General features: G+C 47.5%; 10 protein-coding genes and 1 long non-coding RNA gene across 21 annotated transcripts; 5 read left to right on the top strand and 6 right to left on the bottom strand.

Moving 5' to 3' along the window:
- Positions 1 to 60,593: 60,593 nt before the first annotated feature.
- On the top strand, positions 60,594 to 66,022 carry LOC146351141 (uncharacterized). The gene is made up of 2 exons (XM_084846647.1): positions 60,594 to 64,966; positions 65,246 to 66,022. The coding sequence occupies exon 1, from the start codon at positions 62,927 to 62,929 to the stop codon at positions 63,803 to 63,805; it is 879 nt and encodes a 292-aa protein (XP_084702773.1). The 5' UTR covers positions 60,594 to 62,926; the 3' UTR covers positions 63,806 to 64,966; positions 65,246 to 66,022.
- Positions 65,592 to 68,781, bottom strand: LOC146351142 (uncharacterized). Its single transcript, XR_014789525.1, has 3 exons — positions 68,411 to 68,781; positions 67,149 to 67,215; positions 65,592 to 65,880 (listed from the first exon to the last, which is right to left on the bottom strand). It is a non-coding gene; the product is annotated as an uncharacterized LOC146351142 (long non-coding RNA).
- A 167-nt stretch (positions 68,782 to 68,948) lies between these two features.
- On the top strand, positions 68,949 to 73,829 carry NKX2-3 (NK2 homeobox 3). Its single transcript, XM_084846646.1, has 2 exons — positions 68,949 to 69,411; positions 71,596 to 73,829. The coding sequence occupies exons 1-2, from the start codon at positions 69,075 to 69,077 to the stop codon at positions 72,204 to 72,206; spliced, it is 948 nt and encodes a 315-aa protein (XP_084702772.1). The 5' UTR covers positions 68,949 to 69,074; the 3' UTR covers positions 72,207 to 73,829.
- Positions 73,830 to 80,420: 6,591 nt separating this feature from the next.
- SLC25A28 (solute carrier family 25 member 28) lies at positions 80,421 to 85,976 on the bottom strand. The gene is made up of 4 exons (XM_084846659.1): positions 85,620 to 85,976; positions 84,513 to 84,741; positions 83,465 to 83,521; positions 80,421 to 82,891 (listed from the first exon to the last, which is right to left on the bottom strand). Exons 1-4 carry the CDS (start codon positions 85,902 to 85,904, stop codon positions 82,374 to 82,376), a joined length of 1,089 nt encoding a protein of 362 aa, XP_084702785.1. The 5' UTR covers positions 85,905 to 85,976; the 3' UTR covers positions 80,421 to 82,373.
- A 1,056-nt stretch (positions 85,977 to 87,032) lies between these two features.
- Positions 87,033 to 103,468, top strand: ENTPD7 (ectonucleoside triphosphate diphosphohydrolase 7). Of its 2 annotated transcripts, XM_084846666.1 has the most exons (14): positions 87,203 to 87,304; positions 87,536 to 87,640; positions 89,048 to 89,227; positions 89,738 to 89,929; positions 96,220 to 96,425; positions 96,568 to 96,718; positions 97,262 to 97,365; positions 97,723 to 97,779; positions 98,187 to 98,335; positions 98,415 to 98,581; positions 99,876 to 100,200; positions 100,314 to 100,399; positions 100,543 to 100,704; positions 102,366 to 103,468. In XM_084846666.1, the coding sequence occupies exons 5-14, from the start codon at positions 96,380 to 96,382 to the stop codon at positions 102,592 to 102,594; spliced, it is 1,476 nt and encodes a 491-aa protein (XP_084702792.1). In that variant the 5' UTR covers positions 87,203 to 87,304; positions 87,536 to 87,640; positions 89,048 to 89,227; positions 89,738 to 89,929; positions 96,220 to 96,379; the 3' UTR covers positions 102,595 to 103,468. The 2 variants fall into 2 exon arrangements, with proteins under 2 accessions (XP_084702790.1, XP_084702792.1); XM_084846664.1 differs by lacking the exon at positions 89,738 to 89,929 and having other exon boundaries at positions 87,033 to 87,304.
- On the bottom strand, positions 102,883 to 107,115 carry ATP6V0E2 (ATPase H+ transporting V0 subunit e2). Of its 3 annotated transcripts, none has more exons than XM_084846675.1 (4): positions 106,913 to 107,115; positions 105,846 to 105,893; positions 104,921 to 105,043; positions 102,883 to 103,922 (listed from the first exon to the last, which is right to left on the bottom strand). In XM_084846675.1, the coding sequence occupies exons 1-3, from the start codon at positions 107,014 to 107,016 to the stop codon at positions 104,950 to 104,952; spliced, it is 246 nt and encodes an 81-aa protein (XP_084702801.1). In that variant the 5' UTR covers positions 107,017 to 107,115; the 3' UTR covers positions 102,883 to 103,922; positions 104,921 to 104,949. The 3 variants fall into 3 exon arrangements, 2 of the variants coding, with proteins under 2 accessions (XP_084702801.1, XP_084702800.1); XM_084846674.1 differs by lacking the exon at positions 102,883 to 103,922 and adding an exon at positions 103,936 to 104,468; XR_014789528.1 differs by lacking the exon at positions 102,883 to 103,922 and adding an exon at positions 103,949 to 104,666 and having other exon boundaries at positions 104,742 to 105,043.
- A 954-nt stretch (positions 107,116 to 108,069) lies between these two features.
- On the bottom strand, positions 108,070 to 118,795 carry COX15 (cytochrome c oxidase assembly factor COX15). The gene is made up of 9 exons (XM_084846667.1): positions 118,689 to 118,795; positions 117,454 to 117,641; positions 113,890 to 114,012; positions 113,461 to 113,647; positions 112,873 to 113,040; positions 110,540 to 110,621; positions 110,112 to 110,266; positions 109,334 to 109,447; positions 108,070 to 108,792 (listed from the first exon to the last, which is right to left on the bottom strand). The coding sequence occupies exons 1-9, from the start codon at positions 118,758 to 118,760 to the stop codon at positions 108,661 to 108,663; spliced, it is 1,221 nt and encodes a 406-aa protein (XP_084702793.1). The 5' UTR covers positions 118,761 to 118,795; the 3' UTR covers positions 108,070 to 108,660.
- On the top strand, positions 118,792 to 130,776 carry CUTC (cutC copper transporter). 6 transcript variants are annotated; one of them, XM_084846670.1, is made up of 9 exons: positions 118,792 to 118,868; positions 123,452 to 123,523; positions 124,750 to 124,809; positions 125,255 to 125,464; positions 126,852 to 126,887; positions 127,157 to 127,290; positions 128,382 to 128,409; positions 129,287 to 129,392; positions 130,356 to 130,776. In XM_084846670.1, exons 2-9 carry the CDS (start codon positions 123,454 to 123,456, stop codon positions 130,465 to 130,467), a joined length of 756 nt encoding a protein of 251 aa, XP_084702796.1. In that variant the 5' UTR covers positions 118,792 to 118,868; positions 123,452 to 123,453; the 3' UTR covers positions 130,468 to 130,776. The 6 variants fall into 6 exon arrangements, with proteins under 6 accessions (XP_084702796.1, XP_084702794.1, XP_084702797.1 ...); XM_084846668.1 differs by lacking the exon at positions 118,792 to 118,868 and adding an exon at positions 118,909 to 119,072; XM_084846671.1 differs by lacking the exon at positions 118,792 to 118,868 and adding an exon at positions 118,909 to 118,953.
- A 2,386-nt stretch (positions 130,777 to 133,162) lies between these two features.
- On the top strand, positions 133,163 to 187,448 carry ABCC2 (ATP binding cassette subfamily C member 2). The gene is made up of 32 exons (XM_084846661.1): positions 133,163 to 133,314; positions 137,933 to 138,106; positions 139,453 to 139,584; positions 145,665 to 145,799; positions 146,329 to 146,451; positions 146,767 to 146,822; positions 148,091 to 148,322; positions 148,750 to 148,925; positions 150,656 to 150,833; positions 151,449 to 151,703; positions 153,334 to 153,399; positions 153,719 to 153,856; positions 155,184 to 155,330; positions 155,950 to 156,034; positions 156,213 to 156,279; positions 156,628 to 156,754; positions 157,792 to 157,968; positions 158,442 to 158,609; positions 162,971 to 163,157; positions 165,010 to 165,136; positions 165,979 to 166,090; positions 172,138 to 172,357; positions 173,403 to 173,557; positions 175,403 to 175,558; positions 177,437 to 177,636; positions 178,042 to 178,168; positions 181,280 to 181,381; positions 181,525 to 181,668; positions 182,271 to 182,429; positions 182,978 to 183,144; positions 183,754 to 183,948; positions 186,540 to 187,448. Exons 1-32 carry the CDS (start codon positions 133,270 to 133,272, stop codon positions 186,667 to 186,669), a joined length of 4,662 nt encoding a protein of 1,553 aa, XP_084702787.1. The 5' UTR covers positions 133,163 to 133,269; the 3' UTR covers positions 186,670 to 187,448.
- A 533-nt stretch (positions 187,449 to 187,981) lies between these two features.
- On the bottom strand, positions 187,982 to 242,516 carry DNMBP (dynamin binding protein). Of its 2 annotated transcripts, XM_084846663.1 has the most exons (18): positions 242,345 to 242,442; positions 227,797 to 227,950; positions 223,845 to 223,967; positions 220,891 to 222,720; positions 216,107 to 216,409; positions 199,225 to 199,418; positions 198,270 to 198,369; positions 197,207 to 197,354; positions 196,792 to 196,809; positions 196,050 to 196,249; positions 194,815 to 194,945; positions 194,600 to 194,704; positions 194,234 to 194,362; positions 192,516 to 192,848; positions 191,344 to 191,526; positions 190,952 to 191,150; positions 189,811 to 190,247; positions 187,985 to 189,337 (listed from the first exon to the last, which is right to left on the bottom strand). In XM_084846663.1, exons 2-18 carry the CDS (start codon positions 227,939 to 227,941, stop codon positions 189,152 to 189,154), a joined length of 4,764 nt encoding a protein of 1,587 aa, XP_084702789.1. In that variant the 5' UTR covers positions 227,942 to 227,950; positions 242,345 to 242,442; the 3' UTR covers positions 187,985 to 189,151. The 2 variants fall into 2 exon arrangements, with proteins under 2 accessions (XP_084702788.1, XP_084702789.1); XM_084846662.1 differs by lacking the exon at positions 216,107 to 216,409 and having other exon boundaries at positions 187,982 to 189,337; positions 199,234 to 199,418; positions 242,345 to 242,516.
- Positions 242,517 to 250,616: 8,100 nt separating this feature from the next.
- Positions 250,617 to 279,232, bottom strand: CPN1 (carboxypeptidase N subunit 1). Of its 2 annotated transcripts, none has more exons than XM_084846676.1 (9): positions 278,773 to 279,232; positions 276,261 to 276,457; positions 273,966 to 274,121; positions 263,605 to 263,787; positions 261,366 to 261,477; positions 258,620 to 258,759; positions 257,746 to 257,845; positions 255,765 to 255,883; positions 250,617 to 252,765 (listed from the first exon to the last, which is right to left on the bottom strand). In XM_084846676.1, exons 1-9 carry the CDS (start codon positions 278,993 to 278,995, stop codon positions 252,634 to 252,636), a joined length of 1,362 nt encoding a protein of 453 aa, XP_084702802.1. In that variant the 5' UTR covers positions 278,996 to 279,232; the 3' UTR covers positions 250,617 to 252,633. The 2 variants fall into 2 exon arrangements, with proteins under 2 accessions (XP_084702802.1, XP_084702803.1); XM_084846677.1 differs by lacking the exon at positions 278,773 to 279,232 and adding an exon at positions 278,395 to 278,465.
- Between the last annotated feature and the right edge of the window lie 4,559 nt (positions 279,233 to 283,791).

Genomic DNA, 283,791 nt, shown 5'->3' on the forward strand with positions numbered 1-283,791 from the left:
CTTCTGCTGCTTAACTGGGCCATCATGATACCTCACAAAGATCTTATGTCAGACTGGTAGAAGCCTTTGTCAGTAAGGTGAAGAAGGCGATTCCTCTGGTCTTGGTTGTTTAAAATGTGGGTCCTCACTAGAGATGTGAAAACCTGGGGAAAAAACAGTCAGAAACATTTGGGGGGAGGGAGTGAAGGTCCATTTTTTCCAGACCTTTTTTTTAATTTGTCCAATAGTTACAATGGAAATTTTGGGGAACACTGGGGAAAAACTCTCCTATGAAATATTTTATCCTTCGGAATGACTAAAATGCTTTTTGACAAGGTTTTACTCAAGCAAAAGGTGTAGGATGAAAATGTTTATGTAAGGCAATCTGCTCAGCATTGGAGAATGATTTCCTGTGAATACTGTAGAGTTCAATGTTTTCAGTATTGTTATAAAGTAATGATATCCAAATATGCTGCTAGGCCTGAATACTATGCATGAGACTATTAAAATAATACTAATTCTTTTTCTTGCTACATAATTTGTTGTTCCTATTTTCAACTTTTTTCCTCTACTTCTCAGATTGCAATGACTATGGCTGCAGTCCTGTATCTACTTAAGCTAGCCTAGAAGCAAATTCCATTGAACTCAATGGGAGTTACTTCTGAGTAGACATGTCTAGGATTGCATTGCAAGGCATTTATACTTGTGAGGTTGCAGTCCTATGCATGCTTACTTGGGAGTAAGTTTAACTGAACAGAGTGGGTCTTAGTTCTGGAAACCATGCATGTAAACTGTAAACTTTTATGTAAACTGCCTTGAGAGTTTTTAGCTTAAAAAGCTGTCTAGGAAAACATTTTAATTAATTAATTAATTAAATTGTTCTGTAAATTTCATAAATATGCCAAATAAAACAATTGTATTTATTACCTGAGTTATATATTATGCATTTTATGTTATTGCAGCAAAAGTTTAGATTTGATAAGAAAGTAAGTATTGCATATACAGTCAGGGCCAGAAATATTGGAACAAGGATAACTGTTTTGGCAGTTGGCCTCTGTACACCACCACACTGAAGCTGAAAGGAAACACATCCAGATGGAAGCGAAGTCAGGACTTTCAGCTGTAATTCAACGGGTTTGACAAAGGTGGGGCACTAACCATTCAGAAAGGACAGCCAGTGGCATACACACACCCCCATCGTTGGTGGCTCATAAGTGAAGGAACGAATGGCTGACAAACGGCTGCATGGCCAGGGGTGGCCTGTTTCCTGGGTACCCCGTGACCAATCAAGCAGATAAAAGGCCTGGAGGTGGTTCTGAGTGTTACATTTGCATTTGGGAGCTGTTCACTGGAACTCCCAACATGAGGTCCACAGAGGTGTCCATGAGAGTGAAGGAGGCCATCATTAGGCTGAGAAAACAAAATAAACCCATCAGAGAGATAGCAAAAACAGTGGGAGTGGCCAACACAAAAGTTTGGAATATCCTGAAAAAGAAGGAATTAACTGGCAAGCTCAGCAACAGCAAAAGGCCTGGAAGACCACAGAAGACAACTGAAGTGGATGACCGCAGAATGCTGCTCATGGTGAAGAGGAACCCTTTCACAACATCTAGCCAAGGTCAAGAACGCTCTTGAGGAGGTAGGCATGTCATTGTCAACATCTGCAGTCAAGAGACAGCTTTATGAATGTAAATACAGAGGCTTCACAACAAGGTGCAAACCACTGGTAATGCTCAAGAACCAAAAGGCCAGATTAGCCATTGCCAGCAAACACCTAAAAAAGCCTGCCCAGTTCTGGAATAAGATTCTTTGGACTGATGAAACCAAGATTAACTTGTACAGAATGATGGGAAAAGTATGGAGAAGGAAAGGAAAAGCTCATGATCCAAAGCATTCCACATCATCTGTCAAACATGGTGGAGGCAGTGTTATGGCATGGGCATGTATGGCTGCCAATGGAGCCGGGCCACTGGTGTTTATTGATGACCTGACTGCTGATCAAAGCAGCAGGATGAATTCTGAAGTGTATAGGGCTATACTTTCTGCTCAGATTTAGCCGAATGCTGCCAAACTGATAGGACGCCGTTTCATATTGCAGATAGATAATGACCCAAAACATACAGCAAAAGCTGCCCAAGAGTTTCTGAAGGCAAAGAAGTGGGATGTTCTTCAATGGCCAAGTCAGTCACCTGATCTCAACCCAATAGAGCATGCTTGTCATTTACTGAAGACAAGACTGAAGGCAGAAAGACCCACAAACAAACAGCAGCTGAAGGCAGCTGCAGTAAAGGCCTGGCAAAGCATCTCGAGGGAGGAAACTCAGCATTTGGTCATGTCCATGGGTTCCAGACTTCAGGCAGTCATTGACTGCAAAGGATTTTCATCCAGGTATTAAAGGCGATCCTTAAGTTTGAAATGATGTTGATTTGTTCCATTACTTATGAGCCACCAACGATGGGTGTGTGTATATGCCACTGGCTGTACTTCCTGAATGGTTAGTGCCCCACTTTTGTCAAACCCCTTGAATTACAGCTGGAAGTCCTGACTTCGCTCCCATCTGCGTATGTTTCCTTTCAACTTCAGTGTGGTGGTGTACAGAAGCCAACTGCCAAAACAGTTATCCTTGTTCCAATATTTCTGGCCCTGACTGTATTTCCATTTTTTCCAAATTTGCTATTTTTTCTGTGGGGAATTGGGGGAAAGGTTTTTTCCCCATGGCTTCAACATTTCTGGAATTGTTACAACTCAAGTCCTCGCTACTCTCAATGAATTGATAACTCCAAGACATGGGAGAGAAAATTATTAAGATTCCCCCACCAAAAAATACTATTAGTTTCCTTTCTGTATACCAGAATAAATTCTCAGCCTCTACAGGTCTTTTGCTAGGGAGATCACTATCTTGAGTAGACTGAGATAAATCTTTAAATTACTAGCCTTTGCTGAGACTGTTGCAGAAGGTGATTGAAGGAGGAGGGCATATTATTAAACTCTGTGTGTTTGCCAGTAATTGTTATGGCTTCTACTTCCTTAGATTTTGTTCCAAAATCCATTTTTGTGTAAAACCTTTATTACGCCAACCAAAAGATCACAACAAATGTGCAAGCTTTTGATACTTTCAGATCTCTTCATCAGGCAACATGTTATAAAAAGCAGGTTTGGCGGGGGGGGGGCGGGGTGAGGAGAAAAAAACCCTGACTTGATGGTGAAGTCACAATGTCTGCATGTTCAAAGTCCCCTAATATGGGGGAGCCAACATTTCCCCCTTTTTTCCCAGCAGCCCTAGGGGCAGCTCCAGGTCTAACCTTGAAACCATTACATGACCTCATTTAGAGCCTAATTTGAATATCTGCAACCCCCTCCTCCCCCACTGCATCTTTGCACTCTGATCATGCAGCGACTGTGACTCAGGCTGTTGTTTTTTTCTGTCCACTCCTCAGCCACCGCCAAACCAGTTTTTTGGTAACATCTTGCCTGATGAAGAGTTCTTGCACATTTTTGTGATCTTTTGGTTGGCATAATAAAGGTATTATACTCATATGGATTTTGGCATTTTTTTTATGGTCAACACAGCTACCATTGTGGAGGAGGGGGGTTAGGTTTGTTATTTATTTGTTTAAAATATTTCTTGGCCACCAGTTTTTACCGCACGGGTGAGGAATCTCTTTCAGTCCCAGGGCAGAATTCAATTTCAAGGCAGATCTTAGGCAATGAGAGCGCCCCGTGGTGGGCAGGGCTAAGGGCAAAATAGGGTGGGGCCAAATACAAAGGGGCGGGCCAACATATCAAAGCCACCACCATATTTTAAATGAAAGTTCCTAAGCCTTAGGAGAGGCATTTCAGCCTTTAGAAAGGGGGACAAATGTGCAAAAATTGGAAAACCATCAAATGATTGGCTGTCAGGGGAAAGAGGCATGGCCAGGTAATGGGAGCATGGCCATCTGGGGAACCCTGGAAGGTCGGACTGGGATTTTAGGAGGGCCAGATTTGTCCTCTGGGCCTGCGGTTCCCCACCCCTATTTGGGGGCAAAGCCAACCTTCCTCAGTGCCCCCTGAACAGAATGGATAACCAAATCACTGTCTAAAGTTAGATTCTGATTTGGAGGGTCCTCAAGTTAAGGGCAATATCAACATCATTACACAGTGGATATTCACAGAACTCCAGTCTAAATAAGAGGGCAAGTGGTGATCAATAAAAAGATTAAGGGCATAATTCTATGCATGTTTAGAGAGAGAAAAGTCCTACAACTCCCAGCATTCCCCAGCCACCATGGCTGGCTAAGGCATGCTGGAAGTTGTAAGACTTGTCTTCTCTCTAAACATGCATAGGATTGCGACATAAGCTGTTATAATTAATTAGTCTAATTTCTGAAAAAGAGTTTTTCTATCAATTGGCTTAACTGATATATTCCAAAAGTCTGGTCTGCCTAAGGGCATGAAGAGACCCAGCCAGTCCCATCATTCCCAGGCCATGCTGGCTGGATTGCTGGGCACTGCAGTCCAATGGACCTGAAGGGCACCAGGCTGGAGAAGGCAGCATAAAGTTCTACAACTTGGCCAGCTCTGTCTCCTTTATCAGACCATGGTACTCAGCACCAAAGAGAGAGTGAGTTTCAACTGGTTAGAAGTCCCAACCACCCACAAAGAATTCCAAAATCCATCCAAAATTAACTACAAAAAGGAGGTAGAGCCCCTCATCACTCCCTCATTGACATAAAAAAATTAAAGTATATAAAAACAAGGCTTGGAGAGAACGATGGCTAAAATAAGAAATAGCCACTACATGGCAGCAGAAGTATAAGCTGAGGGTCAATCATCAAACACAAGCTGAAAGGCAAGCACCACCCCTTGAGCTCCCTTGTGAGACCCCTAAATGCACACATAGGCATCACATATCAATGCATGCAGAAAGCACTGGTTTCTGGCAGCACCAGAAATCAGGGGAAAGCCAACTTCAGGCTTGTGGGATCTATACTGGGGGTGGGGGGTTACTAGGAATTCAAGATCCACCAGGTGCAAAAGACATATTCTTAGAATTAAAGAATTCTGAGCCTAGAAATTGGTTTTGAGGAATTTTGTCTTTCCAGAAACAAATCCAGTCCTGGTTACCCCCAAGCTTTCTTCAATGCAGCAGTATAATTTAGGGTAGTGGGGAGAGTCCTTTTGTTGTTGCTGTTATGAAATAATTGGGAGTTATTCATCCTTGTCAAATGGCCACCGGTTGGCCACTGTGTGAACAGAATGCTGGACCCTTATCCAGCATGACTGTTCTTACGTTCTTACTTGAAATCACCCAGAGATCTACCAGTAGATCCCAGTCTACCTTCTGCCCACCCCTGAACATGGCCATCTTGTGAGCAGCAAATTCAGTCACAGAGTTCTAGAGCATCTTCTCTGGCAAAGTCTGTGGAAACTCCCATTCCAATGGACTGGGGCTCAGTGGATGGTCTCATTAGAGAGGGAAAGCAGGATGGCTTCCCTGCTCATTGCTGGATGCCACTTGGGCCACAGGAAAAGCTGAGGGGTGACACTAAGCCCTGTCGAGCTAAGCCCTGTAGAGATCAGAACTCATGGACAGTTAAGCATAGCTCTGGTTCTCAAACAAGTTGATCCCCTCCAATAAGCTCCATATGCTGTTTGTTTTGGACTAGACCAGGGATGAGGAATGTGTGGCCCCCTGCATGTTGTTGGACTGCAATTCCCATCATCCCTCACCATTGGCTGATGGGAGCTGCAGTTCAGCAACAACTGGAGGGTCATATGTTCTCCACCACTAGATGAGGTGATGTGGCAGAATGCTGGGAACAACAATGAAAAAGCACCTGGTTGAAATGAGAAGGAATTTAAACCGGAAGGTGCTCAGAGTGTTTCTCAAAGGCAGGTAATTAGCCTCATCCTGCACTGCCTCCCCGGCTAGTTATTGAGAAAATTCAAATGACCCATGCGTTGGGAAAGAAAACAGACATCTTTGTAGCAGACAGTCCATATATTGTTTCCTTCAGAAAACTTCAAATCTTGATTGAGCCCTAATGTTCTTTGGGAGTGCACATAGTTTTCTCAGCACTGATGCACTGACTCCTTCCTTAGCTGGAGAATTATGAACTGGATGGGTCGGGAGAGGGTGATGCACCCACTCCCCCAACATTTATGTGCAAGTGTCCTCTTGCAGTGACAAGAATTTCCTATCCTGCCAACATGGGGGAAGGAGGAGGCACCATCCCTGAACCATTCCTATAGGGCTACGTAAGAACATAATAGCCATATGTAAGTGCAGTTCATCCTAAAGTTAGGCATAAGTAAGTTTGGCCAAAGGGGTAGTACACCAACTCTCTCTACCCATGCGTAGTGTTAAGTATATTTATTTCCTAACCACCTTAGATGTTCTCTGCCCTAGAACCAAGTCTGGATCCTGGGAGAGAGAGAGAGAGAGAATCCTTGAGCGTATGCATGCAGCCCCACACTACATTGGAGACCCTCCACTGGTGATCCGTGTGGCAGTTTACTAAAAGAAATATCATTCCCCACCCTCAGGCTCCCCACCCGCTGCACTTTAATCTCTCACAAGTACACAAAGGCTGCCATGGAAAAGTATGTATAAAGAGAAAATGTAGAAAGGGGCCCTGAGGCACCCCTGTCCCTTAATCTCCTGACTATGATTGACGCAGAGAAATGACCTGCCATTCACCAGGAACACTCATACACCTGTGCCAGGAGGGGGAGAGAGACCATCCCCCACATCGCACACTTACTCAGCCCCACCCTGCAGCAAGGGCCCCTGCAGAGATTCCATGTTTATGCTTTTACACCCACCACGGAGGCCTTGGGAAAAGACTCCCCACAGTTAATGGAGAGGGGCTGGGGAGAAGAGGATTGGGTGTGGACGCAAGACTTCTTGGGACTTTCTTTCCCAGGAAAGCAGCTTCTGGCTAAACCCTCAACAAAGTGCCCCATCTCCAGCTTCAGGATAGAGAGGCCAGCCAAGGTGATTCTTCCCTGACCCTGGAACTAGATCTGAGGCTCTAGGAAAAGCCAACCACCCAGATTCTTGATGTCACAGCCAATAACACCAGGTGCCATCCAGTGGGCCAATTCCCCAAGCTGTCCTATCCAGGCAGAGTTCACTCTTCAGTCAAGGGCAGCAAACTCTTACCTAGGAGCAGGTGTGTTGCTAGGCGCTTAAAAGATTCGGGTCGCAGGACCATAGGGCTCAAATCTGCATATGTTGGGTGGAATCCAACAGGGTGCTTAGACTTCCATGGATTCCCTTCCATGGATTCCCTTCCATTCCTGTCTGCAAGCAGGACCCGCCACTTGCGGAAGGAAGATTTAGCACTTCTGGGGCAATTGGAAACGAGAAAAAACGCTCATTAGCATGTTAGGTATGGGGGGGGGTACGGTGGCTTAGTTGACGTTTTGAACCTTGGCAGCTCCTGTAGAGCTGGGAGTTGCAACAGCGGGTGGAGCTTCTGCTAAGTTGTCTCTTATGTGTGTGCTGAATTAAAGCACAGTTGCGTTTGAGGCCTGCTGATTCTACAGTCATTCCTTTTACCTATACAAAAGGTCAGGTCAGCAGAGCTCGCATAAGGGAGCTCCACCGACCTGCCCCAATCAAGAAAGCTTCCTCTGGGAAGCACTAAATTACTGCTGTACAAGCGGTGGGTCTTGCTTTTGCAACGGAATCGCGGGCCCCACTGCTTGCACAACAGAATCAGCGGAGTGCAAGGGGATTGGCAGGAATGTGAGTGCCCTGTTGGATTCTGCCCATTGATTTATATCTATATATGCAAATATCAAAACAATCACGAGGATTTATTTAAATTTCACAAGAGTCAAAGCCAGCCAATTCATTTCTCAAAAAACATGCATTCTTCAATTAACTTGCACCTTGCCCCAGATTATCCTGAACCAATTAATAAAGTGTTTTTTTAAGTTTAATTGCTATGCAAGGAGAGGTTTGGGGGGGAGGGATTGCAGCATGTGGGAAGGGGAGGACCAGCCTCAAAGGTAGGCATGGTTGGACAGCTGCCCATGGCCACAGCCCAACAGGGGCCCACTGACAAGAGCCCCCTGGAGTTACTCCTCTTCACCATTGCAACCTGCTTGTTTACCTGCCTCTCACTTTGGCCAATGGTGATGGTGAGAAGGAGGACCTGTAGATCCCACTGCCTATTCGCTCACAATCTGTCAAGCAATCAAGTGGTAGCAATTATAAGAAAGAAGAGGAGGAGAAGGAACAGGTAACAATGCTGGTGAGAAGATAGATTAACTGAGGGAGAGGGGCCCATCAAGGATGTGTAAAACCTGGACCTGGCACTAGGGGAGGAGAAAGTTAACCGTTCCCTCCCCAGTTGCATCCTCTTTGAAAACTGCCTCCCTATAAGGCAATTAAGCTAAGAAAAAACCCTTTCATTGACACCGCTGGACACGCAGGGCTCTGGAGAATAGGTGTGGGGCCCTAGGAAGTAGATTTGGGCCTTGTGGCTCAGGCTCAACAATACCCTGCTTGGGAGAGAATTTTTAACAGTGAAATATTCAGAAGGATGATTCCCACACTCTGGCTGCAAAGTTCTCTTTCATAACAGGTGGGAGAGAATGGATTAATCCAATGCGTATTGCTACTTCCCTCACTCCAAAATGTGGCAAGTCAGCCTTGCTGCATTTGAGGGCCATTCTGCTGAGCGGAGCTCTGGACTTCGCCCCAAGCCTTGCCCTGATGGTCCTACTGGTCCGAGTCCTACATTACTTACACCCATTATTCTCCCTTGACAGCTCCGAGGTAGCTGGGTTGCTTCAGAACCTTAGCAGCAGAAGCATTCCTCTGATGGCAGCTGTTCTCTCTCGCGGATGGGTCCGGACTAGGACGAGGGGGCTGTTTTCATTCTCAGCCCCCAGGTCAGGTCAGGAAGTTTTTTCTGCTGTGATTTTCAGATTAGCTGAACACTAACAGCATGCCCAGAGCTGCAGCATTAACCCTTTATTGCCCAGCACACAGCAGCCCAAGACTTGTTTGCAAGCCTGAATTCATGAGATGGGGAACAAAAATGCTATAGTAGAAGCCCAGTGCTAGCTGGGCCTTTGGAAACACAAGGAGGCAAGTAGAGATAGCCCACATTTCTGTAAATCTCCACACACCAGGTTTTATTTTTGACAATTATAGCATCATTGGTATACCCAGGGCTGGCCCAAGATATTTTGCTTCCTGAGGCAAAGGACAAGAAGGAACCCTGTCCTCATTCCATATACAGAAGCCAGCTGGACTGGCAGTCGAATCTTACTTCAACACTGGCAATGGGATAGAGTCCTCCACCACACTAGAGGAAGCAGGCTCATTTACTGGGTCCAGATCGAGTTGCGTGGCATACATAGTAATGTCCTGCAACAGAGGGGAACAGTTGGGAGGCTGCTGCTGCTGCCCCCTTAGCATCTGCTGCCTGAGGTGATTGCCTCACTCTGCCTAATGGTAGGGCCGGCCCTGGATATACCGCAGAAGTTAACCTTTCTTAGGGTGCAATCCTATGCATGTTTAGACAGAAACAAGTCCTACCATTTCCAGCATTTCCCAGCCTGCTCTGCTGGCTGGGGAATGCTGTGAATTGTGGGATATTGTGCCTTTAGGTGTGTTTCCATAACTAAACATCACAGTGATTAACTGCAGGAGAAGGGAAGGACCATTGCTCAGCGGTAAGAGCACATGCTTTACAAGAGGAAGGTTCTGGGTTCAATCCCTGGCATCTCCAGTTAAAGGAACTGGTAGCAGGTCATGAAAAGTACCTCTGCCGAGACTCTGGATAGCTGCTGCCTGTCAGAGGGGACAATACTGGATTAGATGGGCAAACAGCCTGGCCTGATGAAATGAACCTTCCTCTGTTCCCGTGTCATTCACTACAGTGATGCAGCTCACATACTCCAACTTCTTTGGAAGAAGGGCAGGAAAAAATACGTTTTACATTTGTATTATGATAGCGATTAGATAGATAGATAGATAGATAGATAGATAGATAGATAGACAGACAGACATCTCCTTTTGGATATCAACTACTTTACAATCTAATTCTTCCAACCCTGATCAGAATACTTTCATGGAGTAGGTGAGATTTGTTTTTGCAGATTTGTTTTTTGGAGAACTGGTCCTGAAAGAAAGAGTTTTTACTTTATAAAAACCTGAAACTGTCCACAGCACTCCATGCATCTGATGTAGTAGACTATAGTCCACAAAAGCTTATGCCAGAATAAATGTGGTAGTCTTTAAGGTGCCACAAGACTTTTAGTTGTTTTTGCTGCAAGAAAGAGACTTGTCCAAGGCCACCCAAGCAAGTCCATGAGCTAAGCTTTGAAGCTGCTGGCACAAGATCTCCTAGTCAGGTAGGCTGGAGTGCTGGGCAGAAATCAACAGAATGAAATTTAATAGGGATAAATGCCAAGTTCTGCACCTAGGAAAAAGAAACCAAAGGCACAGTTACAAGATGGGGGATACGTGGCTCAACAATACTACAAGTGAGAAGGGTCTTGGAATTGTAGTTCACAAGCTGAACATGAGCCAACAATGTGATGTGGCTGCAAAAAAAGGCAAATGCTAGTTTGGGCTGCATTAATAGAAGCATAGCTTCCAAATCACGTGACGTACTAGTTCCGCTCTACTCAGCACTGGTGAGGCCTCATCTCGAGTACTATGTCCAGTTCTGGGTGCCACACTTTAAGAAAGATGCAGACAAACTGGAGAGGGTTTAGAGGAGGGCAACGAAGATAATCAGGGGACTGGAAACAAAGCCCTATGCAGAGAGACTGAAAGAACTGGGCATGTTTAGCCTTGAATCATAGAATCATAGACTAGTAGGGTTGGAAGGGGCCTAGAAGACCATCGAGTCCAACCCCCTGCTCAATGCAGGAATCCAAGTCAGAGCATCTCCGACAGATGGCTGTTCAGCCTCATCTTGAATGCCTCCAGTGTGGGAGAGCCCACCACCTCCCGAGGTAATTGGTTCCATTGTCGTATTGCTCTAACAGTCAGGAAGTTTTTCCTGATGTTCAGCCGGAATCTGGCTTCCTGTAACTTGAGCCGGAGAAGACTGAGAAGAGACTTGAGAAGAGAAGACTGAGGGGAGATATGATAGTGCTCTTCAAGTACTTGAAAGGTTGTCACAGAGAGGAAGGCCAGGATCTCTTCTTGATCATCCCAGGATGCAGGACACGGAATAATGGGCTCAAGTTACAGGAAGTTACAGGTTACTGGACATCTAAGCTAGTAATTAATATGTTACAAAGCCCAGCGCCTATTGAGCTTTTGAGCGGGTGACATATCTCCTTGTTTCTGACCAGGTGACATATTCTCACTTATCCTCGGCCCCATCTAAAGGACCAATTAATTCTAAAGGAAAGGGAGGTACGTCTGTTATAAACACACAAAGGTAATTGTTCCCTATTTTGGAGAATACGACAAACAGCTCTAATGTTAATACCACTAATGATTTGTGCTTGACTCTCATCCTCAAGACTGGAGGGCACAGGATTATCTGAGGACCATGTCTAACAGACAGCAGACAGGATCCAACCACTTTGGCCGTTTCAAGAATGTATCTACCAATCATTCCCAGTTCATTTCCTTCCAATTTTGGATCCGTGGTACCATTCTCTTCTTACTGTGGCTGTAGTAAGTTAGTCCAGGTGCTTGCCTAAGGCCAATCATGCTTCACTGCCTCAAGAAGTCCACTCAGACTGCAGATTTTTACTGCATGTACCAATGGAAGGCTGTGCACACCTGTTACCTTGGAAACAGACTGAACTACAGTCTCTTCCCAGTGGCTGCCAGTAACCCATAACCCTTCCTTTTGGAAGCTCAAGCTATAGACCATTCCCCATCCTCAAGGGTTATTGTGTTCAAAGTAGGAAGTTAATAAATACAATCCCCACAAGGCAGGGCTTGGGCAGCAAGCATTAGCAGGAATATGCCCTTAGCACACTAGGCCTGCCTTCCCCAACCTGGTGCTCTCCAGACATGTTGGACTGCAACTCTCATCTTTCCTGCTCAGAATGATGGGACTTGCAGTCCAACACGTCTGAAAGGTACCATGTTGGGGAAGGATACACTAGGCCAATCTCTACAGCTCTGTTTCCTCAGAACTAATAGTCCAAACTCAGGCCAGGCCAGGCCTTGGATAGAGAAGGGAGACAGAAAGAGAGAGAAATCTTCATGGTCCAGGATTCCTCATTTGTACATGCCTGTTCCAGGACAAGAACCAGAGACCCAGAGAGGGCAAAGCTCCAGCATGTTTACATTCCTCTGTCTGCAAGTACTTTCTCTGAGGAAAGGGATGGGTGGGGAGAGAAGGAAGCCACTTTGGCAGAAATGGATAATTCAGAATAGAAGAGCCGCACTGATCTGGCTCAGGGGATGCAGCACCCTTGAGTGCGCAGTGGTAAAAGGCTTTGCCAGTAGTTGTGACAGTTGTACCAACTGGGAATTCTGCCCAAAAGATAGGTCCAAGCTGAGTGAAGTGGCTGCCTCTTATAGCACATGAGGCACCATTAAAGAGTGGCAAATGGGCAGTCATTTAATTGTAGTATCCAATTTTTGTCACAGGGTGGGTGGAGGGTGATCTTTGGATTTGACTCATCATATATCACACAATTTAGGGCTGGCCTGGTCTGCCAAAGCAAGGAAAGAATCAGAGTCCAGTTTCAGGCCCACAACCACTTGGAGGTGTTTCAAGGAAAGCATAAGTCTAGAAGTGATGTCTGAGGCTCAACAGCTGTATGGGCATTCAGGAGGGCATTCAGTCAATGAAACGGTGTGTTGCAATGGTTAGCATGTTCGACTTGCACCAGGGAGAACTGGGTTCAAATCCCTGCTCAGCCGCAAAGCTTGCTGGGTGACCTTGGGCAAATTACAATCTCTCAGCCTAACCTACCTCACAGCATTGATATGAAGATAAAGAGGGGTCACCATGTATGCTAACCTGAGCTCTATGGAGGAAGACTAGGATAAAATGCAATTAGTAACAGTAACAACAGGAGTTGCATGAGGAACTGTTGAAGTCTTGAGTACCGCCAAAGGAGGTAAGAACAAAACTGGGGGGCAGGGAGCCTAGGCCATAAGAACCAAGAACTCACAGAGTCTTTGGAGATCTGGTTCACACAGGAATAGATCCAGCAGGAAAGGTAGGAGGACAAGACGAGGATGAAGATGGGTCATTCTAGGTGAAGCAAAGCAAAGACTGCAAATTGAATCTAGCACAGGTGAGGTGCCTATCCAAGGATTCCATGGGATGACTCACCTCTAGCTTAGGACATGCCTGTTAATGTTTGACTAATAAGATACCTTAGCAAAAAGGCCAGAATGATAAAAGTTCCCACTGTGTGACTGTGGTTTGTAGCATCACTACGCTTTCTGAGTAGTTTATTATTTGTAAACTCAACGTGCTACCTAGCAGTTCACAACATTGCAAGTCATAATTAGTCTTGAGAGCTTGCAATACCCGAATTTGCAGTTCAGAGCCTCCCTTGATTTCACCAGCCTCCGGTTAAAAATAAATAAATCTCAAGTTATAAAACTGCCAAGCCACAAATTGTGAACTTTAGGAATGATTAAAAACCAATTCTCAAACATTTTGAGCCTGAATATGTGATAGGTTCGGAATGTCCAAACTTGATTTTTAAGTAAGAAGAAGTCTTCAATATTTATTTTTTATTATTTTATTCATTTAAAATATTTCTAGGCCACCTTTAAGAGCAGGAACCCTCCCAAGGATAAAATAAATCCCACATAATAAAAACTGATACAGTGATAAAACAGTAACAAAACAAAAAATCATAAAAACAACAAACACCAGCCATCAAACATCTGGCCAGGGCAATACTAAAATCTACAGCACAATTGCAGCTCCAAACAGTCCAACGTAATCAGGCGAACCTTCTGCAAATAACTGGAGCGTGTGTCGGTAGGTACACACGAGAAACAGGAGGCTAGCGGGAGTGAGAGGAAAACCCAGTCAAGTAAAGAGCTGAGAGAATCAGATACAGCAAAAAATCAGCAGGGAGGGGAGAGAGTGACTGGAAATATGAGCCTAAGACAAGCCAATGAAGGCAACATGCAGATAAGGAAGAAGAAATAGTCACTGCCAGGCCAGGCTGCACTGGGTCCCAGAACTTGTCTGTCATCACTTGAGGATGATATAGTTCAAACTCTTCAAGGTTCACAGAAGCTGCAGAGGTGGAGGGGCTTGGAGGCAGTGACTATCACTGAAACAACAAGCAATCTCAGCTTCCCCCCCACCCCCCACCCTCCGCTCCTTAAGCCATTGCTGGAATCCAACCAACTGGTTCTCTCGCTTTTCCATATTGAATGTTGAATCCACCCAAATGTAGTAACCAAAGGATCACTCACCATTCATTGATCATTTTCTAGTACTGCAGGGTTAGGCTTAATCTGATGGGATATATCAAGATTTTTTTCCAGTTTTTTTTAAATATACATGCATAGATTTGTATATATCCATAGCAATGAATACATGTGACATGCATCTATATGAAAATACATCTTTCTAGTGATTATACATGAGCTTCAACAGAAGCAGACCAGATATCCAAATAAGTATCCATTCAAAGGTGGCATCTATATGCTACCCATTCAAATATTGAAAGCGTACGGTCCTCAATCCATTGCATTATAGGAGGTGATTGTTTATCCTTCCAGTTTTGTTATATCAGTCTTTTGACAGTCAAAAGGCCACAAATAATCCATTTATGCTGGCTATTTGTTAATTTCCAAAAAGAAGGTAGATAATTTAAAAGAGTATATATATCAGCAAATATTAAAGGCTGTTTCAGTACAAAATTTATCCATATAATAACCTCCTTTGAAAAAGAAGCAACTACTGGGCATTGTCAAAACCTATGTTTAAAAGATGCATTAGCTGCATTGCACCACCAGCAATTAGCCAAGTTATACAAAGAAATGTTGCAGCATCCAATAGATGTGAAACAAAAGTTTTTGCTGAATCAAATGCAGCCTAAGATCCATAGATGCTACAGGTATAGACTTCAATGCAGCGATCCATTGATTAGGCAAAATCAGCTTCCCTATTCCATTCTTGCTTAAAAACCTATATAACATATTAATAAATACAAGTATCTGTAGATATGGATAGTGGGTTGCTTTGCCTGACCAGCTTCAATAAGTGCTTCCAGTAATGATGGCGACTCTGATGCTGTAAAAGCAGTTGGGCCAAACCTGGATACTAACAAATGCTACAATTGCAAGTATTTCCATTCAGCTGTAGCTGGCAAGTCATATTTGGCACACAGAATAGAAAACAACAAGAACTCATCAGCAGCACCCACGAGTTGATCCAAAGTAAAAATTGCCATATGTGTCCATGTCAACCACTAAAACATTTTCTTACCGATTTTTAGATCTGGATTGCTCCATAGAGTCAATTTAGCATGAGAAAATGGATCAAAGTGCAGGTGATGTGACATTATATGCCACTCATCTCTAACAGTAGAAACTGTGGGAGGAACCCTATCTGTTCTTGTATGCCTAGAACGTAATGCAATCCATTTAGAGAGGAACCAGACAAGAAGATTCCCAAACTGACTAAGGCAGAAGATCCGATGTAAACAGGAAACACCAGTATTCCATACGAGTCAACAGATAAGCCTGATGATATGAAGCAAGATCCAGAAGGCCAAATCCTCCTTCTTTAACTGGAAATTGCATCTTTTTCAAAGATAATCGTAGCAGTGAGGGAACCCCCCTTCCCAAATATTACAAAACAAAGTATTGATTTTCTGAAAATATTTGCCAGGTACAGATAAAGGAACCCCACATATAACATAAACAATCCAAGGTATAGTATTCATCCTGTGTGTATTTGCCTTACATCTATCTAAATTCCAAGAAAAGTCAATCAGTTTATTCAAATTAAGCTTAATCATTTGAGATATATTTCTGGGAATAAGTATTCCAAGATACGTGATTACATCTGGGCACCACTGAAATTGCCAGTCTGCTAATACACTATGAGCTATAGTATCTCCATTCAGCATCAGTTTGGATTTTGACCAATTAATTGAATAACCAGACAAATTACCAAACGTATTAATCAGCTGCATCAACGCTGGAACAGATGACTGGAGTTCAGAAATAAATCATGAAAGATAATCAGTGATACTTCAATGTGATAAATAACCTGACCATCCAAAATTATTCAACAGCTTTGATCCACATTACACACTTGCCCCTTCCCGTATGTATATGTACATATGTGTGCAAGTGCATGTGCTCACTTACATAAGTGCATATACGTTTCTACATTTACACAAATCTAAGCATGCCCATCTGTAACTGGGTTCATGCCAGATCCCCCACTTACAATCGCACTCCCAAGAATGGACTTCCCATTCTCTGCAGCTGCCCATCTTCACAGTCCCCACAATGCATCCTGCTTCTTGATGACATCCTGAATTTCTTTTATTTCTATCTGTCCTTACAGACTGCTGAATCTTTGAATACTCTTAGGGCTGGGAACACCCAGTTCTAGAGCCATCTCGTCATCACAGGCACACCTGCTCCTATACTACTGGTGATTCAGAAAGACTTGGTCCAGCGCTTTCTCTGTCCACCAGCATATGTTTGTTTGCATTACTAATATGGTTCCTCGAGATGTCCTGTTCACTCTAAAGAAACAGTGCTGTAACGGTCAAGCTGTATCTGTCATGTTTAGTATGGATAGGCTGACCATACATACCGTTTTAAATGGGACAGTACCATTTTTTTCATATTTCCCGACTGTCCTGTCATTTTAATATAAATGTCAATGTTGTCCCATTTTTAATTGTTTGTAAAAAAACTGAACGCGTTTATCATAAGGCTCTATGCCAATCAATGCGTGCAGTAAAACTACTAGTGTGATGAAAGAGGAAGTTCCCTTTACTTTATCCAGTCAGGGCCAGGCTTCTTGAGCTAGCGACGATCAGACGCCGCCCCCTTGCTTGTCTGCAGTGGCGGGGAATTCAAGAGGCGGTCACTAAGCCCTATTCAGCATGTAGGAGCCAGGAGGGTGAGTCTTACTGTTATTTCTACCATCATTCCGCCCATAGAGATTCTTTCTGCCCTACATTCAGTTTGATTTGGACTTTTCAGACTCATATTTCAGTTCAACAGGCTGTTAGCTATTTTTTTATTACAGCAGAACTCTCCGCTGTAATAAAAAAACCCGTCCCGTTTTTGTCATCCCAATATCTCGTTTTTGTCCCAAGGAAATATGGTCAGCCTAAGTATGGAGAAATTGTCTTCCCCCTGGAGTCTCCTGGTGAACAGGAACAACTAATGTTAACAAAAGGGTGAGGAGAAAGGATCTCTGTTTCCCATCCATTGACCTGGAATTCATTTCATTCTCATTTCATTTATTATATTTCTATACTGCCCCATAACCGAAGCTCTCTGGGCGGTTCACAAAAATTAAAAGCCATTAAAATACATTCTATAAAATATAAAAACCATTCACATAATGACATAAATAACACACACAGCAACTTATATCTAAAACAATTAAAAACCATCAGCCAGAGATAATCAAGAGACTTATAATATGCGGCCAAATGCCTGAGAGAAGAGGGCCGTTTTAACCTGGTGCCGAAAAGATGACAATGTTGGCTCCAGGCAGGCCTCATCAGGGAGATTATTCCATAAATGGGGGCCACCACTGAAAAAGCCCTCTTCCTTGTTGCTGCCCTCAGAGGAGGCTCCCTGAGGAGGGCCTTAGATGTTGAGCATAGTGTATGGGTCAGTTCATGCTGGGAGAGGCATTCTGTCAGGTACTGTGGTCCTGAGCCATATAGGGCTTTATAGGTCAAAACCAGGACTCTGAATTGGGCTTTGAAGCATATAGGCAGCCAGTGCAAGCGGGCCAGAATCGGTCTTACACGTTCAGACGTTCTGGTTCCTGCTATCAGTCTGGCTGCTCCCATGAGAGTCCATGAGGCTGAGCAATTTCCCCCAAGTACTACCTTCTGAAGCTGACCATCCAAGTAGGAGCAAAACCACTGCAATGGAGAGCCTCCGACTCCCAGCTCAGACCATCGCCCCAGAAGGATACCATGGTCAATGGTATCGAAAGCTGCGGAGAGATCAAGGAGAATCAACCAGGTCACACTCCCCTAGTCTCTCTCCCAACATAGGGTATCATGACCAAGGCTGTTTCCATGCCAAAACCTGGCCTGAACCCTGACTGAAATGGACATAGATAATCAGTCTCATCCAAGAGTATTTGGAGCTGGTTGGCAACCACCCACTCAAGGACCTTGCCCAGGAAAGGAACATTTGCCACTGACCTAAAGTTATTAAGTTTTTCTGGGTCCAGGACATCTGCCATGCTCTGTCATTGCAGGCTTTTAAGAAGGCCTTGAAAATGTATTATTTTTCCGTGGCTTTCTCTTGATATGACTGCTGTTGTTGCTGTTGTTGTTGGTTTTACTGTCGGCTTTTATTGTTGCTTTTATTGCTATTTAATTGTGTTTATGTTTTTATCGCTTTTAATATTTTAACTGTTTTTAGGTATTTTATTGCTATGAGCCACCTTGGGAGGGCTTTTGCCCTGAAATGCAGCCTAGATTTTAAATTATTATTATTATTATTATTATTATTATTAAAGGAATAATAATTCTATTTCTACAGTGACTTCCTGTCACCCCACACTACTCCTTTATAGAAATGTCTCTGATGAAAGAACATGCCCAGACCTGACCAGTCATCTATAGGCACCAAATATGCATTACTACACATCCCTACACAGGCTCTACCCCTTCACTCCCCCATGACTCATCCCAGTTTACAAGGTGCACATAGGAATCACCAAAGGCCACATAAGCAGGTAATCTCAGGCCTTGACTGGTCAGTTTCAACCTCCAATCCCTCCCTGGGAGTTGCCTATATCCTATAGAAATACCTTTCTTTGTAAACTCTTCCTTTGTCTTCAAGCACCTGGCAAAGAGTTAAGGCTAAATCATGCTGCCATGTCCCGGGTGTCCCCCACACACCTGTAAACTGTAAACTGTTTTGGTGATTTGATTCTTAGGGTTCCTGATAGTAAAGTCTTATGTAGCCTAATTCTATGTTTCATTTTATTTTAAAAGCAACTATTTCTGAACTGCTTGGATGTTGAATAAATACACTCATTTGGTAGCTGGAGTTGCTTGTAGTTCTTTTGCCGAGCCTATGGTTGGTCTTACCTGCTAGCTTGCTTGGCAAACACAAGAAGCTGTTTTTAAGGAGTGTAAAGAAAATTCTGGAAAAGGGGGTTGTCAATCCGTACGCCTGTATTCTCACATGTCAGGCTAAGAGTTATTCATCATGTGAGTGATCATAGAATCATAGAATAGTAGGGTTGGAAGGGGCCTATAAGACCATCAAGTCCAACCCCCTACTCAATGCAGGAATCTAAGTCAAAGCATCCCTGACAGATGGCTGTCCAGCTTCATCTTGAATGCCTCTGGTGTGGGAGAGCCCACCACCTCCCAAGGTAATTGGTTCCATTGTCATAGTGCTCTAACAGGGTTGGAGGTGCAGACTCCCAGTTGTCACATTTACGTTTCTAGTGCTCTCTCTCCTCCCAAGGAGATTGATCCTTGAAAATGCTGCCCTCAGCTTTCCACTGCTTAGGGGAAAAGGAGTCAGACAATACAGTCCACTTGCACAGCAAGTGGAAACTCTACTGCAGGGCTGTGCAACTTGTGGCCCTCCAGATGTTTTGGCCTACAACTCCCATCAGCCCTAGCCAGCATAGCCAGTGGTGAGGGATCATGGAAGTTGTAGGCCTACAAGTTGCCCCCCACCCGCATCTAGTGTCTGAAGTATTTGCTATGCATCTTGAGGTGGAGCGGGAATCTCTGTATGGAGCAGGAGGGAAGAGAGATGGTGCTTTAACTTAAGAACATACAAATGTATGTTTGCGAGAACATAAGCACATATGAACATACGAACGGATGAAATGGAGAAGTATTGCTGTGTGTCATCAGCCTACTGCTGACAATGCACTCCAAAACTCTGGATGACCAAACTCAATGGTTTAATGTAGATGTTGAACAGCATGGGGGACAAAATGGGCCCCTGCAGAACCCCATACCGGAGAATCCATGGGTCTGAGCAATGTTCCCCAAGCATCACCTTCTGGAGCTGGCCTTCCACGTAGGAGTGAAACTACTGCAATGGAGCGCCTCCCGCTCCCAACTCAGACAATTGTCCCAGAAGGATAGCATGGTGAACAGTATCGAAAGCTGCTGAGAGACCAAGGAGAATCAACAAGGTCACCTCCTTGTCTCTCCCCCGACATAGGTCATCATACAGGGTGACCAAGGCTGTTTCTATGCCAAAACCTGGCCTGAACCCTGACTGAAATGGATCCAGATAATTGGTCTTGTCAAAGAGTGTCTGGAGCTGGTTTGCAACCATCCACTCAAGGACCTTGCCCAGAGGAATGGAACATTTGCCACTAGTAGCCATTGATAGCTTTATCCTTTCAGAAGTTCAATTGAGGATTCCAAGATGGTCACCATTTCTATTATTTAGAAAAGAGATTTCTAGGCCCTGCTGAAACTGAGGCTGAACTTGGTTTATACAGTATGAAGAAAACACTTCCCCTTGTTTGGGCAGAATCAGCCCAAGCATTTAGTCATCTAGGAATTCAAACAAAAGGAGCTTTGCCCCAGCTGAGGGGTCGGGCAGTGGGTGGCCATGTCCATCCTAGGCTCGTAACCCACACTGGGGTTACTCACTGGGTCTCTGACACGGCATCACCCATTATTTACTAGAAATGCTGCAACAGGAAACATGATGGATTTGGGTTTGCGGAAGTGCCTGCTGCACTGGGGAAATACAAAATTCCTCTGAGGCTAAGGGTGCCTCCCCCCACCCCGCTCCACAGATATGTGGCAAAAGCTGTCTGAAAGCCCCAGTTTCTTTGGGCCTGATTCAGGGTACATACTGGGATTGGGAGAGAAATCTGTACTAAGAGGCGTCTAGCTACCTTCTGAACTCTGGTCCCATTCAATCCTTAAATGGGCTGTATGATTGGAATATAGTTTTGTTATTGGGGGGGCTGGGGGGAGGATTTTTGCGTATTCTGAACACAGCATTAAGCTAGTCCTGTGCTAGGACCAGCTTTACCATTAGGCAGAGTGAAGCGACTGTCCTAGGCAACTGAATCTGAATATCATGAAATGCAGCGAATTGTTAGTTCTTTGTTGTTATTGTATCTTTACTGCTAGGGAGCAGAAGAATAGGTGCTTTGGGATTTTCTGCCTCAGGTGTCAAAATAATTTGGAAGTCAGCCTTGGATACTATGCACCTTGACTTATGGGGCTACAGGCCCCGTTTGTTGCTCCAATTCAGGCAGCAAAATGTCCTGGGCTGGGTCTAGGTAGGAGAACCATCAGGGCAGGACTTTGGGGCAGAAATTCAGGGCCCCACTCAGCAGAGAGGGCCCCTGAACACAGCAGGGCTGACTCACCACATTTTGAATGAAGAGAAGTAATACACATTACCATTTAAAGAGCCCACACGCCACACACACACACACACACACACACACACCATTAAGTCCAGAGTCTAAAATCATCTAACCGCACAGCTGCCCATAGCTTTAGATTATAGGGCAGGAAGAGTGCATAATAGCTTTAGAACAATGGATTCCTGATCATGTGTGGAGTTTCTTTGCTCTGGCACAGTACAATCACCTGAGCCATTCATTGCTCAGGAGTAATGGGAAGAGTAGTCAGGCCAGCTGCAAGTGCAGATTCCCCGCCCCATAGTTCTCCTCCTAAACAAAGCAGAGGGAAGTATCCCCATATGAGGAAATACTGCCTGTGCCTGCTGAAATGTGAATGAACCCAATAACCGAACCAGTGCAGCCGCCTCACTGGGAATGCATGAAGGAAACAGGCTAATCGGCATGATGGCACTGCTTTCCACTCAGCTTCCCCCGCCCCCACTCTGACCCCCTCAGTTCATTCCTTATAGGGGAGGGAAGTGATTGCATTGTGTCCCCTGCCACTAAATGGAGGTTGAAAGGTTTGAGTGCAGGTTGGCTCTGGAGAGGACTGTTCCTGTGTTTGCAGATAACAAAGAGGTGTAGCCTGACCCAGGAAACCTGGTGAGATCCCTGGAGATAAACTCCTGCTGGAATACAAAGGCACTGACATTGCCCTCCCTCTGAGGCTGCCCCATTCCCACAAGCACAGCAGCACTTTGCTGGCAGGAAAGTGCTGTCAATGTCCCTGAAAGCCAAGGACTGATTATCGCCAAAGCCACCTGCCGTACATACTGTGCAGACACTGAGCTGTTCCGTGACGCCCATATCTAGCCAGGAGGTTTGCTAATGTTTGGGTTAAAAGTAAAAAAAAAAAAAAAGCCAGTATGAGGAGAGTGTCTCTGAACATGTGCAGAGCACATTTCATTTCTGAAGAGGAAGCCAGCTCTGTGTGTGTGTGTGTGTGAATTTATATAGAATACTTTAAATTCTAATTGCTTAGAGATGGAAGTTGCATGAAATTGGGGAGGGGAGCTGGGCAGATAGGACAGAAACAGGACAGGCGGGGGATGAATGAAGAATGGGTATGCGCAATGGTGTTTCTAGGCGGAGGGGGAAAAAGGCACAAAACAGGAAACAGGGTAGAGACATGGGGCAAAAATTATAAGGTCCACAGAAATGTACCTGTGTAAAACATATCAGCAAAATATTATACAGAGTCTTTTAAAAGTTATGGATTGTGGCCTGCCTTCCAGCTCTTATTAATAGTATATTTAAATGTGGTAGGAAATGTTCAGCAACAATTCAGCACTTTTAACTTCCATTGGTTTCGATGAGTGAATCAAGCACATGCTAAAATCCCATTTAAATATGTGGGATTAGGAAGTGCTTACCTTTGACTAGTTTGTGCTCAGAGATGTAGAGCTAAATTACAAACAAAGCTATAATTATGGTAGTTAAATTGGAAAAGGAAGGAACTTCTGCAAATCAAGGATTTGTTATATAATATTTAAGACAATTGCATGCATGGCAAAGCTACATAAGGGGATGAGGAAGTAAACAACCTACTAACACAGTTTGGGGGAAATAGCCTTCTGAAACACTCAGTAATAATCGTTGTACAATATCAGAGGGAGCAGGGATATTCCAAATAACTAAGCTCTCTGTTTCTCATTTTATATATGATTTTATGTCCTGGAAAAATATAATGAAAATAGGGAAAATCTAAATCTCAAGAAGAGACTTTGGCTACAGGTCGGTCAAACGTTCTTAGGCTGGGCATGACCACCCTGAAATGGATTATCCGCCATGGTTCTAGTCACTGAGCAGCATCATTAGCCTCGTCTTTCACCTTCTTGTCTATGTCTCAGCCACCATGCCAGATATAAAGGAAGGGGGTAAAGCTGTTGTTGACAGAAGAACGCAAATGGAATTCTAATTCATCAACAACTCTAAACTATCAACAACACATGCTCTACTGCTAGGTTGATGCACCATCATTGCCTCCCACATAATCCCCACAGAAATTCATCAGTGCCATCCCCTTAGTGAGCCAGGCAGGTCATACCTGAGCACAGGTTTTATGAGGGTCTTTGCAGATCCTTGCATATCATTGCAGATCCTGCATTCCTCTGAAGATTCACTCTGGGAAGGAAACAAAGCATGTGCTGCTTTTGCAGTGCCTTAGCCCAGCTAACGTAGCAAGCCAACTGCACCCATTCCCTGGAAATGCCAGATCTGGCCATGGTGGCACATGCCTTCATTACATCTCATATGCCACTCGGTGTGGAGCTGCATCGGAAGAGTGTCTGAAAATGTCAGCTGATTCAGAGTGCTGCTGCCAGACTATTGATGGGAGCCAGTTATAGGGAGCATGTGACTTCTTTGTTACAATTTCACCGACTACCGGTCGTTTTTTTGGGTGGCGCAATTCAAAGTGCGGATTATGGCGTACAAAACTGTCCATGACTTGGGAACAGTTTATCTGAAAGACTCCCATATGAGCCTGCCTGGGTTTTAAGATCGTTGGGAAAGGCTCTTCTTTCTGTCCTGCTCCTGCCAACATCTGGAGCGCATTTCGAGGGAACTCAAGAGCGGGCCTTCACAGTGGTTGCTCCCAGGCTGGAATGTTTTGCTGAGGCCTAAGTAGCCTCAGCTCTGATGACCTTCCACTGACAGACAAATACATCTTTATTTCAACAGGCTTTTGGCCCGTAAGTCACTTGTAAATATGCTGTAACTGGTTTTAACTAGTTGTTTTTATTGGTTTTGCCTGTCTTGTTCTTATGTTTTTACATTGTATGTTATTGTTGTTTCTATATATTTCTATTCTACTCTGTTTTTATTATTGCTGTTAGCTGCCTTGATCACCATTTGGTGGAAAGATGGGCTTTAAATTTCACAAACAAACAAAAATATAAAAATTATGTAGTTTTACTCCCCTTGGTTTCAGTTAGAGAATAAAACACATGTAATTATCTTCCGCTGAAATCAAGGGGTCTTAACATTACTTAACGTTGTAATTGAACCATGCCTTTTATTTTTAACAAAAATGCCAGGTTATTACTGAAAAGAGAAGCCTATAACTGGAGCATCTGAATCCAGGGCTGTCCCAAATGTCTAATATAGTGTTGTTGTTGCTTTGTCATTACAAGACCAGGTTGCACAATGCTGCTGTGTGCTACAAAGAGATCATGAGTTTGAGGTGAAGTTGTTTCAAAGAAATTTAAAAGTTCCTGTAGTCAGATGGTCGAGTAAGTAAAAAACAAAGTTTTAACTAAAACAAGTTACTAGCACTTGTGTTTTTAGAACAACAAAACAAAAATTGAAAATGTAGCTATACCACAGTAAAGTCTAAGGTTCCAAAATTAACGGGGAAAGAAAATTATCACTTTTCCTCTGCATCTGGGAAGTAGGAGTGTGCTACACCGTGTTTATTTCATGTATGTTAGCAATTATTAGCCATCACTTGTTAACATAAGAAAGCCACAATTGTATGTAACAATCTAATAGTAAGATGACAATTGTTCCAAGGCACTGAGGGGGTGGGGGCAAGGTGTAATGGTGACCGCCACAAAAAAATGGTAGAGAACATTTGAATAAAATTTTGCAGAGTTACCTTTTATTTTAGGGAGGATGAGAAGAATAAAAATCTCAGATATTTTCTCAGAAAAATATTGGCTCAGCTCCAGAAGGAACCTATGATGTACCCAACCCACATGATTCCTGTTTACAGACACTACCAGAGCTGTGTGGCATCCATCATAGATGCCCACAGTATTCCCAAAACATATTTTACCTAGTACACCATTTAAAAAGATATCCATTTTATTTATTATAATAACTGTCCAGTTTCTTTCTATTTCTGCTTTCCATCTACCAAGGAACTTGTGTGTTTCACCTAAGGATGAAGACAGTTTCAAATAACAATTGAGTTTTATATTTTCAAAAATGGGGAATCATCTATGATTTGTTTCTTCTTCCCAGCAGTCCTAGGGACAGTCCTAGGTGCAACCTGAAATCATCACGGCACCCGGTAGACTCTAGACCAGGTAGAGCCTGATTTGAATGTTTGCAGCCTCCTCCCTTATTCCATCTTAAGACACTGGCTGTGCAGACGTCATGATTTTAACAAATCAGCTTTTTTTCTCTGCTCCTTGCTTAAGGAAGATATCTGGAGAGCTTGAAAGCTTGCTAACTATTTTGTGACCTTTGAGTTAGCCTTTAAATGGTATCGCCCTAATGTGGATTTTGGCATTTTTCTTATGGCCAACACTACCACCTTTGCTTTTTTCATGACATCTTGCTAAACTGCTGGCAAACCAGTAGTTTTTAAAGCAGATTTCTGGTTAATAGTCCAGAATGGTTGGTTGATGTTTCATCTGTGGGAGCTAATGGCTAGAATATGGAGTCTTGATGACTGGGAATCTGTTTGTGTTTTTGAGATACTTGTATGATTCCCAGCCAGCAAGATGCTGTATTCTAGCCATTAGCTTTCATAGAAGAAAATCAAACAACCATTATGATTGGAGAAGAGCTTTTCCCTACTGGGAAAGGGGGTGGGTCTGGGGAAGGAACTGGAAGACCGGATGGGGAACCCCTGTAGGCCATATCCAGTCCATGGGCCTGGAGGTTACCTATCCCTAGTATAAGAGATTGGAGAAAGTAACAACTCTCCAGCTGACAGGAGAGGGCTCTGTGTATGTGTGTGAGTGAGAGAGACCGAGAGAGAGAGAGAGAGAGAGAGAGAGAGGCAGGAGGAATTGGTATTTTTAAAGTTGTGATTTGGCTGAAGGTGCAGCATCTTCAGGGTCTCTCTGAGGATCTTACATGGAGTAAGAATTCTGCTCCTTTGCAGGTGTGCCTCTTTGCCTCCACTTATACTGTGCTTGAATATTTGTAAATAAAGCAAATAGTACAAAGATACCTTAAGTCTCCAGTACTCCCTCGCCCAAAGGAAACTCAACTTGGTAGCCCTGCCCTGTAAGTGAGAAGCATGGAACAATATGAATGTTGGCCCAAAGTGAATGGCTGCCAAGAGCCTGACCGGACCAAGGACTGGGAATCCTCCATGAGCCAAATGATGAGCCAGATGGTGAATGTCTGACATCTCCCCAAGTCCCCTAATAAAATCACGTCACAAATATTCGGGAAGGATCTCTGTAAACACCAAGAGAAAAATGAAACCATTAACCATAAGCAGGATGGGAATTGTAAATAAGAGGCCTGGCCAAAGAAAACAAGCGGTGACTGTTTGGGAGATAATGTCAAGATTAGTGAAGGAAGGGGACCCACCAGATGTCTAGGAGGCGGCCCAATCTGCACATACACCCCAGTTCCACATCCAGGCTGCCCTACATTATGCACAGACCCTGAAGAATGCATTGAAGAAGAGGCTTTACTGGTCAGCTACAAATATGATGGAACTACTGCTTCCAATAGCACGTACCCTTCTCAGAGCATGCATAGGTGCCTCTGAATCGTTAAGCAAGCTCTTCCCCTACCATTACACTCTATGCAGGCTGCTTGGGGTTTTATGAGATAGCAAAGGGGAAATGTCATTAGAGCATCCTTAGAGATTTTAGAGGTGCAATCCATGCACAAATTTTGTATGGAGACAAATTTGGGATTATATTGACTTTAAAGGTTAACTACTTGGAGACCATCCAAAATGCATGTTAAGATCTATTCCTGGTCTCCCTAATAGTATGCTTGCTCAGAGTAGAAGGAAGCAGCTATCCCATTGTATCTAAAGCACAGCATACTTCAGTTAATTACTGGATTGCCACCATTTGTCACAAGTGTGTTTGGAAGAACGACGACTTTCAAATCTCCATGGTTCTAATTGTTCACCGTTCTCTTCAGCCTTGTGGCCATTCTAACATGGAATTAGTCAGCTCTGGCCATTTTAATGTAACATCCTTAATAAGCAACAAGATCTAGTTTTAGATATTTCCCTTTGGCTGCCACATATCACCTACCTCACTGTTTTGAAAGCTTGCCTTTCTAAACTGAACCATTACAAGTTAAGGCTACAGGTCAGTGAAGTCAGCCTGACTATAAAATGCCTGTCTCTTTAAGAATCTCTCTACCTGGCCTCCGTGACTAAGAACTCAGGAAACCAAAAGGGCATTTCTCTGATCTGTACCTCTTTGTCCTACCTGCCTGGGCTGTTGGTAGTTATTGATCACACATTTAACACAGGCTTCCTGCCTACATGAAGACTAACATGCCTCATGTGTTGCATCTCAAATCCCCTGCCCCCTCAAGGATAGGTGTGCCAATCGGATTGGTTAATCCTTATACCCCTGTTAGCCTCCCACCTCCCTCTTGAGTACGGAGTTATAGAGGGAGCATCTGGTTGGACCTTTGCACTTTTGCAAATAAGTTTGCTGAATCTATGCAAGTCTCTCTGAGATAATGCTCTTTAGAACTGTGTATTTCTTTTCTTTTTTTTGCTGCTTTCTTATTTTTCTAGCCCCCTCATCTTAAGCTTTAATTAGTGGTGCAGCTGGGGCTGGAACGTGGGGCCAAAGTCCTGGGCCCCAGAGCCCAGGGGCCCCCTAATGACCACCCAGAGAGTAGTGGGAGATGAGAACAGCAGACACAAACACCATTTTATTTCTGTAGCCATGATGGTGCTATGATTTAAGTGAGTTTAAAATGCAAAAGTGCACATGCTCAGAGTGTGTGTGTGTGTGTGTATCTCTCTCTCTCTCTCTCTCTCTCTCTCTCTCACAATAGGTAATCAGTATTGTTGTTCTAAAATATCAGGAATGCAGAAGCAGTTTTAAAGCATGAAATGGTGGTGGTGCTGGTGGGGAGAAACGTTAGTTGTGTGCTTTGCCACTGAAGTAATGTACATGGCTGTCTAACCCCGCACCCGCCAGTAAGACCATTAAGTCCAGGGTCAAAAATGATCTGTCCGCACCACTGGCTCTAATAAACATTTTAATTGAGCCTTTGAAGTTGACTGAATATTTTATATAGGCCAAGGATCTGTCCCACATGTGTGTGAGATCATTCATGTCCACGCTACACGTTTGCCTAAAGGAGTGGTGAAAAGCAATGACAGACTGGGCTCTGCCAGGCATTGACCAGGAGAAATTGCTAAGCATTGTTCTGCTACTCTCCGGTAAATGATAAACTGCAAGTCTGAGTTCCACTCACCAGGCCTAGGCTAAATCAGAGCGAACAGTGGCAATTACTTGTGAGTAATTCAAGGAGATTGAATTCTATCATGGCCCTGACAGCAGGGTGGGTGGAGCGGAAACCTTCACAAATTCTATGTGCATTTATCTGAGAATAAAGTTCTGAAAATCATACATAGGATCAGGTCATGTGAAGGTCTTCTACAACTCTGCATTTTCAAACCACATGCCTACAAAGTACTGGAAAGGAGGTACCTTTGAAGCAGTCATGAATCTCATAACAGCTTCTGTGAATCAGCTCGAGTAGATCATCTTCACTATTACTTACATTGCAATTTATCTGCCAAGTTAAGAAGCCATTTGTTAAACGCATTCTTGGACCAGATTTCACCCCACCATCACCACATCCTCCTCAGAAATTGCAGAATGTTTATTAGCAGGCAAATGTATGAAAACTAGGCAGTAGTAGCATCTTTTGGCTCAGCCAGGTAGCATAACTAGGGAACAGTATAGAAGAATACTTAAAAGTTCATTTGGAACAAAGTTCTTCTCAGATTACAGCATAAAGCATATGTAAATGTGTTTAGATTTTGGTAGATAGCACTGATGAAGTTATATTTGAGGTATATATTTTATCTAGCATAATTTTATATCTTCTTTTTGTTCATACTATTTTTTATCTGTATGATGGATTTGCAATAGCTGTAGCAAACATGTGAAACCTAAAGCAAAACTCATCACAACAACAAGAATCCAAAAGGCAAGATAATATTTATGTATTTATTTATTCCCCTTCATGGATCACTGCCTTGTTGTGGCGAAGGGGCTTGCGTAACTCAGTGAAGCCATAAGCTATGCCGTGCAGGGCCACCCAAGACGGACAGGTCATGGCAGAGAGTTCTGACAAAATGTGGTCCACTGGAGAAGGAAATGGCAACCCACTCCAGTATTCTTGCCAAGAAAACCCCATGGAACGTATCACAAGGCTAAAAGAGATGACGCCGGAAGATGAGCCCCTCAGGTCGGAAGGTGTCCAATATGCTACTGGGGAAGAGCAGAGGGTATTTCCAAGTAGCGCCAGAAAGAGTGAAGCGGCTGGGCCAAAGCTGAAAGGACACTCAGCTGTGGATGTGTCTGGTGGTGAAAAGAAAATCCGATGCTGTAAAGAACAATATTGTTTAGGAACCTGGAATGTCAGATCAATGAATCAAGGTAAGCTGGAGGTGGTCAAACAGGAGATGGCAAGATTGAACATCGACATCTTGGGAATCAGCGAACTAAAATGGACAGGCATGGGCGAATTTAATTCAGGTGACCATCATATCTACTATTGTGGGCAAGAATCCCTTAGAAGAAATGGAGTAGCACTCATAGTCAACAAAAGGGTGGGAAAAGCAGTACTGGGGTACAATCTTAAAAATGATAGAATGATCTCAGTACGAATCCAAGGCAAACCATTCAACATCACAGTAATTCAAGTCTATGCCCCAACCACTGAGGCCGAAGAAGCTGAGGTTGATCGGTTCTATGAAGACCTACAACACCTTCTAGAACTAACACCAAAAAAAGACGTCCTCTTCATCATAGGGGATTGGAATGCTAAAGTAGGAAGTCAAGAAATCACCAGGATAACAGGCAGGCATGGCCTTGGTGTACAAAATGAAGCAGGACAAAAGCTAATAGAGTTTTGCCAAGAGAACATGCTGATCATAGCAAACACTCTTTTCCAACAGCACAAGAGGCGACTCTACACATGGACATCACCAGATGGTCAATATCGAAATCAGATTGATTATGTCCTTTGCAGCCAAAGATGGAGAAGCTCCATACAGTCAGTAAAAACAAGACCTGGAGCTGACTGTGGCTCAGATCATGAGCTGCTTCTTGCAAAATTTCGGCTTAAATTGAAGAACGTCGGGAAAACCACTAAACCGTTCAGGTATGACCTAAATCATATCCCTGATGAATATACAGTGGAGGTGAGGAATCGTTTTCAGGGATTAGACCTGATAGACAGAGTGCCTGAGGAACTATGGACGGAGGTCCGTAACATTGTTCAGGAGGCAGCAACGAAATCCATCCCAAAGAAAAAGAAATGCAAGAAAGCAAAGTGGCTGTCTGATGAGGCTTTACAAGTAGCTCATGAAAGAAGGGAAGCGAAAAGCAAGGGAGAAAGGGGAAGATATACCCAACTGAATGCAGAGTTCCAGAGAATAGCAAGGAGAGACAAGAAGGCCTTCTTAAGTGAACAATGCAAAGAAATCGAGGAAAACAACAGAATGGGAAAGACTAGAGATCTCTTCAAGAAAATCGGAGATCTCAAGGGAATGTTTTGTGCAAAGATGGGCATGATAAAGGACAAAGAAGGCAGGGACCTCACAGAAGCAGATGAGATTAAGAAGAGGTGGCAAGAATACACAGAAGAACTATACAGGAAAGATCTGAATGTCCCTGATAGCCATGATAGTGTGGTCACTGAACTTGAGCCGGACATCCTAGAGAGTGAAGTCAAGTGGGCCTTAGGAAGCATTAGTAACAATAAAGCTAGCGGAGATGACAGTATTCCAGCCGAGCTATTTAAAATCCTAAAAGATGATGCTGTTAAAGTGCTGCATTCAATATGCCAACAAATCTGGAACACTCAACAGTGGCCACAAGACTGGAAAAGGTCAGTTTACATTCCAATTCCAAAGAAGGGCAACGCCAAAGAGTGTTCAAACTACCGCACCATTGCGCTCATTTCACATGCCAGCAAGGTGATGCTCAAAATCCTACAAGCTAGGCTTCAGCAGTATGCGAACCGAGAACTACCGGAAGTACAAGCTGGGTTTCGAAGAGGCAGAGGAACTAGAGATCAAATCGCCAACATTCGCTGCATCATGGAGAAAGCAAGAGAATTCCAGAAAAATGTCTATTTCTGCTTCATTGACTATGCTAAAGCCTTTGATTGTGTGGATCACAACAAACTGTGGCAAATTCTGAAAGTGATGGGAGTACCAGACCACCTTACCTGTCTCCTGAGAAACCTGTACGAGGGTCAAGAAGCAACAGTAAGAACCAGACATGGAACAACCGATTGGTTCAAAATTGGGAAAGGAGTACGACAAGGCTGCATATTGTCACCCTGCTTATTTAACTTATATGCAGAGTACATCATGAGAAATGCCGGGTTGGATGAATCAGAGGTCGGAATTAAGATTGCTGGGAGAATTATCAACAACCTCCGATATGCAGACGATACCACCCTAATGGCAGAAAGCGAAGAGGATCTCAAGAGCCTCTTGTTGAGGGTGAAAGAGGAGAGTGCAAAAGCTGGTTTGAAACTCAACATTAAAAAAACTAAGATCATGGCATCTGGCCCCATCACTTCCTGGCATATAGAAGGGGAAGAAATGGAAGCAGTGACAGATTTTACTTTCTTGGGCTCCAAGATCACCGCAGACGGTGACTGTAGCCATGAAATTAAAAGACGCTTGCTCCTTGGGAGGAAAGCTATGGCCAACCTAGACAGCATAGTAAGAAGCAGAGACATCACCTTGCCGACAAAGGTCCGTCTAATCAAAGCTATGGTTTTCCCAGTAGTAATGTATGGTTGTGAGAGCTGGACTCTAAGGAAGGCTGAGCGCCGAAGAATTGATGCTTTCGAACTGTGGTGCTGGAGAAGACTCTTACGAGTCCCCTGGACTGCAAGGAGGTCAAATCAGTCCATCCTAAAGGAAATCAACCCTGAGTGCTCATTGGAAGGACAGATAATGAAGCTGAAGCTCAAATATTTTGGCCACCTAATGCGAAGAGAAAACTCCCTGGAAAAGACCCTGATGCTGGGAAAGACTGAAGGCCAAAGGAGAAGGGGACGGCAGAGGATGAGATGGCTAGATAGCATCACCGATGCAATGAATATGAACTTGAGCACGCTCCGGGAGAGAGCGCAGGACAGGAAGGCCTGGCGTGCTATGGTCCATGGGGTCACGAAGAGTCGGACACGACTGAACGACTGAACAACAAATTTATTTATTACATTTATATCCCACCTTTTTTCCTCCTAAGGAACCCAAGGCGGCGTACACAATCCTCCTCCTCTCCATTTTATCCTTACAACAATAACCATGTGAGGTAGATTGGGCTGAGAGCCTGTGACCCAGTGAGCTTCCATGGCCGAGTGGGGACTAGAACCTGGATCTCCCAACTCCCAGTCCAACACTCTCACCACCGCACCACACTGGCTCTCATAATATGGGTGTTTCCAGATGTAGGGCTCTTAGCGGTAAGAATCAGAAGGCATTATGCAGCTCTTCCAGCTTTTCTTAATAGATTTTCGGTGGTAAGAAAAAAAGATGGAAGAAGCAGTGGGAAAATACAGGAGGCTTAATGTCTGAACCTCCCATGAATGAGGCAGGGTGATGGCACAATAAAAGCCTCATCTGAAAGCCGAAGCATCCTATTATGCCTTTTCTGAACATGAAACTTTCAATGAAAGAAAAATCAGAGAAGTGGAGGGGGTGGAGGGGGGGTCACCTTTTTATTCAGCATATGTAGGATTTCTCTTGCATGAATCATCTGGAGCTATTTGCTCCACATGTATCTTTTTGCATGGGGGCATAATCCTGCCCTGAGAAGATGCAGATGTAGTCCAAGTTAGTTAGTTAGCTGCATTTATATCCCATCCTTCTGCCAAGGAACTTGGGGATACATACATAGGGCTGAATCCAAATTAAGGTGCATGCAACTAGGCTGACTGAAGCTGACTTCCCTGACTCCCCCTCCTCATGGCGGGCCCTCCAGCTCCCTGAAAATGCTACACAGAGGGCATTCAGCAGGATTGAGGGGCCTTGCTGAATGGGTGGCCTGTGGTGCTGGCGCAAGGGGGGATCTATGAAAGTCAGGTGGAGGCACCTTCGGTGGAGACTGGTGGCTCCGATTTCAGTGGGGCTGTGAAACCATCCTGGGTTTCAGTCAGAACCAGCCAGAACTCTAAAGGAGCTATCCAAGGTGCCAAACCCTATCCCCAAAATGGGTTCAGCACCTTGGATAGCTCCTTTAGAGTTCTGGCTGGTTCTGACTGAAACCCAGAATGGATTTACAGCCCCACCAAAATCAGAGCCACCAGCCTCCACTGGGAACTTCCCTGCGCCTGAGTTTTGGGAAATCCCGCTTTTCCCCTACATCACAGACCACCCCATTCAGCAGGGTCCTCTGATGCTCTGTGTAGTATGGGGCGGTTGAAGGGGCTACTCGTCAGTGTCAAGGTAATTGTGCAGAAGACCTCATGACTGAGAGGGGCTCAATGGCAATTAGAAAGGCATAAGGTACCAAGGCAATTTCTGGAGTCCATGCTGTTTGGTACATAAAATAATTGTCATTAGACTGGCCAGAGTAACGGAATGATAACAAGATGCAGAAAATCCCAAACAGAATGAGAGTTTGTGCTAAATATACTATCAGGATTGGTTGGTTTTAGTCTTGGTTCTCTATCCTACCATGCAGTAGTAGTAGATCTGGTGAAAAGTTCTGAAATTCATAGCAAAAACAGTCTGAGGGATTCATTTATCCAAACGCAAGGTATTAAAAACACGTTGTTGTCATTGTTGTTTTGTCATCATCAATAACAAAGCTAGTTTTGTTTAAAGCCTGTCAAGTGCGAATGCAAGTGAGGCCTGACTTTGCAGATTGTCAGGTCTGTTGCTACACATGATGACATGAACAAGGGTCATTCCTTTAAGTCAAAGAAATGGGTGCACACAATATATTCTCACACAAAGCCCTGAAAAGTCCAAAGAAGCAGGTTATTCTACTTACAGCAGCGACTGGGATAGGGTGTGTGTTTCCTCCAGCATATTCTGCTCCAAAAAGAATGCTGAAGGAAAGGGAGAGGGGTTTATGGAGCATCTGAGAAGACCTGGAAGGATTGCTGTGGGGCTGATGATGTTAGTTCAAGCAGCAGGAGAAGAATGCTAGCAGCACCACCAGGAGGCAATGCTCTGTCTAGTCAGGGAGCTTCGCAGCACATTGGATCCAACTTTCCTAAAGTCTCTCTTGACTTCAGGTGGAGCAAGCCCAGGCTCTTCATAAAGGGCCTGCATCTCCAGAGGACCGGGTGACTCAGTCTCATTCCTAGAGCTTCACTCAGCACGCCTCAGCCTCCTTGAAAGAAACACCCATGTCTTCCCTTTGTCTCATGAGACAAGATGCTGTGTTTGGCCAATCATTGCCAAAGACTGACAGGAGAATGTGAGCAAGCCCAACGTCTCATTCAGCCACAGGAGAGGGACCTCCAGGCTATCAGCCCAGACAAGCAGAGTCATGCCCTGCTCCTACTACTAACTGGGAACACTCCACTCACTGACGTCTACCACGTTTCAGAGGAATATCCTAGCTGTCTGACATTTACCATTCGGGGTGGGGGGGAGACACCTTTTCCTTGGCAACCAGGACAATTCAGAGGGGGAAAGCTGCACAGTGTAATGCTGTGGAAATAATAACTCTCTCTGCCAGATGTCAGTATTCAGCCTCTCCCATTTTCACTGCATGAAGGCAAGGGACATAGTAGGAAGTGGGGAAGGGCGCCAAAACTGCCAGGAATCTGAGAAAATCTACTTTAGCAGGGGGAATGGGATAACAGAGGCTGGACTGCCCAAGTAAAAATGAGCCTAGTTAGTAATCAGAGGGAGGAATCCCTGGAGAACTTGAACATGTCATGCACTCTCTTGTGCATTGCATCTGTACTGGCCCCTGGTTCACACATAAAGCTAACCTATGGCATGGATTGTTGAATTCTGGGTTGTTGCGATGAGTGAATGCACTAACCATAGTATGTTAACCATAAGCAACCCAGAAAGAGAGCACATGGTTTGTTGTTGGGTTGTGAAGTCTGAGTTGTTTAAACCATGGGTTGCTGTTAGGTATGAACCCAGAACTATGGGTTGTTCATGTTTTCCCAGGCTAGAGAGGCAGCATGCAAGAGCACTGTCAAAAACACCAGTGTGAACAAACCATGGTTTGTTAACCACAAACAACCCAAGAAAAGAACCCATGGTTTGTTGTTGGGTTGTGAATCATAGAATCATATAACTGTAGGGTTGGAAGGGGCCTATAAGATCATTGAGTCCAACCCCCTGCTCAATGCAGGAATCCAAGTCAGAGCATCCCTGACAGATGGCTGTCCAGCCTCATCTTGAATGCCTCCAGTGTGGGAAAGCCCACCACCTCCCAAGGTAATTGGTTCCATTGTCGTATTGCTCTAACAGTCAGGACATTTTTCCTGATGTTCAGCCAGAATCTGGCTTCCTGTAACTTGAGTCCATTATTCCATGTCCTGCATTCTGGGGTGATCGAGAAGAGATCCTGGCCTTCCTCTCTGTGACAACCTTTCAAGTCCTTGGTGCCGACGAGAGAGATTTGGATTCTGGGACCACGGGCTATACTTCCTGGAAGATGGGCTGTTGGCAAGGGACGGGTTGCACCTCACAAAGGATGGGAAGAATGTGTTTGGCCACAGCATGAAGAACTTCATCAGGAGGGCTTTAAACTGAATCCTATGGGGAAGGGAGATGTAAAGTTGCGGGTAACAATGGACGTAGGCTCATGCACTGCAACGGAGAGAACAGCTCTAATAGCACCCAATAATAGTCTTCAGACACATGTAGGAAGAAAGCCAGACTATGAAGCACATGGTCTTCGATGTGCTTTATATCTTCTTTTTGTTCATACTATTTTTTATCTGTATGATGGATTTGCAATAGCTGTAGCAAACATGTGAAACCTAAAGCAGAACTCATCACAACAACAAGAATCCGAAAGGCAAGATAATATTTATGTATTTATTTATTACATTTATATCTATATACTAATGCACAGAGTATGGGAAACAAACAGAACAAACTTGAACTCTTAATACAAGAGGGAAATTATGACTTGATAGGTATAACTGAGACTTGGTGGGATGACTCTCATGACTGGAATACAGCAGTTGAAGGATATAACTTGTTCAAAAAGAACAGGAGGAACAGAAAGGGAGGTGGGGTTGCACTGTATGTGAAAAATACATCTCTCTGCACAGAAATGCAGGAGGATGAGCTTGGTAGCCCCATCGAGAGCATCTGGATCAAAATAAATGGAGCAAAGAATAAAAGGAACCTGGTGGTCGGAGTCTACTACCAGCCACCCAATCAAGGAGAAGACGAGGATGAAGCTTTTGAAAAGCAAATAGCCAATGTTTTAAGGAAGCATGATGTAGTAGTAATGGGGGACTTCAATTTCCCCGATATTTGTTGGGAGACAAATTCTGCAAAACATGGCCACTCCAGGAAATTCCTGACTTGTGTGGCGGATAACTTCCTCCTACAGAAAGTAGAGGAAGGAACTAGAGGATTGGCTATCCTTGACTTGATCCTAACCAACAGACGACTTGGTGGATAAAGTAGCAGTTACAGGAACTCTGGGGGAAAGCGACCATGTTGTACTTCAGTTCTTGGTTCTAAGGGAAGCAAAAGCCAAGTGTAGTCAAATGTGTACCCTGGATTTTAAGAATGCTGATTTTAATAAACTCAGAACAATGATCAGTAAGGTCCCATGGCAAGTGACTCTAATGAGAAAAGGAGTCCAAGATGGGGGGAGCTTTTAAAAAAGGAAATTCTCAAGGCACAATTACAAACAATTCCAACAAGAAGAAAAGGTGGAAGACAACAGAAGAAGCCAATGTGGATTCACAAAATGCTAAGAGATGACCCGAAAACAAAAAAGGACACATATAGGAAGTGGAAAGAAGGCCAAGCAACAAAGGAAGAGTACAGGCAGGTAGCACAGAATTGCAGGGATAGTGTCAGGAAGGCTAAAGCTGAGAACGAGCTGAGGTTAGCAAGGGATGCTAAAAACAACAAAAAGGCTTTCTTCAGCTACGTGCATAGTAAAAGACAGAGGAAATAAATGGTTGTTCAGCTATTAAATAAGGATGGCAAAATGATAACAGATGACAAAGAAAAGGCAGAAGTGCTCAATTCCTACTTTGGCTCACTCTTCTCCCAAAAGAGGGTCTATGACCCCCCTGGCAAAGGTGAAGTACAGGCTGAAGGGGCAGGATTGCAGCTTGAGATCGATAGGCATATGGTCAAGGAACACCTAATTACTTTGAATGAGTTCAAATCTCCAGGGCCAGATGAACTGCATCCTAGAGTTATAAAGGAACTGGCAGAAGAACTCTCAGAACCGCTGTCTATTCTCTTTGAGAAATCATGGAGGATGGGGGAAGTGCCAGATGACTGGAGGAGGGCTAATGTTGTCCCTGTCTTCAAAAAGGGTAAAAAGGAGGAACCTGGGAACTACAGACCAGTCAGTAGTCTTAGGAATACAATACCACCAGAAGCTCTGTAAATTTTAGCAGACAAAGCAAGAACATTTGTGACAGAATTTCAGGATGGAAAAGCAGGACTGTAAAGTCCTTTGTACGCTGAAAAGTGCTATAGAAATTATTAACCAAAGAAATAGTGATAATAGCATTTCAATCCTACTTGGATTCAGCAGTCTGTTCTAAAAAGAGTCCGTTCAATTGCCATGCCCAACAAAAGGCTGAGGCTCACATGGATCTAAAACTAGATGAGTGCATCTTACCAAAGTTTGCTATTAAATTGCTCACAAACCATGAACAAAATATTTGCCTGTTTATAGAAAGGCTGGTATCTCATAGTTCCATTAGCCAGCAGTGTATTTGGTACTGGGAGAGAAAAAGATGGGACACATTTCATTCAGAAGAGAATCTGGAAAGCCTGTAGAACACAGAAACAAACAGGAACTAAGCCCTATTACAGTATTAAAAAAATCAGGATGAAAGTGAGCAGTTTGCATAAACGCAACTACCTTTTCCTCAGAGATTCAGTTCAAAGGAGGAATCTGGCAGGCAGCCATTGACTGAGCCAGGTGAAGAAAACTACCGTTTGCTTGGGACAAGTCTGCTAAGCAAGGACATTGTGATAAGAGGTTGAATTTAGATGCCTGAAGTGCCCTGCTGATGAATCCCACACTGGTGGCAGGCATTGCACCCTTGGATGCATGAAAGCATCAGATAGCAATCACTATTTTCAGATGACAAGTACTGTTGAAATAGCTCCAAAATCAGTTTTAGATATGGAGTGGTATACAAATATGTAAATAAATTAATAAATAAGTAGCTTGATTGGAATATTAAAGGTGTGCAGTGAGAATAAAGATATGATCTCTTATGCCAACCCTTGCCCCATTCACTATGGGATAATATAATAACTTCTCATCACACAGATAACACTGATAGGTGCAAGAAATCTTAAGATGAGCCCCAAGCAGGTTAGGGAGCTGGGTGGATTTCCATGTAAATTAAAAACAGGATTGTACACTATGCTTGCTTTCTTGGGAGCAGGTCTGAATGAACTCAGTGGGACATCCAAATAAACATGTATAGAATTGGGCTGTTAGATAGATAGATAGATATTGTCTATCTATCTATCTATCTATCTATCTGAGGAAATTCCACTAAATTCAGTGAGTGAATTACAGGAGGCCTACCTTAAAAGAGAAAGTCTGTAACTGAAATGGGAAGATGATGATGATGATAATGATAGATAGATAGATAGATAGATAGATAGATAGATAGACAGATAGTTTTAGATATACATATACTGTAGATATAGGTATAGATATAGATATTGTTGTATTGTATTGTTTTTACTTTTGTTGAGGGAAAGTGGGATATTAATTTTATAAATCAATCGAACAAACTCTGGATCTGTGGATTCTACTGGTTTCTGTGAAAATATACGATGAAATGAAACAAAGGTCATTCCTATAAAATGGTCCTTTTAAAACTGCTAGGGTCAAGAGGCTGGAGGGAGGGAGGTTTTTGGCTCTGCCCATATGATGGAGCCTTGAGCATCTACTCTGACTGCGCCTCATCACAACCAACTGGCATAATTTCATTTCACTTGTACCACTGGGTGGAAAAAGGAAAGAGATTAGCTGGCTCTGGTCATCTGCTAGAGCTTCAATCTTTGTCTTGACTCTACTCCCCACTAACACTGCCAAAAAATCCCAACCTACCCCAATAGAATCACAGGGCTTGCGGGGGTGGGGGGTGGGGGAGAAGTTACTCATGAAGAAGATACTTTGGGCCTCAGCAGAAGGTTGAAGAATATTAATTCACAGCAAAAACATTTTGTGCATTATTGGAATTATTATGAGTTATTGATGGAAGCCACTTTGAGGCTCTGTTAGAATAGAAAAACAGGGTAAACATGTTTGTCATTCATTGATTGAGCTGTGGGTCCTAACAAGGTAGATATGTTAAGAGGGGGCGGTCTCCAAGAGAGGAGGGCAGGGAAGGAAAGCCACCCTCTTGAAGTGAGAATGGGAAATGAGGCATGCTTCATACCAGGAATGGACCATCTCCTAGGATGGTTCCATCTCCATAACTATGATTAGTTTTATCAATTATAGCAGTGATATGGTAGCTGCCAAGAAAACCTAGTTGTGCAGAATAGAAGGAGAGCCTCAGACCCCGGGGGCAAATCTAGCTCTCCTAGAGTCTCAGTCAAACCCTCTGGGATTCCCCAGATGACCATCCCCCCTTCCTCTCACCCCAACACCTTTCCCCCAACCACCAATCATTGGGTGGTTTCCCAGCTTTTGTGCAGGTTTTTTCCAACATTCTAGAAGGCTGAAACAGCCCTCCTAAGGCTTAGTTGCTGGCAGTCAGAGCTTTAAGCTATAACATGCTGGTATTTTTTGCATTTTTGGCCCCAACCCTTTTGCCCCAGCCACCACTGGAATGCAGCCCCTGAGAGCTTGTCGGAAATGTAATTCGGCCCTGGAGCTGAAAGAGGTTCAACACCCCTGCTTTACAGCCATCCTTAGCAGATGCAATCTGCTTATCTTGTGCATCTGCGCTGTTGGGTGGTAAATCTCCACTCCAGGACCACACAATCTATATGTGAAAAGGGATGGAGTGTATAACTGCAATCTCTATGATCTTGGATTGCAAAAAGAGATTTACTTGTTGTAGCTGAGGTGCTAGGATGGCCCTCAAAAGATCAACTAGCACCAATTCCTGGAGTGCTTGTACAGGAGAATTTCTCAGATTTGTGGGGGACTGGTGCATTAATCGGTTTCTTTGTAGTCTCAGATAAAGCCCACATATATTCATGGCCCTTTAATCAGAGTACGTGTAAAGGTGCTTAATATAGCATGGCTGTATTGGTTATGCATGGGGACCCTTTTTTCTCTGGGCTGACAGATTGAACTCCATTCCGCTCAAGCTGACTCAGCCAAAGTAAAAGCAGAGGAGGATAAGTGCGGGGCAATGCAATGTTCTATTCAGAGCAAAATTCATCTTACAGTTTCCTTGACAGATGAACTCTGTCTATGATACCAGGCCTCAGGTTCTCCATTTGCAATGGAATAAGACAGAAGAGCAATGCACAGGGGAGGGATTGTCACCGAGAGCCATTACACAATAGACAGTATTGGTTATTTATTCTCTAAATAAATCAGCAGGCCCTGGAAAGAGGCAATTTAGAATAGGCCCTCCCCGAATCCTGGCTGAGCCTTCGGCTGCCATTAGGCTACAGAGGAACAGCAGCAGCAAACTCTCACGCAAACCGCCTATTAAGGAGGCTTGTCGGAGGCACCTTGACCTGGAGGTTCACTCTGGTCCTCAGCTCCCCAGCAGCCCTCCCTTTACATGATGTATTTCCCTTGCCATTTTTAGAGCTGCATTATGTTAGCTCCAGGAAACAGCCTCTTCCTTCTTATAAACACAGGCCTGGGTAACTGACCAGCAGCCCTGCCACTCTGCAGCTACTCTCTGTCCATCCATCACATCTTGCTGTCACCCTGGCAACATTTCTCTCGAAGCGGTCCAGCTCCAGAGATGGCGGGGGAGGGGGAAGCAGCACTGTTCCAGCCTGCTGACTAATTCCTTGGAAACTCCTAGACAACACAATGAGAAATTCTTTCCAATGGCTTCTAGAATGTCCCTGGAAGGTCACCCAAAGGTTGGAGCAAGGACACGATTGCTTCGTTCCATATTGTCAGCAGGATTTGGGCAAAGTGCATACGTGGGTGAGCTGTATTTATCTCACTGTGTACATGGGTGCCATGCTGTGTGCAACTGATAGGCCAACAACAACAACACATCTTCCAGGGAAAACTGAGTGAGAGAGAGAGTCCCCAAGGAAAAACCAGCCTCCATTGTAGTTTTGCTCTCTAGATCAGTCTCCCCCAGCCTCTTTCCCTCCGAATGTTTTAGACTACAGTTGCCATCACCCCCAACTAGCACACACATGAGATGATGGGATTTGTAGTAGTACACATCTGGAAGGCACCAGATTTAGATGAGAACTAATTTGTTAACTCATGTTGTACTCCCCATAGTTTGCTTTGGAGACTGGGCATCCATCTTGCATATGATAAAACACCAATCAACTTCATCCCAGGCCATCCTCCCTTGACACTGTGTAGCAGCCTTCCCCAATCTAGTTCCCATCAGATATTTTGGACTGCACTCCCAGAATTCCTGACCATTGACCATGTTTGCTGGGGTTGATGGGAATTAAAATCCAAAACATCTGGTTGGAGCAGGCTGCTATAAAGCTTAAACTCTGGCTGTTCATTCAGAAAGCCTCCCATTCTTCTTTTGGGAGGGCCCTGATCGATGCAACCCTTGAAATGCCCTGCTTTCTACTACAGTAGACTGGCTCAATTCTCAGCTCTAGCCAAAGCATACAGAGTGAGTGACTTTCACACAAGGATTTGTGCCTGCAGCCCAGATTTCCATCTTTTGAGACATACACTATTTTAAATTACACTGTCATTAAGGAGGGAAGAGAGAGAGAGAGAGAGAGAGAGAGAGAGAGAGACTATTGACTAATTACAGAAGAACCATGAATGGACAACTCCAGAACTAAGATGCAAGATGAAGCAAAGTGGGCAGGCAGTGGAGTACATTTATGGAGAATGAAGCAGGAGGAGGTGGGTGAAGTAAGTGGCATAAATGAGAGCAACGCCACTTTAGGGAGAAAAACTAAAATCCACAGTTGGGACTTTTCTGCAGTGGCACCCACCCACTGGAAAACCCTCCCTCATGCAGTTCAGGAGACAGAAAGTGTAATATCTTTTAAACGCTTCCTGAAAAAACTTATTTTCACACAGGCTTTCCTTGGGCTGTAACTGCTGCTGAGTTTTACTTTGGTTTTACGTGGCAGTTTTAAACTTTTAAAAATTTTATATTATGTCCTATTAAGTTGTATTTTATGGTTTTAATTGTGAACTGTCCAGAGAGCCTCAGCTATTGGACAGTATAAAATGTAATACATTAAAAATAAATTAAAAAATACCTTTATTAGGACCAGCCAAAATGCCAGGAAAAGAGCATATATGCTTTTGAGTTCTCCAGAACTCTTCATCACGTTAGATGGTACAAAAAGCAAGATGGAGAAGACATAGATTAGAGATTAGGCCAGATGTTGTGCCCTGAGGTTTGCAGTTTAGACCCACGCTCAAGATAGAGATTACAGACTGAGGGTGCAATCAGATGCAAGTTTAGACATAAAAAAGTCCTACAATTCCCAATATTCCCCAATTAGCCATGCTGGCTGGGGAATGCTGGGAGTTGTAGGACTTTTTCTGTCTAAACATGCATAGGATTGCACCCAAAGTCAATGGTAGGTGTTGCAGTTATCAGACTGAGACTTGATTCACACAACACGACAAGCCAGAGTATGTGTTGAGTATGAGTTGAGTATGACTTATCGTTGAATTGTGGGTTGTTGTTCAACAATGGGTTGTTGTGTTGTATGAACCCAGCCATACTAACAAACCGTGGTTTGTTTACCATGAACAACCCACAGTTCACAATCGAACAAGAAACCATGGATTCTCTTTGTGAGTTGTTCATGGTGAACAAACCATGGTTTGGTAGCGTGGCTGGGTTCACACAGCACAACAACCCACAATTCAGTGACAAGCCATACTCTACCCACACTCCACCCATACTCTGGCTTCTCATGTTATGCGAACCCAGCCTGTACCTAGCATTCTGGGACAAAAAGCAATGGCTGATCCCCATTTCTGAAAGCATGAAGGCTGGCTGCAACTCAGATCCATCTTTTTCCCTGGCTGAGACACACAGGTCTCTGAGTGAGCAGAGAGCAGAAACAATGAGAAACACCAAAGACATGAAATATTAACCTCAGATTGGTAGATTTATATATATACATGCTGCGGTGGCAGTGGCTGGGGTGGCAGTGGCGGGGTGGGTGGGAGGGAGGAAGGGAGGGAGGGAGATGTAACTTGTGTTGTCAGAGGGAACTGAAATGCAAAAAGTATCCACAGTGATGATTACCTTAACAGTTGCCATCCACAAAACATCCTTGGGTGATATAACACAGACATCATTGCAATGGTGAGCTGATTAACATATGTAATGTGATTTTTTTTTAAACCCTCTGTCCTTTTTAAAACCACAGGAAATAGTTTCCAGATATCAACATGAAATCAATTTCATGTCCATATCTGTCCTTGAAATTCATTTGTTCAAGCATGGCCATCTTAAGGTCATTCACAAGTGTCCTTGGAGGTTGTAGATCACTGATGATACGTTGGAGAGGTCTTAGATGGGAACTGTAGGTGACAACAAGTCATATTCTATTGTTTTCTCTTCTGAGTCTGCCCTATGGTAGATTATTTTTGGGTACCAAACTTGCCCTGTGATCTGTTCTGTTTTTTCACTTAATTGGATGGGTATTATAGTTTGAGAAATGGCGGATTTAGAATTGAATCTTTTGATAAATTGTACTTCAGCAGTTTCACGTTAATATCTGTCTTTTAAATTCCTTTATTCAAGAATGTGAAATTGCTGAAATACATCAAGAGATTCAACTTTATTTCATGTGTTTTGAATAAGGATACAGGAGTTATTTTTAATCACACTAGGTATGTTAATTGGCTCACCATTGCAATGATGTCTGTGTTATCACCCAATGAGGTTTTGTGAATGACAACAGTTAAGGTAACAATCACTGTCTGTACTTCTTGCATTCCAGTTCCTTCTGACAACACAGTTTATATTCCTGCACCCCACCTCAGCATTTGAATATACATCTGCCAATTTGCATCTGATGAAGTGGACGCTCTCCACAGAAGCTTATGCCAAATAAATTCCTTAAGGTACCATAAGACTCTTTGTTGTTTTTGCTGCAACAGACAAACATGGCTACCCCTCCAAAAAGAGAAACATGACAGTCTTTATGTTAGCAGAGGAAAAAGGAAAAGGAAATGTCCCCAACCAGTCGTGTCCGACTCTAGGGTGCGGTGCTCATCCCCGTTTCTAAGCCGAAGAGCCAGCGCTGTCCGAAGACGCTTCCGTGGTCATGTGGCCGGCATGACTGAACACCGAGGTGCACGGAACGCTGCTACCTTTCCCGCCGAGGCGGTGCCTATTTATCTACTTGCAATTTCTTGCTTTCGAACTGCTAGGTTGGCAGGAGCTGGGACTGAAGACGGGAGCTCACTCCCGTCACGCAGCACTCGGGTCTCGAACTGCTGTCCTGCCGACCTTCCGGTCTGCAGTTCAGCGTCTTAACCACTAAGCCACCGCGGCCCCAGTATGTTAGCAGAACTGGAGGTTAATTTAAGGTGGTGTACTAGGTAAAACATTACAGAGCAACCCCACAGCTCTGTTCTATGTCTTGCCCCAACTAGCTGGTTGTGAGCCAAAATGTTTTTGCTGACTTTCTAGGGCCACTGATCTTGTATCCAATACGTCTGAAATGGCAAGTTTACCCTAATTTTAAACCAATTAAGGACACAATCCTATGGATGTTGAGATGGCTGGGGGATGCCGGGAGTTGTAGGATTTTTTCTGTCTCATGCATAGGATTGCGATCTAAGACCATTTAATATAGCAGGAAGGCACAAACAATATTTGCCATTATTGAAAAGCTGAAAAGAACTAATCTCCAAATCCCTTACAAAATTCTATTTCTCCTTACTTTGGTTTTTTATATTGTCTGCAGAATGATCCTTCATACAACGATCTCAAATATGCAGAACACAATGTATCTGAAGTGTCTTGATTCCCAAGAAGGGGTATGTAATGCTGGTCTATTTATATTACACATTGAGGTTAGCTACCTTCTCGTTCTGCCTGACAAACAATTCCGTCTGCTTTAATACCCTGGAGACTAAGAGCCAAACTCAAGAGATCTTCCACTCTTCATACATACATACATACATACATACATACATACATAGAGCAGCTGCATGGGGCCCAATTCAGATTGGGGTTGAGGCACTAGGGAGGAGACTTCAACCCTTTCTCCCTGTGCTCTTTTGCACATCCAAATCCCCTCCTCCCAACCACTCTCCAAAAGCTGTTATATGCCCTGCTGAGGAATATTTACATATACGCACCTGTACAGTTTTCTCCACAGGGTAAATGGCACCAGGGAGTCCGTATGAATCAAGAAAATGGCGCTGGGGGAAGGCTTAACTGTGACTCCAATCCAAATCCCCTCCTCCGAGGTGACACACGGGGTGTGTGTGTACCCTGTATCTAGCCATGTGTGTGTGTGTGTGTGTGTGTGTGTGCGTGCGTGTGTCCCGCCTTTGCCCCTCTTGCAAAGAACCCAGGGTGGCTTACAAGGTCCTCCTCCTCCTCATTTTACCCTCACAACAACCCTGTGAAGTATGTTAGGCTGAGAGTCTAACTTTTGGGTGACTGGCCCAAAGTCACCAGAGAGCATAATGGCTGAGTAGGCACTAGAACCCAGATCTCCCAAGTCCCAATCCAACACTCTAAGCACTACACCACACTAGCTCTCCAATCTGAGTCCCAACCTCTGAGGTCACACACATATACATACATACATACATACATACACCAACATGAGAGATCCTGACTACAGATCTCTTCCTACCATGTAGGAAGTACATTAACACCTCACCCAAAAGCTTGATCTATACATACAGCAGAACAAGATAATAGTAGAACACCACGTTCGTGGCATGGCCTGTACCACTTCAGACTACATGTAGGGGTTACCACTCCTGAATGCTCCTCCATGTAGGACAAAATATTCCTGCAACTAGAAAACTAGTACATCAGGAAAGAGGGAGGTTCTAGCCAAGCCATTTACATTAGTTTCCTGATTTCATTAATTTAATTTGTTTTCATGTGGGGGAGCATTCAGAAATATTATCCCTACCACCACCACTTGGAATATGCAGACTGCGACTTCAGCATTCTGCCACAGGTACAGGGCAGGCTAGTATCGCTAAGAGAAAGTGGTCCAACAAAAGACATCCCCCATTGCATCTCTTTCATTCTCTGGCAGCAAGAGAACCGCAGCCGTACATACCAAAGTGTTGATGCTCAACAAGACCAAACTGTATTTGAGGGAATGTTGCGAAAGTCTCAAGGAAAGCTGCGTCTGTGCATCAGAACAATGTTCATTTCAGACCCAAGTAGGGTTATTTTTTTCAAAGCCAGCCTCAATAAATATTATTCAGTGGTAATGGCATTGTGGCAAATTATCTATCTGCCTTTGTTAATGTCAAGCTGTGTGCCCTAGAAGATTTCTAAACAACAAATTAATTAGTTGTGCTATCTTGTTGCGTGAAACATTTCTCACCATTAAATGTCTTCAGAAATCCACTTTGGCTTGCTGGCTGTTGATGGCACAAGAGCTGGGCTGATAAAGAAACCCAAGAACCCTTTTCTGGTGAGGTCTGGCCTGGCCGCAATAATGCATGCCTTTGCAACATCCAGGTTGGTTCACTGTGATGCGCTGTACGTGAGGCTGCCTTTAAAAGTACTCAGAAGCTATATTTAGTCCAAAATGCAGCAGCAAGTGTTCTAACTGGAGCCGACCACCAGGCACATATGATACTGATAATGTGTCAACTGCAGTGGCTCCCTATCTGCCTCTGGCTAGACGCAGTTCAAAGTGCTGCTATTAACCTTTAAATGGCCTGGGAGCAAGAGGAAGGAGAACCTAGGAAGCTGCCTTATACTGAGATCAGACCATGGGTCCATCTAGCCCAGTATTGTCAACACTGGCTGGCAGCAGCTCCCCAGAGTTTCAGGTCGGGGCCTTTCCTAGCCCTACCTGGAGCTGCTGGGGATTGAACCTGGGACCTCTGCATGCAAAGCAGGGGCTCTGCCACTGAGCCACAGCCCTTCCCAATCATAACAACTAACCACCTTCTCCTGCTATTTTGAACCTGCCCACATGGTTAGGTAGTCAACTGAAGTTCTGCTCTGCGCGCGCGCGTACACACACACACACACACACAAATAGAGGTTTGGTGGATGGCTACATAGGCAGCTTTCCCCAGCCTGTTCCAGGCTTGGGAAGCCAAGGACAGATCCTTTTCAGCCATTCCATCCAGGCTTTGGAACTCCCTCCCCTACAGGGTCCATCTGACTGCCCTTTATTCTTGGCCTTCCTGCTGTATGTCAAATGCTTCTGTTATTGTTGTTTAGGAGGTCTTCCAGGATAGAGGATTAGTTTTTGCTTGCTGCATTATCTCCTGCTGGTTGTTCTTGTTGATGGGGTTGTTTTTTTGCTTCATTTATTCTTTTTTAAATTTTTTATGAAAAAAAAACTATATTTGAGATTTTGTGAGCTGCTTTGGACATGTGTGTGTGTGTGTGTTTAACAATCAGGTTATAAATATTTTAAAATAAATGCACAAATAAGAAGGCCTAGCAGCAACTTAAGGACTTGATTTATTAGTAGGTGTTTCACATGCTACCCTAAAAACATTGCCTGTGCCTTTCAGAGCTCAGAGCCAACAAGAGAGTATGCCCTGTCTCTTATTCTGCTGCTGTGAATTCAATGATCTTTTCATTTACAATTACCTGTGGTTCACCTTCTAAGGAAAGCAGGATTTTAGTTGCATTCTGGGAAAGAAAGATGGACAGAAGGACTCCGTGAAGGGGGCAGCAATAATCATTGCTGCCTACTCTCTAGCTACCCCTAGCTTCTTAAAGAGATAGGCAGAGTCTCTGGAGCAACACCTGGTGAAAAGTGGGAATCTACAATCTTATGGGCACTCAGCAAACTAAGCCATCCATTTTATGGAACAATAAAACACTCATTAGGTCCTTTACATTTTTATTGGTTGAAATCCTAATTGCCTTCCTTCTTTCACTTTAACACAGGCAGACACTATTCTCCTTGCAGTGGCTTCAGCAGCAGACCAGTATCCCATCTGTACAAGCCAATCTCATTCAGTTCAGCCAAGTCCATGCAAGGTGCGGAATAACCTTGCTCAGCCTAGGGCTGCTGCTGTGTGTGTCACCATCACCACCACCGGACTCCTGCACAGTTGCACAAAGAGCATGAATTCAATGAGTGCTGCTTTGCATACAACATAGAGATGTGATGATGGGGAAAGCTCAGCTCAGTTGACTTTCTTCCAGTCCGGTAGCTTTAAAAAGCACAGAGACCCTGTGTTGGCAACTGTAGCTCAACTCACACCAACCCCATGCCTCTTTGTATGGCAAATTCTGGGCAGGGAGGTGGATGGGTAATCACTGGCTTATTGTAAGCAGTGCTGTCCACTTGGGAAGTCATTTTAATCCAGGAAACCTAGAAACCCATCATATCCACTTTTGCAAGGACTTCTCTTTAATGCAGAAGCACCAAACTTGGGACACAGAAAGCTCCTGTAAATATTTCAGTTGCTATTTTTTTAATGGAGAAAGGCACTCTGCTTCTACAACCTTACGTGACAGGAAGAAGTTCAACAAATGCTGAGCATTTCTCCATGGCAGGGATGCTGCACCCATTGAATTTCTGCCTGCCACGCACCTCCTAAAGGCACAGACCCCAGCCATTCATTAAAAGCCTCAATGAAAATGTGCCCAGCAGCGAGTTCTTACCCTCCTCAAACACCATGGGTTGGATCCAGATTTAAGTGTGTGCAACTAGACTGGCAAAATGGACTTCCCCACCCTCTCCCCACAGCTGCCCCTCCAACCTCTCTTGAAAAGGCTACACAGCACACCTAGGCTACACACCCCGCTGAATAGGGTGACTGATGGTGCTTGTGGGGAGAGGGAATCCAAAAAAATCAGGTAGAAGCATTTTCTGTGAGTGGAGCTCTTACGTTCACAGCAGACAGCTCCTGGATCCAGCCCTGTGACTGCAAAGCAGTGATCCTTCCTTCTTTGTTGTCTGTACGCAATACATAGTTATGCCTATGTACACCAGTTGCTGGGGAACATGGGTGGGAGGGTGCTGTTGCACTCATGTCCTGCTTGTGGGTTTCCTGTGGGCAGCTGGTTGGCCACTGTGTGAACAGAATGTGGGACTAGATAGGTTTTTGGTCTGATCCAGCAGGGCTCTTATGTTCTTAAGAGGTGCAGAAGATTTATCATTTATTAAGTACCATTTCACCCATTTGGAGTGACAGACCTCTTAGGCATGGTAGATGAGATATAAAATGGTGTCTGGGCTTTGTGCATCACAGACTTAATCCATTTGTCTTAAATCTCTGAAATTCAGCCCCACAGCCAAGGCAGAGAGGCAATGGGTAACTAAGCGTGAGGAGCAGCTGCTGAGTTCCTGTGTGCAGGGTGTTTTCTGGGAGCTGGGCCTCAGCCACTGGAGAGCTGTGATCTCACAAGCAGTTAAAATGTGATTTATGATCAATACTATTTCAGAAGAGGAACAGTTTAACAGTCTGTAACTCAGAGGCTCTGTGCAGCTTGGATATACAACTGGCACGGAATATTCCATATAAAATTCACCAGCGGTGGCTCTTTGGTGGAGACATTTCCTACCCTGCTTTGACTCAGTGACAATATGACCTTTTCACACTCCTGCAATGTCATTTTGAGCACAGCTTTTACACATCAGCTCCGCCCGCCATTGCTAACATGACTGCAACCAGCACTGAAAACTCCCTGCCATAAAACCTCTTTCAGATTTCCTAAAAATAAACAGCTAAAAGTAAAGACATTCCCAGCCACCCGAAATAAATTGGATTCAATCTGGGTTGCATTTTTTCCTTCAAACTTCCTACTGCAAGTGGCCAATGGGGAACTATTGCACTGCTGAGGGGTTGATGACACCTATCTGCAGCTTGGCTCTTGAAGTGAAAGGCTGGGAGATGCTCTTCCTTGAGTAAGGTCTCACATGCTCACCTTCCTTTTCTTTCTTTCTTTCTTTCTTTCTTTCTTTCTTTCTTTCTTTCTTTCCCACCTTTTTTCTTCCTTAAGGAACCCAAGGTGGCATACATAATCCTCCTCCTCTCCATTTTAGCCTCACAACAACAACCCTGTGAGGTAGGTTGGGCTGACAGTCTGTGACTGGCCCAAAGTGACCCAGTGAGCTTCCAAGGCCGAGTGGGGACTAGAACCCAGATCTCCCAACTCCCAGTCCAACACTCTAACCACACTGTCTCTTTCTCCCTCCCTCTTTCATTTGTTAGTAGAGAACTCCAGAACATGTTTCTTCTTCCTTTTATCTGGGTTGGAGTATTGTGGGGGGTAGGATGCAGATGTATGCTATTCCAGAAGGGATACTGGAAGTATGTTTTGAATTAAGTCTGCATTGGAACATACCTTTCAGATCCCGGAAACAGTTGAAAGAAGAGAATTGGCAGCATGGGAGGAGGGGAACAGGTGTGTGCGCATGTATGTGCGGGGGGTGTTTTTGTATTTGTTTCTACTGCAAAATAATTAACTTTCAATAAACAGTTAATTAAAAAAAAACTGAGAAGGCTCACCCAGGAAGCAATTGGGTGACATTGGGCCAGTCACTAGGCTGGTTCACACAACACAGCTGGCACATTGAGGGTTATTTAACCCATGATGAGCTGTGGCACATGCCGGGCCATTTACAGCCACCATTTTAATCATGCAGCATGTTGTGCAAACCTGGCCATCATGGGTTATTTGAGGGGTAAAACAACCCATGATGACCAGGCCCTGTGGTGCAAACCAGGTCATTATCTCTCAGCCTAACCAACCCTACAAGATAAAAGAGGGGGAATGAACTAAGTTTGTCACCCTGAGTTCCTTGAAGGAAAGGTGAGGTGATGGTGAGGATGATGGCTACAGCCAACAACAGCCACTGGCAGCTGATTGACCAATCTGCCTGCACCTGATTGGATGCTTCAGACTATATAAAGGGGATGCAAAAAGACAGAAGTATCCCTGCATTTTGCTGACAGAATGGTTCGTTGCTTAATTTACTAGGTCACCTCTGCACAGTACTTCACAGAAACACACAACTGGGAATTTTCCTTTTTTTGGGAAAAATCTAGGGAAACAAATTCATATGGAGTGGTTTTAGACTTTAAGTTTGCAGTGATGAGAAAGATAATAAATATTTCCAATGATTAAACCAATAACAAAATACAAACCCTATTTCAAGGATTAAAGTCCTTATAGGTATTAATAAGACATAACTTTGGATGCTGTGTCAATGGGCACAGTTACGTGTAGTGACTTCTGCCTGTCTAACAGGAGTTTCCCCTCCTCTTCCCAGCAGCCCACTGCACATACCCCAAATGTGCTCCTAAGATTCCCCCATCCCTCTGGAGCAGATTTGGAGCACATGCAGAGGGGGCTGCAGGGAGGGAGGGAAATTTAATCTGCCAGCAGTATCTGTTCCACTGGCAAAGGGACACCACTGGATACAACCTAAAGGGTCTCTCCACTCTATGCTTCAGTAATGGCAACTTTTCTTTTCTGGCATGCCTTTTCCCTTGTTCTTTTGCATCACTGTGGGAAGGGGAGGAGCCATAGCTTGGTGGCAGAACACTTGCTTTGCATGCAGGAGGTTTCAGGTTCAATTCCTGACATCTCCAGGGAGGGCAGGGAAAGACTCCTTCTTGAAACCTTGGAGAGCCACTGTCGGTTATTGGAGATCAGCCTTCTCCAGCCTGGTGCCCTCCAACTGGCTGGGGATGATGGGACTGTTAGTCCAACATATCTGAAGAGCACCAGGTTGGGGAAGGCAGGTGTAGACAATACTGTGATGGACCAATAGACTGAATATGGGGCAACTTCCAGTGTCCTCAGCCCAGCAGGACATCTATATTGCATGGACAAAGAGGGAATGTTAAACACGCATCCCTTTCCCATGTAAGATTCCCCCATAGCTTCTCTTCATTTGATCCGGCCTCAAGACTGCCCTCAATTATGGAATGAACTCCCCACCGAGGCCTACCTGGTGCCAACATTGTTATATTTTCACCGCCAGATTAAGACCTTCTTCTACCGTCAGGCACTTGGCAGCATACATTAGGTGTTTAATCAGGTCATGGGATATTGTTTGGATATATGTGTGTGTGATGTCCATTTATAGGTTTGTAGCTAAACTGTTTTGATATTATGCACAATATTGTATTTTTAAGGTTTTTAATCTTTAATCACCCAGAGAGCTTTGGCTATTGGGCAGTATAGAAATGTAATGAAGGAAATGGCCTTACCATGAGAAAATGTTCTTCAGACAACAGTTCCAACCAGTTCCATTTTACCGCCTCCATCTTGATGTGGCATTTTAAAATAAGGAGCTCTGATTTGAAGGAGAGAGGAAGGAAGTGTCTTTGTGACATTTTTCTTCAGGTGTGGAAATACTTAAGGCTGGCCCTATCCCACCTTATTTCTAATCTGATGGCAGCCCCATTTCATTGATCCATTTCATTCAGCTGTGGCACCTGGTCATGTTGCATGCACATTTACCTAAGAGTAAGTTTAATTGAACACAATGGAACTTACTTCCAAGTAAACATGCATAAGATGGCTCAGTCAATGAGAGGGGTTTCCTAAGAAAGGGAAAGCACCATAGGGAGCCAGGAAGAACCTAGGGGGGCTCTTTGGCGATGCTCCCTACAACTCTCAATGAGGTGGGGATAGGAAGAAGGCAGGAAGGGGTGCTATGTGTAAGTGAGAATATATGTGTTTCTGTATATGCATATGGATACACATATGCTTCTGTGTGTGCACACGTAAGAGAGCATGCTTGTACTTAAATGTGGAGTATAATTCCTTATGCCCCCAGGAGTGCACATGAAGATGCACTCTTGGGGCTATAAGGGAGGAAACCAGGCTGCTCTCAAGGTTCATCTTAGCAGAAAATTAAACAGAAGATAATTGAGGGGGGTGGGGGGAAATCTATAGTTGTCTTCACCCAAGTCTTGAGTTTGTTAGTCTTGGGGCACCAGGCACACCTTGCTCTCTGCCCATCAAAGTCTCCCCCCCCCCCAGCATTTCTTGAATCTGCGCTTATGTTCTCACCAACTAGCTCAGGCTAAGCACCCGATTCTGCATATCTCAGCATGGTGGAGATGCACCAGGGTCCTCAGGGAAGATGATTCAGCAGAACTTTGAGGCTTGGAGGCACCCTGGTTTGGCGTTCGTTGCCTTCTTACTACTGCGGCTTTTCGCCAAAGACATTAAGGCTACAATCCTACACCAACGCCCCTGGAAGTAAGTTCCATTGAACTCAATAGGACTTACTTTTGAGTAGACAAGTATAGAGTTGCACTGTACATTGGGGGGGGGGGCAGGCAGGACTGTCAGAGGCCAGAATTAGCAGTGAGGTATGGCTGAGACAGATGTTGTAGGAAGAATATTAGCCCCGCAGAAATAACACGCCCTGAAGCAGAAAACCAAGCTGCTTCGATCAAAATCTTCACCCTCGAAATGGATCTCACTCCCAGGAGAGTGAAAATAATCCAGCAGTGACATAGAGGTTTATTGCAAATAGAGGTTTATTGTGCCATAAGTTTGGCGTAATGTTTAAATTTCCCAGGAGCTAACATAAAGCAAAGGAAGCTCTCAGTGTCCAGCTTCATTGTTCCAAATAAGTTCAGTGAGTTTGTGGTGACTGGGCTCCCAGAAAGATGGAGGATGACGCTAATCGTCCCACGCACACACACTTCTTTGTATACAAATCAAAATCTTCTTTATTTATTAAAAAAAAGTTCTGAACAAGCTGGAGAGAGAGTACAATTATTATCGGTCAGAGAGTGAGCTTCTTCCCCCAGCACAGCTGGCTTTGGTAGGAGCTTCTAGTGCTGTGACTCCAGAGAAAGGTAGTTCCTCCAAAATACAAGCAAAGATCATCTCAAGGGCCCAGGCAGGCTTGGGCATGTGGCAATTGCTGCTCATCCCAAAGCATTTAAAAGGCTGAGCCTTACTTAGAAAGGAGCTCATCCCACTTCACTCATTGTATATTTCTAGCATTTCCTAGAAGACTGCACTGGCCAGAAAAGTTGGGTGGTTTCTCTAGTTCAACTTCTGTGAACCTGGGGCACTCCAGATGAGTGGGACTACAACTCCCACCATCCCCAGCCAGCACAGCTCCCGGTCCCGCTGGGTGGGATGATGGGAACTGTAGTGCAATGCATATGAGGGGCACCAGGTTGGGAGAGGTGGCTCTCATGATTCCATAGATAGTAGTGATCTCCACCCAGCTCCTGGCAAGCAGAAGGCCACTTCTTGTCATGTCTTCTGAAGGTATTTTCCACCTGAAGTTTCATTGACTGTCTCCTTCCTAGTAGTGCATTAGGTAATGTCCAAGTTGGAGTGATATCAACATGCTGTCAACGAATTGCAGTAGCCTTGTGATTTGCCAGAACTGGTGTTCTTGCAATTAGCATGAAGAACTAGCTAGCCACTAAGGGCAGGATCAGGGCATGGGAAGAGCAATTTAGGGATTGCTGTTATGAGATCAGGGACTCCTGTTTATATACTAACCAACATGCGAACACACTGGATGAGTAGAAGAGTCTGCTTCACAGCATTCCCCAACTTTGCACCCTCCAGATGCAAACACACAGTCCAACTCACCTAGAAGGTGCCAAGTTGAGGGTGGCTGCGGTAGCAGAAAGAGAAAAAAAGATGCTGTGACACCTAATGCTTTTACTGATCCCCCCCTCCTCCTTAGCACTACAATTGTGCTATCCGGGATCCAGCACTAATAGCATTATATATATAGTCCCAAAGCAATGGGGTGATGGCAGAAGCCTTGACACATTGCACATGCTGCAGTGCAGTTGCCTATTTGGTACTTTTTCAGTACACTCCAGCATTGGAGAGGGAGTATACAATGCATAGCCTAGGAGAACAAGAGGAGAAGGAAACCAATTCACTAAACAGTGGAGGATTGCTGAGGGAGGGACAAATATTTTGTTGTTGTTGTTGTTCTAATGAGCATACCTGCTAGAAGGATACAACAGGGAATGCTTGGCTCAAAAAGTCACATAATTTTTTAAAATATAAAAATCTTAAACACAGAAATAAATGGCACAAGTGCCCTCCACCCCACCCTGCTCTCTCACATTACCACCAATAATGCAGGCAATTATTTGGGTACATGGGCACCTTTGGAATGTTGAAAAGCATCCTGGGTGCCACCACAAAATGGTTGCTGGGGCATGTGGCCAGTCACAAAATGTTGGGAGCTCTGCTTTCTCTCTCTCTCCCCCCCTCCCCCCTTCACTCACAGATCCTCTAGTTCTCACAGCTTGATGGCTGCTGCTGTGGCAACTCATAGGATTTCATATGGCAGCATCTCATGAATCCCATGGCCACAATGAAATCTCTTGGCATCTTGCAGCTGCCATGGTATCTCACAAGATTTTGTGGCTGCCAGGAAAACTCTCAAGATCTCAAAGTAGCCACTTCCTTGCTCCAAATTATGGGGGGACAGAGCAGAGGGGAGGCAGGGGCCTCATAGGCCTGCCATCTATGGGTACCACATTGAGGATCACAGCCACAGGTGATCATGACATGCAACTACAGTTCCAACCACATAAAATACTATTCAATAAGTAGAGTAGTTTTGGAATGGAGTACAACTTTCCAGTGACAAATATTGCCATTTCAGTGTTGGGAAAATCTGATTTCTCTGTAAAAGATACTAGCTGGGGGAAAGATGTTTGGATCTTCCACAACTGAGCATTTATTATACAATAAAATAAAACCCATTAGGAATGATACTAGCATGCCTGGTGCAGTATACTCCTATGCATGTTTACTCAAAAATAAATCCCTCTGTGACCAGTGGGGTTTCATCTCAGGGTAATATGCACAGAATTGCAACCACTGACCTGGGTGTAAGCCCCATTGGACGCAGTGGGACTTACTTCTGAGTAAAACTTTTATAGGACTACATTAGTCTGGAATGCATATATATAGCTTTTGGGCCTGCTCACACCTGGCACTAAAAACATATTTGACCCTTGCCTGCTCTATTGGTCACAGGTATGACTGTTCTTAATTTATTCTTTGCTGGTTTTATTTTTTTTGTTACAAAGCTTTGAAACTTTGGGTAAAGTGGTTTATAAATATATTTAATTAAATTAATAAAACAATATATGTACATTGCTCATTCCATTCTATGTTCTACATGGTATTCTGACAAAGGACCTGCAAAAGGTTTGCTTTAAATGGTAAGAAAAGTCGGTATAAATCTGTATTCACATCTGTTCATTCAGGTATGTACACAGAGTGCAGAGGGAACTTTAAAGGTGTTTTAAACATGTTTAAGGTGTGAAAAGACATCAAGCTGAGAACAAGCGTGAAGCAGTGGTTAGCATGTCAGACTGGACTGGGAAGATTTGCATTCAAACCTCACTCACCTATGAAGTCCACTGGGTGAACTTGGGCTAGCGACCATTTCTGAACCGTACCGACCCCACAAGATTGTTGTGAGGATAAAAGGGAAGGTAAGTATATTTAAGATGGTGGCCCAGGACCAGCTATAACATATTATGCCACACACTAGTCTTGTGGATAAAAGGGGGAAGCAGAAGCAGTGGGATTAAAATGTAATAAATCGATAAAATAGCTTTTACCCTCAGGGTGCCAAGCACAGTTGGGCCCCTTTTGGCCTTCATTGTGGAGCAGGGCTGGGTAACCTGTGGCCCTCCAGTTGTTGCTGGACTGTAACTCTCATCAGCCAACATAGCCAATGGTCAGAGGTGATGGGAGTTCAGCAACATCTGGAGAGCCACCCTCTTCCCACTCCTGGTGCGAAGAGACACTATAGTGGGGCTAGACAACCTGGTGCTCTCTGGATGTTTTTGACAACAACACCCATAACCCATGATAATTGCTCATGCTGGCTGAGGCTGAGAGGAGTTGTAGTCCAAAACATCTTGAGAGCACCCAGGTTGCCTGTCCCTGCTCTAGGGTGTCTCCACACCAGGGGTGGGAAGCCTAGTTGCCCTTGTGCCACCATCTGACGTATACCTACCTACCTACCCTTTATCATCACAACAGTCCTGTGAGGTAGGTACGGCTGAGAAATGGCAGCTGGTGCAAGGGAGGGTGTGTTGGTCGACCCTGCTGCCCTTTGAGCCCATCGGTGGGTTGCGCTGCGCTGCCAGGGCCAGGCAGCGCAGCCTGGCCCTGGGCGCCCGCGCCCTCCTTGCGCGATCCGGCGGCTCCGGTGATGGGAGGCCCGGGGCCGTGCCGGCAGCGCCCGTCCTCCGGCTTTGCCACGGAGGCGACTCCTGCTGCCGCCCGCGGGCGCGTCCGCTCGGCAGCTCCGCATTCCCTCGGTGCGGTTCCCACATAAATCAGCGCGGGCGGAGCGCCGGGAAGGGCCGTTTCTCATCGGGCGCTGCTGACAGGCAACGACAAACAGAGCGGCCTGAGAATAACCACGGCCCGGGCCGAGTTTACACAAGGGCAGGCGCTGTGTAAATACGGAGCAGCCGAGCTGCGAGGAGGCGAGGGCGAGGGAGGGCTCCCGGGCTCCGGCCGGCGCCCCACCGACGCTCCGAGGGGGCGAGGCCGCCCGGAGAGGGGGACGGGTGCTGGCTGGCTCCACCTTCGCCTCTAGGGGCGCCCTGGCCGCGGCTGGGCCAGGGGCAGTTCTCGGGCTGGCGGGGAAGTCAAACGGGGCGCGATCCGGCCAGCGTGAAGGCCTTTAAAGGATGCGATCCTATGCACAACCTGCAAGCCCCATGAACTGCCTGCGACTTACTTCCGAGGCTCGCACTACACGTCTCCTTGCTTTCAACGGGGGAGACTTCATTCCCCCACTGAAATCAATGGAAAGGACACCTCGGGGTGCTTCGGCCAAAGTCTTTCTGATTAGGTGGGCGAGCGAGCCTCAACCAGGGCCGCTGCTTCTGTTTCTGAAGGAGCGGCAGTGGCTCTGGGCCACTTGAGAGGGAACACTTAAGGCGAGATCGAAGTGGGGCTAGGTCTGTTTTAACTCATAGGACCTGGCTTAAGTGCTCCAGGGATGCCCGGGAGTAATTGCCAGGGCCGGATGAAAGTCTTTTAAGGCGAGCGGAGACGTTGGCAGACGGGAGAGCGAACCCAGCCAAACGAAAATGGGCAAATAGAGTACGATTTTATTCGCTAAAAACAAACCAGCTAGCCAAATGGTACCAGCTCGGCTCTTGGTTCCAAGCTCAGCAGGGCGGGCTGAGAACATGAGAACATAAGAGCCCTGCTGGATCAGACCAGGGGCCCATCTAGTCCAGCATTCTGTTCACACAGTGGCCCGCCAGCTGTCCACCTACAGGAACCCACAAGCAGGACATGAGTGCAACAGCGCCCTCCTGCCCATGTTCCCCAGCAACTGGTGTACATAGGCATACTGCCTCTGATCCTGGAGGTGGCATAGAGCCATCAGGACCAGCCGCCATTGGTAGCCTTATCCACCATGAATTTGTCCAATCCCCTTTTAAAGCCATCCAAATTGGTGACCATCACTAGGTCTTGTGGAAGTGAATTCCATAGTTTAACTGAGAAATCAAAGGGGCTAAAGTCACCGGCCCGAATGTACATTCCATTTAAAAACGGCTCTCTTCAGCCTTCGAGTGGGCGTTAACAACATTCACACGTGCACACAAACTGCGGGAGAGGGGAGTGAGACTGCGAAAGAGGTGGTGCCCGGACTCAGTGTCCCTTTTGGAGATGAATCTTGTTGCTTCCCACCCCCAACTCTCACCCGCACTCGGCATTTAGGAGTCTCCATGATGTCAGTGGAAGACACTGAAACACCACCTAAACATTCGGTTCGAAATGAATGGGACTCAACTGTGCTTAATTCAGTCGAAACGTGCGCGCGACAGGTTTAGAGTTTGTATTCACTTATATAGATTTTTTTTAAACCGCCTTTCCACAAAATGTGCTCATGACAGTTTACAGTTAATATAAGACACATTAACACTATCCAATTAAAATAGCTACAATAAAATAACAAATAATAACAATAAGATTTGTGGATCGGAAAGGGAGGAGGGCTGAAAGAAGATGCCATCCCTGAAGGTGCGCGTGGCCGGGTTTGGTGTCTGGACCTGCCGGCGCAGAGAGACAGCAGAGGGGCAAAGCACCCTAAGTCTCCCAAAGGGTCATACTCCAGATGGGCAGGTTGCCTGGCCCCCCTCTCCATTGCCTGGCTCTACTCACATTTGAAGCGCCATGCAGAGCGATCCTATACACGTTTACTCAGAGGTAAGCCCTAACGACTTTAGTGAGACTTACTCCCAGCTGTATGTAAGATTGCAAACTTAGGCTGCAACCCCATCCCCACTGAGCTGGGAGTTAAAACCTGTTGAACACCTGGGACTCCCTTCCCAGTAAGCATGCCACACGAGTGAGCCGCGCAGAATTCATCTTCCCACCCTTCCAGTTACGGGCGAAGCTCCAATTCTCCTTATTGTTTGGATATGGGAGGTTGTAATTTCTAATTAATTAAATCTAAGGCTGCAACATTCGTCGGGCAGATTAAACGATTAAAGCCTTTTGATTAACTAAAAGGATGCTGTAGATTAATCGGTCAACGTTGCATATTTGTTAATGTATTAATACAACTACTTAATAAAAACTGCAGTCAGTAGATGCCATTTTTCAAAGAGGCATTCCCTCCAGTGTGACAGAACGGGAGTGCCTCTTTTTCTTCTGAAAAACGAAGGAGATTCTTTTTTTCTTATGTAATGCAGATTTAATCGATCGAGTAATCCGCTGGAAAAAACATACTCTTAACTGATTCAGATTTTGTTGATCGTATAGGAGCCTTCCTTATTAGCAGGGATGTCAAAGTTTCCGGGAGATGTTCGAAGGGCCAAAGTCAGCTTCTGTCCTCAGTACGAACCCAGCGTGCTTCTCTGCAGAATCGTATTCCTGAGTTAAGTTAATGGAAGTCTTGCTGATTTCAGGGGCTCTTGACTTCCCAGAAACCCTGCTGAAGATCTTCACTCTGAGAGAGAACTTGGGGCAACCCTCACGACAGCCCTGCAAGGGAGGCTATTTTCCCCATATTACCAGATTGGGGAAGGGGCGCTGAGGGAATCACGGCTTGTCTGAGGCCACCCAGCGAGACGTCTCGGCTCCCATTCCTAGCTTCCGTCGTACAGACCCCCGGAAGTCTCCAAGGGCAGATCAAAGTGGCCCGGCTGGAAACAAGGTGTACCTGGTTGTTTGTTTGTTTGTGCGGCTTGCGATTGGGGCCATTAGCGGCCGGACGTGGCGGCGGCGATGGGTCTCACCCTGGCCCGCGGGGCTGATGGATCCATTAGGGCCCATGAGGAGGCTGATTCCATCTGCTCCGGCCGCTGCTCCGGCTCCCCCCGCCCCCCCTCCTCGCAAGGACTCCGGCTCCATCCATTACCTTAATCCCTTGTCTAAACAGTGCGCAGCGCGGCTGGGACAACAAGGCAGCGCTAAAGCCGGAGGGGGCCGGTGGGTAGCCAAAAAGCTAATGGGCTGCTCGAGACAATAACCATTAATATCGCAACAGCAGCAGCAGCCGTCGACTTCTCCGGCGCGGCGACGCGCGCAAAGGGCGGCCTGGAGAAGCCGCGAAAAGAAGGGAAGGTTGACTCTCCCAGTCCCCTTTCGACAAAACAATAGCTTTCGCCTGCGTGTGTGTGTGTGTGTGTTTTAAAAAGCGGTAAAATTTAAAGCTTTTCGACCCCAAGTCAGTCCTGTAGTCAGCCTAAAAGTTCGGGGGGGGCGCCCAAAAAGGAGGGGGAGCAGTTCATCTGGTTTGCATGCCTTTTAAAGACAGAATTGTAAACTGTATTAATTATTGGTTTGTTAAAAAAAAAGTTAGGGTGCAGAGAACATTAGGGGCGGCCCCCCCACCCCTGGCGACAGGCCTGCCGCAAGGCCAAGAACCCCTGCGATTTGCAGAGTTGGGATCAGTGGAGGATGGCGGCTCCAATTTCGGGGATGCTGTAAATCCATTCTGGGTCTCAGTCAGAACTCTAACGGAGCTATCCAGGGTGCTGGACCCATTCTGGGGATGGGGTTCAGCACCTTGGATAGCTCCTTTAGAGTTCTGACTGAGACCCAGAATGGCCGCACAGCCCCACCGAGATTGGAGCCGCCAGCCTCCACTGGTTGGGATCCAACTACAAACTCTTTACCCCCGCCCCCCCCGCCCCCCGGGCAAGGAAACGGGCACCATCGTGGGGCAATCGTGAGCCATTCCAGCCAGTCGGGGTCACGCAGTTGGGTTCAAGGACAGAACATGGACGTTCGCGACAGTCCGACTCAGGCGGCGGGACGCCTCTTGAGCTTCGTAATTATAGCTTGAAACGCGGGTGTGTTTCCCTGTAGCTTGCAGCGCGCACGTGAACGTCATCTGGCTCGCCAAACCTTTTCCGCGTTTCTAACTGCGGGAGCCCCTAACGTTCAATTCCTGAAGCGGGCCTGCTGGGAAATAGAGGTCAGAGACTTACTGCCTTGCTCCCGGGTCCAAGCCACGTTTACGGGGGGCTTTTTTCGTGCAAGCGTGGTTTGAATCACGGGGTAAAAGCCAACGTAAGCCCTACTTAGAGTAGACCCGTTGAAATAACTGGCACTTAAGGTGGTCCTGCAAGACAAACGGGGAACGTTGGGCCAGCCGGTCAGGCACGGTTTGGACAGGAAGCCTCCAGCCAAAGGTGGAAATTAAATACAGCCGCAGCAGCAAATCAAACGTACAGACCACTTTTTACAGCGCGAACCTACCCGTGTTGACGTGAACGTAAGGTCCACTGTGTTTAGCAGGGTTCACTCCCTACTATATGTTCATGGGATTGCGAGCACCGCCCCAAGCGCTTTACATACATCGTGTTTTGTTTGGGGCTTTCGTAACCCTCACAGATAAGTCAAGATTATTATCCCCATTTTGGCAATTGTGGGACTGAGGCTGGGAGAGACAAAGGAAAGATTTGTTTCCCGCCCGCTCACCGACGGCTTGCCAAAGATCATCGAGACAGTTCGTGGCATAGGTGAGACTTGCGCCAGGGACTTCCCTGGGAAAGAAATCCCAGGAGCGTTAAATGATCAAAGCTCCGGAACTTTTTAAATATCTGGATTCCGGCAGCGGGGGCGGGTGGGGCGCCTCGTTTCCCGCTCATTTATCCCTTCGAAACATTTCTCCACAGGCCTGCCTGGAGCAGTCGGAGGAGCCCAGATGGGCCTGGCGCGCAGAGGAGACGGACGCTGAGCGAAGGGCCAAGAAAGCCTTGCGGGGCTTGAGGAAAGGCACACTTCGCCGGAAAGAGAAGGGCCGCCCCGCGCGCTCTCACACAAGGTTGGCGCGGGATAGGGGGGCCACCCCCGTGCTGCCCGAAGAGCCCGAAGGTGCTTTCTCGAAGCGACTGGAGGAGGTCGCCCCGCCGGAGGCGCACCGAGGGAAGCAGAGAAGGGGCTGGAGAGGGCCCAGCCCAGCCCAGCCCAGCCCAGCCTGTCGGAGTGGGCAGCGGCGTGTGGCGCCCGTCGGGGTTTCTGCGGCCCAGGCGCGCAAGCTGCGACTCGCGACGGTCCCCGCTCTGCGCCTCCCGATTTCCCCGCTTCTCCCGGGCCAGGAAGGGGCGACGCGCGGCTGTTTTCGCGGATTTGCCGCAGCGCCGGCGCCCGGTCCCGGCCCTCGGCGGCGCGGCTGGGAAGTCAAGGCGCTAGGCAAGATCAAGCTTTGGGACCGGGGCCCCCTGTGCCCGGCTCTGTTTCTCCGTTTCTCCAGAAGCAACGGAAGCGTTCTGGTCTGCCGGCGCCCAGGCCCGGAAAAGGGGCTGAAGAGGCGCGGCGGAGGCCGGCGGCGCGGGCCCAGGAGACACCTCGCCACACTGGGCGAGCGCGCATCGCCGTCCGCCAGGTCGCCGCCTGGGTCGCGAAGAGATCGCACGTTTTCCGCACCCGGGAAGGACGGACCGGGCTGACGGCTGCTGAGGTCCCCTTCGCCTTCGCGCAGCCTGGACAGCGAGGCGTCCCTCTTCTTGCTCTACTCAGGGCGCTTTGTCAGCATCGCCCGAGCCCCGAGCGCTCTCTGCAGCACAGTCCCGGGGAACCCCCGCCGCACTAAGCCGGCCCGAAGGGAGCTGAACAAGCCAGTGGTTCCAGCCGCTCAGGACAACGGATCCTCAGCTGGAGGCAGTCAGAGACCCGCGCACCACACTCGGCTGGTGCGCTTTGCCACCCATCGCTTATCCCTTCCCATGCCAGCTTAAGGGCTTCGGCCCTGGAACTCAATCACACTGTCCGGATCCGTCCTGGCAAGTGGACGGATCGCCGACCGTCCCGAGCTGGCCCCTCATTCAGAACACAGTAGAGCGGCTGGCATGGGTCTCCGGGCAGGGAAACCAGACTGGAGTGGGGTAAAATAGGCCTTCCTAGGATATACTGTCTGGGTGGATCATGTCCTCCAGTGAAGTGAAAACAACTATCGGTCTTGTGGCACCTTATTCAAGACGAACATATTTATAGAGGCATAAATTTTCCCGGGTGAGAACCCACTTCCTTAGATGTACGAAGTGGTCACTTAAGTGGATAAATATATAACCCTGAATACAGAGAGAGGGGCGGGTGGATTTCTTTATTTCTTTAACAAATGGAGGCCAAAAGACCAAGCAATGCAAGAAGCAGCGGTAAGTGTGTCACGGTAATATCGGGAGAGTATAAACGAATGCGGCACCAAGCCTGGCCCCATATTTACTTGGGCCACCATGCCAGCCAGGGCTTCTAAACTAAAGCAGTGTATGCCATTGTCTGCCAACAATACCTTTATGCCATTTACACGGACCGAAAGGAGCCAGTCTCTGTGCAAAAAAAAAATTAATAGACAAATCAGACAATAAAAATAGTTTTTTAAATGGTTGGGGAGCATTTCCATCTGCCCCACCATTTTTTATGTCTGAGCTGTATGGCAGATTTGAAAAGTCAAAACATTCTGAGGATGAGGATGACAACCAAAACAACTTTTCAAAGGGAAACTCTGGCATGACGCTGCCAAACTGAAATTCATTCAGAAATTTATTCTGGCATAAGCCCTCGTGGACCATTAGCCACTTCAACTATTATGGAGAGTTTCAGATTTTTATACAGTACATAATGGGGTGGGGGAGAGAATTGTAAACAGTGATGTCAGAAGGAAATTAAATGCAGAAAGTGACAAACACATTAATAGTAGTCATTTGCAGTGCAGTTGTTGCTGATAAAACAAACATCCTGAATTAACACATGCAGTGTAATTTTTAAAAAATCCATTATCCCGATTAAAGCCTTTGGCGATAGAATGAAACCTGTTGATGAATTCTAACTCAGCAGCCTCTGGCTCTGATCAAGTTCTGCATTTAATTTCCTTCTGACCTCACTGTTTACAGTTCTCCCCCTCACCAACATGCGAGCACATGCACACACCATATGTACTGTATCAAAACGAGAAATTCTGCATAACGCTCCATGCATCTGATGAAGTGGACCATAGTCCACGAAAGCTTAGGCAGGAATAAATATGTTTGTCTTTCAGATGCTGGCAAGACTCTGTTGTTTTTGCTGCAGTAGGCACTGTCTGTCTTTAAGGTGTTTATTATGCCATTGATCATGCTACTCGTGTTCATCACCAGTCACACTGAAATTATTGGATCTTTTATTTATTTGTCCTCTCTGTATGGCACTGTGACACATGCTGTCTTGCAGATCTTTTTTTTTTTTAAAAAAAACACAGCATACCAAACAAGCATTTATTTATGTATTTATTTTGGTACCCAGGGTACGTACCTGAGCCGGTGCATATGCACACTACATACATATCCACTTAGGTGACCACTTTATGCATCTGACAAAATGAGCTCTAGTCCAAGAAAGGTTTAGCCTACAATCATCTTTACCTCCACAGGATATTCTTGCTTTTGTTGTGATCGACTAACTGGGTGTTTTCCTCTGGAATTTGTCCAATAAAATAGGCTCTTGTCTCTTCGCTGCTAAAGATTTTCAGCCACATCCCAGACAGAGTTTACTGAAATGTAAATCACACTTTTGTTAGTGGAACATTAAGACTGCTTTGGATTACTGCTTAAGCGGGGAAGTTAAGTTATCAGGAGATAATTTACTTGGGAGTTATTTTGCCAAATAAATTACATGGGACCCCCTTCCATGGCAATGCGTTTGGGATGTGGTGTTTGTTCGTTTACATGCCAGCCTGTACATGCTTACAACCCCAGTGAGCTCAATGGGAATTACTCCTGGCTAAATCTGTATAGGATTGCAGCCTCACGCACAGACATATGTAAATAGCTCTTTTCGTTTTCAGTGGTGATGGCTACAAGTTTGGGCATAATACTCCGGCAATTATATAAGTAATAGAAATATCAAGCAACCATCAGTGGTGAAATCCATAATGACTGCAGGGAGCGTTTGCAGGCAAATCCTTACTAATTGGCAAGAAATCTGTTAGACAACTTGCTTCACAGACACTCCATTTGGGCGAGTGGGGTTTTAATCTGTTCCACACCATCACCTCTTCCCCCTCTCTTTATTGGTTTTTATTATCTAAACGGAATTCCTTGCCTTGAAGCAAAGAACCCACATAGAGGTGAATTTGCGGAGTTCACTCCTTAATTCCGAACAAAAATAAGAACACAGTGGAGGCCTTGTTATACATTATATGAAGAATGTCACCGCTTCTGTTGCATAGATAACATAAATGCCATATCGGTGGATCTAGGTTGATTGTTGGGAATTAATGCTTACAATTAGTAAAGTTAGGTCCCATCAATGGGAGCACTCCGACAAGGATGGGAGAAGTAACGCCTATTATACTCCCCAAGTAAGAGTTCCACAGCCTAAAAACAAAGGGCACGATCCAGCAACTTTCATAGAAAAGTTGACTCTCTTCTATAAAAACCTATTCATTTTATTTGATCAATGGTCCTTTACGGCCAAATAAAATCCCATATCGTGTGTCCAAGTGTCCGAGGCCTCCCGTTAATACAAAGTAACTTTTTCTGAAGCTTCCCTTGGAACCCAGGAGCAGCGATCCAAAGTAAATGCATAGTTTAATTGGGGACCCTCCCAGAGAACCCCACTACTAAGTATGTGCAATTCCTCCCCCTCTCTTCTCTCTCCCCCCTCCCATGGAGCAGGTACTTTGAGGCTTTATATTTCCCTCTTCCCCCCCCCCAAGAAAGAAAGATCCTGAAGGAGGACGTGGGGGGGTGAGGAGCAAGGGGGGTGGCAGGTTAGAAAATAAGAGCCTGGAAGCGGTTCTAACTGCAAAGGACTCACCCGGCCAGTCTGCAAAGCTTCCATCCTTGCCTTCACCTCTCCTGAATCCTGCAGCTGCAGCCTGCATCTATTCCCAGGCGAGGGCAGTGGAGCCAGCAATAAGGAAAATTAATAAGCTTTGCACGGATTTCATAAACATTAATTAAAATTAATCAGCGGTAATTAAATAGCATTGACGTCATTGCATAACTACACGAAATCATTTTGGTGGCTTTGTTTTAAAATAACTTTCATGAGCCAGGTGATTTTCAGAATTGTCTACCTTCTTTTTGGTCTCTCTTCACACATGCACACACTCACACAGACACACGCCCGCCCGCACGCCTGTCTGTTCCCCTCTTCAAATGTCTGGCTCCGGGGGGAGCCACTAGAGAAAAAAAGAAAGAAAATTAAAGTAAGTCATGGCAGGAAAGAAACAAGACTTGGCGCCCCTTACTAAGCTCGGACACATTATGGGAGTAAATTCCGATCATCATTGCATGTTGAAGCAACCCACCCCCACCCGCGAGCATTCTGGTCTCGGCATTGGTCAGACAGGTGCCACTGGAAACTCACAGTCAGAACATCGAGGGGATGGCTTTCACCGGCTGTATTTTATCAGCTTTACTTACACACACTCACACAAACGGCGTCTGTAGGAGACGGTTCAATTTAGCTAGCATAGCTAAAAGTCCTATCCGCATTTAATCTGAGCAGTTTAAAACTATCTAAGCCAGTGGTTATGACGACATCTAGCCAAAATAATACATATTACTACATATTATCATTAGCCATTATTATTATTATTATTATTATTAATAACAATAATAATTACTACTACCACTATTATTCTTCACCCGTGATTCTCTCACTCTTCTACAGTACACTAACACTGGTACACTGCCAACAACTGCTTGAAAAGGTCTGGTTTGGGAAAGAAAGACAGAAAGGAACTCGCGTCTCCCAGCGGGCAGGCGAGGACTGAACACTCCTTCCTTTGGGAGGATTCAGGGCAGCTTTCGTTCAGTTCTTTCCGAGGCAGAACTGAAAGAAAGTCGACCTGAAGTTGAAGGCCAGCAGTTCATCACTACGGTTTGCGCAGATTGCCTTCGCTCCCTCTACTGCGGCCCCCATCACCAGCCGCCGCCACCCCACCCCCCCCTCGCGCACGCACGCACGCCTTCTCGCGTGCCTTGGGCCCCATTTGTCCCAGGAAGGCCCCGCAGCTCAGCTTGCCCGGGGGGGGGGGCACGGCTGCCCCTTCCCTTCCCGCAGTGAATTACCTTTCCTTCCGTTCCCTTTCTTTCTGTTCTTCCGGAGTTTAACAAGAAAAAAGGAAGGACCCGAATCCCCGAGGGGCGAGACGGCGCTCTCCAGAGCCGCGGGAAGGGAGTGGCAACGCGGCTGACCAGGGAAAGGCGGGGCCGGCCTGGCAATGGGGAGGGGGCCGGAGGCTGCCCCGGTTCAGTCCCCTCGTTCCGTTCAGCCGCTCTCGCCCACACACGCAGCCGGCTCTTCCTGCGGCAATTTCTCCCCCGCCTCGCGCCTCCAGGGCGCCCCGCGTGTCCGGACGCCTGCGGGGCACCTCTGGCCCGACGTGGCCCGGCTAGCGCGGACTTCGCCGCCGGCTGGCCCGCGGCAGGCCTCTGGGTCCGAGCGAGCAGGTCCCCCTTTCGGGCAGGGTCTCTCAGGGGGCCGGCTCACGCTCCCCCGCCTTCCAATGGGGGCACAGCCCGAGCCCCAGCCCGGCCCCTCCTCGCCGTGACGCGCCCGCCCCGGCCGCAGGGGCGGCTCCGAGTCCAGAGCCGGCTGCTGGTCCGCGCAGAGGCTGCGAGCAAAGCCCTGGGAGCAGCCCTCGCATGGACGCGCCGTAGCCCGGCGGCTTCGCTGGCGGGAGCGGCCCTTCGGCACCCAGCCGGGCCGGCCCGTCTCCCCCTCCCGCTCAGGATGCTCCCGAGTCCCGCCACGTCCACCCCGTTCTCGGTCAAGGACATTCTTAAGCTGGAGCAGCAGCAGCAGCAGCGCCTCGGGGCCCCCCTCGAGCCGCCCTTCCCCGCCGCGGCCGTGGCCTCCTGCCTGCTGGGCTGCCGCTTCTCCGACGGGGAGGACGACGAAGACGACGAGGACAAGTTGCCCCTACTCAGCGCCATGGCGGCGCCGGCTGAGAAGAGCCGCGGAGGCGGGGGGCTCTCCCCGGGGAGCTACGTGCAGGCAATGCTGCGGGGCCCCTGCGAGCCCAAGGGCCTCTTGGAGGAGGGCGAGATGGCGCACGACTCCGGAGCCGGTGAGTACCAGGCCGAGCACGGCTGGGGCCCCGTGAGCTCAGCGAGGCATTGTTGGGGAAGAGCAGAGCCTGCCTGCTGCCCGCGGCCGGCCACGCCAGCGCCCCAGTCCCTCCATCAGAACTGCCCGGGATTCCCCACCTTCGAAGGCCTGCGACCGGGATGCTCACCCCGAAAAGGTCCCCTTTACGCACCGAACGCCTGGGTTGCCCAGGCGCCAAGCGGAGTCAGGTTCTCCCCAGGGGATGCTAGAATAGGATGGACAAGATCCACGGCTTCCAGATCACGTCGGGACGCTGAAACGCCGTCCAGAGGCCGACCAGGTTTCTCTTCTCGCGGCTGCAAGGCTGTGGCTCCAATGAGAAACACACTGACGAGAGAATCAGCCCCCTTGGACGTTGGAGGACTTCCTTCTGAGTAAACATGCTTGCTTAGGATTGCGCTGGGAGGGTGATTCAGCCCGCTGGTGGGACTTGCCACCATTCCGTGAGAGGCATCGGAGTGGGTTGTCCGACTGCAGCTCTGCGCATGTTTCCTCGGACAGAAGACCCCCGGAGTTCAACTGGACAGGCTCCCAGGCTAAGTTTGCCAGGGAGTGTGCTATCCTACCATACAGGTTCCTTGAGAGGAGGTCCCATTGGACTTGCTTCAGAGGAAACGCGCCGGATTAGGCTGCAGCTCCAAGCGGGGAGGGGACTTCGCTTTTTTGCTTCAGGCCGATCCCTCCACTTCCCAAGGAAAAGGGCAGAAAATGCCTAGCTAGGCCCAGCCGCGCGAAGTAGTTCGGCCTTCGGCCGCGGGGACAGGAGGAGGGCCAGCTTGGGAGGCCTGGCTCCTCTGTGGAAGGGCAAACCTAGGGCGCGGGAGTGTCGAGCGATGGTCAAAGGCAGAGAGACCCTCGCTTGGGGTCCTCCAGAGGCGACTTTGTCCGAGGCGCAGAATGCCAAGCCTGCGCTCTGCGCTGCCAGTAACGGGCCTGGCCTAGCCGAGCGGAAGGAGGGAGGGGGGGTCTTGGGGTGCCTAAAGACTGCCATCTGCTTGCGAAGTGGGCACGAACCCCTTTCCCCGTTCCCTGCTTCCTTCCGACTGCCGCAGCCAGTCTTGGTGTGGCACAGAGGGGTCTGGTTCCCAGTCCCCGGAGCGTTGATCTCGACTCCGCGCGGCTCAGCTCCTTTGCGCTGGGCTGCCCGAAGACGCCGGGCAGCTTCAGCGCCCAGCGGCTGCTCCCAAGTCAGAAGGCCGGGAGGCAACGGCCATATTCGGCAGCGGGAGACCCGGCCTGCTGAAGTTCCGATCATTGGCGAACCGGGTCCCTGATCCGACAGCTGTCTGTCTTCCCGGGTTGCTCCTCCCATCAACTCAGCGGTGCGTTTTTTCCGCTGCCAGCTTGGTTTGAATTTCAATAAAGCGATTCCGAAAGGGCAGCCCGCGCCGTTAAGCCTCTTGCAGCGAACGAGCCGTAGCTGCGATCGCTTGCACGCTTTACCTGGGAGCAAGCCCCACTGAGTATAGGGGGGCTTCCTTCGGGGAAAACAGGCGTCGGATGGCGCTGCAAGAGACCGAGGGGCTTCTTGGGGCCAGACCTTCCGTGGGCTACAGCCCACTTGGGCAAGCGCAGGAGGTGCTTTGGGGCCGCAGGCCCCACGCAAAATGATGAGCCGGGAAGGGGAGGACCTACAGAGGGGGACCCCGCAAGACCTGCGCTCCAGTGTCTAACATTGCCCCGCTGCGCCACTGCAGGGGGTTGTCGTCCAGGAAAGGCCACGCCACACACACACACACACACACACACACGCAGAGAAGGGATGGCGCTTCCTTCAGGTGCCCCAGAACGCCTCCCTGTCTCCGGTCACCCCCCTCCCGCAGATTGCTTCGGGGTGACAATGGGGTGCACGGAGAGTTTTTTACAAGGGGGCTGGATTCATCATGCACCTTCAGTGTATTGCGCGAGGATACATTGGATACTGTCCTATGTCAGTCCTATGTAGAGTAGACCCATTGAAATGAATGAGACTAAAGTTCGTCACAACTCACTTAAGTCCCATTCATTTCAATGGGTTTACGCCGGACTAACACTGGATACTATCCGTGCCCTCCCCGCAGCCCGCATGCTCTTGAATCCGAAGCGCCCCTCCCCCAGGCACTACTACCCCTTCTCCTCCTCCTCTCTTCCCCCCGCTCTGCAGGGAAGGAGCCGGCGGAGGAGGCGTCGCCGGCGGAGCGTCCCAAGGCGCGCGGCCGGAGGAAGCCGCGGGTGCTCTTCTCGCAGGCGCAGGTCTTCGAGCTGGAGCGGCGCTTCCAGCAGCAGCGCTACCTGTCGGCGCCCGAGCGGGAGCTCCTGGCCAGCAGCCTCAAGCTCACGTCGACGCAGGTGAAGATCTGGTTCCAGAACCGGCGCTACAAATGCAAGCGTCAGCGCCAGGACAAGGCCCTGGAACTGGGCGGCCCGGCGGCCGGCGCGCCCCAGCAGCCGCCGCCGCCGCGCAGGGTGGCCGTGCCGGTGCTGGTGCGGGACGGCAAGCCGTGCTTGGGCGGCTCGCAGACCTACGGCGCGCCCTACAACGCCAGCGCCGCCTACCCGTACAACGGCTTCCCCAACTACGCCTACGGCGGCTCCCCCGCGGCGGCGTACAGCGCCGGCTACGGCTGCAGCTACCCGGCGGCCGGCAGCGGGGGCCCGTCGGTGCAGCCGCCTGCGGGGCCCTACGTGAACATGACCGGCTTCCCCAGCAGCGCTCAGCCCCTACACCAGGGGGCGGCCGGGCCTTCGTGCACTCAGGGCATCCGAGCCTGGTAGCCCCGATCGACGGAGCGCCTCCCGCAAGGCCGCGCTCCAGAGCCAGGGCAGAGGCGGGGCAGCCCGCCAAGCGGCCCGCTCCTCCGGGACCGCCTTCTGCCCCAGCGTTGTGCCGCCTGCTTGACCGGGCTGGGACACTTTGGGGGCAGAGAGACTCCCCCAGGGAAGCAGGGCTTCGTCGCGCCCCCCACGACGGGAGACCCACGACTGGCCGTGCTGGCCCAGAGCCTGGCTCGGCCCTCCCAGCTCCGCCTTGTCATGAGCCAACAGTGCCTTGGGCGCCACCAGCGCCTGCCCATCGCCACGTCTAAGAACGCGGTCCCACTCGCTCTGCAGGAAAGACTCTGCGACCTGGACGCTCCCCCGGCCTGGTACCGCTCCCTCTAGCCTCCGCAATGGCTCCCCAGAGCTCTCCGGGGAGGGGGGCGTGGCGCAGTCCCCTGTAGACTCCACGGCCGTCCAAGGGACGGCGGTGCGGAATGGAGGCCGGGCGCTGCCAAAAAGCAGCTTCGCTTGTACAAAGCCAAAGCCGGGGTGGAGGCAGCCTCGAGCCAGCCCTTTGTTGTATCTTATTCAGTGTATTGATGTAGCCACCGCTGCAAGGAGTTAAAGGATCCAATAAACCAGGTGCAATATCCACACCAAGCTTCGCTTTGGCGAGGCGGGAGGGGATGTGTTGGCAGGAAGCGAGTGCCTGCGCGGGCAATCTGGCTGGCTCCATCTCAGGCATTGTTCTTCCTTTTCACTTATTGCTTGTATCCCATGCGCATGCTTAAAATAGAGACACACACCGACACCGGGGCCTTGTTCTAGCTTACTCAGGGAAGCTGGAGCCACACCCACGGCACCTCTTTCCCAGGATAGGAGTGGTGGAGAGGGCATTTATGAATGCTTCTGAAGCTTCCCAACTGCCCCCTCACCCTTCCCTCTTCTTTCGAGGGCACCCTCCTGCCAGGGTTGGCCCAAGACAGTTTGCTGCCTGAGGAGGAGAACAAGGTGGTGCCCCCCCTCCCCATGCCACGTACAGAATCTGACCAGATTTGCACCTGAGTCTAACACTGGCCCCAGGACAGTGTCCTCCACTTCCGCACCTGCGGGCAGCAGGCTAGCTCAGGGGATGCAGGGTGGGCTGTGTGGCACACACAGCTCTGCCGTCAAGCACGTCTCGGCCCCTCAGCGTCTGTTGCCTGGGGCCCGCAGCCTCACTCTGCCTAAGGGTAGGGCCACCCCTGCTCCTGCCACCACCACGCAGCAGACTCAGGCCAGGTTGAAATCCCCACTCAGACGCAAAGTTTATGGCTGCCCCTAAGATGGTCGCTCACTAATGGCTAACCCTCAGCCTAACCCACCTCCCTGGGTAGGCTCAGATCGTGCCCACCGCCCTCACCGCCTTGGAGGAAGGGTGAGAAAACATAGATCAATTCGTATTCAGATAGCTGCCATTTTCCAAAGAACGCTCTTGAGCTTCGTTTTAGTATGTCCCGTGGGAAATCCACTACTACCCTGATCATAGTTTGGTTGAAGAATTTTAAACAGGGGTAACTAAACCGCATTAAGGGATTTGAATATATGCCCACAGTTACTAATTAACACTCTGGTTAACGATAAAGGTGTGTGTGTGTGTGTGTGTGTCCGTGGTTGGTTCCTTCTCGTTCACTAAATGCCCTGAGTGGAAGGAAGATTCAACCCCGTCCCCACTAAGGGTACGGGCCCAAGGGCAGCATACTTCGGATTAACTAATCCTGGGTTAACGGGCGTAGCTTTGTGGGCGAGGCGGGCTGCGGGTGTCCGAGCCTGGCCCTCCGTGCCCGGAAGTTCCCCCTTCCAGCCTGGAGCAGCAGCACGGCCGCTGTAATCCCCTTGTCCCGGGCGAGGAGCGGGTGCCAAGGAGCTGAATGGGGAGCGCGCTGCGCGCAGCGGCCCATTGTGGTAGCTGGGCCGGCTCTGAAAGGAACCGCCGGGAAGGGGCCGCGAAGCCGCGCTTATTGGATTGGGGAACAAAAGGGGGGTCGGGACAAAGAGGGAGATTGACGGCCCGCGCTGCCCTCACGCTGGGCTGGGATGGGCAAAGGAGCTGCCGTTTTGTTCCCCCCCTTTTTTGAACCAGCGGGCAGAGGGCGAGGGCGGGCGGGGGTGGGATTAGGGGACGCAGTTCAATGCCGGATCCGCCTTGTTCCAGGTCTGTAGCGGAAAGGGGTGTTGTAGGGCAGAGAGGGAGGAGTAGTGGGGCAGTTGGGAGGCTGCAGAAGCCAAAATATATTCCCCCGCCCCATCTTTCCTAGCACAGCAAACCGGTGCTGCGCTGAGGTCTTACTGGAAGGTTTTTTTCTCTACTAGGAGGTGTGATTACCTAATGGTTAGAAAGATGCTGTGCGCACATGCTGAACAGAACCCGCGTCATAAATTCCGAAGCGGAGCCTTGGCGTGGCGGATCGGTCTGGCTGGGAATAGCGCCCCGTCCCCACCCCAGTGCCTTGGAGACCTCCGCGGATCACCTTTCCAATAATACTTTTTTTGCGGCCAGCCGGAGCCGAGGACGCGTTCAGTGGATGTTAAGTTTTGAGTTAGAGCTCGGCTGGGGAAGCAACTGGCGTCGGGAAACGGGTTGTTGGGGTGCGTGCGTGGGACTCCCTAATGAGTCGCCCGGTCCTGAGTAGACTAGGATTCTGGCGGCTCATGCTCAAAAACACTGAATGCAGATGAGGGCGCAGTACTATGCATGTTTAGACTACAACTCCCAGCATCCCCCAGCCAGTCCTGCTGGGAGTTGTAGGACTTTTTTCTGTCTAAACATCCATAGGATCGTGCCCCGAGTAACTTAACACAGGAGTTGTTACCCCTCCTTTAACAGAGTTGATGGCGTTAAACAAAGTAAGATGGTGGATGGCCGTGTCAGAATCCTGGGTTGTTCCACTTCAGATTGCAAGAGCTGCGGTGGCTATATTTTTAGCGCCGGCATTAGTGGTTAGTAGTATCATCATCTTTCTGTATGTATGTACGCATTTAAAAATATTTCTATGCTTCTTTTCACACAACCCCCCACAGCGGTTCATAAAGTACAAACAATGTCCCAAACAATCAAATAATAACAGAACTAAAAGCAATACAACAGAATAGGAGCAGTAGCTAACCACAGACCGAGAGACCCCAGAACATTACAAAATATGCTGGGCTGCGCGCGCGCGCGCGCGCCTTATGTGCTGGTTTACCATACATAGGGACTTTTTTCTTTTTTCTTTTTTTACAGAGAAGCATTCAAATTTATGCCCAGCCCACCTGCACTCCGAATAATTTTGCCGCCTGCGCCTCCCGTGTCCTTCAGTACCGCAAACGGGCTCGTGGGCTTGATCTACACACATGCAGCGGAGTGAGGCGGTAGAATGGACGGCACTATTTCCGACTGGGGTCGGGGATCGCTTCTTTTAAAACCTGCCCTCTATTAAAAGCCCCCTGAAAATAAAAAAAATAAACACAACAGGCGATGGGCTGGGGCCGAGCTAAAAATGGTTTCCTCCTCTTTAGATTGGCAGGGAGCGTTTTGTTTTTAAAGTAGAGGCATTAACGTGGAGGCACGTTCAGAAACGGTACTGTGCACCTCAACGTTTTCCTCCTCGTTCTGCTTCTGCTACACCCAGCCTAGCCTATGCGGGCAAAGTGACAGAACCCGCCCGCCACCGGCCCAGGTTATCTTTGGTGTGGAGAGCGTTCTAAACCACATGAAGGGCGGTGCATAGGAAATCAAGGAGCAGCGCTAATTCCAGGTTTCTTAGTACTGAAAGGCCACGTGTGCACACATCCGCCCTGAAAATGGCGAACTGGTTCGGAGCTGCGTGAAGAACTGCCAGGGCTTGCCCCGCAGAGCACCTGGAAATGGTCGCTTGGGAACTGCGAGCGGTCTTTGTTCACTTTAGCTCCTTCACAGAACGACAGTTCCCAGAATTCCTCGGATGTGCGCCGTGGCGGTTAAAATATCCCGGGAATGAGCCGAGGGCACGGCCCGGGAGAGAGAACGAGAAAGGCCCGCGGAGAAGGGACCCACCAGAGGGCGCTCCCGCGAAGCCCCTCGGCACGCCGGCGCGCTCTGCTGCGGCCACAATGTTCATTGAAAGAATTCCCTAGTAAAGCGTTGGGAGAGAGGGGATAATGGATGGCGGCAGTTCCATTTGCTGCCCGCCGGACAGGAAAGTTTAAGGGCTCCGTGGTAGGCGGCAGTATTGCAACCGAAACTCTCCCCACGACCTGAGTTTGATCCCAGCGGAAGCCGGGTCTCGGGTAGCCGGCTCGGGTCGACTCAGCCCTCCATCCTTCCGAGGTCGGTAAAATGAGGACCCGGCTTGCTGGGGGAAAGGGAGTCACAACTGGGGAAGGCAATGGCAAACCACCCCGCTACATTCTGCCAGGAAAACGTCAGCGCAAGCGGCGTCCCTCTAGGGGTCAGTAATGACCCGGTGCTTGCACAGGAGGAACCTTTCCTTTTCCTTTTGGGGATGCGGGGGCTTGCAGGAGTCGCTAGGCGCAGTGGAGGCTGGTGGCTCTGATTTCGGCGGGGCTGCGAATCCATTCTGGGTTTCAGTCAGAACCAGACAGAACTCTGAAGGAGCTATCCAAGGTGCCGAACCTATTTGGGGGATGAGGTTCAGTACCTTGGACAGCCCCTTTAGAGTTCTGGCTAGTTCTGACTGAAACCCAGAATGCATTCGCAGCCCCGCCGAAATCAGAGCCACCAGCCTCCCCTGGCTGGACGTCTTTTCCTTTGGGGTCTTGCAGATCCTGGGAAATTCAGGGAGAAGGAAAAAGAGACAGCTGCTTCTCCGGTACGGCTCAACCCTAACCTGACTATGCTGTGTGAGACAAGTGGCGGGCGACACTAGCCCATGTTTTAAGCAGACTTTAACTCGGGGGTGGGCAACTTGTGGCCCTCCAAATGTTGTCGGGCTATAACGCCCCTCACCCCTCACCACTGGCTATGCTGGCTAGGGCTGATGGGGGTTGGAGTCCAACAACATCTGGAGGGCCACAAGGTGCCCACCTCATAGTTCATCTGGAATAAGTATCGAGCATCTCACTGTATATTAATCGGCGAGTGCGCCTCCTTATGTCGTCAAAATAACACTGCCCACGCCGTGCAGCAGCAGACTCGGGGAAACCCCAAGGTTTGCAAGTACAAAAATATTTACCTTGTGGGGAGAGGAACAGCTCAAAATGGGCAGCCACGGAATACTGACTGTTGGGAGGTATGGAAACGGGGGTGGGAAGAGACATGGGAATGTGGTGCATCCTGTACTCCACGCTGCACCGTTTCATTGCAGGTTCCACGTGTGGAATTCTAATCTGCGTGAGCAATTGCGAACAGGGAACCAGGGGTTGGTGAACTCCTCCCTGCCGAATTACACTGGGAGGAATTACACAAGGGTGCGATCTTGCATCTGGAAAGCTTGGGGGAAGCCTGCGAGAGCATGCAGCAGTAGGACTGCCCGCTGCCTTCTTTTCTCCACTCCAGCCAGTAGGGCTCCTTCAACAGCTTTTTGACAAGCAGAAATTTAGCAGCAGCTGGGAACTACTGATGGGAAAGCTTCACCACCAGTTGGTTTTTTGCTCGGCCCGCTGGGTGTTAAACGGGCAGGAGCTCCGCCATTAAAATCAGCACATGAAAAAGTGGCGCTGGCAGCAGTAGCGGGGAGAGCGGGGAACAAAAGCTTTCGCAGCATCCCCACCTGTAGGCTGACGGTGGCATTGCAGGTTCCATTTCTATACTGTCAGATTTGTTCGGGGGAAGAGGCATGAAAGCTCTCTCGCCGTGGAAGTTTTCTGTCTCAGGGAATACAGCAAAGGCAACACCCGACAGTAGAGACGTGGGAGTGGGGAGGCAGAGAAGGTGGCTAATGGCCATGCTGGCTGTGAATTATGGGTGTTGTGGTCTAGCACATCTGGAGGGCACCAGGCTGGGAAAGGCTGTTCTAGGCCTCGGGGGAACCAGTTGGAAACCAGAGCTGCTGCTGGATATCGGAAGTTATACCTCCATCCCAGAATTGGCCACAAGCTGGGGTGGAACTGGCCAAGTAGGAGGTAATGAGGCGTTATAGCTAGAGGGGAGAATTCTGAAGGCCTACCCTCACCTTTCCAAAGCACCCAGCACAACGCAAACCTGCCCAATTTGTGAGGCACCAAGCTAAAGGCAGGCCTAACTGCCCTGGAATGTGGCTGGTTGCTTGACAGCAGCCCTTTAAGGAACAATCCTATGCGTGGTTATACAGAAAAGAACTCCTACAACTCCTGGTATCCCTCCACCAACGATGTTGGCTGGGGCATGCTGGGCATCGTAGTACCTTTTTGCTTTGTTTTTGGTCTAAACATGCATAAGATTGCACCCTTAGTTTCTAAACATGCATGCACTGAGGGGTGTGGGTGTCTTCAATGAGGAAGGAGTAATTTAGCTCATTCTCTAGGGGAGGAGGAGGGAACCATTATTCTTTTGAGGGCAGCATGAGCTAGGTTAATCCGTCTGGGAAATTAATGTTGTTAGTGCATGGGGGCACCCCTTTCCTCTCTTTTTTCCTGCCGCCTTGTTTTCTTGCTCTCTCTTTCATCAAGGTGGCATCTCTGGGACAGAATGCTTTTGCCAGAGGTCTGAACTGATCATCTGCAGAGAGATTTTGAAATTAGGCTGAGGGCTGCAGGTTGCCCACCCCTGGACTAGCCAAACAAAACTGTCCTATAATGAGATGCCACTTTTTATTTTTAAGCAGCAGACCCTTTGGATGGGGAAGGGGAACGCCACCCACCTCCAGGCATTAGGAGCTATGAACCTGATTCATAGATAATACCAAGTCTCATAGGAGAGGATTTTAACACGTGTGTTTTGGGTAAGGCTGCTACATTTTAACTGGCCCTGCTCTTCTCGCTTTAGCAGCAGCCGAACAGAAATTAAGCAGGTGACATTTTTTCCAACACTTATCACCATGCCGGGGGTGGGGGATGGAAACAACTTTGCTGGATAAATTTCTGCATACTGAGTTGTGGTTAGAGGCACAGGACCAGTCAAGAGGTTGATAAGTTATGCACAACATTCTACCCACATCCATAGCCCTCAGGCTTCCTGAAAGGATTGGCAAGAGCCACATGCCAGGAACTGCAGTCCAGCATCCTGGAATATAGCTAACTCTGTAGCAGCAACTGTTAGCACAAACCTTCTAGGTTAATCTGAACATTCTTATGGGAAGATGTGGCATGATAAAGCAGCCTTTACTCCCCAAATGGAAGTGTCTACTCTGTATCCATAACAGACAGGGGTTAGGGATACATCTAACTTTACTGCTAACTGTCAAGAGGCCTGAGAAATCCCAGAACATCAGGGCAACCAGGGTGCATTCAAGTGCCCCTCTTACTTCTCCCACTCACCCCAGCAGTTATGGTACAAAATTAGTGAATCAACAAAACTCATTCCCATACATTGATACTTTTTATCTGCCACATTTATGACCAAGATGGCATAGGAGCAAAAATGTTTGCTTAGACCTAAAATTCACTTTAAAAAATCAGAGCCAGCACAGATAGTACCACAGCTAGCCAAAATGGTAGCTATTTTCATTAGTGGCCTACTTGTCTGAACTTTGTAATGCCTGATGCAGAGGCATGTAGAAGATCACACCATTCTATAATGGGGGGAGGGGGATAGAAGTGCAATTCAGGCTGAAAAGGGAAAAAAAACGCAAGGTGATCCCCCCACCCCAAATCATGGAAGTTGACACTATGATTGTGCATGTATTCCCACTTCAGATGTTAAATTTATGCACAGAGAAAGTCTTCTCAAAACTGTCTACGCTGCCTCAAAGACTGAAAGACACTCTTAAGGAGTGGAAGCTGCCCCATGTTTGATTTGATTGAAATCCTATTTCATATGACAGAGACCATCCCCAAGCCACGTGGCTTGCTCTCCAAGGTGTAGATCTACACTCAGTGGAGTTCAGGAATAAATGGCAAGGGCAAGAAGCCAATAAAAACCTTGATATGCCTGGGAGAATCAGTAAAATAGCCAGGAGAGTGTGATGAAAAAGATTATGGCCTCAGGATCATAGTCAAGCATAAGAATGCCCTACCCTGTGCAACTCCTCTAAGATCAACTAAAAGGCCGGTGCATTCAAGTGCCCCTCTTACTTCTTTATCCCTCTCACCCCAGCAGTTATGGTACAAAATTAGAAGATCAACAGAACTCACTCCCATACATTGATACTTTTATAATCATAACATCATGTGAAATCCTTTGAGCAGCTAAGCAATACAAGATGCTGCACTTAAATGTGCCCTGCACCACCATAAGATCTTAAGAATGGCTATATAATGAACAGCATAAGAGTGGGCACAAGAACCAATTGCCATATTCTCCAGGGCAGGGGACACCAGGTTCTCCAGTGTGCTGCTGCAACAGTGGTTACAAGTGGTGAGGCTTCTATCAACAGCCATTTTCCCAGGAGGACAAGAGTTTCCTATCAAAGCCTATACTTTTAAGAAGGGCCATGTCAGCACTAAATACAGCAAGCAAGATCCAGACACTCAGCCATGCATGAAAGGGCATTTTGAACACAAAATGTTCTACTCTCCATTCTGGTTCACTTTCAAAGCTCTGGAACTTCAATTCTTTCCCCCTCACACACCTAATACTAAAGCAACAGAAAGGATACATTAGGGAACCTAGAATTTGGTTACAGCCATCAGAAGCAAGGGAAAAGAGCTGTACTGTATGAGGATTCACTCTTTCTGCTGCAACTTGCAAAGGCTGCACATAGAAAGTTGGTGGGCTGGTCACTAACATACTGGGCAATAAAGTATTGGCTTAACCACAGCCCTGTATTTGCTTCCTCTGCACATTCCCCCTCCTCCCAAATGGCAGCCTCCAAGTCTTGGGGTCAAGAGTAAAAGGAAAGATGATCACACCTTCTTCAAGTAGCACAACCCCATTACACAGAAAGGTAGTTTATCTCTGCAGTCAAGAATGCCCTTGTTAGGCCACTCCAAGTTAAATGTCATCAGCTACAGAAGTGCCATCCTCTTTTGAGTTCATACAACGACCTTTCATTTGATCAGACTCCAAGGAGAGGCCTAGGGCACAGCTAACATTGAGCTGCATGTCTTACAACTGCAGATGGAGAAATATGTTTTCTAATGACACCTGTCCCTGCTCTTCAACTACAGCCTGGCACAGAATGCTCTATTCTTCCATACCTCAACCTTGCAATTCTGTGTGACAAGGAGTGGGCGAGCAGGAGCAAAACATACACACACACATGCACACCCCTATATATGTAATTTTCCCATCACAGTGTATGATAGTGGAAGTCACTGCAAGCCACTTGGAAGGATAACCCAGTTTGAACCAGACACTGGCTCTTTTTCACTACTACTATGAAACATATCTGGACCACGCAGGAGGGTGAGAATAGAGCTGGGAGTTACAAGAACCACCTGAACTGTCAGTTGCCTGGTGCTGGACTGCTGAAGTCACACAAATGCTTTTCCAGTGCTGTTTAAGGGTGACAGAATTGATAGATCAATATCCACCATACAACTTGTAAAAGATGCCACATTATACAAAGCCAATCTCGCTCCTCCCCTCCCCTTCTCCAGATCACAAGAGGAAACAATATCTACCATCCTGCTACAAGTGGGTCCAAAGAATTGCTGAGGATCAGAAGCAGAAAAGGTGAGACAATAAAAGCAGATAAGGGCCATGACAATAAAGCAGACTTTATTTGAGGTGCCAAGGGCCACAACAATCAAAGCCTTCCCAGAGAGCACGAGGTCTGTGTGTGTGCTGCTAGACAACAGCTCAGCTAACACTTTCCCTGCCTCTATCACCACTAATTCATAACTGCAGCCATTTCTGGGTAGGTAGCCCATCACCCCAAGTTCCAATGTGCTCACAGTAGCTCCTGGGTAGTCACCCTCCTTTTTAGGGGAATACAACCATTGGAGGGGGCAAGGGAGATGCTTGTCAGGTGACAGGCTAGAAAAGGGCAGGCCAAGCTGCTGCTCGTTGCATACTATCCATTTGGGAGAAGGATGATGGGCTGTGCAAAATGCAGCAGCAGGCAAGAGGCGGCATCATTATTCCAAAGGCTTGCTTGTCATCCGAATCTGGCACCTGCCAATCCAGGGGGAGAAGTCAACATTTCACTTCCCAGCCAACCGTTCCTCCTTTCGCTTAGTGAGGATGTATTTGAAGAACTCATACACGGACCAGGCAATGGCTGTGGAGGGCATCTGGTAAATGACACGGGCCTGCACCCCACGGAAATAGGCAGTCAGCCCACCCACGCGGTACACCGTCCTGAATGCGTGAGCCATGCCTGTAATGTGCCCACTGATGTTGGTATTCAGTGCCAGGGCTTCCTGGGTATTCAGCAGTGTCTTGCAAACGTCCAAGGGGGTGGTGGCAGCAGCAGCAATGGCACCTGCACAGGCACCTGCCACCATATGGGAGCTAGGATTGTATTGTCTGTGTGGGTTGAGGTGTTCCTGTAGGGATTCGTAAGCCATGAAGTGGATAGCCTGGAAGGGGATGTTCATGGTCAGCTGAGTGGTGTAGCTTCGGTAGAAAGCTCCTGCCCCTTCGTTGCACCACACAGCTCGCACACAGTCTGTCACTCGCTGGTATGGAGAGTTGTACATCTGCATCCTCTGCTTTACCACTGGGGATAGATGACAGCAGCAGCCCAGCCATGGGGAAAGGACAGGGGACAGAGGGAAAAAAAGCCAGTAAGTGCAGGGACCGGAACACTGTGCATTCCATGTAAACACTCCCATGGATGCTCACACTGCATCCCATTCACTGCATCCCTCAAACATGCCTCAGTGTTATCTACCAGCCCAGCAAATCCCACAGAATTCCATAACTCAGGAAGAACCAATGATGCCCCATTCCTGGATTGTGAGACACTAAGTAAAAACTGGGGTCCACTGAAATGTGCTTGGATTTTGCCTACAGAATGCAGGGAACGCACATATAGGAAAGGCCAGGTTATAATACTGTCTTCATGTCATTTATCAACCCCCAGAGCAGGAACAGGAACGCAAGCCCTTCTTCATTCCAGCCAAAGCCTGTTCTGTCCCCCCACAACCCCACCATCCAAACTACCCTTGTCATAAATATTGCTCCCTCTCTGTACCTTTTTACAAACAATGTGAGAGCACCCTCTGGTGACAAGAATGGAGCACAGCACAAGCTGCTTGAAAGCAGCAGCATGGCTGGGCAGCAGTATTACCTTCTGCTGGGTTCATGGCTGCATCATGAAGCAATGTTGCCACACAGCCTGCTGCGCCTGCAAGACAAGGACTGTTACATATGAAGAAGAGTGGAGGGGAGACCCACCAGGGTCCTCACGAGCTCCCAGCATGTTCCACAAGGGAGTGTATGAATGGAAATAAGGATACTGTCCTCCCCAAGAGACAATGAGTTTACTTAGAAATCAGCATGATTTTTCAGAGAGGGAATAGCAGAAATCATAAAGGCTCTAGCATAGATAATGTTTCTCCAACTTAATCTCAACACATACTGGAAGAAGGAGGAAAAAAAATGCCTAGAAGACTTTAGTTAATGTCCTTGTTTCCTAGAACACAGAACAACCGAGACTATCCTGCAGCTATTTAGGACACCACCACCCTCCTACTAACACATCCAACAGACTTCAGAGACTGATGAGTTAGGTCCAAACATCTAGGGAACCCAAGCTAAATGCATCTTTCTATTGTCTGTCCAGACTATCAGAGATGAAGGAAGAGCATTAGAAGCATGATATTGTGAAGAGGCAGATGTAAAATCTAGACCACATGTTACAGGAAGCCTGGGGCCGTCCCCACTTACAAATTAAATTGCTGAAGAAAGTGGTCAGTTTAGGACAAACAGAAGCACAGAAATCTCTGGGACATCTTCAAAGGAGCAGCACTGTATAGAACCAAAAGGGCAACACACCCACCCCTCTATCACATCTTAATCTCTCATCACAATAAGGAACAGACCTTCCAGCTGTCCTGAGGGAAACATGAGCCACCTGCCCCTTCTCATTCCCTTCCCATCCAGTTATTGCCCTAACAAAACAATGGTAAACCTATAACTAATCACACTTAGATACTGCTTGGAGTTAAGCAGAACACAGTGTTAGGGAAGAGTGCCACTCAGCACCAGAGCTTCGAAGATAGCAATGCCTGCGCAACAGAAAGGAACCTGACGTCCAGTTTCCCCATCTCACTCTCAGCCCCAACTGGTAACATGGGGACCCCGGGATGGGGCAAGGGGGCAGGAAGGGACAATACCGTTGGCCACGTGACTATTGCCCCCAGCATGGATAATGTCGGTAAGTGTCTTTTTCAACTTTTCGTAGCAGGCGAAATACAAGGCATGGGCAGGGCCAGCCCCTGTGGCTGTGATGTTCAATCCACGCATGGGTCGCCAGATCCCTTCAGTCCGCACGATCCGCCACAGAGCCTCCAGCACATTCCGGTAGCGAGCAGCAGGTTCTGGTTGCAGGCTCTGCATCCTTGTCTGCCAGCGCAGGGAGGGGAGCAGGTTAGATATGCCTAGGGATTGACCCAAATAAGTTCTCCCGACCCAGCTCTCCCCACCCGATGCTCTATGTCTCTTCATAGACCATCAGCATTTGAGTCTCAGCACACACTCTCCCTGCCAGTTACAGGCAAACTTTGCAGATATATGTAAATTAGTGGGGTTGTGGGGGGTTGGTGCTGGTCTATGCTCTGTAGCCCCTGCTGCCACCACCTAAGGGTGCAATCCTGTGCATGTTAAGACAGAAAAAATGTCCAACAACTTCCAGCATTCCTGGAAGTTGTGAGGCTTTTTTCTGTCTAAACATGCGTCCTAAGTGACTTAACCCCTCCTACCTAATGACTGAGCCCAAATCATTATGCAGGAAGAAGGAAAACTGGTTTGCCGGCAGAAAGGCCCAGATTGCGATCAAGGAAATAGTTCCTACTTCTACCATTGGCGGCAATTTGTAACTGTCATCTCAAATTCCCAGAGCAATGATGGTTCGTTGACACTTCCGCCGCCAACCCGCGAAAGAGCCAGCTACTTGTTGATTCTGCCCTCTCTGACATAATTCGTCATCTCTACCCCGCAACATTCAACCCCTTGTCATTCTGCCAAGCATCCAGCCTCATCGCTTGTGGGGTCAATTCGGATCGAGCCGAGTCGCCGGCCAACACACGGATTAAAGCGCAACGCTACTGGAGAACGTGTACCTGCGGTTACCGTGCTCCGGTCTTGCCAAGAGTCTCCTTCCAAGGACTCCCGGGTCTCACCTCAGCTCTGCGCTGCGAACAGCTCATCGCCACCCGTCCCGGCCCCGACTCCCGCCGCCGCCACCCCCGGAGCCGTGAGGGCAGCTTCCCGCCTGTTCTCACCTTGACACAGTCCACCGGGTACATGAGGCTGTGCTCCAGCACCCCAGCCACAGCCCCTGCGAGCATGTGGGTGGAGGCGGCGGAGCCGCGCGGGAGGGCCTCGTAGTCCGGCTCCGGGCCGGCCTCGGTGTCCGTTCCAGTCCCCCCGTCCCCGCCGCCCCCCGCGGGCCACGCCCAGCCCGACCCGCCGCCGCCCCCCCCGCCCACCAGCAGGAGGAGCTGGCGGCCCGGCTCCGCCCCGCCCCGCTGCCCGGGCCCAGCCGCGCCGCCCGCCCCCAACTCCATGGCGCCGCCGTCGAGTCCGTTACGGGCTGCCCACTCGGTCCTGCGGCTCCCGCTCTGTCCAGCCCGCCCACGGACACCGTTCATTGGCCAGTGCCGATATTCGCGCCGCCCACAGCCAAGGTCCATTGGTCCGCTACGACTCCGGCTAGCTTCTATTGGCTAATACCAGGCTCGCCTCCCGCCTATCCAGAAAAGAAGTTAGGCAATGCCTCTTTGACCTTTCGTTCTTCCCTTATCTCATTGGCTACCTTTCCCCTTCACGCGCTATAAATCGGAAGGAGAAAATATTCATTGGGTACTATGCCTGGCATTTAAAATGACAGGCTGGTAATAAGGTCTGCGCAGTTTTCTATGGCGCGTGGGGTTTGTTTGTAGTTGCTGGTTGGCTTCTCTTTAGTGATGACGTTTCTGTCGACGTCCAGCCTTCACCAACTTGGTGCCCTCCAGATGTGTCCGGCTGCAGCTCCCAGCATCCCCACAAGTATAAGAATACAGGAGCAGGGTTGACTGGGAACTGTCACTAGCTTGGCATTAACAACAGGGCGGTTGCGAGGGTCTTTATTAGTTTTCTATACCGCCCCATAGCCGAAGCTCTCTGGGCGGTTCACAAAAATTGAAAACCTCAAGGTACAGCGTAGAACAGTATAAAATATAAACGCTTAAAACTACAATTTAAAAGCACAGCCAAAATGAAACCTAGCAGCAATGCAGAGATTTAAAATACTGACATAAAACAGCAGAGGTAAAAGACTAGAACGCTAAAATGCTGGGAAAACAAAAAGGTCTCCACCTGGCCCCGAAAGGAGTACAACGTGGGCGCCAAGCGATCCTCTCTAGGGAGCTCATTCCACAGCCCTGCTGCCACAGCAGAAATTGGTCAGTTCATCCCGCAGAGATAGAACAGGCTGAACTTTTTAAAGCAGCCTTCCCCAAGCCAGTGCCCTCCAGATGCGTTGGACTACAACTCCCATAATTCCCAGCCAACACATCTGGAAGGCTCCAGCTTGCGGAAGGCTGATCTATGCTTCAGACCGATGAATTGGGCAAGGTTCGCGTGACGTAATTAAATGAAACGCGGGAGTGGGGAATCCTCCCCAACCCTTAGCCGGGACGTGTCACCGGATTGGCCCGGACACTGTGACGTATTTGATGCTAGTATTGCTGAATGATGCCTGAGGAAAGTATCGGATCCCGTTCTGGGAAAAAGCACCCCCTCTGATTGGCTTCCCGGAGTAGGAGGCAGGGCCGAGGCTTCTGAACTGCCGAGAGTAGCCGGATTCGTTCCGCCGCGTCAGCCCTATACGGACTCCCTCATTGGCTGCTGGCCCTGAACCCGGTCGCCCTGGGGACGTGGCTGGAGCGCTCGCTGCCCCGGCAGGCTCCGAGCGACGAGAGAAGCGGTGAGTTCCCCCCTGCCAGAGCTGGTGAAAAGGGGGCGCCCGGGAAGAGAGTCCGGGGTGTCGGCGCAGCGGGCTCGTGTTCACCCCTCGCCGTGGGGGTGAGGCGCTCTGTCCGAGCCGCTTAGAGACCTTTGGAGCGTGGAGTTAATTAACCCGGGGTTAATTGTGGCCGTTACGGGGCAGAGAATCGGCACTCATTTGGGGATCTCTCCCGGCCTTCTTCCTTTTCAGGGTCCGGGATCCTCCTGCGGCTGGAGGGGAAAGAGATGCAACTTCCTCCCGGAGACCGTAGAGGAAGCTAACCGAGTTCGGGGAGTGGGGTGTGCACATGGCCAGGTGAGATGATGGGTCGCGGGTCTTGCTCCAGACTTCCGTTCCGGAACGGCCAGCATCTTCCTTATTTCGCAGCCTTGGCCATGCTGGTTGGGAATGATGAGAGTTGTAGTCCAACACATCAGGACAGCAGCAAGTTGGAGAAGACTGTTGTATAGGGGTGTGTGGGTGTGTTAGGATGGGAAGCACACCATGGTAGCCAAGAACTCAAAGAGACGATTTCTATACTCCCTCTCTGCTTCCCCCAATTACAATGATGTTATCAGCCTCTCAGCATGCGCCGTGTGGTTATTAATGCTTAGAAACCTCTGCTGCGCCACAGCACAGCCTGGCTAGCAACTAGGAAAGTTCAAAGCTCAAGCTCAGAGCTTATCAAACTAGGTAGAAGGGCAGCTTAAATGTTTCCATGTGGGTCTGGAATGTGGCTGTTGGATGCCACCGTGTCTGTTAATAGTTTCCTGGGCACTTCTTCCTCCTTGTTCTTCAAGTCCCACATGCATGTCTAGGACAGGAGTGGGAGGAACACATCTCCCTCGATAGAGAGCACACCTGTAAGACGTGAAAGAGGAAAACTGAGCCACGCACCCATTACCTGTGCTTATACAGGGCTATGTAGGTAGTTACTGCGGCAGTCTGGTGAATATGTACCTGGCAGTAAGCCCCATTAGACACAGTAGGATGTGCTTCCGAGTGTTGGGTTGCATTGTTGTAGTGACTAACTGAAAGCCATTGCAACCTGACCCAAGTGGCTAGTTCAGATGCAAAGTTGTCAATGAGACAAAAGCACATTATTAAGACTGCAGTACTTAGTGTCTTTCCTGCCAACCTAGCAGTTCGAAAGCAAGAAATTGCAAGTAGATAAATAGGTACCGCTTCAGCGGGAAAGGTGACAGCGTTCCGTGCACCTCGGTGTTCAGTCATGCCGGCCACATGACCACGGAAGCGTCTTCGGACAGCGCTGGCTCTTCGGCTTAGAAATGGAGATGAGCACCACACCTTAGAGTCAGACACAACTGGTTGGGGACACCTTTACCTTTTACTTAGTGTCTTAGTGGATTTGTGGAGCCCAGTTCTTCCTTGTTACATCCCTAAAGGTGCAAGCCTATACATGTTTAGACAGAAAAAAAGTCCTACAACTCCCAACATCCCTTCAGCTAGCCATGTTGGCTGGGGCATGCTACATATTGTAGGGCTTTTTTCTGTCTAAACATGCACAGGATTGTGCCCTCAATGTGTATTAGGACTTCCCAGCCTCCTTAGAAGGGTTCCTCCTCTTCCAAGCTTCTAGCTGTGGGCTGTGTTATTTTCTTGGTGGATGTTGGAGGCACCTGCACTTGCCGTTCTTATGGTCATTGTACTGACTGAGGCTCTTACCAGACTTTGTTACTCTTCTTTGTCTTTCTCTTCCAGGATCAGTTTTTCCTGCCTGTGTCCAGCAACTTGGCACTTCACAGTGCCCTCGGTGAGCCTTTGCCTTCGTCAACGGTTGGCCCTGCTAGGCCTCTTGCTTGGAGTCTGCCTTCTGCTGCTTGTGGCACTTATGAATCTGTGGCATTGGAAAGCTGACTCTCGGGACAGGCAGTTTGAAAGGTGGGTGAGGGGGGCACGGGGCTGGCATGAGACATGCCAAGAGAAGCCAACCGGATGCTTTCTGACCTGGTTGTGGAGATTATGTAGCGCAGGGGTGGGCAACCTGCAACCCTCTGCATGCAAGTCCTCTGGCAAGAGTGATCTGTCCCCTTTCCAGCAGCTTTCTGGGCAGGGAGGAAGATGGGGAGACAGAGAGAGAGGTGGCAGAGAGAGATGGGTGGGCCACTGCCCAGTGCTAGCCCTTGCTTTACCTATTTCTGGTATGTGGCCACTGCCAGATTTTTCAGTACTCATTTATTTAAGTATTTTTATCCTGCTTCTCAAGCAAAAAGGCACTCAGAGCAGCTTATAGTCAATCAGTAAAACAAGATGGTTCCTGCCTGCAGGCATGCAGTCTAAAATGACACAGAACCCAAGGAAAAAGGATTGGGAAGGGAAGAGGGGGAAAAAAAATATTTCATCAGGGCTGGTAAAATGGCCCTGCTTCCTCTCTCATCTCTCTCTGTACAGCTTGCTGGAATGGTTCAAGATTGCCCCCAGGGAATGTGGCCCTCAACAGAAAAAAGGTTCCCCAGCTCTGGCATAGAGGGAACCTTTCTGGCTCTTGGAGAGGGTGACAGTCATCGATTTCTGTTCTGGGAGCAGCTTGCTGTGAGATCTGTACCAGTTGTGCAGTGCAGTTCTATACACATTTACTTAGAAGTAAGTCCCACTGTGTTCAATCGTGTTTACTTCCTAGTGTGTTTTGGGCTGCAACCTAACTTAGACCTGAGAGCAGATCCTGAGGTAGAAACCAAGGAAGCAAAATCTGCCTGATACTTAAGCGCTGGGAGCTTCCACTGTCACGTTTCCAGATTAGCTGAGCAAAGCATTTTAAATGGCTTTCTTCTGAAGCAGCTAGTAGATCATATAAGAGAAAAAGCCTCTGCACCCTGCAAAATGCATGAGGATTGAGGAATTAGTTAGGAATCAAGCACAGTGTTGATATGAGAGATGGGGGCAGCTACCACTATTCCTCTTAACAAATGGGTGTAAACAGTATGCTCTAAAATGATGTCACACCACCAGAAAATCTCTATGTGCACCTTCAGAAGATGATGCCAGGTATAGCTTGCTTTTGCTGCTGGCAAATCTAAAACAGAGGAACAAAAATGGGCTTAGGGCACAAATCTTATGCTTGTTTAGACAGAAAGTCCTACAACTCCCAGCATTCCTCAGCCTACATAGCTGGCTGGGGAATGCTGGGATATGTAGGGCTTTTTTCTGTCCAAACTTGCTTAGGACTGCACCCTTGAGGAAGCAATTGACCAGAAAGGTAAATTCTTGCAGACTAGAAACTAACCCACTCTGAAAGGGAAGTACTGCTCCATATGGAGCATAGTGGGGTATCTTCAGGGTGAGAAAGTGCTGTGTGCCCTTTAACCAGAATGGTGTATTCTGCATATACTGTGTACAATGTAGATTCTATGTCATAGAATCTGGTGCCTTGTGAAAGCAATGGAGAAGGGCAGAGCTCGTTTCTTGCCCTAACAAGAGAGGGCAGTTTCCATGTCCGTGTCTTGATCTCCATCCTTTCTTCCCTGTTTTTCTGCTGCTCTAACATCCTCCTGGTCTTGATTAGAAAAATGGGCAGAGACTTCTGATTTTTTTGTGCATTGCCAGTGTATCAGTAGAAGGGAATACACTGGATTAAAACTTGCAGAAGAGGTGGCAGGGCATATGTCACAGATCCAATCTTGCTGTTGGATGGGAGCAAGGAGTATTCACTCCTTCCCTGCTCCCTGCCCTGATAATAATGGTGGGAAGGGGCCACCTGCAGGGATGTCAGCTGGTATTTTTCCACCAGCGAAGGCCATAATCCTTTTAGAATGGAGGAGGAAGAGGGTGCCAAGGCTTAACTGCTCAGTTTTAACACAAGATCAGGGCTGCTGCTGGGCAGTGCTGCTGGGCAGTGCTGTTCTGTGCAGGCTTTGTTATCTCTCTGTCTCAGCTGGTGGAATGCTGGGAACAAATCAGCGTTGGCATCTAAGGTGTTGAACCTCTGGAGGGCACCAGGTTGGGGGAGGCTGATCCAAGTGCTGGAAATTCTGCATTTTGGTGGGATTCCCCCCACCCCACCCCACCCCTGCGTCATTGATTGATTTCAACACAAGGCCTTTTAGCATCTCTTCAGTGCAGAGCCTGGCTAGTCAGCTGTTCTAAGATGCGGTTTGTGTTCTGCAGTCGGAATAAATGATATGTCACACGAGCACTTCCCTGGGTTGGTTTGCCCGCCCTCTTTATGCTGGGTCTTATATATTCCGGTAAAACAGGAGTGCAGAACCGCTTTCAGCGCAAGGGCTGAATTCCATTTTGGAGAAACTCTTGGGGGCCATATTCCAGTGGTGGGCGGGGGGCCGGAGTCAAAAGTTGCAGGGCTGGAGGCAAAGGGGACATGGCCAAAATACCAAAAAATATTCGGATATTTTAGGTTAAAGCTCTTACTGCCAGTAACTATGCCTTAGGAGAGGTGTTTCAACTTTTTTGAATGCGGAAAAGCCTGCATAGAGGTGAATCCACCAAAGTACTGGTGATTGTGCGGGGGGGGGGGGGGACGACCAGGGGAAGGGAGCATGGGCATCTGGGGAAACCCACAGGCCCAGATTGGGACCCCAAGAGGGCTTGTTTTGACCCATAGGCCTGAGGTTCTGTACCCTCTGTTAAAACCTCATAGTTGTACTTCAGAAATCCAACAGTTGCCACCAGATGTTTTATGCCATGCCTGTCTATCCCCACGTAGAATCCATCTGTGAGTGTGTCTGGGGTGGGGGAGGTTGGCAGAGGGGGCACTCTTGAAATGGGTATTTCCTTGGGCAAGGTTTTTTTTGACCCCTCTGATCTCTCTATGCACAGGAGTCTTCCCGCCCCCCCCCCCATTTCCCCTATATGCCTCCTCTTAAAATCAGTAGTATTTCAGAATGGCTAGATGTGTAGGTGTTTTTAACCTAAAGTATTATGCCAGCCTAGAGTACTTGAATAAAGGAAGTTATCTCTATTGACAACACTAGAGAGATAGGAAAACATCAAAGACAACAAGCAACTCGTAAAGAAAACCAAAGGTAAAATCTTTCAAGATTTGTAAATACCTCTTCATTGTTGTTACTCTACTGCAGCCTTCCCCAACCTGGTGCCCTCCAGATGTTTTGGATGACAACTTCCAGCAATGGCTGTGCTGGCTGGGACTGAAGGGAGTTGAAGTCTAAAACATGCTGAGGGCACCAGGTTAGGGAAGGCTGTTCTACTTCATGGATTACTGAAACTTAAAATGTACTAAACCAAGGGTTAAATCCCATGTTTATCCTCTACAGAATAGACCCCTTGAAATGAATGGGACAAGTTAGTCATGACTAACTTAAGTCTCATTGTTTTCAGTGGGTCTACTCTATGTAGGACCAATATTGGATGTAATCCTAAAAGGCAATTAGTTACATTTCTGTTGGTAACCACGACAAGCAGCAATTCCCTAAGTAAAGGGATGAAGGCTGATAATTTCCCATAGACAATACCACCTTTTCCCCCAAAGGCTTTTTGGGAAGAAGGGAGGTTGATTTAAGATACAGATTTAGGATCCCTCAATCTGATCTAGACTCTCTGGTCTGGTGGAAAATGACAGTGCTTCCTCTGAAGCCCGAATTTTATTTAATTTGCAAAAGAGGGTCTCCAGCTGTGGTTCTTTCTTAAGATTAAAGAGTCTAGACTTGTAGATGTTATCACTTTAAAATGGGCCATTAAGATAAAGGAAGGGCAAATGTTTTGGCAAGGGTTAGTCATTTGCATTTGACAACCACCTCAAACAATTGCTTTTCAGACCAAAAGATAGATCAGTAATTACTTTTACATTCACATTTCCTATGTGAATTCTTTCAGCCTGCCCTTATGGGCAGCAGGCTGGATTAATAAAAGACATTGTTTTTAATAAAATAAGTTTTTCTCTTGCTAGATATTATAATCTGCATAACATCCTGAATGTAGTACTTCTATTATTACTACATTTCCCCCTGCTTTTCTTCCATCATGGAACTCAATGTAGCATAAGATTCACAAGTGGTATCACATCCAGGCAGTGACCAGGTGCAGACCCGCTTAGCTTCAGCTGGTTGCTGTAACATGTGCCTTCAGACCTTGACCTGGGACTAGTCCTTGTGCCTTTTCAAAGGTGGTCCTGAAAGATATATTAACTATATGGCTTAGGGGAGGGGCTGTGGCTCAGTTGTGGAGCTCACGCTTTGGATACAGAAAGTCTTCATTCCAATCCCTGGCATCTCCAGGTAGGGTTGGAAACTCCAACTGAAACTCTGGAGAGCCGCTGCCAGTCAGTGTCAACAATACTGGGCTAGATGGACTCATGATCTGGCCTCAGTATACAGCAGCTTCCCATGTTCCTATCAATTCAGCGCAATATGATATGGATTGAAGGGGTTTTCTTCTTGGGGCAGACATCAGCTGCTTCTGGTCGAGGCTTTTTCTGTGCAGTCACACTACCTCATTCGCAGAATTTTGTGGGAAGCCCGAAGAACGTTGTCTTCAGTTTCTAGCCCGCCTGTGCTTTCCCACTGCTGCTCCTGCCACGGAATAGCTGCACGATGCCTTTTGATGGTGCTTTTGATGGTTAGTGCTCAGAGCCCTCTCTCTGGGAAGCACCCTACCAGTCTGTACTGCGTTGTTATGTATAAGTACTGCGCTGTTATGCAAATTAGAATGTGACATTCTGCAGCTCCTCTAGAACTCAGACTCTGATGCAAAGTTCTGATCCTGCTTGAGACGTGGTTTGTGTCTGTCTATTCTGAGAGCAGCTCGGTGGGGCCTGGCACTAAGAGTGCCTCACCTACTCCCTCCAGCCCCAAGCCTTGTTCTATCACTCATCTGACAACTGGTCCCACCACACAGTAGGTTTTAGTTACCATTCATGTTTCCTTTCCCCTATTTCACAAATGCTGGTGAAAGGAAACATGCTGGGATGTCAAGATTGGCTGTACGGCAACAAACTGGGCTGACTGGCATGTATCTCAATGCTCAGGGAAGCTATGTCCTCTTCTCCAGAAGCCCGGACAGGAGAGCCTTTGGCCCTATGGCAACTAGCCTGGGGGATAGTCTTTTTCAACCCTTGGCTTTGTTCCAGCTGGTGTTGCTGGGCAGGGGAAGTTGTAGAGGTTGTGCTGACTGAGGCAAAATTTCCTTTGGAACAAGAAAGGGGAGCAAGATCAATGAGTACTATGGTGATAGGAGCTTTCTGTCTGATGGATCTTCAGAACCCACTAATTTAGTTAGCATCTTTAATGGTAGGAGATGCTGCAGTCTCTCTGTCCTCTTCTCTGATGGTGCTGACTAAATGGCACAGAGGTGAGATAAGGCATATCTGCCTGAGGTCTGTGGCTTTTGGGGAGCTGAGGCCAGTGCCTCAGGGGATCGAAGAGCTTTCTTCCTGCTTCTGGAAGGGGGAACAAGAGCCTCCAGAGGGACTAGCAGCATGTACTGTCAGCATTGCTTGGAGTATTCATGGGGGAGCAATATAGGCGTTCCCTATTCCTGTGCTTCAACAGCCAGTCTTTGAAAGGGTAGGGCAGACACTGTGCTGAGCTGGTGATGTGTTTTCATCCATGAGTCTTGAGACCATGAGTGCCTGGCTAAACTAAATAGTGAGCTGGCAAAGCATCATCTCTAGTCCTCATGGAAAGGGGAAGTGACCTGGAGAGCTCAAGAATGTGATCAGCATGAAGGGGCAGGATCTGCTTCCAGGAATATTATGGGGGCTATCTAGAGCAATTTGTGGGGGGAGAAGTCTTAATTGTGGGGTGGTGGTAGATCCAGCTAAGACCTGCAGGCACAGTTTCTCTTGGGGCTGATAGACCAGGGACCACAGGGATTGTCATGGACCAGGAAGGCCCTGTTCCATGAGTGGAAAGGACAACAGGCAAAATACTGTGCTCACACTCCTTTTTGCTCTTTCTTCCTGTGGCCTTTTGTGCTGCCACCAGGTGAAAGTCTTTATTTCTCTGGCTGCCTCCAACAAACCCATCTCAAAACTCTCTGGATCTTGGGTATCTACTTTAGGTGGTGCAGGGGTTGGCTGTTAGAAGTGGGGTGTGTAACCAAAATCTGAATGAATATATGCATACACACAAGCATGCAGACAGACAGACACACACACACACGCACACACCACAGAGAACTCATATGAGCAATAGGATAATAAGACAACCAGGGATACACGCATCCAACTAACCTAACTAGACTGTGTTCCTATATTATCTAAGTCCCTTATCCAAGCAATATCTTACAGTCATTGGTCCAGCTTTCTCAATCAGTTTTATAGTTTCAGCTGCTCTGATTCTTTCTTTCCTCTAAGGTCTCTAGCCTTCTTTCCTTCCTTCTTGCTCTGCCTGTCTGTGTCTCTGCTCCTCTGCATTTTGCTTTTATTTTCTAAGATTTTTTTTCTTTCCCCAGCCAATGAGGAGGGTAGTTCCTTGTTCATTTCTGCCAACTAAGTTTCTGTTTCCCAAGTTAAAACTTTCTCTCTTCCTCTGACCTTCTGTTGAACCTTACCTTCTGCTTCCTGAGCAAAACATCCTGACCTCTATATTCTAACTAATTCTTTTACCTCTAAACTATTAACCTTTTGTCTAAAAGTGACTAGGACGCATGCATAAGATTTAACCCCATAATATCCTAAAACCAAGCTTGAATACAGAAATGGAGGACAGAAAAGGAAGATGGCAGGACTTGCTTGCTCTTAAATTCTCAGAATATGCTTTGCCAGCTGCAGCCCTTTAGACCACTTCGGCAGGTGAGAGTATCCTGCGCTCTGAGTCTTGCCTTCTTCTCTCGGATGTCCAGAGCCATATGAAAGTTTTCTGTGAAAGACTGGCTATGCCTTTTTGCAGTGCTAAAACTACATTCAGTTTTAGTCTCTGCCTCTTACCCTCCAGACTAAATCTACCTTTTCCCACTTGCAGGTATTTAGCACGGTATCGAGCCTTGGAGGCAACGGACACAAAGAACCCGACTCTGAGTTACGGGGTTGTTGTTGACTGTGGGAGCAGTGGGTCCCGGGTTTTTGTGTATTATTGGCCACCGCACAATAAGAATCCCCATGACCTGCTGGACATCCGGCAGATGCGAGACCACAGCAGTGAACCCGTGGTGAAGAAGATCAAGCCAGGTTTGGATCTTCCAGTTGTTGTTGTTATTGCAGTAGGCATAGGCCCACAGGAACCAGGCAGCTGGGGGCTCCTCGAATTGTGCTCAAGGGGGGTGCGTTCAGGTGCAAGCTGCTGCTCAGGCTATTCCTTTTGTTTGGACAGGGATCTCCACATTGGCAAAAACTCCAGAGAAAGCTAGTGAATACATTAGGCCACTGCTCAGCTTTGCTGCTGCCTATGTGCCTAAGACCAAACACAAGGAGACCCCCCTCTACATCTTGTGTACTGCAGGAATGAGGCTACTGCCTGACTGGTGAGTGATCAATGCCTTTCCTGGACCTGAATTAGCATAGGCTTGGGGCTAGGGAGCAGGAAATGCTGGGCCACTAGCCGCAAGAGATGGGTTGCATCCTCGAGCGGGAAGGAGGACAACCCCCCCCGCAAGCAGGACTCCTTGAAGGAGCCCCTTGTACGACAAAGATGCAACAGGGCTGCAGCCCCTCCCTCTTTGTTTTGGTTGACTGTAAGGCCTGGATGGGTATTTTAAAAGCTAAGCAGGTTTCCAAGCTCTGTGTTCCGTGGAGCAACTTTGTCTCTTCCCTGGCCCTGCAATACAATCTCTAACAGAGTAGCAGTGGCTGCCCCACCCCGCTCACTCCCCTATTGTGGAGCCAAATATTAAATCCTATTTAGGAAGCTTGGGTGTTTGCAAATTCCTGGCTGAGAAGAGGCCAAGGGAGAAGAATTGGGGTCTTGCACTGGGGGACAAAGTGACAGAGCCTGCAGGGAGAAGGGCAGAGGTCTCTCCATACAGAGCAAGTAGAGATGCTCATTGTTCTCATGGGGCTCTTTACAGGCAGCAGGTGGCCATCCTGGAGGACTTGGTGAGGGATGTGCCTTTGGAATTCGACTTCCTCTTCTCGGAATCGCAGGCAGAAGTGATCTCGGGGAAGCAAGAAGGTGGGAGATGGGTTGGAGAGGCTCAGTCACTCCATCGCGGGGGCGGGGGGAGTTTGGCTAAGCGTAAAGGACAGAATTGGGGCATGTGGGGAGAGACAACTGCACAGTCCAAGCCAGGGGGCTCAGCCACTTGGTTCCTAGAGACCTGGCTGAAATGGGCTGTGACTTGAGTGGGGCTGTGCAGTGGAGGAGAGGTGTGGGTGGGACACAAGCTCCACCCACAGCTGGCGGTGCCTGTCGCTGGGCAGGACTTCCTCCCATTAAGCTTCCCAGGAAGCTGCTGCTACACCAAACACCAAACCTCCCCAGTATCTTCAGGGGGCTTAACACTGCCCATGGCTTTCTCTTTCCCCCCAGGAGTCTACGCGTGGATAGGCATCAACTTTGTCTTGGGGAGATTTGACCATGAAGAAGGTGAGGCTGGGGCAAAGGAAAGTGTGCCTAATGCAGCCTTCTCAACCCCTCCAAACAGGTTGGACTACAGTGCCCATCACCCACCCAACTTCATTCTGGCTGTGGGTGATGGGAGTTGTAGTCCAACACATTTGCAGGTCACCAGGTTGGAGAAGTCTGACCTAACGAATGGGTACTAGTTTTTCTCTTTGGGGCTTCTTTCCCTATTGCAGGGATATCCTGTGCAGCCTGCTCAGTTCCCAGCAGGAGCAGAAGTGAGCGGTGGAGACCCAGTCCAATTTCCCCTCCTTACCCCACACATTCCCAGGGGACCACCCCAAGTGATCAGGGGAAGAGCAGTCTTCCATCTTTCTTTTCCAAAACTTTGGTGACACACACTCTCTCTCTCTCTCTTTGGGGGGCTGCAGAGGAAGATGCGCTGATTGCTGTGACCCTGGCTGGCCAGGAAGAGCCCCTGGTGCGAAAGAGGACTGTCGGGATCCTTGACATGGGAGGTGCTTCCCTGCAGATTGCCTATGAGGTGCCCAGCTCCACTACCTTCTCTTCTCCACAGCAGGTGGGTGCCTTGAGGAGGGCAAGTGTGTGCCCTGGTCCTGGCTGGGCGTTGTCTCTTACCCCAATCCTCCCCCTTCCAGGAGGAAGCTGCGAAGAGCCTGCTTGCTGACTTCAACCTCGGCTGTGATGTCCAACACACCAAGCACATCTACCGGGTCTACGTCAACACCTTCCTGGGCTTTGGTGGCAACTTTGCCCGGCAGCGCTACGAAGAGTTGGTGCTGAATCGGACGGTCACCCGCAACAGGTATCCTGCCCCTGGACTTTGTTGTTGTTGTTGTTCAGTCGTGTCCGACTCTTCGTGACCCCATGGACCATAGCACGCCAGGCCTTCCTGTCCTCCGCTCTCTCCCGGAGTGTGCTCAAGTTCATCTTAATTGCATCGGTGATGCTATCTAGCCATCTCATCCTCTACCGTCCCCTTCTCCTTTTGCCTTCAGTCTTTCCCAGCATCAGGGTCTTTTCCAGTGACTTTTCTCTTCGCATTAGGTGGCCAAAATATTTGAGCTTCAGCTTCGGTATCTGTCCTTCCAATGAGCAGTCAGGGTTGATTTCCTTTAGGATTGACTGATTTGACCTCCTTGCAGTCCAGGGGACTCGTACCCCTTCATGCCTTGTTGTGGCGAAGGGGCTTGCGTAACTCAATGAAGCCATAAGCTATGCCGTGCAGGGCCACCCAAGACGGACAGGTCATGGCAGAGAGTTCTGACAAAATATGGTCCACTGGAGAAGGAAATGGCAACCCACTCCAGTATTCTTGCCAAGAAAACCCCATGTTGAACCCTTAGAAAAAGCCTTTTTAATTTGGAGAATAGAACACACGGCAAGCAGGAGTGGGGAACCTGTGGCCCTCCAGTGGATGTTGAACTACAGATCTCATCATCCCTGACCGCGCTGCCTGGGGCTGATGAGAGTTGGACCCCAACAACACTTGCAGGGTCCCCACTCGTGGCATACAGGCTCTAGCCAGCCAGCTTGCTAACGATGTGGTCTACATGCCAAAGCTGGACTAACGTGGCCCCTTCACACAGTGTGCAGTGGAGGATCTGTTTTTCATCCTCCCCACCCCCCACGACCCTCGCTGTTTCTGTCCCTAATGTGCTCCAGCTTCAGCGCTCCCATTTCATGTCCTCAATCAAGAGCAAATCAAGTCCAAAGATGGTAACTCTCTTGCCAGCAGGGGTGGCGTGCCTGTGGATGCACGGCATGCACTCATTTTTTTCACACCTGTATGTACTTGCACTGTGTGTGCGTGTGGGGGGTGGTCTGTGGGTAATCCACTGATAGGTTGTCTGTTAGCAGTGAGGCTTGCAGATCCTTCTGGCAGCAGGAAAGATAAGTTTGTATACATTTGCAGGAGGCAGCTGAGAAGAGATGAGCCAGTCACCTGAATGATGAGGGCCATGGGAGAAGAAGTTGGTGGCCTGTCTGCATCCCTTTTGCCTATTTAGGAGAGGCAGGGGCTGTGCTTGCTCACTGCCAGGAGTTGGGAACGTCGGTCTTCTCTTTCCCAGATTCTGAGGCTTCGACTCTCATTGCAGGTTGCGGGGTGAGCAGATGGGGGCAAATCCTGAGGTGCCGGTCTTAGACCCTTGCCTGCCTGTGGGACTGGAGGATGTTGTGGATCAAGGTAGCCAGACCCTGCACATCAGGGGCCAAGGAGACTGGCAGACATGTGCAGAGCAACTGCGCCCCCTGCTGGCTGGAGGCAACAGTAGCCAAGTCACTTTGAGCAACACCTATCAGGCACCTATTGATTTTACTAACAGTGAATTCTACGGGTTCTCCGAATTCTACTACTGCACTGATGATGTGCTGCGCCTGGGAGGGCCATATCATAGGCCCACGTTCACACAGGCTGCCCAGGTGAATGGGGCTGAGGGGGATGGGACCGGTGTGATCCCCTTTGCCTAGATATGTTTCCCAGGGTGTGTGGTTTCTGTGCTGATCTCTCTCTTCCCCACTCTATCTCCTTCCAGGATTACTGCAGCCTGAGCTGGTCTGTACTGACACAGAGGTTCCAAGACAAGCTATATTCTTCACATGCAGACCTGCATCGTGTCAAGTAAGAAGTTATCCTTCCCGTTTGGGAGGGAGAGCATGCTTTGTCCTTAACCCTTCCTCCACAGTGTGGGACAAGAGCTCCAGAGAATCTGCTGTGTCCCAGGCCAGCATCTTTGTGATGGAGCCCATTTGCTCTTCTTGCAGGTACCAGTGCTTCAAGTCCGCCTGGATGCACCAAGTCCTGCATGAAGGGTTCCACTTCCCCAGGAATTACTCCAGCCTCCGGACAGCCCAATTGGTGTATGACCGGGAGGTGCAGTGGACATTGGGAGCCATTCTCTACAAAACCCGCTTCTTGCCACTCAGGTAATGCAAGAGATGGCCATTTAGGCCATCTCTCATCTTTGCCAGTGGAGTGTTTCTGATTACTCCAGCACCAGTGTCTTCTGACACGGTCTTCTGGAAAGAGTTGGACTCCCAGGATTGTGACCTTGGAACAAGAGGGTGGGTGTTTGTACTCTGCAACCCAGCAGACATAGACTGTAGAGTCTGAAGCTTTTTCTAAAATAGTGAGATAAAGGCAAATTGTTTCGCTGGTAGTGCTCTGAAAGGAAGATGGAAAAGGAGAAAAATAGGGCTACAGGGATCTCTGGTATGCTTTTAAGAGCTGCCAGAAAGAGGATCTCAGGGAAGCAAAGTGTACTGTTTGACTAGGAAGTTGATCCTTGATCAGCAGACAACATTGTATATTAGTTGCAAGGCGCAAATCCTAGTTTTTGGATATCTTTCTTCCATTCATAAATGGTTTGTGGGACATAAACTGAAGGTAAGTCAAAATCTTCAGAAAATCTGAGTTACCTTTTTAGTGCAATACCTGTAAGTGGTTATTTGCTGCAGCTAAGGCAAACAGTAGAAAAGCAAGCAATCTGGTTTAGTACAGGTTGCCATTTGATCTTTGGGCCAAATCAAGATGTAGAAACTGGGTTGGGACTTAGGCAAGAGTTCCTACTGCTGCTGATGGATGAGTGCTCATGTCTTCTTAAGAAGCCAGACTTACACTTCGAGAGCTTTGTCTCAAGCACTGATCAGTGGAAAGGCAGGTGGTGCGCTGCACAGAAGCGTTCAAGATAGGTTCATATATATTCTGTTCCACCCTTCCCTGGCCACCTTTAGTTATGATGCAGAACTTCAAAGAACCTCTGTGGCTTACTGGAAAAAAGGGATTAGGAAAGCTGTCCCAGACCCTACACTTCACCACTACCCCACAATCCACTTTTTTGGCCACTGACATTTCTGCAGAGGCTTCTTTTAGTGAAAGCTCAATTTCAAGTAATGTTACCTACATATTCTCAAGTGCATGCCATAGGTGGAAATTTGTGGTCTTTTACATTCAAATCTGAGTTTGTTCAATATACCAGTTCCAAATTTGAACACTGAAGCTAAAGCTATTTGGGCTCTGTATAGCCATTGCTGCACATATGTGGACCGGTGGCGAGTTCTACATTCTAGCCCTTGCATCTCTTAAGAAATGGCACTGTGGCGAATGGAGCAGGAGTGGCATCGGCATTCTCAGTAAATGTCACCTAATGCGAAGCAGAGCTAGGGGAGTATAGTGGCTAAATAAGCTGCAGGACCCAGCTTCAAATCCCCACTTGTTAAGTTTAACTGTGCTCTCTCGTGGCCTAACTTCACACAGTTGTTGTTACAACAAAATGTACGGTTCCCTCCCCCTGCCACATGTGCCACTTCCAACTCTTTAGAAAGCAGGAAATATGCAGTAGAATTATGTAAATGGACATGAATTAGGGTCGCCTACTTTTTTTTAGCAGAACTCCTGGGCTGTTTGAGAATTGCTCAAGAAGCAGAATTTTAGCAAGTGAGGGGTTATCGTTGCTTAATCACCATGTCCTTAAAAGCATGGCCAACTAAATTTCAGCCTCTCAAGCTGCTGCTACATGCCGTTCAGCCTTGCCAAGAAGAAACAATCAACCAGCAACCCCCATGCTGACCTTCCTTTCTGTTTCCAGGGATATCCGCCAGGAGGGCAGCCGACAACCCCACAGCTCTTGGCTCCGCCTGTCCTTTGTCTACAACCACTATCTCTTCTTCGCGTGCATTCTAGTGGTGATGCTCGCGATCGGACTCTACCTCCTCCGTCTGCGCCGCATCCACCAGCAGCGGCTGCACTCTGCGCCACTTGACATGCTGTGGCTATCGGAAGTGGTGCCGCTGTCAGCGCAGGAGCAGGGCTCCTGACAAAAGAGCTACCTCCCTGTGACTGGCCAGCCCTCCTGGCACTGGTTTTTAACAGGCTCAAAGCTGTGATCCTCTCATATTGTTTTTAGTCCAGAATTCTATAGCACTCCAGTTTAGCCCCAGGGCCAAAATCATTACGGTGTCTCCTCAGACTTGTCACTGCCCTGAGCTCCCCCAACAGACTCCAGATTTTCCTCTGTGCCCGAAGACCCCAGCTATTGTAGGAAGAGGACCAGAGTTGCTCTCTTCTATCCTTCACAGCGAGCAAGAGGCAGCATTATTCCAAGTGACCAAAGAAAACTTGATTTACTCAGGAAGTGGAGGGAGAAGGACCATGTGTGGCCAAGGACTGTATTTAGGACTGGACAGCTCTTTGAGCAAGGCACCTCCTGCAAAAGGAAAGGAAGTGCTTCAAAAGCACCTTCTGGTGCTTCAAATCTAATACTGCAGCCCTCTCTGTCTACCTATGTTGGTGCCTGTGAAAGGAGGACCAAATGCATACATACAGGATTCTTTGGGGGTAAGAAATGTTCTTTTAAAAAGAAAAGGCAAATCATCTGCTGCTATTTTCTGCCTCTTCTCCCATAGTGGAACCCAACTAACTTTTGCACACACTTAAAGTGTGGGGTCTTTCTCAGATCCCGTATTATACGTGTCGTTGGCTTGTTGCTGTTGCTCCTGAACAAGGTCCTTCAACTATTCTTGGTTCCATAGAAGACCACCTTGAAATACTGAATATTCTAGTCAACTTGTTCTCATGAGGACATCTTGCCCTTTGCATTGAAATCAATTGTGGGCTAAGTCACACAATGTATTTGTTTTCATACTTGAACTCCAGCAACTGTAGCGATAAATGATGTGTTGAGCTGTTCAGCCAGTGTTTTGTGGTGCTGCTTGCGCTTGCAACTTGTTGTCCATCACCAGCAGCAACAAGAACCATCATTCCTTTCTTGTGTTCTGGACCGAGCGCCTATCTACACCAGCCTTCCCCAACCAAGTGTCCTCCAGGATTGCTGGCTGGGGATTATGGGAGCTGTAGTCCAACACATCTGCAGGGCATGGAATTAAGGAAGGCTGATGTACACAATCTTCGGCCTAGAGCAAAGAGCTTGCTTTAGATGTTGCACCTGCCTGAACCAAACAGACTAGTGAATGGCTTGCCTCCTCCCTCTTCCTTGCTTGGAAAGGTAGCAGCATCTTAGATCACTCCATAACTTCCTTGCCAAGAAGTACAGCCCAGTTTTGATTTCTGTATCATTTGGATAGCATAGGTGAAAGGGCATTACCCTAGATGACATTCAAGCACTTCCCAGCCACATAATAGGATCCTACAAACAGTAAGGAAAGAAAAGATGACATCCTGAACTTTTTATTTTCACAATACAAGTTTACACCAGGTAAGTACACATACAACTGGGAACTCATATAAAGGAAGAGGGATGTTGAGACCACTGCGCCCTGGCACAGCAGCCTCAGCTTTTGGATAGATCAACGCATGCACTGCGCAGGCCAGCATCACCACTGAAACAGGAAGGAAGATGCCTCGTCTCTTAGCAAACAGGGATGTTACAGAGCTCCATCAGCAATGATTCAACCTTCATGTTGATCACAAGACTGCCAAGATGCAACCATCTTGCCCTAGCTGCCCCGGGGGGGGGGGGGGGGACACACAATATTGGTTACAACTTCACAGCAACAGTAGATACCCTAAGATGCATCCATTAAAACGGGGGGGGGGGTCAAATGCATAAAATGGTCCCTTGATGTGCTTGGGTCTTGACCCTATTGCTGTGCGGGACTTGAGGCTGTAAATTAAAAGATCCATGGAGTTTGTACTGGAAGGGATAGGGCTGCATCTAGCATCAAAAGAAAGCCTAAGAGAGAGAGAGAAAATATTCTCAGTACTGAACTTTCCCCAAGCTGAAGACAATCTGGCTGTTGCTTGGCATTCACATGGCTACCATCACAGAGAGAAGGGGCAGAAACCTGTCCTAAGGAATCACTAAGTAGCAGAAGCCAAAGTTATTACAGGCACCTGTCTGGTCTTGTTGGCTAAGCCCGGGGTGAGGAACCTGTGGCCTTCTGGATGGTGTTGGGACTCAAACTCCCATCAGCCTCAGCCATCTGGAGGGCCACAGGTTCCCCACCTCTGGGCTAAGGTTAGTGGTGCTTTTCAAATGGCTGCATGCTTGGAGCAAGCAAGGAACTAGAAGTGAGTTCATTCCTTTTTCTTTCAAGCCATTAGTGGGTTGCAACTAACACGGGCGCATGTGAGCACAAGAAGTCGGATGCTTTTATGCCTGTATTTGTGTGGGTGGATGAGTACCTGTTGAATCGGTCTGTAGTGGGCCGAGGTCACTCCCACAGGAAGCGGACATACCAGATGGTCTCATTCTTCAACTGGGGTCCAAATAGCGGGTTGGCTTGAGACAAGATTGCTATAAGCCAGCTGTGAGAGAGAGAGAAGAAAAGTGGTACACAAGCTAGGTCACAACTCTTTTTGCACCAGGCCTGAAAAAGTGGAAAGCATGGCTTCCCAGTGGCCCAGTTATCCTTACATAAGGGACAGTATCCCTGTGGCAGGAGTGTATGATTTGTGGTGGCTCAAGGCTTGTTTTGGGGTGCAAAGCCCCCCAGTTCTTTAACCCAGAAGTGTACTGCTGAGAAAGGCTTGGCTTGTGGCATAAGACTTCAGAGCACCTCACACAATAAAGAAGCTCTGAGCCAGACAGGATGCTATGGCATCTGGATAGTACAAAGGTGGTCCATGGCTTATTTGGGGATTATTATTTAATAAATTATGGGGTATAAAACCCAAACTGTTTCATTAACATGTGTTGGCCTGAGGCATCATGCATGAAAAGTGTGTTAAGTTAAAATAAAGCCTTGGGTCAGAGATAATGCTTAAGCCATCTTTGAGGGGTAGTATCCCAGCGGCAGGCATGCTTGATTTGAAGTCACCCAAAGTTTATTTTGGGAAAGAAGTGCATGCAAGCTTCAGTTTGTTAATGAGACTGCTTCTCCACCTCAATAAAGAACAGGGAAATAGCAACCAACATTAGCATCATAAGTGTGGGTCACTTAACACAGAGTCACATTCCTTCTATCCCAGATTACTTTCTACACATCCAGGAACAAGGCACTGGGTGATAGCACTTCAGCTAGCCCTGATGGAGAGGATGGTAGACTTCCTGCTGGGTGTGGTCCAGCCCCACATCCAGCCCTCCTCTCCTACACACACAAATACTCACAAAAGATAGCAGCAAACGGCAGTGGTCACCAACATGGTGATAATCACTCTGCAGAGAAAAACACAAAATGCTGAGTTAGTGAGGCAGACAAGGGCATGTGGGATGAACATACAGAGGGGGCACCTAGATCTCCGGCTGAGTCTACACATGCGCTACATCAGCCTTCCCCAACCTGGTGCCCTCTGGATATGTTGGACTACAACTCCCAGCATCCTGCAACCAGTCCAATATATCTGGAGGGCACCAGGTTGGGGAAGGCTGTAGTAAATTGTGGAGGTGAGAATGGCCTGTACTTTTTCCATTGCACTCCCACATAAATATTCCCTGCCAACAGAAACCTGGTCTATGTTGTAGACCAGCCTTTTGCTTGCTATGCTGGTTTTCTGTTTGCAGGGGTTCTATTATAAGGGAGCAGTACAGAAAGGGTTTCTCCCCACCTCCAGCCCATTCTACCCCAAGTGTAGTTCAAGCCTCGTGGGAGGCTAACCAGCTCTGAGGTAGTCAGTGGTGCCAGTAGGTAATTTTAAATGCTGAATTTAATGGTTTCATGAGCCTCCCCTTTAGAAGGCCATGTGTATTACTTGGGTTATGAAGCATACTACTAATGTTCTTCTTCTCCACCCCCCCCCCCGCCCTTACTGCCGTTCCATGTTTTGAAATTGCTTCTCCGATCCGATATAAAAAAATACCCTCTGAGCATGTGCAGTTTTGCATTTTAAACCCCCTTAAATCACAGCACCGTCATGACCACAGGAACGAAATGGGAGTTTGCGTCTGCTGGCCGCCTCGCTCGCCGCTCTCTGGGCGGTGGTCTGGGGGGCCCGTTGGCCCCAAGGCCCAGACCTAGCTGCCCCACTGGCGCCAGTGCGGAAGGAAAGCGGGCGAGTGCCGCAGCGCGCGGCAGGGCGGACGCGCGGCGCTTCCTCGGTGAGGGCCGAGAGAAGAACCGGGGATGGTGCCCCTCGCTGCTAGCGGAGAGCGACCCCGAGACGGATCGCGCGGATTGAGGTCGTGAGAGCGGGGGGGGGGGAGACGGGCGAGGGGGCGCAGCGCAGCAGGAGCCTCACCCGCGGTTGGGCCCCTTCGGCACGAGCCACGGGCCCGCGAATCCCACGAGCCCCCAGAAGACGGAGAAGAGGACCATCGGCAGCGCGAAGCTGTGTGCCGTCATCGCCGAGCCGCTTCAGGCCGAAGGACGCGCCCGGGGAGGGAGGCAGGGAGGCCGCCCGCCGCGCTGGACAGCTGGAAGAGCCGGGCTCCGCCCACCCTCGCGTCCCCAGCGGCGAACCGGAGAACAGCTCCAGCGGGCGTCTGGCGTGAGGCGCTCTCGTCGGCTCGCGCCTGCTCCTCCGTTAGCCCGTGTTGGAGCCTCAGCTCCGCGCGCGGATGGTCCTGACCGCACGCCCCCTGCTGGTCCGGAGGGGAGAGAAGCCGGGAGCTGACAGCGGCGGGGGAGGAGGGGGCGGATTAACGCCTCCCTAGCCAGCCTCGGGGCTTGCAGCAGTGGGCAGGAAGGGCCATGCTTTCTTACTATCCACGCTCCAAACCCGCCCTCTCCCCCCCTAAGGAAGAGTAGTGCCCGTTGGGGGAAAATGGTCCCACACTTCTAAAATAAGCAAAATCAGGGGCTCTGCATACTACAGCTGATTCAGCAGTCCACTCTCATCCCCATCCCACTGCCTCATACCATCAACATTTAGAATCATAGAATAGTAGGGTTGGAAGGGGCCTACAAGGCCATCGAGTCCAACCCCCTGCTCGATGCCTGACAGATGGCTGTCCAGCCTCGTCTTGAACGCCTCCAGTGAGGGAGAGCCCACCACCTCCCTAGGTAATTGGTTCCATTGTTGTATTGCTCTGTCAGGAAGTTTTTCCTGATGTTCAGCCAGAATCTGGCTTCCTGTAACTTGAGCCCATTATTCCGTGTCCTGCACTCTGGGATGATGGAGAAGAGATCCTGGCTTTCTCTCTGTGACAGCCATTCAAGTACTTGAAGAGCGCTATCATATCTCCCCTCAGTCTTCTCTTCTCAAGGCTAAACATGCCCAGTTCTTTCAGTCTCTCTTCATAGGGCTCTGTTTCCAGTCCCCTGATCATCTTTGTTGCCCTCCTCTGAACCCTCTCCAGTTTGTCTGCATCCTTCTTAAAGTGTGGTGCCCAGAACTGGACATTTCAATACAGCCATACCCTTTTTGTGTGTTGATAGCAAGGTAGACTGCATAAGGAGATTCTAATAATATTTTTTTAAAAAAAATTCATTGAGAAGCATTTTTTATTAAATAAATTGCAGTAATTCTGAAATATTCAAAGATTAACAACATTCCACTTAAAGATAACATGGTCCATGATACTGCTTCTGAGTAGAATTATGTCCTCCCCACCCCTCCCCTATGTAATGCAGTCTTGAAATGTAGCCAATGCTCCTTCATTTTCACTTAATCTAAATTGCAGGCCCTCTCACCCCATAAAACTACACCATACTAATTCTGAATCTCTTATGCTACAGAGAATGTAGGGGGGTAGAGACACTGAGATTAGTTCATGGCCACAGCTTCAGACAGGTGGCACTGTTAAAACAATCGTAATTCTTTCCAGACAGTCTTGTCAACCTCATGCCTTAAGTAAAGAACAGCTCGACAGATGGTGGTTCAGATTCATCACATTTTGCAGGTGAGTACTCCAGATCATGAGGTTGAGGTGCTGGTCTGTACAGTCCTCTTCTTAGTCAAATTCAGGCTTTCAGAGAGAGTTGCTGACAGCATATGTAGAAAAGGCAGCAACCCTGAACCCTCAGCATCTGGCTGAGAGAGCAAGGCTATTTAGGGATCCGCCGAAGTTCGTGAATCAGCCATAGAGCCACAGTGAGCAACACCAAGGAGCCTGACTGATGAGTGGCTGCTAAAGGAGTTGGGACATACAAGAGTAGTGTGCTGATGCCCAGGGTGACCTACAAGGGAGTAAGAAAAGCAATGAAGTGACAGAAGAAAAAAATGCTTACCCGCCTACAATTTAAGAGTGAGTGAGTGAGGATGTGTGTGTGCGCGCGCGCGTGTATACCTGGATAGATGGATGCCCACCCCCATTTTACACGTTTTTTCCCACTCTTTCTCCTAGCGCAAATAACTTGCTACCAGAGTTCGCTGTGCTTTGTGATGCAGTGCTAATCAAGCTGCTCTTCACCATCTCAGTTTAAACCCAGAACATGGAAGGAGGAGGGATGGGCAGCCACCATAGCATTTCCACAGCACAGCACAACTGCAGTTTTATTTCTACCTTTTGGTCTTAAAGCTAAAAAGAAAGGGCTGTGCAGTGCCATGGTCATTGCTAGTTCCAGTTTTAAATGACTGAGACAGGCATCCAAGACAGCACTATCAGGTACAAACAGGCAGGCCACTGAAAGGAGGGGGAAGTTTTTCATTTAGATCAGAGGACACTACTTGCCTGTTGATGGGAAGTCAAATGGGTGTATTAAAGGACAGAGACTATACCTGGAGGTATGCTACAGTCAGTAAGGAAGCAACTGCCATTCTAGTCCTGCGTGGGAGAGGAATCTTCCTCGAAAGCAGGTACAGACCTGTGATAGCTGTGACAGAGGAGACTCCCTAAAGGAAGAAAAGTACTTACTGAGGGAATGAGAAAAGATCTTCCAATGGCATCAAAGGGCCCCCATTCTCCCATATTTTTAAGGGGGGGATGGGAAGCACTAAACACACAGATCCATACTTGACACACATGCCCTATCCCTAGGCCTATCTTTCTTAGCAGCCCCTGGATGATTCATATGCCCTGTAGCTATTCACCCCATCTCCTTCTAGACACTTCATTAACTGGCTTGAACCCTGGCTCCAGCAGTTCTCCAAATCACACTGGTAGCCTCCACTCGGCTCTCCTTTTATGATCCCACCATTTCTTCCGTAGCTTGTATGTTCAAATACTCGAACATGTAGTTCTCCAAGGGTTATGGTGGTAACAATATCAACATAAGCAGCAGCAGATTTTCAGGATCAAACAAGTTGTAGAGTTGAACCGTCATTCCTACAACCATAAGTGAAAATGATCTTCCCTGGCTCTACTATTTGAAATCCTTTAATTGCAGATAGCATGAACTGAAACTAGTACCATATGCATGCAAAGCATGTGCTTCACTCTGAACTATGAAACCTCCCTTCCCATGCTACCAGTTTATCTGCCACCTGGAACAAACCCAACAGGAGCGTAGCAATTAAGGGAGACACCAGTTAATAGCACAAAGAGGGTGGCACATACTAGAATCCGGTGATTGAACTGCACAGTTGTGGGATTCTCAAATATGTTCTTCAGCTTTGGGGAAAAGGCAAGGAGGTCCTCAGGAATCCAGCGTTCACCCATCTTAGGAAAGGAATTGTACACAAGACCAGCATCCAGCCCTGCCACAAATGCCCCTATAGTTCCAGAGAAGAGAGACTGACACACCTGGAAGTATGCATGTGTAACAGGACTAGCCATCTGAGGTTTAAAGTCATCTAAGTGGGAGTTAAGGCTCTTTCCCCACTGTAGCAGTTTCCAGTTCTGTGTACTGGCACTGCAGGAGGAAGCACCTTCAAGCCACAGAAGGCTAGAACCCATGGGACCTGAGACAAGCTTCCACCCCCCCAGATGATGCTGTTTCCTGCTTCTCAAAAAGAGAGATCAGTGCAACAGTAACAAAGTCTTACCTGAGAGAGCAGTGAGAAAGATGAGGCCTGATGTTCCATGAGCGAACCTTCTCAGGCGTAGGAGTTGGCGGGTTTCAGGTACCTACCAAAACACAAGGGAGAGGATCAGATGGGTATGAAATGACCTCTTTATACATTCTGTGAAGAGCACGAGCAAAGCAACTAAATTTTCCATAGGTTCAACACACATGTCCAATAGACTCCTGGCCAAAGATGAACATCTTTGTTACCCATTAACGATGAATGGCAGCACTTATAGTTGAGGTCGCCTTTCTGTTCTCCTCACACAGCCACTGTGCAGCATGGTTTACATCCAATGATATCTAACTGTGAGTTCAATCTAGCCAAAAGTTACAGAAATCTTGAGTTCTTAATAGCTGTCAGACAGGGCCTATATGTTCAGTTTAATTCTGCTGCCAAATCACCCTACTATCAAGAGCAGAAGTGCAGGCTGCAGAGGCATTTTGTTCCCAGATGTTTATGGAAAGAGAACATGGCCCAGCTTCTTTTGTTGCATTGCCCCTATGCTTTTTTTTTTAAAGCTTATTGAAGGGATGGGGCGTTACTTTCCTTTCTCTGCTCACTCAGGATCCTGGGCTCTGAGGCCTCTCAGGGCACACAAGTGGGATGGGCGCTGCTGCGGGTGTGTATGAGGCAGTCTACTGAGAGGGGGGAGGGGATGGAGAAGGAGAGATGCCCTGAGTCCTGATGGGATGCTACCTGGCAGAACTGGCCTATCAGGCACCATGTAGTCAGCCCATGTAGGAGCCAGGCTATTGGTCCATGTAGTGTTTCTCCTGATTGACTCAGCTGTGCCTGGTGTCAGATCCCCTCCTCACCTTTCTGGAGGATGATCATACACTGGATTTGAACCTGGGAACCTGTGTCAAGAACTTCATTTTCTTTTTGAGTTCTAGCAGTCCGTAAGCTCCCATTTTGCAAAGGCTAAACCACCTGTGTGTGTTCTCTCATAATGTCTCTAGCCCCAAAGTCAGAACAAAGCCTGTTTAACTGGAGTGAGTGATCTCAGCTGCATTCCTGTCAGAACCCTCAGCTCCCTTTAGGGGCTTGAGAAAACTATTCTAGCCAGCCTGTGATTGGCTAACAGGAATCACCTTACAGTTGCCAGGGGCTTGAGCATATAACCAGGGGGTTACAGCTACCCATGGTCTTTGTCTTGCCTTTGCTTTGGACTCCAAGTATCTCCGTTTGGGTCCTGTCCTACTGGAAGACCTGCGCTTAGGTATGTATAGGCAGCTTTGTTATTTTTGCCTTGAAGTATTGTTTCCAAACGTTACTCTGGTTCTTGTGTGTCTTTTATTCCCCTTTCCCAATAAGCTTACTACCTCTTATAGCTGGTTGTCTGTGTGCTTCATTCTAAATTGCCTCGGTACTAAATCCAGAGTCTTCCACTAGGTTAATGCTAGTGTTTTAAGGTTTCAGGCCTAAGCGGATCCGGTAAGGTCTGAGAGTCACCTGGCTCAGGCGGAGCTGGATGTAAAGGGTGGTAGCAGCCCAACAAGCTGGGCTGGTGTTCAGCCTGAGCAACCTTCTGTCCCTACCTATACTGCTGGGAGTTTTAGCAACCCCCTTCCTCCCTTCACACCTGCATGTAAAATGCCAGCTGTTCAATCCAGCTAGGTCTCCTCCTGCAGACCCTATGCTCCTTGTGTCTATGACCAGGTCTAGTGCGTGGGGGAAGGGAATGCTCTGTGATGTAACTGCTTCTTGTCTGCTGCTGTGGGTGAGTGGTTAGAAAGCTGTTCTATGAAGCTTGCAGTGTGGATTTGAGTCCCAGGAGCTCACTTCTTTGCCACTGCCATGACTGTTTTTGCCCAGGCGTGCAAAAGGGGAGTAGGGACATTTCCCCACTGCCCCATGGTGGGTCTGGAACACCCACCTCTTGCTTCCCAGCCCTATGCTCTCCAGAGTGAGTCTGTGGCTCCCCTTGTTCCCCTATCCTCCCTCTCCCTTTGGCTGCTTTGCAAGAGTCTTTCCCTTGTTTTGCATGTTATGCATGTGGTGGTGCCAGGGACATGTCCCATCACCATGAATTCGCTGGCTCCCTCCATGTGTGGGGGCGTAATCATTAGCACAGTCTCTGACTAGTGGGCTCTGCTGGTGTTTCCAGGGATGCTGGGGGTGTGGGGTGTCTGCCTTTTTATGGCATTTTTGTATTTTCTGGTTGTGTCCCCCCCCCCCCAGTTGAGCACACATAGGATTCAACTACCACCTATCTTCCCCCCCCCCATCCCCGCTGCATAATTGTATAAAATTGCTCTGCCTGACTAGCACTCAAGACATGTCCTCTACCTCCCTCACTTTTCACACACCTTGTCCCGTGGCAACAGCAATGAGAGCCCAGTCCACAGGCTGTAGCAGTAAAGAATAAGTGCAGATCCCAGGTGTGCAGCTAGACGGTACTGACTGACCCGAGGGATATCATGAGAGTCCAGCTTTTCCTCTAGTCCACTTTTCACCATGTACCAGCCCAGCAGGCCCTGCCAAAAAAACAGAAGAACTATAGAGGCATTAAACAAAGCCCATTCCCAGCCCTGTTAATATCACGTACTCTCCCTGCCAAGAAAGCAAGGTCTGATACCACCAAAGCAGAGATCCAGTTCACATTTACCATCTCATCTTCCATCACACATTTTAGGGAAGGACATCCTGCATCCCACAGCAAGATGAGAGAACAAAAGGAATAGATCTTCACTGCCTGGCTTCTTCCCTTCTTTGTTGCACAAGCACCCCAAATGCCACCATCTGAAACTTCTGCAGAGCTACTGAAGCTTCACATATAAATCAGCACCAACTCCTGGAGCTTTCAAGGTACCACCGCCTTTCCTGCCCCATGTCAGTTACCTTAGACACCCACCAGAGTCACCTAATGGTTTCAAGGTCCCAGTGGCATTTCCCACCTGGAAGCAGACAAGCCCACAAAGGGCAAGGACATGACCCTTCATGGACCGGTTCAGGTAACCTTTCCTCCAGAAGTAGGCTGCTGGAAGGATATAAGCCAGCCCCACAAGCCGTCCCCACATTCGGTGTGAATACTCCATGTACCAGATAAATTTGAACTCTGTCAATGTCATGTCATGGTTCAGGCTGTTGGATGTGGGGAAAAGATTTGTTTAAAAAAACAAATATACAAACAACAAACCAGCAGCAAGATAGTCATCCATTTCCCTCTTTCCACCTCATTGTCCCTCAAGTAACAGCATCCAAAACATCCTTTTTTCCACATTTGCCCTTTGCTAAGGTAACACCTTGCTGGTGATAGTAAGACTAGATCTCTCTCCCCCAGTGGAAATTTAGTCTTTCAGGGCCTCAGCTCAACCCACACTTACATTTTAAATTCTGGGAATTGCTGGTACTTTTGGAATTCTGCCTCCCACTCCTGCTGTGTCCGGGGAGGCTTCATCTCCCGCACCAAGTGCCAGTCGACCATTGAAAGCCCAGATTCTGTCAGCCTAAGAAAGTGAGCACAGCAAGGATTTACCACTGGGGGAAGTTGCTTTCAAGGTGGAATGTACTGTGTGTGTGTCTGTCTAGAAAAGCAGCATGAAAACATAATGAGAAATCAGAAACTGATGTGGAGACTCAGGAACAATACAGATGCTGGAATGACTATCTGCTCACAAACCTACCAGTGATCAAAAAGATGCATAAGATATGTACACATAATTACATCTGATTAACTACAATACCTCACAAACTTGTTGTGAACACAACAAGGGGGAGAAGAAACATAAATACCACCCATGAAGCAAAGGTGGGATAAAAGTTAACAAATAGCAGTCTGGAGAGCCAGTGTAGTGTAGTGGTGAGAGTGACGGACTGGGAGCAGGGAGATCTGGGTTCTAGTCCCCACTTGGCCATGGAAGCTCACTGGGTGACTTTGGGCCAGTCACAGACTCTCAGCCCAACCTACCTCACAGGGTTGTTGTTGTGAGGATACAATGGTGAGGAGGAGGATAATGTAAGCCGCCTTGAGTTCCTTGCGAGAGGGAGAAAGGCGGGGTATAAATGCAATAAATAAATAAATAAATAAATACGTTTTGTACTTAGAAACCATTATGATGTTAGAAATACCCCTCCGCACATGAACATGCACCAAATGTACTGCTGGGGGGGGGGGGGTGGAGGGGAGAGAGAGAGAATAAACATATCTCATTAAGTCATCTTAATTACACATATACTTTTACAAGGTGGTAGAATTGAATGACTAGGTGCATGGGAAGCAAAGCAAGCCTAGGAAAATAGCCTTGGTTTTGGAGTGTCATTGAGATGCAGTCCATACAATCCTCAGCACACTTACTAAGGAGTATTCCCACTGAGCTCAATGGGACTTACTTCTAAGTAAGTATGCTTCGGATTGCCCTGTTAAGCTGCAATCTTATGCACACTTACTGAAGAGTAAGCTCTATTGAACACAGTGAGATTTACTTCTGGGTAAACATGCATGACGAAGGTGAAAGAAGAAAGTGCAACAGCTGGGTTGCAGTTAAACCTAAAAAACCAAGATTATGGCAACCAGCTTGATTAATAACTGGCAAACAGAGGGAGAAAACGTGGAGGCAGTGACAGACTTTGTCTTTCTAGGCGCAAAGATTACTGCAGACGCTGACTGCAGCCAGGAAATCAGAAGACGTTGACTTCTTGGGAGGACAGCAATGACAAATCTTGATAAAATAGTGAAGAGCAGAGACATCACACTGACAACAAAGGTCTGCATAGTTAAAGCAATGGTATTCCCCGTAGTAACCTATGGCTGCGAGAGCTGGACCATAAGGAAGGCTGAGCGAAGGAAGATAGATGCTTTTGAACTGTGGTGCTGGAGGAAAATTCTGAGAGTGCTTTGGACTGCAAGAAGATCAAACCAGTCCATACACCAGGAAATAAAGCCAGACTGCTCACTTGAGGGAATGATCTTAAAAGGCAAAACTGAAGTACTTTGGCCACATAATGAGAAGACAGGATACCCTGGAGAAGATGCTGATGCTAGGGAAAGTGGAAGGCAAAAGGAAGGGGGGCCGACCAAGGGCAAGGTGAATGGATGATATTCTGGAGGTGACGGACTCGACCTTGGGGGAGCTGGGGGTGGCGACGGCCAACAGGAAGCTCTGGCGTAGGCTGGTCCATGAAGTCACGAAGAGTCGAAAGCAACTGACCGAATAAACAACAACAAACATGCATAGGACTGCACTGTAATGGAGCAGGAGCAATACAGAAGGTATTGCTTCTGTATTGCAATACAGAAGGTATCTCCAAATTACCACCAGAACAGTTAAGCAAGTGACCCAAGCCCCATGATGCAGGGAAACACAAAAAAACCCTACAACACACACATCATGGTGACAGGCCAATCTGAACAGGAGAAAATTTCTTTCTAACATCAAATACAGTAATCAGATAGATTCCAGGATTGAACAAAGTCCATCCACACACTCTAACCAAATATGTTTGTAGAAGGGCAGAAGTCTGCGTCAGTAATCCCCTTTCTAGCTATGTCAGTCCCTGATGCCCTGGGCCTAGAGGAAAGAGGCTGGGTTGGCTGGTATATGAAGCAAACTGAAGGTGAGGAAACAACACTTTCCAACCCAATGAGTCCCAACTAAAAATTCATAACAGAATCTCAGAATATCTTTCATATATTTATTCAGCTGTGTTGAACCTAGTGAGTTTTTGTTTTCATAACTGTTCTAGAAAGACTGTTCCGGAATGTTATACTTTCAGTTATAAGCCTTTTCCTGATCATTAGCCATTCATTCAACAGCCTTATCTTATACATGTCTACTCAGAAGTAAGTCTCATTGCACTCTAAATAGCGTTATGTAAGAATGTGCATCTGAATGTATATCACTTTGCCATATATTCATATTAGAGGCCAGTGATCTCCTGAATTCAGCCTGACCTAAAGCCAGATGTTCCTTCCAGCAAGTAAAACTAGGCTTATAGTGTGTTGGAAGTTTCAGTCAAGCAAGCAGACATGGTCTATTGTCTTATCAAAGTGTTCTTGATGCTGGAGACACAGTTTAGTTTGAGAGATTATTCTTGCTGTTCACACAAAAGTTACTATCGTGTATAGAAACTGTGAGAAATCAAGACCTTTCCTAAGAAACCACTTAACCAAGAATCTCTTGCTGACAGGATTAATGAAGAAAAAACAGTTGTCTCAACTTTGAGCTGTGTTTTCACTTAAAGATAGTATGGGATATATATGTTTCTTACTCAAGAATGTATTAATCAATCAAGAGTTCTTGCTAATCATGTTTTGTCACCCTATTGTTTCCTGTAAAGTGAGGTGATAGCTTCCCTGTAAATCAATGTAATTTAATATGTAATCTGAAAGCCAACTCATAACACTCCTGGGGTGTACACGAGTGTCAGAAACACGGAAAAGTGTGTACTGTCTTTCTCTGCAATCCTAATCAAGCATCTGCAGTCTCTATCTCCCCATATTAGTTTTGTGTATTTGCCTTTTACAATGAAGGAACTGTATGGTTGGGTTGGGGCAGCCTGAAGGACCTTAACCTAGAAGAAAGTGCTTTTTCAGACATGCTCCTCTGGGCCTCTCTGATTTGCTCTCTGAATGCTATCATGTGTCCAACTCAAGCATTCTGACATTGAATTCCTGTCCCTATAAGCCACCTGTAAAATAAGGATTGAAAAGGAAAGGCACAGCATCCAAAGGCCAGGGAGGTCATGGAGGTTCTTTTAGATACACACACTATAAGAAGCAGGCCAGAGTGATAATTCTTTATAGCATCTTACATAGCAGCTGGGCTCTCAAGAAGATGGAAATTGCTCTTTGTTGGGTGCAGAACTATCCACTAAGTCTGTGAGAACTGAGAATCATAGTGTCATAGGTAAACAAAATATGGTGAAGAGGAGAGGCTAACTTCGCTCACCTAGTGATGCCACCCAGCACCACAGCTCCAGCCACAGTGCCACTGCATATTAGGAGCCAGCTCCCTATAGCCCGGTCTGTCACAGCATTGGGGACAGGTGGTACTGCTGCTCTGGGATGGGAAGCCACTTCAGACACCGCACTGTGTTGTGTTCGTCTCTGCGGGCGCTGCCACCACCGGAGACATAGCTGAGAACAGAGAAGGTGGTGAGGTTATTGACAATTAGCATGTATGTCATCGTCCCTGCTCCTGCATTGAGTGTAAGTCCTCAATCCATAACATATTCACAACTAAAATGAAAGAGAAGTACTGTTCACACAAGATGGGGAACCAGGGCCACAGGAAAAAGCTCACTTTACTGTAGACAGTTCAAATCTATCGTTACTATATCAGGAAGGTTGTTTTCAGTGCAGAATATATTATTCTAAAATGCACACTGATAAAGGGCCACATCTTCAGGGATCCCAGAAAAATGAACAGGAACGTCAACAGCTATTGGCCAAGAAGCTCAGCACAACTGAGTTTTCTATTTTCAATGTGTTCTTTAAATATTGCTGTTATGCACTTGTGGGCTTTGCATAGCATTTGGCTGGTCACTATTAGCAACAGGATGAACTCAATGCACCCTTGGACTAATCCATCAGGGCTTTTCTTATGCTCTTTAAATGCTGAAGGTATATGTGGAGAAAGATCGGTGAACTATAGGGATCAAGCTACCTTAGTAGTGTTTTTGTACTTGCCATTTGCCGCCTTTAATGTATCCACTTCTGAAAACTATAAACTGAGCCTGATCTTATAGTAGTGCCTTTAAATATTCACCCATTCATAATTACAGTCTACCAAGTGGAACCATAGCCTGTTGGGGAGGCTTCTCTACCGCTCAGATTTCAATCTCAGTTGAATCAAAACACACGCTTTCTTCACAACCATGGCAGCCCCAGTGACAAAGAGGTGCAGGACTAACCCCAAAAGATGTGTCAGGGTGAAACGTCTTAGGGTCTTGTCTTGGGAAACAGCAGCAGCGCCACAAGGATCGCCAGGGTGGATACCACCTTTTGCTGCATTCCCTTGGCCCGGTCACTTTGGTCTATAGACCGAGGACCTATGCCGCTCCCCGGTTGCCACAGAAACGTGAGCCCACCCCCTACGACTGGTTACGATGTTTTGCCAGACGAAGAGGCTTCTCTGACTCCGTCCCCATTGCCCTGGAAACCGGGTTCCACCCCTCAATATACCTGGCCTGGAAAACCTCCTCCACGAGGGGCCGGCAGGAGCCGAGCCCCTCCTAGCACCGCCCGCAGAAGCATCGTTTCCAGACACAACCCGGAAGCAGCTTTCCTCTGACTCGGAAATAAACCCAAGACTTTCCGGACCCACCGGGAGTCGCGCTCCGTCACCGCGACACCACGTGACAGGTAGGACGGCGCCTCCAATTGCGCGCACGTGCGCGCGGCCAGGACAGGCGAGAGTCGAGAGGCGTGGCTTCCTCCCCCCTGCCAGGTCCGTCTAGCACAGACACCAAGGCCGCCCCCGGAGCCTTCCCCGCCCCCACGGCCGTCCCAGGGGACGCGGAATGAGGAAATGGGACCGGAAGCGGGGGCCGGCGGAAGAGTGTGAGGGTGAGTGGGCGGAGGCGGAACCAGGAGCGGAGGCTGGGAGGGAACATGGGGAGCCCGGAGGGCGGTGTCAAGAGCGGAAATCCGGGTGGCTTTACGCCCTGGGTGTCTTCCCTCTCCCCCCCCCCCCCGCGCTCAGGTCGGGGGTGGTATTGGAAGAAGCAAGGGGTGGTTCTGTGGGCGCCCCTTCCACCGGATATGGGCAGCCGCATTGGCATACACCCGCGGGCAGTGCATGCCAGGAGCGCGGCGCGAGTGGCCTTCCATAGAATCATAAATAGTAGGGTTGGAAGGGGCCTACAAGGCCATCGAGTCCAACCCCCTGCTCAATGCAGGAATCCAAGTCAGAGTATTTTCCTAGATGCAGAACTTGGCATTTATCCCTATTAAATGTCATTCCGTTGTTTTCTGCCCAGCGCTCCAGTCTATCAAGATCACTTTGAATTTTGTTTCTGTCTTCCAAAGTATTAACTATCCCGCCCAATTTTGTGTCATCTGCAAATCTGATCAGCATTCCCTGCACCTCCTCCTCCAAGTCATTAATAAAAATGTTGAAGAGCACTGGGCCCAGGGCTGAGCCCTGCGGGACCCCACTCGTTACCTTTCCCCAGTTTGAGAAGATCCCATTGATAAGCACTCTTTGAGTCTGATTCTGTAGCCAACTGTGGATCCACGGGATCGTTGTTTCATCTAGCCCACTTTGAGCTAGTTTGCTCATCAGGATATCGTGGGGCACTTGTCGAAAGCTTTGCTGAAGTCGAGGTATATTATGTCCACAGCATTCCCACAGTCCGCAAGGGAGGTGACTTGATCAAAAAATGAGATCAGATTCGTCTGGCAGGACTTGTTCTTGACAAATCCATGTTGGCTTCGAGTAATCACTGCATTGTTTTCAGGGTGCTTACAGATGGATTGCTTTATCACCTGCTCCAGAATTTTCCCAGGGATTGATGTCAGACTGACTGGTCTGTAGTTCCCAGGTTCCTCCTTTTTACCCTTTTTGAAGATAGGGACAACATTAGCCCTCCTCCAGTCATCTGGCACTTCCCCCGTCCTCCATGATTTCTCAAAGAGAATAGACAGTGGTTCTGAGAGTTCTTCTGCCAGTTCCTTTATTACTCTAGGATGCAGTTCATCTGGCCCTGGAGATTTGAACTCATTCCAAGTAATTAGGTGTTCCTTGACCATATGCCTATCGATCTCAAGCTGCAATCCTGCCCCTTCAGCCTGTACTTTGCCTTTGCCAGGGGGGTCGTAGACCCTCTCTTGGGAGAAGAGTGAGCCAAAGTAGGAATTGAGCACCTCTGCCTTTTCTTTGTCATCTGTTATCATTTTGCCATCCTTATTTAATAGCTGAACAACCATTTCTTTCCTCTGCCTTTACTCCAGATGTTGGACTGCATCTTCCATCAGCCCTAGCCAGCATAGCCAGTGGTGAAGGGTGATAGGAGTTGCAATCCAACAACAACTGGAGGGCCACATGTTCCTCATCCCTGGTTGTCGGATTTCCTGGAAGATGCTGCTTCACCCTCCAGAGGGGGAATTGGCCTTTTTGTAGGGCAACCCTATGCAGATCTTCACAGAAGTCCCACCTAGCTCAATGCAGCTTCCCCCCCAGGTATCTACTTATGTGGGAGCAATTCCGATTATACTTATGTGGGACTTGCTTCTGAGTGGATGCATATAGGATGGCACTGCCAATAGGCCCTAATCTAAAACAGGCATTGTGTGTAGAAAAAGAGTGTGCCGAAGAGCAGACTAGCCTGAGCCTTTCTCCCTTACATGTTTTGTATCTTCAGGCATGGTTTTACGTTGGTGAATATGAAAAAACCTGCATTCCTCCTTTCTGGACAAATGACATATGATGCCAAACACTTCACTTTAAGCTGCCTCAGTCTTTGTATGAATGCAATAGGAGCTGCAACATACTGATCGGGCTTGGGACTGTGGAGTGGGGGATTTGAACCCTCCCTTCCCCCTACCATGGGCCTCATGAAAATGGAGCTTCTTTTCAAATTATTTTTATTGGAATGAAAGCTTTCACAGATCAGGAAGAGTTTCACTATTTGATTCTTCTGAATAAATACATTAGTCTTTGGTTTCTTTCTCTGTTAAACCAGTGTAATGGTAATAAAGCTACCCTCAGTTCAAACTGATGTTTACTGATGGCATTTTCTAAATTAGTTTTGTTTCACAAATTATATTTGGATGGTTATATTCGGATATATAAAATATTTGTTATTTTCCCACAATAATAGCCCTCACAGCACCTCATTTGTGTTAAATAAAATACCAACAATTAATGACTATCAATAAGCAGACCAAAACAAATAATGCAGGTAAATAGCATCTTATGCCCCTGTGTTGCATCTTCTTGCAATTAGTCACCCAGATTTGCATGGGAACATGTGCCCAAGGGCAAAAGCCATCACTGAGCAAACATGGGTCCTAAACCCTTAGGTATATTATTAGAAAGCTGCATGGTGCTTTTTAAGGTAAGCAGCAGGGATTTGTTTTGGACTGACAGCATTTTAATCATCCATGTAGGAAGTTGCATAAAGACTGCTTGTCGTTCACCAGTATGACAATTTCACATGTGTGTATTTTACTTTTTATGCTTAGAAGCTTGATCAGAGGGAACTTTCTATGGAGCTTAGGAAAGGAACTTTGCACATAGGACTTAATCCCTGTTGATGTTAGTATGTCATATGTTACTGGCCAAAGTTCCAGTTGTTATCAGAGTTTTAAGAATTGCTCTACATCAGCCAAATAGACTCTGCAGTTTACATACTGTGGTGCTCTTGCTGACAGCTGCTCCCACACATCTCAACTTAAGCTCCCTGCAAGAGAGCCAGAAGTTTTTGAACTGTCTGGAAAAAAGTGGGAAGGGAGCCATCTCAGTCCTGCTCATACGTACTCCCAATCCTATTTCCCTGTTTTTTACTTGTCCTATGTGAAAATCTTAGATTCAGCATTACCTTTAGATAATGTAATTGCCTTAAGGACCACCTTCTGCACAAACCTACCAAGGTGTTGAGTTTTTCTGAGACCCTTCCCCATCCCTACCAGTGAGATAGTGACTGGGGCTTATTGGCTGCAGTGTTTCAGCTTTGTCATGCTACCCCCAGGGAGGCTCACTTGGTGCCAAATCTGAGGTCTTTTGGGTGCCAGGATAAGACTGTTTTTATTTGCCCAGGGCTTTAAAGATCTTTTAGAGCTTTTAGTCTGCGGTTTCCTTTGTATGTCGATCTTACTGGTGCTGTTTTGACTAATTTGTGATTTTTATGTGATTTTATTATGATTTAATTTTGCCACCTTGGGGGACTTCAGGCTGAAAAGCAGCTTATTAAATTTTTGTAATAAATACAATAATAAAAGCTGAATCAATGGTAAATTTGATATGTTCTGACAATACAGCACAGAAGCCCTGGCACAAGTCCTCCCGCCACCGTGTCTCCCCGCTTTCTTCCTGCCACTGCATCGCACGTGCCCTCCTTTCCTCTTACTGTCGCTGTGTCGCACCAGAGGGTACATGGGCTCTCTCAAGAACTGCATTAGCCAGAGGAAACAGCTGGCATGGTTTTTCAGAGAGCCAGCCAAAATGCCTGGCTCTGAGGGAATCCCTCCTCAGAACCAGGCATTTTGGCCTGGCCAGCTCTCTGAAGAGCCATGCTGGCTGTTTCCTTGGCCCGTGTGGCTCCCTGAAAAGCCCTCCTGCTTGCCCTCTGGCACATGGCGAGAGGATTTTCAGCGCAAACCAGAGGGCAGTGGCTACTATGGAGAGCCCCACTGGCCACTCTCTTGTTGTGGCAAGTATCGCAGCAGGAGAGCAGCTGGCGAGCATGTCTGGAGCACCCACTGGAGGAGGAGGCGGGCCCTCCTGGTGCGAGCAGGGGAAAGCAGCACAATTCACCCCTTCTACCACTCTGTCGGGGGTTCACCCCACCTCATGGGAGGGCCAGCATTGCAGCATAGAAAACAAGTAAGAAAGCTCCAGGAAGAGCAAGAAGGCAAGGGGGATTCTGGGGATAAGGAAATATTGCAAAGGTAATCTGCAACTTCCAATGTAACTTTTTTTACAGCTGTTTTGCGCTGATAAATATCAAGCGTGATACCAGTTTTCTATCCAGATTGTATGTATGCCTTATAGCATCTGCAGGCAGGATTTGGTTGTGTAGAATGACCACCAATGGGAAGTCTCTGAAGCTTCTGGTTCTGAGGGCTGGATGTGCTTAGGTGATCAAGGTGAAAGAAGCCAGCCGAAAACCACAGGAGGGGCTGGAACTTGAGGTGAAACAAATTACCTCTCAGCAATTATCTGTGCCTCTTCCGTCTGGCAGAGTCCAATTGCCCCATAACCTCTGATTGTGTTTCTCTTCTAGGAATGGCCAATGGCTTTCTCATGGAAGTATGTGTTGATTCAGTGGAATCTGCTGTGAACGCAGAGAGAGGAGGTAATCCCATAAAAAGATGGAAGATGAAAACACCTAAGACTCACAAAGGAGTCCCACCTGTGGGACACACAGACTATATGTAACTGCAAAGGGAGGCATGATCACTCCCCCAAGAAGCACGTAGCCACTCTGGGAGCCCTTTTGACCTGAAGAGCAGGATTATAAAATTGTTATAAATAAATAACCAAGGCTCTGGTCTAGATTAGGACACATACATTCAGGACATGAATCTATATATCCTTTCTAATGTCTGCAGTCCTGTTATTTGCTCTGACCCCTTTCAGGATAGAGCAAACTGCAAATTTACATGAGTACATGGCAAGGCATCTTGTCCAGTCTGGCTTTATCCATTTTAGCAATCCTTTTCTGTTTGAAAGTAATTAAGGGCTCAATCCTATGCAGGTTTAGACAGAAAAAAGGCCTACAACTCCCAGCATGCCCCAGTCACCATGCTGGCTGGGGAATGCTGGGAGTTGTAGGCTTTTTTCTGTCTAAACCTGCATAGGATTGCGCCCTAAGAGAGCAAACCTATGGCCCCTAGACAGAGTCTGCGGGGCCATAGGATACTTCAGATTCCTGGATCTGAGGCCAGAGACACTGCTCCAACCTCAGATCCAGGAGTCCAAGCTCCCTGGACCCACCCCGTCGCATCTGGCATGGAGAAAACCGCACTGGCTGCCTCTACAAGCTCATAAATGTGAGTTCGGAGAGGAGGAAAAGGGGGCAGTTCTGTGGGCAGGGAAGGGAGGAGACCAGGGAGGCCGGCTTACAAAGAATCCTCTGGCCGCCCCAGCTTCTTCCTCTCCTGCTCTGCAGAGTCCCAGCTAGTCTAGCAAAAATGGGCAAGAGGAGTGCAAAGGTGAAGATTACCTCTGGGCTCCTGCTCTGCATAGGATCCCTGTCAGCATCTGAGTTTGGAGGCGGATGGGAATCCCAATACGATTGCGCCCTAAGTGGTCCTCAGCAGAATCATGTAGGACATAAGCTGTATTCTTCAAAACACCAGTTCATTGGTTATTCTGACTGGTTATCTTCAGAGCAAGGGTTGAAGTGTATGTGGGGAAGCTAAATATAGAGGACAGAACTTATGCTTCCTAAATGATGACTTGAGAGTGCCCAGTGCTACCCATTTGTAAGAGATTGCTCCCTCATCTCTATTCTTCATACCATAGATCCCTATAAAAATCTGTTGAGATTTGGAGGTTTAAGTTTTGATCCTGTTGCAGGTGCTGGCCGCCTTGAATTGTGTGCCAATCTGATGGAAGGAGGAACTACACCTAGTGTAGGTGAGTTGGCACATATAGGCGACGATCTAACCCATTGGTTTGGTGTAGTGTGTAGTAGTACTGAACAGTGAGGAGAAACTAACTGATCCTGTAGAAGTTTTGTAAAATGGACCTCTGCTCCTGGAACAGGAAATACCTGGTGTTCCACTTTTTCTTGTAGCTGAGGCAAGAATATTGAGCTATTAGCACCTTCTGAGCTTACAAAGCAGGCTGTCATTTTGAGATCTGATTTCATCTTCCCCTTCTGCTTCCAAGTTCTGCAGAGAGGGCTTAGAGCCCCTTCCTTTCTGTTTTCCCTTGCTGCTGCTGCTGCAGGATCCTATGCTGAGGGTCTAGCTCTGTCTATTTCCTCTTTACCTAGTTCTAGGTTCACTTCTTGCTCTACTCATAGACCCTGGCAGCTCTTAGTTGATACCATGTCCTAACCCTCTCCTTTTGCCTACAGGGCTTCTGCAAGTGGTGAAGCAGTGTATACGGGTGCCCATATTTGTGATGATCCGCCCCCGTGGGGGTGATTTCCTCTATTCTGACCGGGAAGTGGAAGTGATGAAGGCCGACATTCGACTTGCCAAGCAACATGGGGCAGATGGACTGGTATTCGGAGCCTTGACAGAGGATGGGCGTGTGGACACAGAACTCTGCACAGCATTGCTGGGTGAGAAGGCCTTACTTTCCATAGGGTATTTCCATGTATTTGGTCCTGGCTTGACTTGTGACTGTCATTGTAGGGTAATACCAGCTGGTGATTCCATGGCTCAAACGTCTATGAGCAACAAAGGGGGGGATTAAATGATCTCATACAGGTAGGAGGTACAGCCCCACTCCCACAGGAGTTGCTTGGTAGAGGCTGCCTCACTATTCTGAGCTATGGTGTGTGTGTGCAGTAGTGGTGAGCCTAAGGGAACAAATGTGCTTGATGTCCCCTCTGCTGAATACTGGGGGGCGCCCTGCATCATGATTAGAATTAGCCCACTTTTCAATCCCAGCCCACCTTTCTTTGTTGAACAAGGGGGACAACATTTGTCATCCTTGTCGAGTTTCTTCTGCTGCTTTTTAATCCTAGATCTCATGATCAGAGAAAGGAAGTACCAGATATATGCCCAGTTGTTCACAACCCCGAAGACAGCCCAGCTAGTCTCAACATCTGTAACTAGGAAGGGGATTGATGGAGTCCCAAATAAGCTCTGTGCTAGGGAATGCTGTTTGTTTGTTTGTTTGTTTGTTTGTTTGTTTTTAAAATCTCTAAACCACTCTTCATGCAAATGGATTCCAGGGGTATGGGAGGAGGTGCTCCTTCAGATATTTGAGTCTGCACCAGCACCTTGAATTGGGCTTGGAAGTGAGTAGGCAGCCAATGTAATATTTTCAGAATTGATGTAATATGGCTTCACATAACTAAACCAGTCAGAGTTCTAACAATAGTTTTCTGTACTGATTGAAGGTTCCACGTTGTCTTCAAGGGCAGCCCCATATATAACACATTACAGTAATCCATCCAGGAATTCCTCAACAGCAAAGAGGCTGACAGAAAAGGAATTAAGTTAGAAATGAAGCTCCTTTAACTTGGTGGGTGATTAATCCCCAGGCTATCTAGAGAGAGGAGTGGATGCTTCTTTATTCCATTCCAAGATTACTTTTCCAGTAAGTAAGCCTAATGTGTGAGTGGCTTGATACACAAAATATGGAAAGAGATTCTCTGTGAAGAGCTAGGTAGGTAATGAGTAGTCTCAACGGAGATTGTTGACTTAACCTTTGTAAACCGCCCAGAGAGCTTCGGCTATGGGGCGGTTTAGAAATGTAATAAATAACAACAGCAACAACAATAACAACAATAGTCTCAACTGATGGGAATGGATGATGAATCTATACTGCAGAAACAGAGTCTGGTAACTACTATACAACTATCTGGCTGAACCATTGGGAGAGGCTCCCTTTCTCTCCGGGGCCAGTACTACAAGGGTTGCCTTTGCTGGGAAAGGAAATGTTGTTCCTTCAGTAAAGGTGCACTAGCCATCTTGGATCTGTTTTTTGTTTTTTTGTAGCTGCTTCCCGTCCTCTGCCAGTTACCTTCCACAGAGGTGAGTTTCTGGGGCTTGGAGCAGGGAATGGAAGCTGGACTGCTGTCTTGCAGAGTGCAAGCCCTTGTACTATGACCTTGCCTGTTAGGGACTATAAGAATGTAGCCTCAGAGTTGCACACGTTAGTGCTGCCTACCAGGGATTTGGGGTCCTGCATGGCCTGCTGTTTGGAGGCCACCACTCCAAACGTGTAGTTTACATCCAAATCATAAGATTTGTCTTCTAGAAAATTTGCCAGTACAGACTGACATGCTCCATTTCAACTGCAGCTTTTGACATGGTCTATGACCCTCTGGCAGCCTTGGAAACACTGATATCAATGGGTTTCGAACGAGTGCTGACTAGTGGCTGTGACAGCTCTGCCTTGGAGGGGCTGCCCTTGATAAAGCGGCTGACAGATCAGGTGAGGTGCCATGTCTTGCAGCTTTGTAACTCTGCTGATACCTTTTTCTTACCTTCTTGGAGTTCCCTGCATAAAAAAATCAGGCAATGCACAGTGGAAGCAGAAAAAACAGCAGCTAGTTGTCAATTGTGGACTTCAGATGGGTGAGGGCTTTGCACTGATGAAGGGTACTTTCTGGCTTACCAGCTGATTATACAGAATCTGTGCCTGGCACCATCTGTTATTATAGCTCCTCTTGATATCACAGTAATCCCCATAAGCTCATACAATAAATTAGCTCCATTCTCCTCTACTAGATACACAATATATGTGTATAGCACACACACATACATCCCACACATCCAGCAGAATACACAAGAGCCAGAAAAAGTCAACCTAGAAGTCATCCACTTATTTAACCGTTGCTTCCACACTCTTTCACAGAGGGGTAAAGTTGAAGCAATCCCAGTGTTGGGCTGGGAGACAGCCTGCCTCAAGATTTCTGTAAAGTGGAATGTACCAAATAGAATTTCCTTGTAGTAGAGGGAGTTGAGAAGCATGACAGAGTTGTGAATTGGGGACATTAATTGTGTGGTTCAAGTCCTTAAAATCCCATGGTAGAAGTGAATGAATCCAGTGCTTTAGCCAGACTCAGAGCCAGCAGTCGCATGGCCCAGGGTGCCCTTTCTGATCATTCTACAATATGCTGCCACAGTCGACAAACACAGAAAGATCCCTGCTGCTGTGGGTTCCAGCATGTTGAGATTGGGCAGTTGGGTGGAGGATGATCAATAAGCACATTGTTTCCCACCGTTCACTATCCTGAGATAGAGATGGAGCTTCGTAGGTGCTCAGTCCTTCTAACAAGTTTGCAGAGGTGAAATCGATACGGTGATGGACTTAGTGGGGAACTAACTAATGGAGGCACGCACAAGAGACTCAGTATGACAGTAACTTACTTGGAACAAATCACTAGAAAAAACATAAGAAGCCAAAATTAAATTCTGAAGATAAATAAGTTCTGTATCTTCCTAAACAAGATGGTTATCCCTCCCGTGTTACATTTTCTCTTTCAAGCAAGTCTACTAAATCCCTTTTCTCTTCCTTTTCAGGCTAAGGGCAGGATTGTTGTAGTGCCAGGTAGGACTCTGCTGTGAATACCACTAGTTGGTAGAGGCCAGAGCTCAAGCACCAGCCCAGTAGGTAGTTAGGTACCTCCCATATCCCCAGGTGTTTAAAAGTCCAGAGATTGTGCTAGAGAGTTTCATTTCCTTTTATTTTGTATGAGAGTGGACTGGAGCCCTGTGGTCTCTATGTAATATCTGTTTTAATTGCAAATATACAAAAAGAACATAACAGAAATAAAAAGGGTCCTATAATAGGGAGCACAACTGCTGAAACTGCCTCGGATTCCCAGGGCAATAGTGTGGACTTCCCAGCCTGCTTCTAATCTAGCTAAACTCACTGCTGTAGACTCCTTGCCTCTGTCAAACCAAATTCAAACTGCCAATTTCTCCTAGCTATCTGTCCTTTCCCCAGACTCTGATAGCTATGACATTATGAAGACAAAGGAGAGCGATTTCTAGCCATCAAGGAACATTAACATACTTTTATCATGTCCCTGACCCATTCATCCTAGTTAAGACAGCCAAGCTGGTAACAATATATTGTCCAGTAGGCATGTGCTTCCTTTTAGGAGACATAATATCTCTAGGGGGCCAACCTGCTGCAGAGCTGTGAGTGCAGCATCCCTGACTAATCATTGGTTGTCAGGGAAATGGGCCCATTCATTTGATAGCTGATTATGTCCTGATAGATGCTGTACATCAGGGATGCAGAACCTCACCTTGGCACCTGGAATGTTTTTTAAAGTTCAACCCCAGGTTCAGAGCAAAGGGCTTTCCCCCTTAGATTCTAAATATAAATACAGAGACAGATTCTAGTCTCTGTATTTCTTGAAGTAATGATCACGGCTTTACTTCATCTTTGTGACTGAGCAATGGTTTCTCTCTGCCAGGGGGAGGCATAACTGAGAGGAACCTACAGAGAATCCTTGAAGGCTCTGGTGCTTCTGAGTTTCACTGCTCAGCGCGCTCAGCCAATGACTCAGGCATGAAGTTCAGGTAATGGAGCAAGATTCTTCCCTGACCTATTGAGGGGCCCAAGCTTTGTTTGCACCTCTTGATGTAGCTCCACTATTTGGGATACTAATCTGGTTAACAACTTCAGGAGCACTGGAACCCGACAGCTGCATTCAGCTGGGACCAAGCCCTGGGACTGGTGCATTGTGAGATTCTGTCTGTGCTTCCTAGTTTCAGATGGGGTGAGTGAGATAGCATCGAACTGGCTACATTTTACATTTCTGATATTTTGGTAATCTTGAGAGCTGATTATGTCCTGATGGATGCTGTACATCAGGAATGCAGAACCTCAGGCCCAGAGGTCAAACCCATTCCGCTTGGATTCCTAATCTGAACCTCCAGGGTTCCCCAGATTGCCCTGTCCCTTTCTCCCAGCCCCACCTACTTTCCACTGATTACTGATCGTTTTGTGGTTTCCCGGCCTTCATGCAGTTTTCCCCAATTTTAAAAGGTTAAAATGCCTCTCTTAAGGCTTAGTTACTGGCAGTAAGAGCTTTAAACTAAAATATGCTGATATTTTGGCCACACTTCCCTTGCCTTTGGCCCCACCCCTTTGCTTTTGGCCCTGCCCCTTTTGCCCCGCCCATGAGTGGCCCCAGGAAACAGGAAAATAAGAGAATGAAGATAACCTTTCCACAGTGGACAGCAATCTAGCCTCCAGTTCAGTCTTGCATTGGGACTTAGGACATGACCAATATGTGGTTGTCCCATGGATGGGAAAATTCCTTCGCTATGACTCTGTGTGTATTGCAACAATGTTCCCCTTTCTCAAGGTTCCCCTTTGTGCTTCTCCAAAATGAGTTTGGCCCTTGGGCTGGAAGAAGTTCAACACCCCTGCCATACATTGTCCAAACGGAGGGGAATAGGACTTGGGGTGGCTCTTTCCCTGATTGTTCCGGGTTCACATTCCAGACCATAACCCATGACATGTTGGTTTTCTTTTAGAAACCCCAGCGTTACCATGGGGGCCTACCTCTCTACACCTGAATATTCCACCAAGGTGGCGGATGTGGCTAAAGTGAGGACCCTGAATGCAATTGCAAAGAATATCCTGTAGAACAAGATACTGTGGGACAGGAAGACCCGGTGCCCTGTGACCTGCCCAGCCCTTAGGCATAGACACTTCTATAGCATCCTTGCCAGCGCTTAAAGGACATGGGTCAATCAAATGAAGAAGCCTGTGCTTGTTTTCCTTTTATTCCCACTTTCTGGTCTTGCTCCATAGTCTTTTCCTTAATGTTGTGAATGCCATTTGCCTGTGGGGAGCAAGCTATGGGGAGGGATGGGGCTTAGCTAAAAGGGCACTTACCATTAGGCAACACTGCCTGTGCCTGTCACTTCTCAAATAAACGCTGAAGCTGTTCCATGTCACTGTAGCTCGTCTTCACGCAGAGACCATGGCAAGGTGTTGAACTTCTTCAAATGGAATTGTGCCAGGGTTGTGTCCTGACCTGGAGAGGGCCTCCAGTAAGTGTTCCAGGCAGCAGTGATGAGTGTGTTGGGGCTTCTCCTTCTTCCCAGCCCTGTTTGTCTGGAATGGAGGTCTCTGCCTCTTTGGAATACAGGGATCAAGCTGAGCTCTGCCAGAGGAATTCTGCAAGAGCTGGGAGATCTTTCTCTTATGCAGAATGGACAGGTGAGGGAGCAACAACCGGGTGGGAGAACAGCTCAGTGCCTTGTACCTTTGTACAGGATTTGTTTAATGACTTGTAAATGGTCAGGTAGTGGGTCTTGCCACACAGAGAGCAGGAGGGAAAGTGGGGTGGGGATTGCCCTGTGAGCAACAGTTTCTTGCCCTTACAGCGTTTGCTTCCATTTTGCAGAGAATCATTTATTTGTTGGTTACATTTTTAAACCATTTGTTCTCTGGGTGGTATACAAATACATTGTAATAATAAAATACAAAATTAAAATTAAAACTATAACAGATAAAATTGTGCAGGATAAAACCAAAGTAAAACCAACAACAGAGGATAAAATAATGCAAAAATCTGAAAACACTAAAACAGTTTTCTAAAAAGCCAGGAAAAAATAAAAAGGTCTTCACTAGGTGCTGAAAAGACCACTATGTGGGTGCCAGGTGAGCCTATCTGGAAAAGGAATTCTACAGGCAGGGAGCCACCACTGAAAGGCCCTCTGTCTTGAAGCTACCTGCCTTGCCTCATTTGGCTGGGAGACCTGGAGGAGGACTTCAGGCTAAGATCCAGGTAGGTAAATATGGGAAGAGAACATCCATCGGGTAATGTGGCACCATGCCATTTAGGGTTTTAACGGTTCAAACCAGCATTTTCAATTGGGCCTGGAAACAGCCTGACAGCCTGTGCAGATGGCAAAGTCCTGGCATAGTATATAGCATAGCATAATATATAAGATATAGCAAGGAGAGTACAGCTCCTCAGGTGACTTAATATTCTGCAAGAATATGTTGAGGAGCCAAGGAAGGTCAGAGAAGTTCAGGAAACTTTTGTGTTTTCATCTGACTCAGGTCAGGGGAGTTTAGGAGATTGTGGTAAGATTGTGTAAGTCTTACACTGTAAAAAATGGTCATGTGGTTTTTGCTGCTCATTGTGGACCTCTTTAAATCCAAACCTTCCTGCTCCCTTTACACAAACACAAAGGGAAACCTTGGGAAAAGGGAACATTGTTGCAATAGCCTGACATACACACAAGGTCATAGTGAAGGAATTATCCCATCCCGTGGGACAGCCACATATTGGTCATGTCCTATGTCTCAATGCAAGACTGAACTGGGGGCTAGATTGCTGTCCACTGTGGAAAGGTTATCTTCATTCTCTTGTTTTCCAGTTTCCTGGGGTTGTGTCGTTAGCTCCCGATTTTTATCTGAATACTGCAGGGGCATTGTTTATAAGATGCTGAAATTTGATTATGTAATAATTAACTGTGAGGGACTTAAATTGTTTCTTCTATGGACATTGGACCCTTTTGTCAGGACTGAATCACAGTTGGTTCTGGGTTTACTGATTGTATAAAGAATGAGACAGCAGAATCTCTCTTGGCTCTGTTTAGCTTGTTTCAGTGGCTCTTCAGGGAGGAAAGGGAAGGAGAACACTGAAGTCAATACCACTGCTGGTAGTTAGGGATTAATGGTGTGGGGTATGGGGGAAGGGGTCCACAGCAGGTTTTGGACTTTTGTCCTGGAAGGAATCTTCTTAGTTTCCCCCCACCTGATTTGCTCAGTCTTGGAAGGAGCATTTTGTGATTCAGTCCTCTCATCTATGGATCCCCAGGGTCACTCCCTGGAATTTGTCTGGCTGTGCTATGGGCACACACTGAGGAGCTGCCTAGCTTCTGGGACACCTGGGGCTCTGCCTGTAACAGTGGTGCATAGTTTCAGAAGCCCCTGGCACAAAGAAAGCAAGATAGCAGAAGAACAGCAGCTCAGAGCCAGGCTGGGTCTATCCTAGAATCAACAGAGGAGGAGAATGGCTTGCAAAGTCCCCTGGTGTGGAAAAGGGGCCATGGTAAAACAGCTGCCTTCCTGGGCAGTATTCAAGATGCCGTTGCTGGGGAAGGGGGATTCTTTATATCTCAGAGTGGTGGCGGACTCCTCTTGTGGAATTTCATCCAAGACACTGTGCTGCTCTCCACTGGACTCCATGTCATTTCCTCTTCCCCAAAGTCTCTGGAAACTCCTAGCTGGCTCCTCTGGCCACACCACCCAAAGTTCATGAAACTGATCCATGGGGCTGAATGTGCAGTAGGAGTTAAAGATTAATGACCTGTCACTGAGAGGCTGTTCCCAACGCCCCTTTGTTGGGTATGTGGGACTTTTGCCTTGCTTAGCTTCCCGGGGCTGATAGAGCAATTGGGCAAGGGCAGGAGGAGAGAGTGCCTCGCCATGGCAGCAGCAGCCTTGGAGCACTTCTGCGGCTCTGTTTTCTGGGTGAGTGGCAGCTTCTTCTCCCTGAGCTATTGCTCAGCTTCTGGCAGGGACAACACAGGGACATTATAAAGGCCAGAGCCTAGTGGCCTGTCCTGAGTTGTGGGGGGGATGGCCAAAAAATCCTGAGTTAGGGCTGTTTACTTTGTGACTTGGCACAGCAGTGTGTATGTGCTATTATCGTGTGCACACTCTGCCAATGCCAAGCCTGCAGTCTGAGTACAGTGAGATTGGGGTTGTAAGATAAACTTTTCCTCTCTGTGTGCTGCTTCAAAGGATTCACTGAGCTTTGGAAGAACTGTGTTATGACCTCCTTGCCCTGATAAATGGCAATTGTCCTAGTTTTTGTCCCCCCTTGGGAAAACTTCTCTGCTTTTATTAATATTTCTATTCTCAACTTCTTGTGCCTTAGAGGGTGGAGGTTGGGGGAGCTTCAAAACATGGGTTGAAGACATGTTACCATCCTATACAAAATACAACGTGTGAGCTGTTTCACAGATAACCCAACTCAAATTTTTCGCTATAGAGAAGGGGGTTAGGAAGCCTGTTTAATCTCACTGTGAAAGAGAAGATGAGAGCACAGTGGGGTGATCAGGAATGTCACATAGTATATCAGAATGCAGCTGGGGGGATCAAGTGTTTGATTGATCCCATGTATAATCATGTGGGATCTCATAGAAAGCAAACATGTCAGGAAGAAAACTTAGAGCTTTACTCTCTCCCTGATGTGCAAGTTTCCCAGAGAGTGTTTGATATGGGGCAGCATTCAAATATACTCCTTTCCCCCGGATTCTGAAATGGTACACTCCAGGAGGGTTATAGCACATGATAAGTCTGACCATGAAGCTTAGTTGTCAGCTCTAGGAGTCCCCCTTATTTGACCTCAGGAGTATTGCAGTCCTGAGTCTATTTCCCAGTGGCCAGGATCAGAGCCCTAAGTGTCCATTGGTGCCAATGGAAGGTGTGTTTTTTTTTCTTATCTTAATTGCCATGTAGGGGCCAATTTTCAAGGGGGAGTTCAGGGGTGAAGGGGAGAAGCAACTCCAGGGGACCCTTGTCAGTGGGCCCCTGCTGGGGTGAAGGCCCTTGGCAGGTGCCCAAACATGCCTACCCTTGACACTGGCCCTGACACTGTGGTGTCATTTTCCATGTTGTGCGTGTGTGTTGTGATGCAGGAGTGTGTGCTGGGCACATGTCCCCCTCATAGTGAGTTAATTGATTCCATATGTGTGGGTGGCATGTGGGCCTGGCACAGACCCTGATAGCTGGGCTACAGCAGAGTTTCAAGGGATGTTCTGGGTGTGTTTGCCATTTTTGTATCTCAATTTTTCGGGGTTGTGCATTCCCCCCCCCTTCCTGGGCTGCATCCCTGCACCTGTGTAATTTGTATATAGGATTGCTCTATTAATCTAGGCTACACAATTAAAAACATACAAAATAACAGCTATAAGAATGTGGTAAGTTCCCAATGTTTTTTGCACATGTCTTTTTCGAGGGGAAATTCTCATCTGTAAAAACAGTCAAAACACAAAATAAGAAATTGCATACAATTATATATTTACCTTAGAATAATTTATTATAACACATCATGAACTACGAAACATGAAGAGTTAAAGAATGCTTAAACAAAATTTGTCAAACTCTTGAAAGACTCATTAAAAATGAACTGAAAAAAGTTATTTACAAAAAGAAAAAAAGTAACTTGCCTTATAAACCTTAAAACATGCAATAATACTTTAAAACTACATTTATATTTGCTCTTTCATTAGAACTGTTCATCAAAACTACATGCTGTAGTTACCTTAAGCAGATTTGAGCTAATATTCTATACACACGTACCTGGGAGTAAGCACTCTGAACACAATGGGATTTATTTCCAAGTAAATGTGCATAGAATTGGGCTGTAAGAAAGAGAATAATTTATTTTCTTTGCCGATTTTACAGCTAGTTTTGATCCCACTACTGTTAAAACCAAATCCAGTTATATTTAACAGAGATAATGCTAAAGGCTGAAGTAAGGGAAAGAATAAAGCAAAGTTCAGTGTGGGAGTTTAACACAACAGGCTGGATCCCATTACCTGAACTTTGTTCCCATTGAAATGAATGGGACTTAAGTCATGACTAAGTTGTCCCACTGATTTTAATGGGAACTAAGTTCAGCTACCTTACTGTTGATCCAGCTCGATATCAACCAAGTTAGTTCACATAAACCATCATCCATATAGACATCACACAAGCCCTATTTAGGTGTTTGCCTGCTTATGTTTGCCTGCATTGAGTGTGAAGGTCTGAAGAGAGCTCTGTAAGCACATTCAGCAGAGTATCTAAGGGTACCAGATGCATGGGAATGCTGGGGGCAGGGTTTACATGCACGTCCACATCCCCCTCACACATCAGCAGGTGAACACCTGAATAGGGTTACTGTAGTATCTCTAACCCATAGGTGGGGAACCTGTGACCTCCAGATGTTTTGGCCTACAGTGATACAGGCGGTAGTAACCTCAAGACTGGATTACTGCAATGCGCTCTATGCAGGGCCCTTAAGGCTGGTCTGGAAGCTGGAGCTAGTGTAGAACGCAGCAGCTCACCTGTTGTCATGAGCTTCCCTTTTTCAGCATGCCACTCCTTTGCTGAGGGAACTGCACTGGCTGTCTGTTTGCTACCGAGCCAGGTTTAAGGTTTTGCTACTAGTGTATAAAGCCCTAAACAACTTGGGACCAGGATTCTTGAGAAAGCGCTTTCTCTCTTATCAACCTGGCCAGTCACTGGGGTCATCAGAGGGGATGCTCCTAATGGTTCCACATGGACCTATAGCCTGACTGGAGTCCACCTGGAGAAGAGTCTTCAGTGTAGTGGCCCCCTTTCTCTGGAACTCCCTGCCTCTGGAGATCATGCAGGCACCAACATTGTGTTGTTTTTGGCACCTGCCAAATACTACTTTATTTCAAGAAGTCTTCTTTGAGTGACCAGCCATGGTTTCATTGGTATTCTGTTTTTAACAACTTTTAAAATGGTGTTTTATTCTTTTTATCTTTTATTGTTCACCTCTCCCGAATCTGTTAAGATGTGGAGCGGTATATAAACATTGTTAAGAAGCAAATACCCATCATCCCTCATCATTGGTTATACTGGCTAGGGCTGGTTTGGAGTTGTAGGCCAAAACATCTGTAGGTGCACTATCCCTCCTCTAAGTGATAGATATGATTGGTAACAACTCTCATTAGATACCACATGCAACATAAGTTCACCCCAGTATCATGGTGGTAAACATCAGTGTTACATTTCAATAAATACAAATATTCAGTTATAAACAAGCTGAGATGTAATCCAGACAAGACAGAGGTTCTGTGGGTTGGGAAACCAACTAATCTGGAAGGAGGTTTACTACTGGTCTTGGATGGGATTTCACTCACCCTAAAAGACCACATGCATAGTCGGGGAGTCCTCCTGGACTCTGCGCTTACTGGGGAAGCCCAGGTGGCTGCAGTGTCCAAGAGCTTAGCCAGCTACAGCCCTATCTGGAGAAAACTGACTTTGCATCAATTATCCACACACTATTGACGTCCAGGCTGGACTACTGTAATGCACTGTACATGGGACTGCCTTTGAAGACAGTTCAGATAGTTCAGCTGGTGTAGAATACAGCTGTCCAGGTTTGGTGGAGGTGAGGTGATTCATTCACATAATGCCTATACTGCACCAGCTGTGCTGGTTACTGGTGTGTTTCCGAACCTGATTTAAAGTGCTAGTTTTGACCTTTAAAGTTTTCAATGGTTTGGAACCAATTTACCTGAAGAACCACCTTCACCTGTATCAACCTGCCCACACTGTAAGATCAGCACAGAGGCCCTTCTCACTTGCAGTTAAGTGCACAAGAGAGGGCCTCTTACTCAGTGGCCCCTCACCTCTGGAATGCATTGCCATCAGGGGTCAGCCAGGCCCCATCATTGCAGGCTTTTAGGAAGGCCCTGAAGACTTAGTTACACTGGCCTTCCCCTGCTTATGTTTTATCAGACTATTCTGGGTTGTAGCTGCAATTGTAATGTAAGCGTTTTGTACTGTCTAGCCCAGATGTTTTATGCTGGTGTTTGTTGTTTTTATAAATGTTGGCTGTTTTGTTTATCAGTTGTTATTGTTGTAAGCCACCTTTCAATAAAAAAAAAAATAATACCACCTGAAAGTGTCCTCAGATGCTGTTTCCTAGTGTGAATACCTGGCTTGGTTACAGTGGAGTCATACTGAATGGATGTGTATTGTGAATAAAGGTAGCTGGGAATCAATGGAACATGGTGGAAAAAAACTGGGGTAGAGAATGATGGGGGATGTCAGTTATACTGGGGTTGTGTTAGGATAAATTGGGCAGATGCGGCAAATCCCTGAAAGAGGTTGTTATGGCATATGGTGATGGACTCATGACAGGTGCTGTGGAATTGGAATTGTGGTAACTGCTGTGGACAGGTATGTGGTTGTTGTCTGAGCAGAGCTGCAGTGGACCCTGGGGAGGAGGTACAAGGGATAGTGGCAGGTGGCATGGATAGGTGGGAGACTACCCCAGGTCACAGGTTTTAGTGGGTGTGGGCTTATCTCATATGCCTTAGTTGTTTGTCTTTAATGCCTCCAGAACTCCTCTCTACTGGATCGTGATGACGCCGACCTGACACTCTGCTTTGAACAGACTGTTCTTGTCTGGATCCCTTTGGGTTTCCTCTGGCTCTTTGGCCCATGGCAGCTTCTCGCCATATGTACCTCTAAGATGAAGAAATCGTCTGTCACAAAGGTTTTCCTCGCTAAGCAGGTGGGAGAGAAAGGCATGTCGCAGAGTTTGTAATAGGGTGAGAGCAAGGTGTACTCAGCCCAAAGGGCACAGCGGTTCACTGGGAGATGAGCAGAGTGGTAAGGATCAGAGGCAGTGGAGCCAAAACTTGCAGGGTTAAAGCACCCAGACTTTCTGATTAGCAGGGACAATGTTGGCATCTGCCATCCTCACCGCAGGCTTCTCTCTTCCCATGAGCTTAGCTGCACTCCTCACAGCAGCTGGGGGGAAACAGATTTCCCCACCAACAATACATTGTTGCGAGCTATCCCTGTTGTAATGCAGAGAATTTTGGTGTGGTGTGCTCTTGAATGGGTATTCAAGACCTATTAGCTTTACAAAATACTTGCAAAAGTCCTCTCTCTCTCTCTCTCTCTCTCTCTCTCTCTCTCTCACACACACACACACACGCGCGCGCGCGCACACACACTCTCTCTCTCTCTCACTCGCTCTCATGGATCAACACAGTTGCCTGCCTTTTTGGACTATCCCTGGGGGCATAGCTATGGAAATTGTCATGATAGGTGCCTACACTTCATAGTTTATCACTACTCCACTGGTAAGGATGTATGACACCCCAAAGGGTACAGCAATCATTGTAGGTAATGAAGTATGGGTCTGTGCTTAACTGAAAGATGAAGGGTGGGAAGAGCAAAAAAGCCAGTGTGTGCGTGACAAGTTTAGAGGTGTCCTTGAACCAGAAGCCTTTGAACTGTGACTTACTACTTGATGCTGTCACTATGGTATTCTTGTTCATTCTAGTATAATGAATTGTTAGGAACTGAGTATTGTATCGATTTGTGAAATAGTTTGCTCTGTGACTGTAAGTTTTGATTACTTATTCATTTTTTGTCACAAACTTGATTATTATGGAATATTCTTGTATTTATATATGTTGCGAACTTACTGTGTGTCCAAAAACAACAAAGTCTTGTGGCACCTTAAAGCAGTGCTCTCCAGATGTTTTGGACTGCAACTCCCTTCAGTCCTAGCCAGCATAGCCAGTGGTGAGGGATGATGGAAGTTGCAGTCCAACAACCTCTGGAGAGCCACATGTTCTCCATCCCTGCCTTAAAAACTAGCAAACATATTATGGCATAAGCTTTTGTGGGCCAATTACAGGGGAGGCGTATATAAAGAAATGACTTGATGGAAGACAAGAGACATAGTGATGTGTTTGGGCAAGCCACTGAATCACGGTACTCCCTGTGGGCTGGCGTCTTGCCTACAGCTGCTGCTTCTCCATGGTTGTTTGGAAGCTCCTTGCAGCCTTGTTCTTTTGGAACCTGTGGGTAGCAATCTGATACTCCCTCTCTTCCTTTGTCCAGATGCTGACTGGATTGCTCTTACTGGTGGCACTAACGGAATTGATTTTCACGGTCATTGAAAACTCTGAGCAGCCCCTGCAGCGAAATCCTATTGTCCAGTACACAAATCCTGCACTCTACATCATCACTTGGGTGAGAGCCAACCCTTGCTGCCTGCGTGGGGATGAAAGTGTTCCTTTTCTTTGCTTAAGTTTCTTTTCCCCACAACGATGCCAACTCTAGATTCACAATTTCAACCCTGATCTGTTTCCACTGGGTCTTACTAATCCTAATACTAGTCCTGGGCCAGACTAGTACTGATTTGTAGCTTTGGGAAGGGATTTACATTAGGACAAGGGCATGGCAGGAAAAACACTCTAAGTGCCACTTCCCTGATCTTCAAAATAGCTGCCTGGGTCTGCTAATTATTATTTTTTCTTTGAAAGGGAAATCTGTGGTTGTCACATCTCACATGTCACATCTAATTTGTCCCTGAGGACAGTATCTTTATATTCTCCTGTATCTTCTCGGGATCATTCCCAGACCTTTGGTTTGGCCGCTCCCACTGGGCGACAGGCAGCGTCCAATAAAAAAAAATCCTCTCCAGCGGGAGGAGCTACCCAACCTTCCCAGACTGGTCCGGCCTGGTGACAGTACAGCAGGGTCTTTGCGGAGCTCTGGAAACTCAGCAGTAGTTTTTAAGTGTTTTTGACAGGATTTTTCTTTTCCCCTCTTCATATATTTCCTCATTTTCCTTCCCCTTCCAGCTTAGCCTCCAGGAATGGGGTTGGTGTTCACTAGAGGTGGTTTTAGCCACACTGTTTCCTAGTGAGGGAAAGCCAGCCACACCTGTTGTCGGAGCTCTATCTCAGAACATCTCACCAGGTAGCCAGGCCTCATAGGTGTGGGTGGAAGTGCCTCATGAGCTGATCGGGTCCAAAGCTCTGTCTAACCAGGAGGAGGCTGGACTGTCGGGTTGACTTTGCCACCCTTATTTGCATCAGAGCCGGTGGGTCCGAAGCACACAGCCCCACCCATCCCTGACTGAAGGGAGCGTGGCTCTCAGCTCTATTTTCTTTTTTGCTACAGAAAGCATTCGGATGTTTGTCATCTGGCCCCTTGCTCTCCCTAACCAGGAAGAGGTCAGGCCCCAGGCAGGCATACAGTGTAAGGTATGGAGGACACCGGGCCATCGCTCGCACACACTTTCTGTAACTGAGAAGAGAGTGGGCTGTCACGTGTTGATTTTTTCACCTTTCAAGGGTCCGTCAGTCAAGTGGCTCCCCATCCCTCCCAACAAGGGACTGGGGAAGCAAGTCTCATTTGGCTGTGCATCTCCCCCCAAACTCGTTCTAACCTTCCCCTAAATGGGGCTGAGGAAGGCTGAGGAGTTCAAAGCTTAGGATGGAAGCTTCAATGAGAGAGCAGGAGCAGGCGGCACCATCAAAGAGAAATGACTCTTCCCAGTGTTCTCTTCAGTGGCCTGTGGATTCGGTGGATGAAATGGCAGGGGTGAATCATTCCCTGAATCCCATCTACCTAGCCCAGAGAGCACCTGACCTTAATGAGGATCTGGCCCACCCCAACGTTCTGGCATGGGTTAGGTAGCTGGTTTCAAAAGAGGTTAGATCCACCATCACACAGCCAGGAGAAGGGGAGAGAATCTGCTGCTCCTGTTCCTCTTCAGGAGCCCATAAATCCCATAAGGGGAAGAGAAAGAAGCATAGTCACTCTTCAAGGAGCAGATCTACGCACAGGAAAGGGAAAGAGGGAGCATGGATCTCCCTCTCCTTCATCTTCCTCATCACACAGTTCCTCCAGACAGTCTTCCTGTCTAGACACTCTCTCAGAGGAGGAAAGCCCAATGAAAGGAGATATAAACGTTCCTCCCAACATTCCTCGTTCCCCTTGCTTCTGCCTTCCACGGCGACGAAGAGGCATGAGAAGGGTTTCTCACCCAGAACAGGCCTCTTGCTGGAATACTCAGTGGTTTCGGTAAATTCTGAAGGGAGGGAGGAGGGGGAACTTTCGGAAGAGGATTTAGAGGTGGATGCCTCAGCACAACAGAGGCTTTTTCCTCTTGAGCTTTTTCCACCTTATTTATCAAGGCCGTTCGTGTTTTGAAGTTGGGAAACATGGGTGACAAGGCTGCCCCCTCTGAGGTTCCTCTTCCAAAAGAGGCCAAGGGGGTGATCCTTCCAGGGTCCACCCAAGCCCCTCAAGGTTCCTTTTCCAGACTTTATGGACAAGGTTCAGAGGGATGAATGGGCCAGTCCTGCTAGGGCCAAAGCTTCTCTCCTGGTGTCAAGGGCTCCTTGGAGGCCTCTCTCAGTCTAATCCAGCAGCCAAGTCCAGACACAGACAAATGGATTCTTTTCAAAGCTTTATTCCTCTTTTACAACTTAACAACTCTACCGTTAGCAACTAGTTATGAACAGCAGAGTACCTATGCCCTAAGTTGGAACAGTTGGTCCCTGTTTGAAAGGGAATTACTGGCAGACCCCTGAACTTAAGGACTAGGGAGAGTCCCTCCCCTTTTCCCTTGGATCCTCTGGGCGCAGCCGTTGTTTGCGCGCCAGCCGGGCACTACGCCTCCTTTCTGCGCCCTCCATTTGGCGCCGCTCTCTGCGTCGGCGTCGCGCGTCCATCAAGTCTGCTTCCCGCGCTCTGTCACTCCTTGGACTGCTATCTAAGCTAGGAATGCTGGTGGGAGGAATCTCTGTCAGCTGTTGGCCCTGGGAAAGAGGAGCGCGCTCCTCTCCCAGGAGCGACTGCTCTTCCTCAGAATCAGAAGTACTCTGGGATTCTATGGGCTCAGTGTCCACCCTGAAATCTGGTGGCCAACAAGCTTTATTTTTTGCTGGAGGTGGTTATGGACTCTCTCAAAGTACCAATGGTGGATGCTCCAGTGGCAGCTTTGGCCTCCTCTGCTATCATCCCTATTGAGGGGGAGGGTGACCCTAAGCATCTCTGTGACAACCGGGTGGAGGCTGCTTTGTGAAGGGGTTTTGAGGCCTCAGCTTTGGCCTTTAAGGCCTCACTTACTAATTCTATCTTTACCTGGGCAGTATACCTGTGGGCAGAGGACCTGAGAATGCTCAAGTGGGTCATTTCATTTCAAGACATCTACATCCACTGTCAGCGGATGTCTGCCCTTAGCCGGGGGTCTGCTGTACTCTTTCCCCCTGATTCCCTTCATCCTGCAGGTGCTTTAGCAGGTCCGCCTACTGTTGGCAGGGGTAATTCTGGTTGTTCCACATTGGCTGAGAAGGTCATGGTTCCTGGAGTTAGTGAACATGTCAATTCAGGATTGTTGCCCACTTCCTCCCAGCAAGGACCTTCTCTCCCAAGGTCTCATTGTCCATCCCCTACTGGTGATGTTCCAGCTGACCATTTGGAGGCTGAGCAGCAGTGGCTCAATAGTTAAGGGTATTTGGAAGTGGTATTGAACACCCTTCTCGCTTCTCATCATAGCTATACAACAGGATTTATGACAATACTTGGAAACCCTTCATTGCCTGGTGTAGGGCAATGGGTAGGATTCCCAAAGCAGATGATACAGCCTCCATTTTGGAATTCCTTCAAGAGCCTTAGCACCAGTATGCTTAAATGCCAGGTGGCTACCCTAAACACCATGTTGAACTGTAGGGGGAAGTGGACTTTTTCCAGTCATCCTCACATTCAGAGGATTCTACGAGGAGCTGCCCTTATCAACCCTCCTACAGTGCATACATTCCCCACATGGAACCTGAATTGGATCTGTAAGGCTCTCATAGCCTCTCCCTTTGAGCCACAAACCTCCTGTTCTCTTAAAATACTGACTTTAAAAACTGTTTTTCTTGTGGCAATCACTTCCACTAGAATTGGGGGGGTTGTCTCCAGACTCCCAACTCTGAATTTTTCATCAGGACGAGATGATGCTAAGAATAGATCCCACTTTTCTCCCCAAGGTCAACTTGGTTTTTCATTGGCAGCAGGAGGCGGTTCTGCCTTCTTTTTGTCCCAAGCCTGTTCATCCCCAGGAACAGGTTTGGCATAAATTAGACGTGCGTAGAGCACTCCATTTTTACCTGGATGGGACGGTGCCTATCCGGAAAACCAAGGCCTTGTTCTTTCTCACCAGAGTTGTTCTTTGGGTAGGAAGGTTTCCTCTTCTACCATTTCCAGATGGCTAAGGGATGCATCCAGTGTCTCCCCCTGGAATGATGGCACATTCTCTTAGGGAAGCGGTCACTATGGCAGCATTCAGAGGTAATGCTATTTGGGCTTCTCTGCATACCTTTGCCAAACACTATAAGATTGACATCTTCTTCTCAGTGGACTCCGCTTTTGGTAGATAGGTCTTGCAGAGGGTTCATGTCCAGTGAATGGTACATCTTGATCCCTCCTGAGGGATAGTACTGCTTTGGCACATCCCAAAGGTCTTGGAATGCCCTGCAGAAGATACAGGAGATAAGGAAGTTTCTTACTGTGAATACCTGTTTTCTGTATCGTCTGGAGGGCATTTCACCCACCTTGGTAGCTGGTGTAGCCATTTTATTCCCTACAGGCTTTGCCTCCTCTATACATGTGGGTGGCAGTAGGTAGTTTTTCCTGTAACCTGGTTTAATAACCTTCCCCTGTTTTCCCTGTTTTGTTGCATTAGTTGGAGTTGAGTTGGTGGCCTCTTCTTTGGGGGCACTTGGTTCTACCTTTCATGGTTCCTTTTGAAGGTGGAGTTGGTGGAGTTCCTGGCTTTTCCAGTCCAGTCTGGGAAGGTTGGGTAGCTCCTCCCCCTGGAGATGATGCTTTTTTATTGGACCATGCCTGTTGTCCAGTGGGAGGGGCTATGGTCTTGGAATGCCCTCCAGAAGATACAGGAAACAGAAATTCACAGTAAGAAACTTCCCTATTTCCTGCAGGGGCAATTAGCAGCTATGGACTAGGACATTTTTTCTTCTTCAAGAAAACAGCTGGGGGGGGGGTGTTAAATGTGTGGGCGCATGCGCGCGTGCACATACACACAGCTTCCCCAGGACTGAAGTCCCAATCAGATTCAGAGCCACCTACTACCCCTGCAGCTGCTATTAAACCCACACACACACATCTAAGAGTCTTTTAAGGGTACAATCCTATGCATGTTTAGACAGACAAAAGTCCTGCACCTGCCAGCATTCCCTAGCCAGTATGGCTGGCTGGGCAATGCTGGAGCTATAGGATTTTGTTCTGTCTAAACATGCATAGGATTGTACCCTTAAAAGACAAACAAATTTATTATGGCATAAGCTTTTGTGGACTAGTAGAATCTAGCCCACCAAAGTTTATGCCATAATCAATTAGTTAATCTTTAAGGTGACACAGGACTCTTCCCCTTTTTCTCTTTCATTTATGTATTTGCTGCAACAAACTAACACAGCTATTGCTCTAGAAGTTTAAGATCTGGTTTGTTATATCTAGTTAGGTCTTGGCTAGTCGATCTGAGCCAGGAAGTGGAGATGGATTTTTGAGCACTCTATAAGTTTAGCTGTAATAGAATGCTGGGACTGGAGGCCATTCTCTATTTTATCATTAACACCAGCAGGTCTTATGATCAGCCTGCCCTTTGTTTGAAGTTCACTGCAGACTCCACTAGATGTCACAAGCCATGGTGCTGAGCTTGTCTCAAGTGAGCGTGTTCAGTGAACTAAGAATGCCAACACATTATTGAACAGGTGGCTAACATGTTTTTCTAATTGCCATGTGTATAAGAGTTCAACTGGCTGACTGGATTAGCTAAACTGGAGAAATTGCATTTCTTGTGTTCTGCTATTTGTGTTCTGTATTTTACCTTAGTCAGGTCTTATGACTGTAATAAAGTGGAGGAGGAGATGAAGATTGATAATCCAAGCTGCTCTCAATGATCAAATTCCATGTCCAGCTTGACACAATGTGTTTGTGGAGCACTCCTTCCATTTCCCAACTCTGAAACCGACCTAGCAGGGCCGGCCCCACCATTAGGCAGATTGAGGCAGCAAGAGGCAGTTGCTGGGGCTTGAGGAGCAGCAGCAAGGTGCTGAGGACAGAGCTGTGTGCCCCCGAGCTAGCCTGCTGCCCTCACTTGCAGTGTTGAACTAAGTTTCAGCTATCAGGATGGTTGGCTTTTGTCACTGGAATGGGTGGAGGTGCAATCTGGTTGTTTTGCCTCAGGCAGCGCAATGTCTTGGGCTGGCCCTGAAACCTAGTCCTGTCATCCCTCTGCTCTCTCTGTACTGCAGGTGCTCGTTTTGCTGATTCACAACAGCCGCCGCTTCACTCTGAACAGGGACTCATGGATTCTCTTCTTTTTCCTCATCTTTTCTGTGCTCTGTGGTGTGTTTCAGCTCCAGACTCTAATCCGACAAGCAATGCAGGTTAGAAGTACAGGAGGTATATGAGAAACTAGGGGCACGGCCAGACGAGGTTTTTAACACGCCATTGCTCTGCCGCATTCATGGAATTTGGCGGGGGGGGGGGGCAGACATCATCATCTGCCATGTATAGCCCTCCAGTGTTTTCCCACTGCTTCTTCCATCTTTTTTTCTTACCATGAAAATCCATTATGGAAGAAAAGATGGAATAGCTGCACCAGGCCTTCTGGTTGCTAGTGCTGCAGCCCAGGATGGGAAAGGATGAGATGGCCCCAATGGTCCCACTGCATATGAAGAAGACACGGTTTGCCATGTTCATCTCAGCAAATCTACCCACTGTGGTTCACCCATCATCTTGCTCAGGATTCTCCTTGGGTTGGGACAAGCAGGAACAAATGTCTGCGCCAAAAAGAAGGCACAGGCAAGAGTTTCCTGGTGCTCAGCCCTAGCCTGAATTGCCTGGGAAAATGCTGGCCAAGCTCACCTTTTGGTACTTCTACTAGTAACTCCCACTTGCTTTCCTCTTCTGCAGGGCTCCACCACTGATATGCCACGGTTCAGCTTCTTCTTGCTCTCCTACGGGCTTCAGCTCATCCTGTTGGTCCTCTCTGTTATTTCTGACATCGCCCCTGAAATGAAAGAGGCTGCAAAGAAAGTGAGTGTCATTTATCATATGTTCCAGGCTTGTAGGATAACCTTGAGATGGGAATTCTGCACAGTGTCCCCCATGTGTCCCCATTTTGGTGCAGCTCCCTGAATGGGCCTGATGGGATGGGAAACTCTCCCAAATATCAACTCCCCTGGAGCCTTAGTTGCGGTGGTCAGATCTGGTCCACCTGACACGCTGGGCGGTGGAGTGATCTCAAAAGAAGCCTTCCACATCTTCAAGATTTTGTCTTGAAAGGTGAAGGTAAAATCAGTTACACCCCTGAATTTTTCACCTTGGCATTCTACCTCCTTTGTTTCACAGAACCCAGAGATCACAGCCTCTTTCCTGAGCTTCATCACTTTCCATTGGTACAACAGGTATGCAGCTCTGAATGGAAAAGATAAGTACATGGAGGTATTGATAGGGGTGGTCTTAGAGTCTGTGTGCCCTGAATATTTTGCTTCATACCCCAGGTCCGAGGGGCTGGACACCTCACGCTGCCACTGATCAGCTGTGCTGCGAGGGTGGAGAGCAGAGAGCACAAGCATGCCTCAAGCCACCAATCAGCTGTGTGGCCAGGGTGTATCTTCACTGAGCCCAAGCAGAGTAGTGTCAGAAGGAATTTGCCACTTTTAGGGGCATGTATGAAAATGCTTGTGAAAAAAGCCTCTTACTCACCTTTTTTGTCCAGTTTTTATAGACGCTGTTCATAGCCATTGTAACTTAATTGTAACTGATGAGGAAATATTGATTTAGAGTGATCTAGGGGTGGGGTGCAAATTAATAGAAGATTTTATTTTATTTGGCATGATACGGATGGGAAATTAAAGGTCTTGCCTCGCCTTCTGTTAAATTTAAATAAATTCTAGCAATTATGTCTACATTTGCTTGTAGACATATAGACATATAAATTACCATATGCAATTTGTATGCACATTTTTGTCTTATGGCCTGTACCCTGAATCTTTTCAGTACCTAGCAACTTTTAAAAGACTAGAAGAACAGGGATCTGTGGGTTGGGACTGAAGCAATTTGGAAAATGTGTACGGTTTGTGGGAGGGGAGAGCTAAAGGCTGAGAGAGCAAGGGACTCTGGATCAGAAATACTTCAATGGTGAAGAGACCCAGCTTGGTGTAGCAGTTGGAGTGTTGGACTGGGACTCTGGAGATCTGGGTTCTTGTCCCTACTTGGCCATGAAGCTCACTGGGTGACTTTGGGCCAGTCCCTGACTCTCAGCCTAGCCTACCTCACACGGTTGTCGTGAGGATAAAATGGAGAAGGACCATTTTATTCATGAAATAAATAATCCATAGTGCGATGTAGCTCTAAGTATACCATACTGAGGTTAACCTTCTTGCCAGGCTCTATTTCAATCCTTTATTTTGCTCCTGCTGTGTCTAATTAACAGGTCTAGCCTTTAGGAATTATTATTTCAGTCCAAATGGTACCAGTTGATGGGGAGCAGGCAGTCCCCCACCCCAAATCCCTGGCAGGCTCCCCAGCATCACACAAAATTTCCCACTATTGATACTGCTCTAATTTAATCGTTGTGGCTAAGCAGGGTCAATGCAAAAAAAATAGCGGAAAGAAGAGCTGCCAAGGTGTCTGACTTTGGGTGCCTGAAAGGGTTTAATGTACTTTACAGTATGGTGGTAAAGGGCTATCGAAAGCCATTACAGATGGACGACCTCTGGGAGTTGAAGGATGAAGTTAAGACGCGGCAGGTGCTTGGCAAGTTTGAGGAGAACATGAAGGCTGGGGTCAGAAAGGCTCAGCGGGCACTGGATTTGCGGCACCGGAAGAGGAAACAGCATTCAGCAGCCACAGACTACAGGAATGGCTTGAGCAAGGCCCAAAGTCAGGATGCATTGGTTCTGGTATATACTATAACCTTGTGGGAAACCCTATATTTCACTTCCAGATGCCGTGATTTGGAAGGAATGGGAAGAACTCCTACACACAAGATCTCCCTCTCCACCACCACCCCCATACACATTTTGGGGCCTGGTGGCATGAAGACTGGCTCTGTGTGGGCCACCCAACCTGAGAGTTGGGAGCTGCTTGATGCCTAAGGGAGGGGCTGTAGCTCAGTGGAAGAGCCCCTGCTTTGCATGCAGAAGGTCCCAGGTTTGATCTCTGGTATCTCCAGGTAGGGCTGGGAAAGGCCTGAAACCCTGGAGAGCCGCAATACTGGGCTAGATGAAACAATGATCAAACGCGGTATAAGGCAGCTTCCTATGTTCTAATATATTAAGTCATCAAAAGGTGGCTGTGTTATGTTCCTATATTCTGCTTTGAATTTAGGAAGAGAAACAGAGAAAGCACAAAGAAAAGGCGGTCAAAGGAGACTCCAGAGGTGACTATGCTAAGCACTGGCTGATGGTTACTGTGATTCGAACCTTTGCTGGGAACGTTCTGAAAACTGTGGCGTTCAAGGCGGTGCATGACGTGCTGATATTTGTGAGCCCGCAGCTGCTGAAGTGAGTCCCAGCTTCAGGTTTTGTTCTAAGCTTTCCTTGTGCCCCAAGTGAGTAGCAGATGAGAGTGGAGAATCACTGCATTGATGCTAGAGTTTAAACAAGCCTTTGATGCAGGACCTTGTCAAACACTGCCTGGAAACCCAGATAAACACTATTGACCATTCACATGCTGAGTGACACCTTCAAACATTCTCATGGTTTTTGAGGAACAATCCATGTGCTGTACACATGAGTAAAATCCACTAGTCTGAAGCTTCTCGCTACACTTTTCTGGATGGCTTTTAAAGAGACCTTCTTACATTTAATTCTTCCCAGACTTCTTATAATGAGGCTGATGTTGGTAATTCAGAACCTAGGCACCTGTCTTCTGCTTAGGATAATACTCTTAGGGTACAATCCTATGCATATTTAGACTGAAAAAAGTCCTACAACTCCCAGCATTCCCCAGCCAACCATGGGAGATTGAGGACAATTAAAGGAAGGACTTCTTCACACAGCACATAGTTAAACTACTGAATTCGCTACCACAGCATATAGTGATGGCCATTAATGTGGATGGCTTTAAAAGGGGTTAGACAAATTCTGGAAGGAAAAGGCTGTCAATGGCTACTAGTCTTGATGGCTATTTTGCTACCTCCAGTACCAGAGGCGGTGAGCCTATGTACACCAGTTGCTGGGGAACAGGGGTGAGAGGGTGCTGTTGCATTCATGTCCTGCTTGTGGATTTCCTGCGGGCAGCTGGTTGGCCCCTGTTTGAACAGAATGCTGGACTAGATGGACCCTTGGTCTGATCCAGCATGGTTTTTCTTATGTCCTTATGTTCTTAATGCTGGGAGTTGTAGGACTTTTTTTCTGTCTAAACATGCATAGGATTGCATCCTTCATTTCCAAGATTTCCCCTCCACCTTTCCCAATATTATTGTTAGCCTCATGTACAATGACGACTAGCTCCTTTCTAGCACTTGCCAAAAGAGCATCAGCCTCATGAGCACTGATCCCTTTGCAGCTGGCAGACACATCACCATGCAGGCTTCACCTCTTAAACTGCCCGAAATATATATGGCCATAAGGCAGCCTTCTCCAATCTTTGCCCTCCCAATGTGCTGGGCTACAACTCCTAGCATCCCCCAACCAGCAAGCATGCAAAACAATTTCTTTATGCACTTCTGTTTTAAAATGGTAATTGAGTATGATTTTATAGATGAGGAGCATGCTGAGAGACAGTGACTTGTCCATGGCTGGGATTTGAACACAGGTTTCCCCAGGTCCAGGTTTAATAGCGTAGCTATGATCCCACATTAGCTGTTAATTGCAGAGAGAAAGCAGCAGGTCTTGTTCCAGAGAAGAGGTTAGTCTGATCCCTGCACTGGGGGCGGGGGTGGGAGGGTTAGTCTTTAGAATTAAATGAGAGATACCACTAAGGCTGCAGTCCTGTACACACTTCATTGCAAGCAAGTCCCAATGAACTCAATGATGCTTATTTCTGAGTTGGCATGTATAGCACTGAATAACAGAATCAAAGAGTTGGGATGGGCCCCTCCAGGCTGACTATCATGCTGATGCAGAATGCTCAAATGCTTGCATTGCAAAGCCTGATGGGAAAGGTGTCTGGTCTGTGTATGGAGGAAGTGGAGGCTGATGTTCAGGACTCGGAGCAGTGTGTTCTTGAAGCTGGTCTGTGCAAGGCTGGGTGGCATTTAGGCTGATGCTTGGGCTCTCTTCCCTCACAGGCTGATCATCAACTTTGTGTTGGATCCAAACGCCTACCTCTGGCATGGCTACCTCTACGCCGTGCTGCTGTTTGTGACTGCCCTGGTGCAGTCTTTCTGTCTGCAGCAGTATTTCCAGCTCTGCTTTGAGCTGGGCATGAGTGTGCGCACCGCTCTCATGGCTGCCATCTACAAGAAGGTCAGCTGGTCCTTCCCCTGGTGCGGGTGCTTTCCCCAATGCTGAGTGGCTACTTTCCTCCTAGGTGGGTTTGCGTGGGGGCAGCTGAGTTGGATCTGCCTGTAGCAAGGGCAGAAACAGAGAACTGGAATGGAAGTGTAACACATACCGCTTGTGGATCTTCATGCCTGCCTGCCTGTTTTGGGATGAGAATTGGTTACCCATCAAATGGGTTACCTATCTCACAGGCTAGAACAGCCTTCCCCACCTTGGTGCCTTCTGGGTGTGTTGGACTACAACTCCCACAATGCCCCATGGGGGTGTTGGACTACAACTCCCACAATCCCCAGCCAGCTGTGGTTCAGGGATTGTGGGAGTTGTAGTCCAATATGCCTGGAGGGCACCAGAATGGGGAATTATTATTATTATTATTATTATTATTATTTACATTTCTATACCACCCAATAGCTGAAGCTCTTTGGGCGGTTTACAAAGATTACAAAGGCTACATTAGAATAACACTATCCGTTTCAAGACTTAATTGTCTCCTCAGAAACTGCTGGGCACCCTGGTCCCTCATGGAAATGGCACTTTTCTACCCCTGGATCTTATAGTAACTGCTGTATCTGCCCCCAGGCCCTCAAGGTCTCCAGTACCACTCGGAAGGAATCCACGGTGGGCGAGACAGTAAATCTGATGTCAGTGGATGCCCAGCGCTTCATGGACTTTACAAACTTTGTGCACCAGCTGTGGTCTTCTCCACTGCAGATTGTGCTGTCCATTATGTTTCTGTGGGGGGAGCTGGGCCCCTCTGTGTTTGCTGGGGTTGGGGTGATGGTGCTGCTGATCCCTGTCAATGCTGTGCTGGTCACCAAGGCCAGGCAGATCCAGGTGAGTCCAGGCTTGCTTCTGTCCATCATTCCAGAGCAAGGGTGTTGAACCTCAGACTCCCAGGCCTACCTGTGGTCCCAATCCAGCCCTCTGGGGTTCTCCAGATGGCCATGCATCCTTTCCCACAGCTGCCAATCAGTTTGTGGTTTCCTGGGTTTTGCACATTTCCCCCCATTCTAAAATGTTGGAATTTTAGACCAATTCTAAAAGGTTGGAATGCCTCTGCTAAGGCTTAGTTACTGGCAGTCAGAGTTCTAAGCTAAAATATGCTGGTATTTTTGGCCTCATACCTTTTGCTTTGGTCCCACCCACTACTGAAATGTGGCCCCTGAGAACTTCTCCAAAATGGAATTTGGCCCTTGGCTGAAAGAGGTTCAGCATCCCTGTTCTAGAGCTTTTATACTCCCCTGGTCCTGTACATCTTACCCCTCGTCCTTTATTGTCCTGTGCTCCTTTTGCTTCTGTACTTTGGCGATAGGTGGCAATGCTTGTTTCTTGTTGGCCAGTGACTGTGCTGGCCAGGCATTAAGACAGCCTTGAACTGGCCACCAGTTCACCACCCCAGTCCCAGTCCACAAATAACTTTGTGTGGAACACACACACACACTTACTTCTTGCCAGGTTGAACCAGTTCACCAGTGTTGGTAGGGGCAGGGAGATTTACCTAAGTGGTGGGCAGCAGCATGACAGCTCTTTTGTTTTCTTTTAATAAACCTTTTCATCCCGCTGGTTCCCCCGCCATCCCCTCCAGCAGTTTAACTGAAGCAGAAGCAGCTGGAGCTCTTTCTCCAAATGCTACCATATTTCCCCAATCCCAGCACAATTTCTGACCAGTGGAGACTGGTGGCTGTGGGACTGTGAATCCATTCTGGGTTTCAGTCAGAACCAGCCAGAACTCTAAAGGAGTATCCAAAGTGTTGAACCCTATCCCCAAAATAGCTTAAGCACCTTGGATAGCTCCTTTAGAGTTCTGGCTGGTTCTGACTGAAACCCAGAATGGACTCACAGCCCCACCAAAATCAGAGCCACCAGCCTCCACTGGTTCTGACTGTCACTGCTTTAATTAAAGCGTGGATGCCTGCATCACAGTTGGCCTCACTGAAAAGGAGAAATCACTTTATGCCTTACCCCACCTGCTAATGTCCTTTAGTCAGTAACCCAGCAGTTTGTTGTTGCTGTTTCATTACTGGTTTAAAGGTCCATTATTGTTCTACTGATGTTATTCTCCTTTTATGCAGGAATCCTTGTCACAATAATTTTTTTAAGTATTTTAAAAAAGGAAGAAATAGAGCTGAGTGTCATCAGCATACGGATGATATTTTACCCCAAATCCCTGAGCAGTGCTTCCCAGTGGATTTAATTTATATGTTAAAAAGCCTAGAGGGGCAAGACTGAACCTTGCAGAACTCAGTAGGAGAAGTCCCATAGGGCAGAAAATCAGTCCCCCAGTATCACTTTCAGAGATCTATTGGAGAAGCAGAACTGAATTGCAGCAATGTGGTGCCTTTAACTGTCAGAGTCTGAGCAAAACTCGCTTGTCAATGCATGTGTTTTCCTATCAGGCTGTGTTTTATGTGGGGCTGTGACAATTGTCCGCTCCCCATTGCTTACTTTAGTCATCTTTGTTCAGATGAAGAACATGAAGTACAAGGATGAGCGCATGAAAGTAATGAATGAAATCCTCAGTGGCATCAAGGTGAGTGGAGCCAAACATGGGTGGAGCCAGGGTCAAAGTGGGCGGAGTTTGAAATGAGGCCAAGGGCCACAATTTCCCCATCCCTGGGTTAGACAGACCAGGGGTATGGAAACAGGAGAACATTGCCTGTGGTCTCTGCTAGATGCTGTTCAGAACCAGAGGTCAGCATCTGCCTTGCCATTGTCTGCTCTTAATGGCCAAAGGGCTGGATACTGCCCATAATGAAATGGGACAGGGCAGGGTGGAGCCCCCCTCTGTTCTGAAGGGCTGGAGAGCTCTCTGCGGCCAAGACCCATATCTGACCATGAGCATCCCTCAGATCCTGAAGCTGTTTGCCTGGGAGCCATCATTTCAGAAGCAAGTTGAAAGGATCCGGGCACGTGAGCTGAAGGGGCTGCTGCATTTTGTCAACCTGCAATCAATCTCTGTCTTTGTCTTCATCTGTGCACCTTTCCTAGTAAGAGAATGCCTGGAAATGGAGCCCAAAGGGAGTGGGAATGGGATAAACCAACTAAAAGTTTTGGACATACTAACATGTATATCCAAACATTTGCTGACTCAGAAACTGGGCAAAGCTATATACGAAGATTGTTTATCCTTGCCTCACATTCTGTTCCAGCCTCGTGCCCTCCAGATATGTTGGACTGCAACTCCCAGCTAGCTGGGAATGATGGGAGTTGCAGTCCAACACTTCTGGAGGGCACCAGGCTGGCAAAGCTGCTCTATTCAGTATTATATTTGGATGTCTCCTATGATGAATCATGTGGGTTCTGTTGCTCTTGGTAACGTTGCCTTCCTGATATTCACAGGAGGATGTTCCAGTTTGCTTATCTGCCCAATAGGCTCAGGGAAGAGTATGGTCTTTGTGTATCCTTTCCCTCTGAAGTATGATGTCCTCTGGCACTCAAGGTCACAAATAACCCTATGTTTTCTCTAGACCAGTGCAAAACAGTACAGTTTGTGCCTGGGGTGTTCTGTTCCTTTGGCAACATCAAATCTGAGAATTCTGTGCATGCTCAGTGTAGGTTCCTGGGTAACACAGACTGAAGGGCTCTTTTTGTTGTTGGGGGTGGGGATGTCATCTGTGTATGCCATCCACAAAGGGACAGAGATGGAGACATCACAGAGGAGACTACTTACATCATCCTTCCCCCACCCGGGTTACCTCCAGGTTGGGAATTATGGGGGTTGTAGTCCAACACAGGTTGAAGAAGCCAGGTTGGGGAAGGTTGACTTGGATCCTAAAGGTTTGGGGATCATGGGTCTGATACACAAGCAGGCATAAGCTGCCAGTCTCAAAGCTGCACCACTTTCAACCATGCTTACTTTTTGTTATGTTCTATCTAGCCTGGATATAATTAAAATAAAACATAATAAGGAAAAGCCTAAACTTTAGAACTAGCTGAGGCAAGAAAACAAAGCAAGTTGTTGCTTGCTTAGCCTTTCAGAAAAGTTAATTCTTAATGTCAGGTGATAAATTGTGCTTAACCACACCTGAATTATCAGATGCAAATTAGTATACTGAGATTCCCGTCTTAAGAGAGGCAGCAATAATCATTGATGTAGGTGAGGCCTAGCAAGGGTTTGGCACAGAGGCCCAACCCTGGCAGTTCCAAACCTCTCCCTAGCTCATGTTCCTTCCTTTCTAGGTGCAAGTTTCCCCCATCTCCCAAACAAATGCTTTAGATGCGCAATCTTCCTGACACAGTATACAGTTGTAGTTCCTTCTGCTCATTCCTTCCAGTGAAGACGTCACACCTCACACTGTTGCTCTCGGTCCCTAGGTCTCTGTGGCAACCTTTGGTGTGTATATGATGGTGGATGAGAACAATGTCTTGGATGCACAAAAGGCCTTCACTGCTATATCTCTCTTCAATGTCCTGCGCTTCCCCCTTGGCATGCTGCCATTGGTGCTGTCCTCCCTCGTGCAGGTGAGCAGGCTTGTGAGGGACATATACCATGTAACTGAAGGGGAAGGGGGAGCCTGCCTGACCCCAGGGCAGCTAAGGGCTTAGTGCCCATACCCTATTTGTAGAGTGACATGGTTTGGTCCTGGATTGTACAATTGGCCATGAAGTCCTATTCAGAATTCTATTGCAGGTTGTGTATCACGTCCTTGTTCAGTCTGCATGGTAGTGGTGTCCCTCAATAAGCCTTGGAGCATCAGAAGGCACCAAGCATCCCCATGCCTCAAGGTCAACTCCAGATCTGAGGGTCCCCATGACAATATGCCCTTTTGTGGGCCCCTCTTATATCAGCAGGCTTACCTAGCAGGGCTCCAATCAGTGCTGGGTGGCTGGTTCTGGGGGCTGCCATTTTAATTTCCCACAATGTCCTGCCATAACTCTGCATTGGGGGCATTGTAGAAAATGGAAATGGTGGCTCCCAGGCCCAGCTACATGGCACTGTTTGGAACACTGAAAAAATGTTTAAAGTGGGGCCCAGGGCAGGCATTGGCGTTGGACCCTGCCGAGGCCCCGATAACTGCCCAACAGTACTGGATAGTGACATTGAGCCTGCCATGCCTGACTTTGCCTCTACACCTTACAGGTCAATGTATCTACCGAACGGCTAGAGCGGTATCTGGGCAGTGAAGATCTGAACACTTCAGCCATATGGCATGAACCCAGCCCTGGTAAACAAAGGTTAGGGTTAGGGTCTGGGGGCCAGAACAGGCAGGGTGCTGGAGTGAATGCAGAAGGCTGCTGATTGTGCATAAGAAGAACAGATGTGGTTTGTGTCCTGTGACTGGGTTAGAATAGTTCCTACTCTGCTGTTGATGATGATGTCACTACCCTACCTTTCTTCCCCAGGCTGCGCTGTGTATTTCTCTGAGGCCTCCTTTGCCTGGGAACAGGATTCTGATGCCACCATTAGAGAGTGAGTTGCCACACACAGGATCAGTTGTGTTGCGGGGAGAGATGTCATCCTTTGCTTTAGGGTCAGGCAGGAAAAGGTAAACCAGGCCTCTTGGTCTAAAAGAATGTTCTGGCACTGCTTAAGAACACAAGAGGAGCCCTGCTGAATCAGACCAAGGGCCTATCTAGTCCAGCATTCTGTTCACAGTGGCCAACCAGCTGCCTGTGGGAAGCCCACAAGTAGGACAAGAGGGCAAAAGCTTCTCTCATCAGGGCACATTCTCCCCAGCCCTAAGGGCTGACAACCACTTCCATTTACGTGCCTCCAGCCATGACCTCTATCGGCCTTTGTGTTACTTTTCCCCTGCAGCATAAACCTGAAAATTCCACACGGATGCTTGTTGGCTGTAGTGGGGGCTGTAGGATCAGGAAAATCCTCGCTGGTGTCAGCGATGTTGGGCGAAATGGAAAACATCAAGGGGCACATCAATATTCAGGTGAGGTGAAAGCCATCTTCATCATTTGTTGCACCTGGTCTACATATACAGCAGAACAAGGTAGTAAAATCCTGAGATGGTAAATTGGATTGTATCACTTCAGTCTGTAGCAAAAACAACCAAGAGTCTTGTAGCACCTGAAAGACTATCACATTTATTATGGCATAAGCTTTTGTGGACTTTATCAGATGCATGAAGTGTTATCCTGAGTTCTCAGGATATGTACGTGTGTGTGTGTGTGTGTGTGACAGAGAGAGAGAGAGAGAGAGAGAGATTGTAAACAGTGAGAGCAGAAGGAAATGAAATGCAGAAAGTACAGACATTGGTAATTACCTTATTAATGGTGGCCATTCACAAAACAATTGTTGGATGATGACACAGACATTTTTGCATTGGTGAGCTGATTAACCCTATTCAAACCCCAGGAGATAGAGTTGACAAAGATGCTTATTTTATTTTTTAAACACGCTGAATGTGTTAATCAGTACAACAATCCCCATCCCCTACCATATGTATATATACTGGTAAGTAATGATAACACCCTATGCATCTGATGACGTCTGGTGTAGTCCATAAAAGCTTATGCCATGATGAATGTGTTGGTCTTTAAGGTGCCACACCTTGTTTTTGCTGCAACAGCTGTCATTCTGGAAATTTAGACATCAGGTTAAGAATGCCTCTTTAGAATGTTCTTCCATGTTAAAAACTCCTTGTAAGTAAAGAACTAGTACTATTAAGGAGAGAGATTCAATCCCAACTCCCTCCCTTGTTGTGCTCATTTTCTACTTGCAGAGATTTTCCACCTAGGAGAGCCTTTAAAAAATGTAATTGCCCACCTGCATTCTAAAGTGATACAATCCATTGCCTCAGAGCCTTTAATGAGTCATTCTACCACATGTGTAGATCAGGACTACATGCTCCCAGTTGTGTATTTCATGTGCTTTTCCCAACACTTGTCAGATCCAGACTATTGCCTTTACAGCCTTTCCCAGGTACTATCTTGATGAGTTGGATGCCATTGTCATCTTTTTATTCAGGGCTCCGTGGCCTATGTGCCTCAGCAAGCATGGATCCAGAATGCTACACTGAAGGACAACATCCTTTTTGGTTCACCCCTCAATGAGGCTCGATACCAACAGGTCATAGAAGCCTGTGCTCTCCTCCCAGACTTGCAGCTGCTTCCAGGAAGAGATCTCACTGAGATTGGGGAGAAGGTACCAACTTTGGGCTCTATGGGAGAAGAGGCATGGTAAATCTGGGAGGATAAGCTGGTGCAAGTATGGCAGGGAGGGTGAAAGGCTTGCTTGGGCACTTGCAGTCCAGTGAAATTTATGGCAGAAGAAATAGGGGACTTTTGGGTGTATGCAGGAATATGGCTTGCAAAGAAGTCCACAAAAATTAGTAGCCCCCTAGGAATGGAGACAGCAGAGTGCACATAGACATCTGAAAGTGTGTAATGTAGGATACATGGCCACCCTAATCACAAATAATAGTAAAACTTGGAAGCCTCTGATTATCTCATGCGATAGGGCTCGAACCCAGCAAGCAACCAAGTGCTGCTTGGGATGATGGCATCATTGTTCCTGCTCTAAAAACCACGCCAGAGCCATGTTACCAGTGACAACACCACTGGTACTCAACCACAGAGAGGGCTCAGAGATCCTAGCTTGGCTTCTTTCTTCTGCAGGGCATTAACCTGAGCGGAGGCCAGAAACAACGCGTCAGCCTGGCTAGAGCTGTGTACAGCAATGCCGATATCTACTTGCTGGATGATCCCCTCTCGGCTGTGGATTCCCACGTGGGGCGACACATTTTTGACAAAGTACTGGGCCCAGAAGGGCTGCTGCAGCATAAGGTGAGCCCTTGCTTGCCCTATGGGCCCAGTTTTGTGGAGGACAAATTATTTTATTCATTATTACTACAAGAATGGATATTTCTTTACAAAGAAAAAAACACAAAAATCCAGCCAGTGCTGGGGGCTGGTGTTATTGATTCATGTACTAGAAATCTAGTCCCCAAAAGAGCCACTGACCACTGTAGGAGTCAGCAGCTATCTTGGAGCCTCTTTTCTACAGATGTCAGCTTTTTCTGTTGCCTGATGAAGAGTTTGGGGTTCAAATGCATTGGGATCAAGATTTATCGTTCTTGGGATTTATAGTACTTACCCTAATGCTAACTGTTTAAGGGTGCAATCCTAGAGGGATAGGCAGCCGCCTCTGAACTCGGAGGCAACTGTCTATCCAATGCAGGCCAGGCAGAACGCGGAGGGGATATTCTCCACGCTCCATCCACCCTGCGTTGGCGGCTAGACGGCTGATTTCGGCTGTCTAGCTGCAGCGCTTCGGAGCAGGGGAAGGGTGGGTGGGAGGGTGGGCAGCTGGACAACACATGGGAAGCTTCATACAGGCCCTTCAGAGGTCCTCGCCCTTGGGAATGCCACCTTTCCTCCTGCTCCATGCTGCTCTTAGCCAGGGACAATCTGCACCGCCTATGAGGTGGGGGGGGTTGGTTCTGGAAACTGACCTCAGAGTGCAGGCTCCGAGGTCAGTTCTCAAAAACCAAACCAGTGTTAAGACCCACAGTCTACCTCTCTCTTGATACTGGAACCTAGGGTCATTCAATGAAGCTGAATGGCAGGAGAGTCAAGACAAATACTAGGAAGTACCTCTTCACATAGCACATGGTAAAACTATGGAATCTGCTACTACACAATGTAATGATGGCCACCAACATGAACAGCTTTCAAAGTGAAGCAGACAAACTCATGGGGGATAAGGTTGTCAATGGCTGCTAGTTCTGATGGCTATATATAACCTCCAGTGTCAGAGGCAGGGGTCCTCTCAATGACAGTTGTTGAGGAACACGAGTGGGAGGGTGCTATTGTGCTCATCTCCTGCTGTGGGCGTCCCATAGGCATCTGGCTAGCCACTGTGGGAACAGAATGCTAGGCTAGTTACGTCTTTGGTCTGATCCAGCAGGGCTCTTCTTATGTTCTGATGTAAAAACCAAATGTCAGGCCTTAGCCTAGCTCCGAGATGGGCTACATGTGGAGTTCAGTTCAGATGCAGGTAGCCAAGGATCAGAAGGGTGATAGATGTGGTCCTAGATGGGGTACAGTTCAGGCACTGGATCAGACAGAAGAGGATCAAAGGGCCAGAGGCAAGTGCAGAATCAGAGCCAGGCAGAAAGGTCAATTTCCAAGGCGGCAAGACAGGGCTGAAGGGGCCAGAAGCAGATGTGAGGTCACAGGTAGGTGTCACAATGCAAAGAAAAGGGTTAGGCAGAGCCCTCATACTCTGGAGAAGTTGCTTGGACTGATGGGCTAGCTTAGCTGCAAGAGTTTTGTAGCATCTGGTGTGTCCCAATTGCTTGGAGAGGCAGCTGACAATATTCAGATTAGGAGATCAGTTGACTGTCTTCCAGCTGGAATTGCAGTTTAGAGGACCTTCCCTTCCTCGAAGGCCTGGTCTTCCTGGCCTCCTGAGGACCCCAAGTGCTTGGTGGCACAGGAGGTAAGAAACTAGAGACTGGCTGCTTCAGGCACTGGTTTGAGACTGCCCCCACTCCTTGGCACCCTACACCAAAGCAGCAGGAAAAGGGTAGGCGTGAGGTCAATTTACCAGTTCTCCAAGTGCCTTTCTAAAAAGCCAGATTTTTACCATACAAGTAAAGGTAAGTAATCAAAATGCCAGAAAGACCTTCTTAAGAGGACACTTCATAACATAGGTGCCATAACCAAAAAGGCCTCGCCTCTCAAACTTGCACAATTAACTTCAAATGGCTGGCAGGGGGTGGGGGGACACATTAAGCAGAACCTTTTGATGTTGATCTAAGCATGGAGGGAGGTACATCTTTTCCGGGTAAATTGGTTGAAAGCATTATTAAAGATAAAATTAGTAAGCATATAGAATGACAAACCCTGCTGAAAAAATCAACATGGCTTCCGCAAAGGTAAGTCATAGAATCATAGAATAGTAGGTCTGGAAGGCGCCAACAAGACCATCGAGTCCAACCCCCTGCTCAATGCAGGAATCCAAGTCAGAGCATCCCTGACAGGTGGCTGCCCAGCCTCATCTTGAATGCCTCCAGGGTGGGAGAGCCCACCACCTCCCTAGGTATTTGGTTCCATTGTCATATTGGTCTAACAGTCAGGAAGTTTTTCCTGATGTTCAGCTGGAATCTGGCTCCCTGTAACTTGAGCCCATTATTCCATGTCCTGCATTCTGGGATGATCGAGAAGAGATGCTGGCCTTCCTCCCTTGGACAACCTTTCAAGTACTTGAAGAGTGCTGTCCCCTCAGTCTTCTCTTCTCATGGCTAAACATGCCTAGTTCTTTCAGTCTCTCTTCATAGGGCTTTGTTTCCAGTCCCCTGATCATCATTGTTGCCCTCCTCTGAACCTTCTCCAGCTTGTCTGCATCCTTCTTAAAGTGTGGTGCCCAGAACTGGACACAGTACTCCAGATGAGGCCTCACCAGTGCTGAGTAGAGGGGAACTAGTACTTTCCGGGATTTGGAAGCTATGCTTCTATTAATGCAGCCCAAAAGAGCATTTGCCTTTTTTGTAGCCACATCACATTGTTGGCTCATCTTCAGCTTATGATCGACAACAATTCCAAGATCCTTCTCGCTTGTCGTGTTGTTGAGCCACGTATCCCCCATCTTGTAACTGTGTCTTTGGTTTCTTTTTCCTAGGTGCAGAACTTGGCATTTATCCCTATTAAATGTCATTCTGTTGTTTTCTGCCCAGTGCTCCAGTCTGTCAAGATCATTTTGAATTTTGTTTCTGTCTTCCAAAGTATTAGCTATCCCGCCCAATTTTGTGTCATCTGCAAATCTGATCAGCATTCCCTGCACCTCCTCCTCCAAGTCATTAATAAACATGTTGAAGAGCACTGGGCCCAGGACTGAGCCCTGCGGTACCCCACTCGTTACCTCTCCCCAGTTTGAGAAGGTCCCATTGATAAGCACTCTTTGAGTCCGATTCTGTAGCCAACTGTGGAAATGAAAATATGAACCCAGTGTGCAGCCATTGTATAAAAAGGAAAACTTCATGTTAGGCATGCTTAGGAAAAGAATTGAGAATAAAACTGCCAATATCATACTGCCTTTATACAAATCTATGGTGTGACCACACTTGGAAGACTGTGTACAGTTCTGGTCACCACTCCTAAAAAAAGATATTGTAGAACTGGAAAAAGTGCAGAAAAAGGCAACTAAAATGATGAAGGGGGTGGAAAATCTCCCCTTGTGCAGGACATGGAATAATGGGCTCAGGTTATAGGAAGCCAGATTCTGGCAGAACATCAGGAAAAACTTCCTGACTGTTAGAGCAATATGACAGTGGAACCAATTACCTAGGAAGGAGGTGGACTCTCCCACACTGGAGGCATTCAAGACGAGGCTGGACAGCCACCTAGCAGGGATGCTTTGTCTTGGATTCCTGCATTGAGCAGGGGGTTGGACTCGATGGTCTTATAGGCCCCTTCTAACCCTATGATCCCCTATGAGGGAAGGTTACAACAGCTGGGTTTGTTTAGCTTGGAAAAAAGGACAGTAAGGGGAGACATGATAAAGGTGTACAAAATTATTCATGGTGTGGAGAATGTGGATAGGGAGACATTTCCCCCCCCTCTCATAATACTAGAACCCAGGGTCATCCCATGAAACTGACTGGTGGGAGATTCGTGACAGATAAAAGGAAGTATTTCTTTACACAGTGTATAGTTAAACTGTGTAATTTGCTAGTTCAAGATGTAGTGATGGCCACCAATTTGGATGGCTTTAAAGAGGATTTGACAAATTCCTGGAGGAGAAGGCTGTTCATGGCTACTAGTCCTGATGGCTATGCGCTACTTCCAGGATCAAAGGCAGTATGCCTATGTACACCAGTTGCTGGGGAACATGGGCAGGAGGGTGCTGTTATACCTTTGTCCTGCTTGCGTTCCCAGTTGACAGCTGGTTGGCCACTGTGTGAACAGAATGCTGGACTAGATGGACCCTTGGTCTGATCCAGCAGAGCTCTTCTGATGTTCTTACATATGGGAGAAGATGGTATCCAGAGCCAAGGGGTCATAGGCCCTTTGTAAAAGAGAGATTATTGGGAGGATGGCGTGCTCGGTAGAGGCCCTGCTTGTTTAATGACCTAACTCTAGGGTGACTGGGGGTGCCATCTTGATACTGTCCACTGAAATTGGTATGCTGGTTTCTGCTACAGACGCGGATCCTAGTGACTCATAGCCTGAGCTTCCTGACGGATGTGGATGACATTGTGGTGCTGGTGGCTGGAGCTGTCTCAGAACAGGGTTCTTATAGCACCTTACTGGCTAATGGCGAGGCTTTTGCTCAGCTGCTCAACACCTATGGGAACCAGCAGGAAAGCATGCCTGAAGAGGAAGCCACAGGTAAGGGGCAGTAACCGTATATGAGGTCAAGGTCACCTTTCAGAGCACATCTTGTTCTGGAATGAGCCTCACTTAGAGATTGTGCCATTCAACATGACTTACAACTTCCATATTTCAAAATATGATTCTAACCAGGAAAGAGACAAATATACCCAGTGGTGTAGCGGTAAATTTTGACTTGCATGCACTCATCATGACAGTCCCCATAGCCATGCCCCCAAGCAGAGTCCAAGAATTCAGCTCTGCTGATCCATATCAACAAATCCAGTTCTAGACATTTTATCCTCATCAGGAACAGGTATTTGTAAAGCTTGTTGTTGTTCAGTCGTTAAGTTGTGTCCGACTCTTCGTGACCCCATGGACCATAGCACGCCAGGCCTTCCTGTCCTCCGCTCTCTCCCAGAGTGTGCTCAAGTTCATATTCATTGCATCGGTGATGCTATCTAGCCATCTCATCCTCTGCCATCCCCTTCTCCTTTTGCCTTCAATCTTTCCCAGCCTCAGGGTCTTTTCCAGGGAGTTTTCTTTTCGCATTAGGTGGCCAAAATATTTGAGCTTCAGCTTCAGTATCTGTCCTTCCAATGAGCACTCAGGGTTGATTTCCTGTAGGATTGACTGATTTGACCTCCTTGCAGTCCAGGGGACTCATAGGAGTCTTCTCCAGCACCACAGTTCGAACGCATCAATTCTTCGGCGCTCAGCCTTCCTTATAGTCCAGCTCTAACAGCCATATGTTACTACTGGGAAAACCATAGCTTTGATTATGTGGACCTTTGTCGGCAAGGTGATGTCTCTGCTTCTTACTATGCTGTCTAGGTTTGCCATAGCCTTCCTCCCAAGGAGCAAGCGTCTTTTAATTTCATGGCTACAATCACCGTCTGCGGTGATCTTGGAGCCCAAGAAAATAAAATCTGTCACTGCTTCCATTTCTTCCCCTTCCATATGCCAGGAAGTGATAGGGCCAGATGCCATGATCTTAGTTTTTTTTAATGTTGAGTTTCAAACCAGCTTTTGCACTCTCCACTTTCACCCTCAACAAGAGGCTCTTTAGTTCCTCTTCGCTTTCTGCCATTAGGGTGGTATCGTCTGCGTATCTGAGGTTGTTGATAATTCTCCCGGCAATCTTAATTCCGACCTGTGATTCATGCAACCTGGCGTTTCTGATATACTCTGCATATAAGTTAAATAAGCAGGGTGACAATATGCAGCCTTGTCATACTCCTTTCCCAAGTTTGAACCAATCGGTTGTTCCATGTCTGGTTCTTACTGTTGCTTCTTGACCCTTGTACAGGTTTCTCAGGAGACAGGAAAGGTGGTCTGGTACTCCCATCTCTTTAAAAATTGCCAGAGTTTGTTGTGATCCACACAAAGGCTTTAGCGTAGTCAATGAAGCAGAAATAGACGTTTTTCTGGAATTCTCTTGCTTTCTCCATGATCCAGTGAATGTTGGCGATTTGATCTCTAGTTCCTCTGCCTCTTTGGAACCCAGCTTGTAAAGCTAATAAGTCTTAATTGCCCATTCAAGACCAAAACACTGGAATACTTTGCATCACAGCAGGGAACAATATATTGTTGGGAGAATTCATTTCAGTGAGAATTGTTACTGTGAGAATTGCACCTAAGCTCAGGGGAAACAGGGAATTTTGAGGGGGTTGGCAGATGATGTCAGCATCATCATTAATAAAAAAGTGCCAACTCTGCATCCCTGTGAGCCCTGACTCCACTACACCACAAATAGAGCTCATGGGATTCAGGGGTAGAGTCTATCTAATATGGCAGCCCTCAGGTTTGCTCACTTTGGACATCAGGATGGAGACAGCGACAATCATCCCATGTGCTTGACTTTTTCTAGTGGGCATGGGTGAGGAGCTGGAACTGGATGGGGACCCTGAACCTGGAGCCGAAGAGGTGCCAGCTGACGTCGTGACTGTGACCCAGAAAAGCGAGGCCAGTGTCCACCAAAGGAATTTCAGCCGCAGGTGAGGGCCTTCCATGAAGCCACAGCCCCTTCAGCCCCACTCTACCTCCCTACCCTCACCAGTCTCCATTCTGTACCCTTTCAGTCCTTGCCTTCCTCATGTCTCCCTCTCCTTTATCTCTTTTTCTTCTGGAGTCTTTGCACGTCTCTTGAGCCAGGTCTTGGTCTGGGGTGGGAAACAAGGGTCTTCCCGAGAAGCTTGCATTTCTAAGGAAGTGTTTACTCCTTTCTAGTCCATTACCCAGTCTCCTGTGAAAACGCCTCTTCCCCCAAGTATCCAACAACCACAGCCCCACCACATCCTCCCAGCTTCATCCCAGAAAGCTGTGTGGCCTTGTTGATCGTAGCCTCATCTGCTGAGCTGAGCAAAGCCAAGTCACCTGATACAAGACAAGGCGATGAAATGGGAGGCGGGCACAGAACCTCAGGCCCAGCGCTCAGACCAAGCCCTCCGGGAGTCCCAGGAGGCCCTCCGGAGCTCCCCAGACGCCCACGCCCATTCACCCCCACCACCAATTGTTTGGTGCTTTCCCAGCTTCTGTGCAGTTTTCCCCCATGCTGTAACGTTGAAATGCCTCTCCTAAGCCTTAGTCGCTGGCAGGAAGAGCTTTAAGCTAAAATATGCTGGTATTTATGGCCCTGCCCCTTTTGCCTTTGGCCCTGCCCACCACTGGAATGGAGCCCCCAAAAGCTTATCCAAAATGGAATTCGGGCATGGGGCTGAAAGAGGTTCTGCACTTCTGCCTTAGGCTAATGTAGATAAGGGGTAGGGCAGTGTAATGCTGGAGCAGGCAGGGGAAGACTGTAGGAGCTCTATCCCTCACCATTGTTCTCCTGTTCTAGCCTCAGCATCAGCAGTAATGTGTCCCAACAAGCAAAGTTGAAGGAGAAGAAGCCAATGACAGAGATAAAGGGACAGAGGCTGATTGACAAGGAGGCCATGGAAACTGGCAAGGTGAGAAGGAGGGGCCAAAGCTGTTCTTCTGCCTCATGACTTGGGCAGATACCACCATGAATCTCCCTCAGACAGAGGCTGGGTTCACATATCATGACAATCCATGCTGCAGAATAAGCCACCCAGCATGGATTGATGTCAGAACAACCCTCAAAGGGCCTGACAGACAATCAGGCTCACTGTGGGTTGTCCCCCAGCTCCTTCCCCCTCAGTCTTCCAGCCAGCTCCGCCCGGTAACCCAGGGGACTTGGCAGTAGAACCTGTCTTGTCTACCTGATGCCCACAACCCTCAATAGGTTGCCACGTCCAGGTTGAGACTACACACCATCCCATTGTGGGTACAACAACCCAAAGAACAAGCCATGGGTTGTTGGGGTGGCTTGTTGCCCATGCACAAGCTACCCTGCGGGAATCAGTCTCGGTTCAGACAGTACGACAACCCACAGTGGCTTGTCACCCATGATGGGTTGTCATGTTGTGTGGACCCAGTCAGAAAGTGGGGACTTCACTATAGCAACCTGGTCAGAAAGTTAGATGGAGACCAAAGGAAAAAACCCTTACAGAAGATAGTGAAAGACTATCCCTGAGCCCCAAGGCAAAGGTGTGATGACAGCCTAGCCCACTGGTCTTAATTTTAATGTGCGTTTCTTGAATTCTCCTTTTGCCATTACCTGCTGCTCAGTTTAAGAGCTTTGTGATAGCCTTCCAAGGAACAGCTCCTTCTCAGTCAGCGGAAGGTGGCGTCAACAGGAATGTGTTAATCCTCTCCTCCACGAGAAGGCAGGGCTGAAAGATTGATACATTTTCCACCTTCAGAAGAGAACCCCCCTCAGTCTCTTGCTCTGCCTTGTAGAGAACGGCAGGGTGCTTAGCTTTCTCTTCAGCTACTGCTGTGGAGCTTAAAAGAGGGAGAGAGAGAGCGTGAACAGAATCTGTTTTCTCTCTCTCTCTACCCCCATTCCAATGGAGTCAGGTATGTTGCTAAGTGATGGGGAGGGGAGCCCATGTGCAGTAAACCTCTCTGTCTCGCTGAGGCAAACTCCAGCAGCCATTTTGGAAGCAGGCCTACCAGGGCACAGAGTTCTTTTCCCTCCTGTGCTGGCCTCCCCAGGGGGCTTGCAAGTAGCCAAGCCCATTCCCAGAGACCAGAGGCCCAGTAATGCCCTTTCAGGGGACTTTCTGGGTTTGCTAGATCAATGGTGGGTGTTCCATATGGAGGGCCCACAGCGGCAGCAACATAAAAGGCACCATGGCAGGAGGAGGAGGAGGAGGTCCCCCTTCTCTGCATCCAGTGGGTCACCCTCCTCTTCCTCATCAGTTTCAGAATCCTGCTCAAAACAGAGGGGTGGAACCAGATGCTACAGGGGGAGCAAACGCAAGATGTCCAAGAAGGGGGAGAAGCTGAGCATCAGTCATCCCCAGGCAAGGCTTCCCCTCCTTCCAAAAGGCCAAAGTCAGCTGGAGAGCAGGGGGAAATGGAGTTTGTCCCTGCAGCTGCACAGTCCACAGAATGAGCCCCCATTCCCCAATTATTCCTAATGGTCGGGCGCAGCGTGCGAGAATCTGTCTCGGAGATGGCCTCCATCCTGGGTGAGCATTCCCAGGGAGGATTGGACATGGAGGAGGGGGAATTGTCCGAGGGAGATCATCCTGCTTCCACTCCCCCACAGAGGATTGTTTAAACAGGACATTTCCCCCGTTGTTCTCAATAAAACAGACAAGGTTTTAAACCTGCAGCATCTGCTTACTCAAACCAAGGCAACTACTGCTGAAGATCAGCCACAAGAATGTGCTGAGGTTTTTCCAGGGAGACACCTCCTCAGAGCCGACAGCCCCAAGGTTTTTCTCCAAAATTCTAGCCACAGAGTGGAAGGACCCTGCCAAACAAGGGACTTCCTTGGCAATGCACAAGAGGCTATGTTCACTGACATCATGGAGTCACTGAAGGTCCCAACTGTATCTCTAAGTCAGTTTTCCATAAGGAAGTGGGGGAAGACTTCATGGATCCTGGTGACCAAAAAAGGGATGCGGCCCTTTGGTGGCTGCATGAGGCCACAGCCTTGGCAATCAGGGCAGCTACGGCAAAGTCATCACCTGGGCATGTTCCCTCCTCTTGGAAGTCCCGACTGGGTCCAGACACCTCAGGGAAGGCCTAAATAAACTAACTAGAGCTGCTGAGTATATGGTAGACTTTTCTATGGCATGCTTCCAGTTTGCAGCCAGAGCTATGTCCTCAGGTGTTGTGGTGTGCCACGGGTTATGGCTGAAACATTGGGAGGTGGAAGCCCAATCAAAAACAAACTTGGCCACCATTCTCTTTTCAGGGGGGAAATTGTTTGGGGAAGCCCTCATTCCTGTGCTTGTAGAAACCAAAGAGAAGAAGGAGGTCCTTCCAGTGGCCCATAAAAAAGAGGTGACCAAAGGAAAGAAGAAGCCCATACGTTCCTTTCGTCCCAAGGCCTTCTATTCTACCTTTCAGTCAAACAGGCCTTTCCAACCCCAATGGTCAGACAAACATCTGGAGTTCAAAGCATATGCCAAGCCAAACTAAGGAGGCAAGCAACAGGGAAAGCAGCCCTCAGTATTACACCACCCCACTTCAGATAGGGGGGCACCTGCAGGATTTTTGGCACAAACGGAGTTTAATTTGTTTGGACAGGTGTGTTCATGAGACCATGCATCTGGGATATGCCTTTGAATTCCAAACTGTCCCCAACAACCGTTTTCGATCCAATTCTATCCAAGAATTGTAAAAAACACCTCAGGATTTGCACAGCCATACAACATCTACTCAACAAAGTGTAGAACAGGTGCCTTGTGTAGAGAGATCTTCAGGTGTCCTTTTGATATTCTTCACAGTCCCCAAACAGACTGAGGCCTGGAGAGTTATTCTGGACCTCAAATTCCTCAACCAGTTCATCAAGAAGAGGAAGTTCAGAATGGAGACCCTGAGATCAACAACACAGGCAATTCTTCCAGGGGATCTATTGGCCTCAATAGGTCTCACGGAAGCTTATCTCCACAGCACTTCCTACGCTTTACATACGGCTGGGATCAATTCCAGTTCAAGACACTCTGTTTTGGTCCTCGGCTCCCTGGATGTTCACCAAGGCCTTAGTAGCCCTGGTGAGTCACCACACCCAGGGGGTCCACATATACCCTTATTTGGATGATCTACTCATCAGAGCACCAACTATGGAGCAGGCACTGTCTCACATATCAACTGCCGTTGCATGTCTTGAGGATCACGACTTTGTAGTCAATAGGACCAAGAGTTCCTTGACCCCCTCTTAGAGGATACAGCACTTGGAGGTGATAATAGATATGTTGGTGAAGAGAGTGTTCCTTTCAGAAGAAAGGGCAATCAAGATCCAGTCCTGCATCCGGGACATTCTGAGCTGGAAGAGGCCACTGCCGATGGTCCTGGCATGACTCCAGGAGTGTATGATAGCCTCCATCGACTCTGTGCATTGGGCCAGGTTCTACTCCTGTCCTCTGCAGTGGGCTCTGCTTCCCTACCAGGGCCAGATTGCTTGCAGAGAACACATCATACTGTCCCTATTGCCACAGGTGATCCAGTCCTTCTCTTGGTGGCTTGATCCTCAGCAACTCTCCAGGGGAGTTCCCGTAAAAGAACCAACTCAGGATCAAGTCACAACTGATGCCAGCCTGAGAGGCCCACTATCAGGGGCAGATAGCTCAGGGGACCTGGTCAACATCGAGATGCAGCAGCCAGTCAATTGGCTGGAAATTCAAAAGTGTTTGACTGGCCCTTCAGGCCTTAGTATCTTTGGTTCTCCACAAGCTTGTTGTGGTGTGTACAGACAACATAGCAATAAGAGCATATATAAGTCATCAAGGTGGTTCTTGGTCCTGTGCTCTACAGGACAAGGCAAACCTACTGCTGACATTAGCTGAGATACACCTGACATCACCCACAACAGAGTACATCAAGGGGGAGTCAAACGTACAGGTGGACTGGTCGAGCTGTTCGGAAATTCAGCAAGGGGAATGGTGTCTTCATCATGACATTTTTCAACAGATTTCTGACAGATGGAGGACTATGGTGATAGACCTTTTAGCCAGCAGTGCCAATGCCAAAACCCAGAGATATTTTGCCAGATATCAAGATCCAAGAGCGGAGGCAGTGGACCTGATGTCCATGTCCTGGCATACGCTTTTCCTCCCTTTCCCTTGCTCTCCAAAGTTCTGTTCAAGGTGAGGTTCCTGAAGACACAGGTGGTGCTAATAGCTCTGTTTTGACCACAGAGACTATGGTTTTCAGACCTACAAGAGCTCTGCGTGGGTCGCCCATGGACACTTCCAGTTTGGCCGGATCTGCTAAATCAGGGTCCAGTTTGCCATCCAAACTCAGAATGGCTGCAACATGCCTGCATGGAGGTTGAGTGGCAACAGTTGTTAGGGACTGGACTGCTGGAAGGAGTGGTCAAAACCATGTTAGCATCAAGGAAGCCTTTAATGAACGAAATTTACCTGATGACTTGGCTCACCTTTGAAAGATGGTGGTGTTGTTGTTCAGTCATTCAGTCGTGTCCGACTCTTCGTGACCCCATGGACCATAGCATGCCAGGCCTTCCTGTCCTGCGCTCTCTCCCAGAGTGTGCTCAAGTCCATATTCATTGCATTGGTGATGCTATCTACCCATCTCATCCCCTGCCGTCCCCTTCTCCTTTTGCTTTCAATCTTTCCCAGCCTCAGGGTCTTTTCCAGGGAGTTTTCTCTTTGCATGAGAACTCACTATGTTCCTAGTGGCCCTAACATCAGCTAGGAAGGTGGGGGAGATGGGTGCCCTTTCAATCTGGGATGGTCTTTGCACTTTCCACAACCACAGATAGGGTGGTTCAGAGACCAGATACGGCCTTTGTTCCAAAGGTAAATACTAGTTTCCACAGGGCCCAAGATGTAGTGCTACCTGATTTCTGCCCCAAGCCAGTCCATCCTAAGGAAAAGGAGTGGCATCAGATGGATGTTCGTAGGTCCCTCAAGGTGTATATTCGATCTGCTAAGGAAACCAGATGCTCAGATAGCCTGTTTGTCTCCTTTAAATTGGGGGCACAGGGTAGAACAGTGTCTAGGGGGACAATCGACACTGGGTTAGGGCTTGCATAGCCCTAGCGTACCAGTCCCAGGGTAGCTCACTACCAGGTAGCAAAACAGCTCACTCCATCCAGGGGGGTAGCCATGTCAGCAGCATTTGACACTCAGGCCCCTCTGGAGGGTATTTGTAAAGTGGCTTCCTGGGCAAAGCCTTCTACCTGTATCCGCCACTAGAGGATTTATAAACATGTTTCAGTGTATGCATCCTTTAGATGTCAGGTGTTGCGGAGGGTATTGCAACCTTTGCTCTCCCAGCCTCTTCTGTTGTACATCCCATTCCTGTCAGCTCCACCCTCCACTGACTGAGAATGTGAAGTTGGACTTACTGTGAAGTGTCCTTCTGGTCAGCGAAGAGTGGACCTGACAGTTCCTCCTGTGGCTCAGGGTTGTCTGGTTTTCGTCTATCTGCGTTGGTGGGGATCAGCCTATCACATTTGTGCAGTGCCCCACAAGGGAAATAAGGTGTCCTATGATTCATTCTTCTCTTTCTTCTAACTGTTTGGTCCAGTTTTTCTGGGCAGGTCACATTCACGTTGGGTTGCAACTAGAGTGATTTTATCCGTTCGAATTGTTCTCATGCAAATTTCTTTTACAGACGTACGAGTTTCAAATACAGCTGAAGTAAAGTCCTGCGACTGAGGGTGTTTCTCCTCTCATGGTGGGAAACATAAATCCTTTAGCCCTGCCTTCTCATGGAGGAGAGGATTAACCCATTCCTGTTGGGTCCAGCCAGAAGGACACTTCATGGAAAGTCCAACTTTCCAATCTTTCTGCCATGGTGCGCTTAACTGCTCCTGCTTATTTCTCCCTTAATGCACTCATGCACCATAGCATGTGCTGGGATGTAGGAAGTCACTGGGGGCTGTTATTGCAGAGTGTACGATGGGGACCCAGCATGAGGTTGGTAACGACAACACTCTGCCCTCCAGGTGAAATTCATTATGTATCTGCGGTACTTGCGAGCTGTTGGTTGGGGCCTCTCAACATGGATCCTCATCGCCTATATAGCACAGGCTACATCCTCACTTGGCTCCAACCTATGGCTTAGTGATTGGACGAATGATGCTTCACGTTACCAGAACCAGACCTACCCAGCTGCCCAACGTGACATGCGTGTTGGTGTCTATGGGGCATTGGGTGTAAGCCAGGGTAAGCCTATGAAAAATAGAACCAATTCAGAAATACAAGTGCCTAGGAGCTGCCCCCCCCTCCCCCCAAAACCGGAAAGAGCTAGCTTGCTTGCAGATATTCTCTGGGAGTTTGATCACTGCTGGTGTAGGCAGCCGTTTAGGCCCCTGATCCAACCCCCATCAAGGGGAATATGATGACTTGTACCATCCAAAGATTTGGCAAGATGCTTTTTGGAGGCTTGAATCTAATTAGTGTGCCTAAATCCCAGGATGCCCTTTACATTTAGCTCTCTCGAAGCATTTACCTGGGTCCCGCTATATATATAAGAGTGTGATTCGCTTTTTTTCTCTCTGTATTTAGAGTCTTTTGGAGTTTCTGCCAGATCTAAACTCTGAGGGGAGCCCCAGCAGCCAGGGAAAGCCCCATTATTGGGCACATTTGGTTAGCTATCCAGGGCACCCCATATTGCAGAGGGCAGCATTAGAGTCTGAAGGTCATAGCGCAAGGATCTCTAAAAGGCAGAGAAGAAAGGATTTAGGGAGCGCAATGGAGGACTGAGCTGAATGGGAGAGAGATGATTTGGGCACAACACCAAGGCAGGTGAAGCATGGCCATAGTTCACCTAGCCTGCAGGGCCAGCTCCAAGTTTCTGAGGGCCCTTGGGCAAGACACCCTCAACGGGCCCCTCCCTCAGTGAGTCTACCTTCTCACAGCCATGGTCATCAGCTGCTATTGCTCCTCATCCTCTTTCTCCTCATTGCGACCACTTGCTTACTTAACAGGCAGATATCCAGTGAGCAAGCAGGCAGTGGCATCTACTGCTACTCCTCTCACCACCACCATTGTCTGGGCCAGAGTGAGGCAGGTAAACAAGCAGGTTGCAATGGTGAAGAGGAGGAGCAACTCCGGGGGGCTCCTGTCAGTGGCTCTTTCTGGGCTGTGGGCCCTCAACAGGTGCCTGATCATGCCTACCCTTGACCTGGCCCTGACTAGCCTAAGGCTGGCCCTGCTGCCAGCTTCCCCCTCTGCATCAGGCCCTCACCAGTGCTTATATTTGTTCCAGGTCTTTTCCTGATGACCGCAACCCTTCTTTCTAACCAAGGTTCTGTCCGAGCTTCCCGAGTCCTGCATGAGCAGCTGCTCAGTAACATCCTGCGGGTACCCATGAGTTTCTTTGACTCGACACCAACAGGCCGCATTGTGAACAGGTTTGCCAAGGTCTGAGCTCATGCTTTGGGAGTCCTGCAGGGTTGGGGACCCCCCCCCCAAGTTACCGAAGTGTAAACACAGGCCCCAAGGTCCTTTTGGCTGTCCCAAGGATTTGACTGGGGGGTATGGGCCAGCGCCTTGAACAATGACATATTGAGAGCATGATGGGAAAGGAGGCAGCTGACGCTTGGGGTTTTATAAAGCCCGTGATTATGATAGGCTTCTTGTAAATCTTTGTGGGATCAGATATAGTTAAGCTCACAGCCCTTTCAAGCTTGTTGAGCTCCTCGTCGTTGCGGATGGTGAGCTGCAGGTGGCAGGGGATGATGCATGTCTTCTTCTTGTCCCGTGCCGCGTTGCCAGCAGCCAACACAGATGCATATACGTTTGGATCATCCTTTAAATGTTATAGAAATACAAATTGGAGTGAATGTATATAAACCAGGGGCCCAGAACCTTAGGTCCAGGGGCCAAATGCAACCCTCCTGAGGTCTCAATCCAGCCCTCCAGGTTTTCCTAGATGGCCACAGCGCCTTCCTCTGGCCCCACCCTCTTTACCGCAGCCTGGCCTTTGTGCAGTTTTTTCCCCCATTCTAAAAAGTTAACATGCCTCTCCTAAGGCTGGGTTACTGGCAGTCAAGAGTTCTAAGGTAACACATGTCGGTATCTTGGCCACGCCCCCTTTGCCTTCGGCCCCTCCCACCACTGGAATTTGGCCCTTGGGAATTTCTCTGAAATGGAATTTGGCCCTTGGGCTGAAAGACACTTAACATCCCTGATATACACACAACAAGGCCTTGAATAAGTTAACTCAGTAAATAATAGATGCATGGCTTTCCTAGACATGTTACCTAGGGCTATGCAATTTGCCATACGTTGATCTATTTCCCATCTCCATCCATGACTCCTATCAGAAGCCTGGCCAGACCTCTGCTGACCCTCAGTTAACAGGCTGATTTAAAGCATGTTCTCTGCACAGTCATTTTATACTTGTGCCCAAAGGGACTGAGATTATGGGAACAATCCTCTCTTCCACTGTACACCCTGTTGTCTTCCTCATTGTCTATTTTGGATTGTAAGCAATCCAAATTTCTCACAGGAATCTGTCTGGGTTTTGCTTGTGAAACTTTGTAATGCATTGCTGTGTTGATCCAGGGCCTGAGGCAGGAGAGCACTGCGCCTGCCCACCCCCAGGGCCAGCCCACTCCCCAGCCATGCCCCCAGCCTATCCCTAACCCTCTGCCACATCACCCACCCACCCGGATTGCTGCCACTGCCACCGCTGCTCTCTGAAGGGCCGCGTTGGCTGTAAAAAGCACACTACCCCACCCGTGGTAGTTTCCTACCACCAACCACCTTTCAAATCAGCAGCCCTCCCCTGAGCAGGGAGCTCCACTTCACAGGCCAGCCCTGAGCGCCTCATGGTGAGCATAAAGGTCTCACTGGACTGGTCTCGTAACATTTTGTATGTTGAGATGTGTGAACTGGACACAGAAAGCTAGTTTTTATAGTGCAAGGAAAAGTGGTGAGATCATTGCACCAAAAGGAACTTTAAACACCAAAGTCATGGGGTTGGGTGAATAATGAGCAAGATGTTAACAGTTAAGGTGAGAGAAGTCAAATGACAAAATCTGAATAAGTTTAACATGGACCAACGAGAGGGCGCTTGTTGAATTCAGTTTAAAAGTACTTTGTCAGTACCATGCAGCTACTACCCAAGCCTAATCCAAGTGACAGACCTGAAAATGACATCGTCATCCCTGGCAGGGTCTCGAAACACTCTTGCTCACAACTGGCTGCTTCTGATGTAGGTTATACAGATTCTGTTTTTATCCTCATCCCCATTTGCTGCAGGATATTTTCACTGTGGATGAGAATATTCCGATGTCATTCCGCTCCTGGCTGACCTGCTCCTTGGGTATTCTTGCTACTCTGTTAATCATCTGCTTGGCCACACCATTTTTCGCAGTTGTCGTGTTGCCTTTGGGAGTATTCTACTTCTTAGTCCAAGTAAGTTGGGGCTCAGCGTCTATGGGAGTGGACATTCCTCTTACTGCCAAATGTATGCATTCTGAACTTATACTGAGTAAGTTCATTGGTCCATCTAAGCCCAGTATGGTGAATACTGACTGGCAGCAGCTCTCCAGATTTTCCGTCAGGGTTTTTTCCAGCCCTGTCTGAAGATGCTGGGGATTGAACCTGAGAACTTCTGCATGCAAAGCACATGCTCAACCCTGAACTACAGCCCCCTCCCTTGGCTTCAGTTCTGAGACCTACCATAACAACTTGCTGTCCATTAACACTGCGGACCTAGTCCTATAAAGGTCACTGAAATCAGGGACAGTAGGAGACCAAATATCCTGTGTATCAGTGCAGAAAGCTATTCCCATCTAGAATGTCAGTAACTGTAGGGAGCTATGCCCTCTGGCAGCTAAAAGAAATGATCACAGGGCCAAAGCATAGAGTGGAACAAGTCTTTTAGCATGGCGTTGCTAAGCCTTGGCTGTCTGGTCACACAACAAACAACACTTTCCTTAAACTGCTGCTCATTTCTTAGGGACTATAATACCCAAATGTATACATTATTTTTGAGAATTATGTAAAACTGTCAGTGTAAAATCAGCAGATACGTTTCATTTTCTAAACAGGGTTCTATATGCTATATGCCAATGCAGATGCAAACATATGCACTGAAATCAGCTGTCTTAAGCATGCTTGGCTCTGTGTTGGATTCTAGCCGGAAGCTCTGATTCCATCCATTTTTCCTCTATGAAACTCTCTCGGCAAGTTCCTTCCTTGGTAGGAACCTTCTGGTTGAGCAGCAGATTATGGAAAGGTCACACCACTGAAAAACAGTGAGAGGCTTGGGTTCCTCCCACAGAAACAGAAAGAAACATGGAACCCCACTTTACTGAAATTAAACTGTCACCATTTCCTCTCATCAGGCAGACTCAGGTCCTTGTTCTTCAAATCCTTTTTCAAACGATTCAGTACCTGGAGCGTTTTGCCAGTTGTGTTTCACTAGAACAGCCTTCCTCAATCTGGTGTCCTCCAGGTATATTGGACTACAGCCTCCATCATCTTCAGACAGCATAGCCAATCGAGGGGACCAGGTTGGGGAAGGCTGCACTAGCACTTCTAAAGTAGAGATGAAAAGCTTCAGTTGTCACCCCGCACCACACAAGCTGTAATAGTTCGTGGAGTGGTAGTGTAGCTAAATAGTTGGTTTGGCATACAGGAAGCTTTGGCTCTCTTAGCTCTGTGAATTGTTTGCAGTCACTTTATGATTACACAGACACTGGTGCTACGTTGAAGCAGGTCTTTGCTTTAAAAACAGTGACTGGGGTCACACAACACGACAAGCCAGAGTATGGATTGAGTGTGGGTTATTGTTGCACCATGGGTTGTTTTTGAATCATGGATTGTTGTGTTGTGTGAACCCAGCTGGGCTAAGAAACCATGGTTTCTTAACCACAAACAACCCACGAAGAGAACCCATGGTTTATTGTTGGGTTGTGAACTGTGGGTTGTTTGTGGTTAACAAACCATGCTTTGTTAGCACAGCTGGATTCACACAACACAACAACCCATGATTCAACAACAACCCACACTCAACCTGCACTCTGGTTTGTCATGTTGTGTCCACCAGGTCAGTAACTGGAAAAAAAGTTCTTGCTCAAACACAAGATCTTCTGTGCACCAGCTTCAACATCCTTGAAGTTATAGGATGTCACAGTAGTGCTCTAGCATTATAGGAGTGTTAGCTAACAACTGAAAACATTGGTTTTAGGAGGTAAACTTTGTTTGCCTCCCCCCCCCCCCAGGTGGTGTGGCTAGGAGGTCCATGCCCTGCCTGTTGATCTCACTGGCACATCTCTCTGATCCTAGCAATTCTATGTGTCGACATCCCGCCAGCTGCGGCGCTTGGACTCGGTCAGCCGGTCCCCCATCTATTCGCACTTCAGCGAGACAGTGTCGGGTCTCTCCGTCATCCGGGCGTATGGGCACCAGGAACGCTTCCTGCAACACAACGAGAAGATTGTGGACATCAATCAGCAGTCTGTATACTCCTGGATTGTTTCCAACAGGTGAGGCTGTGATGTGGAAAGGCTCAGCCTCTGCTGTTTAGAATGCCGTCAGTCCTCGGGTAACATCAACAGGTGGTCGTTTTTAGCTTAGATATGATTGCAAAGGTGAAAGCAGTTTTCTGTTGGCCTGGTTTAGCAATTCCAGATACACAACATGCTCAGTTTACCTTAAAGTAAGGTCTCCCTCTGTCAGATGACTCTGGGTGGCATGGCTCGGAGAAAGCGTGCGGGGGATCAGGAGGTGGTGTCCAGCCGACGTATCAGGTAGGAGCCATTAGCATGAGGTTCTAAAGGGAAAGACGGTGCTGTGGAGTAACTTCCTTCCCCTCCCCACTACTACATGGCACAGCTTGGATAGGAGATGCTACAGATGACAGTACTCACCATATCCCTCCCTTTGTACAGGTGGCTGGCGGTGCGCCTAGAATTTGTGGGGAATCTGGTGGTTTTCTTTGCAGCACTACTGGCAGTCCTTGCCAAAGACACTCTGGATGGTGGCCTTGTGGGACTCTCCATTTCCACAGCTCTCAATGTGAGTGACTGAAGCCACCATTGGTCAGAGCAGTGACCAAACTGGGGCTTGGTGGGGACGTGCACTGATATCCCAGCTAGGGCTCATTCAGGTGGTGGTTTCTCATTCGTGTTCTTTGTGATTTATTTTTATTAGCTTGTGTAAGCCATGTACAGTGCCTTGCATAAGTACTCAACACCCTTTGAATTTTCCACATTTTGTTGTGTTACAACCTGGAATTGAAATGGATTTCATTAGGAGTTCTTTTCACTTATCTACACAAAATAGTCCATAATGTTGAAGTGGGAAAAATCTACATATTTTACAAAATTATTTACAAATACAAAACTGAAAAGTCTGGATTGCAGAAGTATTCATCTCCTTTGCTGTGATACCCCTAAATAAGTTCTGGTGCAACCAACTGCTTTCAGAAGTCACATAATTAGTTGAATGGACTCCACCTGTGTGCACTTCACGTGTCACATGATCTCAGATTACATACACATGTTTCTGGAAGGCCCCAGAGTTTGTTGGAGAGCATATCTAAACAAACAGCATCATGAAGACCAAGGAGCTATCAAAACAAGTCTGGGATAAAGTTCTGGAGGAGCACCAATCAGGGTTTGGTTATTTAAAAAATCCCAAACTATGAACATCCCCTGGAGCACCGTTAAATCCATTATTACAAAATGGAAAGAATATGGCACAACTGCGACTCTGCCTAGAGAAGACCATCCACCAAAACTCAGTAACCGGGCAAGGAGGGCGTTAGTCAGAGAAGTAACCAAGAGGCCAATGGTAACTCTAAAGGAGCTGGAGAGATCCACAGCTGAGATGGAAGAAACCGTCCATAGGACAACTATCATCTAGATGCTCCACAAAGCTGGGCTTTATGGAAGAGTGGTGAGAAGAAAGCCATTGCTGAAAAAATACCCATTTCAAATCCCATTTGGATTTTCCAAAAGGCATGTGGGAGGCACAGCTAACAAGTGCGAAAAGGCTATCTGGTCTGATGAGACCAAAACTTAACTTTTTGACCTTACCACAAAATGCTATGTGTGGCGCAAAGCCAACAGTGCTCATCATCCTGAGAATACCTTCCCCATGGTGAAGCATGGTGGTGGCAGCACCAAGTTGTGGGGATGCTTTTCATCAGCATGGACTGGGAAACTGGTCAGGATTGAGGGCAATTGTAGAGGAAAACCTGTTTCAGTCTGCAAGGGACCTGGGACTGGGGTGGAGGTTCACCTTCCAGGAGGACAATGACCCTAAACGCACAGCCAAAGTTACACTGGAGTGGTTTAAAAACAAGAACCTGAATATCTTAGAATAGCCCAGTCAAAGCCTAGACCTCAATCCATTAGAGAAAATGTGGCAAGACTTAAACACTGCTGTTCACTAACGGTCCCCATTCAACCTGTCAGAGCTTGAACAATTTTGCCAAGAAGAATGGGCAAAAATTGCAGGATCCAGATGCACAAAGAGATGTACCCCAAAAGACTCACAGCTGTAAGTGCTGCCAAAGATGCTTCTACCAAGTATTGACACAGGGAGGTGAATATTTATGCAACCAACAAATGCCAGTTCATTTTTGTTTCATTAACTTTTGTGCCACGGTACAAATATTTTGCACCTTCAAAGTATTACCTATGTTGTGTAAATCTAATGGTAAAAAGGCCAATTTTAATTCCAGATGGTAACACAACAAAATCTGGAAAAGTCAAAGGGGGGTGAATACTTTTGCAAGGCACTGTAGGGTGCTTCCAGACAAGGCTTTTAATGTGCAATCACCATGCATTCTTCACACAACTTTGCAGGGGATGCAGATAACTCGTAAGTCAATTGCCATCCTGTGTTTTCTCACCACTTCTTCCACCTTCCCGTCCACCCTGGTAATTTTTCTTACTGCAGGAAATCCATTAATGAGGGAAAGAGCAGGACAGCAGCACAATCTCTTTGCGATTGTGGATAGGGTAGGAAGATACGTGATTGAGGCACAGTGGGAAGAGCTGTCTCTGGAGAAAGTGGATGATGTGTCAGGATGTCTCTCCTTTATTGCTTATTGTGCATTTCCAGATTTAGAGCCATTTCATGTCCTGCATGACAAGCCCTTTCCTTTGATCTACCTGCTTTCAGCATCCATTAATTGCTTCCTGGAATTAGGGTTCCTCAATCCACACACTTCAGTTAGCTATTTAATTAATGGAATATATAGATTACGTTGAAAACAGCAGCACTGATTTCTGAGTACCAAGGTTCCAGCTGACATCCTAGAATGCTGCAGGCACTATTTAAAAAAAAAAATTTGCAACTGTGGTGGAATAGCAGGAATAAGAAGCAGGGGAAATCAAGCGGGCAAGTTTTCTAGCCAGGTTATAAAACTGACTGGATTGGGTTGTGGAACTGGCTAGATCTGGTTATGAAATTGACCAGAGATCAGGAATTCTCCAGTGAAATCAATGGGGTTTACAGCCTGATCCATAATAATGTTTACTCATAAGTAAGCTTAGCTGCAATCCTCTTGTCCTGTGCTGGAGGCAAACTTTATTTAAAAACAACTTTTACAAATGTTTGCAATTGCACTGCTTCAAAACTGTAAGAACATGTATGCTTGCACACAAAACGGGGTGCTAAAATGGTGCTGGGAAGCACCTGCTTCAGGATGTCGGGAAAAGGTTATATATGGCAATCCACAAAGGGTAGGTAAAGGGAAGGGGACAACACTGCCCACACAGCAGTGTTTTGTGCACTGTGTGGACAGAAAATAGTGAGATGCACACGCCATAAAAAGCACTAGACCCCTGAAGTGTGGACAGTCAATTGCAATTCTGCTTGTAGCTTACAGTGGAAGAGTAATGATTGGTAGCCCTAGGAACCCTCTGTTGGGAAGCACCCCTAGGGTCTAAAATAATGTGGGATAGGGTGAGGGGGATCTGTCCTCAGAAAGCTCAGGAGAAGTCCAATAGGGAGTGCTACAAGTTGGAGCTGTTTTTTAAGTGGGGTGTATTTCCCACAGTAAGACAGGCTTCTATGGCAAATGCTATTCTTCCTAGAACCTGCAAGTATGGGACAGAGAAGAGAGGACTGGCGAATCAGGGCTATTACAGTGATACTTCCGCTCTTACCATGCAGGTGACTCAGACGCTGAACTGGTTGGTGCGGATGACTTCAGAACTGGAGACCAACATTGTGGCTGTAGAGAGAGTGCATGAATACACAGAGGTGGCAAATGAGGTACAGGGAGCTGTGGAGTTGTGGTGAATAGTTAAAATATATTGGGGAGGGGGGTGATGTAAGATCTCCCATAATGCTGTGGGAGAGACCCCAATAAAACGGTTTGAAGACCGTTCATCTGATACCCATTCTGCCTGCTGCAGGCACCATGGGAGACAGCACAGAGACCACCTGCTAACTGGCCCAGTAATGGAGAGATCAGTTTCGTTGACTATCAGGTGCGGTATCGGCCTGAGCTGGAGCTAGTTCTTGATGGGATCAGCTGTGATATCAAGAGCACTGAGAAGGTGAGATGGTGTGGGAAGGTAAACAAAGCTCTTCTGAGACCTTGCTGAGAATGGGTTACACCACTGGGGAGAAGCACATATGGAGAAGAAAGGTGTCAAGTGTGGATGAGGTGTAAGAAGGCTTGGCCTTCTCTTATTTGCTGGGCCAACATCCCGTGGACCTGAAAACCTCTAGGCTGCTCACTCCCCAAGAATGTCCTAAGACTTTCAGTGGATAAGGTTCCGAGTGGCTACTAATCATGATGGCTATCTATTTCCTCCAGTATCAGAGGTGATATGCCTCTGTATGGAAGATGTTGGGAACATCTCCTGGGAGGTGGGAGATGCTGTTGCATACCTGCTTGTGGGCTTCCCAGAGGCATCTGGTTGGCCACTGTGGGAACAGAATGCTGGACTGGAGAAGCCTTTGGTCGGAGCCAGCAGGGCTGCTCTTATGTTCTCATGACTACTGTCTGCGATTCCTCACAAGAGCTGTGTGACAAGAGCAGGAATAGGGCTACAAAATTCTGCCTAGTTAGATGAATGAGCCACAGAAACAAGGAAAAGAGGAAAAAAAGAAAAGTGCAGCCAGACTGCTAATCCTTGGGTTGCTGTCACTTCAGGTTGGTGTCGTGGGCCGAACAGGGGCTGGGAAATCCTCACTCACTAATGGCCTCTTCCGCATCCTGGAGGCAGCTGGGGGGAAGATCCTGATAGACGGGCTCGATGTAGCAATGCTTGGCCTACATGACCTGCGCCAGAAACTCACCATCATCCCACAGGTGAGGAGCCCAGTGGATTTGGACTGGAGGTGCTGGGGCCAGGCTTTGGCTGCTTGAAGGGAGCGGGCTGAGTACGGTTACCATTGGGAGCCTGGAGAAGGTAGCGTCTGGGGTTGGCGTCTCTCACTGAGTTTCTCCTGCTCATTCCCTTGGAATGAGATGGATCAGGTCCTGTCAGCTAATCTGTAGCCCAATGGAACAAGGGGGCATTGGTAGAAAAGGATAGTGTGTAGGGCCCATCCAGAGAACTTTACATCTCCAAGTAAGGTATGGCCGCTTACCCACCATATCCCTAATGGAAGACTGACCCTTGGCAGCTTAAACTACTGCTTTTGGATGGCAAAGATGGGAGGGCTGAAAAATCCTCCCAGTTTCATCCTATAAGCCCAAACTGTAGCCACCTCTTCCACACTATGTGCTGGGTTTGGCTGAAAGCAAGAATAGCGGAGTAGGTGCCAATCCTTCCTCCCCTACCCAGCTCATCCTAGCCTGGTCACAGTTCTTCATCTAACCGTACCTGCCTAAATGTCTCCTGTCCACACCTGCAGGATCCCGTTCTCTTTTCGGGGAGCTTGCGCATGAACCTGGACCCATTTGACCAGCACTCAGATGAAGAGGTCTGGCGTGCTCTGGAGCTGGCACACATGAAGCCTTACGTTCTCGGTCTGCCTGAAGGACTGTCCCATCCAGTGAGCGAAGCTGGAGAGAACCTGAGGTACAGGAGGGGTGATGCCAGCTGCTGAGGGCTGCTTCTATCCTAAGAGACTAGGGATGTCCGTCACTGTGAAATCCGCCCCTCTTTGAGTTCCATGGCATACCCAACTTGGCTTGCATTTGTGAGCCGAACTGTGGGTTTTTCCTGATCTGTGGGGACTTCGTGCGTATTATTTAAATTGAGATTTGTGCAAATTGTGGCCTTGCTTTGCACAATTTGCACAACTTATGCAAATTTGGGCAAAATTCAGCCATAATTTGCACAAACTTTAAAACATGGAAAATCTGCTCTTTGACCTGACTTGGTGTGGGCCAAGGTGGGCTAGGTAGTGGAAAACAGACCAAAGTCTGCGGGGGGGGGGGGGGGGGCGGACCAATGGGAGGTCGTCAAGCTCCACCCCCGAACGGATTTCTTCGACATCCCTGTAAGACTTTTGTGTTTTAGCTGTACAAGGGCCTCTTCAGCTGGCCCTGGCCCCATCTGTCCATCCCAGTCACAGCTTGGCTTGAGTGATGGAGAGCATGAACTGTGCTGATGCTTGCCCTGGTGCCCCACCAATGGCTGCATCCATTTAGCTGGTAGCATCAGCGATCATCCTTGTTCCCACAGCGTGGGGCAGAGACAACTCTTATGTCTGGCACGGGCCCTCCTCCGTAAATCCAAGATCCTGATTCTGGATGAGGCAACAGCAGCTGTGGATATGGAAACCGATCACCTGATCCAAGAGACCATCCAAAGCGAGTTTTCCAACTGCACTGTGCTGACCATTGCCCATCGGTTACACACCATCATGGACAGCCATAGGTAAGTGTGCGTGCGTGTGTGTGTGTGTGTGTGTGTGTGAGAAACTGAGGATGATCGGGGTGGAGTTCTCTCATCATGCACAGCGGTGGGTTCAGGACTTCATGTGCCCTTATGACAAAGTGAGAAGAAGCAAAGGTGCCCCCAGCCCATGATGGAGGAATGGCAGGGAAGACAGCATCAACTGCCACATTGGAAGGAAACAGTCACATTCAGTAGGAGCTATTAAAACTTCAGATTTCCACCAAATGCTCCTTGAGCAGAAAAAGCATACTCTCAGTTCATACCTACACGTTTACTCAGAAATAATTCCCTCGGTATTCAGTGAAGTTTACTCTCAGGAAAGCATGCATACTAGCCTTAGGTTTTTGAGGCTATGCATAGGATTGTAACCTCAGAAGCCTAAATCCAGGGAATTTGGGGCCAACTTGAAATGTCCATACATATGTGGATAAATGGCACTTAACATAGCCAAGATTTTGAATCTGTCAGCATGAAGCTTTACACAGGATAGTCCTCTGAGATACGCAACTGGAGAAATAACTTGGCATGCAGCATGGAGGAATATATATTAGCAACCTTTAGAAAACAAAGGCTGTTGCACATTTAGCAAGCAAACGTGCTTGAAAACCACAGTATAATCTGTGCAAGTTAAATCATTTTCCTCCCTGGGAAAACAAATCCTCATCAGGCTGGCTTTTAGCCACAAACCCGTAAAAAAAAAAAAAAGGCAGCCTATAAAGCTTTTAACTATATTTGGCATCAAAGACAGGACTGTACACTGCTACAAAAGCAGATATGGAAGGAAAATTATGACCTCATTAAATTTGTTTTACAGTAACCAATCTTTCGGAAATAGAATATAACAAAACAGGCAAAGTGAGGCCTTCAGAGGTCCATTAGATTAACCTTTTTGAACAGGAAGATGTTTTTCTCCTGCTCTCATAATACTAGAATCTGTGGCCATCCAATGAAGCTAAATGGTGGAAATTCAGGACAGATAAAAGGAAGTACTTCTTCCCACAGCACGTAGTTAAACTATGGAATTCGCTACCACAAGATGGAATGGCAACATGAACAGCTTTAAACGGGGATTAGACAAAGTCGTGGAGAATAAGGGTATCAGTGGTAAAGTCATCATGATGGCTGTATCTTACCTCCAGTACCAGAGGCAGTATGCCTCTCAATGCCAGCTGCTGGGGAACATGAGCAGGAGGGTGCTGCTGGCCTCATGTCCTTCTTGTAGGCTTCCCAGAGGCATCTTGCTGGCCGCTGTTGGAGCAGGATGCTGGACTAAATAGGCTTTTGGTCTGATCCAGCAGGGCTCCTCTTCTGTTCTTAAAGCTCGCTCCCCTCCCACATTATACAGGGATATTTCAGGAGGAAAGAAAGAAAAAAGACAACTCTTCCCCTTTCCCACTCTCCAGAACTGTGCCTCCCCCTACCCCACCATGACATGTTTGTAAAATGCTCAGGTATAGGGCTAGCTGCCCTCTAGCACTACATTGCAAAGCAAGGGGCTTTGGAGATGGAGGAGAAAAAAAGTGTCCTTTATCCCTTTCCTCCTTCCTGCAACTGCCCTCCCCCCCACCAGCCCGGAGAGGCCTCAAATCACCATAGGGCTCTTGTTCCAGGCTGGCTGGAGCTCTGAACAGGAGCACTCCTCTCAGGGGATGGGGATACGCTGCAACTTTTGTGTTGCAGGTCGCACATCTTTTCTTCTTTAGCACGTTGTCTGAGACTACACAAAAGTGGATGATGGGCCACTGTTGCAGAATCATTGGTGTCAACTCTTCTTTGACCATAGGTCTTTCTTTTGCCACTGCAGCCATTAAGACTGGCAACACTTCAGTAACCTGTGTTTTCCAGTTAACATCCTGGAAGATATATGGATGGTGGTAAGAGGGGTATGCAGACATGTAGGGGTGCTAATGCTTAAGAAACCAACAACAAAAATGGGATGGCACCACAAACAGGAGAAAAAAAGAGGAACTCCAGATGCCAAAGGATGTATTTTTAGGCCCAGTGCATTTCAGAAATCCTTCCTCAGGGGCACGAAATAACATATACACAGAATGAGATTGTCTTCGAATAATGTTTGTTGTGTATATGTCGTTTACAGTGTTAATTTTTAACATGATTTTTGACAGTATGTTCTTGTCTTACAGTTTCAGATGTTTTATGTTTCTCTTAAAAGATAAATCTGTATACCCTGTGTATGTACTTTGCTGTAATTTTTAAGGGATGTTTTGTTCTTAGAAGTTTTGCCCTTTAAACAATGTTTGTTCTGTATATATGTTCAATATTATTAGTTTTTAACAATAGAACTTTTTTGGCAATATGTCTTGAGTTACAGGTTATAACAATTTTGTTTTAATACTGTTTAGCAAGACATTGTAGTACAATTGTTCATGTTTGATTTTCATTTTCTGATTATCCCATTCTGTAGATATGTTACTTAGAGCCCATGGGGAAGGATTTTTGAAATGTGTTGGGCCGGCCTACAAATAAATATTCTTTTGGCATCTAGAGTTCTTCCCTCTTTCCCCCCCTGCTAATGCTTAAGCTCAGATTTCTCTCTTTCTCCTCTCCAGGGTGATGGTCCTTCAAGCGGGGAAAATTGTGGAGTTTGGCAGCCCTGAGGAGCTGCTCCAACAGCAAGGCATCTTTGCCGGAATGGCAAGGGATGCTGGCATCCTGGGAACCCAGAATACTGCACTATAGGGGAGCTGAAGTCCTCAGCAGCAAGATCAAGTCCAACGTCCTTGTGTTGCAGGAATCTGGTGGCAGCTGTTCTGGGCCTGCCTGTGATTCTGTATGACAAAACTCTTGCCTGCATTGGCAGTGCACTCTGCTTGGACGAAATCATCCTTCAGGGACCATTTCCTGGTATGCTTGTTTTCCTGGCCCTGATTACCAGCCAGACCTTGTTGGAATGAAGGGGTGTGGTTTTATAGTCATCCTCTCTAAAATGGGGAAGATTGGTTGAAACTCTGTCTCTTGAACTGCTCCTTTGTTTTGAGGACCGGAACAAAAATTCCCAAACTATCCTGGATCATTATAGTTTCTATACTATTCTGCATGCCATGAAGGAGGCTGAAACAATCAGGCCTGTTGCTTTTCAGCTTGACTGTTCTGTTTGCCCCCTCACCACACACATAACCCTTCCAGAGCATAGTCTGGCAATATTCAGCTGAAACGGGGGGGGGGGGGGGTGTCTCTCCATGTATCCTCCTCTACCAGGTTCCTCTCATTTGTCTGTTTCTGTTTGAAATGTATGGTTTTATATTATGTTGTTCTATTTTATAGTTTTAGGTTTTGTTTTGTGAACCGTCCAGAAAGCTTTGGAGAATGGGTGGTATAGACACGTAATTAATCAGTCTGGAGGAGGTGGGGTGGAGAGATAGACTTTAGATGTCACACTAGAATTTGAGAACACTTACTACACTGAAAAGCGCAAGTGGCTCTTAATAAATATCTGGGGGCCCTGTCCCAAGCAATCCAGTCTCCATACGCTTCCTTCACGCCTTTTGGGTGTAAGATATTTAAGATTTTTCAAGAGTGGGTTGAAGCTATGGATTTTGCTCTATCACTACTGGGCAGCCTCCCCCAACCTGATTCCATCCAGATGTGTTGAACTACAACTTCCATCACCCCTAGCCCACATGACTAATGGCCATGCGGGTTGGGGATGATCAAAGCCCAACCCATCTGGAGGGCCTGAGGTTGAGGAAGCTGGCTGTTGAGTGTTCCTAACCTTCTGATAGCGCATCGAGTCAGGAAATGACAGTCACAGACTGCCCAAATCTTGAGATGTGGCCCAAGGAGGCCTAAGCAGTGCCTACTCTTCATTCGTCAAGTTTGTCAGCACTGTTACTGTTCACAATTAGGCCAGAAGAGGGTGTTTTTTAAAAATGTTTCCGACAGCCTCTGCGTGGATATACTCAAACCCAGAAATCCTGGTTGTGCTATTAGGAGAAGAGGAATGCAAAAGTGGGGGCTAGGAACAGGGTCCTCCGCATGGATCAACACACAATTTCAAGAAAGATTTTTTATTTACAAAACAGCAGCTCAGGAGTCATCACTCAGGAGGCAAAATGCAGCTCTTACCTTCTCCCCTAGAGCAGGAATTTGACCCCCACCAGCCCGACTTTGCCAAATTCTGACTGGTGTCCAGGGAACAGTGCAGTCCCAGCATTACCCTCCCACACGGGCATTGCAGCACCCGAGGTGAGCACCAGACTCCTCTGAAGTCGAGCAAAGGAGCCCTTATTGGCTCTGCAGGAGCCAAGGCCAACTAACACTGAGACACAGGGAGTCTGTGCCGTGGCCCTCTGAATACTTCCTTTTTGGTGGCTAATACCCTTGCAGGCAACATTACTGCCTATAAACAAACACACTTGCAACCTGTCCTCTTAGAACAAGAGGCCAGCCCACAGCAGTCCTGCAACCTGTTTCATGACAGACAGGGCTGACAACATCTACTTGCCACAGCAGCTAAATTGAACCTGTAAGTTCAGCCACTGTATGCACCTCTGAGTATCAGCTGCTGGGGGACAAGTGGCAGGAAAGAATTTCTCCTTTATGGCTAGGATGGGCTTCCTGGAAGCATCAAGCAGGCCACAAGGGGAAACAGAACCGTGGACTAGATCAGCCTTCCCCAGCCTGGCACCCCCCAGAAGTACTGGACTGCAACTCGCAATGATGGGGGTTGCAGGCCAACAGCTCTGGAGGGTGTCAGGTTGGGAAAGGCTGGACTCAACAGATCCATGGGCCAATCCAGCAGGGCTCTTGTTCTGCTCTGATCCGACTCCTCTCACCCCAGGCCCCTGGGTCACCATGTGCCAGGTGCCTCTCCGTTGCATCCTCTCCCGCTAGTTTGCAACCTTGTTAGTCAAAGGGGACTAAACGCCTATGTCAAGGGGGAGTGAACTTCATGCAGTGCTGCACAGGGGAAGCAAAGAGGGCCCCGCTGCTGCTGCATCTCAGGCCAGGCCATGAGCTTCTGCCTTATCAGACAACAGAGAATCCCATGGGAGCACCTCATTTCATCTTTGCTGGAAACCTGGTCTGACCCCCCCACCAAAGCTATCCAAATCTAAACCCATCAGAGGAATGGGGCAGGGAGACAGAGCAAAATCTCCTTTCTCCATCTAGTTCTGACACCAATTAAGGCACCCGTTTCTGGCATCGCCGGACACATGCCTCACGTGTACTCTGTCTTCCGAATGTAGCTGGATGGCACGTAGCCTTGCTTCCCGTGTGCCTCCGCCAACCACCACTCCTGATTGCCAGTGATGTCTTCAAACTGCAGGATCTTTAGTCTCTGATTGGCTGTTACACTCAATTCATTTGCGTTCCTGCCCTTAAAGGTGTAAACAGCGTAATAGACCTGGAAGCAGAAAGAACAGGAAGGAGATCAGTAGCACCATTAGGGTAGGCATTTGGAGCCAAAGTCCAGTGCCCCACTCAGCACAATGTGCAGGAGGGCCCCCAAAATCAGCACGGCTGGCTTGCTACATCTTGAAGTAACACACATCACTGTTTAAGGAGGGCAGTCCCCCATAAGACCATTAAGTCTAACATTACCTAACTGCAGCTCCAGCTACTGCCCCCATCCTGCACCAACCAGAGCCCCACTGAATACGTCCCGAACTGTATTTTATTGCTATCTGTGTTGGGAATTTGTTTATAAGTGGAAAGGTAGGCTAATGCTATCGTAAATAAATATACAAATTCCCAAGGATTAGCTGTGCTGGATTACATGGAACAGAACTCATCCTGGACTTCCAGTAAACTCACTTTCAGAGCAGGCTTCAAAATGGCCCATTAGTAGTGAGTCAGACAGGCCTCTTCCCCACTCACCTGGTTGCCCTTACACTCGCTGCTCTTCAGCCTCGGGTTGCCACCCTCCAGGGATGGCGTTGCCCTAGCCTTAGGCCTGGCGGGGTGTCCGTTGCGTGGGTCGGGGTTACTGTATCGCCGGGATGCTGGAACCACATGAGGCGGCTGCGCAGACTCTACAGTGGGGCCTGTCTGAGGCTGGCAGACGGCATCCACCTCTGAGAGGGCCTGAAGAGAACTGACCAAGTCCCCTTGGAAGCCAGAGTCCTGCAGAGATTTCTGAGGGCTGCCCGCAGAGGTGTTCCCCAGGATGCTGCTTGGCGTCCCGCTGTCCCGGGAAGAGGAAGAGCCACTGTGCTCAGATTCACTGGAGGAATGGCTGCCCACGGAGGCATCTGAGTGGCTGCACCGCGGGTTGTAAGGTTTCAGGAAGGAGCTGTACACAAAGCCTTTGGTCACTGTGGAGATGGGACAGCAGGGAAAAAGGGTCACCAATTCCAAGCATCATGCAGATAGGAAATGATCCCAGACAAAAGGCTCACAGGAAGAGCCATGCTGGATCAGACCAAGGGTCCATCCAGTTCAGCATTCTGCTTGCACAGTGTCCAACAAGCTGCCTGTGGAAATCCCGTAAGTAGGTTGTATGTGCAATAGCACCCTCCCGCCTATGCGCCCCAGCAACTGGTGTACATAGGCTCACTGCCTCTGGTACTGGAGGTGGCACATAGCCATCAAGACTAGTAGCCACCGACAGCCTTGGGCTCCATGAATTTGTCTAATCCTCTTTTAAAGTAATCCAAACTGGTGGCCATCGCTGTCTTCTTGATACCAAATTCCATAGTTTAACTGTGAGTTGTGTGTATCTGTCCTGAATCTCCTGCCAATAGTTTCTTTCGATGACCCCAGGCTCTAGAATCATGGGAGAGGGAGAAAAATGTCTCCCTAGCCACTCTCTCCGCACCACGCATAATTTTGTACACCTCCATCATGTCTCTCCTCACTCGCCCTTTTTCTAAGCTAAACAGTTCTGCTATTGTAACATTTCCTGACAGCAGAGCTGCTCCAGCTTTTCTGCACCTCTCCCAAGTCTACAACATCCTTGTTTATTTGTGGAGACCAGAGCAGTTCCGGCTTGCTGGGACTCAGACAGATTTCCACTCACCTCCATTGTCAATGAGCCAGCGGTTCTGGCTGCCCATCGGGTCCTTCTTCTTGAGGACACCCACGAGGTCGCCCTCCAGCAGCGACACATCCAGCTCTTGAGCTGCGTTGAAGTTGCGCTCGGCCTGGAAGAGCTTGTCAGGGGGGTACCGAGCCAGCAGGGTGGCACGCAGGTCGTCCGACTGCAGCATGTAGCTGGGCTACAAGGGAAGCAACAGCACCATAGCATGGGGAGACAACAAGAACAGTGTTGCCCCCACACTCGTGGCTCCTCGACATGCCCCAGGCCCTGGCTCCTCTCACCCCACCCACACCAGCCAATGCCCAGGTGTAATGACCCACGGCCACCTGTTGGGACCGCTTTCTGTTTCCCACTGCCCCTGCAGGGCTCACCATGCCCAGCAGCGGCTGCCTCCGTGCCGACTGGCGCTCCAGGCTTTTCCTCTCGAAGGGCCTCTTGGCAGCGGGGACATTCTCAGGGAAGAAGGTGAAGACCTGCAGCTGCTGGAGGACCCGGCTGTGCTCTTCCTGGAAGATGGCCACGAGATTCCCCTCTCTGCCGACCACTTGCAGCAGCTAGGACAGAGGAAGGCCACAGAGCCATGAGAGCAGAGCCAGCCACGGGTCAGCCCAGGCACACTCCGCTCAAGAACAGGCCAGCATGAAGCCACGTTCCACGCAGGGTAAACCCAGAGATGGCTCTAGAGCCTAGCATCAGAGAGGATGACTTGCCCACTGTTCCGTATTCGTGGACAGCTCAGTATTCACAGCTGTATTCTGGATCAACCTCTTCACCCCAAGGAGCCTTCTGTTTCAGAGGCCCTGTAGGGACGGACTGAAGCTCAGGGACAGAGCCCAAGCTTTGCATGTGAAAGGTCCCAGGTTCAATACCCAGCACCTCCAGGTAAGACTGAAACCCGGGAAAGCCACCACCAGTCAGTGTAGACCAGCCTTCCCTAATCTGGCACCCTCCAGCTGTGCTGGACTCTAACTTCCATAATTCCATTGGCCATGCTGGCTGGGAATTAAGGGAACTGCATTTCAACCCATCTGGAGGGCACCAGGTTGGGGAAAGTTGGTGTAGAAATACTGAGCCAGAAGGCCAACAGCCTGACCTGGTGTAAGGCAACTTCCTATGTTCCACCAGACCTTCCCATTCAGATCCTGGCCATTTTGCCCAGCAATATTTCCAACCTAAGGACAGAAGATGAACTCTTGGGAATGCAGCGACTGAACAAAACTGAACTGTCACACACACACCTCTGGGCAGGGGAGGGGATGTGGGGGAAGAAGCCCAAAGGTCATTCCCACATTACAGAGAGAAAGCAGCAACTAGTCTGAAACCCAACACCCAAGGCAATTTTCAAATAGCACTGGGTCCACCTAGGATGTACAGTTTCCTTTCCCCCCACCACAACTGGGATGTGCACACAACAAAAATATGGAATTAAACTGAAAGGGGTGGGGGAGGGAAATCCGGCATCCCAAGCTGCTCTTTCCTTCTGTCCCTTGCTTGTCATGGAAAGCACCAATCGGGCACGATACCTTGTCCTCTGTTCACTTACTGAGAGCAGAGGCTGCAGTTCCTTCAACTCCAGGCACACAAAGTCACAGTGGGCCTCAGCATAGTCACGCAGGCAGCCGGTGAAGAGCTCCTTGGCGCAGCTCTGGAACTTGGGCAGCTCGTCCAGCAGCTGGGTGTTCAAGGCCTCGTAATTGTTGCGTGCCGACTGTAGCTCTTCCAAGGTCCGCTTGTCCTTCAGTCTCTCGGCACGCTCCGTGCAAGTGTGGAAGTCCAGGAGCTTATCGAAGCGCTTCTGCACTAGTTTGTGAGGCCCGGCGAACATGTTCAGCAGCTGATTCAGAGGGGAGATCACCAGCCGCTCCGTGCGCTCCTTCTGCAAGGCACAGGGCGACAGTCACGCTAGCGTATCACACCACTGCCTTTCCCCACCTATTACTGAGTCCAATTATTCTTTTGTTAGGTTTGGTACAAGTTATGCTGGGTGAGAGTAGTACATAGCAAAAAGGATTTTCCCATCTCTCTGCAGAAAATTCCTTTTGCAAAAAAAAAAAGAAGAGCAAAACCTTTTGCTTATACTAACAAGATAAAAGGGCATCTGCTGCATCCACAGTCTCTCCAGGTATTTTTCAAAAGAAAGACTTCCTGTCTTCTCCAGGTGCCTCCCTCCAAATGAGGTGAGGTGGGTGGCTACAAGAGAGGACCTTTTCAGCACTGGCCCCATCTGTGGAATGCTCCCCGCAGAAAGGCTTGCCTGGTGTCTACATTGTGATCTTTCCAGCGCCAGGTGAAGACCCTTTCATTCTCCTAGGTGTTTTAAGAACTGTTTTTAATGCTTTTATATCTTAGCGCTTTTATTCTGCTGCTGTTTTTTCACTTTGTTTTTTGTGCTGCACTGTTTTATTCTTTGCTGCTGGTTTTATCTTGGGTTTATTATGTGCTGTTTTTATCACTGTCTGTTATTTTGAATTGTATGTTTTTTATTTGCCTGTACACCATCCAGAGAACCCTGGTTACTGGGCAGTCTATAACAACAACAACGACAATGATGGTGATAGTGATGATGACGTTCTGGCCATCTCTTTTTTCTCCCCCCCTTGAACACAAGAAGTCCTCCACCTACCAACGGTTTCATCACCCCGACGACTTTTCCTTCCTACTTCCAACTGCTTTTTCTCATAGTAAAATATGTTCTAGTCCAGCATTCCCCAACCTGGTCCCCTCCAGTTGTTTTGGAGTACGTCCCATCAGCACCACCCACCATAGCCAGTGGCTGAGGATGATGGGAGCTGTAGTCCAAACCATCTATAGGACATCAGGCTGGGGAAGTGTGTTTAGTTCCTTCCAGCTGAAGATCTTTTGGATCTGTTTCTGCGGCAGACCGAATGTGCCGCCAGGGGGAGACACCCGACACCGGCAACGACCTGGTTTGCACCATCACCGCAGCCCACTGTGGCTTATACATGGGCACCAGGTTACAGATTCAAGCTGCCACGGCAACTTCTCACATCATCCAAACCCGGCAAGGGAGCCCTACAACAGGCCATGATGGTGGCTTGTTCACCAGCCCAAACAGCCGTGCTCACCAGACTCGGACAACAGGTGAAGCTGCACACAGGAAAGAGTAATTAGGTCAACTGGGCCAGCATGTGATCGGCACCCAGAGGGTGGTGAAGAAGCCACCATGGCTCATTAACCACCTTCGTGTCACGTGACCCAGCCCATACGCCGTCCAGGGGAGGGAGAAAAGGCCTCACTCACAAAATCAGAGAAGAGCTGATCGCTGATAAGGCGATGGACTTTCTGGAACTTTTCCAACTCGGCACTGCCCTTCTCCATGCACAGGTCCCACATGCTCAGCGCCGCCGTCACTTTTACGCAGGCCGACTCCTGAGGGCCGAGATACACAGGCATCAGCTGGCTTGTGGCCATTCAGAAGCCCCTGCAGGCCCAGTAACAACCAGCTCCCAGAAGCAGAGAAAGAGCGGGCCAAGCTGCGGGGCAGAGAACACGGCACGAGCCTCGCCAAGGCGGGATCTTCTGAGCCCGCTGGACAGCTGAGAGCCCCCTCCGGCCCAAGGTGACCACCCCACGCACACACTCCCCAACACACACACGCTTATTCACCCGGATGTGCTGAAGGTAGAGGGAGAGATCCCGGATGAAAGATTTAATCAGCCGCTCCTGCATCCGGAAATTCTTTTCAGTCTCTTCGAAAGCTTCATCCTTGAGCTGCAAGAGAAAAGGGAAGAGAGAGTCAAGAGGCACCACAGAGCTGCCCGGGGCACTGTGCCCTGACGCCCTTGCGACGGATCTGCAGGCACCGCTGGCCCTTTACTGACCTGGGGTGCAAACCCCGTGAGGTGCTTGAGGTGGCTGCTGACCCGATTGGATTTCTTGATAATGGAGTGGAAGTTGAGCTTGGAGATCTTCTCAATGAGGCTGTCGTCATCTGTCTTCCGGTACTTCAGCACTGGAGGGGAGGAGGAGTGAGAATCCACACCCATGCCAGAGCGCGCCACCCTCCCTGAAGGCTGGGCTACATGAGGTCATTTCCTACTCAGCCCAGACACAGACCTCGGCCGCTTCCCTCTACCCCCACCCCTGCACCGATTTCACCCGGGACCAGTGGCACTGCCGCCTTCTGACACAGATAGGAGGGCCTGTCCTTTTGTGACAGGGCAGCAAGCAACTCGACCAACCCTCCTGCCCACGAAACACAAGTGAGTCAAAGCGGGTGGACCCTCTGCTCTTCCTCCCAGCAGCCACAAGAAGGTGCTTCGCCTTCCTCTGTCTATCACAGCCTTCCCCAACTCGGCACCCTCCAGACATGTTGGGTTACAGCTCCCGTTGTCCCCAGCCAGCATGGTTGGGGGCAATGGAAATTGTAGTCCAACACATCTGGAGGGCGCTGAGTTGGGGAAGACTGGTCTTTTTCACAGAGCCACACCCAGCCTGGGGTACATGCAACCTCCAATTGCAGTACCCCCCTCCTGCAGGCAGGGATGCTGGGCAGCGTTCTCCCCTCACCACATGGCGCGCTTTCTCTCTTTTTTTAATCTATTTTTTTTAATAAATGAAAGAAACACTACCAACAATATAATCAGAATCTTCAGCTTCCAACATTACAATATCCCAAGAAAAAGAAAAAAGGGAGGACAGCAAAAGAAGGAAAAGGAAAAAAAGAAAAAAGAAAAAAGAAAAAAAATTATATTAAACGTCAAAAGGAACAAACCAAATAGCCAAACAGTCTTATAGCACAGGAATAGAAGCAAACAGTCCGTTTCCACTGGCCATAAATTACCATTCAGTCAACATGTATCAATAAACATCAAAGGTTTAGCCAACAAGGAATAGTAATAATAATAATCCCATAATGATATTAATAATAATAATAATAATAATCAATAAAAAGGGGGGAGAGAGAAAAAAAGTTTAAGAAAAGGATAAAAACAGGAACAAATCATTTGTATATTTTAAGTAATATTCCACACGGCTCTCTTGACTGCCTCAAGCAGGCACTTGCACTCCTCCTCCCCTTTCCCCGGGTCCACATCTCCCCCGCCCTGCAGCTCACCTAAGTCCTTCCGCCGTTTGTACTCGTTGATGTTGCTGTTGATCTCCTTGACTGCTAGGACGGCGGCTGCCAACGGGCCATGATCGGGATGAGACTCGGGTGTGGCGCTCAGGAGCTCCACCAGCAGCAGCGGGTAGCGCATCACCCGCTGCACAGGCTTGATCAGGAAGGAGCCCAGGTCAATGTAGTTGGTGCAGCCCCTGACAAAGGGAGCGGAAGGCAGCATGCAAAGGATCGCCTATGCCAGGTATCACCCATGCTCCGCTGCCAACCTGGCTATCACCCCCAAAGCACTGCACCCCGGGAATCACCCCACACCCCCAAAGCCAACATTTGCCTAAAGCCCATGCAGCACATCTCAGTCACTCCACAACTATAAAGCTGTGTTCTCCCCACCCACCCCCGCAACCAGCATCCGGCTCAGCCACAGTTCCCCACATCCATCCTTCTCTAGCCAAACTTACTACCACCACCATTTTGATGACTAGTTGCACCCTCTCCACAGCTACCCCAGTTGCCCAACCAGGCCTCTCTCCACTCCTTCCCCAAACTGAGCAGGTGAACAGGGCCACAGCTGCCTGCTCCCCCAACCCTCCAGTGTGCGGATGATCTCTTCAGTGCTCAATTCCTACTCGTCGGAAGCACAAACCCCATTCCCAGCACACACAGGCCCTCCCTTGCTGCCTCCTCAGATACATGACTACCCAAACAAATAGGTCGATGGTATAAAAAGGTCGCTTACCATTCACTATACAGACTCCTGGCAGGCACAAAGCAGGGCGGCAGCAGGGGGTGGGGGGAGAAACCAAGAAAGAGCAGCTGATTAGCATGGTTGCTACCATCTCCAGCCTGTCACGGCTACGAAAAGCAAGAACCTAAGCTGCATCCAAGCCATTGGCTGAGAAACCCCCTAGCAGCCATTACAGGTGGGACCCCCTATTCAGCAAAAGGGCTGAGGGGTCATGTTAGAGGAAGTAAGTACATGTGGGATGGAGGCCCTGAAATTCTGCCCCTGGGGGTCTGCCAACAAACCAGTAGGTTTTCCCATCCTAACTGGGGAATTGTGCAAAGGAAAGGGGATCGGGCCAAATCGGCCCACCGTGTCAGAGCCCAGGAAGGGGATGGGGGGACAGAAAGGGCCCAGGCTGCCTTCTCACCTGAGGATCTCCAGAGACTCCAGCAGATGCTTCTGCACCCTCTCGTCCTTCTCATAGGCCTCCAGGAGTGCAATGGCCTCATCATGGTTGTGGCAGTGAACTTTGTACACGGCCTCCAGCTCAGCCCGAAGCGCCAGGAACGTTGATCCTTCGGAGGGGAAGCGAAGAGTTAGAGCTGTACTACACATGCCCCTATGGTGTCATTTCTAAAGAGATGAAAGAATGAGACTTATTTGTCCTTTGGCTGCTCTCTTCCCAGGAAGTCCTCCGGAGCAGCACACAACCTTGCTTGTCAATAGATACACAATCCGACATAACTCAATCAGTTGCAAAGATTGTATTCCAAACATCACAACAGGAAGGCTGGCCACTGTTGCTCCCTACAGCAGGGGTGTCCAGAAAGTAGATCTCCAGATGTTTTGGACTTCAAATCCAGCATTCCTGACCATTGGCCATGCTGGCAGGGGCTTCTGGGAGTTAAGTCCAAAATATCTGGAGACGTATCTCCTGCCACCCCTGCCCAACAGCAGAAGTGCACAATCTTTTGGGCCCTAAGGGTGTTAGCTGCTGGCACGCGCACACACACACACACACACTCATCCTGCCCCCGCCCCCCCCAGCCCCCTGCCGCACATACACACACAATCACCCCTCCCTTCTGGAACATCATTCCCCCCACCACAGTCCAGCTGATCAACTGGGCTTTGCGGAAAAGTGGGTGGGGCCCCCATTGCTCCGCAGACCACAAATGGTGCACCCCTGACCTACAAGAAGGAAACAAAGGGATGCAAGTCAGGCCTGGTGGAAGATGGACTGGGTTAGACCATGTGAAACAGCGCCTTTGTCTATGCCAGCCTCCCACAATCCGGCACCCCCCAGAGTTGTTGGACTACAATGCCTATCAAATCTAACCAGCTATGATGTCAGGGGATGATGGGAGTTGTAGTCCAACACATCCAGAGGGCGCCAGATTGGTGAAGGCTGGCCTATGCCAATGCCCGCCTGCCTCCTTCCCTCTACCACTCTTATTCCTGGGCTCAGACACCCCTAAGAGTGCACATACCAACAGCATCGGCAGCTTCTAGGGTGCTCAGCAACTGCTTTGAGAAGGAAATCACCCCGTGGATGTTCCCAAACAGCCCCTCACAGTCTACGTGCGGAACCTACGGAGAAGGAAGCAAGGGAGCATTAGAGCAAGAGGAAACGTTTCTTCCCAATGGATGCTTAACGACAGACAGGCTGCTCCCTAGGACACACGCTTCCCACATGAATAAGTCAGCGTTTGGTGACTTTCCTTTTCCCCACAGACATAAAACAGCATGAGAGAATACTGGTGAATTCTCCTGGACTTGTGTCCAATGACATCCCAAAAATATGCAGAATGGCATCACCACTGCTAGCATGGACATGGCCCCTAAAGCACCCTTCCAAGGAACTGCATCCATCAACATCCCTATTTTCACACATTATATTTTATCCTGCCCTTCCTCCAAGGAGCTCGGGGTGGCATACATGCCCCCCTGTCTCCTCATAACAACCCTGCAAGGTAGGTTAGGCTGAGAGACAGCAATTGGCCGAAGGTCACCCAGTAAGATTCGTGACTGAGCAGAGATTTGAACCCAGGTGTCCCTGGTTAAAGTCATGTCCAACACACTAGCCCAGGGATAGGCAATTTGGTGCTCTCCAAAAGTTTTAGACTATAACTCCCATAAGCCTCAGCCAGCAATTATGGGGGTTGTAGTCCAAAACATCTGGGATCAGATCCAGATTTATTCAGATCCATACCTAGAGCAGACCCACTGAAATCAACGGGACTTAAGTTGGTCATGACTGACTTGTCCCACTGATTTCAATGGATCTACTCTGAAGCACGACTAAATGTGGATCCGGCCCCTGGAGGGCACCAGGCTGCCTACCCCCACTCTAGCCACCACACCCAAGGCTCTTAAGATGACCACATCATGTTCAATCCCCGTCCACCGTTGCTTGCCACAGATCAGTGGCGCCTCTGCCCCAGCTGCTCCCACCTGTGCCTCCTGCAACGGCACCAGGACCTTCTGCACACACGTCTCGAGGTCCCGGATATAATCCCGCTCTGTCTGCAGCAGCTCGTCAATGATCTTTGCTCTCTTCTCCAACATCCTTTGCTCCGGGTTGGGAGTGGTGGCTGTGGAGTCCGGGGACGGTGGCTGGGAGGAGAGCAGGGTCATTTCTGAAAGAGAGGCGGGGACGATGAGGACAGGGTGGTAGAGCCGGCCAGCAGCTCCTTATAAAGCGGCAGTAGGTAACCGGACATCTACAGCTTCCAATTCCAACCTACCGATGACCACTTGCTGGCCTTCTAGCAGATGACAGAGCCTTTTTGTCATAGGCTGCTTCCTCCCTGCTGGCCTGAGGGCAGGGAGAAAGTGCCAGAAACACCCAGGCTGCACCACCCACATGTTTCCGGCAGTCTCCCTCTTTCCCGGGTAGGGAGCGTGCATGTCTGTGGTTTTCAACCAGTGATGACTATGTGAGCAGTAGCAAGTAACTGAGAAGGAGAGGGGGGAGAACTGCTCCCCTTCTAGAATAGGCAAAGGACAGTGGATGCCAGAGACCAGGGTGGCTTTGAGAAGACACCTGTGGAAGGCACAAATCTCCCATTATGGGGCTGGGCCACGGGGAGTCATGGCCGACCAGGAGCTCCCTGTGTAACCAACACATTTCAAAACACACGGTTTTAGGCACTGCCCATTTCTTATTTAGCATGCATTATATAAGGACATGAAAGAGTCTTGAGGCACCTCAAGGACTAACACATTTTTATGGCATAGGCTTTGGAGACAGCAGTCCACAAAAGTGTATGCCATAAAAAAAACGTGTTAGCCTTTAAGGTACCTCAAGATTCTCTGTTATTTTTGCTGCAGCAGACTAACACGGCTACCCCTCTGGAAAATAGAGGTACATGCAAAAAAAAATATATGAAATGACCCTCCAATCACTCCCCAAATCTTCTGGGTGGACTGAGTCTATGAGTCAAGCAGTACTGGACTGAGTTAATTAATCCCACCGTACATAAAACAGCAATAATCATAGGTATACAGTATTTGTCACACAAAAAAGGAAGGGGGGGGGAAGATTAGGATTCCTTGTAGTCCAATCCCACGCATGTTTAACTCAGATGTAAGGTCCACTGAGTTCAGTGGGAGTTACTCCCAAGGAAGCATGTACAGGATTGTACTCTCAGTTTCAAAAAGAAAGGACCAAGAGAATAAGATTTTATTTTGAAGTACTTAAAGTCAGGAGAGTCTGTTTCATTTTTAAGCCTTTCCACTTACAACAATGAAACTGCCTTGAAGTCATGAGCAACCTGGTAAAATATAACAGTGAACAATTAAGGTGCTATCCTACGTTTATTTAGAATGAGAAAAAAGGTCCTACAAGTCTTAGCATCTCCGAGCCAGCCACCATGGCTTGCTAAGGAATGCTGGGAGTTGTAGGACGTTTTTCTGTCTAAACATGCATAAGATTGCACTTTTATTTATCATTTCATATAACTCTAGAACTATATAATACTGTAATTAATAAATAAAAATGGATATATTCTCCCTCAGACACAGCTGAATTCCCTGCTACCAGCAATGACCAATAGTAACAGTAGAAAAAATGAGTTAAAAATGATCTAAGCAAGTTAATGGAAATGTAAAAGCATCAGGAGCTATTAGTAAGGATGTTCAATGCATCCTTCTTCACAGCGTCCCTAAGCCTTTAACTTGTCAAATCTTAGCAGTCATGTACTCTGGTAGTACTATATGCTGCAATCAAGTTCTTTGAAGCAACTGAGTCATTACCTGCAACTGCTGGAAACAAGCAGTTGAACGGGATGAGTCATTAGTTTGATCCAGTTAGACTACTATTGTTTACTATGCCAGCCACATGCCAAGAACCAAATCAACTCAGTTGTCTAGGAAACGTGAGAGAATGGGACTGTGTGGACATAACGCAGCATAAGGGCATCTCCTTTTGCACCAGTGAACTCAACCACAATACAATCCCAGCCCCGGCAGCAGAAGTGCAAAGAAACGGGCTAGGGAGAGACGTGCAAGCTAAGGTGTAATCAGAGTTAAGTGACCTTGCTTATGCAAGATCTTAAATTTCGGAAGAGTGGTTTGGAAAATGTGTTGGACTGCGCTGGCTGGGAATGATGGGAGTTGCAGAACAACCATCTGCAGGGGACCAGGTTGGGGAAGGCTGGATGATCTATTGGACCATCTTTCTGTTGGACAAAAGAAAGCGCTTACACGGTGTAGCAAAGAAAATACAAGCGACAACCTTGCCTCCACAATCTCTCCGTCTTTTCGGCCGCTGCCCCCCCAGCACCGCCTTGCCCTCGAACGGATCCTCGCAGCAAACCCGAGGAGCTTTCCATTGGACAAGGCCGGCTACAACTTCCCTCCCCGCGGCGGCAGGCGAGCGGGGGGGAAGAGGAGGCGTGGCTTTGCGCAAAATGAGTCCCGGGCAGGTGCAGGCTGCGGAAGGGGTGGTGGACCCGGCGGCGGCAGCAGATCGGGTCTTGCACAGGCCCGGCGGGGTGCAGGGAAAGAGCAGAGATCGAGAGGGGCCCCAAGTCAATCCAGCCCTCACCCCGCTAGATCCCTGCCCGCCAGCCTCTCCCCAAGGTCCTCACCAAGCGGAGCCCAGGAGCCGTCCCCACCTGCTGGTCCAACTGGGGGCCGTCCGGTAAGAAATCGGGGGGCAGACGGACAAAGCTGAACCTCAGCCCGAGCAAGCTCTCGGGGTATTAGCATCTCAATGGCCCAGGGAGGGAGCGGCCACCCAGGGCCGGGCACAACCAAAGCCCGGAGTTGGAAATCCGGAGAGGAGGAGGAAGAAGAGACCCCCGCCCGCGCGAGTCTCCAAAGCCGCCTCCCTTTCTAGTTGAGCTGGGAAGGCTGCTGCAGATGCTTGACTGGCAAACAGGCGAAGTTGACAGGCGGCCAATTTGCTGAACTGCTGGGCTGCGAATTGCACGGGGGCACGGACAGCAGCAGGGGGCTCGGGGGGGCCAGGTCCTACTTGCCTGGCAAAGCCTCGCCCACCTCAGCGCGCCTGGGATCGCACGCCAGAGCAAAATGCGACGCAGGAGGCTCTCGCAGCAGCCAGACAGCGCCGCCCACCGGCGCCTCCCTCACCCCGGGCCAGCTCTGCCCACCCAGGCAATCACCGCCAAAACTCGGGCACAAGGGCCAGGCTGCCCTGCAGGGGCGACACGGCCCAGCTCTCTTCCCACGGAACCTAAGCGGCACGGAGAGTTGCCGCCCAATCCGGGATGGCTCACGGGAGTTCGGGCAGCAGAGCGGGCTCCTGGTTTTCTGTCCCACCTGCATCTGTCTAAGTCAGGCCACCCCCCTGGCTCAGGTTCACAGGCGGATTCCTGCGGCCCCGCTAACCCGCCAGCCCCGGCGTTTCTCAGGCATTTGCTCTTTTAAAGGGAAAACGCCTCCTCCCTCCGCAGCATTCCTTGCAGAGGCTTGTTCCCATGATCCCCACCCCTGGATAGATGCACTTGTGTAACATCTCAGCAACAGAAGTGGCTCACAGCACCGCAGCGAGCAGGAGAGTTCCAGGCATGCTGATAGGATGCATTTCTCTCACACATATTTTTATTGTATTTCTTATACCACTAAAACGGCATACACCAAAACAAACTGTCCCTCGTCACTAATTAAGTCTCTGTTTTTGCCAACATCACCTACAAAGCTGTTGTTTCTGAACAGTCTCCTCAGATGTCTTTATTTACTTTTTGCAGAAATGCAGAGTGATTCTGTAGCTTTGTTCATATGAAATCAAGATGCTCTATTGCCTAACTTATTAACTGGGCTTTACAACATCGACGATTATTTCCAAGAGCCAAGTGGAAAAATAAAAGCAGCCTCATATGGCTGGTACAATAGCCGGTTTGTTTCTTTGGGTGCCAGATCTCACTATTCTGCCGATGTGGGCTGAATTTTGATGAGGCAGGCCTATCACTCAGTCTCTGCTGTTGTCTCCCACGTCTGGAAGCTGACCGGCATGCATTTTCAGTCTCACTCCCACTGCCAGTGACCAACGCTCTTGGCAGCGACACACACACAACAACACACGCGTGTGCCCTTTCAGCCAAGAGCTTGCTGTGCGCAACAAGGCACTCTGCAAGGCTCATGCGTCATTCTATGACAATAAGAAAAAAGGGCTGGAAGAAGGCCACTGTGAAGGGCAGGACCCACAAGGCACTGAGGGTTTAGTAGCGCCACTTTTTACTCCTCTCTAAGGGTGACCGCACAAAGGCATATTCTTCACTCAGTGACTATTCATCATGTAGTGTCTAGCTCGGTGGTAGGACGCATGCTTTGTATGCAGAAGGTGCCAGCTTCCATCCTCAGCATTTCCAGTTAAGGCTGAGAAAGGATCCTGCCTGAGGGCAGCTTCCAATGTTCACTTTGGTCCCCACACCAAATCTTGCATCTCCCACCAGCCCCAGCCTGCAGCCATAAGGCAGGGGTGCAGAACCTTAGGCCTAGGGGCCAAATCCAGCCCTCCGATGGTCCCGGTCTAGCTCTCTGGGTTTCCCCAGAAGGACATGGCCCTTCCCCCAACCACCAATTGTTCGGTGGTTTCCCAGCTTTGTTGCCGTTTTTCCTTCGTTCTAAAAGGATGAAATGCCTCTCCTAAGTCTTAGTTTTGTTCAGGAGGAAGCAACGAAATCCATCCCAAAGAAAAAGAAATGCAAGAAAGCCAAGTGGCTGTCTGATGAAGCTTTACAAGTAGCTGAAGAAAGAAGGGAAGCGAAAAGCAAGGGAGAAAGGGGAAGATATAGCCAACTGAATGCAGAGTTCCAGAGAATAGCAAGGAGAGACAGGAAGGCCTTCTTAAACGAACAATGCAAAGAAATCGAGGAAAACAACAGAATGGGAAAGACTAGAGATCTCTTCAAGAAAATTGGAGATCTCAAGGGAACGTTTTGTGCAAAGACGCGCATGATAAAGGACAAAGAAGGCAGGGACCTAACAGAAGCAGACTAGATTAAGAAGAGGTGGCAAGAATACACAGAAGAACTATACAGGAAAGATCTTAATGTCCCTGATAGCCATGATAGTGCGGTCACTGAACTTGAGCCGGACATCCTAGAGAGTGAAGTCAAGTAGGCCTTAGGAAGCATTAGTAACAACAAAGCTAGCGGAGATGACAGTATTCCAGCTGAGCTATTTAAAATCCTAAAAGATGATGCTGTTAAAGTGCTGCATTCAATATGCCAACAAATTTGGCACACTCAACAATGGCCGCAAGACTGGAAAAGGTCAGTTTACATTCCAATTCCAAAGAAGGGCAACGCCAAAGAGTGTTCAAACTACCGCACAATTGCACTCATTTCACATGCCAGCAAGGTGATGCTCAAAATCCTACAAGCTAGGCTTCAGCAGTATGCGAACCGAGAACTACCGGAAGTACAAGCTGGGTTTAGAAGAGGCAGAGGAACTAGAGATCAAATCGCCAACATTCGCTGCATCATGGAGAAAGCAAGAGAATTCCAGAAAAACGTCTATTTCTGCTTCATTGACTACGCTAAAGCATTTGATTGTGTGGATCACAACAAACTGTGGCAAATTCTTAAAGTGATGGGAGTACCAGACCACCTTACCTGTCTCCTGAGAAACCTGTACGAGGGTCAAGAAGCAACAGTAAGAACCAGACATGGAACAACCGATTGGTTCAAAATTGGGAAAGGAGTACGACAAGGCTGCATATTGTCACCCTGCTTATTTAACTTATATGCAGAGTACATCATGAGAAATGCCGGGTTGGATGAATCAGAGGTCGGAATTAAGATTGCTGGGAGAATTATCAACAACCTCCGATATGCAGACGATACCACCCTAATGGCAGAAAGCGAAGAGGATCTCAAGAGCCTCTTGTTGAGGGTGAAAGAGGAGAGTGCAAAAGCTGGTTTGAAACTCAACATTAAAAAAACTAAGATCATGGCATCTGGCCCCATCACTTCCTGGCATATAGAAGGGGAAGAAATGGAAGCAGTGACAGATTTTACTTTCTTGGGCTCCAAGATCACCGCAGACGGTGACTGTAGCCATGAAATTAAAAGACGCTTGCTCCTTGGGAGGAAAGCTATGGCCAACCTAGACAGCATAGTAAGAAGCAGAGACATCACCTTGCCGACAAAGGTCCGTCTAATCAAAGCTATGGTTTTCCCAGTAGTAATGTATGGCTGTGAGAGCTGGACTCTAAGGAAGGCTGAGCGCCGAAGAATTGATGCGTTCGAACTGTGGTGCTGGAGAAGACTCTTACGAGTCCCCTGGACTGCAAGGAGGTCAAATCAGTCCATCCTAAAGGAAATCAACCCTGACTGCTCATTGGAAGGGCAGATACTGAAGTTGAAGCTCAAATATTTTGGCCACCTAATGCGAAGAGAAAACTCTCTGGAAAAGACCCTGATGCTGGGAAAGACTGAAGGCAAAAGGAGAAGGGGACGGCAGAGGATGAGATGGCTAGATAGCATCACTGATGCAATGAATATGAACTTGAGCACACTCCGGGAGAGAGCGCAGGACAGGAAGGCCTGGCATGCTATGGTCCATGGGGTCACGAAGAGTCGGACACGACTGAACGACTGAACAACAACAACAACAAGGCTTAGTTACTGGCAGTAAGAACGTTAAGCTTAAATATGCTGGGATATTTATAACAGAGAATTACCCTGTTCAGCATATGGGAAACGGAGATCCTGGCTGCCATCTGTTTCTGACAGAAGCACTGTTCCTTCAACAGCTATGTAATGGACAGAAATACTACAGGTGCAGCTTTATCCATCCCTGCACAGTATATGCTTGTTATGCAGCCTGGATGGCTCAGGTACCTTGCCAGCAACCACAGGGGACGGCTGCAGCGCAGACTCAGGGTGCACCCTCATGAAAAGCCTCCTGCAGTGAGGTTCTGGGCAGGCAACAGTTTCTGTTATTGAATCCCACCCTAGACTGGTGTGGAACATCTTTACTGGAAGAGCCTATGAAAGAGATTCTAGCTTCTGAACGAAAGGCTGGCTGAATCTCCTTGCCCAGGCCCCAACTTGGGGAGCTAAACGGGCCTCCTGAGAGGCCCAAGCGGAAGCAGCCCACTGTTTTGCTTTCCCAGCAATGGATTGCTGTCCGCCTCCTCTTTGCACACACCTCCTCTTCTAGAGCATCCAACAGCAGGTGCATGGTGTGTGTGAAATCCAGGCCAAGAAGGTGCGGCCCATGCTGGAATGTGCACTCAAGGCCGTGCGATGCGCAAGTAACCAGAAACAAGCAGCCCGGCAGAGTAACTGCTGCCCCTGCAGAAAGGAATTCCCAGGGCTTCTGCCCCGCATACGCACGGAACTTCGACCCAGAGGACATTCCATTGGGGTGACACACCAGCTGCCTCCATTTCCAGCTGAAAGCAGGTTTCTGTTTCAGACTTCATTGCTCTTTGCCTATCAGCACTGGAGAAAATGGGAAGACAAAGCACTAGCCAGGGGGTGGGGGGTGGGCGGGCCAAAGGATACGGGGAAGAAGGAGATTCACTGCTGTGGGAGGCAACCAGAAGAACCATCCAAGTGAAAAACTGGCAAAACTAGCACCCCAACCTCTGACTCAGGGACCTCTGGCCTCAAAGACTGGTGTTAATTCATAAGGACACAACCGAGTTTCCGGTAAAATACTGCAGTGTGGGTTGTTCTGATTCAGGGTTCCAGCCAACCCACTATGCCCTTTTCCAGGATACTCTTAACCTTCCCCAAACTAGTGTCCTCCAGATGTTTTAGACTAAGACTCCCATCAGCCCCAGCCAGCATGGTCAATTGTCAAGGGTGATGGGCAATGCAGTCCAAAATACCTGGAGGACATCAGGGCAGGGGAGGTTCTGTTCTACTCTCCCCCACGCCCATTTCCTCTCTGCAACAGTGGGCATTCCATGCCTGCTGAGCATGCCCAATCCTCACTGAGAGGTTTTGGGTCCCATCCCCTTAGGGTTCCCCACAAATTATTTTTGAATTTTTGAAAACTTTGGGGTTCCCCAAGCCCGCTGATACCTCCCTATTGTGTGTGGCTGGTGTTGTTTCGGCCACATAAGGATCCACGTTCAGGGGTGGGGAACCTTTTTTTCATGTCAGTGGCTACCATCCCTTGGTGGAAACCTATTGGGGGCTGCATCCCAGCAGTGGGTGGGGCCAGAGCTGGCAGTGGGAGGAGCTTGTACACAGTGGAGACTGGTGGCTCCCATGTCAGTGGGGCAGTGAATCTGCTCGGGGTTTCAGTCGGAACCCTAAAGGAGCTGTCCAAGCACCTTGGGCAGCTCCTTTAGAGTTCTGACTGAAATCTGGAGTGGATTCACTGCCGCACTGACATTGGATGGTCTCAGAAGATGAGAGGTTTCGTAAGGGAGACACATCCCCTAAAGTCTGCTGGGCCCGCCTGTAAAAAGTCCTTGAATGCAAAGTGCATGACAAAACACCCTGTGCTAGCAGCACAGGCTGGTGGCTCTGATGTCAGTGGAGTCGTGAATCTGCTCCAGGTTTCAGTCAGAACTCTAAAGGAGCTCTCCAAGGCGGGTCCTTTATGATCCTCATGCCACAGTGGTGCAACTGTCTCCGCAAACCAGCATGTCTGAGCTCAACATTACAACAATTAAGGAAGAAGGCAGGCACATCAGCCAGGCTTATGGATAGTTTCTGACTGAATTTCAATATGGCCTTAACAGATCTTGAATTTTAAACATCTTACTTGATGGTTTGTTAGAGGATTTGATATTTAGTGTTATTTTAGGATTTATGTTCCATCACCTGCCTCCAAAGAGACCTTCTGCTGGATTACAGCATATTAGAAATGGAACCAATCCATAACATGCAATAAAATTCATCGCCTTAAAGCATAAAATAACAAAGACGAGAACCAACTATAAATGTTATTGAGCAACAGCTAACACAGACGTTTAAAATCAGCAATATTTCATCCCACAAATGCTTGCTGGAATAGAGATGTCTACAGTTTCTCCCCAACAGCTACAACAGAGCTAACCTTATGAATTCCACTAGGAAGAGGGAGTCACAGTCCACAATGTGGGTGTCACTACTGCAAGCCAGCCTTTCCACTTCCTAGGAGAGCCATTGTTGTAACTTTGCCGTGGCAGGAAATTTGCCAATGGCAAATCTGAAATTGGCCGGTAGTTATTCAGGACCCAGTAGTCCAATCAGTTTTTTAAAAAACAGTTCCAGGTGGCAGTACTGGAAGATTGCTCATCTGCCCCATGGGAGTTGATCCTGTGGGGGATACAGCAGGATTTGATCTTGTCCCCCAAGTTTTTCAACACCTACATGAATCACCTCCTCCCAAAGGAAGGTATTTACTGCTAGCTTAGCCAGTTTTTTCCTCCAGCTGGGCCAAACTAGCCCAAACTGGCAAGGGTCAAGCACATACACGGTTGTTGTTGTTCAGTCGTTCAGTCGTGTCCGACTCTTCGTGACCCCATGGACCATAGCACGCCAGGCCTTCCTGTCCTGCGCTCTCTCCCGGAGCATGCTCAAGTTCATATTCATTGCATCCGTGATGCTATCTAGCCATCTCATCCTCTGCCGTCCCCTTTTCCTTTTGCCTTCAGTCTTTCCCAGCATCAGGGTCTTTTCCAGTGAGTTTTCTCTTCGCATTAGGTGGCCAAAATATTGGAGCTTCAGCTTCATTATCTGTCCTTCCAATGAGCACTCAGGGTTGATTTCCTTTAGGATGGACTGATTTGACCTCCTTGCAGTCCAGGGGACTCGTAAGAGTCTTCTCCAGCACCACAGTTCGAAAGCATCAATTCTTCGGCGCTCAGCCTTCCTGATAGTCCAGCTCTCACAGCCATACATTACTACTGGGAAAACCATAGCTTTGATTAGACGGACCTTTGTCGGCAAGGTGATGTCTCTGCTTCTTACTATGCTGTCTAGGTTTGCCAGAGCTTTCCTCCCAAGGAGCAAGCGTCTTTTAATTTCATGGCTACAGTCACCGTCTGCGGTGATCTTGGAGCCCAAGAAAGTAAAATCTGTCACTGCTTCCATTTCTTCCCCTTCAATATGCCAGGAAGTGATAGGGCCAGATGCCATGATCTTCGTTTTTTTAATGTTGAGTTTCAAACCAGCTTTTGCACATACACGGTACATCACATCTATTCATGGGCTATGTCCACATCCTCAGGTGACATCGACTGAAACTCATCCAGACAAACAAATATGACAAGAGGAAGCCCTAAACAATTACACTGATATTGTTTTGATGAATGGCTCGTCAGTAAAAGAATATTCCCTGATGGCTGGAATTCTCTCTCTCCAAACTTCGGAAGGAGTGACCCTTCTGACAATAGGAGGACCAATGTCTGAATTTGTGGGAGGCAGTATGTGCGTTATGCCTGAACAGGGTATATGTACATGAATAAGGATGTGACTGTGTGGTGGTCCTTCTTCCAACATCCTTGTGTGCGTCAGCCCCCCACCCCCCCCCAGTGACTTCAACCTGCCCGTGTTGAACCCTTCGCACAATCAGGAACCCTGATAAAGCAGGGTTCCTGGCTGCACAGACATTTCTACTTGCACACAAGCAAACAAGAGTCGGGGCCCTATACAGACTTGCCCATTCAACATGGGGAGGTCAGGGACACTGGGGGTGGGGGTGGTATGCACAGCCTCCTCCCTCTTATTCATGCACGTATATCCTACTAAGGCATCATGCCTGAATAGGGCTAAAGGCAGACAGAGCTGGGATTTAGCTGTATGGAAACAGCCAGGGGAGCTGCAAATGTCCATACATTTGTTCTTAAAGGCTGATGCAGAATGAATATTTGGACTGCCTGTTTTTAGAATTCGGCTTGTATATTTACAAAAGCTCTGCTTGTATAAAGATGATCTGCATCTAACTTTTAAATTGCTTTTTAAAAGGCAAGTTTCTAGCCCCTAAGGCAGCTAAAAGAGCTTTTCATGGACCTGGGCAGGGAGAGGCAGGGCTAAGTAAAATTGTAAGCAGTCAGGAGCTGGGACTTCAGTGTCCTTCATAGCTAGTTAGAACTCCCCATGACTAGTAGAAGTATTAGAAAGTAGGCCTAATACACAAAGTAGCTTAATTTGCATAATTTGTAGAAGTTGCACAGTTCAGCATTTCTGCGGTGCTGAGTAAGCGATATACAGTCAGGGCCAGAAATATTGGAACAAGGATAACTGTTTTGGCAGTTGGCCTCCATACACCACCACATTGAATTTGAAAGGAAACACACCCAGATGGGAGCGAAGTCAGGACTTTCAGCTGTAATTCTAGGGGTTTGACAAAAGTGGGGCACTAACCATTCAGGAAGTACAGCCAGTGGCATACACGCACACCCATCGTTGGTGGCTCATAAGTAATGGAACAAATCAACATCATTTCAAACTGAAGGACTGCCTTTAATTCCTGGATGGAAATCCTTTGCAGTCGATGACTGCCTGAAGTCTGGAACCCATGGACATGACCAAATGCTGAGTTTCCTCCCTCGAGGTGCTTTGCCAGGCCTTTACTGCAGCTGCCTTCAGCTGCTGCTTGTTTGTGGGTCTTCCTGCCTTCAGTCTTGTCTTCAGTAAGTGGAAAGCATGCTCTATTGGGTTGAGATCAGGTGACTGACTTGGCCATTGAAGAACATCCCACTTCTTTGCCTTCAGAAACTCTTGGGTAGCTTTTGCTGTATGTTTTGGGTCATTACCCATCTGCAATATGAAGCGGCATCCTATCAGTCTGGCAGCATTCGGCTGAATCTGAGCAGAAAGTATAGCCCTATACACTTCAGAATTCATCCTGCTGCTTTGATCAGCAGTCAGGTCATCAATAAACACCAGTGACCCGGTTCCATTGGCAGCCATACATGCCCATGCCATAATGCTGCCTCCACCACGTTTGACAGATGATGTGGTATGCTTTGGATCATGAGCTGTTCCTTTCCTTCTCCATACTTTTCTCTTCCCATCATTCTGGTACAGGTTAATCTTGGTTTCATCAGTCCAAAGAATCTTATTCCAGAACTGGGCAGGCCTTTTTAGGTGTTTGCCGGCAAAGCCTAATCTGGCCTTTCTGTTCTTGAGCGTTACCAGTGGTTTGCACCTTGTTGTGAAGCCTCTGTATTTACATTCATAAAGCAGTCTCTTGACTGTAGATGTTGACATCTCTCTGAACCTCATGTTGGGAGTTCCAGTGAACAGCTACCAAATGCAAATGTAACACTCAGGACCACCTCCAGGCCTTTTATCTGCTTGATTGGTCATGGGGTACCCAGGAAACAGGCCACACCTGGCCATGTAGCTGCCTGTCAGCCATTCATTCCATTACTTATGAGCCACCAACAATGGGTGTGTGTGTATGCCACTGGCTGTACTTCCTGAATGGTTAGTGCCCCACTTTTCTCAAACCCCCTGAATTACAGCTGGAAGTCCTGACCGCTCCCATTTGGGTGTGTTTCCTTTCAACTTCAATGGGGTGGTGTACAGAGGCCAACTGCCAAAACAGTTATCCTTGTTCCAATATTTCTGGCCCTGACTGTATTGGCTCAGAATTTGGTTTTTTTTTTCTCTTAGTGTTTATTATCCATCACCCTGATAACAGCTAGCTCTGCTTTTTCTTTTCTAGTCTAGAATCCAGATCACAAAAACAGCATAAGGCTGTAATCCTATATACTTACCTGGAAGTAAGTCCTATTGAACGTAATGGGGCTTACTTCTGAGTAGACATGTACAAGATTGCACTGTAAGTCTCCAGTGGATTCATTCAAAGGAAACTAAACACTAATACTGACTTCTGGAAATAGGGAGAATTTAGCTATACAATTGAAGGTTCATTAACCACTCTGGACTTTCTGTAGCTGCTTTGGACCACTAAAGTGTGACAGAAAGATATAAACAGCACAGTGGCAGATGGACAGACAGATAAGGGAGGATTAAACTTTGGTTTGAGAAATGATTAAAAACACCACCTTCCACTAGCTAGTCTAGCAGAGAATTGATAAGGGTTACACCCATTTGCTCACAGGGGGAAAAGGTTCCTGCATTTTTCCTTAGGTGATGAAGGTGTGACCAAACCCTTGGCAACTGCAAACATTTGAAGGGCAAGAAAAGCACTTTAGGCTGCAGATACCAGGTTGTTTGATGAAAGAAAATCAAGATAACTCTGCAGGTTGCAGTGAAACATGGCAGGCAAGAGCCTGAAGGAAAGGCTAGCCAAAGTGACCCTGCTTCTCACAATGGGACGTGCTAGTCTGAAACCATCCTACAGAAGGAGGAAAGTGCCACTGCTCCCCTGTTTCAGAATAAAGCCCTAGCTGTGGTGGGAACAGCCCCAGGTTCAGTTCACTGACTCCAGGTTGCACTCTGTCCGACCCAACATGGTTGTGGTTGTGTCACCTCAAGTGCTGAGTGTATGTTGGCTCACAGTAAGCAAAATGGGAGACATGGAAGATCTCAGTAGCAGACCTGGCCTTAGCCTTTGTGTGGCCAGAAGCAAAAGCTGATGCCACCATCCAGCCTACAATGTGCAAGTGGTTCTCGTGACTCCCTTTCTGTCATGGACAGTAAAGAAACAAGATGTACCCATTCTTCTAAGGAGTTACTTGCTAAGCAAGCTGGCATGGAACAGTACAACATAGGGCAGTCTTCCAAGCATGAGAGGAGAGCCCCCTCGTGCTTGGCTTTTGGGGGGAGTGCAGAAATGTACCCTAAAAACACTTGGCATGGGTGTTTCTTCACCAGATCAAGCCTGGCTTTCTCCCTGCATTTGCTATGCCAGGGGTAGGCAATGTGGCATCCTGCAGATGTTGAACAACAGCTCCCATAAGCCCCAGCCAGAATGGTCAACGGCCAGGTATTATGGGAACTGTAGCACAAAACATCTGGAGGGCACCAGGCTGCCTTCCCCTGCCCTATGCAATTGACAGACATACAGATCATCTGTCTGGCAGCTCTCCTCATGTTTCAAGTGGGCTGTATGCCTCCATTTTATTTTATTTTTAAGCGGCATATGTACATTTATTCAATTTATATTTGTCTCCATTAAAAAAACTTTTTAAAAACACATTTTTTAAAAATTGAAAAACTGCTCCAGGAGGAGAACTGGGAGAAGGTTGGGCTTGTGATGTCACAAGTTCCAGCCAATCAGCAGTGTGCACAGTCAGCTCTTGCTGCAGACACACCAAGCTCAATTCCTAGAGAGAAAACTGTACATTTGAACAAAATGCAGTAAGTAGCCCCACTGCTCACAAATTATGTATGTTTGTATGCACCCTCAGTTTCACAATCAAGGCTCAGCATAATTTCAGCAAGACTTATCAGCCCTGCAACCTGAGCAGACTTTTGTAACATGCTCACACCTCTTTAATTGTGCTGATAAGCAGTGAAATGATTAGCAACAAAGGCACTTAACATATTTTTATTGAATAACCTGACAGCATCCCTTAAAGATGAATGGGGACTGTCACACCATCAGTTTCACAGGCTCTACAAATCTTGGCGTTCCAATTCAGGTTGTGTTCTTGTGGGAGAAAAGCAAATGGTTAGCCACTTTATATAGCAGATATGTTTGCCATTTGTCCACTGTGTGTCTTTCAGAGAAAGTACAGAACATCTGAAGGCAAGGCCAATGTCTAAACATGAACCAGGAAGCCATGGCCAATCATAGCTACCCAAGCTCTGTGTTTACAGACACAGCATTCACCAGGAAACACGAGTGGGAAATTTGTCTTCTGAATAAAGTGTGAATCAGACCATAGAGTTTCAGGAATAGGAGCAGTAGTTTTGGCCTCCTGCATATTTGTCCAATGTCAGACCTGGAAGGCGGAGTAGACAGGGGGAAAAAGATCTGCTTACGCCTTAATTCTCCAGGCCTGATTCTTTGGCTTTCTTATTGGCACAGCTCTGGCTAACACTGCTGTATTTCTTGCAGGTGTACTTGTTTCCTGAGGTTTTGTCTATCCTTGAAGAATGCCAGGAGCCAAAGTCCATGTGGCTCATTGGGATCCAGCTCAAAGGTCCCTATGGCAGGTCTGCACTACAGACTCTGCAACATATCCAAGCATCTCATATTGTTGCACCAACCATATGCAGAATCTCCTCAGTGCAGAGATGGTCTTCCTCTGTGCTGGGTACTGAGGATCCTATATCTGTTGAGCTCACCACGAGCCACCCAGCTTGCTCCATTTGCAGCCCCCTCTCCCCTGCCACAGCCATTGGCTTTATTCTTCTGAAGGTCCTCCAGGATAGCCACATCTGTGCTTATTCTGCAACTGCACTTGCAAGCGCAGAATTCTGTTTGGTCGCAACATTCAACATCCCCAAGTGGATTTCCACTTTCCATTTAAAATTGTTGTTAAGGCAAATTTCTAGCCTTTAATGCTGCTAAAAGAGGCTTTTGTGTGCCTGGGCAGGGGAAGGTAGGATTGAGTAAAATATTAAGCAGTCAGGAGCTGGGGCTTCGGTGTCCTTCATCACTGTTTAGCACTCCCTATACCTAGCAGAAGTATTAAAAAGTAGGCCTAATAAGCAAATGTGCGTAATGTGTACCAGTTGCACAATTCAGCGCTTTTGTGGTGGTAAATTTGGAACATCTGGGCTCAGAAGTGTGTGTGTGTGTGTGTGTGTTTAGTACAGATTATCCGTGACAACTTTTTCTAGTCTAGGATCCAAGTGATGAGGGGGCTTCAGGAACACTGAGCAGTAAAAACTTAGCAGCAGCAGCAGCACATCCAAGCCTGGCCCATCACTTTTCCAGTGCACCAACTCTCTGCCTTCATACCTGAGTCCAAGCCTGGCTGCTCTGATGGCCCAAAAGGAGTCCACTGGGGAGGGCCAAAGGTGTGCACAAGCCCAGAGGGTAAGGACCTGTCTTTGGTGAAGCTACTCTGCAAAATTCTATGACTACTGATGGCACTGTATGATCAATAACAACGTTCACTGATCACACTCAGTACACACACAGCCTTCCGCACAGCTGCTGAAGAACGAGACAGAGTTGGCTCCTGCTGCTGCTGAACAAAGAAATGCCATCAACTTAGTTTTACCTGAGGTGGCTTCTTCAAAAGCTGAATGGTGTTGCTATAGCTCGACAAGCAGAGCAAATCCCAACAGAAAGCACCTTGCAGTGCCAGTCAGCACCCCTTTCATATCATCATGAGTAATCCAAACTAATCACACCAAAATGGCTAGAGCTGCTATGAGACCACAGATGTACAAGTCACTGCAAAGAACAAACCCACAGCAGTGGGCAAGCCAAGCTTTTAAGCTACCTCTCCAGCAGATGTGCAAATAACAGCCACACAGCAGTGAGAAGCCAAGCTAACTATGAGAGAGTCCACATTTCCCCAGGATTGCAGAGACACGATAAGAATGTTGCATTGCAAAACTCAAGGAGGTCCCCACACCGCATTGTGCTGCAGGATAACTGGCTGCTGGTGAGGTGCAAAGGGTAGCTTCAAAAAGGTGCTCAGGATCCAGCCCTATGCTCAGAGCCTGACTCTCTTGGAGGCCAGGCCCACACCAGAGCCCCCTGACAGGGCAGGAACACACCCGACAGCACTAACCAAACAACACAAACAGTCCTGGCCAAAGGGCTTTAGTTTGCACATGCCCAGCCCAACTGGGGAAAACAAGGCAGAGCCACAGAGGAGGCCTGGCCAGGGAGGAAGAACCCCACGTCAATTAGAGAAAGCAACAGTTAATTAACCTTTATAAAAGCACTGGTGAATGACAGAGCTGAGACCGTGTTCTCCAGGGCTGTGGTAAGCACAGGTGTCTGGGTCAGGGCTGGCTAGCTGGCTGGGAAGGTGTGGGCACCCAAACACATGCCGTCTTCTTCCCACAATTCTCCCCATACCTACCGTGTTTTCCTTTTATGTGGTGCCTCAAGGCGCTGGGAGCCGTGCGCCGGTAACAGCTGTTCCGCTGCCAGGCTTCTGTGCCACCTGCCCAGCCAGCTCTGTCCTCCCAGTCCAGGCTCCAGTCTGAGCGCCCTGCACGTGTCCGTGGGCATCCACCCGCCAGACCCAGTACTCTGGACTGGGCAGCCACAGTGTCTGCCTCTCTGGAGTCATCGCCTGCCACGTACTGCGGCCTGGCCCTTTTGCACCCAGGCTCCAGCCCCCGACCACTGCTCTCACATCCCAAGGACCAGGACCCCGGATCTTCTTGGGCAACATCCACAACGTAGCTCTCAGGAGCCCCTTGTAAATGTAGGGCATTGCCGGAACCTCCACGCAGCGGATACTGCCTTTCCACCATCTCGCAATATTTCCCGTCTGTTCTGCTGTGGTCCACACACCTGTCAGTTTCCTTCTTATACTCCACATCCAAGCTATGGCCACCTGGGCACCAATCTTCCTCCTTCCGACAGTCACCATAATTTCCACTTTCTCTCCAGTGGTTCATATCCCAGCTGTCCTCATTCCTAGAGGCTCTGAAATCCGCATCCAGATAGCAGCCACGATGCTTCCTGTAGTTTACTCTGGTGGCATTCTCATTATCCATGTGGTCGCCCCTTGCCTCCAGAAGACCACTGCCTAATGTCTCATGCTTCAGAAACAGGTTGTTCCTGCTCATCCCCCTCTGGTCCACATCTTGTCTGCCTTCCTTCCCACAGTCCCTGCAGGCTCTGGCCATTTCATGGTCTCTGTACCAGATATCTCCCTTCCTGAAGTGACCACAGGCTCTGCCCACTGGCCTAGTGGTGCCATACCTCTCCTTGGTTCTACGTTTGTCGTCCCAATCATGGTCCCTGCCATTCTGCCCAACCCTGTTGGCACCGTCTCCTCTCCTGACAGGGTTGTAGTCCTCGTACTCCCAGCTAGGGAGCCGGAGGCGGGGCTGCTGTTCCGGAGAGTCTGCCCTGCTTCTTGCTTTGGGGTAGGTGCACATGTTTCCTCGGTGTGCCCCCACCCCACCCCCTTCCGCAGGGGGCTCGGCAAACCCCCTCTCCCTGCGCCTCACCCCCGGGACACTGCTGACTAACTTCCCGACGACAGAGAAGCAACACAACCTTCGTACCCAATAGGCAGCAAGCCCAGGCGGCCTCTCCCACCTCCTGGCAGGTAATGAGTAACCAGAATCCCACAGTCTGCAGCTGTGGATTGGACAAGTTCCCTGCCCAAACCGGCTTCTCTGCTTTGTAATGCTGAAGACAGCAGCCAGTGACCTCCCTCCAGGGCTCCTCGGCACAGGGAAACTGCACGCGTGTGCTGCAAGCGGCCACACCCCATGAGCACTTCCCTGGGGTAAGGGAAAAGGGGGACAAACAGGGCCCTGGGGAATTAAAGGCTGGGCCCTGGGGCGACCTCTAGTCTGCTTGTGGGAGTGACAAATCCAGCCTTGGCTAGGCAATCATCCTGTCAGCCACCCATGAATGCACACAAGCGATCACAAACGTGCACAGTTTTAAAAGCACTGACTCAGCACTCCCACCTCTTGTGCCTCCTCGACTCCCCTAACAAGATGTTCTGCTCTGGGCCTTGATGGGGTTGAAATCTCAGTTCAAGGATGGACTCACTGTTTGCCCTTGGGCAAGCCACTATTTCACAAACTCAGTCCTGGCGACCTCCAATCCTCTAGAAATCTGCATGGGAATGATTGAACTCCAGGGATGCTAATGATGGCACCCCATGCAGAATTCAGCAGGTTGTGGAGAAGCCCAACAACCTTGGCTACCAATAGTTTGCAGTCAAAAAGATTGCCGAACAAAACCTGAAAACATATTGGCAGCTTTTGCTAATAAGATCAAAGAAAACCATTGTCCGGATGGGTATTTCAGTGGTCACTAAATGTAAGTATCACCCTCCCCCCTTGGGCCCCCATCCATGTCTCCCTACCAGTATTACTATCATATCCACACATTTTCCCACACACCCCAATACTTATTTTCCAGCATTCTCTGCCTCCAAAAAAGTGAACACACACAGAGAACAAATCATTAGAAATTCTGCCGTCGGAGGTCCGCCATGCTCCGTCATTGCAGGCTTTTAAGAAGGCCCTGGAAACATATTATTTTACTGTGGTCTCTTGATATGACTGCTATTGTTGCTGCTACTGCTGTTATAATTGGTGCTGGTTTTATTGCTGGCTTTTATTGTTTTTATTGCTTTTAATAATTTAACTGTTTTTATGTCTTTTATTGCTGTAAGCCACCTTGGGAGGGCTTCTGCCCTGAAAGGTGGCCAAGAAATGTTTTAAATAAAAATAAATAAATAAATAAAGAAGGAAGGAAGGAAGGAAGGAAGGAAGGAAGGAAGGAAGGAAGGTGTGGAGGAAAACACCTGCAGAAAACAAATTATGCAACTATACAAGGCATCCATATTTACCCAATAATTGATTCACCCAACTAATTCAAGAGGGGTGGGTTTTTTTAGTGCATCTTTCCGACGACCACATGGAATGGTAATGACCTCCAACACAGGATTAAGGTGGCAAAAAATCAAATAAGAATCGTAAAGTATTCTGCATATCACAATGGATACATATAATGATTAGCAAAAAGTAACCACTCCCCAGATACATTTCCTCCCTCAAATTCAGTCTTATTATTTTCATCCCATTCCCCCACCTTGGGTCATTATCTAACTAACATGTGCTCATCCTCCCCCCACCCTTGGCACCCAACACAAGACCTGTTTTGGCTGTTACCTAGTTTCTTTGAGCCTAGGTTCTGGCTGCTCTGCTCAAGCCAAGTCTCAGCATTTGCAGCTAGCTTTTGTGGGCCTCTTAGCTCAGAAGCCACAAAGGAAGGTGATGCCACTAAAACCTAACACAAAGGAAACTATAGGGCACACAAATTGCTTACTAACCTGACAATCAGTGAAGTCCCAATAAGTTTCAAGCCATGCAGTCTTTCTTCCAGGGAATATTTACTGTTAAATGTAGTTACATGAATGCACCTACACTGACTGTTTCCCAAATATCTCCAGAAACAGGGAGATATTTAAATCTCCCCAGGGATTTAAAACCTGCCAAGGAGGCCTTGTTCCAGGTTCCATGCTCTCATGAGCTACAGTTGTCATTTACCACCACAGTCTTTTCTGTGGTGGCCCCAGAACTTTGGAATATACTTCCTCAAGAAGCTTGTTTACCTTCTGCTCTGGCCATTTTTCAAAAACTGGTGAAGACATACTCATTCCTTCAGACATTTGGAAATTGAGATAAGGGTTTTTTTGTTAATCGTTATTTTTATTATTTGTATTTGCTTTACACTTGTTCACATTGTTTTAACTGGAGTTTTCCCAAGAAAATTCTGTCTATTTGAATTTCCTTTTTTTCGTTTGTCAGGAAATATTCCCTGAAGAAGGGGTGTATAATATGAAAGGTGTTGAGACTCAGATTATTCTGTTGAGTTAATAAAATGTTAATACACCTTATAGTCTCCCTTGTGTCATCCTCCTAGTGTGGGCAATTTCACTGCAGTTACAGAATAAAGGTTCCTAGTTCTGGATGCTAGAGATTGAGAACCAGCATCCTCCTACACAAAGTTGCCTATCCATTTCACAAAAGCCTGCTTCCTTGTGTCAGCCACTGTCCCAAACTAACTGGAAAAGGTGACTCAGTCCCAAAGTGGGAACCCCTGGAGTGAGAAGTCTATGTAGAAAGAGGAATCTGGTGTGTCTGGAAGCCAGTGTGGATCTGTGAAGATAGCACAGCAGTGCCAAGGCAGTTCTACCAAAGTAATCAGATAAACAATTCGTTCAAAAGCCAAAATTTCGTTAGGAAAGCTTCTTGCTGTCACAGCTAGTGCCTTACATGGCATCACTGTACAAGTTACACTTGGATTCCTGGATAGGTATTTTAAGAATGAAAGCTGAGTGAGCAGCTATGTGGAGACCAAACTTTTATCATCCAGCAACATTACCCAGTAGGCCAGGCGTAACAACCTGGCGCCCTCCAGGTGTTTGGGGCTACAACTCCCATCAGTCCCTGTCAGCATAGCTGATACCATGGGATCATGGGAATTATAGTCCAAAGCAGCTGGAGGCACCAAGTTGCCTACCCCTGCAGGAGGCCTAGAATACAACACAACCTCCGCAGGCTGCAGGACCCCACTTAGGAAGAAGCCGTGGCACTTGGCAGAGAAATGCTTTCTGCTCATCTTTGCCCGCTCCAAAAGACACCAGCAGAGCAAGAGACAAATCAGATCCTGGTAACAGCACTGGGTGATCCCACTCAGCCAATTAGGAGATGAGGCTCCAAGTACTGTGTTGCTGATTGATGGGGCTGGGCTGCACATAACCACTTGCCAGCCCCTCCCTCACCATCCTACCTGTGACAAAAGGCAGATCTGCATATACCTGGGATGGGCAACTGCAGGGGATCCAGGGGCCATCTTTGCTCCCCGGACCACCCACCTTGCTTCCGCAGGCTGTACACATACACCTCTGCAGCTGCAGATTTTTTAAAAAAATGGCATCCCTAGCAGCTACAGAGTGCCAAACTGTTCAAAATTAGCTTGCTTGCAGGAATGAAATTCTGCTTACAAACCAGCTAATTTTGATAGTTTGGGCACTCTGTAGCTGCTACGGATGTCATTTCTCCCGCCCCCCCCTCCCCCATTTCGGGTGAGGTCTGCAGCAGGCGTTGTCCAGCCCTGGGGTAGAGCGTCTCCCCCCACACCAAGGATAACTGTACTCACCCCTCAGCTCCTGCAGCTCCAGGCACAGGGCCGCCATTTTGCAGTCGCAGAAGTCCAGGTTTTCCAGAGTCTCAGCTCGCCCAAGCTCATCCTGTGGCTGCTCCAGCATTGCACTGAGCTCTGCCTGGGTCTTTCTGTAAACATCCAGTTCTTGCTCCACTTCCTGGAGACGGTTCAGCAGGAAAAGACACTGAGATGCACCTCCAGGCTCATTGGTGCTGCCTTGCCCCTCTCTGCTCCCCAATGGCAGCTTTGCTGATGCTGGACTCCTCCTCTGGCTGCCTGAAGGGGGAAGCGGGGCTGGCCTGGAGGGCCGCAGAGTCTGAGGCAGAGGTGTGGTTTTGGGGGCAGAGACGGGGGTGCAAGGCCGAGGAGGTGGTGGCCGCAGCACCTTTCTCCTGTGCGGGGTGTGCTTCACTGAACCACATACAATGTCCTTCTCGGAGCTGAAGTCCAGGATGGAAAAATGCCGGGAGACATTATCCTGCTGGGAGGTGCCACAGTCGGTGTGGCCAATGGGACTGGCCAGGCTTTGTTCAAACTGGGCCAGCTGCTCAGTCAGCTTGGAATCGAGGTCCCCACAGCTCTCCCCATGGAACACCCCCTGGGGGCGCTCGTCCCGGGCACCCCGACAGACAGGCCACGTGTCCAGGCCCTCGTGGGTCCCGGTGAGGCTGGATGAGCGGGATTTGGGTTTCCGACGGTGGATTTCTGGGCAAGTGGCCACGTCCTCACAGAGAATGTGCTCATGGGAAAGGCTGTGAGTGTCTCCATCCCACTCCGAGGGCTTGCAGGCCTCTGAGGGGTCCCACGAGGTCCTTGGGCTCAAGCTGGGTGCTGGGCCACTCACATGGCCACTGAGCTGGATCTCTGACTGGAGCAGAGGCAGAGGGATACAAGAAACGCCATTTACAGCTCTGGCAGAATCTATGGAGGGAGAGCCTGACACACCTGAAGGAAGAGATCCCAGACAGCCTCCATTTTGGTGATGTGACATTTCATCCCGTTTGAGCTCAGAGTTCAAAGGGCCCTCCTGCTTCACCGCAAGACGACCAGGCTCCTCCTCAGGGCAGACTGAGCTCCATCCAGGTTCCTCCCACAGGCCAGGGGAACCTGCTTTGCGGGTGCTGGCTGCTTCAGAGCCCACCCTCTTTAGCAGGCACCCAGGTTCCCAGTTCTCCCTAGAGGGTGGGCTACTCTCCTCCAGCCTCACAAACCTGTGGGGGAAGATGCCCCGCCTTCCTCGAAGCTCCCCCTCCAGCCAGCCATCTTCTAGGGCCCCCAGAATCCGGATCCGGTCTCCCACCTCAAAGTCCAGCTCCGCTGATTCCAGGGCTTGGAACTGATAGAGGGCGATCCCGTAAGGCCCAGGCAACTCCTCCCCATCACTCCATGCCTCCTTCTCAGCCTGGGGATACAAGTCTTGTACTCCATTGATGCTGTCGCTTTCGGATAATCCTGGCTCCTCGGGGTTGCTCTCAGCTTTCAGGGGCCCCAAGAGTTCCACGAACCCCTCGGGGAAGATGCCTCGGTGACCCCCAAGCTCCCCCTCGAACCATCCGGGCTCAGGGATCCCAACAATGGTAATCACGTCCCCTTCCCGGAAATCTAGCTCCTCTTCCAGCTGGGCTGAAAGGCCCATCAGCGCTTGGGCCTGACCCAGGGCATAGGGCGGCATCTCCTGGGTGGTGCCATAAGGGGATCGAGGGCCAAAGGAGGAGAGGTGGACTTCTCGCACGCAGGAGGATGGGAAGAAGCCTCTATCTCCCCAGCAGCTTCGGCCTTGGAGCCACGGAGAGGTCACAGAACCCTCCAGAATCACCAGGTCTCCTGCCGGGACAAAGACCACGAGGGTCAGGGTATTGTTCAGGTGTCACCTATAGCACCCTTCGGGACCCTTCTGGTTCCAACCCTAGGAGATACAGGCAGCCCCAAAGCCATAAAAAGCAGGGGTGGGGAGCCTCTTTCAGCCTGGGGGCCAAATTCAATTTTGGAGAAGCTCTTGGGGGCAGCATTCCAGCGGAGCATGGGGCTAAAGGCAAAAAAGGCAGGGCTAAATTTATCAAAAAATACCAGCACAGTTTAGCTTAAAGATCTGATTGCCAGTAACTAAGCCTTAGGAGAGGCATTTCAACCTTATCAAATGGGGGGGGGGGGGGTTTAAACTGCACAAAAGCTGGGAAACCACCAAACCATCGGTGGTCAAAAGGAAAGGAGCATGGCCATCTGAGGAACCTTGGAGGGCTGAACTGGGACCCCACGAGAGACTGATTTGGCCCCCAGGGCTGAGGTTCCCAACCCCTGCTGTAATGGCTCACAGCACTATGGATAGCACTTGCCAAGCAGTAATGGTGGGAAAAGTTGGCTATGGAAACTATCTTAGGCACTTTCCTGTTGCTAGAGGTCCTCAGAGCTCAGCCCCGGGCACAATGAGCCCCAGGCACAACTAGGTATGTACAGACTGTGTAAAATCTTCTCCATCTGTGTTTCGTGGATTGTCAGGCGCCTTTCGTTCCGTCTTCCACCCACAAACAGATGTGAATTTTTTTTTTGTCATGAGGAAAAAAATACGGAAATAATTACGTAAATATTTATGTAAGTATTTACATAAGTATTTACAGTACATAAGTAAATACTTATTTACATAAGTATTTACATAATTTACCTCAGTACATAACATTTCGTGTATTGTCCCCCATTCCAGTCAATGTTTCCTTTGCAGAAACTTAGTATTTTTCTACTGATTTATATGCGTAAATTTCAGGAAAGTAAAAAAATCATCTGAAAGTCCACAGACTCCGCAAGGCCTGAGGGGGGTGCTCTGCAGTAGATTCTGCAGGTCAGATTCTTAGAAATCCAAGTTCGTTTTAATCCCTCTCGAATTCCTCTGGCATCCCTAGGCACAACTAGTCCCCCCTTTGCCCAAGGCATGCAGGCAGGGAAACCCCCAGTACCTCTCTGCAAGGTTAGGTTGCCAGGCTCCTGGGAAGTAAAGTTGCTGGTACAGACAAACAGCCTCTCCCCTTGCTTCAAAGCAGGGACATCCACAGGTTCCACAAAGCTGCTCGGGAACTGTCCTAGAATGGGATGGCGGGGGGGGGGGGGACACATGGGGAGAGCACCATCAATTGTATTATTGCACATCTCTAACAGGTGTGAAATATAAACATAAAACACAAGATAACGAAACAAATGAAACACAATAAAAGCAATCAGATAAAAAACCAATAGAACATATCACTAAAACAAAGTATATCAATCACTGGGAAAACCAGAGTAACACATCACAGTAACACATGGAACACATCATCACAGATGATGCTGTACGTATGGGTGAGGGAAGAGCATTCCAGAGGACAGGAGCAACACCAGAAAATGCTCATTTATGGGTCACCACCACATGATAATCTGCAGGGTGCAATGCCACTAAAAGAGGTTCCCTTGATGATCTAGCAGGCTAATAAAGGGGGAGACAGTCCTTCAGGTAACTTGATCCCGAGTTGTTCAAGAATTGATGCTTTCGAACTGTGGTGCTGGAGAAGACTCTTACCAGTCCCCTGGACTGCAAGGAGGTCAAATCAGTCCATCCTAAAGGAAATCAACCCTGAGTGCTCATTGGAAGGACAGATACTGAAGCTGAAGCTCAAATATTTTGGCCACCTAATGCGAAGAGAAAACTCTCTGGAAAAGACCCTGATGCTGGGAAAGACTGAAGGCAAAAGGAGAAGGGGATGGCAGAGGATGAGATGGCTAGATAGCATCACCAATGCAATGAATATGAACTTGAGCACGCTCCGGGAGAGAGCGCAGGACAGGAAGGCCTGGCGTGCTATGGTCCATGGGGTCACGAAGAGTCGGACACGACTGAACGACTGAACAACAACAACAGTTCCCTCAGCACTGGCGAAATATGTACACGACCTGGCATCCCACCCCCACCGCCATGTTTTGCACCAGCTGCAGCTTCCAGGCCAGCTCAACGGGAGCCCCATAAAGGGCACATTACAGCATCCAATCATGACGTTCTTGCATTTATCATGCTATGACTTGATAAAATAACGTTTATGTCACATACCAATCTAAAACAATGTTGATACCCCAAGATGCAGAACCCCTGAGGGCTGAGGTGACCCCACTGTAATGGTATATACTGCTAACATACCTGTTTGGAATAATTATTACCAGAGAGTTTTATGGGGCCTGAGGCAGGTGTGATGTTGGGGGCCCTGCCCCTGCCCCCTACAAAGGATCTACACATGTGTCTACAAGCTGGGGGACCATATGCAAGATTCTTGCATGCACAGACCACAAAAGAGCATTTTTGCAGGAGGCGCCTCCTTGCCCTGAGAACGAGTGGGTTTTCCCTGCTTGTTCCAGCAGCACGGACAGCTAGGCAGAGATGTTACCATAAACATAAGACCAAGAATTCTGGTGAGTGCTGTAGCACAGCTGGGACAGGGCAAACAGTACGGACAGGAGATGAGGCAGGGCAAGGCTCAGCATGCCCACACCAGCCCAGATGCTGACACTGTGCCCATTTGACGTGCCTCCATCACTTGCCACTCTGTGGGTGGTCATTGTGGAGGTGGGGCTGCAGGGCCTTGGACCTCAGCTCCAAGTTCCAGCTATAGCTGCACCACTGGCTTCTGGTTTATCCAACTAGAAAATACCACAGCTACATGATCTGTACATGTCACTCCTTCTAATGGTTCCATTTGTTCCCTATAGGGGTGTGTGTGTGTGTGTGTGTGTGTGTGTGAAATGGAGGGGAAGAGGGAGGGGAATGGGATGAGGACAGCAGTAGTTCCTGTGGGGCCACAACAAGGCCATAATCACTTGTGCAGCTGCCTTTTCTGTGTCTGGCAGATCCAGACTGGCCAGTACTCATTCAATACAAATGCCACATCCCAGCACCCAGATGAGTCTGACGGCTCCTCAAACTGCAGAATTATCAACTTTCCAAGGCACGGACCCTACATTAATCCAGTGTAAAGGTCGGCTTTGAGGATAAAAGGAGCCTGTGTTATTCTAATGCAAGAAACAGATAATTCCATATCATCTATCTAGCTGTAACTCAAAAGGATGCTGAGTGGAGGTGGTCAAAACCCCTCTATGCTGACATGACACGCCCAGTTAAGAAGGTCTGGTTAAACTTTCCATGTTTAGCAATGAGAGAAGGCATGACAAGGGACAAAGATTTTAGTTTTGTTCTACGCTGCAGGACAGAGAGCCATGAGGGAGAGACGGAAACACACAAGCTTGAGAATAGCTCCCTCTCCCGGCCACTTGAAGCTTTCTCCCTTATGTCTCCTCTTTACACGGGCAGTTGTCAAACTGCTGTACAGCTTGCTAAGGATTTACTAAGAGAGAAGTGAAATCCTCAGCCTCTGATGGAGCCTGCATCCTGCCCCCTCCGCCCCCTTGATATGAGTGCAGCTGCTTTGATCATGCCATAAGGCAGGCAGGCTCAGAGGAATGAGAGTGGAAGAATGAGCAGGGACTGTGGCTGCCTCTTCTTTTTTTCCCAGGCTGAGGGCACAGGATTCCTGACCTCACCCAGTGGCTGTGCCCATAGACTGGAGTGAGTTGCTAAAGGCAAGGACTGGCACAACCAGGGCAGAACATAAGAACAGCCATGCTGGATCAGACCAAGGTCCATCCATCATTCTGTTCACACAGTGGGCCAACCAGCTGCCCACAGGAAACCCACAAGAGGACACAAGTGCACCATACACACACACACCCATGCCCATGTTCCCCAGCAACCGGTATACATGGGCATACTGCTTCTGATACTGGAGAGAGCACATAGCCATCAGGACTAGTAGCCATTGATGTGGATTGGAGCTCGTACAGGCACCAAAAGAGTTTTTTAAAGGCAGGGAACAAAAGATGATCATGGGAGAAGACCGAGCTCTGCAACTAGGGTGCTGATGGGCCTGCAGTCTTGAGTGCTAGTCCTTGCTTTGCCATCCCTGAGGTCTTCAGGGCAATGTCGTCATGCTGATCCGACATCGTGATACACTGAGTGCCTTGAGACATGCATCTTTTATTAGACTGGTTAGCTGGCTGAAGGCTACAAAAGAAAAAAGGGAGCTATGCTAACAGCAATCCCAATTGTCCAAGTGCCAGTCCTTACGTAGTCAAAATAGCACCATCCAGCCACAGGAGGGAGGTATTAGCAGGGCTGGGGGGATCCCAACGCTTGCAGAAATACAGAACAGCTTTAGGGGGGCAGGGAAACCCCCCAAAACAGCCCAATGAAGGCTGAAAGTGCTCAGTGAGCATGAAAATACTATTGAAGGGGGTGGGGGAGAATGGGAAGTTGGGGGAGGGAATGGAATGGGAGTATCCTGAACAGGACAACTCTATACTGCAACATTTTGTTGCAGGTTCAGCTTGTACATGGTATGTTCTAGCACTGGGCCCATTTAGACACCATGACCACCATGCGAAGGCCACATAAATCACTCCATGTGGTGACTGTTAACATACAATGAGCCATTTTGTGTAGCTCAGCAAGTGGTCATCAAGCAGTTCTCCATGCAACTGCAGAGTTAGGATGTTGCAAGATGAGTTCTTAATTTAGTACTGTAGCAATTGCAAAGTTGCCCCTCCTCCCTCCCTCCACGCTGTGTTGTTTCTCTTCCTTCATATGGAGATTGCTGCAGCCACCAAGCAAACACCAGAGATCTCTTTCTTGTCCTTGGCTGGTATCCCCAAGGCTCCCCAAGTCCCAATGATTCTTTATCTGGGCTCAGAATTAAACTCTCTCTTCCTCTAATCAGCTCTAGTTCCTCCCCCCACCCCAACATTTCCTTCCTGACTGGTCTGGATTGTATGATCCCTGGCACGCGTCTAAGCCAACCCAGCCCACCAGTCCCACAAGGGCCTTTTGGCTCCTACCTGTGACTCCTTCCTTCTTCCCAAGCAGCCAGAACTCATCTATGACCGCCAGCACTTCTATGATGTCCCCCACAAACAGCGGCAACTCCTCAGAGACACTGGGGCAGAAGTCAAAGACAGCCCGTACCACAGAGCCTGCCTCCATCCTTGGGATCTGCAAGGAAGGGACAGGGTCAATGCCTAGGAAACAGGTGCACCACATTACAAACTTCAAGGGACATTTATACAGTAGCAGAGAGATGCGGGAACACAGAAGGCCAAAACAGACATTTCATTTTCATTTCATGTATTGTATTTCTATACTGCCCCATAGCCGAAGCTCTCTGGGCAGTTCACAAAAATTACTTTAAACGTGTGTCTAGCAGCTATGTCTTCTTTTCATTTTACTCTAGAGTAGACACAGACCTCTGATCCAGATCTTAAATGCCACTCCCCCTTTGCACACTAGGGTTCCCATCTCTATCAGGGGCCCTGCACCTACTCTAGAGCAAAAATGGGGACGGGAGAGACATAACTGCTAGACATACATTTAAAGTAATGTCCGTTTTGGCCCTGACCAACTCCAAACTGAGGTTTGTGCCAGCCACTCCTCCGAGGGATACAGGATCACAATCGCCTGGTGTAGTCTTTTTGTACCCCAAACCCGTGTGACCATTCCGCACCCCAAATACTGCACCAAATACAGCACAAGTGAGCTCTCTTTGCATGATCGCCTCGGCGAGCTCCAGATTCAGTCAGGCTTGCAACTCACACTGGGCTGCCATTCAGCTCTGTTCTTTCCCACAAATCCCTGTGATTAGTCCCTCTCCCTCTTCCTGTGATTAGTTGGTGGTGACCCACATTCTCTACAAAGACTTCCAAGTAAGATGTGGGACTCTGTCTGAATGGCAACCCATTTTGGCTACTGTTTCTACACTACTAATTTTCTCCCAGCCTTTTCTGCTTTATACCCTGCTTTCCCTAGCTAGCTGTTGGCCTCCAGTCCTTCTCTGTTCTTTGTTATACATCTTGCCCTTCAAAGGCTGCTTTTTTATTCCAGCTTTACTCCATGCTGCTCCAGGTTCACCTTTGAGCTTGGATGGACTGGATGGCAGGTGCCACATCCTATCATTACATGCTCCAGCCAGCACTGTTCTACATCTGGGGGCTGGGTGGGACCACACTCAGGGGTAGAGGAGAACGTGCTTTAACTACAGTAGGGACCCAGATTCAATCGTAGGCATCTCCACTTAAAAAAAAAAAAAGATCAGGTTGCAGGTGATGGGAAAGACCTCATTCTGTCTGAGACTTTGGAGAGCCACTGCCAGTCAGAGTCAACAATACTGAGCTAAATGGACAAATACTCTCTTAGCTGGTATATGCCTTAGGAAGTTGCCTTCCTATTTCCCCACAGTTATCTGGTGCAGGTCTTGGGTACTGAATCTAACACAGGTTCTACCTTGCTCTAGACCAGGGATGCGGAACGTGGGTCACTCCAGATGCTGTTGGACTACAATTCCCATCATCCCTCACCATTAGCTATGCTAGGGCTGATGGGAGTTGCAATTCAGCAACATCTACAGGGATGTTCCCCATCCCTGTTCTAGACTAGCATTCCCCAACCCAGTGCCCTCCAGATGTGTTGGACTGAAACTCCCATAACTCTATTGGCCCTGCTGGCTAGGAATCATGGGAGTTGCAGTCCAAATCATCTGGAGGGCACCAGGCTGGGGAAGGCTGCCCTTGACACACTTCAGACATAACACACACCTGAGACCTTGATCCTGCACAGCCTCCTACGTGCCAACCTGCCTCAGTAACTCACAGAGAGCAGCAATGTCCTCGGTCAATGCAATTCAGCTAGGAGAGCTGCTCCCTGTCTCAGCCAGAGAAACTCCACTGCAAGGAGAGCCATCGGAACTTCATGGCTGAGTAAGAAGACTTGTAAAAAACCAGGTGCTCTGTTTAGTACTACAAGGGGAAAGCCAACATGAAGCTGCTACCGGAGAGGGAAGTATGTGTGCGTTATCCCATTGTGAAATTAATAGTCTAGACTAGCTCAGATGTTTTGGAGGGTACCAGGTTGGGGAAAGCTGGTCTCGATGGTGTGTTAGAGCCAGAAACCCACAGCACAAGACTTCATTAAAAAAAACCAAAATGATTGTACAAATAAGTCCTAAGCATCAACTGAGACAAACAGCACGAAAAGGGGGAAACCGAGTGACTCCCCCTATATAATGTCAAATAGATCGGACGTTGTGCTAGGACAGCAGTGGGCAACTTGTGGCCCTCCAGATGTTTTTGCCTACAGTTCCCATCATCCCTCAGCACTGGCTATACTGGCTAGGGCTGATGGGCCTTGTAGGCTGAAACATCTGGAGATGGAAGCTAGACAGCTGGCTCAGCCCCACCCCTAACAGTGTGCCTCTTGGGCAGGCCTGCAGAGGAACCTTCCAAACGCCCAGACAGCCAGGTACTTGCAGGAAAGAAAGAGAAAGGGCTTCCAATGCAGCCTGCAGCCTTTCCAGCCCACTTCCCCAAACTCCAGAATCGGGCAGGCAGTTTGAAGGGAACTCAGGATGAGAAGGAGGAATTCCTGTCAGGAAGGAACAGCAAGATGGAGAGGAAGCTGAGCACTTCCCTGACGCACAGAACTGGGCTCTTGGCTGCCAAGGGCCAACATGCTGTATGCAGCTTGATCAGCAGCCATTAGCAGGTGATAAAGCTCACCCTAACACAGTAAAAGGCTTTGCTGTGTTGGTCAATAGCTTCCCCCACCCACCAAGCTGTTTATACAGATCACACTGCTGTTAAAAGCACAGACACAGGCCAGGATGCTCTTTCTGGTCAGTTGGCAACTCTCCACATGCTTTTAGTACCTTCTGAAGAGGTATGCTTTACTTTCAGAAGAGGAAAGTTTTACCCTTGGGCGCTGTATTTTTCTTCACTTAAAATGAAAAAAGAAGCAGAAGAAACAGCCCCTGTATGTCAGAGATGGGGATCCCCCAGCATCCCATATAATCCTCACCACCACCACCAATACTAGAAATCAACATACACAGGGTACTTGCTTGCACACTAAAGGCACCATCCTATCCATGTTTCGACAGAAAAAAGTTCTACATCTCCCATGCTGGCTGGGGAATGCTGGGAGATGTAGGACTTTTTTCTGTTGAAACACACATAGGATTGCACCCTAAGTGACACATTTGCCCTCTGTTACACAATGAATGGAACCATATGCTGCACTCCCCACCCTGCCCCAGGAAATCTCCCCAAGGATGTTGCTGTGCCTGAGAGCAGATAGTCTACCTGCAAGCCCAGGACACTAGCTGTATAGTTCTAGGGAGAAACAATTGGGATTGTGTTTTATAAAAGTGTGCGTAAAAGCCCATAATACAGGGTGTGTGTGTGTGTGTGAGAGAGTGAGAGAGAAAGACAGACAGACAGAATGAAAGGGTTGGAGAGAGCAACATATTTTGCTGATGGCACTGCTTTATTATCAGGCACGAGGGACCACATGGCAACAATGTGAAGCTTACATCTCTCAGAAATGCTGCCTTGGCAATCCCCAGTTTTTATGCTGTTGGCATACCCAGCAACATGCTACAGGTTGCTCTTCACCTAGTTCTTCCCTAGGCCTCTCTGACGTGTATCAAATCAACACCTCCTGCCCCAGCAAGCAAAGGTGAGTGATGACTTCATAAGCAAAAAAGAAAAAAAGGAGGGCTGTTGGCACATGTGATCAGGAAATTAAATAGAAGCATTGGGAAATATTAAGTCAGAGTTGCAAGGGACCCAGAGGCCATGTAGTCTGCCTCCCTACAAAACAGAATGAATCAGCCTCTACAGATTTATTTACACCATCCAGACAACAGCATAATATACACAAAGAGCAGGCACACCATAGAAAACCTACTTGCAGAGCAACGAGTTCCAGAGGACTAACTTAAACCACACTGTACACTACCACGAAAGTCAAGATCTGCACTGTAATGTGCAAACCTTGCTGTGATCTTATGCCATATTGTGGTGGAAGCTGCTAGTCCTGATTAGATGACCTAATTGGAATGTCATGGAATGTTCACACACATTCTAACTGGAAAGGGAATTAAGCTCTGAATAACAGAATGTTGTTAACAGTCTAACTGTTGTGAGAGAAGTGAAAGGACAACTTGGCTGGGAAAGCACTCACATAAGCTAGCGAGAGGAGGGGCACAATGAAGACTGGAAAGAGGTCCCAGGAAGTAGGCAAGCAAAAGGGGAAAGGAGCCCAGGAGCAAGATGGCCAATGGAAGTAGAATTGGCATTGGGATAAGAGGCAGAGACCTGTGGGACAGTTCAATGGAAGAGACAGATGACTGAGAATAAGAACACAGAGCGCATAGACCTAATGAGACCTAATGACAGAGAAGGCAAGAGGGAAACTTCATAGTCCCTATGAGTGGGCAGCTGGTAGGAGGGTGGGTGGAAGCCAAGAGTGTGGAGCAGGTAGAGAGGCTCATTGAGAATCAGGATGGTTAAAGTAACTGAGGCAGAGTAGACACAGAGTAGTCTGAAAAGAGGGGGTCCAAGGAAACAAGAAGTAGTAGAGAACATGACTGATGGTAAAAAAAAGAAAGGGAAAAAAAAGGTTGGGGTAAAAGTTACCCCAGCCTTCCCCAGCCCAATGCTCTCCAGATGTGTTTAACTACAACTCCCATAATCCCCCAGCCAGCCATGGGAGTTGTGGTCCAACACATCTGGAGGGTGCTGGGTTGGGGAAGACTGATCTAGAGATTGGGAGGGTGATATGCACTATTGCTAGAAAGGACATAGATAGGCAAGGGGGCTTTGGGGGCTCAGGGGCCATAAGCCAGTGGGGTAAAGTGCTGCCAGACCTTGAGAAGGCTCCTGTACTTTTAAGACTTGCAGAAAGGGAAACCTCTGCCAGGTGTGGCTTCCCCCCATTGCCACAACACTGTGGCTTGGCCACCTTGAGGAGCAGAAAAGGCCAAGAGGCAGCAGGAGGAGGGAGCAGAAGGTCACATATTGATCTGAGCTAACCGGTTCATCATTGGCTGCAGGCCTCTGGCCTAGAGCAGCCATGGCAACTGAGACCTGTTTCCTGCAGGTTTCAGGTAGAATAAGTCTCACAACCATAAGACAGCTGGCATCCCTTTTACAGGGTCCTCTAGCAAAGCCCATCTGCAAGAGCCTCTGCTGCTGAGATGCCCCGCTTGAAGCATCGCTGGCATTACTTCCTCGCACACATCAAACAGTGCATGGCCTGCCATCTGCCTAACTACTTGGCCATCGCCTCTACTTGCTGCCTCTAGTATTGTTTGGATCTATTAGATGCCTGGGCTGGGTCTGCCTTTGCAGCAGATGGATAATGTGTCTGGTACCCCAGGGATTTGGTCCTGTACACAGCCAACACAAAGCCAACCAGAAGCAACTGCATACCTAACCCAACGCTTTGCAGCCAGCCAGCCAGCCAGCCAGCCAGCCCGCCCGCCCGCCAGTCAGCGGGAACTGGACTGTAACAGAAGCTTCGAGCTGAAAGGACTATGTGGACAATTCACCTGAGTTCTAAGCCTTTATGCAAAGGAGCCACAGTGGAGTTCCACCAGCTGCCCATCAGCCTGCAAGTGTCAAAGTGTCAATACCCTTTTTAGGGACTACGTGGGCACTATCAGAACTTGCAAAACGGGTACAAGCATCAGAAGTGCATGCCCACTTGAACCTGGTAACCCAGTGCCTTGAGAACAGAAAGGAACACCGCTCTCCTTTCAATTATAGGCTGGGACTCTGGGAACATCCTCAAACATCTTCCTCCCATTCACCATACAGGTTAAAGCAGATCAGCCAGTAGAATGAGGAGGACATTTCCGCATCCCACCTGGTCAGGTGTGCTCCGAAACACCAAACAGCTGGACAAAAAGAAAGGAAAGGGCTAAAGTGATACCTGAAGTATTTCAATTACCACAGAGGAGAAAAAAAGGGGGGCTGCTCACTTGCAAAATGTGATGACATAAAGCATCAGATTCTGACATAAAATCCTGTTAATTTATGGAAAGTCAACGAAACACCATGAGCTAAATCATATACATATGTCAGTACAGACATATGAAATCCATAATAGTGCTCCAACTCCAACAAAACAACAAGGAATATCTTGTAATATATATATAACGTCTAAGATCAGCAACAATAAATATGGTAGTGTTGCTCTGAAGAAGGAAAAAAGAGCAAACTACCAATATATTTTCAAAGTATATATTCAAGTTCTGCAAGCTTCATGTTCTTACAATTCCCACACCCTTCAGTAAATTCAGCATCTTCCAGTTCTGAGGTACAAACTGTGTGGACCATGTTCTTCAATACCATGCATATAAGTCCCTCAGTTTTTAAGTCCCAAAGATCTTCAAAACAATTAAAGTGGAATCTACAGTGGAACAGTGGCTCAGTGGAAAGCTAGTAAATTTTCCAATTTCTCTTATTCTTGTTCACAAGCTTCCAGAAATTACCCCCACCAACACACAACACTTCCATGAAGCAGTCTGGTCATCCTTAATCACTCACGATGCAGCAGGAACAAAAGACATTCCTTGCTCATCTCTCTTAATGCAGGAATCAGTTTCATGCTAAACAATCGCAGTCCAATTGGCACTGAGGAAGGGAGGATTAAGTGTAAGCTAGTCATATGGTTCCATCTTGCCCAACTGTAACACTGCACTGCCCAAAACCTTTTGCATTCACATGCTATAATGTTGATAAGCCAATGATGGAAGGAAAGATAATAAACTGTATGGCAGAAATAAAGGCAATCTGCCACAGGCACACCCCAGTATGGCAAGGTGCAATCCAGGCCAGAACACTGTGTCCCTGGCAGACTTGGACAAACACCCAGAGAAGCATCTGACACTTAAAAATGGGATAGAAAGTCAAGCCAGCGAGATGCAGGGAACTGAAAAGACCCCTGTCTGAAACCCTGGAGAGCCACCGCCAGTCAATGTAGACAATACTGAGAAAGATGGACCTATGGTCTGACTCAGTATAAGGCAACTACCTATTTCCAATGAAGAAAAGTCTCCTTTGCTACTGTGAACTGCACATGACAGGTGTCATATCCCCTTTCTCAGGACAGCATTCCTGTCAAAAAAAGGGGTGGGCAATTGGGGCTCAAGACAATGGATATTCAGAACTTGGAGCAGTTCCATGCTCCCAATGAGGCACGAGTTAAGTTACTTTCCCAGAGATTCAGGGAAGTCAGTGGTGTCTGATCCAAAACAGATACCACTGCCTTCCAAAAGCCATTGTCCTCAGATACACCCAGATCCATAACACACCCAGGTAAAGAAGACACGGCCTCGACTTTGGCATTTCCTTGCCAGCCAACCTGGCAGGCCCAGAGTGGAGGGAGGGGCACTGTTGTGATCCTGCTCTGGAGGGGGAAAAAGAGCTCATTCAGCTGCATCAAAAGTGTGGGTGTGAATGAGTAAAGAATGGCATGAAAGGGGAGGGGGAGGAGTGCTGACATAATGCCAGAACATTCCTCTAGTTACTACCGCCATGGAGACAGAGCACATGAAAGGGCTGAAATGTATATGTCGAAAAGGAATTGCACTGGGGTCCGAAGTAGACCGCTAGATATAACTCTTCTGTAAAACTGATTGTTGGATATTGACTGATATTGTTGTGTTTGAAAAACTGACTGATTGTCTATTTGATGGGGCTGTTTTGAGAAATAATTTAAGTCAATTGTACCATCCAACAGCATAAACTTTGCAAAAAAGTATTTTACTGATCCACTGCAGCTTTGTTTGGTTCTTTGCACTTGGAGTTTTTGTTCTGAATTTGTTACTGGGAACCTTGTCTTTTTTGTTTTATATAGGAATATTTGCTGCAACAGGCCCCACGGAAACATTCATTTCCCCCACGTTTGGTGGGCTGAATCAAATAGGGTTGCTTATTCCATGACAGAACGTCAGCGGATTGTTGTCTCCTCGGAAACATCTGCTTGCCGAACCTCATGCTAAACTAATGCCTGGAGGGAGGAAACAATCTTCCATCTCCATCCGGGCTGGGGGCTGGATCGTCAGAGAACCCAGCCTTCTGTCCTGAACAGCAAACTGCTCCCAGATTTCGTGCTTTGAACCTCCTCCCCTGGCCAGCCATATCCATGCCAAGTGCTGCAGCAGGAGACACCAATCCAGAGGAAAGCGCTTCTCCCACCCACAGGCCTGGGGTCAGGGATGAGTCATCAGCTTTGCCTGCTTGCCAGCACCACTCCCCTCTTACCTCAGGGAGATCCACACAACTAAACAGAGATGATAGAGGCAAGCAGATCCAGTCTTCTGCTGCAGCACAGCATGGAGGCCTGTCTTGCCCCCATGTAGCAAGACTTCACTGCCTCCAGTTCTCACTGTGTCCCAAGCGACCCAGATCCCTGCTTCTGTTCTTCCTGCTGGAAGAATCGCAGTGACATGCAGCAGCATGCACAGTTCTGCAGCTAGCACAGTATACCTGCATTACGGGACAGCCAAGCCTGTAGTCTGAGCATGTCAATTAAAAAAAAAGAAAAACGTGGGAAACATGGTTTTTCCCTACTGTTTGCATACGCTTGGGTAAGAATTCTTACAACAAGGGCCACAGCACAGCTTTCTAACACACACAGGGTACGCATGAGGGCTCAAGTTTAACTGTTACCGTTGCTTCATCTTTTCTGCGGCAATCACATTTGCCATCGTTACACCAGTGTTATTTCACTGTTCATTGTGGTAAATGCATCAAGTATGAAAGGGAGACATTTTTCTCCAAACACGCAACAGGCACATGCCAGGAAGCACCAGTCAATCATCAGTTGCTGACACATGTTTCCCGCATAGGCCATGTGTCCTCCTTTACAGAGGACAGTCCTCTATTTGGAAGGCTGACACAGGACTGCCCTCTATTTTGAAGGTGTCTTCTATTTGAAGGGCTGTCCAGTCCAAAACTGGTTTCAAGATAAAGAACCATCAGAAGGGAGAGTGGCAGGGGCCCTGAAGTTGCCCATCCACAGCATCTGGACAGCAGACTGAGCAAGGCACACAGGGCACCTGGTCACAGTCTTCCACACGAGGGTGAGAGGGACTGTATTTCTATTTAAATTATAATAATTATTTATAACTTTGCATCCATACATGGGAGATGCAACCCATGTCCTGTTCACATTTATATGCTTACCACAGCAAACTCAGATGTAACACTGCAGCAAACACATTCCTCTTGTAAAGCATGAAGTGATTGTTAGCCTTTTCAGTTGAAAAGATTTCAGATACCAAGGATGGGGATACATACTGATGACAAAATCATCATCTTATATACTAACAGCAAACTCATTCTCCAGGTGTGGATCTTTATATAGCCAAAATGCCCCATCCCCACGTGCGCACACACAGGTTTGCAGAAGTACCCCCCCCAAAAAAAAAATATTAAGAGGGAACTCAAAAACAGTTCAGTGATGACAGAGCATGCTGGGTGGGCACAGAATACTGACTGACAGTTGGGTGGGGGGAGAATAACTGGGGGGTGGGTGGAGATAAAATTATGTAGCCTGGAAGTAGAGATGTAAAGGCCAGGTAAAAAGCTGTGAAAAAATAGAGGAGAGAAAGGATTTATTAAAAACACACACAACACAAAACATTTTTTTCCAGGGACTCCTTCTGTCCTTGGAAAAAATTGGAAAAAGCAGGATTAACAAAAAAAAATCTGATTCCCCCCATTTTCACCCTCATTTTCTTCTAGGCCTTCACATCTCTACTAAAGAAAAGGGCATGGCTGGCTGGAACCCTGAATGGGAGCACACCACACTGTAATATTGTGTTGCAGATTCAACTTGGTAATTCCCAGACTTCCAAAAGAACTCTCCTGAAACCTCCATATAAACATAAAACAGCAGTGGAGAGTGTATTGAACTTGTGGGACTACTAGGCAACAATTCTCAGATAATGATGAGGATTTATAAAGCACCTAAAATTGGTAGGTGCTATAGAAAAATTAACAATAGATCTTGCCTGCAGGCTTACAGTCAATCAGCGTCAGGATATAATCACCCATTGTTACTCTTCAAGGTCAATTTGACAAAGGGGAATGTATTCAACAAAGGGCTACTTTCCTGATTCCTACAAAGGCACACCGTTTATGAATCAAAATACCATCATCATCGATATCAAAAGCTGATAAGAGGTCCAGAAGAACCAGTAGCAGAGTCCCTCCCCAGACAGAAGATCATCTACCAAGGCTCCTCAAGCAGTCTCAGTTCCAAATGCTAGCTTGATTGAAAAGAGTACAAGCCTGAAGCATCATCCAGGAACAACTGAAGATGCATTGCAATCACCTTCTTATTCCCTGAAGGGGAGATTACAGAGTAAGTAGCAGTTGGAGGGATTAAAGTAGGCTTTTTAGGAAGAATCTGATCACCCTCTTCACATGACACAGGATTTCCTTCTACCAGAATGAACCACCTCTGCAAACCACTGCAGGACTTAATTAGGGATCCATAAGCACACAAGTTATCGCCCACAGTTTTCCAAGCATCCTGTCAACATTGGAGAACAAAATAAACAGAAAGTGATCCAAGCAACAACAAGAGGTTGCCAAGGAGACCTCCAACTTGGACATTGTCACAACTGTAGCTTCCAAGATGGACCAGAGATGAACCATTTAATCCACAAACTATCACACAAATGTATCACAGCAAACTGTAGATTTTTCTTCTTCTGGGTGGCCCCCATTTGGAAACATCTGCCATTCATCAGTGGAAACAGCATCACAAATCAACACTGCATCACAGGTCAACAAAGGTCTTGCTCAGTGATGGGCAAGAAAAAGTTGCTTACCACAATAATCAGCACAACATAAGCCAAATAGATTAAATGTGGTCAGCTAACTTCAACATGGTGTCTTAGCCATGTGTGCTCTAGCTGTGACCCCAAATGCTCGCTCTCGAGATCTCAGCCGCCCACGTATGTGAAACAAAGGAACACAGCACCTAGGAGCCACTGCATCAGGAGCCAAAGTCAGTATAAGGCAACTCCTTACATAATCTAACCCAGCCTCCCCCAATATGGATCCCTCCAGATGTTTTGGACTACATCTCTTGTCATCCTTGACAAATGGACATGATGGCTGGGACTGATGGGAGATGCAGTCCAACAACAACATCTGGAGCAGTTCTCTAACCTGGAGCCTTCCAGATGCATTGGACTACAACTTCCAGAATCCCCCTGCCAACTGTGCTGACTGGGGGATTCTGGGAGTTGTAGTCCAACACATCTGGAGGGCACCAGGTTAGGGAAGGCTGATCTGGAAGGACCCACATTGGAGAACGCTGGCCTAACCGCTCAGCAAGCCCAATGGGCCATAACATGGTATATCATGCCCAATATCCTGTCTTCAATAATAGTCAGATCATTATGTTTGAGGAAGTGCAGAACGATACATATAGAATATCTAGTAATACCAACAAAGAACCTCTCTGCCCTGCTGCTTGTTCCCACCCAAGCGGATTGATGCTTAGAAACATGTCATCAAAGGGCTGCATTCCTCTGTCCATCTTGGCTCTTACTACTGTACTGGCTCCTATTTTTATTTATCTTCCCTGAATTTGTCTAGTCACCTTTTTTAAAAAAAACCCAGTTTTGCTAACAAATTGCAAAGAAGGAACAATGACTACACTCACCATCTGGCTGAGCCCACCTCACTGACCTAGATAGGATGGACAGAGAGACACAGGCCTGAGGAACAGCACAGGGAGATGCCTAGTCCACAGCAGGAAGGCCCAAGCAGTGACGGAGTTTCACATGGGGGAGAGATGTTTTCCCACCCTGGGAAACAGCAGTTCTGTTTTTCCCTCAGTACATTAATCATGATCATAGACCTCACAGCCAAAGACTTGAACTTTAAGGGGAGTGCTCATTTACAGCCACTACTGCAAGGATATCTCCCACACAGGCTCTAATACCAATTAGGTTGGCTCCCTCTCTGTTGTCCTTCCGCCAGTAGGCAAAGATGTTTTTTATTCAGGCAGGCCTTTGGCCCGTTGCTGAAGGGTTGTTGTGTTTAATTGGCTGGGTGTTGTCCATTGCTTTTATTGTTATGTTTTCCATCGTGCTGTTAATTCATTTGGTTTTATGATTGTTTTAATTATGCCTTTGTTTTAATCTTAGTCTTATTGTTAGCCACCCTGAGCTCCATTTTGGGGGTGGGGGTGGAAAAGGGAGATATACATCAAATCAATAAATAAACTTGTATTGTTATGTCAAGCCTAAGATCTTGTATTGCTGAAGAGCCAAAACCATGAAAGTAAGGGTTACACAGGCACAGTTATATGTTCCTCATTCCTTGGATGCCAAGCTCTATGCAACTGGACCTAGTTTCTCGGAGGCACCAAGGATTCAAACTTCCAACAATGTTACAGGAAGCTGGAGGTGCAGAATGTCTTCAACAGCAAAAAGTGCTGTTGATACAGTAAAGAAAAAAGAGTGCAGGTAAGTTATGTCCCATTCCTATATGTTTGCAGAGAAGAACATCCAGAAGGCACCATCCACCCAAAGCAGCATATTGAAGAAAGCCACCAAACATGAGTCAGTTTACACATCTTCAAACCCTACCTCATTGGGCCACTTTACTGCATCCCTCTAACACTTCCGTGCTGATGTAGAATATGAACTGAGCCTTACGATTTGGGCTCTCTCTGAGCCTCACCCTTTCTATTGCCACTTCAGAACAAGCAACAGAATGTGTGGCTAGTCAATGATATGCATATTTTTTGGCTCAGTTCCTGAATGCACTGAGAGGCAATTCCCACAACTCAGGTACAAAGCCTGCCTCTTATTTTCTATCTAAGTGGGCACTGTTCATAAGCCCAGGCTCTGACGTGCCAGTGGTGAAGCTGAGCATGCCATCTCAGGCATAAAATGCTTCTGCAACCATCCTAAAGCAGAGTGACAGTGGCATGTTGCATCGTCCTTTGACCCATGGCAGAGGGTTCAGAGAGATAACCCCTTTCCCACAAGCAATGAGGAGAGACGTCAGCACAGATAAAACATGAGTAGCTGGCCACGTGGCCCAGGACCACATGAAAGAGCAACCAGCAGCAGCCATTCCAGCAGGCTGAAACATGGAGATGCGAAATGGGATGGGAAACAGAGCCATTCCACCAGTCCTGCTGAAAAGACTGCTTGCTTTTTTCCCCTTTTCTCCCCTTCTCATTTTTCGTGTCACATATATTTAGACTATAAGCCTACCAGTCAAGGACAGTCTTGTTTTTTTATTGATTGTATGTGAGCTGCTCCAGGTGCTTTTTCCACTAAGAAGCAGGCTAAAAAGGCTTTAAACAAACAAACAAACAAACAAACAGGTCTTTACACATACCTAGCTGCGTTTAGACCAAGGGCACCATGTATGCAATGGCTTGCAGGATAAGCATTATGGAGGAGGATCTCTTAACTTCTGTTGGCCATTGACACCAGGTTCTCTGAGTCTAAGACTCTTGGACTAACAGAGCAGTTACATGATAAAACATGGTAACGTTACTGTATCTCCAGTCTATAAACAAACCTTTCCTTCTTCTAATATTTAATTAGCTCTCAGCATACATAATCCACTAACAGGAACGTTGGATTTCTATTTCTTACAGGATCCCGCCCTAGGAAAGATATGTAGGCAACCTCTCGAACTATGATGCTACAATTGGCAGGATGATGAACGTCAGTTATGGGTCGGTACTTGGGTGAAGGAGGAAGAAATCGGTTTATAGCCGAAGGTTAGTCTACACATAAGGCATGAAGGAAATGTGGACACGTATACTATGTGGACACGTATACTAATCCTCATCAGGGCTGCCTGCTATCCTACATCCCTAGTAGAACTCCTCAGGCCACAGAACTACTGCTGGAGGTGCTTATTTCCAGGCGACGGAGCCAAGAAAGAGAGCTGGTGCGCGGCAGCAAGCCAAGGGGGGAAGAATCGAGGGCCTGGACTGAATCTACACATAGCAGTTATACCGTTATCATACTGTTATCATCACCATTGGTCCTCATTGGTGTTATGTCTACCAATAGTTATGATAATGGTATGATAACGGTATAACTGCTATGTGTAGATTCAGCTGGTGGTCGAGCCCGATTACCAAGTAGGAGGACACTGGAGCCAGGGAACTGTGGGCAAAGATGATGCCCGGGGACTGCGCGTCTCTGTTAGGGACGAACCACGCAGACTGCTGGGTCAAAGTGTGGCCCCTATATAGCGTAGCCAACGAAGCGCGATGGGTGGGGAAGCCGGCATACTATGGTGGGATCTCCCCCCAGAGATGGGATACTTGGCTGACAAGGGCGCCGCAGCTCCACGGGACGCCGCAGAAGCCATGGGGCGAGAGCTGGGGCCCCATCGGAGGGCTTTCCACGCGAGAACCGGGGGCGGGCGGAATCTCTGGGACGGGGACGAAGCTGCAGCCGCGGTGGGGGAGACCTGGTGGCGGCCCGGGAAAGGCGCCGCCACGTCGGGCCCTTTCCCTCGCTCTGCTCTCTCCCCTCCGCGCTCTTACCTGTTGCGCGGTCCCCCGGCCGCTCCAGCCCCCGCGGGTCCCGCTCTCGCTCGCCTCGGCCCGCAGCAGCAGCCGCGGCCCGGAGCTCGGCTCCGCCCCGAGTCACCGCCCGCCCTCGGCCTGCTGCAGTCCGAGCGCCCCCTTCCCGCCAGCCAGCGTAGCCGGGGCCGCCGGCGCCCACTTCTGGGCGGCAACGAAGCAGCCTCTTCCGCCGGGCACGGGCTCCGCGCACCTCTCCGTTCTGAACTCGGGGCTTGGTAAGCGAAGGGGCCAAGAAGCGTGCCCAGGAACCCCTTGGCGCTCGCTCCAGAGGCGAGAGGCTGGCTGTGGCGAATGATTGGCCAGGGGAAGGCACTCTGCACGTACTCAAAGGAAACTCAACCAGCGCCGAGTTTCCGGCTTTCTGGAAACCTCTGACCCCTCCGTAGTCCCAGAGCTTGAGCCGCCGCTTTTTAGCATCAGCCTTCGATAGGCTGGGGCATACTTTCAGCTTCTCCTCCAAAATGAATTGGGAGAAAAACGTATTGTAATTGCCAGAGAGCGGAATGCCGGTGCTTCCAGACGAGGCTTTTATATGTCGTGCAACTGCCCTGCCTCATTTAGAGAATTTTACGGGGAGTCCAGACAACCTTGTAGAATTACGTTCATTACGATAATAGGTTTGTGGAAAACATGTCTCTTACTGCAAAGTTTTGTGTTGCAGTTGCAGAATTCTTGGTTTCAGTGGGTGTTTCCAGACAGAGGGCTCCTAGAGCTACCAGTCAAAAGACATTGTGGAGTTATTCCGGCTTTCCCTCCTTAATGGAAAAAGAAGAAGCAGTGGGAACACACAGGAGGTTACAAATGGAAGATGTTGTTATCTGGACCCCAGTAAAATTCCATGAACAAAGCAGGACGATTGCACAATAAAAGCTTTATATTCATACCTCTGGCTGGGATCCAGAGGAGCTTCCAAATGAAGCTTTTATTGTGCGCTTGCACAGCCTTGTTCACATAATTTTACTGGTGTGTGTGTGCCTCTAGATGCCATTTTGCAACCTTCCTGTGTTTTTCCATTTGTAACCTTCCTGTGTTTCTGCTTCTTCTTTTTTCTTACCAGAAAAAAATCATCTTAGGAAGAAAAGACAGAATAGCTACACAATGCCTTTTGATTGCCCTCCATCTTGAAGCACCCTAAGCCATGCCCCATGGGGGTTTTGACTATTTTCTTTGAACAGCAGACTCCTGCTTCCCACACATGCAGATCCCAAGATCCTTTTACAAATCCCCTCAGTTTCGAAAGTGGTTTGCTGTGTGGCATATAGTGCTCAAAGGTACCTTGAGCATGAAGAACTAGTTGAGTGGTTCTTTGGATTCCAGCCTCTGACTACAGTAAATTGGATTTTTGCTTTTTAGCAATGAGACAATGTAAACATGGGCAACGTGGAAGCAGTAGTGCCATGGAGGTAGTGGTGGGAGCAGGGATTCTGCGTAGCCATTATCCCAGGTAATGGTGGCTGTTATGTTCAAGTGCTCCACATTTATTGTTGATTTTGACCAAAACTTGTATCCTGCCTTTCTAAGCAAATGCCAACTCAAGGCAGCTACATATCATCTGGCAGGATTCTGTGAAAACTGACAAAAATCCACAAAAATGAGTATAATTTTTAAGGTGGCTTTTAATGTTTTACCAAGTTGTTATTAGATTATGGTTTTTATTTTCTGACATCTTTGTAAACTGCCTTAGTTAACTTCAGAAAGTCAGCATGGAAATTAAATAAATAATAATTGCAAAATGCAGAATCTTGGCATTCAAGGATGGCTTACCCATAATGCCAAGTTTGTTAAAGAATAGAGCTCCTGCTGTAGTCTGTGCAATTATCTGAGACTGGGGAGAATGTACCCATATCCATCTTTTGTTTGCTGGGCTTCCTTAAGATTCCCCTCCGCTCAGAACATGATGGCTGTTTCCTTGCCATGTGATATGAGACAATAGAAGCCACTTTGCCATTTATGGAGAACTTTAGGAAGAAAAAAACAGTGGAGTAGCCCACGAGCAGGAGGTGTACAAACTTGCACAGTGCAATCTTACGCATTACTCAGAAGTGAGTTGTACTGTGTTCAGATGGAGCTTACTACCAAGTTTTGCCCTGAATTTGTGTGATTGCTGCTGCAATCCTATGCATACTTGATTCAGAGCAAGTCTATCCAACTTCTGGCTGGTGAGGGTAGGAATGTGGGTGAGAGAGATAACATCACCCAGAAACAGGTAGAAGTGGGGAAAGGTGCCGACAAAGAAATATGATATTGGGAGAGTGCTGCATACATTGGCTTTCTAATCAATGTTCTGATGGCAAAATAGTCATTATATCTATTGCAGAAGCATTGGTGAGGAGTTTGAGGGGAGATCCTTTGTACTAAGATTACCCCATGTAGGAACCAATATAATGTATGAAGCAGCCCAGACTACTATTCCCATCACATCCACATTCCTGCCCCCTCTGCTGCTATATTTCTCTTGAGGCACAATCCTTAGCACGCTGAGACAGGAAACCAGTCCTACAATTCCCAGCATGCCCCAGCCAGGGGCATGCTGGGAATTGTAGGACTTTTTTCCTATCTCAACATGCATAGGATTGTGCCTTTCCCCTCTTTTCTTCCACTGCTGTGCACTGGAGAACTGTGCCAGAATGGGCTGCAGAGAGTTGGCTAAAACCATTTCTTCCACTGACCTTAAGAATGATTATTTTATGAGGTGTTGCCCCCAGCTAAGCGAGGATCTCTTCTCATACTTCCCCAACAGATTATTGTGTGTAGTGTAGTGTGAACAATATTCATTTCTTCTAGATGAATAACATAACCGGAGTGGTTACGTGGGAAAGAGTGTGTTGCAGACATACAACTTATAGTGGGAACAAACCATGTTGTTTCTTTTACTAAGGACATCAGTTATACTGTTATGTACAGTGTATGCCCATTGTAAATGTTTATAGATGTTGTTCTTACTGCTTTGAAACTATTAAAAGATAAGTGTAGAACAAAGCGAGGCAAGGGATTGTGTCATGAGAATTTTTTTTCATCAGCAAACTCCAAGTTTCTGTTGACCCATTTTCAGAGAGAATAGGCCTGCAAAGCATCTATAACAGCCTTCCCCAATCCTGGTGCCCTCCAGATGTTTTGGACTACAACTCCCAGCATTGCTGACTATTGGTCATGCTGGCTAGGACCAATGGGAGTTGAAGTCCAAAACATCTGGAGGGCACCAGGATCAGGGAGGCTGCTGTATAATATGTATCCCATGGTGACGCTGATTGCACAAAATGCTGGATGCTTATTGGCATCAGTATATACAGTCGATACACAGTATATACACTGTGTATCGACTGCAGTTAGGGGCAGTCAACAATAAAACACAAAGACCTCTTAGGAAACAAAAAGGACATTGCTGCTATCAAAAGATGGAATCAACCCCATGGGCAAATGGTTTTTTAGACTCTTTCTCAAACAAGTTCCAGGACTGGTGGTTGGGAGGATCCTTTGAGAACTTGAAGGTAATTTGTAAAAGATGAGTTTATCTCTCGTACATTTATAATGTTAAGTTTTACTGCAACTGGCCTTAAGCGCTGGGTCTTCCAAAGCAATGCTCATCTGAGGTGAATTAGGAAAATGGGAGGATTCCTTGTCCTTTCTGGGATATTTAATATGGAAATTCTGAAGCATCAAATTTTCAGAGTACAACATGAATTCCAAAAAGCTTAGGAGTTGAAATATTGAATAAAAAACATGGCTAATCATGAAAGCCAGTGTGGTCCAATGGATAGCCATGGCCCCTTTATGATCTTGGGCAAGTCACCATCTTTCAACATCAGTTCCACATCTGTAAAATAAGACCAATAAGGCCCTACATCACAAAGTTATTGCGAGGGCAGCAAGCATAATAGGGATTATAATATTTCCACTTTGAAAATTAAAAGGGGAATATAAATGACAGTCCCCTTCATGGATCACTGCCTTGTTGTGGCGAAGGGGCTTGCGTAACTCAGTGAAGCCATAAGCTATGCCGTGCAGGGCCACCCAAGACGGACAGGTCATGGCAGAGAGTTCTGACAAAATGTGGTCCACTGGAGAAGGAAATGGCAACCCACTCCAGTATTCTTGCCAAGAAAACCCCATGGAACGTATCACAAGGCTAAAAGAGATGACGCTGGAAGATGAGCTCCTCAGGTCGGAAGGTGTCCAATATACTACTGGGGAAGAGCAGAGGGTATTTCCAAGTAGCGCCAGAAAGAGTGAAGCGGCTGGGCCAAAGCCGAAAGGACACTCAGCTGTGGATGTGTCTGGTGGTGAAAAGAAAATCCGATGCTGTAAAGAACAATATTGTTTAGGAACCTGGAATGTCAGATCAAAGAATCAAGGTAAGCTGGAGGTGGTCAAACATGAGATGGCAAGACTGAACATCGACATCTTGGGAAACAGCGAACTAAAATGGACAGGCATGGGCGAATTTAATTCAGGTGACCATCCTATCTACTACTGTGGGCAAGAATCCCTTAGAAGAAATGGAGTAGCACTCATAGTCAACAAAAGGGTGGGAAAAGCAGTACTGGGGTACAATCTTAAAAACGATAGAATGATCTCAGTACAAATCCAAGGCAAACCATTCAACATCACAGTAATTCAAGTCTATGCCCCAACCACTGATGCCGAAGAAGCTGAGGTTGATCGGTTCTATGAAGACCTACAACACCTTCTAGAACTAACACCAAGAAAAGATGTCCTCTTCATCATAGAGGACTGGAATGCTAAAGTAGGAAGTCAAGAAATCACCGGGATAACAGGCAGGCATGGCCTTGGTGTACAAAATGAAGCAGGACAAAAGCTAATAGAGTTTTGCCAAGAGAACACGCTGATCATAGCAAACACTCTTTTCCAACAGCACAACAGGCGACTCTACACATGGACATCACCAGATGGTCAATATCGAAATCAGATTGATTATGTCCTTTGCAGTCAAAGATGGAGAAGCTCTATACAGTCAGTAAAAACAAGACCTGGAGCTGACTGTGGCTCAGATCATGAGCTTCTTGTTGCAAAATTTCAGCTTAAATTGAAGAACGTAGGGAAAACAACTAAACCATTCAGGTATGACCTAAATCATATCCCTTATGAAAATACAGTGGAGGTGAGGAATAGATTTAAGGGATTAGACCTGATAGACAGAGTGCCTGAGGAACTATGGACGGAGGTCCGTAACATGGTTCAGGAGGCAGCAACGAAATCCATCCCAAAGAAAAAGAAATGCAAGAAAGCCAAGTGGATGTCTGATGAGGCTTTACAAGTAGCTGAGGAAAGAAGGGAAGCGAAAAGCAAGGGAGAAAGGGGAAGATATATCCAACTGAATGCAGAGTTCCAGAGAATAGCAAGGAGAGACAGGAAGGCCTTCTTAAACCAACAATGCAAAGAAATCGAGGAAAACAACAGAATGGGAAAGACTAGAGATCTCTTCAAGAAAATCGGAGATCTCAAGGGAACGTTTTGTGCAAGATGGGCATGATAAAGGACAAAGAAGGCAGGGACCTAACAGAAGCAGATGAGATTAAGAAGAGGTGGCAAGAATACACAGAAGAACTCTACAGGAAAGATCTTAATGTCCCTGATAGCCATGATAGTGTGGTCACTGAACTTGAGCTGGACATCCTCAAGAGTGAAGTCAAGTGGGCCTTAGGAAGCATTAGTAACAACAAAGCTAGCGGAGATGACAGTATTCCAGCTGAGCTATTTAAAATCCTAAAAGATGATGCTGTTAAAGTGCTGCATTCAATATGCCAACAAATCTGGAACACTCAACAGTGGCCACAAGACTGGAAAAGGTCAGTTTACATTCCAATTCCAAAGAAGGGCAACGCCAAAGAGTGTTCAAACTACCGCACAATTGCGCTCATTTCACATGCCAGCAAGGTGATGCTCAAAATCCTACAAGCTAGGCTTCAGCAGTATGCGAACCGAGAACTACCGGAAGTTCAAACTGGGTTTCGAAGAGGCAGAGGAACTAGAGATCAAATCGCCAACATTCGCTGGATCATGGAGAAAGCAAGAGAATTCCAGAAAAATGTCTATTTCTCCTTCATTGACTACGCTAAAGCCTTTGATTGTGTGGATCACAACAAACTGTGGCAAAGTGATGGGAGTACCAGACCACCTTACCTGTGTCCTGAGAAACCTGTACGAGGGTCAAGAAGCAACAGTAAGAACCAGACATAGAACAACCGAGTGGTTCAAAATTGGGAAAGGAGTACAACAAGGCTGCATATTGTCACCCTGCTTATTTAACTTATATGCAGAGTACATCACGAGAAACGCCGGGTTGGATGAATCACAGGTCGGAATTAAGATTGCCAGGAGAATTATCAACAACCTCAGATATGCAGACGATACCACCCTAATGGCAGAAAGCGAAGAGGATCTAAAGAGCCTCTTGTTGAAGGTGAAAGAGGAGAGTGCAAAAGCTGGTTTGAAACTCAACATTAAAAAAACGAAGATCATGGCATCTGGCCCCATCACTTCCTGGCATATAGAAGGGGAAGAAATGGAAGCAGTGACAGATTTTACTTTCTTGGGCTCCAAGATCACCGCAGACGGTGACTGTAGCCATGAAATTAAAAGATGCTTGCTTCTTGGGAGGAAAGCTATGGCAAACCTAGACAGCATAGTAAGAAGCAGAGACATCACCTTGCCGACAAAGGTCCGTCTAATCAAAGCTATGGTTTTCCCAGTAGTAATGTACGGCTGTGAGAGCTGGACTATAAGGAAGGCTGAGCGCCGAAGAATTGATGCTTTCGAACTGTGGTGCTGGAGAAGACTCTTACGAGTCCCCTGGACTGCAAGGAGGTCAAATCAGTCAATCCTAAAGGAAATCAACCCTGACTGCTCATTGGAAGGAGAGATACTGAAGCTGAAGCTCAAATATTTTGGCCACCTAATGCGAAGAGAAAACTCTCTGGAAAAGACCCTGATGCTGGGAAAGACTGAAGGCAAAAGGAGAAGGGGATGGCAGAGGATGAGATGGCTAGATAGCATCACCAATGCAATGGATATGAACTTGAGCACACTCCGGGAGAGAGCGCAGGACAGGAAGGCCTGGCGTGCTATGGTCCATGGGGTCACGAAGAGTCGGACACGACTGAACAACAACAACAATAAATGACAGTGGTATACAATGGCATATAAATAGTAGGAGTAGCAACACTAGTGATAAGACTCTTTGATGCATGAAATTGCTGAGATCAGGTGCCTCACATCTGAGTGACTTCATCCTGCCCCCACTTGAGCCAATATAGTTTAGTTGATGCCTACAGTTCAGAATACTAGAGGGAGTGTCACAAGAGTTTTGTTATTATTTTTTGTTTTTGTTTTTCAATGAAAGCTATCCCAACAACAAGCTCAAAACTTTTCAAAAGCTCATTCACACGATCTGTTAACTTAAAAGCATCCAGTTAAAACTTTTGTCCATGAGCATGCTCTCTAGTGGCCAGAAGAGGGCAACATAGGCTTTCTTATTCTGATGCGAAGAGGCAAGAGCACAAGGCTAATCTCAGGGTGCTTCTAGATGAGGCTTTTATGATTCCTCATTCACGGAATTTTATGGGGGGTCTCGGCTTCATCATCTTCTACTTGTAGCTCTCTCCTATGTCTTCCCACTGCTTCTTCCACCTATTTTCTTTCTACAACCAATCCGTTAAGGAGGAAAAGATGGGATAGTTACACAGTGTTCTTTGACTGTAGTGCTAGAAGCCATCCATTTGGAAGCATTCTGGAAAGCAAAGGTATTCATGGTTCCTGCCTCATCTCTTGCTGTCTGCATGAGATTCTACTTAATATTCAAAGATCTCTCTCTTTGCATACTGTCAAGCAGCAGCGTTGTTACAGAAGGTGTCATTGATTTAAGAAGGGCATTCACAGCCATGCATAGTATTAAAGGGTCATTATTGCAAAGCAAGGCACTGTGTTTGTGGGGTAGAGATGGTGAAGGACTTCTCCATTTCCTGCTTTCATGCCACTTGCACGAAAATAATGGGAAAAGAATGCTCACGCCAGTATTAAATAGTCTCAAACTGACCCACAAGCACCTCCTCCAACTAACCTTCTATTAAAGCACAGAAATCAATAAATAATAAAAGGATGGCATTATGATATTATTTGCAGTAGTGGCAGCCAAAACACTGTGGATACATATATACATTTATGAAGAAATGTGGTCTGCTGTCAGAATTATAGATCATATTTAAGCAAGTTTGCTTCAAGCACTATACTTTTAATTGTTTTAAACACTTAGCATTTTTTGAAATTCTTATACAATGGTTGTGATATTAGCATCTAAAGTGTTATTTTGATATTATAATATTGTTATAACCTATGGTTTAAACAAAGAATGAATTGTTTTTTCTTCTTCCTCAAAGAAAAAAGGCAGAAGATGTGTCTTGGTAAACAGGAGGAGAAAAAGCTCTCTCAGAGTGACTTTACTTGACAAAACTTTTTTAAATAGATGATTCAGGATAATGGAATCTTAGAGAAAGGCATTTAAGGAAAAGACTGAAACAAAGGGGCCCTATTGGAAAGCTCAGACTCAGAACAACTCAGATAGGGAAAGATTGAACGTTTAAAGCATGGTCACAATGGGTTCTTCAGCCATAGTATGAGTCTGGCTTTGCACTTTGCATGGCAGTCATCCATACGAGCATAAGCATTTCTACACCAGCCTAAAATCCCGCAACTTTACAGGGGCTTTCTGCTTCCATTTTAAATGCAGGATCATGACAGGCTCCCCTTTACACACACTTCCCTTCCCTCCCTTTTCCTCCTTATCTGTGTGATCTCTGTGTTTCATTATACAGCCACTAGATGGCACTGTGGTCTAGCTCCACTTATTGCGAATTTCCTCTTTTTAAGAGGGAACTCAACACACTAATTTGATAGTTCATTATCTCTGATCTTTTAAAAAATAGAATAAAGGTCATTTAGTGAGGGAGACGCCCTGGAAGTTGACGATGTCATATAAAGGACCCGCAAACTTCCGTGAGTAACCAATCTCAATAGCAGAATAAAAGCCCGTCTGGAGAAGCCCCATGACTGAATTGTGTTTCATTTGTCAGCCTGATCCGCCTTCCTATGCCTCAGGTAGAACAGCCAACTTTTATTTCTTATGCATTCGTCCTTCTTTTAAAAAGCAACACCAGCCAAACCTGCAAGGATTTTAAAAACAAATGCAAACCTGCTCTGCAGTTTGGGGAAGGAAATATGTTAGTGTCATCACAAACACTAGCCAAACAGCACTAGCCACAAATGACACTTCCCCATTCAAATTCAACTATGCTGAACAGCTGCAGAATGGATTGTCACTCCAAAGGAGAAAATGACCAAGTTCGCACGACACAGGAGTCCAGTGTGGCTTAATTTAGTTGTGGGGGCTGTCGTGTCATGCCAGGCACCCTTTTGGCATGGCGCCTGCAGGCACCCCTGCTTGCCATGGTTTGCCATGTCATGCAAACCCAGTGTCACGGGTTGTTTGAGGGGGTAGACAACCCTCAAATAACCCTAAAGCAAGCTATGGGTTATTTAAGGGGTGTCTACCCCCTCAAACAATCTACCGTGCCAGGTTCGCATGAAACAGCAAGCTATGAGTGTGCCACCACTGCTTACAGATTCAAAATTGTGGCCTGCACACTCCGCTAAGCCCTGCATGGAAATTAACCCATGGTGGCTTCACGTTACATGCAAACAGCCTGCGGGGGGTCGGGGCGTGGGCACTTCTCCACAACATCCAAACTGGGAACAAGGAGCAAGAACCTAATCTCCACCCATTAACAGATAATAGCCTAGTGCCAGATTTCATGCATCACTCTCCATGGGCATCCAAAATCACATGCATACACACAGAATTTATGGTGTTCCCCACCTATTCTAACAACTACTTTGTGGTCATGTATCAGTGGTAACATAGGCTACAAATGAAACTAGGCCAACAGTCAGGGTATCCCACCAAAAGAAAGGTGAGTGAGAAGTTTTAAACTGGTTAGGAGACCATTAGGAGACCATTAATGAAAATGTTAATGGCTGCCTTCCTTCTGAAAGAGTTTTCAGTCTGCACTGGAGTTAAATATTAGACATTTAATAAACAATGAGGTCTAGGCTCATTTCATGTTTGCAGGGCTCAAGATTGGTGTGGGTGCCTCTTAGAATGTTCATCTGCCAGCATTATTGACTTCTCATGTTAGACATGACTCCGTCAGCCTTCATCTGTCTGTGATCTGCCTTCACCGCAGCGTCTCCCATTGGGCAGCCCGTGGCACAACCTTCTTATGCAGATCTTTACTGCTGGGGCCTTTGTCAGAAGCCTTCTGTACAGGAGGGTTGTCCAAAGTATCCTGTTTAAGCTGGAAATGCACCTGGAAGAGAGAAGACCACTCGACTACATCCAGTGCAGAGACACATACCATGTCACCCTTCTTACATTAGTTCCCTGCAACAGAGAGCTGGGTGTTACTTGATTAAGTAAGCTCAAATCCAAAACTACCAGAGAATAAACCCTACCATGGTGGAATTTGCCAGTTTAAAGAGGAACAACTCAGTGCTGATAGTATTCAGATCACCGGCACTGATACAATGCTTACCCAAGCAATGGCAGCTGTCTGCAGTATGGATTGAGAGGAGGAGTGGAGGGACTGATGATGACACAGTAGAAACACAGCAGAGATCATGAGAGTGAGTTGCACATTGCTATGCATCCAATATAGAAATTACCCACTAACAGTGCAGACACAGCCTATGATGACTGACTTACGCACAAATGTATAGGAACATACATAGGAAACTGCCTCATGCTGAGATCAGACCATGGCTCCATCTAGCCCAGTATCGTCCACACTGACTGGCAGCAGCTCCCCAGGGTTGCAGGCAAGAGTTTTTCCAGCCCTACTTGGAGATGCCAGGGACTGAACTATGCCCCCCGCCCCTCCTCAAATGTCTGATTCAAAAGGTTGAAGCATAAGAATGTTGCTTGCCCCAGGTGACAAGGTCTGGCCCTTACCAAAGCCTCAGTGAGTTTTATTAAAAATATTATTCTAGACCTGGGGTTTCCAATGTGGTGCCTATGAACATTTCCCTTGGTGCCTGCCAGGCTACCTGACCCTCCTGGTTTTTCTATTAAGATTTTTTAAATTATTAGTTTTTCCTCCACTGGGAGTCTGGCATATTGCAAAGTATGCTTTTGTGTTTGGGAGCTCTGTACCTAGACTTGTGGGCAAAATCTTCTGGTCTTATCAGTTTGCCCTCAGGAAAATGAGTGTTTTGTGACTGGCCAAACCCAACATAGCAGCCATTTTATAAATAGGCAAGTCTCCCCCCCATCCCCAATGGTGGCCATTTTGGGAGAGTGCCCACGACCCTCCCTCAAAATTCCAACTGCATCTACAGGCCCAAAAACGTTGGGGATCCCTGTTTTAGGCATTGATATAGAAAAGGAAGGCCTTTGCTAGGGAGCCAGCAAGCCCGCAGTAACTGTTTGTCTCTCTTTCCCCCAGCAGATGGCTCAGCCGAGTTGTGTGTCATAGCACTGCCTCCCCGCACAACACACACACACCACACCACACATCCCCCTCTTCTGTCAGAAGAGGGTTTCCCTGGCAGTAAAGCTTCTCAGTAAATCTTCAAAACTACATTAAAAACATTCCTGGAAATCTGGCAGGCTTCCCTGTCTCTGAGAGCAAAATGAAGTGGGGTGGGACTAGGCAGAAAGCTGGGAAAGATCAGAAGCTGACAGAGAGGGCTGGAACGGACAGAGTCACAGGAGGCTCTACGCTGTGTGGGTGGCAGAATGTGGCCTTGAGACCCAAGGTGTTGGCATGCTGCATATGGCAGCTTGGTGGTAGGGGTAGGCTGACCTTGCTTTGCCAGCATAATGAATGAATGCCTCTTGAACGATCGTTTATTTACGTGAGCCAGTACAGTGCATGGTGACAGAGATCAGCCTGGAGTAACAAGGGGTGCTGGCTACCCACAGAGGTTTAAAGTCCAAGCCTATCCCAGCCCCAAGTCACAAGGGGATAGTAAATGGGGAGAGCAACACAGATAGATAATCATTCTGTCACCTCAGAACAAGAAACGCACCCACCCCCACACTACAGCACTGGCCAAAGATGGAGGCTTGCCAGAGTCCCTTCTTTTGTATGGAATATGGTTGCCAAGTTAAAACACAACTTTATTACACAAGGTCCTGGGGACAAATAAACAGCAGTGCAAAGGGGGAGGGAGAGCACAGAGGGATTCTTCAACTTTCCATCAGAGAGACAGGCAGGAGGGCTGTGTTCTGTGAGGTTCTATCTATATAGATTTAGATCCCACCCTTCAAATACAGTTTTTCAAGGCAGCTTAATGGAATTTTGACAGGCACTTTGCTATTTTAGTTCTACAAAACTACAGATATAGAGCTGAGATGAAGAGTTCAGTATAGCTTAAAAGCTTGCATGGCTTTTATCCAATGAGAGGCTGGACTGATAAAAGATATACTGTAACACCCATTTCATAACTTTGGACAGGCAATGGTAGAACCAAGCCAGCTCCAGCTTTGATGAAGCCCTGGGTACACCTGTCAGTGGACAGGCAGCAACAACAGCATTCCAAGGAGTGCTCTGATTAGTCCCAGGCCGTTAGGTCTAGCTGCCATTTTAATTTCCCACAATGCCCCAGAGCAACACTGTGTGTGGGAAAATTAAAATGGTAGCTAGGCAGAGCCCACCTCATACTGTTTGGAGTGCTGGGCCAGACCTATTTTTTTAAAGGGGGCTGTGGAAGATGTCACTGGTACGCCCTGCAAGCGCAGTGAGGCCCCAGGAGTTATCCAGGAATGCTATGTGCTAGCACAGCCGGAGGAGTAAAAGCTGCATTGTTTTTTTTTTCATCTAAGGCGCAGCCTTCCTCAATTTGGTGCCTTCTGACCTCAACTCCCATTATTCCCAGCTAGCATGGGTTCCAGTGGTAGGGGTTGTAGTTCAACACACCTGGAGGGTGCCAGGTGGAAGGCTGCTTTAGTGGGCTACCAGGAGCATAGAGATGCTCCTTACCTGAAGTGCTACCTATAAATTAACCATCCTTGGACCTGCTGTGTATCTAATGAAGTGAGTGTGGCAGTAGTTAAGAGAGACATAGTGTGGGTTCTGATGTGAGCTTTTCTCCCTTCCATTCTGGAAAAGGAAATATACTTCTCAGTCTGGGCTGGGCAGAAGTTTCCCATTTCCCCAAAATTTCCACTCATCATGCTTCCAGAACACAGGCCTCAGTGGGAGGATGCAGTTTCTTCCCTCTTTCTCCCAGCTTGCCCTGCTCTAATAAATGCCCTCATGCCCAACTGGGGAGAATCTAGTGCCTTCAGTCTGGCCAAAACACTCACCGCTGAGGGTGCAGCTGGGCCCACAGTCACCGTCACAGTCTGGGCCTGATAGCCATCTGCTGATGCAGTAACTGCGTAAGTGCCAGGCAACAGCAGCCGGAAATAGTCTCCCTGTTCACCTACAAGAGAACGAGATGCTGAGAAGATGCAGAGGGTAGAGCAAGAGCACCCATCATATGGGCCTGCCTGGCCTGGCTCAACCCCAGGATCAAGAAGCAGTGGAGGCTGGTGGCTCCGGGTTTCAGTCAGAATCAGTCAGAACTCAAATGGAGCTATCCAAGGTGCTTCAGCCACCAGCCTCCACTGTCAGGAAGTCTAGAAGAGGAGAAAACTCAGGCCAGAACAAGGGTTCAGCTGGTCCTCCTGATTGCTCCATTAATACAGTAATGAACTACAGAGCCACCCACTGACACTCATCCATGATGAAACCAGCTGAATCTCATGACCTGCTCTGTGGCAGGTCAGACAACAAGGGTCACAGAATTGTACGTTTGCAGGATTTTTAAGAGCAACCAGACCAGCCCCCTAAACGAAAGCATTATACTCCCCACACTCAGCACTCTGGCTGGATTGGTCGACAGAGTGGTGCAAGAAGAAGATTCCAAGGAAACCATAGCCCTATTCAGGTGTTGGGCCCGAACCCGTGACAGCACAACATGTGTAGGGGGCTAGGGGTGCAAACGCCAGCCCTGCCCCCAATGCTCCCCCATGCAACTTCCCCTCCGTCCACTCCTGAGTACACAATGGTATAAAATGAGATTCTATGCACGTTCAGCTGATGAGGCAGGGAGGTTTCTCAGCTAAACTCACTTACAATCCCCATTCAGACCTTTACACTCAATGTGTGAAGGTTGGGAGTGGCGGGTGCAGGGCTGGCACAGACACAGCCTCACAGGCTCAGGCTGAATGCCTGAATAAGGCTCATGTCCAAGGTATTAAGGCAGCCTTCCCCAACCTGGTGTCCCTGGATGTGTTGGATTACAACTCCCAACATCACCAGCATAGCCATCTGGAGGACACCAGGTTGGAGTAGGCTGCACTAAGGACAGGTTGAATAAATGAACCCCAGTGACAAGCAAGCTGTACCATGTGTTTCCAGGTTGCACAGATCTCCTAAGCCAATGTGGCCTTTGAGAAGATCTAAAGGTAGTGATCAATTAGATAATGAGCATGAAAGCAAAACATGTACACTGGGGATTCTCAGAAGAAAATTCTCAGAAGAAAAACTGACCTGTCTAATATTCCATCTCTGCTTATGGTAATCACTGATACCTTGGGAGAAGGTGGGGTGGGGGAAATCCCAAATCTTAAAGAAAAAAAATTCTCCCTGAGTCCAGTGACCCACTACTTACATATTATATATTCCCTTTGGAACTGTGCTTGTGGCTGTCTAGAACATCATAAACTTACAGACATGAATAGTTTATAACCTGTGACTGCTGGTGCTTCCAGATGGACGGCTTCTAGCACTAACACTCAAAAGGCAATGTGCTCCCTCTTTTTTCCCCCCTTAGCCAATTTTTTTCTGGAAAGAAGAAAGATGGAAGAAGTGATGGGAAAACACAGGAGGGTTACAAATGGAAGATGAGTGGACCTCCTGTAAAATTCTATGAATGAAGCAGAGCGACTGCTCAGTAAAAGCCTCGCCTGGAAACTTGTCTGCTATGCTTGTTTCTTCAGAAGATGCTTATGGCTAGGCATCTATAACCCTGGAGTAAGGGATGTGGTCACAAGGAACTGAGAAAATTTCACACGTGACTCTCAGAATCCTTCATAGTCTAGAATGAATCACTTGCATGAATGTTGTTATAGTTAATGCAATATAGATAGCAGAAGAGAGCCATTTTCAATGCAAATATACACTCTAGCCAATGAAGGTTTTTCTGTTCAAATTACAAACATGACAAATGAAAATAAAAGTGATGTGATTTAAGCATTTCTTAAGAAAACAGCTCTGGTCTGGGTCAAGCTGGTTACCAACCTGAAGTGATATCATGGCCGATTCCTTCGACAGAAATGACAGCACCGGCGAGTTTGTTGTTGTTCTCATCTGACACCAGGCCCTTGATGCCCTGGTGAACCTGCAGAACAGAAATACTGAATGGCCTTAGGATTGGGGCAAGGGTGTTGAACCTCTTTCAGCACAAGGGCCAGTTTCCATTTTGGAGAAGCTGCTCGGGGCCTGTGTTCCAGTGGTGAGCCAGGCCGAAGACAATAACGTGGGGCCAAAAATGCCAGCATATTTTAGCTTAAAGCTCATACTGCCAGTAACTAAGCTTTAGGAGAGGCATTTCAACATTTTAGAATGGGGGAAAAGACTGCACAAAAGCTGGGTAACCAACAAATGATCAATGCTTGGAGGGATGAGGCCAGGACCAGGGGAAGGGGCCTGGCCATCTGGGGAACCCCAGAGTGGCCAGATTGGGACGCTAGGAAGGCTGGATTGATACTCCAAGCCTGAGTTCCTGTACCCCTGGACTGGGGCCTTGGCAGGCATTTGGGGAGGGGAAGGCAGCAACCCACACTGGTTAGTAATCCAGAAAGCAGTGGCTGAGCTTTCCTAGCTCTATGGAACGGGGCACTCCCCCTGCACAAGTGATGAGCCATAGCTCAGTGGCAGAGCACATATTTTGCATGTCAAAGGTCCCAGGTTCAATCCCCAGCATCTCCAGATAGGATTAGGAAAGACCCCTGTCAGAAACCCTGAAGAGCCGTACCCAGTCAGTGGACCAATGATCTGGCTCAGCATAAGGCAGCTTTCTAGAAGCATGCAACAGAGATAAGGCCCAAATTGAGACACTTGCCAAAGGCCACTAGGGAGATGGGACAGGGTGACATCCTGGAAGCTCCATTACCTCCTCTATGTAAGCAATAAGTGCCTCACGGTTTGCCAGCCACTCAAACTCCAGTTCCTCCTGTGGTGGGAATTTGTTGCAGCTCAGTTCAAGGGTAATATCAAAGCAGTTGGTGTACAGGTAATTGAAGTCCTGCATCCCTGCAAGGTAGAGGGTTGAAGCTATTTATTTGTTTATCACATCATTCCTATCCCACCACCCAAACGGGGTCCTGTACAAGTCAACAAAAGCAATAAAACAATCAAGATAAACAATAAAACAGCTGGCAAAACTAAGCAGCGCCAGCACCAATGGAAACCTGAAAAATAGCAGAGCAACACAAAGACATGAGTCAGGGCCAGAAAAAGTGCATTCAGACAAAACAGTTTTCACTCGCCATCTGAATGCACTCCAAGCCCAGCCTCCTGGGTCAGTGGATTCTGTCATCTGGGTGCTGCTCACAAGAAGGCCTGATTGTGTATCTCTTTCAACTGCACGTCACCAGGTGGAGGGGCAAAAGGGCCTCTCCTGAGGACCCTGATACCTGGGTAGGGTGTCGTGAAAGGAGGCAATCTTTCAGAAATCTGGGTCTTAGGGTTTTAAAGGCAAGGCTGAGACCTTGGATTGGGCCCAGAAACAAATTGAGAGCCAGTTCAGCTAATAAAGTACTAGTCAGTGGAGGCTGATGGCTCCGACGTCAGTGGGGCAATGAATCCACTCCGGGTTCAGTCAGAACTCTAAAGGAGCTATCCAAGGTGCTTCACAAGGAGCTATCCAAGGTGCAAAGTACCTTGAATACCTCCTCCAGAGTTCTGACTTGTTCAGACGGAAACCCAGAGTGCGTTTACCGCCCCACTGACATTAGAGCCAGCAGCCTCCACAGGTAATAGTGTAACATGTTCATATGACCAGGCTCGCATCAGCAGCCTTGGTGTCACATTTCACACCAATTGCAGCTTCTGGACTTTTTTCAAGGGCAGCCCCACATAGGGCTTCCAGGGTCTACTTTAAAACACAAACAAACCAGGACCTCATGTGCAAAATAGTGGCTTACAGCAGACACAACCCTAAGAGAATCATGGAACAGGGTTCCCATGGCTTAGCCTCAGACCAAGAACTTGTTTTCAGCCTCAGAACTGAGCTCACAGTCCTTTCATACCAAAATTCACTCCTCTTTTTTCCTCTAAGCCTTTTCCATTTCAGCAGCCTAATTTAGAGTTGGGGTCAGGGAGCCTTTTTGCTATTGATGTTCCCAATCTGCAATTGGGAAACCTTGCAGATCTACTGCAAACCACCCAGAGATCTACCAGTAGATCCTGATCTACCTTCTGCCCACCCCTGATGTAGAATTGTTCTTCATGAGGCTGTTAATCTTCTGTATCTACTTTTGGTTTCATCGCAGAATTGAGATCCGAGCACTACTCAAAGAGGGTTTGTTTTTCTGCTACATAATCCCTAGGTGGCACCATGGTATTGCAGAACAGTACAAATACACAAGTGAAAAAAGCATTTTCTTTCACTTTCACAAATAATACCACATTTTCCTTGTTCTAAAAAACCTCTCCAAAAGAGCTTTTTAAAAACAGAAGCAAAACTGGAGGGTCACAACATCGTCTAAAGAACCTGTGAACAACTGTGTGTAGGGAATGACGAGTTTACAATAAATGCTTCATGTAGAAAAGCTCATCAAGCACAGGTGAAACAGACAAACTATGGGCTTGTTCAGGTGCCTGCGTCCTTTGCTCTTCCTTTCCTCTTCCAATGTACAGAATTTCCGGGTGGAACCACATGCATGTAATTTCCTCTCTCCAAAATAACCCCATTTGAGTCTCTTTCCCCTCACTAGGGATGCTGGAGAAATCTGCTGCAGAGTCATGGCGCAGTCTTCTGGGTTTAAAAAAGGCGGCCATTAGCCTATCATGGGGAAATTATATCTGTAATGTGTGTATTTTATGGCATTTGTGGCCGTAAAGCACTTACTTCTACATAGGTTGTGGCCACAAGCACTTTACAGCTGCAATTTACATAGAAGTAAGTGATTTGTGGCTGCAATTTACATAGAGGCAAGTGATTTATGGCTGCAAATGCTGTAAAATACGCAAGCTACAGCTGTCATTTTCCCACATAGGCTAATGGCATCCGCCAGTAGCGTATCATCTCTTTTTAAACCCAGAAGACCACCCTGCAAAATCCAGTGGACGCACCAAGGCTCCAGGGAAATCTGGTAAGTTCAAAGCGCCCCAGTTTTCCCCATGGCGGACCCCCTCCCTGGACTGAATGTCTGGGGGTTTGCCCATCCCTACCCCTCAGCCTCATCCCATTCACCTAATCTGTCCACGGCCCACCTCTCCTACATGGGCCAAGGGTGGCTCTGTGTCCTCGCTGCAAGGGGACTGTCCCCTTTTTGAAGGCAGCCTCTATTTGACGTGTTGTCCTGTCCAATACAGTTTAAAGATAAGTCACCATAAGAACTGTCACCCATCAACAGTTAGCACCTGGGCAGCAGGCTGAACAGGCAGGCACACGGGTCGCCTGATCTTCCACACTATGGTGAGATATGCTGTATTTCTATTTGAATTATAATAATTATTTCTGAATTTAAATTGATATATATATATTAGCACATGCAAATTTTATGCAAACCAGTGTCCTCTTTTTTGGTGATGTCTTTCCTCCTTTTGGCAATCCAGAAGTGGCCACCCGACATGGGCCATGTGAAATCCTTGCCCCCAAAATGTGCTTCCTGCTCTGGCTCCCTTGGTCTTACCTTTGGCGAGCGAATACCAGGACGCCCCATTGGTGATGCCATCAGGGAAGAAATCCCCGCAGTTCATGCCCCGGTGCATCCATCCATGAGCATATGAGTAGCCCTTGGCCAGCTGCAGAGAGAATACCAAGCAGGTCATACCTTCCTAGCTGCTCATTTTCACCCACATTGCAGGGTGCAAGCAGGGTCCCGATCTAAAGTCATTTAGTTGTGAACAGGGGGCGGCAGGGGGGAAATAGCTATCATCCTTTGCAATACTGAAACCCTGTACCCCTGCCCCCCATTAAGAAAACCAACTCCACATTCAATGGGGTACGTGCCAGTACTGCTGAGAGCAAAAAAAGAAAATCCTGGACACAATAAAATGCCACAACTGTTACAAGGTAAGAATGTCCTTGCTGCATCAGATCAATGTTAATCCAGTCCAGCACTTGGTTTCCGTACAATGTTTGTTTTCCAGTGCTGCCGTTGCGCTTACACAACTAACGCAGCACTAGCATAAGTGCAGTGCCAATAGCATTTGCTGGCACAGCAGGATTGCCCACAAAACCTGTCACACCAGCATACGCTACTGGCGTCAGCTAGAGGGAGCGTATGGCACTGCTATGTCAGTGGCGCAAGCAGAGTGGCAGCGCTAGGTTCTGTCTTTGAGTTGGTTTTGCTGGTTTGTTTTTAACACAGGAGGATTTCAAACATGTCATTTTCCTGCCTGCATTCCGAAATGGTACAGCTCCATAAGCGCTGTAACACATGATTTTTTCTGAATGTGTAGATTGGCTTCCCCCACCCATGCACTGTTTTTCCTCTTGGAATCTTTCTAGTCTTCTTCTCCTGGTGCAGCTCTGAGATTGAAAGTAACTCCCACTGGGAGAAAAATGGCTGGGAGAAGGAATTTCAGAGGGGGGGGGGCACAGCTAGGGGAAAGATCCAGCATCCCTGTCCCCACCTACCGATGCCGCACTTTAAATGCCACCCCACCTCTCTCCTGTATAGCAACACACAGGATGGCTGCTGCAGAGTTTAGTTTGGCCCTCAGGGCCAGGCTGACAGCAACCAAACAAACTGGACAAACTCCCTTACTAGAAAACATACATGGCAGTTCTTATTGTTCACAATGGCCCCACACCAACTCCTGCAAAGTAATAGGCACTCAGACATGAAGCTCAATCACAAAGCAATCCACTGTTGGTGATCTCTGCAACATGAGACAAAATTCACTCCATGACATTCACAGCAACATTCACAGTAGCTTCAATTTGCAATTTGAACATTTTCCCCCATCTGCTCATGGTCCCTTCATTCAAACATTCATGTCAAGTATGGGGCAGTATCCAATGTTAGTCCTTGTTAGAGTTGACCTATTGAAATTAATGGGACTTAAGATCTACTCTAAGTAAGACTAACATTGGCTACCACCTATGGTGTCCTCTTTTCATCTCTGTTTTCAGTGAATGTTGCTCTAATCTCCTTAAGAAGGAACAGTGGATATAAATTATTTTAAATAAATATAATAATAAACCTGCCTCCTGGGCTCTCTCCTGTTTATTTATTGTTATTCGTTTTTTAAAATTATTTTAAGATCACCCTTCATCCGAAGGTATCAAGACAGTGTACGAAGCATGAATAAAATTAATCATGCTAAAAACATAATACACAATAAAACATCATCAGAAAAAAATATGTGAGCAGCTAAAAAGAGCAGAACAGATTAAAAGTATAAGCCAGCATGAAATTGCATGACCACATAACAAAGTGTCTTCATCTAGACTCCATGAAAGCTTATGCTAGAATAAATTTGTTAGTCTTTAAATTGCCACAAGACTCTGTTGTTTTTGCTGCAATAGGCTAACATGGCTGCCCTCTGGAAATTGACCAAATAAGTCAGTCTTGTCCTGGTACTGAAATGCTAGCAACATCTGTCAAACTCCTGAGGGGAGGATATTCCCAAACCAGGGCACCACCGCAGAGAAGGCTCTCTCCCTTGTCACAACATAACAAACTTGCTCTGGCAAGGGTATATGGAAAAGAGCACCCTTTGACAATCTTAAGACATGGGCTTAAGACTCAAGCTCAGCTTAGATGGAGGAGAGGACCAATGATGAAGAGATCCTTCCACTTCTAGATTTTCTCACATGAGTTCCCTTATTCTGTACGCTCATCGGTTGGGCTACATCCAAGTCTAATCCAGCCGGGTGCGTCCATGCTGTACATCTCACCCCTTAGCTTTGCCACCTCTCACCTTCTTGAAGAGGGTGTCATCAGGGGTGGGGCTGCTGGTTCCACGCCAGATGGCCCGGCTTCTCTGATCATGGGATTTATCATAGGGGTAATTGGCAACGACGGCTCCACCATGGAGATTGGCTGACAGGACAAAATTGTAGCTCTTCATCCACTGAATCACAGCCAAAGTCTCTGGCTCCACCTGGGACAGGAAAGAAGCAGAACAGGACAGGCCAGAAGCACATCCTGATTTCCAGTGTTCCCAATTTGCCACAGACACAACAGTGCAGCTGTCCTGGAACTTTAACACTTCAGAATGCAGAGGCAGAAATGTCAACCTCCCACCTCAAAAGTTTCCTGGCCTTGGAAAGCTATCATGAATGTTGGTGGGTACCTGTTTATGGGACTAAACAGTCCCATAACAGTCCCATTTGTTGGACACCTTCCAACCTTCAGGTTGGAAGGTGTCCTGTTTCCCGCCTCCCAGCTGAGCAGAGCAGAGCAGAGCAGAGCAGAGCAAGCTGCTCCAGCTGGTCCAGGGACTACAGAAGCAGGCAAGCTCCCAGAGAGCGAGCGAACAGAGCGAGCGAACAGGGGGAGCAAACAGGAGTTGGCCAGGGGAGTTGCAGTGGTTGAAGAGACAAAGGAGACAAAGGAGACAGAGGCTAAGAGGTAAGTGGGTTGCAGGAAGCCCAGGGCGCTGCCCTTTATCCTTCTGACTGGCTGTGAGCTCACCAGGTGCTCCTGAGAGCTCCAACTGAATTGGGGGTGTGTGGCCTGAGTACTCCCAGCAGCTGTGTGGGCAGGAAGCTTCTGTCTGTTTCCTGCCTCCCAGCTGAGCAGAGCAGAGCAGAGCAGAGCAGAGCAAAGCAGAGCAGAGGAAGCTGCTCCAGCTAGTCCAGGGACTACAGAAGCAAGCAAGCTCCCAGAGAGCGAGCGAACAGAGCGAGCGAACAGGGGGAGCAAACAGGAGTTGGCCAGGGGAGTTCGGCAGGGGAGGTCAAGGGGGAGGCCCCTAACATTTTTTTTTATTTTTTTTTTACTAACTTTTTTTCATTTATTTGTCTTGTAACACACACTTCCACACCAGTGGGACTCTGCTTTTAACCTCTACTGAGTAGAGGAGCAGGCACAGGCTAGTCTAGAACAATCACAAAGCTAGACACAAAAAGGGAAAAGAGGCTATGGAAGGACAAGACTCTCCAGTGGTGGTGACCTGCAAGGTGTGTGCAATGTTTGTTTTCTTGCCTGAGAACAACATGGCCTACACCTGCAACAAGTGCAAGTTGATCACGCTGCTGGAGGAAAAAGTAAGTGGACTGGAGCGGCGACTGTCAACCCTCCGGGGAATAAGAGAACACGAAGAGTTCTTGGACAGAATGGGGGAACTACAGCAGCAAAGGGCAGACCAGAAGCTTGAAGAGCAACAGCAAGATGAGGCAGTGGGAAATGCTGAGGTGAAGAAAAATGGAGTAGAGGATACTCCTTGGAAAACGGTGACAGTTAGGAGAAGAAGAACTAGACGCCACTCTGCACCAGTGGAAGCAGTGGAGCTGTGGAACCAATTCCAGGTACTTGCAGATGAGACTGGAGGACAGCCTGCAGAGGAAGAATCACAGGGGAACCTGCATGAGAGTGAGCAAGAGGCTAAAGGTCAGTCAAACAGAGGCGATGAAACCCAGGCCTACAAGAAGAAGAAGAGAAGAGTGGTAGTAGTGGGAGACTCCTTGCTGCGTGGGATCGAGACCCAAGTATGTCGCGAAGACCCGTGGACTCGCCAGGTATGTTGTCTCCCGGGAGGACAGATTAGAGACGTGACTGAAAGGTTGCCTGCACTCATAAAGCCCACTGACAGGTATCCCTTTCTTCTCATCCATGTGGGAACAAATGATACCGCCAAGCGGAGCTACGAAGAGATCACGTCAGACTTTGAAGCTTTGGGAAGGAAACTCAAGAACTTTGGGGCCCAGATAGTTTTCTCATCCATCCTTCCAGTAGTTAGAAGAGGGATAGAAAAGGAACGAAAAATACTCCGGGTGAATGACTGGCTACGAAGGTGGTGCCGACGAGAGAGATTTGGATTCTGGGACCACGGGCTATACTTCCTGGAAGATGGGCTGTTGGCTAGGGATGGGTTGCACCTCACAAAGGCTGGGAAGAATGTGTTTGGCCACAGCATGAAGAACTTCATCAGGAGGGCTTTAAACTGAATCCTACGGGGAAGGGAGATGTAATGTTGGGGGTAACAATGGACGTAGGCGCATGCACTGCAATGGAGAGAACAGCGCTGATAGCGCCCAATAATAGTCTTCAGACACATGTAGGAAGAAAGCCAGACTATGAAGCACATGGTCTTCGATGTCTATATACTAATGCCCAGAGTATGGGAAACAAACAGAACGAACTTGAACTCTTAATACAGGAGGGAAATTATGACTTGATAGGTATAACTGAGACTTGGTGGGATGACTCTCATGACTGGAATACAGCAGTTGAAGGATATAACTTGTTCAAAAAGAACAGGAGGAACAGAAAGGGAGGCGGGGTTGCACTGTATGTGAAAAATACATATCTCTGCACAGAAATACAGGAGGAGGAGCTTGGTAGCCCCATCGAAAGCATCTGGGTTGAAATAAATGGAGCAAAGAATAAAAGGAACCTGGTGGTCGGAGTCTACTACCGGCCACCCAATCAAGGAGAAGCCAAGGATGAAACTTTTGAAAAGCAAATAGCCAATGTTTTAAGGAAGCATGATGTAGTAGTAATGGGGGACTTCAATTTCCCCGATATTTGTTGGGAGACAAATTCTGCAAAACATGGCCCCGCCAGGAAATTCCTGACTTGTGTGGCGGATAACTTCCTCCTACAGAAAGTAGAGGAAGGAACTAGAGGATCGGCTATCCTTGACTTGATCCTAACCAACAGAGATGACTTAGTGGATAAAGTAGCAGTTACAGGAACTCTGGGGGAAAGCAACCATGTTGTACTTGAGTTCTTGGTTCTAAGGAAAGCAAAAGCCGAGTGTACTCAAACGCGTACCCTGGATTTTAGGAAAGCTGATTTTAATAAACTCAGAACAATGATCAGTAAGGTCCCATGGCAAGCAATGCTAGCGAGAAAAGGAGTCCAAGATGGGTGGGAACTTTTAAAAAAGGAAATTCTCAAGGCACAATCACAAACAATTCCAACAAGAAGAAAAGGTGGAAGACAACAGAAGAAGCCAATGTGGCTTCACAAAAAGCTTAGGGATGACCTGAAAACAAAAAAGGACACATATAGGAAGTGGAAAGAAGGCCAAGTAACAAAGGAAGAGTACAGGCAGGTAGCACAGAATTGCAGGGATGGCGTCAGGAAGGCTAAAGCGGAGAACGAGGTGAGGTTAGCGAGGGATGCTAAAAACAACAAAAAGGCTTTCTTCAGCTACGTGCATAGTAAAAGGAAGAGGAAAGAAATGGTTGTTCAGCTATTAAATAAGGATGGCAAAATGATAACAGAGGACAAAGAAAAGGCAGAGGTGCTCAATTCCTACTTTGGCTCAGTCTTCTCCCAAAAGAGGGTCTATGACCCCCCTGGCAAAGGCGAAGTACAGGCTGAAGGGGCAGGATTGCAGCTTGAGATCGACAGGCATATGGTCAAGGAACACCTCATTACTTTGAATGAGTTCAAATCTCCAGGGCCAGATGAACTGCATCCTAGAGTCATAAAGGAACTGGCAGAAGAGCTCTCAGAACCGCTGTCTATTCTCTTTGAGAAATCATGGAGGACCGGGGAAGTGCCAGATGACTGGAGGAGGGCTAACGTTGTCCCTATCTTCAAAAAGGGTAAAAAGGAGGAACCTGGGAACTAAAGACCAGTCAGTCTGACATCAATCCCTGGGAAAATTCTGGAGCAGATCATAAAGCAATCCATCTGGAAGCACCTTGACAACAATGCAGTGATTACTCGAAGCCAACATGGATTTGTCAAAAACAAGTCCTGCCAGACAAATCTGATCTCATTTTTTGATCAAGTCACCTCCCTTGTAGACCGTGGGAATGCTGTAGACATCATATACCTCGACTTCAGCAAAGCTTTCGACAAAGTGCCCCATGATATCCTGATGAGCAAACTAGCTCGAAGTGGGCTAGATGAAACAACGATCCAGTGGATCCACAGTTGGCTACAGAATCGGACTCAAAGAGTGCTTATCAATGGGACCTTCTCAAGCTGGGGAGAGGTAACGAGTGGGGTACCGCAGGGCTCAGTCCTGGGCCCAGTGCTCTTCAATATTTTTATTAATGACTTGGAGGAGGAGGTGCAGGGAATGCTGATCAAATTTGCAGATGACACAAAATTGGGAGGGATAGCTAATACTTTGGAAGACAGAAACAAAATTCAAAGTGATCTGGATAGACTGGAGTGCTGGGCAGAAAACAACAGAATGGCATTTAATAGGGACAAATGCCAAGTTCTGCACCTAGGAAAAAGAAACCAAATGCACAGTTACAAGATGGGGGATACGTGGCTCAACCACACTACGAGCGAGAAGGATCTTGGAATTGTCGTCGATCACAAGCTGAATATGAGCCAACAATGTGATGTGGCTGCAAAAAAGGCAAATGCTATTTTGGGCTGCATTCATAGAAGCATCGCTTCCAAATCCCGGGAAGTACTAGTTCCCCTCTACTCAGCACTGGTTAGGCCTCATCTGGAGTACTGTGTCCAGTTCTGGGCACCACACTTTAAGAAGGATGCAGACAAGCTGGAGAGGGTTCAAAGGAGGGCAACAAGATGATCAGGGGACTGGAAACAAAGCCCTATGAAGAGAGACTGAAAGAACTGGGCATGTTTAGCCTTGAGAAGAGAAGACTGAGGGGAGATATGATAGCGCTCTTCAAGTACTTGAAAGGTTGTCACAGAGAAGAAGGCCAGGATCTCTTCTTGATCATCCCAGAGTGCAGGACACGGAATAATGGGCTCAAGTTACAGGAACCCAGATTCCGACTGAACATCAGGAAAAACTTCCTGAGTGTCAGAGCAATACGGCAATGGAACCAATTACCTGGGGAGGTGGTGGGCTCTCCCACACTGGAGGCCTTCAAGACGAGGCTGGACAGCCATTTGTCAGGGATGCTCTGACTTGGATTCCTGCATTGAGCAGGGGGTTGGACTCGATGGCCTTGTAGGCCCCTTCCAACCCTACTATTCTATGATTCTATGATTCTATGACTACGTTACACCCATCCTGCCGTGCTTGCACTGGTTTCCAAAATGTTTCTGGGGCACAATTCCTTTAAAGCTCAGAATGGCTTGGGTCCAGGATACCTGAGAGACCGCCTCCTCTCATACTAGCCTGCCTGCTCATTAAGATCAAGAGGAGAAGCCCTTCTCTGCATCTCACCTATGGTAGAAGAATGGTTGGTGGAGACTAGAAATAATGCTTACTTGGGGGCCACACCACAGTGGAATTGTAGAACAGCCCATGGGGTTCAGATGGCCTCCTGTCTGACTACCTTCCACTGGTTTATGAATACTTTTTTAAAACATTGGCAGGCTTTGAATCTGCTGGGCTTCACTGGAAGATGGTGTTTTCTCTGTGCCTTCCTTTATTATGTTCCTGTTCTTCTTGCTATATTTTAATATTGTGGTGTCAGTTACTGTAAGCTCCCCTGAGTAATACATAAGTATATAGAACAATGCGCTCTATGTGGGGCAACATGCTCTGTGTGGGGCTGCTCTTAAGGCTGCGCCGGAAGCTGGAGCTAGTGCAGAACGCAGAAACTCAGCTCTTGTCGGGAGCTGCCCCTTGCCACCATGTAACTCCTTTGCTGAGGGAACTGCACTGGCTGTCTATTTGCTACTGGGACAGGTTAAAGGTATTAGTACTAGTGTACAACCCCTTCATGGATCACTGCCTTGTTGTGGCGAAGGGGCTTGCGTAACTCAGTGAAGCCATAAGCTATGCCGTGCAGGGCCACCCAAGATGGAAAGGTCATGGTGGAGAGTTCTGACAAAATGTGGTCCACTGGAGAAGGAAATGGCAACCCACTCCAGTATTCTTGCCAAGAAAACCCCATGGAACGTATCACAAGGCTAAAAGAGATGACGCTGGAAGATGAGCCCCTCAGGTTGGAAGGTGTCCAATTTTCTCACTGGGGAAGAGCAGAGAGAATTTCCAAGTAGCGCCAGAAAGAGTGAAGCGGCTGGGACAAAGCCGAAAGGACACTCAGCTGTGGATGTGTCTGGTGGTGAAAAGAAAATCCGATGCTGTAAAGAACAATATTGTTTAGGAACCTGGAATGTCAGATCAATGAATCAAGGTAAGCTGGAGGTGGTCAAACAGGAGATGGCAAGATTGAACATCAACATCTTGGGAATCAGTAAACTAAAATGGACAAGCAGGGGTTAATTTAATTCAGGTGACCATCATATCTACTACTGTGGGCAAGAATCCCTTAGAAGAAATGGAGTAGCACTCATAGTCAATAAAAGGGTGGGAAAAGCAGTACTGGGGTACAATCTCAAAAACGATAGAATGATCTCAGTACAAATCCAAGGCAAACCATTCAACATCACAGTAATTCAAGTCTATGCCCCAACCACTGAGGCCGAAGAAGCTGAGGTTGATCGGTTCTGTGAAGACCTACAACACCTTCTAGAACTAACACCAAAAAAAGATGTCCTCTTCATCATAGGGGATTGGAATGCCAAAGTAGGAAGTCAAGAAATAACTGGGATAACAGGCAAGCATGGCCATGGTGTACAAAATGAAGCAGGACAAAGGCTAATAGAGTTTTGCCAAGAGAACACGCTGATCATAGCAAACACTCTTTTCCAACAGCACAAGAGGCGACTCTACACATGGACATCACCAGATGGTCAATATCGGAATCAGATTGATTATGTACTTTGCAGCCAAAGATGGAGAAGCTCTATACAGTCAGTAAAAACAAGACCTGGAGCTGACTGTGGCTCAGATCATGAGCTTCTTGTTGCAAAATTTCGGCTTAAATTGAAGAATGTGGGGATAACCACTAAACCATTCAGGTATGACCTAAATCATATCCCTGATGAATATACAGTGGAGCTGAGAAATAGATTTCAGGGATTAGACCTGATAGACAGAGTGCCTGAGGAACTATGGACGGAGGTCCGTAACATTGTTCAGGAGGCAGCAACGAAATCCATCCCAAAGAAAAAGAAATGCAAGAAAGCAAAGTGGCTGTCTGAGGAGGCTTTACAAGTAGCTGAGGAAAGAAGGGAAGCGAAAAGCAAGGGAGAAAGGGGAAGATATATCCAACTGAATGCAGAGTTCCAGAGAATAGCAAGGAGAGACAAGAAGGCCTTCTTAAATGAACAATGCAAAGAAATCGAGGAAAACAATAGAATGGGAAAGACTGGAGATCTTTTCAAGAAAATCAGAGATATTAAGTGAACATTTTGTGCAAAGACAGGCATGATAAAGGACAAAGAAGGCAGGGACCTAACGGAAGCAGATGAGATTAAGAAGAGGTGGCAAGAATACACAGAAGAACTATACAGGAAAGATCTTAATGTCCCTGATAGCCATGATAGTGCAGTCACTGAACTTGAGCCGGACATCCTAGAGGGTGAAGTCAAGTGGGCCTTAGGAAGCATTACTAAAAACAAAGCTAGTGGACATGACAGTATTTCAGCTGAGCTATTTAAAATCCTAAAAGTTGATGCTGTTAAAGTGCTGCACTCAATATGCCAACAAATTTGGAACACTCAACAATGGCCACAAGACTGGAAAAGGTCAGTTTACATTCCAATTCCAAAGAAAGGCAATGCCAAAGAGTGTTCAAACTACCGTACAATTGTGCTCATTTCACATGCCAGTGAGATGATGCTCAAAATCCTACAAGCTAGGCTTCAGCAGTATGTGAACCGAGAATTACTGGAAGTTCAAGCTGGGTTTCGAAGAGGCAGAGGAACTAGAGATCAAATCGCCAACATTCGCTGCATCATGGAGAAAGCAAGAGAATTCCAGAAAAAACTCTATTTCTGCTTCATTGACTACGCTAAAGCCTTTGATTGTGTGGATCACAACATACTGTGGCAAATTCTTAAAGAGATGGGAGTACCAGACCACCTTACCTGTCTCCTGAGAAACCTGTACAAGGGTCAAGAAGCAACAGTAAGAACCAGACATGGAACAACCGATTGGTTCAAAATTGGGAAAGGAGTACGACAAAGCTGTATATTGTTGCCCTGCTTATTTAACTTATATGCAGATTACATCATGAGAAACGCTGGGTTGGATGAATCACAGGTCAGAATTAAAACTGCTGGGAGAATTATCAACAACCTCAGATACGCAGATGATACCACCCTAATGGCAGAAAGCGAAGAGGATCTAAAGAGCCTCTTGTTGAGGGTGAAAGTGGAGAGTGCAAAAGCTGGTTCGAAACTCAACATTATAAAAACTAAGATCATGGCATCTGGCCCCATCACTTCCTGGCATATAGAAGGGGAAGAAATGGAAGCAGTGACAGATTTTATTTTCTTGGGCTCCAAGATCACCACAGATGGTGACTGTATCCATGAAATTAAAAGATGCTTGCTCCTTGGGAGGAAAGCTATGGCAAACCTAGACAGCATAGTAAGAAGCAGAGACATCACCTTGCTGACAAAGGTTCGTATAATCAAAGTTATGGTTTTCCCAGCAGTAACGTATGGCTGTGAGAGCTGGACTATAAGGAAGGCTGAGCGCCGAACAATTGATGCATTCAAACTGTGGTGCTGGAGAAGACTCCTACGAGTCCCCTGGACTGCAAGGAAGTCAAATCAGTCAATCCTAAAGGAAATCAACCCTGACTGCTCATTGGAAGAACAGATACTGAAGCTGAAGCTGAAATATTTTGGCCACCAAATGTGAAGAGAAAACTCCCTGGAAAGACCCTGATGCTGGGAAAGATTGAAGGCAAAAGGAGAAGGGGACGGTAGAGGATGAGATGGCTAGATAGCATCACCGATGCAATGAATATCGACTTGAGCACACTCCGGGAGAGAGCGCAGGACAGGAAGGCCTGGTGTGCTATGGTCCATGGGGTCACGAAGAGTCGGACACGACTTAACGACTTAACAACAACAGCTAGTGTACAAAGCCATGAACAACTTGGGACCAGGATACCTGAGAGAGCGCCTTCTCCCTTACCAACCTGCCCAGTCACAGAGGTCATCAGAGGGCATGCTCCTGGTGGTTCCACATGGGCCTATGGCCCGATTGGAGTCCACCATGAAGACAGCCTTTAATGTAGTGGCCCCTTTCCTGTGGAATTCCCTGCCTTTCGAAGTCAGGCAGGTGCCAACACTGTGTTGCTTTTTGTGCCTCCTTTGTTATTTCAAGAGGCTTTCCCTGAGTGACCAGCCACAGTTTATTATGTTCAGAATCTGTTTTTTTAATGTTTTAGTTGTTTTCATTATGGGGTTTTATTATTTTATCTTGTCGTTCACTGCTCTGAAATCTTTGATGTGGAGTGGTATATAAATATTGTAAATAAATCAATAAATATTAGAAGAGGGGGGTATAAATCACCAAATAAATAAATAAACAAATAAGCAGGGAGAAGGGTTCTAGCATAGCCTTTTCCTCCATATGTTCAGGGCCAGATCCAGATTTGAGGGGCCTCTGGGCAAAGTTCCCTCAGTGGTCTCCCCCCAGAAGTCTGTTCTCTGCTTTACTAGGTGGTGGTTGGCCACAGGTTTATCTATGGTATTGAATTCTGGGGGAATTAAAATGGCAGGAGCAACGACAGCTGTGCAGGCCTGGCGCTCCTAATTTCTCCTATGTGGCATACACCATGTCTAGTGTCAACAGTGGTGGGCCCTGCTGGGGCCCCAACATTTGCCCAAGAACGTCATGTGCTGGTTCCAGGCCAGGTTGGGGGAGGGGTTGTTTTTGTTTACATAAGAAGATGTTCAAATATGTGATTATCCTGCCTGCATTCTGAAGTGGTACAGCCCTGAGAGTACTGAGCCACATGCTTTTTCTGAATATGTAGATTATTGGCTCTCAGTGAACAACCCAGAGCAGAGCAAGTGTGAAGAAGAAATGGAGAAAATGTTTGCTCCTGCATCACTTCAAGAAGCCAGCCACATGGATGGCACATTGCTCTCTACAAGCCACCTGGACAGGATAGGTGGGTGTGGTGAAACACAAGCTGAAGCACCTCTGCGTTCTGCAGCCATGGATTGGATACAGTGAAACAGCACATCCACTCCCCTAAACTGGGACTAAAGCAGGAGCTGAGGAGAGGGAAGAAAATGGTCTTGAAGAGGAAAGCCTGAGGTACCACAGCCCAGGAGGGTTGAGCCAGTGGGTGCCCTAAAGAAGGTGCTGCTTTGTGAAGCCCATTCAGCCAGACAAGGCCTTGTTACCTGACTTCTCCAGTTGTCTGGCAAGGGGATGTGGTGGTTGGATCCACCTCGTTTCTCATTGTAATACATCATGGTATTGAGGTCAGGAAAGTTACGATTAAGGTCAACTCCATTGGCATTGTTTCTCCCAAGGAGGTACCGTAAGGCACCTTGGCTCTAGAGAGAGAATGAACAAATTCACTTGTGAGCGCTATGATTGACTGAGTGCACACCAAAACCTAACTCATCGCTTGAGACAGGGGAGATGATTTTTTCAGAAAACACAAGAATAGAGAGAGCTCTTCAGAAATTTCTAGATGTTGAGCTGTGAAGTACAGCTAGCAGGTATTTACTGAGCAGGGTGATCTGCCAGTGTTTAGCATTGTCAGTAGTCAATCCTCACTTAATTTAATGAATAGGAGAATATTTATAATGAATATTTACTTTTAATAAATATGCCGCTTCCACTCAAAGCAGCTGACAACGCACAAAAAAAAAACAACCATTCAAATCCCCATATTTTTGTGGTGAGAAAGTCTTGCAGCCAGCTTGCATTACATTATTTGTTTCTTCTCTAGACAGCTGAATGGGGGACACGCCATAAAGGAAATGCTACGACAAAAGCTGCATGACCAGTCTGGGTCTCTAGTGCAATTAAGCAGGAAGGTGGATTGGATATTGGCTTTACTAAGCAGTGTCCCAGATCCTGCTCAGTATGGTCTCTACTTTGGCATTAAAGGACCAGGAACTATTGAAAGTACCAGTGATGAAACCCAATGGCTTCAAGTCCCAGAGTTTTGAGAACCGACATGGGTTTCATCATAAGTTCAAAATTCTACTGGAATGGACATTAGTCAACATAATAGCCAGACCCATAGCTCTGGACCTTGTTCTTGGAGCTCTGGAGTCGGTGTCAGCCTCTGGGCACAAATTCAGGATTGTTAAATGGGCCATTCTTTCTAAGCAACTGTTGAATGCCGAGCCAAACAAAGAAGTCAGTCTCTAAGTAAATAGACTTTATTATGCAAATCAATCAGTTCTAACAGCAGCTCCGGTTCTAGGCTGTCATCCTGTGGCAACCTAGCGCTAACATCCCTGATAAAGCTGACACAGTACTAAATGGACTACCTGAAGATCTCTTTGATAGATGTACTAATGTTAGGAGAGAAATTGCTGCAAATCTGGCACCAGTCTGCCGTACAGAATTTGAGAGGCTTTTCTAGTCCCCCCTCAGAGAGGGTTTACCCCTAGAGACTTCTTGTGATGGGTCAACCTTGTACAATGCCATACTTCCCGAACCTGCTCCTCCCTCTTGACCCGCCATCTGATCCTCCCCACCATGAGTTGCTGTGTTCCCAGTTATGGGAGAGGTAATGGTCAGTCTCAGATCAGCTTCCACCTGGACAGATTCTTCTCTGTGTCCCTGAAGCTCTGCCCTCTCCCTCACCACTTCACATTCTTCCTCATCTCACTCTGAGTCTGTTCCCACTCAATAGGCCTCTGCAGAGATGCTGGGCCCAATCCTGACAGCAGCTTAACCTGTTTTTGGTTGCCAGTACTTGAAGTGCATTGATCATCCCTAGAAGCCATACCCAAATCAGAGCTCTTAAGGAAAAGGCCCAGTGCTTGAAGTTTGGCTGTCATTGTGCCGTGAGGGTTGGACAAGTATGGCTAGCCATTTTCAGAGGGTGAGGGAGAAGGAGGCATGCTAAGGCATCACGGGTGGGCTGATAAGAGTAGGTACGATAAGAATCTTTCCAAGAGACTCAACCAGGTGAGGATGTACATGTGACATACTGATACATTGATAGGATAGAGAGGACTAAAGAAAAAGAGAGGTGAGGGACAAAGATGGACCCACATGTCATTGGGGTGATGTGTACCTACTTGTGATCTTCCAGAGGCACCTATCTTGCCACTGTTAGAGACAGAATGGCTGTACAGGTGCATCTTCTTCTGACCTAGCAAGACATTTCTTGTTTACAATAGTTGTCTTGCTAACTCAGTCAGAGGTCTACCCATCCCACCATTCTGTCTCTAACGGTGACAAGACAGGTGCCTCTGGAAGATCACAAGCAATACAAGTGATGGTTAGATCCATTATTTGCACCCAGAATCTGGTACTAAGAGGTTTACTGCCTCCTAACATGGAGTTTCATTCAGCTATCATGGCTAATAAAGTCTGATGTAGCCCTTTTCTCTATGACTCAATCTAACGTATATTTCCTCCTTCAGTACTCCTCCCTTCGCCTCCCTAGCACAAACATCTTCCATCACCATGGTTACTAAGATAAGAAAGGGAAGCTTGCCTGGTACCTGGGCAGCTGCCACCTCATATCCGTCAGGGTTCATTGAGGGCAAGAGGTGAATGCGCGTCTCATGGATGAGCTGTGTGATGCGCTGGTTGCCATGCCGATACTCCTCACACAGGAACTCCGCGAGCTGGAGCAACAGTTCCCGGCCCAGCACCTCATTCCCATGCATGTTTGCCACATACTTGAACTCCGGCTCCACTGAGAAAGTGAGAGATTTGCTGACACTTGAACAGAGCAACTAGAACACCACAGTGGGGTGGCGCTCCAAAAACATAGAAATCAGGAGGGAGCGGGGACGACATACATTTCCCACTGACATTCTGTGATTATTCAACTGTAGCTGCGCCTTTCTGAGCTGCTGTGAAGACTCGCACGGTGGGGCCATGCCCCCCTTCTGGACTACACATCCCTCCATCTAATGCAGGGGTAGGCAACCCAGCACCCTCCAGATGTTTTGGACTACAGCTCCCATCAGCCCCAGCTAGCATAGCCAATAGTCAGTGGATTATGGGAATTGCAGTCCAGTAGACACCAGCTTGTCTACTGCTTATCGAATGCATCACAGAGCCTGGGGCAAATGCTGAAATTTTGCTGAACCCCACAGAGAATTGTGGAGGCAGGGTGGGGCAATGCTTGGGAATCTGCTCCAACGGAGTTGCAAGAAACAGTGGCCTATATGGGAGTGGTTTGAATGGGGGTGGGGGGTGATCTTTTCTGTGATACAAGTTTGATGAGAGGATCAATTCAGATCAACAAGGTCAAGGTCTCTATTCCCTTATTTTGTACAGCCAGAGGGCCCCTTCCTTCAGCTCCTCTCACTGATATGTCACATTCCTAACTTCAAAAGCCTCAAGGGGTTTTAAACTAAACTGCAAAATCAAATCAATCCTTCATCTTGGCCTGGCCTCAAATTCTTTTCTCTAAAACCGCTTCCCCCATAACGTGGCCCCTTCAGCTCTACAAGCACCCTCCAGGGTGCAGGAATATGAAAACTCCTTTGGACTCCAAAAGGTCTCTTTCCACTCAGACCCACAGAGATGGCACAGTGAAGAAGACTGCTAAATTACACATGGGAGAAGTGGAAGAGGAGCGTGCTTACAACAATCATACTAGTCCCAAAGCAAATGGAGCACAGTCACAGGTGCCCCTCATCCATCCAGACACCCCTCGCTCAAACGTGCATCTGAGTCAGCCTCTTCCTTTCCTCCCCTTTCTTCCTCAATTCTCTGTCGCTCTCCTTGTGTCCCTAACATCTGTCCATCCAGGTGGCCATGTAGTACAATGGCTAGAGTGCTGAGCTTTGAGGTAGGAAGCACAGGTTGAGATCCAAGTTCAAGATGAAGCTTACCACCTCTTAGCATAATCTACCTTGCAGGATGGTTGTGCAGGTAAAAAGCTGCTCCAAGTACTTTGGAGGAATGAATTATTTAGTTATTTAAAATGTGTATGTACTGCCCTTTATCATATCAGATTTAGGGCAGGGTAAAAGTATACAAGAATTATACAAGAAACACAAAAGACAGAGGTATAGGCAGCAAATAAAACATTCAGGCAGCCTAATAGCTCCTTGATCAACTAAAACCAGTTAAAATGCCAGAGTAAATAAAAATGGTTTTGCCTGGCACCTAAACGGTACCTAAACAGTGTTGCATCTCTTTGGGGAGGCAATTCCATAACCAGGATGCCATTACTGAAAACACTCTCTCCTGTGTAGGTCTCACATCACATGGAAGAACTACATAGAGAGGAGCCTCAGCAGATGATGTCTGATCTTCGAATTCTTGCCTCTGAAGTACAATTCTGGTGCCAATTATCGCTTCCCTTTTTGTCATCAGCATCAGTCTGATACAGTGCCCTGCCCCCTGCCTTCTTATTCCAGAGATATGCTTTACCAAAGCTACAGCTTGCCCTAGCAGCACGAAAAGCTGCAGAGCTCCCAGTGAGAGGGAAGACTTCTCAAGGTTTCCCTCAGGAACAAAGGTTAACCATAAACCTCTCTCCAGTTATCTTGATTGGGCTGCTATTCTTTCTAGAATCAATGTAATGCAGCAGGGAGAGACCTGGACTTGAACCCCAGGGACCTGGGTTTACATTTTTACCTCAGCCACAGAACTTAGATAGTTCCTCAGTCACACCTCAGCCTCAGTTCCTCCTCAAGTGTAAAATGGAGCAATGTTGTACCCAGTGTCATGAGGACAAGCACAGTAAAGCTTAGAAAGCACTTTGCAAGTTAAAAAAGAAATACCTGCCAAGTTACCATGGCGAGTCACTGTCAACTGACCTGTTGGTTACATCCTGCACAGTCCCTCCTCCCCTCAATCTGACAAAAGTTTCTGCTTTCCCTGCAAAGAGTGCCATGGGGTTGGATGGACTTTGCTGAGCACAGGGCTCCCTGGTTTTGAAGCCAGGGCAGTACTGACCCCCAGCGCTCCTGAAGTTGGCATGGGTTGGCAGTGCAAACAAGAAGCAACTGCTCAGCTGTAGGAAAGGGTTACACTCCTAGGTACACTTACAGGGTTCATGGATGCCAGGGTAGTCGCTGAACTCCAGCACATAGAGGGGACGGCCCTGGATGCTGCGTCCGATGCTATACAGCCTGGTAATATAGGGGCATGAGCCCTTCACGTCGAACAGGGCTTGCACCAGCTCCTCATAGCGGTGATGGAGGAAGTTCACCGAGGCAGCCACCCTCGCCAAGAGCAGGGCTCTCCCAAGGAGCCAGAGCCACCAAGACATCCTCGTGGGTGGGCGAGCAGCTCTGCACTGAGAAGAGGAGAATGCTGCCCAGGCTACCTTCCCACCAGGAACTAAAGTGCAAACTCAAACCAGCTCTCTCCAGTTTCACAGCCAAGTGCCAGCCCACTCCACCTGTAGTGGTGGTGGTGGGAGGGGTATCTCAGTGAATGCCCCTCACTGCTCAGGAAGAATGTGTAACTCTCAGAGCTTTTGCCTTGCGTGCTCGCTCGCTCTCTCTCCCCACACATACACACACTACATAGAGTTGCTGAAGCCAGAACCACTCAAAGCATCTGCACATTTGGAAAGTTGTGCTGATTCCTGTTCATTTATTAACTGAAAGGTACACAGGGGGCTGAAGCTGCTTGACGCTCACTGCAGGCCAGGAACCCGATCAAAATCTCATCAACAAGGAGGGGCATTGAGGAGCAGTGGTATCTTCTGTTGAGAGCTCCATTTGTGCCAAGACTCAACCGGACCTGGCCGAGGAATCTGTTTTCAGCGCCCATTTTGAGTCCTGGAATACATGAGTACTTTGAGCATGTACAAAGTGTCTCTACCTCGCTTGTGAGGAACTGCCACATGTCCCACACACACTCAGGAGTAAGTTGCAAGGCTTCCAGAACACATGGCATGACTTCACAGCAAGCATGGGCCATGGCAACTTTCTTTTTAGAAATGAAGTTCTAGCAACGGAACTGAAAATTGTTCAGAGTGCTATACTCCAGTGGGCTAATGATGTCCCCAAAAAGAAACAATAATTTAAAATAAATAGGAGTAGGTTACGGAATAAATGTGGCCTGGGGCAGAGGGCAGAGTCCCCTGCCCCATGGAGTACAGGCAGGATTCTCCCAGTGTAATGGAGGGGAATGTTCATTAGACTGGCCCAGCTACTGGGACTGCGCTCAGCTGCTCCAGCTCATTTCTCAGGGTGCATGAGAGGTAACATGACTCACCTGGCATTGTCGCATGTCAACTGCAGTCTGGAGGACAAGTCCAGGCTTTTCAGCTTCCTGCGTTCTAAGCAAGGTGCAGTGTGCACTCTTTCTTTCACATATTTGAAATTTGATCACCTGCAGAGGATCAATCCCATAAATTTTAAACAAAATATACACTGCAGGGAGACCCAACAGTAGCAGGATGAGGGCTAGCCAGGAACTGAAAACCAAGAACTCATTTAATCTCCCAATGGGATATTCAGTTGGATTCATCCTTTGAGATGGGGGATGAGACCCATCACAATGTATGCCAGATATGTATTTCTGCTTAGGATGTTGCTGTTAAAGGGGCACGGTAGTTACGGTGAGTTGCAAAAAAAGAGAAAAGATTCCACCATTATAAGCATCAAAACTCTCGTGCTTACAGAAATGACACCTGGGGTGCTTCCAGATGAGGTTTTTGTCATGCCACCCCCCTGCCTCATTCACAGACTTATAGAGGGGGTCTAGAAAATGCCACTCCTTCATGGATCACTGCCTTGTTGTGGCGAAGGGGCTTGCGTAACTTAGTGACGCCATAAGCTATGCCGTGCAGGGCCACCCAAGACGGAAAGGTCATGGCGGAGAGTTCTGACAAAATGTGGTCCACTGGAGAAGGAAATGGCAACCCACTCCAGTATTCCTGCCAAGAAAACCCCATGGAACGTATCACAAGGCTAAAAGAGATGACGCTGGAAGATGAGCCCCTCAGGTTGGAAGGTGTCCAATATCCTACTAGGGAACAGCAGAGGGAATTTCCAAGTAGTGCCAGAAAGAGTGAAGCGGCTGGGACAAAGCCGAAAGGACACTCAGCTGTGGATGTGTCTGGTGGTGAAAAGAAAATCCGATGCTGTAAAGAACAATATTGTTTAGGAACCTGGAATGTCAGATCAATGAATCAAGGTAAGCTGGAGGTGGTCAAACAGGAGATGGCAAGATTGAACATCAACATCTTGGGAATCAGTAAACTAAAATGGACAAGCAGGGGTTAATTTAATTCAGGTGACCATCATATCTACTACTGTGGGCAAGAATCCCTTAGAAGAAATGGAGTAGCACTCATAGTCAATAAAAGGGTGGGAAAAGCAGTACTGGGGTACAATCTCAAAAACGATAGAATGATCTCAGTACAAATCCAAGGCAAACCATTCAACATCACAGTAATTCAAGTCTATGCCCCAACCACTGAGGCCGAAGAAGCTGAGGTTGATCGGTTCTGTGAAGACCTACAACACCTTCTAGAACTAACACCAAAAAAAATGTCCTCTTCATCATAGGGGATTGGAATGCTAAAGTAGGAAGTCAAGAAATCACCGGAATAACAGGCAAGCATGGCCTTGGTGTACAAAATGAAGCAGGACAAAGGCTAATAGAGTTTTGCCAAGAAAACACACTGATCATAGCAAACACGCTTTTCCAACAGCACAAGAGGCGACTCTACACATGGACATCACCAGATGGTCAATATCGAAATCAGATTGATTATGTACTTTGCAGCCAAAGATGGAGAAGCTCTATACAGTCAGTAAAAACAAGACCTGGAGCTGACTGTGGCTCAGATCATGAGCTTCTTATCGCAACATTTTGGCTTAAATTGAAGAATGTAGGGAAAACAACTAAACCATTCAGGTATGACCTAAATCATATCCCTAATGAATATACAGTGGAGGTGAGGAATAGATTTCAGGGATTAGACCTGATAGACAGAGTGCCTGAGGAACTATGGACGGAGGTCCGTAACATGGTTCAGGAGGCAGCATCGAAATCCATCCCAAAGAAAAAGAAATGCAAGAAAGCAAAGTGGCTGTCTGAGGAGGCTTTACAAGTAGCTGAGGAAAAAGGGAAGTGAAAAGCAAGGGAGAAAGGGGAAGATATATCCAACTGAATGCAGAGTTCCAGAGAATAGCAAGGAGAGACAAGAAGGCCTTCTTAAATGAACAATGCAAAGAAATCAAGGAAAACAATAGAATGGGAAAGACTAGAGATCTTTTCAAGAAAATTGGAGATATCAAGGGAACGTTTTGTGCACAGACAGGCATGATAAAGGACAAAGAAGGCAGGGACCTAACAGAAGCAGACGAGTGCTGAATATGCCAACAAATTTGGAACACTCAACAGTGGCCACAAGACTGGAAAAGGTCAGTTTACATTCCAATCCCAAGAAGGGCAACGCCAAAGAGTGTTCAAACTACTGCACAATTGCGCTCATTTCACATGCCAGCAAGGTGATGCTCAAAATCCTACAAGCTAGGCTTCAGCAGTATGTGAACCGAGAACTACCAGAAGTTCAAGCTGGGTTTCGAAGAGGCAGAGGAACTAGAGATCAAATCGCCAACATTCGCTGCATCATGGAGAAAGCAAGAGAATTCCAGAAAAAGTCTATTTCTGCTTCATTGACTGTAGCAGCCCGATATGGCTGCTACATTCCCCCCTTATCAGAAATGCTATAATTGTAATGAAATTATGCATTTAAGGGGGGAATGTAGCAGCTACAGACTACGCTAAAGCCTTTGATTGTGTGGATCATAACAAACTCTGGCAAATTCTTAAAGAGATGGGAGTACTAGACCACCTTACCTGTCTCCTGAGAAACCTGTACGAGGGTCAAGAAGCAACAGTAAGAACCGGACATGGAACAACTGATTGGTTCAAAATTGGGAAAGGTGTATGACAAAGCTGTATATTGTCGCCCTGCTTATTTAACTTATATGCAGAGTACATCATGAGAAACGCCAGGTTGGATGAATCCCAGGTCGGAATTAAGATTGCCGGGAGAATTATCAACAACCTCAGATATGCAGACAATGCCACCCTAATGGCAGAAAGCGAAGAGGATCTAAAGAGCCTCTTGTTGAGGGTGAAAGTGGAGAGTGCAAAAGCTGGTTTGAAACTCAACATTAACAAAACTAAGATCATGGCATCTGGCCCTATCACTTCCTGGCATATAGAAGGGGAAGAAATGGAAGCAGTGACAGATTTTACTTTCTTGGGCTCCAAGATCAAATCTTACGAGTCCCCTGGACTGCAAGGAAGTCAAATCAGTCAATCCTAAAGGAAATCAACCCTGACTGCTCATTGGAAGAACAGATACTGAAGCTGAAGCTCAAATATTTTGGCCACCTAATGCGAAGAGAAAGCTCCCTGAAAAAGACCCTGATGCTGGGAAAGATTGAAGGCAAAAGGAGAAGGGGACAGCAGAGGATGAGATGGCTAGATAGCATCACCGATGCAATGAATATGAACTTGAGCACATTCCGGGAGACGGCGGAGGACAGGAAGGCCTGGCGTGCTATGGTCCATGGGGTCACGAAGAGTCAGACACAACTTAACAACTGAACAACAACAAGACAATGCCATCTTCCTCCCATGTTTTCTTACAATGTTTTCTGTCTTTTTTCTGATTGCAGAAAATCCATTAAGGAAAAAAAAAAAAGACAGAATAGCTGCCCAATGCCTTCTGATTGGTAGTTCTAGGAGCCCTCCACCTGGAAGCAGTGCTGTTGAGCTAATAATCTGAAAGTTCGCATCCATAATCTACTTGATGAGGTCTATGAAGGTGCCAAATTTCAAAATGATCTGATCAAATTTGCCACAGTTACAGCAAGTTAAAATTTGACATTTTTGTTTACTCTTTTTACTCCAATTTTTGGACAGGCATATTATATATTTCTTTCAAAATTTGGTGGAAACAACTGATGTTCTTTATTCAGGCATGTCGAGGAACACAATCCTTCATTGGTTTGGCAAAATTCTGAGCAATGGTTCAAAAATTATTAAGATTTCCCTGCCCCATTAAAGCCTATGGCAACAACTGCTGGC

Source organism: Heloderma suspectum, chromosome 3 (genome assembly GCF_057233095.1).
Source record: "Heloderma suspectum isolate Gila_16-S chromosome 3, 16-S_ref, whole genome shotgun sequence".
In the NCBI taxonomy this organism is placed as follows: Eukaryota; Metazoa; Chordata; class Lepidosauria; order Squamata; family Helodermatidae; genus Heloderma; species Heloderma suspectum.

What these genes read in the sequence shown, in the direction of transcription:
- SLC25A28 (XM_084846659.1), bottom strand. Translation starts at nt 85,904, where the DNA reads ATGGAGTTGGGGGCGGGCGGCGCGGCTGGGCCCGGGCAGCGGGGCGGG. An exon ending in CAATAGTCACGTGGCCAACG is followed by an intron (nt 83,522 to 84,512) that starts GTATTGTCCCTT and finishes CTTGTCTTGCAG; the next exon opens with GCGCAGCAGGCTGTGTGGCA. An exon ending in AGCCATGAACCCAGCAGAAG is followed by an intron (nt 82,892 to 83,464) that starts GTAATACTGCTG and finishes ATCTATCCCCAG; the next exon opens with TGGTAAAGCAGAGGATGCAG.
- LOC146351141 (XM_084846647.1), top strand. Translation starts at nt 62,927, where the DNA reads ATGATCAAAGCTCCGGAACTTTTTAAATATCTGGATTCCGGCAGCGGG.
- CPN1 (XM_084846676.1), bottom strand. Translation starts at nt 278,995, where the DNA reads ATGTCTTGGTGGCTCTGGCTCCTTGGGAGAGCCCTGCTCTTGGCGAGG. An exon ending in CCCTGGCATCCATGAACCCT is followed by an intron (nt 276,458 to 278,772) that starts GTAAGTGTACCT and finishes TCACTTTCTCAG; the next exon opens with TGGAGCCGGAGTTCAAGTAT. An exon ending in CAGACAACTGGAGAAGTCAG is followed by an intron (nt 263,788 to 273,965) that starts GTAACAAGGCCT and finishes TTCCTGTCCCAG; the next exon opens with GTGGAGCCAGAGACTTTGGC.
- ABCC2 (XM_084846661.1), top strand. Translation starts at nt 133,270, where the DNA reads ATGGCAGCAGCAGCCTTGGAGCACTTCTGCGGCTCTGTTTTCTGG. An exon ending in ATGGCATGAACCCAGCCCTG is followed by an intron (nt 156,035 to 156,212) that starts GTAAACAAAGGT and finishes TTTCTTCCCCAG; the next exon opens with GCTGCGCTGTGTATTTCTCT. An exon ending in ACACAGAGGTGGCAAATGAG is followed by an intron (nt 181,382 to 181,524) that starts GTACAGGGAGCT and finishes TGCCTGCTGCAG; the next exon opens with GCACCATGGGAGACAGCACA.
- CUTC (XM_084846668.1), top strand. Translation starts at nt 119,027, where the DNA reads ATGAGGAAATGGGACCGGAAGCGGGGGCCGGCGGAAGAGTGTGAGG. An exon ending in AGGAACTACACCTAGTGTAG is followed by an intron (nt 124,810 to 125,254) that starts GTGAGTTGGCAC and finishes TTTTGCCTACAG; the next exon opens with GGCTTCTGCAAGTGGTGAAG. An exon ending in CAGGATTGTTGTAGTGCCAG is followed by an intron (nt 128,410 to 129,286) that starts GTAGGACTCTGC and finishes TCTCTCTGCCAG; the next exon opens with GGGGAGGCATAACTGAGAGG.
- ENTPD7 (XM_084846664.1), top strand. An exon ending in GGTGAAGAAGATCAAGCCAG is followed by an intron (nt 96,426 to 96,567) that starts GTTTGGATCTTC and finishes TTGTTTGGACAG; the next exon opens with GGATCTCCACATTGGCAAAA. An exon ending in GAGATTTGACCATGAAGAAG is followed by an intron (nt 97,780 to 98,186) that starts GTGAGGCTGGGG and finishes GGGGGGCTGCAG; the next exon opens with AGGAAGATGCGCTGATTGCT.
- NKX2-3 (XM_084846646.1), top strand. Translation starts at nt 69,075, where the DNA reads ATGCTCCCGAGTCCCGCCACGTCCACCCCGTTCTCGGTCAAGGACATT. An exon ending in GGCGCACGACTCCGGAGCCG is followed by an intron (nt 69,412 to 71,595) that starts GTGAGTACCAGG and finishes CCCGCTCTGCAG; the next exon opens with GGAAGGAGCCGGCGGAGGAG.
- ATP6V0E2 (XM_084846675.1), bottom strand. Translation starts at nt 107,016, where the DNA reads ATGACGGCACACAGCTTCGCGCTGCCGATGGTCCTCTTCTCCGTCTTC. An exon ending in CCGAAGGGGCCCAACCGCGG is followed by an intron (nt 105,894 to 106,912) that starts GTGAGGCTCCTG and finishes TTTTCTCTGCAG; the next exon opens with AGTGATTATCACCATGTTGG. An exon ending in GCCGTTTGCTGCTATCTTTT is followed by an intron (nt 105,044 to 105,845) that starts GTGAGTATTTGT and finishes TCTCTCTCACAG; the next exon opens with CTGGCTTATAGCAATCTTGT.
- COX15 (XM_084846667.1), bottom strand. Translation starts at nt 118,760, where the DNA reads ATGCTTCTGCGGGCGGTGCTAGGAGGGGCTCGGCTCCTGCCGGCCCCT. An exon ending in GTGGGCTTGTCTGCTTCCAG is followed by an intron (nt 113,041 to 113,460) that starts GTGGGAAATGCC and finishes TTTTTTTGGCAG; the next exon opens with GGCCTGCTGGGCTGGTACAT. An exon ending in AGTTCAATCACCGGATTCTA is followed by an intron (nt 109,448 to 110,111) that starts GTATGTGCCACC and finishes TTCTTCCTTTAG; the next exon opens with GGAGTCTCCTCTGTCACAGC.
- DNMBP (XM_084846663.1), bottom strand. Translation starts at nt 227,941, where the DNA reads ATGGAGGCAGGCTCTGTGGTACGGGCTGTCTTTGACTTCTGCCCCAGT. An exon ending in GGAGCTGCAGGAGCTGAGGG is followed by an intron (nt 216,410 to 220,890) that starts GTGAGTACAGTT and finishes TTGCCCAAGAAG; the next exon opens with ATCCGGGGTCCTGGTCCTTG. An exon ending in TCTACCTTCAGCACATCCGG is followed by an intron (nt 194,363 to 194,599) that starts GTGAATAAGCGT and finishes CTCGGCCCTCAG; the next exon opens with GAGTCGGCCTGCGTAAAAGT.